At 40.2% G+C, this 288,358-nt stretch overlaps 1 protein-coding gene across 3 annotated transcripts; it reads left to right on the top strand.

The window, feature by feature from the left end:
- The first annotated feature begins 65,754 nt into the window (after nucleotides 1-65,754).
- LOC126183524 (WD and tetratricopeptide repeats protein 1-like) lies at nucleotides 65,755-272,902 on the top strand. Of its 3 annotated transcripts, XM_049925585.1 has the most exons (16): nucleotides 65,755-65,994; nucleotides 76,516-76,660; nucleotides 83,783-83,913; nucleotides 83,993-84,104; nucleotides 107,738-107,925; nucleotides 130,604-130,802; nucleotides 130,905-130,992; nucleotides 167,673-167,876; nucleotides 181,432-181,595; nucleotides 184,403-184,530; nucleotides 195,977-196,057; nucleotides 202,878-203,038; nucleotides 223,883-224,048; nucleotides 234,540-234,732; nucleotides 249,542-249,644; nucleotides 271,745-271,877. In XM_049925585.1, exons 2-15 carry the CDS (start codon nucleotides 76,598-76,600, stop codon nucleotides 249,623-249,625), a joined length of 1,962 nt encoding a protein of 653 aa, XP_049781542.1. In that variant the 5' UTR covers nucleotides 65,755-65,994; nucleotides 76,516-76,597; the 3' UTR covers nucleotides 249,626-249,644; nucleotides 271,745-271,877. The 3 variants fall into 3 exon arrangements, with proteins under 3 accessions (XP_049781542.1, XP_049781544.1, XP_049781541.1); XM_049925587.1 differs by lacking the exons at nucleotides 249,542-249,644; nucleotides 271,745-271,877 and adding an exon at nucleotides 272,484-272,902; XM_049925584.1 differs by lacking the exon at nucleotides 249,542-249,644 and having other exon boundaries at nucleotides 271,745-272,902.
- The last annotated feature ends 15,456 nt before the right edge of the window (nucleotides 272,903-288,358 follow it).

Here is a 288,358-nt window from a genome sequence, read left to right as displayed (position 1 = left end):
CTAGTAACAATGGATTATATTATTGTCCCTTGTCTTACATGTGTGCAATATTTTGGATATAAAGATTTTGATGCTAGTTTTAGTAATCTTTTTGTCCCCCTCCTCTTAAACTTCAGTGACTTTATTAATCCATGTAATAATTTTTGCACATTTGTTTCCAGATTAACTACCAGTTGTTCAAGTCGACTGCTACTGAAGTGAACAAAAATGCCACGAGTTTGTGGTAACAGTGCTGACACATTTTGCTATGTGTGTGAAGAAGTGACATTTGTTACACAAACACAGCAAATGACTCCATTGATCCAAAAGGCTTACAGTTATTATTTTGCGTGCAAAATACGTGATCAGGATAACCCCTGGGCTCCACATGTAATGTGCAACACTTGTGCCAGCAACCTCAGGAACTGGACGCAAGTGAAAGGACGTTCAGTGCCCTTTGCAGTGCCATACCATGTCATTGACTGCTACTTTTGTATGGTTCCTCCTATCAATAAGGGTATACTAAATACTGCTGATTTCTCTGTGAATGGGACAGCAGAGCTTGTGCATCTCATTACAGTAAACATGAATGACCCAGCAGAAAATATCTTCAGCCAGGTGTAAAGAACATTTAGACCAAACCTCTACTAGACCCTTAAAAGATTCTGCTGCCGCCCTCGCACATCCAGTTGGTTGTAATGAAAAACTTTGGCATGGGAATGAACAAAGTTGGTGATGCGTTTAAGTACTTAAGGTAAAAATCCCCTTACTTACGTGATGCCAAAGTAAAGGAGGGCATCTTTATAGGCCCACAGATTCGAGAGCGTTTTAGAGATCATACTTTTGATGTAATCATACAAGGTGATGAGAAGCATCCATGGGAATGTTTTAAGACAGTCTGTTTAAAGTTCTTAGGGGACAAATGAGCAATAAATTACAAGGAGATTGTAGATAAATGTTGTCATCTTACGAAAAACTCGGTTGCGACATGTCGTTGAAAATGCATTTCTTACATAGTCATGTTGACTTCTTCCCCAAAGACTGTGGTGCAGTACGTGATGAACATGGAGAGCTATTTCATCAAGATATTGCCACATTTGAGAAGAGGTAAGTGGCAGATTACTGCTACTGTCATAAGGGATGTTCCCGAGTATGTGTATAAACGTCAAGCGAAGTGAAAATGGTCATCTTCTGAATTTATCTCTGAACAAAGTATGTAACTATATATCCTGTACATATGGAAATTTAACATTTGTAATCCTTTGTATACATTTGTGACCAGTTAATCTATATATTTTCTTTCCCACTTTACATAGTTCTGGTACAAAGTAGACTTACAAAGCATTTTCGTTCATGTAATATTATCTTCATTTTTTCTTAATATTTTACTTTTGTACTTCCAGAATGGCACTGAAATTTATTAATGCATAATAAATAACATAATTCAAGTAATTATTCACTAAAATTTTTTATGCTGAATCTTGGAACATGAATGCATATTTAGTAAGTCAGTAGTTTATACAAAAATGTAGATTACTATAAAAAAACTAGAGCTAAATATTTATGAAGATGATGATTTTGTATCATTTCATTCTGAAATAAACATAACTATATCAAAATCATGACATTTACACATTTTCGCTTCAAATTTGTTGTTCAGTGTTATTTCCTGTGCAGCTCTACATGTAATGGTCACTGAAAGAGTTTCAGAAACTTGTAAAAGTGAAACTGCAAAAATTGCTACATCCCAGCCAGCCCCTCCCCCCCCCCCCCCCACCTCTGAAAGAAGTTCAATATCGCAATCAAACTCATTTCAAATCTCTTGGTGAACTGTATTTAAGGGCAATGGTTACGTTGAACATTGATAAAAAAAGATCTGACATGTGAACAATTGAAGAACTTAAAATTTCGATGCACAGACTTCTTGACTGAGAGTGCTCAATAGATATTCAAATGGTTTCCTTTCAGTGCTATTTTACTAAAAGATCTGGAGGCTATTGATCCAAATTGCATTAGAGACAAGAGAATTCGGACTGTTGCCAGTGTTGCACCAAAGTTTCCAAGTTTAATTGAAAATTACATTCAAGAAATTGACACTGAATGGAGGCTATTGAGAAATACAGAGATAGGATCGAAGAGTACAGATCAAGATCAAATCTGGAATGTGTCAGTAAACTGAAAAAGGGATATAGAACACCTATGTTTTTCTAGTTATTAGCCATGACGATGTCGCTGTTGTGTTTACCCCATTCGTCCGCTAGTGTGGAAAGAATATTTTCAGCAATAAACAGAACGAAGTAAGTAACAGACTGAGCACTAGAACGATAACACGGTTTTTACATTCCAAATGGAATACGTGGTTTGTGCCCTATTATGACTTTCCTATTGACACTGAATTTCTACGTATGGTGACTAATGACGGTGGAGAGGCAAAATTAGAAGCCTAGATTGGCGAGTGAAAATAATATTATCGTCTCTCAACTTTTCTGTTTGTTATGTTAACTCGTAATTGGAATGATGCGGTCATGTGGACTGGAATTTTGTTTTTTGTTTAGCTTTAATGTTTGTATCACAGTAGTGCTGCATGTCTCACAAGCGAATGGTCCAGTCCTACATGTCGAAATCAGTCCATACAAAAATTTTATGTGCGGGAAGAACACAACGAAATAAATGCACTGTAAAAATTTTAGCCGATAAAATTATTACAAGTATTTTTTTAAAAATTGTTTAAATTACTCGTTTTTGCGTCACGTGAAACCGCTTGTAACAGCTTTTAGTACATACAATCCTGCATGCCTAGTGCGTGAGTTGGCAATGGCAAGAGTGCATAGACCAATATACAGGATTTCACACGCGAATGTTTAGCATCTAAACCGTACAAGAAATGGCATGTATCACTAATGTTTTGAGTACCAGGCTGTTCATATCGAAAGCTAAACTGTTGGCAGATGTTATTCCTACAGAAGGTAATAACAGAAGAAAATAAAGGCAGTTTTTGATGTTATATTACTGATGACTTCCGTCAGTCAGGACTTTAATTTGTTGAAACGAAATATTTCTTACAGATACATAATTTTATAACAATTGCTGTAATATAGTTATTTCCCTAATCTTTGTATATTTTGTGATAGTACACCAATTTTTCTTTCAGTTGGTTCCAGACTTACCAAACTATATTGAGTATGAGATTTTTCTAACGAAGTATTTTCTTCTGAATGGCGTTGCCTTCTCGCAGTGAAAAAAAGTATTTGACCCTAAACTCAATGAACGTGTACAATGAATTATTGATGCCGTAGAGACTGAGTTCAGTTTCAGCGATGACTCACATCTCGTTCAAAATTATAGAAGCAAGCTTGACAGTGAATCAGAATTAGGCGATAAAGAGGAAAATAAAGATGAGGTGGAAAATGAAGAGGTGTTAGAAGCAACTAGGTCAAAAGAGAGGAAAACTAAAGCTTACTGTTTTAGTTGTGGCACCCCAATATGCATTGACTCTTAGAAAAGGTTTATAGTAACTGTGTATAAAACTCTGGTTTTGTTTACTTCGTGGTTCAGTATGTGTAGTAGTAGTAGTAGTAGTAGTAGTAGTAGTAGTAGCTTTATTGATCTGTAGATCTCTCTTTACAAGGATATGGGACATGTCAAAGTATTTACAAGTTTAGACCAATTTAAAATAAGCTAATTCGCATATACATACATTTACAGACATCTAGTTACAGACATCATTAGATTTACTCCTGGTATACAATACTTTCATTATAAATAACTTATTAAATAATGTAATGCCACACTGTTGACTCGTATCTCACTATCAATCACTGCACACACCATACACACATTGTTTCATAACACTTCACTCACTACACACACAAACACACACAAGGGGGATCTCTGGGCCATTTTCTGTACCACAACTTCCCATTTGCTATCCTGAAAAACTGAGTCAGTATCTCTCTATAGTGAGTGAGATGTTGAGCTCAGAAAGAGGAAGAGGTTTTAGTACTGTGCAATGAATATCTTGTGGGTAAGTTTTTCTAGAAAAGGATAAAAGAAGGAAAAAACATAATATGAAGGTGTTATGTGGAATGTTGGATGTTTTATAATCATTATTATTATTTATTGATAAAACTTTTTAATCAAACACCTACTCCATTTCATCTAAGAAATCCTTCAATGTATAAAATGTATTGCATAACAGGTACTTTTTGGCTGCCTTTTTAAATAAGTGTATTTCTGCAATTTCTTTTATCTCTTTTGATAATTTGTTGTACAGTTTTATTCCTTGGTAAAAAATGCTGTTTTGAGTTTTATGTTTATTTTTTCTTGGCAAATTTGAGTCTATCTCTTGTTTCATGGTCATGGACAGAACTGTTTGTGTAGTAATTACCAATGCTATTTTTGATGTGTACAACTGACTGGTAAATGTATTCATACAGAGCAGATAAAACCCCAGTGTTTTGAACAGATCTTTACAATGAGCTCGACTACCATTTTTGGATGTGATTCTTGTAGCTGTTTTCTGGAATTTGAAAATTGTGTTCATATTTTGTGCATTTGTTACCCAAAAAAGAATGCCATACCTAAGAATTGACTTTACATATGAATAGTATGTAACTAAAAGACACTGCATGTTACATACTGGTGATTGGATTCTAAGGGCATAACATGCTGATGACATTCTGTTTGCAATTACCTTTGCGTGTTCACATCACTTCAACTGAGAATCAGTATTCATTCCTAGAAATTTTGCATTTGTTACAGTCTATAAAGGTGCCATCTACAGTTAATTTAACATTGTAATTTTCCCTCTTCAAACTGAAACTCATGGCACCAGTTTTCTTTATGTCCAGTATCACTTTATTTCTTATTGACCAAACATAAACTTCCTTGAGAGTTTCATTTGCTTTCTCTGCAATGAGTTCTGTTGTTTTCTCAGTGACTATAATATTGCTGTTGTCAGCAAAGAGAATTTTTTCACCATGAGTAACACTACTGGGAAAGTCATTGACGTATATCAGGAATAGTATTGGTCCTAATATGCTACCTTGCAGAAACCCTATATTAATGTATTTTGGTTCTGACAAGTGTTTTACTAAATGTTTAGATCTATTTGAAGTATCTTTGTACCCTATCTGCTACGTATGATCGAAACCAGTCATTAACTACCCCTCTTATTCCAAATGCTTCTAATTTATTTAATAGAATCTTGTGGTCAACTGTATCAAATGCCTTAGAAAGATCAAAAAATATGCCTGTGACAGACTCATATTTACCAAGAGCATCAAGTAGAACCTTTGTGAATTCTATTATGGCTGACTCTGTATTTTTGCCACTTTGGAAACCAAACTGTGATTCACTTAAAAGATTGTATTTATTCAGGTAATTCATTAATCTGTCTTTCATAAGTGCTTCTATTATTTTTGCGAATGTTGACAGCAGGGAAATGGGCTGGTAATTTTCTATGTATTCTGCATTACCTTTCTTAAGCAAAGTTAGAACTCTTGCCTGTTTTAACTGCTCTGGAAATGTCCCTGATGTTAAGGATTCATTTATTATATTTATTAAGGGGCTTGTATAATATGTATGCATTGTTTCAGTACACACATTGGTACTTCAAAACGGTTCAAATGGCTCTGAGCACTATCGGACTTAACATCTGAGGTCATCAGTCCCCTAGAACTTAGAACTACTTAAACCTAACTAACCTAAGGACATCACACACACCGATGCCTGGAGCAGGATTCGAATCTGCGACTGTAGGAGTCGCGCGGTTCCAGACTGAAGCGTCTAGAACCGCTTGGCCACACCAACTGGCTTTGTTACTTCATCTAAGCCTACTGACTTATTAGTTTTTGAACAGTTTTATTGATTTCGTTCTCTGTGGTTGGAAGTAACGTCACTGTATTTAGTGCACCATTATTTGCAGGTGTTATTATATTTTTTGGGGGGAATTTTTGCCTTAACTTCTCTGCAATACTTGAAAAATGCTCATTTACATAGTTTGCCAAGTGTTCTGGATCATTTATTACCTTATCCCCCTCCCTTAGCAGTATGTTATTCTAGGTTTGTTTGCCTCTCCCTGTTTCCTTTTTTATAACATCCCAGACTGCTTTGCTTTTATTCTCTACATTATATATTATTTTGTCATTAAATGACTTTTTTGCAGCAATCAGCACCTTCCTATAGATCTTTTTGAATCTATGATAGAAATTTAAGAATTCTGGATTATTGCGACTCTTCTTCATGGAACTGAGGTATTTAAGTGTTTGGAAGGACTTCTTAATACCTGCTGTTATCCATCTGTTTTTGGGAGATGTTGATACAGACATGCATACTTTTGGAAATGCCATTTCAAAGTTCAATTTAAATAACGTGGAGAATTTAGAGAATTTCATATTTACATTGGTTTCCTTATACACTTCATCTCAGCTCTGTTTTGCTTGTTCCTTTGAAAAATCTTTTATTTTGAATTCTGATAGATGTTCTTTGTAGGCTTGTAGTTTAGGGAATGATTCGATGCCTGATTTTACTGTTCTTATTTGACAGAGATGGTCTCATAGTCCGAGATCTTTTGCAACTGCATCACATTTTTCCCTGTCCATATTTGTGGCCACATAGTCAATTACTGATGCAGTCATTGTAGTATCCCTTGCTGCGCTATTGACCAATAGGGACATGGCAAAACTTTGGAGGGTATTTATGAGGGTGCTGCTGGATTCATTCATGATATTAGTCTTGATGTTAATGTCCCCAACAGAATTATGTTGACCTTTGTACTTGAGACTTTATCTAGAACCACTGTTAATTTATTGAAAAACGGGTCCACACTACCACTGGGAGATCTATACACACATAAAACGATTAATTTCTTGGTGATATCAAGCCCTGTTAATTCAATAGCTGATATTTCAAAGTGTTTGTCTTCACTTACTGTACTGAGGTCATGTCTTGATTTGAACTATGTTCCTTTTCTGATATAAATGCATGATACTCTGCCACTTGAAGCAGTTCTGCAGTAAGTTTGCCCTTCCATACGATGATAACACTACATGTTGGATTTCTGTCTCTCTACACCAGTGCTCAGTAACACAAACAACTGTGCAGGTCAAAGATTGGAGCTCAACTTCCAATAGTTGTATTTTATTTTTTATTGATTGCATGTTTTGAAGGAGGATTATTAAGTCTGTGAAATGCCCCATGTTACTCTTTCCAATTGTTTGTTTTTCTTTGTGACATCTGGTATGTGTGATATTTGGAGTGTTAAAATATGTTTTGTGAGTGATTGTTTCAGTATTTTTTAAAGTGATGGAGATATTCTTTAGGGAGGGGAACCTGTTGTCTGGATTTATCCCAAAAAAGACTTATTTTTCCTACCCATGACAACAGGTATTTGACCATGTGTGGCCCAAGATCCACCCCATATGCTTTCATGAATCAGCTGTACCAGTCTTTCCTTCCCAGTCCTGTTTAGGTGTAGGCCATGCCTAGTGAAACCCCATCTGTTGAGAGTCCCGACAGGCATGAGAGAAACATGAGCAAAGTTGGCTGCCCTCAGACTCATCCCTAACCTCACATTGATTCTCCTCACAGCTCCGTCAAGGTGTAGCCGATCATGACGCCAGAAAAGCTGAACAAAGTGTATGTTGGTGCCACGAGTCAGGGAAGATATCTTGCCTAGGTCACCAGCTATGTCATATGCACCATCCCTGTCCAAACTGTTTCCCATCCCACCTACTATCATTACATGGTCCTCTTTCGTAAAGTCCTTAGATAAAGCCCTTAAGTCCTGTATCACATGACTTAGCCCTGCATTTGGCTTGAAGATACTGGTGGCTTGGTACGCTGCCCCTAAACTTCCCTGTAACTGAAGGCTTACACTTCGCCCAAGGATACTGCCTAGCCACAACACTTTCTTCTTCCTAACACTTTGTACACTCCTAGGCTGCTTGGCCTCAGTTGAAGTGTGCTGCACATTTTCTGCTCCTTGTTCTACATGAGGCTCTTCTCCACTTACCTGTTTTTGGTGTTAATGATAAAACTGTCAGATCGCGTTCTCTTTCTTCCTATCCTCCTACCAGCTGCCAGTTCCCAACCACCATCCTCCCCCTATCTCCCTTGATTCTTATCAGTTCCTTACTTGCTTCCTCCAACTGTGCCTGAAGGACACAGATGCACAGATTTTCCTTTCCTGTTCCCCAAATGTTTCTACTACATACTCTGCAGTTCCAGGAGAGAGCCTCTTCTGCTCTTCCAACGTTCTCCCCAACGCATCCCCCCCCCCACCGAAAATATTTCCTACAAGGCTGGCAACAAATACCTCTACTCACTACCCTATAACAGCTCCCACATTTCTCACTAATGGTCAGTTTCGAAAGAATAATTAAGTTCAAAGAATCTTATAAATATGTCATGGACGCTAGATTGGCTGTATGTAAATGAAAAACGGCACAAAGGTCTTATGTGAGGTTGTTGTTTGCGTACTGATCTAGAGATACAATGACAGAAGAGTGAATTAGTAAATACTTTCCTTTTAGAGAATTTACGTATCAAGAGTGTTTGGTCAGGTTTTTAAACGTTCATAACTTGTAAAATTTAGGCCTAGATCGCGTCTATCTGACCAGTAAACAATACGAAATGCGTTAGTTGAATAAGATTTAGAAACGTTTAATTATACTTTTATGGCAACAATAGACACTGATGAAACTAGCAGCTGCCTTTTTTTCAACGAATTTTGCACTATCAAGAAAACTTGAATAGAAATTTATTTGTGTTTATGTCACGTAAAATTTCGGGTTATGTCGCGATTATCGGGACTTCAGGTAACCCGAAGTTTTTTCAAGAACAAGCTTTGTTGGGACGCTCATAGTCAGTTGTATGACAAGAATGGACACTACAGTAAGTATACAAAACAACGAAAATTTAAATTTGACACTATTTCCTCTTAAATAAGTGCTTTTAGCGGATAATGCATTAATAATTTCTGACTCAACAATTCTGTGACAGTAAAACACATATCAGTTCTTTGTACACAGAATATTTGTTGCTCTTCTTAAATAAATTTTAGAAGAGAATGTAAGTAAGTCAAATTTTTTAAGTATGTTCATCATAAAATATCAATATTTATTAAGATTAAATAAATTATTTTTTATGTTCATTCACATAGCTGTGGGTGGAGTATATATATGGATTGGAAGTCTTTATATATATATATATATATATATATATATATATATATATATATATATATATATATATATAGACTAACTTCCGAAATTTTTAAGCTCCATCTTCCGAAAAGAAATTTTGGACCTGGCCCTGACAACATTGCCAGACAGAGGAGATGTGTATCACATACACACATGTTCATGAAAGTTATTCCTGTCATACACGTGCCTCATGATTAAGTGTGCCCAACAATGCTGACTACAATGTGACAGCAAAGGACAGGTCATGCAAATGGATAATCCATAAAAATTGACGAAAAGACAGGACAGCTTCAGCAACGTAGCAATTAAATGGATTTGTAAAATAGGAAAATGTGCTACATAAATTCTTAAATAATAACTTTGTTTCATTAATTTAATGAGTAGATAGACACTTGCATTGAAATATTATATCGGCAACGGTAACAAAATGGAAATCACAAAAGAACATGGTCGCAAACACTTCCTTAAGGTTCCATTCATGTGATCAAGGGTTCAAAATGCCCATCGTCTACCACTATCCACTATTGCTGTATCTGGTGCTAGGACTCTTAGACAGACTGAAGATTTATTTAGTGTCATTGCACATGCTACAGCAACACAATGTTTTAAATTCTCTTGGGTCGTCTGATATTGTGCATACACTTTTCTTTGAGTCTGTCTCAAAGAAACAAGTTCAGTGGCGAATGTGTAAGCCAGCTGATAATGCCTTCACATCCTATTTAGCGACTAGCAATGAGCTGGGTGATCGCTTTTTTGGGCACAAGTTGCCATAAAGGTGTAGTGTGCCTGGCACCCATCATGCTGCTACCTCATACATTTATGTGTTTCAAGTGGCACACCCCCTAGGATAGCCGGTAATGGTTCACTAAAAAACTGTACTTATCTTTCACCCATTAAAATTTCTTCAATGAAGTAAGGACCGATCATGTAGTCTCCAATAAATCCGCACCAAATATTCACACTACACTATCTCTAATGATCAAATTATCTCAGCCAGAGTGCAATTAGAACGACCCAATAATTATATTTCTTACAGTCAGCTGTCCATAATTTTTAAAGATATATTCTTTAGTAAAGAACATTCTGTCAAGAAAGAACCCGTTGTTTTGATAGAACTGAGCGACAGGATTTAATGCGTCTTCTGCAATCCTGACTGTAAATCTTCTTGCTGAAGTGGCACATGGTAGCATGGAAGCTGTTTGCGTGCCAAATGTGAACAACACTGGGGTGATTATTCCAAATGTAGTCATAGTTCCCTATGGAGCTGACGTGTATATTAACCCTCTAACCGGAACATCGTTTACTCGGCGGTAAGATGGAACATCGGTCTGCTAGACCGCTAGGACATTTAAAGTGTATTTTTCTCTATTTTTATGACTTTTCCGCACTTCTACGTTGCTTCTCTCTCTCTTTAAGGTGTAATTAAACATAATAATAGGTTTTTGAACCATAATATTTGTTAAAATACCAGTAAATTCAAGTTTATTACTAGGAAAAACTTTAATTTGCAGTGTTTTGTTGTTTACACATTACTCCTTTAGAAATACTTTTTTTTACATTATTATAGTTACAACACAAAGAAAATGAATACTAAAATGTAATGCAAAGAAAAAATTTAACTTTTATTTTTAATTGCACAAGTCTTGCACACTTTTCGTGAACACTCCAAGCACGTTGGTTCTTCGCAAGAAATACACTTGTAGGCAGTTTTCCTCTTTTTTTGATATGGACAAAATCGACAGGTTTTTCTTTTACCAAGTGTGTCCGTCGGACACTCATCAACTCGAACAACAAATTTATTCCGTTGGCTAACGATTTGCTTTTCTTTTGCTGCCTCTTCTTCTAAAGATGAAATAATACTTTGTAGCTCTTGAGGCAGATTGGAGATTGCCAGTCGGGATTTTACGAAATCGTAGACCAAATATAGAGAAACTCTTTTCAGGAAATCAAAACGTGATACGGTTTTCTTCTCTCCAAAAAGTCCATAAAGTATACTTGCGTTTGATCCAGCCATGGCCACCATGTGGTAAAAAATAGCCAACGGCCACCTTCTTGTTTTGCGATTAGTAGAATAAACACTGCACTTCATATCTAGCGTGTCTATTCCACTTTTTGTGGCGTTATAAAAAGATATGATTTCAGGTTTATCATTTGAAACGTCAGTGTAATTGGAATGATGCATTGACGAAAGAAGTAGGACTGCCTTATTCCTTTTTGGGACATAAGAAAGCAGAGTCATTTCTTTCGTAAAGCCATAAAGGCTGGACCCAATTTCACGATCGCTTCTTGCTTGAAATTCTGCTGGTATCTGGGGTCTGTTTCTTTTTAGTGTCCCAACTAATGTCAAATTGTGAGCTAGTAGCTCCTGGGCAAGTTCCACAGAACAAAACCAATTGTCGCAACTAATATTTCTGTTTGTGCCATACAGCCCTTTAGATAGGCGGATTACAGACTGCGTGGGAATGCTCTTTTTCTTTTCTGCTGTAGAAAGTGTGGCTCCATCACAGCCTTTGCCGGAGTAGATGTAGGCATTGTAAATATATGCATTGTGTGCATCTGCCAGACCCATGACCTTAATGCCATATTTAGCCGGTTTATTCGGCATATATATACGAAATTTAACCCTCCCTCTGAAAGGCACCAAAGTTTCATCAACTGTCAAATGCGCTCCAGGGCTATAAATTTGTTGGCAGTTCCAAATAAACTTATTAAATATGTCTGTAATGGCAGCAGCTGGGTCATATTTTTCCCTCTGTTCCCTCGTGCTCGAGTCATCGAATCTAAATGCCCTAAGCAATATTCCTAATCGCTTTTCTGTTATTATTGATCGAAAAATTGGCCTCCCCAAGACCGAAGTGGAAAACAGCGAGGTCATAGGCTCCCTCGCAGATTTGAATATGCTGCAAAGAACTGTGACTCCAATCACAGCGTTCACTTCCTGCACAGTAGTGTCTCTGTAAGCTACACTTTCTTTTAGTTCAATAACAGAACGAATTTTGGCCAACTTTTCATTAGTATGCTTTACAATCGTCTCAATCATGTCGTCAGTAAACAAAAGGCGCCACACTTCACCTGGGAGTGGGTTTTTCCCCACGGTAAGAGCAGGCCCTTGTATCTTTGATAGCCGTACCTTTATTATATTGGATGCTGCTGTTCGCGTCTTAGAGCGAACAGGAGTTGATGACCATGTGAAACACTTGTTTCTTCCGTAGTAAGAAACTGGAAGACGACTCTCATCTAGAGTGTCATCAGAACGCGTAGATGAGCTAGCAACATCAGCAGGCTTCTGTGGAGTGATTAGTCTGCTTCCACCAGAAGTTATGTCAGACTGTGGTTGCTCTCCAGTTTCTTCGCGAACTGCGGTATTTTCGACTTCAAATATTTCTCGAATAGTTTCATCATCGCGATCATCATCATTGGGAGAGTCATCGTCATTATCTGTTTCATTGCGAAGATCTTGGATAGTAAGGTCCTCATCTGGAATGCATGATTCATCTGAATCCACTTCCGAGTCTGATTCTTCAAGGTAATTTTGAGAGCGTGCAAGGGCTACAATTCTTTTCGACCGATTTGAAACATATTTCGGACCTTCCATTGTAAACCTGCAAGGAAAAAGGGAAAAATGAGTTTTAACGAAATTTAATGGGGATAATTCTATCGCTGTAATAAGTTTGCGCGGTAAATTGGAGAATGTGTGTGAAAAACGGAAAGAGGAAAAATTAAAACGTTAAATACGAGTTGTTACACTTTTTTCTCGTTCTTCTATGAACACAAAAGTATTAAGCATCGTGTGGTGGCAAAAATTTCAATCAAATAGATGAAATGTTGCTACACAGAAAACAGAAGAGTTCAAAGAGTGGAACATCGGTCATACAGACCGACAAATGCGTGATACTTTAGGAACACCGGTCTGGGAGACCGGCAAAAATTTGACACTTTTAGGAACACCCGGTCTGTCAGACCGGGAGGGGAATGCATTTTTTCGGAACACGGTCTCACAGACCGACAATACGTAACAAAAATTCTACTTACTTGAAAACAATGCATGCGCCGACAATACGTTGTTGGCCAGCTGCGGTTCGGGACCCGACTGAAGATTACTGGGCTTCTCCCCACCCTCACGAACAATGCAGCGCCGTTAGCATTGTTAATGTCAACTATGGCGGTATCTCAGACCGATGTTCCGTTCAAAGGGTTATGAGTGTCAAGCCACTAGAACATCTGTTTCGTTCGTTCTGCTGGTTTCAGGCTTTCTCCTTACTCTCTGCATAGTATTCCACTGCCCTTCCCAAAAAATTTTGTAGCATATTCACTGAATTGTCATTCTTCTTGAACAACGTCTCTAAGGATACTTTTGTGTGTACAGCACAGCCTTTCTACTAATGCCTTCTTCATAAAGAATTTCCATATCTACCAGGGAGAATGGGAAAGTAACACACAATAATTTTTTCTCCCCTGGTCTTGCAGCTGGAATGCTGAAATATCAAGACGATGTAGAGGGTATTTTGTTCTCATGTGCAGTTGTAGCGAGAGAAGTCCAAACTACGAAACAAACATGGCGTGCATATTACTGTTGTCAACTTGTGAAGAGCAGCAAAGTATAATTAGATATTTGTGGGCCAAAGGGCATAAATCGAATGAGATTTACAGGGGCATGCGTTACTTGTATGGGGGGGAGGGTACCACATTGCCTTAGTTCTGACAACTGTGGTGTCACCGCCAGACACCACACTTGCTAGGTGGTAGCTTAAATCGGCCGCGGTCCATTAGTACATGTCGGACCCGCGTGTCGCCGCCATCAGTACTTGCAGACCTAGCGCCACCACATGGCAGGTCTCGAAAGACGGACTAGCACTCGCCCCAGTTGTACGGACGACATTGCTAGCGACTAGACGTACGAGGCCTTCCTCTCATTTGCCGAGAGACAGTTAGAATAGCCTTCAGCTAAGCACATGACTACGACCTAGCAAGGCACCATTAGCCTTACTTACTTTGAGAGTTATAGTATAAATGTCTCAAGAAGAACGCTGTATTCATCAGAGAATAAAAGTTAAGTATAAAGCAACTACGTACTTTTCTTGCTACCATTCAATAGTTATCCTGTTTCAGACTTCACGCCCGTCTGCATTAGTTAGCGTGCCTTTCGGCTACCTCTGAGTGGTGTGGCTGTCTTGCTACGCCACAACAACAACCCCTTTTCATCTGTGTAGGGCAAGAAACCTTGCTTACAAAAAACAAATCTCCGCTCATTCCGATCTCCTAAGCGAAAACACAAAAAGCTGCCAAACTTCCACAATATACGACCCATACGTGCATCTGACGTTGGATATCAATAAACTGCCAAAGATCCTCTTACACTTCATCTGGCGACGCGATCCAAAGATGCATCGGACGTGGACACTCATGCAACCATGGAGGTATGCATACAACACAACCTCATTTCATCACCAAGCAAAGACGATGTAAGTAAACTCTTCCTTTCATCTAAGGATGTCACAAACCAAGACAATCTGTAACCTGATACGATATTGGATAAAAGAAAACCACATCACATTTTCAATGACTTGACTGAAGCGATCCCTACACCTCCATTTGACTATATACACGAGACAACAAGATTATGACAGAATTTGAATTCTCTCGTGAAGTTTGTCAACAATGCAAATATTCATTTGGCACCAACACCGACACAAATAAGCAAGTTGTACATCATTCATCTATGACACTTCTCTAGACATCTAGGCCACCTAGGAGCCTTCCAAAAAACAAGAGGAGAATGTACTCTTTGCCAAAACATCATAACTTTCAGGTCATCGAAAACGGAAGACACAGATTTACCAGAGAAAACACCACAAAGGTACTCAGGTCAAGGAACACTGCAAATTAAATTAATCTCTTACTGATATAACAAAAAGATATATACAAACAAGAAAAAAGTACGTCATTTGACTAACCAATGACTAACATGAGACAGAACACGTCCTATGAACGTCTTACCCAACTAAAAATTATAGTCAACAAGGCAATGGAAGAAAACACGTTGCCAGGAAAAAAGAAGAAAGATAGAAAGACAAAGATCATGCTCATGAAAAACCTAAGGATTACATGACATTCATCAAAATAACTGAACTATCACAACTAATCAGTCACACAATCCACTTATAATGAAGAATGCCCTTATTGTCAAAACCTCGTTTCTGTGAGTGCACAGAAAGATTCCTCATAACTCTCGTCAACCAACACCACATACATTCCAGAATATTTTCACTCTGCAGGGGAGTGTGTACTGATATGAAACTTCCTGGCAGATTAAATCTGTGAGCCGGACCAGATATCACATACATTGATTCACACACTGATTCACCGACGGACACATTCCTCACACTACTAAGCAGTGGGCATACATCTAGACCAACACATGGTTTCCTCAAACCATTAACTACAAAAACTCTGTGAAGAGAGCGTGAAAAGAAAATGTTACCTCTAAAGGCCTACAAATTTCCTGTACATAGCTTATCACGTACATTCACTTTACTGCAGAAGAGAGAAAATAGATATGCACAGACATCAATCTAGGGAGAAAACATGAAAAAATTTAGTTAGCATTATTTGATTCTTTCCTGTGCTGCACTGGACCAGCTAGGAGTGCATCCTTCAATTTCTTGTTCAATATGCATCCTGACTTAATTGGTCGCATTTTCGTCGCCGCATCGCGATTGAGGTAACTCTATAGAAATTTTAGTCTCTGTCTTAATGTCCATATAGAAGGCAAAGAGTGGTCGAAATGTTCAGTACAAGTCTTTGGATGTAATGCATTCCCATCACCCCTGAAGAGTTGGAACTTCTGCACGAAAAGGAAGTGTTTGAAGTCGGAAGATTCGTCTTCTTGTGACTTCGATTGTTGCATGTGGATTTCCCGCATGCCCACAAGAAGTGGGAAACCAGCCCACGTCTTTTTTCCTGACTAACATGTCCAATTTCATGTGCATACTTATCTGAATACCATGCAATTTTATGTATATCACTTGCATATTCTCACCAGCCTAACAACGTTTAGACATTCACCTTAAAACTTGTATATTCTTTAGCTAAGGTCTCACTCTACCAACTATGAACATTGAAACAGCTATAAACGGGAGTAGGCTGGTTTGGTGAAGCCCACGAGGAACAGGTGTGATGGAAGTAACCATCGTCTCAACAGGTCATAATTTGCAGGTCGGTGCACGGTGAATAACTCGATCATGCCAGACAGCTGTATGACATGCATGCAAATGACAAAGCCTGATCGTTAATGGATGAACCCTCGATGACATGACATAGTGTTAAATCAGGGGACCTGACCAACTTTAAAAGCAACAGCTCAAATATGCCTAACTACTCTCCTCCCGGGTAGCCTATGCTGTCAGATATTCTCGTAATTGTTGACCAGTTGGAGAATCAAGTGCTACATACAGCGAGGCCTGCTGCCAACCGCTACTCATCAGCTGCTGTGTGGTGGGCTGGCTCTGCCTTATGCAGCACCTCCAAAGTCAGTGTGTACTGTTCTGCAGCTTTATTCCAGAGTTTCTGCTTCTCCGTATCTCACTTACGGGTCTCTACCCAGAATATGACAAAAATTCTGTCTTTCCTCTGTGCGCTGCACAATATGTACGCAAAAGATAACTCATCAATAAGAAAGGTTCACCAAGCATTTGCCAATTATATCTTTATAAAATAGTGACCCAATGCCCCATCTAGCAAATGCCTTTTAAGTTATCCATTGAGCTGTGTTCCCCAATATACAATCCTGAGAAAACCGTGTTCCAAACTGCTACTTCTCAGATATCTTTTTATATTTCCCAGTGGATTGTTTCCCTGTGTCGGAAATTTCTAGAAAACAGTATCTTAAACTCCAACGTACATATATTTTCTTTTATTTTCTATTAATGATTCGTACACTGTTAATAATTTAATAGAAGAAATTAAAAGAAGTAATGATAAAATCAATGTACAGGAACTCCTGCAGAAAAGAAGACATAGGGTTCGTATGAGCAGTTGCCACCGGGCTCGTGCGCATGTGCAGAGCTGAATTCGCGTATGGGCAGTGCCTTCCTCCCGCTTCTGGCTACTTGAAGCGTGGCTGTTTGCTGTATGAGCAGTAGCAGCAAGTAACCAGATGCTACCCGGAAAATTTTTTCTGGCGCGCCCAAGCTGCCAGATTCTCGCATGCGCAGAGCGAGCTGAGTTATAGTGGGGGAGAGGGGATCCTTCCCCACGTGACCCGTGTATATGTTTCGTGTCTTCGAAATATTACTACTCTCTTTGTTTACAGCTACCACATCAAATGAAATCAAAATAGATTTCTGTGGCCAGGAGCCATCAAGTGAATTAATATACATTTTCATAACCATGAAAGACCAAAATAAGTTAGTAGTTTCAATTTTCTGATTTTATATTATTTCCACGTGATTAGTAATCAACCATTAATGTCTTAATGAAGCTATTTCTGTCTGTTTTGTAGAGAAATTTGCTGCTATTAATTTTTTCTGTTGAGGCATTTAGTTTATTTGGAACGAAATGTTTCATTCCGCACTATTGGCTACTTTCAACTTCGTTCAATTTCAAGTGCAAATTTTCATTTTCTGGGACGAAATGACATACCATAATAAAGAACCAAACATGAGAATACAGTACAGGACCTCCGACGGGGTCAGGGATTTTCTCTGCCTCGTGATGACTGGGTGTTGTGTGATGTCCTTAGGTTAGTTAGGTTTAAGTAGTTCTAAGTTCTAGGGGACTGATGACCATAGATGTTAAGTCCCATAGCGCTCAGAGCCATTAGTACAGGACCTCCGAGAAAATTTGTATCACGTAAACCACATGAAAAGCTGAATACCAGGTACTTCAGAGTGTATCTGGACATAGAAATGTGCAATTAGAGCGGAATGAAGCATTTTACTGCGGTTTACCGAGCGAGGTGGCGCAGTGGTTAGCACACTGGACTCGCATTCGGGAGGACGACGGTTCAATCCCGTCTCCAGCCATCCTGATTTAGGTTTTCCGTGATTTCCCTAAGTCGTTTCAGGCAAATGCCGGGATGGTTCCTTTGAAAGGACACGGCCGATTTCCTTCCCCATCCTTCCCTAACCCGAGCTTGTGCTCCGTCTCTAATGACCTGGTTGTCGACGGGACGTTAAAAAACACTAACCTAACCTAACCCTAAATTTACTGCGGTTTATGAAATTCCCATGCTAGCTGGAGTAGTCTCTGATGTCCTGTTCCTTTTATGACACTGTAAGATCTCTTAATGCTATATACGTACGAACATAAGTAAACATTTACTTGAAGCTAAGTAGGCAAATTTGGTCAGTAGTTTTGAACTAAATATTTTGTTTCAAATATAATGACAGCTGTAGCAGAATTTTACAAATCTGCCTTCTGTGAAAGTGTTTTTCGACCACAAGGCACTTGTTTAGTACTTCCTCTAGGCCTGAAGTTATTTCTTAAATTTGTGTTTACGTCTTAAATATATAGAATGACATTCTATGGTAAATTGTAGACTGGCAGCTTACCGTGTTTTATTGTTTTTAACTCCGCACATGGCTTCATATTTAATCCTAGAGTAGAACATAAACTGTCAGTTGTACAGTTTCTTTGCCTCACAGACAACCTTGTTAATTTTTTGCACATTTTGAAATAGTCGTGAAATTTATTGTCCTTTATTCCAGTGTAAGCTACACAAGAAACTGTTTTTTTTTCCTCAAGAATAATTTGTATTCCATCCTACTAGCTTTTTGCAGTGCTCTGTAGATGTAAACCTGTTGGAAATGCTACTTAACAATATTGCAGAGTACGAATTTAAAAAGCAATCTGTCGAATTCACCCCCTAGCAAAATGTTATGGGACTTCGAGCTGTGGAGTCTAATTTTGAAATGATATTTTGCCAAGAACTGCTTCCTTATTTGCATCCTTTATTTGGGTGGGATATGATAAAACAATTGCTCTAAGTACAACTCTGTATGTCCTCTCAACAACATGCCGTAGGGCTGCACATGGTCACGTGATGCCCCACCACGAAATTCTACCAGAAATTCGACGAAAAGCGTATGAGCAGAGCAAGCACCAAGCACGGGCTGCCTACGTCATCGTAGCTGCGCATGCGCAGTACAGCCTGTTGCCTGGCTGCTCAAACGAACCTATACTTTCACATCTTTAAGAAAGTGTGTAGAGTTAGTAATTTATTTACTACAACGATAAACTTAATTTGTTGTACAATATTTTTCTTCTATATAGTTAACTTAAGTAGTATTATTCAGTAACGCTGAATTTTTATTGAACTTATCTTACAGATTACATAAATTCTTGTATCTGTGAAGAAATGGGGGATGCAGCTTTGGCAGCTCTGCCAGGGTCGGAGATTACCACCAGAGAGACAGGCCGCGGTGGCTACGTCACAGGAAGGGTCACTGCAGGTCTTACGAGTAGCAACAGTTGTCTCCGACGGGGAGCTAGTAACTTTTCAGACGAGTTTAATAATTCTTAACTGTGAGTTTAAATGCATGCGAGCTCTCGGTAGCACACTGCAAAGTTAAGACACTCAGCGGGCACCTTTTCATTGACATTGATTTCCCGCAGGCCCTGTACGGAGTCTAGCATTCGGAAAATATGGCGGCCAAGCTGACTAGTGTGACATCACAGGTTCGTTGTGGAGGCCCGCATTTGTCATGTCTCCCGGGAATGGCTCTGATTTCGAGAAGCTGGCTCACAGGACGAGGGGTGGTGGCCAACGTTTGACGGCTCGTGCGACGAGCCTGCCAAGGCAAACAAGCAGCGCATGGCGCGAGGGATGCAGCCAAGATGAAAGTGGCGGGTTGTAGCTTTTCCTGGTCGGTCGGTACGTGCTCGCTCGACTGCCAGCGGTCGAGACCACACAATGGCGGATAACAAGATTCCAATGAAACTGGAAATTATATATTTCCTACGAAAATACGTTACATACCTTACCGTTATGCCGCATACAAGCCAAATGCACAAGAAAATTTGTGGCGATAAGAAGAGAACACTGGAAAGTTAACCACAATTCTATACCCACCATTTTAAAAGTTATGATTAGTTATAGTAGTTGGGAAATTAACAACAAATAAACTACTGAGGCAGTATGTTCATAGGCTGTGCTGTACGAAAGCTGACTGCGTCAATAATCAGCACAAAAAATTATATTTAAAAATCAGGTAGCGCATAAACAATTATAGACGAGTTTCTTAAACTGATATGCAAATTGTGTCTTTACTACAAATTCTCCACAGTTACATGTACTGTGAAGGGAACATGGGTTTCCCAGATCCTTACCTAATATTCTCAGTGGATGAGCAACCACAATTTGTTATTTGATAAGTATTTGTAATATTTGATACATTTTAACAAGTTAGAATGCAGGATATAGCGATGAATTCGTGAATTTTATTAATAACTTGTTTAATACTTTGTCTGTATATGAAGGTAAGATCACAAAGTGACCACAATAATTTTCTGTGCCTTCTAGTGTTATGTTTATCTGTATAATTGGCTTTAAATTTGAACTGCTGTCACTGTTGAATTAACTAGCTTCGATTCAGTAGTAGTCGCGTTGAAGCGAGCGAAACGATATGTGAGATCTAATAATCAGTAATCTTTCGTAGGACTGCTTTTAGGATTGGGTGGTGGGTGAAGTGAGTGGCTGACATTACGCCTTTGTTAGACTATAATGTATTGTTTGTTAGACTCTCTAACATTTCGTGGAAGTACGAATAATTTCGTGAGCATATGTTCCTGACTAAGTTCTCATGCAATTTAGAGCTGTTTGAGTGTATTTCGGTGATTGATTTTTGCTTTAACATAGGAACTTTAATTTTGCTTGCGAAATTTGAACTGTAAATGTTGCTGCATTTGATATTAATACTTGCGTGTTTGTGGACTTATTGAACGTTTTCACGGTAGTTCTTGAGGATAAAAAACTTAAGTTTGTCATAACTGGTAGTGAGAAACTGCACTTTCGAACTTTAAATATTTGTCGCCGATTTCTTGAATTAGTGAGCCGCTGAATGAACTTTGCTTGCACATTTGATGTTCTGCTCATAAGACTTACATTCATTATTCTTTTTAATTGTATCCGCAAATCTGTACGAGGCTACTTTTGTCACAGGTGGGCAAACATTAATCAACAAACATCAGTTGGAGTGAACCTTAAATATCAGACTCAGCCTACATCATTATGCTACGGTATTTTATACAGTTATTTCACACATTATCCAGCTATTTTTGCTTGTATATAATTTTTTCGCTAGTGTGTCTCACTGTTAAAAAACGGTTTGAGGAATATTTCTGTATTATATATTTGGGTTTAAAGTGATGCTACGTGACCACCACTTCTGACATATAACACGTCAAGATAACAAAAATTCAGGTGTTGCATTCCCCACACTGATGATGGGGTTCTCAAACATTTTCCGTTGCGCCCAACTTCTGCAACAAATTATTTTGACCCCCCTCCCTATTTTGCTTTCATTCCTCAGAACTTCCCATACTTGGAACAAAATCGGCCCATGATATCTTCAACTTCTGTCTAATTACTGCAACTATGAGTTACAGCGACAATAATAGTAATAATAATAATAGTAATATTAATAGAAAGTATCATTTGAGCACATCACAGGTAAACCTTTTGTTTTAAATTATCGTACTTTGGTGTTATTAAAAGATGCTACAACATGGCAATTACAGTTACTTTACAAATAACCACAGTTGCGAGTTCAGTTGTTGGAATTTGGCAAGTGTGTATATTCACTAAAATTTTTTTTTACACATTAGTTCACAAATTCGTTAGTTAAAATTTAACTGTTACCGTATGTAATGCTTTTAAGTCATTTATAAAACTGTAATATTTGAATGACACGACGTGCAAATGACGGTAGAACAATATTCAACACTTGAATGCCAATTTAAAAACTGTTATATTCAATCTGGTCGTTAAAAAAGGAAATAAACCAGACTAAAAAGTACACAGTTCAAAACTCGGAAATTTTGTGCCATTTGCACATTTAGTGTGCTGTGTGTGTTAGAATTTATGAAGTAAGCAGATTCAGCCTTGACTGAAACAGCAACTCGCAGATCCCCTTCCATCTGCGGTCGAGGCCGATGTGTCGTCTTGATTAATGGTATTGCGGAAAATGTTGACTTACACAGGTAAGTTGATGCGGAGTGTAATAACACGTCCGCTGCCCTTCTTGCTGAATTGGGATACCCATTCAGCATCTGCATCTAAAATTTTCAAGACACATCTATTTAAATTCGTTTCAAGGTGTTCTGTGACCTGAGAGTTCTATTAGCTATTCCAGTTCTACTATTGGCAAATGGTCTGGTACGATCTTAGCGAACCGATTGTGGATCCAGCGACACCCTGATGAAGGTGCGAAATGATGTTCAACTGTAAAAGACGAAGTTCAACCTTCAGTTCCACAACACGACGAAGAACTTTACCATGGGACAGCCAACATACCTCCAAGACGAAGTTCAACCTTCAGTTCCACAACACGACGAAGAACTTTACCACGGGACAGCCAACATACCTCCAAGACGAAGTTCAACCTTCAGTTCCACACACGACGAAGAACTTTACCACGGGACAGCCAACATACCTCCAAGACGAAGTTCAACCTTCAGTTCCACAACACGACGAAGAACTTTACTGCGGGACAGCCAACATACCTCCAAGATGAAGTTCAACCTTCAGTTCCACAACACGACGAAGAACTTCACCACGAGACAGCCAACATGCCTCCATGTGTGATAGAAGTGAATGATGAGCAGAGCCCACCTCCTCGAAAAGAATGGACAGTAGCCTACTGCTTAAAGCTCGGGCTTTCACAAAATTTACGACACTGATTGTATCGTTTAGCACGTCATTGATTTCCAGTTGTACTGCTTTAGAAGTCATTGCCTTCCTGTGTATCATGCAGTATGTAAATTTTACAGAAGTAGAAACAGCGCAAACTCTTGTCGTGAACGTCTTTTTAGTTCCGGTAAATGCTGCCACCCAATCGGTACGTAAACCAACACAATTTGTTCATGACATATTATTGTCAGCAATAAAGGAATTCACAAGAAAGAAAATATCTTCACCCGTAGTTCTCCCTTAGAGGGATTTGCAAAACAGAAAGTCCTCGTCCATTTTATTTACCTAACAACAGCGTATAAAACCAAGAATCTGATAAATATTTCCGATATCAGTACTGTCGTCAAGTTGCAGGGCGAATTTTGGGCTACCATGAAGTGGCAGCTGTTTATTTTTCGTATCAGTGACTATTGAATCACTACAACGAGCCACGATATGATCTGGGAGTGGTAACGACTTCAGACTCTCGCCAAACTTTTTTCCTTGCATAATTTTGCGCATTTTGAGCGCTACGGGAAGACCTAATTTCTCAGCAGTACTGTGTGGCGATTTGAATTTTCCAATTAAGTAGGATATCTCTAGGGATGTTCTTCCGTCTTTTTTAGGAACTGACACCTGTTTTTTGAGGAATCTGACATTTCGTTTTAGTAATTTCTCATGACACTTAAAAAATTCGAAGGATTTACTTACATGGTCTGGATGTTCTGTCTGCAGGTGTCTCTTTAGTTTTATGGGCTTCAAGCTATAGTTAGCTAAAATCTCCAAACAAAGAACACATTGTGATAGTTTCTCATTATTCAAAAGAATGCTGGTAAAACCTAATGTCAGATAATCAACTTGATAGTTATGCACTTTGATTTTGCGCCTTTGCTGATAGGAACAGAGGAAGATGAGAAAGGAGACTGTACTTTAACTAAATTAGAATCTTTTTCCTTATTACAGCTACAGATTTTCGAAGGAGAAGAGACACTTGGTGAATCACTTCCATGGGATCTCTTGTTGCCACTGCGAATCAGCCCCTTATCCATGGGAAGGCGGAGCTTTTGTCACTTTATTTAAATCCGGTTAGGTACTTCCACTGAACCCACACTAGAATTCAACTTCTAGCTAACTCACTACCTTCGAGTTGACTCTGGAAGCCTCTCTGAAATCTGGTGGACAGTCAAAATGGCTATGATTAACAATTAGTTCCTATAGCTACTGTGGCAAGGCAGTGGCTATCGCATTGTCGAGCGGCTTATTGACATTAGTGGTTGTGAAATGTTTGGTAAGCAGGTAACCCAGCGGGTGATCTGTGACAGAGATTGCGTGAAGACTTATGACTTTTATAACCATTCCTGCTGACAGGCTCTACTGATCACTTCTTGACAGGATGTACTGGTCAGTTCTTGTGCAATACGACAGAAATATAACGATAGGCCAGCTTCCTAAATTGATTCGTGGAATTGAGAATGTGACGCTAGCAATATTGGTTCACCGGAAGTCTTTTTCTAGCATAACATGAAACACAAATATTTCAGTGGAAGTCGGCGCTCCCCTATATTACCTCTCTGCGCACCCCCGCACCCGTCCTCCCCCGCCCGCCACGCCGAGGAGAGTGGGAGAGCGCCCACTACTTTGAGGTCAGCTGGCCGGCCTGTAAGACCACCAGTGCACACTTATGTTGTTCGATAGACCAAAATTTATTCGAAATGGCAGCCCTGAAATTCACTGATATTATGGTAACTGTCACCTTCTCTCAGGCCGCACGTGTGTGCACTGTAATTCAAATTGCTCGCACACATATACAGGGTGTTACAAAAAGGTACGGCCAAACGTTCAGGAAACATTCCTCACACACAAAGTAAGAAAATATGTTAGGTGGACGTGTGTCCGGAAACGCTTACTTTCCGTGTTAGAGCTCATTTTATTACTTCTCTTCAAATCAAATTAATCATGGAATGGAAACACACAGAGAACGTACCAGCGTGACTTCAAACACTTTGTTACAGGAAATGCTCAAAATGTCCTCCGTTAGCGAGGATACACGCATCCACCCTCCGTCGCATGGAATCCCTGATGCGCTGATGCAGCCCTGGAGAATGTCGTATTGTATCACAGTTGTCCACAATACGAGCACGAAGAGTCTCTACATTTGTTACCGGGGTTGCGTAGACAAGAGCTTTCAAATGCCCCCATAAATGAAAGTCAAGAGGGTTGAGGTCAGGAGAGCGTGGAGGCCATAGAATTGGTCCGCCTCTACCAATCCATCGGTCACCGAATCTGTTCTTGAGAAGCGTACGAACACTTCGACTGAAATGTGCAGGAGCTCCATCGTGCGTGAACCACATGTTGTGTCGTACTTGTAAAGGCACATTGTTCTTGCAGCACAGGTAGAGTATCCCGTATGAAATCATGATAACGTGCTCCATTGGGCGTAAGTGGAAGAATATGGGCCCCGATCAAGACATCACCAACAATGCCTGCCCAAACGTTCACAGAAAATCTGTGTCGATGACGTGATTGCACAATTGCGTGCGGATTCTCGTCAGCCCACACATGTTGATTGTGAAAATTTACAATTCGATCACGTTGGACTGAAGCCTCATCCGTAAAGAGAACATCTGCACTGAAATGAGGATTGACACATTGTTGGATGAACCATTCGCAGAAGTGTATCCGTGGAGGCCAATCAGCTGCTGATAGTGCCTACACACGCTGTACATGGTACGGAAACAACTGGTTCTCCCGTAGCACTCTCCATACAGTGACGTGGTCAACGTTACCTTGTGCAGCAGCAACTTCTCTGACGCCGACATTAGGGTTATCGTCAACTGCACGAAGAATTGCCTTGCCATTGCAGGTGTCCTCGTCGTTCTAGGTCTTCCCCAGTCGCGAGTCATAGGCTGGAAGTTTGGAGTTGCATTCGGCATACTGCGATATTTCTCTTGTAGAGTATTATTGACGTTTTCTCCTAGGATACAGTGGGCTAAAGCGGGTTGTTGCACATGCAACAATTATCGGGTTGGTTTATGGATTTTTCCTGTTCACCAGAGACGAGTTTAATAAGTTACTACTCACGCTGTGAACAATCGCTCTTTCCTATTGCGATATCCCTACTGTTTCCATTGATTTTATCTTCCACCTGATGAAGTGCGATTTTATTGTGCACGTGATCTTCATCTTGCTTACATTTTAATGCATTAACTTCCGAGTTGGACTTGGCTTTTTCCATCATAACTTCGCTATGTAGTTAATCCAGTTTTTCCGTGAAGATGCCCATGAGTCCGTTTCGCGACTTTTCTAACGCTTCTCAAAATGTTTGTACGTTCTCTTTGAATTGAAACTGCATCTGCTTTAATTTACAATTACGATCATCAATTTGCTTTTTAATATGCTGTTTAAGGTTATTAGTTTGCTGTTTAATATCGACAGTTTCCTGTTAAATGTCATTATTTATTGCCTTGAAGTACTCAGACTATTGACATGGTCTAAACTTTACTGCTTAATGGCTAACCATTGATGTGGTAGCCTCCACTGTTGAGCTGTATACCAGTTTCCCAAGTTCTTTACTATCACAGTTTCAGCTACTGTTATTTTACTGTATTCCCGAACCTTTTCCGGAGTCAACCTTTATGGTTAAATTGTCCTGCATGGTGATGTCTTCTGCATTTACAGTAGTATTTTCACTGTCAGCGTTAACTGTTACGGGTAGCACGAGAGCTATTGTTTCTAAAAGTCGCACTTACTCACGTTCCCAACTTTATTTTTATGAAAATGAAGTGCCGCTATGCTGGAATGCTACCCAGTCACCGTTTACGGTACTTCCGCTGCATCACTCATCTCCGAAGACTGTGATGACGTCACCATCTGACACGCATTGCCAGTCGTGAGTCACCCTACGCTTGCTCACTTTGTTCATAATTCCTCTCCTCCCTGTTAATTATGGAATGTTTCAGCATTAGTATTATTTGATAATCGGCTGGGTGGAGATCATTAAGCACAATGGATTTAGAAGTCGCTATTGGTTTATTATAACCTTTATTGAAACTCATAACTGAACCATAGTAACAAAATCATGCCGCGAGATTGGAATAGAACTTAGCTTGCATAATTGCTTCAGTCTTGGACGGCATTCCCTGCGTGCAGATTACTCTTCAGTGTTCTTCCACCATGTAACTGGAAAATTCAGTAAACTGCTTTGCTGCTTTTCGAATACTTCCTTCGACCGATTGTTCATGACCGACCGTATCTTCTATGATGAATTCCACCCAAAAACAAGCAACTGTAAAGTTCGTTGAGCCCACAGGGGCTCAACCACGCATTGTTGCACCTCACAGAGGTTGTATTGCTACTCGTATCGATCGAGAAGCAACAACGGTCATCACTGTTACATTTGCAAATTAAAGATTATTAATGAATAATAGAAACAAGGGTATGAGATATAGCATAAGGCATACAATAGTTGATACACGTGTAACCGATCGATGCTTCACTGAAAATATTTCATGTTATCTATAGGGCCCAATGATGCAAATAATGAAGGAAACATTTCCCAAGAAACTAATATCAGAATCAGCTCTTACGCAAATAACAAAATAAAGGACAAAGTCGTCTACGGTATTAAAAATAACAGCAAGTCTTACAATCGACGAAAAATATACAAACTTAACTGCATTTCATGTTGGAACATATACATTAGCCAAAGAGAAAGAAATTACAGTATGCAATTCCGTGGACACCAGGATGCTCTTGATTTACCAAAACATAAGCAAATCGACATTTACCTTACATATAGCTGAAGATGAACATCAAGTAATAGACATAGCACACAACCTAGAAATACGTGACATGGCCAACAAAAGTAAAAGAATCAACCTACTCAGAGAAATTGAAATTTGTTTCACAAATGCATATCCCCAAATGTTTTACTACAGCTCGAAAGTGTGAACTAAATGCGAGATACTTTTACTAGTTTCCATAACAAAATCTGGCAGAAAGTCCAAAGAGATTCTACTTGTATGTAGAGTACACTAGCGGCAAGACACAGTCACTATCTTCACAGCACGGTCTCAATGTTAGTGTCACCGCTGACAATGCCACTAAAGCAGACTTACTGAACACGGTTTTCCGTAATTCCTTCTCCAAAGAAGACGAAGTAAGTATTTCAGAATTACAATCAAGAACAGCTGCAAACATTATAAATTTACAAGTACATATATTTGGTGTAACGAAGAAACTTAAATTACTTAACAAAGCCAAGTCTTCTGGTCCAGATTGTACAACAGTTGGGTTCCTTTCACAGTGTAATGGTATGATAGTTTCATACTTACGAGGAACCCTTTGAGCGCGAGGTCAGAAAAGGCAACGATCTTTACGGCATTCGACGCCCCACTTATTGTCTACCTTGCAACCACAGTATTGGCTGCTAATGGCAACAGGGGCCGGGACTGGAGGTGTCTTATGTCAGCAAAGCTTGAGGCTATAGATTGTAGCTGAACTGCTTATAGTTGAATTCATTTATCTTGGCGGCTCGCGCATGCCCGCCCAGACGCGGGAGATTGCTGCGTTGCCAGTTGCAAACGACGCACGCACCAAGAAAGCAGCGCCATAGTATAGTATAGTTCCTAAACTTACGTTTAGGAAGGAGCGCGCAGTTTATGAAGTAAAGCCACCACAGCCGCATTAACCCTTTCGCTGCTACAGAGACGTGCTCCCCGCATTCCGCGCTATGCACGATTTTGTCATCACTGCACTGTTTGCCTGTGCTGATACATGGTGTTCCGACTGCTTTGACACACTTATCATTCGATTTCACAAAAACTATTTGGCCCAAAAATTTGATTTTTACACATCTTCTTGACTGATACCTTCCCTTCCATAAATGACTTAATTTTGTTTCGATATTCAATGCAGTTATTGTGCAGCATTAAATGTAGTAAACCATTGCACGAAGTTTTGAAGAGTTTGCAGAGGTAAAAGTCCATAGCGTATACTTTCCGTATGGTCGATTTTAGTTGCCACAATGTTGAGAATGAAATGTGGACAATATACCTAAATTTCATATAAAATTTATTGTATAATGATATCTCATTTAAGTACCAGATAGGTGTCGTATGTAATATTGAGAAATATTCCGTCTTTCGCGTCTGTAATAAAAGTTCATTTATACCAGAGTCATTTCGCTTTTTTCTAAAAAGTTCTGATTAAAATTGGCGAAGTACACAAAACTGAATTGTGGACGTAATTAAACATAGAAATTAAAATATATTGTCAGTGAGGCGCAATGCGCAAAAAATTTGTGTTTGTCACAACGGACAGCAAATACTAGCCAAAACATAGATCAGTTGACGAAAACATTGAATATGATGATGTTGCCAAAGCAGCGAAACAAAGAATTGCGTCAGACAATCAAGTAGCTCGGCGACGTACGAGCCGAAATTCTGCTCTAAATAATACTTTTAATACTGTCACAAAGAATATATTTCAACATGAATAGTAAAACAGTGACTGCGGAAGAGAAGATATACAAACAAAACAGACAACATGAATATTGTATGTGTGCCTTTTCATTGTTTTTAAGTGCTGTGAAAAGAAATATTAGAGGACAAAATTAGGAAAACCGAAAACTTATTATGATTATAATGAAGAGACAAAGAACTAGAAATTTCAAGAAATTGCATTCAAACGAATAAAATTCACGAAGTAAGACACTTCGATATTGTTTTTAAATAAACAAAACATCAAGTACCTGACAAGGTTTGAACTCAAAATCTTTCCCTTCACAGTCAAACTTTTTTTTTTTTTATCTCATTTTGTTCGCTTTCGTTCGTTGAATCTGCTTGGGACGGACGTCGTAAGACATCCGTTTAAGTTCGTTGTTGATCGATTTACTCAGTTTTTCTATTACAGAGGGCTGCTAACCCTCTGACCGAACACGCTGAGCTACCGTGCCGGCTACATCTCAACCATTACACTAACGCAGCTCGTCTCTGACACCAATTCCTGGAGGACTCTAAAAGAACACGCAAAATACCGACAAACACTGTTGGTATGACTATGAATTATTCACGTTTCGTCGAAGTACAATAGCAAATAAACAATTACCTGCTGTTCTTTATTGTGAAAAAGCGGTTTGTGAGAATGATACGAACACCTTTCCTTGCTATCGCCTGAATTAGGAGGCTTATTGCTTGTTTGGTTTAATTAATTAATAGAATACGAAGCAACTGGTATAAAGAATGATTTTCCAAACTTTCCATAAAAGAAAGTCTGCTATCAAGACATTGCTTTTGTTCAATTACTTTATTTATGACTGAACGTTTCTAAAACTGAAGCCACTCGTCCACGGTCTGCACTGCAGTCAAGCTCTGGCAACGTCATTCTTTGTTCATTGGCTGTGTTTTGTGACGCCAGATGCGCAGAACGAACCTAAACTCGGCCGTCATCGTAAATGACGCGCACTTTAGTCAATGAGTAGCTCACAACAGTGTTACATTGCTAGTGGTGTTAACACAAAGGAGATCAATGGCAACGATAAACAAAGCAAACATTGCATTTTATCTACAATAACAGTTACCGAAGTTGACATTTTGTCAGAAAGGAACCCAAGGAATTTTGCAGAGTGAGAAAGAAGTGGCAGAGGAAATATTAGCGTTTCTGGAAGTAGGTAAACTGGAATGTGTGGCGTCGTTTACGTTCGACTGTGCGCACAAGGAGCACAATGATACGATACGTGCTTAACAAGTGAAAGTGATATTGAAACAGGTGCGAGTCACGTAGTTCATCATCATTTTCGGACAGGACGATGTTGTCCAAGGAGCGGGTACTAAACATAATTGCGTACATGGAAGATGCAGCATAGCAAAGAAACAGTTGAGAACAGAGTTCGAAAAGTCCACAGCAATACGACAGTGTAGTGTTTAAGAAAAACTACGGATACTGCAGGAAGGGCAAGGCGCAATTGTTACAGGTGTTAGCACATTTCAAGGATGCTCGATAAAGTTTACACGATGATAGAGACCTACTACGTTATGCACATCAAATTGCGTGGGGCATAGATTACCGTGATTTCAAGGGAAGCAATGGATGGTTGCGCAGCTTCAAACAGTGCTACAGAATTGGAAAACGCAGGATAGCGAAGTTTCAAACAAAGCTTCAACGTGACAAGGCACAACCAACTGAGGAATCTGTCCGAAAATTTGTAGATGAAACAAAAAAAACTTATCCAATCGTTCAATAAGAAATCTGTTTTCAACTCCGACGAATCGGGGATTGAAGAGGAAATATACATGAAAGGAACCTTGGAAGTTAGAGGTACAGAGAGAGTTGTGTCAAAATCAACTAACATCAGTGCCTTAACTATTCCTATAGAATTATGCCGACTTTTAATCTGGAGGGTAAATTAGCTGGAAAGTTACTTTCTTTGCTGTGAGAAGCTGGAGGTGCTCTACCCCCTACGATTCTTCCTTATGTGCGTCATCTTGGATGGGCAGCAGGGAATATTAACATCACAGCAAGCAAGAGAGGGAAAATGGGCGTAAGAGAACTACGACTTTTGTGTGAGCACTGCTTTTGGCCAATAGCTAGTCAAAACAACTTGCTATTGCCTGATTCCTGGTCGGCCTATAAGATTCACGCGCCTTTAGAGCAAACTACCCCTCCTGAAAAGTGTGTGTATTGTTATTCATAGGCGCGTGGGATTAGCCGAGCAGTCTCAGGCGCTGCAGTCACGGACTGTGCGGCTGGTCCCGGCGGAGGTTCGAGTCCTCCCTCGGGCATGGGTGTGTGTGCGTTTGTCCTTAGGATAATTTAGGTTAAGTAGTGTGTAAGCTTAGGGACTGATGACCTTAGCAGTTAAGTCCCATAAGATTTCACACACATTTTTTGTTATTCATACCACCTGAAACCACTGGACAAATTCAGCCTCTGGATGCTCTTTTTTTCCGTGCCCATAAAACATACTATGGCACTGTATGCAGCTACGCTTTGTAGGCCAGCCTGTTTCACGATAAGCTCCACGACAGATTGTTTCGCATTGGGTTGCATGCCATCACATTCCATCAGTTCTCATTACCCCGTCACGTCAATGAGATTCTATATACATTGTTTAAAAGTGGATACCTAGGTGAACGTCCTGCACGGTTTGAAACTGCCAAGGAGCTCGTCTTCAATCTTGGTGGAGCCAACCTTTCTGATAGTGTGACGCGTTATTTTTAATTTGGTGTTCATGGTGCAAGTTAATGGTTTGTTTCGAACATTTCTTAAAGTCCGACGATGTCCATTTTATGAATTGTAATACATACATCCTATAGAAGGTTGACCTCTGCACCTCCCGCACAATCATTTTCTGTCACCTACCTGATGCGGATGGTGAGTCACTAGCAGATAATATTTCCTGTCATAATTGTTAACACAGTTCTTTCAAATGAGCCTTCCTAAAGATTGAACTTGCAACGTCGGACTCTGGGGGTTCCTTGTTAGAGATCCGGCAGTAAAAACACGCATCTGTGCACAACTGTCTACAATTTATGAAAATGTTCTGTACAGCGAGTAGTAATAGATGTAAAGCAGACTGTATGTATGTATTTACAGACGGGCAAACTTATCACCTAAATATTTACGGAGATGCACGAACGTGTTGGATTTTCCAAACCTCTGGACCGATGTCAACCATATTTCGCACACAAACAGCAAAATTCACAAGTAACAGTACTGCAAGTTTTATAATCTACTAACCCCAATAGGAACATCGTGTTTCTCTAGCCTTTGCCGTATGGGCTGGCCTGCATGACAGGTGTGTTGTGCGGGAATAGTATAGGCCTGCCTCGTCTCTGGTAGACAAGGCAACACACATGTTAGGGTCACATAATAATTTACAAGTACCTGTTATGTGGCCTGCCATGCATGAAAGCCATGTCGACCTGCTTTATCGACTTTATTTGCAGAGCAGCCTATACATCAGGTGCAATAAATAAATAAAATTAAATAAAAACAAAAATAAAAAACCTGATTCCAAACCTCTGATGTGTAAGCTGGCCTGCACACCAGTTGTGTTCAGAGAGTAGTACCAGCCAACTTAATAGATCTGTTGTGCAAGGGCTACATGTGCACATGGTCACGGCTGGTGGAAGATTGAGATGGATAGAGTAGGGGATGAGCAGAGAAGGAGGAGGAGCAGAGAAGGAGGAGGAGCAGAATGAGATGGATAGGGAGAGAGGGAAGCAGGAGGGAATGGGCAGAGAGACGTTTAATGTGCTGTTATTCTGTGGTAGACTTTAAGGGAAAATTTCTCATGCAAAGTCATTATGGAAATAATTTACAAACTGCTGTAGGAATAAAGAAGTGTTGTCATTTTAAAATGTTTTGTTTTGTTTATAAGTTGTTGTGTGTATATGTTGTAGAAAAGTGCAAGGGGTGAAAAGGACGCGGCTAATTTGGTGGTGGCGAATCTTCTAGCCAAGCAGCATCCTGAGCAGCAATTATTGTCTTGAAAGTTGTCACAATGGCACACCACGACAATTTGAAACTGTTCAAAGTGCTACTAACGCTTTTCGTTTATTCGTTCTTATTGTGTCCTCAATGTGTTTTTCGATCTAAATACTCAATACAGTTTAGAATGAGAAATGGCTTGGAACATGTGAGAGATAGATTATCTGACCGTGCTTGAGCTCGAAGTTTGTGGGATAAGTCAGCGAGAGTGCTGAATGTTCATGGAAAGTCATGGCGCTAGAGATATTATGTGCTAATTATTCAAAGATCAGCATAGGTTCCGGATGTAAAGCTGTGTTCAATAGTTTCGATTTTAAGTCGGTATTAAACCACAGAAGATGTCTTACACAACTCACTGGTGATGAAAAGGGCGCAGATGAATAAAGGAATCCTTAAGGATTTCGTCGTGAATTGGCTGTATGCTAACGAATTAGTTATCGTTTTGTGGGCTTGGATTGGTGGAATTATTTAATCGACGTGGAGTCTAATTAATGTTCCAATAGTGGTCTGCATGGTGAAGAGTGGTGTCAGATTGTATTGTGCGGAATGCGTTTGCAGTAAGTGTGTAATGACAACTCATTTCCTTATTACAGCAAAGGCTTGCAGTATTCTTTATGATTGTGGAACTATCAATTTGTAGCACAGCATAACTAGCCCAGAATTGTGTAAAAAAAAAAAAAAATGGTTCAAATGGCTCAGAGCACTATGGGACTTAACATCTGAGGTCGTCAGTCCCCTAGAACTTAGAACTACTTAAACCTAACTAACCTAAGGACATCACACACATCCATGCCCGAGGCAGGATTCGGACCTCCGACCGTAGCGGTCGCGCGGTTCCAGACTGAAGCGCCTAGAACCGCTCGCTCGGCCACAGAGACCGGCAATTGTGCAAAAAATCTCGCCTGATTTCATTATTAGTAAGAAGTGTTAGTCAGAAACCAACAGCTGAAACGGCTGAGATTTTTTCGAATTAATGCTAAATATAATGTCAAAGTGGCGATGTACACTTTTTTGTGATTACTGAGAGTTTGGGTAACTGTGGTGCCTTGTGCAGAGGTTTACAAATGTGCTACAATGTGGTGGCCTATAGCCTTTCCATTTACAAGGCAGTAATCGTAACTAAACTGAACACATTAATTTTATGCATATACAGGGTGACAATTATTGAACTATATGAATTAAATCGTCACAACTTCTGAACGATTTGCGTTAAAACGTTCAAACTGCACGGTTGGCATCGGGACATGATGGGAGTTAGTATGTCCCTATGCGTATGGTTTGGTTTAGCGACGAAGCCCACTTTTATTTGGATGGGTTCGTGAATAAGCAAAATTGGCTTATTTGGGAGACTGAGATTCCGCACTTCGCGATCAAGAAGTCTCTTCACCCTCAACGGGTGACTGTGTGGTGTGCAGTGTCGTCACGGAATAATCGGTGCGCTATTCCTCGACGGCACGGTGACTACCGAACGGTACGCGAAGGTCTTGGAAGATGATTTCATCTCTATTATCCGAAGTGGCCCCGATTTCGACAAGATGTGGTTCATACAAGACGGAGCTCGAGCCCACCGAAGCAGGAGAGCGATTGCTGTCCTGGAGGAGCACTTTGAGGACCGCATTCTGGCTCTGGGGTACCCGGAGGCGACTGGCATAGGCCTCTGTTGGCCATCATATTCTCCGGATCTGAACACAGGCGACTCCTTTTTGTGGGGCTATATTAAAGACAAAGTGTACAGCAATAATCCCAAAACCATTGCTGAGCTGGAAACAGGCATTCAGGAGGTCATCGACAGCATCGATGTTCCGACACTTCACCGGGTCACACAGAATTTCGCTATTCGTCTGTGCCATATCATCGTCAGTGATGGCAGGCATATCGAACATGTCTTAACCTAAACCCGAATATCTGTAATGACATTTACATGTTGAATACAGTGCGTGCACGCCGTAGTTTGTATAGTTTGTAACTAATTTACGTTTTTTCCTATAGTTCACAAATTGTCAAGCTGTAAGTTGAAATGTTCAAATATATTTAAATTTTCTAATTAACCGTTTAACACTGCAAGGTATAAGAGAAAATGAAAAATTATGGTAGCAGTTATTCAAAATTCCTTATAGTATATGTATAAATCCTGAGAGAGCGTTTTACATTTTTCTATGGTCCACTCAGGCGAAATATTGTAGGAACTTGGAAGAAGCATCTGCCTGCATCTACTCACATAGTTCGAGCCAAATCGGTAAGCCTCGTCCCATGCCCTCCTGTTGTTAGAGTTACACTAGGGGTAGTTGTAGCTAACTGTTTAAGTCTCACTTTCTCCTGGGTAAGAACCTGTTTAGCAAATCGTCTACTGAGACACTTTTATACTAAGTTTACATTTATACTCGCTTTTATTACCACATCAATAGACTTTTGGCTCACGAGGGTAGTAATCGTGACTAAATCGCTAACTTGACTATATTAATTTTAAGTATACGAATTCAACGGTTTAAATATATTTAAATTTTATAATTAATCGTTTAATATTGTGAGGAATAAAATAAAGTGAATAAAAGAATTATGGCAGCAGATAGAATCTAACCCGAGCTGAGGAACTGCCTATTAGTGCGCATAGCACCATTATGTCAAGTGTTCCCGAAGAATCTCTTGTGCTCTAGACTTGCACAATACTTAACACGCATTTTCGAAGAAAAATACTGACCTGGTGCTGTGAGCAATATAGCCCTCATAGTACCAGGAGGGATGTCATGACATCAGAGCATACGCAGTCGAAAACAGACAGCTGCGGTCCTTCTCAGCTGATCATAGCGTGGCTGGCCATCGCTGCAGCACTCGACACTTGTTTCTATGTATCATGCAGCGAGCACTAAAAAACATGTTCCCGTCCATTCCATTTGCATACCAGTTCATTTTCGAAGAGAAATGGCATAATTTTAACGTGATACTTAAAGTGTGCTGTAGCACATTAGCACATGATAATTGGCCGCCAGTGTTGGCTAATTCTTTTGGGGCACACGGACATTTATGAATGGCATTGATCGATTACTCTGGCACTTTAAGAAATAAAGAACGTGTTATTTACAAAAAATAAACTCCAAGGTTTCCGACTTCGTCATTTTCCCCTGTACAATGGTTCAAATGGCTCTAAGCACTATGGGACTTAACATCTGAGGTCATCAGTCACCTAGACTTACGTAAACCTAACTAATCTAAGGACATCACACACAGCCATGCCCGAGGCAGGATTCGAACCTACGACCATACAGCAGCGCGGTTCCAGACTGAAGCGCCTAGAACCGCTCGACCACCACGGCCGGCCCCTGTACAATACTGACAAAATAATTTCATAATCTATTTTGAATATCAATGCAAGTAGTGAATGGAGATCATAAAAGGGGAAGATAATAAAAAGTGAATGAGAAATAGTCTCAACTGGACTTATCAAGGAAGAAATATTAGAAATATTTATAGTGAGAATAATTTCAAAGCAATAGGAAAGATATAATTTCACAGAATGTTTGAACTCTGCTGCTGAGTAGTTGGTTTTGCGTAAGGACAGTTCTAATTTACATTAACGAGAAGAGACGTTAGGATTGTACAAAATAATTATAATTGTGATAAATAAGTATACACGAGATACTAGATATTCATTCTTTACTATAGTTGTTTATGCTCTCACTATAATGACTGATGAGTATTAGTAAATGGTAAAGAGTACAATTTTTTAGGAGAGAATATTTGGGTTGACAAGTATTCTGAAAGAAAATATAACCATATATATTCCGTGGCCTATAGAGTCACGTAGTCTAAGTTAAGTAGATGCATAGTTTAACAGAAAACATTACAATATGACTAGATATTTACTAAGTGAATTCATTCACATGCATTAATTTTCTTTCTTCTTAGATTGAATATTATGTAGTAATGATAAATATATACGTCACACAACTCTGTAGGATATGCTGGCTTTGTAAGATCTTACAAAAAGAAATAAGAGTGCGGCACTGTTAGCCGGGAGGCCCCATCCGGGGAAGTTGGGCCGCCGAGTGCAAGTCTTACTTCAGTCGACGCTACATCGGGTGAGTTGCGTGGCGGTGATGAGTATGAAATGATGATGAGGACGACACAACACTCAGACCACGACCGGAGAAAATATCCAACAAGGTCGGGAATCGAACGCTGGCCCGCTGGGTGGGAGGCAAGCACTTGACCACGGAGCTAAGCAGGCGGACATTTTGTAAGATGATTACAGCTATCATTACATCAAGGGTTGTTCTGACTGTCGGTATTTTGTTCAAATATAAGGCTCAAATGGCTCTGAGCACAATGGGACTTAACTTCTGAGCTCCTGAGTCCCCTAGAACTTAGAACTACTTAAATCTAACTAACCTAAGGACATCACACACATCCGTGCCCGAGGCAGGATTCGAACCTGCGACCGTAGCGGTCGCGCGGTTCCAAACTGTAGCGCCTAGAACCGCTCAAAATATAAGGGAAAGACCATGTTATATTCATTACCGGTACGTAATAACAATCTTAGAAGCCTTAGAACTGAAAACACTGAATAGAATACCGCTTCAGATGCATTGTTAGGCCTGTTTCGCACGTACGCGGTCCTACCCTGCTCTGTTCGTTTGCGGTTCCTTTTCGGTCGCTAGCGACAAGTGTGACACGGTGCTTCGGTTTCTATTCGGTACCTGAAAGAAACAGTACAACACCATATACTCCCTGGACCCGAATAGATTTCATCAGATTTCTGTAATGTTAGAACTCATGTCCAAGGAACAGGAAGCAATCATACAGTATTGATTTTCGTGTGGGGACAGAAGGGTCAGGAGGGGGGCGAAGAGAGAGGGGAGGCGGATATCGGTAGGGAGAGGAGGCGTAAGAGATCGATAGACAGAGGGCGGAATGAGGGAGGAACAGCCGCGTGGAGTGGCCGCGCGCTTAGAGGCGCCATGTCTTTCATTCAACTCAGTCAAACTATTCACTTTATAAATATGGTAATTGCATCAATGTGTTCTGGAAGAGTTACAAAACGTTTTGATTTTAGTTTAACCGGCGGTAACAAATTATTAAGGCAATATACGGGCCGCTTACGAAAATGCATTTCCTCACGACGTTGCCTAGTTTTAGACATGGGGGAAACTTTTTTGTTATTGAAGTTAGGTGAACACATTATGCAAATGAAATCTTAAGACTACATCATATTTTCACATGCTCGAAACCAGAACTCTGTCGGAGATCTCTAATGCGAGATAAATTTTCTGTTCCGCCTATTTAATTCTAACATGACAAAAATAAGATTAAGCATGTTCATCACAGTGGGAACTGTGTCTTAAATAGGCCATAAATTGTTTAGAAGGAACGAAAGTGACACAAATAACAGGACCTGTCTGTTACAGCAGTTATACTATAAACAGTAATATTTATTTTGTGTGATTATAGACTTAATACCTGAGATGAACTTCCACTGGAATTAGTTGTGAACGAAAAATGGTTCAAATGGCTCTACGCACTATGGGACTTAACATCTGAGGTCATCAGTCCCCTAGACTTAGAACTACTTAAACCTAACTAACCTAAGGACATCACACACATCCATGCCCGAGGCAGAATTCGAACCTGCGACCGTAGCAGCAGCATGGTTCCCGACTGAAGCGCCCAGAACCGCTCGGCCACAGCGTCCGGCAGTTGCGAACGAAAGTGACACAAATAACAGGGCCTCTCTGTTACAGCTGTTATAATATAAACAGTAATATTTATTTTGTGTGATTATAGACTGAATTCCTGAGATGAACTTCCACTGGAATTAATTGTATTAAGGCCTTCTTATTACAATTTCAAATCGCACGACGATATAATTTTGTTATGTCGGTACTTACAGATGTAAACTGCGCACGCCAAACGTGTAGCTATCCCGCCTGTGCTCCATTTCTGCAGGGATAACTGGAAGACTCCACTGATACCAGTCTCGTCGCTATGATGGATTCTTGAAGTGTTACTATCACTGTCACTGTTGACATTTAATGAAATTATCGTCTCCGCCACTGAATGTTACAGGTTCTTTCATGTCCTTTCCATGATGCTCTGAGTATGTTTGACGGTTTTATCCAAACTTCAGAGGTGACGTTCCTGTCAGTTTCTCTTGTCAGTGCTTCGCCTGTAGAGTGAGTAAATTTATTATTGTTCCTAGCAACATAACCCTTAATTTCGGCTCCTATTAACTCTGTTGGATTGAAATTACAGCGATAAGGTGGTAGCCTAAAGACTGTATGCCCATATTTTTTTGCCAGTTCGTCGATTTCGTATAGGGGGAACTGTTATGGAGAGATATTGCTTACATCGACGTTATGATGCTGAAGCCAATCAGTCAATTCCACCTTTCGGTTCAAATAGTTCAAATGGCTCTGAGCACTATGGGACTTAATATCGGAGGTCATCAGTCCCCTAGAACTTAGAACTATTTAAGCCTATTAGTGAATCTTCGAACCACTATGTAAAAGTAGCGTGGCTCGTTTATTCGTGATAATCTCGTTTTCTTCGCTTTTAAAAGCAGGAGGCTGTTGTTGAGAAAACCTGAGGCGCCTGCATGAAGAAGAATAAAACTGGACCCCTCGCCAGAAAGCATAGCCATTGTTCCTTTAGCTGTGTCGTCTGTCCAGCCCTGCTTGACAGTGGGACCAGAACTGACCCACATTTCGTCAAGCCACACCACTTCGTCGATATTTATGTTACGGATGTCCCTTAAAAATCGGCATCAGCATGCAGCTGTATCGCACATCCCCATCAACAGCTTACGACCACAGAAATGTCCATAGAAAAAGCCTAGATTGTGTAAAGCTGTGCACAACGATGTGCGACTGCCTCGAGAAAGTCTCGATTCCTTAAGTGGGACCAGTAACTTCTTGAGTGTCGGATGTTCCTTTCTGCCATAATAATCATAAACTTGAGGACGAATAGCATCCTCTGGATAGGAATCGTATTAGTAATCCGCTTATCCATACGACGTTTTTTCCCAGTGGTTTTAAGTTTCCATGGTTCTTCAGCTTCTATTTTTTTTTTTTTTTTTTTTTGTCGAACATTTCCTTCTCAATCTTCACAACAGTGTTATTTTTTTTTTATATTTTCAAAGCTGCAGTAGTTCTGTCGATTACCTTGTTGATGGAAAGCAGAGGCCTACCATATGGTTTTTCATTCTCAAAGTATGCACGTAACAAGCAAACCAGTTCTCTCGACTGCCCTCGTTCGGCAATCCCGTGGACAAGAGAACGAGGTCGAACTTTTCCACTTACAGATGTTGACGAACTTCCCAATGACATCGTTGAGTACCTTACAGCGAATAACAGTAACAACGTATAACAGTAACAATGAATGATAACAAATAACAGAAACAGCAAATAACATACTAACTCCTACAACCGTAAAAACGAACACACAGTAAGTCACAGGGCGCAACGATCAAGCAGGACAGCAAACTGACTGCAACTGGAGCTCACTGCAAGCAGGAAGCGTTGTGGTGTGGAAGCTATATTCCGTGATGTCTTAACAGATGTTCTGCCCTCCTGTCTCTTATTGCGCAAATTGAAATAAAGCCGTGAGCACATACGCCAGTGTTAAGTCTAAGTGAGTGTTGATGGTTCTAAGGTTGAGTAATGGGACGTGATTAAAGAAATATTGTCATAGCATGATGATGTGGGTGATACCAATGATTGCAAAGATGAAGCCACTATCACTTTTTAATTCCTCTGCCACTAACACTTCTTAATTTCTCTCTATTTCTGTAATTGCTTACATGTCGTATATTTCTTGCGATTTACGAATCTGATTGAGTCTCGGATAGCCCCATGATAGGAGGGGCTGAGAGGCCACTGGCGGCCAACCCCCTGCAATAGCCGAGTTCGACAGGTGGGAAGGTAGCTCATTGGGTGATCTAAAAAGATCTGTAAGTGGGACTTTAATGTCCATGTTTCAGCGCCGGATGTTAGCACTGACCTTGCTAAAACTTTATACATCATAACTTTAGTGTTGCTAACAGTAACTTAAATTTCAGATATTTTCTGAGGCCATTGTAGCACTTTTTGGCGGACAATATTCGTTTTTGGATTTCAGAGCTGATACTCTTACAGTTTACTTCTGACCCAAGGTAAGTGAAAGTACACGCAACATCAAACTTACATGAACTAATTTTGATGGATGTGGGGCTCATTTGGATAATCTTTCTTAGTAACAGACATACACTTAGTTTTTGCTTCATTTATATGTAGTTTCATCTTTCTAGCAGATCTTCCAAGACCTGTAAAGGCTTCTTTTACTGCTCTTGGCGTTCTTGCAACTGTATCAATATCTTCTGCATATACGCTACGGTCGCAGGTTCGAGTTCTGCTTCGGGCATGGATGTGTGTGGTGTCCTTAGCTTAGTTAGGTTTAATTAGTTCTAAGTTCTAGGCGACTGATGACCTCAGGAGTTAAGTCACATAGTGCTCAGAGCCATTTGAACCATTTTTCTGCATATACCAGCAGCTGAACTTATTTACGCAGGGTACTCTCTCTTCTTTGATGGCCTCATCTCTTATAACCTTTTCCAAGGATATATTAAATAGAATAGCTAATTCACAGGATAAAATTAAAAACATATGGTCAGTTGTGAAGGAAGTGTGAAACTACACGCAACATCAAACTTATATGAACTAATTTCCATGGTCAGCAGCACAAGGTCGGCGATATACGGCGATATAAAGTCAGTTCGCAGTAAAAATATTTCTGTTACTGATAAATCGGATATATGTACAGTATTTAACAATCATTTTCCGAACATTGCTAGCGAATTAAATAAAAATTAAGTTTCTACAGGAAATCATATAACATTTTTGGCAAATGCCTTTCCGAGACTGATATCTGAAATACTCCTCTGTGATACATACAAAGGGGAGATGGGGGCAATAATTAAATCACTGAAGACTAAGGACTCTCATGGTTATATGGAGTGCCTAGTAGAACATTAAAGTACAGTGCTGCACATGTTAGCCCTGTATTTAGCCATATTTGTAATTTTTCCTTTAGGAATGGTCAGTTTCCTGAGCGATTAGAGTACTCAGTAGTAAAGCCGCTTTATAAAAAGGGAGAAAGGGATTAGACTTATTTCTATGCCATCAGTGTTTGCTAAAGTTATTGAAAAGGCTGTGTATGTAAGGATAACTGATCATTTTATATCATACGATATGCTATCATATGTAAAGTTCGGCTTTAGAAATCGTTTAACAACTGAAAATGCTATATTCTCTTTTCTCTGTGAGGTACTGGATGGGCTAAACAAAAAGTTTTGTAACCTTGGCGTATTTTTTTGATTTAACTAAGGCATTTGATTATGTTGATCACAAAATATTGCTCCAGAAGTTGGACCATTGCGGAATACGGGGAGTAGCTTACAATTGGTTCACCTCTTACTTTAGCAACAGGCAGCAAAAGGTCATTATTCACAATGTTGATAACGGCTGTGATGTGGGATCTGAGTGAGGTACTGTCAAGTGGGGGGTGCCCCAGAGATCAGTGTTGGGGCCACTCCTGTTCCTTATTTATATAAATGATATGCCCTCTAGTATTACGGGTAACTCTAAAATATTTCTGTTTGCTGATGACACTAGCTTGGTAGTAAAGGATGTTGTGTGCAACATTGGCTCGGTTTCAAATAGTGCAGTACATGACCTCAGTTCATGGCTTGTAGAAAATAAACAAACATTAAATCACAGTAAGACTCAGTTTTTACAGTTTCTAACACACAATTCAACAAAACTTGACGTTTTAATTTCACAGAACGGGAATATGATTAGTGAAACTAAACAGTTCAAATTTCTAGCTGTTCAGACAGATAGTAAGCTGTCGTGGAAAGCTCACGTTCACGATCTTGTTCAAAGACTTAATACTGTCATTTTTATTATTCGAGCGGTATCAGTAGTTAGTGATACTTCGATACGAAAATTAGTCTACTTTGCTTATTTCCATTCGCTTATGTCGTATGGTATTATATTTTGGGATAACCCTTCCCATTCCACAAGGATATTTTTGGCTCAGAAACGGGCCGTTCGGGCAATAAGTGATGTGAGGTCACGAACCTCTTGTCGACCTCTGTTCACGAGTCTGGATATTTTGACATTGGCCTCTCAAGATGTATATTCCTTATTGTCGTTTCTTGTTACCAATATTAGTTTATTCCCAAGAATAAGCAGCTTTCACTCGATTAATACTCGGCAGAAATCAAACCTGCATTTGGATCGGACTTCATTAACTCTTGTGCAAAAAGGTGTGCAGTATACAGCTGCATCCATTTTCAATAAGCTGCCACTTGAATTCAAAAATCTTAGTAGTAATCCATGCGCTTTCAAATCGAAACTGAAGAGTTTCCTCATGGGTCACTCCTTCTATTCTGTCGAGGAGTTCCTTGAAAAATTAAGCTGATTTTTATTGTATTGCTGATAGCGTTTACTTAAACTTATGGACTGACTTTTTCAGGTTCATTAACATTTATTTTTATCTGTTATTACTTTCATGTTGTAATTTCATGTACTGACACGTTCCATTACCTTGGAGATTTGCTCCTCAATTTGGTCCTACGGAACTTGACGTGTAAATAAAAAAAATAGAAGGCAGGATAATGCGTCTCCATGTTGTACTTCGTTTTTTGTGATCACAGGACTTGATAACATATTCTACATTTTAATCTGACTACGAGTGTTTTCCAAGTTTTAGTGAGGCCGGTGCTAACATACGGTGCTGAAACATGGACGTTAACAAAATTTGATGAAAGGCAACTGGGTGTATTTGAAAGAAAGGTCTTGAGACAAATTCTAAGGCCAGTTGAAGAGAATGGTGTCTGGAGGAGGAGATTCAGTTATGAATTATATAATCTCTCTACTGAACCAGACATTGCCAGCTACATTAAGATTAAAAGCCTAGAATGAGCAGGACGTGTACTGAGAGCAAACGACAGAATGATTGAGAAGATATTCAGCACAATGCCTGATGGAATCATTGGAGTAGGAAGACCAAAGTTAAGGTGGGAGGAAGGTATCAGAGAGGACATAAGGAAAATCGGAATTCAAAATTGGTGGAATTCAAAGCTAAATAGGGAAGAGTGGAATAGTCTACAGATGGCCAAGGTCACAGAGGGCTGTTGTGTCAGTGATTATGACGATGATGATGATTATGATGACGATGAAGTGGGACTTTGGTATGCTATTTTCTAGAAATTTCCAACACAAGAAGACAGCCCATTGGGTGACATAAAAAGATATCTGAGAAGTAGGAGCTTGGTACTTGTTTTTCTACGAATTGTATACGCAGGAAGGCAATTCACTGGATAACTTATAAGACATTTTCCAGACGGGGAGCTGGATGACTCTTCAAAAAAAAAAAATCATTGGCTAATGCTTGGCGAAGCCTTGAGACTGATGATATACCTTTTGTGTGAATTTCGTGCACAGTAGAGAGGGAAGATAGAATTTTTGTCTCATTCTGGATACTGATTCGGAAGGGGGCACTCGGGTTTTGAAAACGTGAGGAGTGGGTGCTCCGGAACAGATACACGTAAGAAGATACTCTGACTTTGGGGAAGCACCAGAAGGCGGAATTGGATTTTTGCTAATGTGTAGCAGTTGGAAAGGGGCTTGGCCTTATGCAGGACTCAACACTTTAACTCCTCAATTACGGTGAGAATATTTGGAAGCACGAGCTACCAAGGAAGGAGAACATTGAGCACTTTTCAGTGCATTGTTTTTAAACAAATGGGGTCAAATTGGGTCAAGATTTTTAATTGAGTATTAACATCCTTCTAATCATTACACCCTTAAAGTTATTCGCAAGAAACAACACCTGAGACTGATTTGCAAGGGCCGTTCTATTCATATTGTTCAATCTGTTGCATGACAGATTCAATTTCGTATTCGAGTTTATGCAGAGCAATGTGTCTCATGGTCCGCCAAACCAGTACAGATTATTATAGGAACCAAAAGACTTATTAGCTCTGCTTACAACTTCTAAAATGTGATCTATGTCGGAATTATCTCATATGGTCATTACATCGAAACTGGCCATCATTTCTGTAGGCAACCATGCAGAATCAGAGATTGTTAGGTGTTAGGCCATTACCCAGATGCAGACGCTATTAACATCAAAATATACAATATACACTGAGGTGATAAAAGTCATGGGATACCTCCTAATATCGTGTCAGACCTCCTTCTGGCCGTCGTAGTGCAGCACCTCGACGTGACATGGACACATTAAGTAGTTGGAAGTCCCCTGAAGAAATATTGAGCCATGCTGCCTCTATAGCTGTACATGATTGCGAAAGTGTTGCTGGAGCAGGATTTTGTGCACGAACTGACGTCTCGATTATGTCCCATAAATATTCACTCGGATTCATGTTTTGCGATCTGGTTGGCCAAATCAATCGCTGGAATTGTCCAGAATGTTCTTCAAACCAGACGCCAACAAGAGTGGTCCAGTGGCATGGCACATTGTCATCCATAAATATTCCATTGCTATTTGGGAACATGAAGTCCATAAATGGCTGCAAATAGTCAGTCTCTAAGTAGCTGAACATAGCCATTTCCAGTCAATGATTGGTTCATTTCTTGTAAAAACAGCCTACATCGTTATGGAGCCTCCACCAGCTTGCACAGTGCCCTTATTAACAAGTTCAGTCCATGGTTTCGTGGGGTCTGCACCACACTCGAACCCTACCATCAGCTCTTATCAACTGAAATCGGGACTGATCTGACCATTCCTCGGTTTTCCAGTCGTCTAGCGTCCAACCGATATGATCATCAGCCCAGGTTGCAGGCGATGTCGGGCTGCAAATAAGCACACTCCCGTTGCTCGACCGTCGCCATAGCCCACTAACGCCAAATTTCGTCACACTGTCCTAACAGATACGTTCGTCATACGTCCCACTTTAATTTCTGCGGTTGTTTCATGCAATGTTGCTTGTCTATTAGCACTCACTCCTCTAATCAAACACCACTGTTCTCGATTGTGAAGTGAAACCCCTATAGCCCCTTGGCCGTGGTGGAAGATAATGCCTGAAATTTGGTATTTTCGGCACACTCTTGACACTGTAGATCTTGGAATATTGAGTTTCCTAATGATTTCCGAAATGGAATGTCCCATGCATCTAGCTCCCACCGCCATCCCGTGTTTGAAGTACGTTAATTCCCGTCGTGCGGCCATAATCACGGAGGAAACCATTTCACATAAATCACTCACGTAAAAACGACAGCTCTGCCAGTGCACTACCGCCATCTGTATATGTGCGTACCACTACCCAATGATTTTTGTCACTTCAATGTAAGCCTCACTGTTATTTTCATTATAATCAGCCGCGAACCTATTTTTTGCCACAGTATGTCTATGCGAACAGTGGACATACCACCTCTAACACTACTCACAACAAATTGTAGTTGATCTATGCCTGTGATAACTTGTAACTTTACATTACCAGTTTTCAGCATAGCTATGGAAAAGCAAGTGACGTCACGTATTGGGCTTAACTCAGTTCATATGTTTCAACACAGAGTATGCGTAAATTTTAAAACACCTCGACAAAAAGCAATACATCGTTTTTCAAATATAAGTCGCAGTAATCTCCAAATGCCTTGCATTCAGATGAACACCACACCTTGCTTAAACTCTTTTTTATTTATTTTATTTGATAGTTGGTGTAGTCGTCTGAAGCTTTTGAATGCTTTTGATTTTCCTACTCGGGTGATACAGGAAAGCAGCACACTGATAGATAACGTTTTCATAGACCAAGAGAAATTCAATCAAATAAAAACTTTTCCCATTAAGAATGGTCTGTCTCAGCTAGTTACAGTATATGATATAGCTCCCTACAGTAACGCAAAACAATCCTCCAAAATAGTGCGTTCCATTAACGATTTAACACTTCAAAATTTTAGGGAAAGCTTGCAACAGTTAGACTGGGATGAGGTGTTGAGGAAATTTTAAAATTTAACCTATTTCATGATGCCTTTTTGAGTATATTTGAAAACAGTTTCCCTAAGAAAACAGTGAAATGTAATTGTAAGAAACCTGGCTTACTAAAGGGATAAAAATATCTTTTAAACAGAAAAGGGAAATGTATCTGATAGTTAGGAGGAATAATGATCCCAAAACAATGAAACATTATAAAAACTGTTGCACTGGATTAAGAAAAGTTATTAAAAAGTCCAGAAGTATGTGCATTATGTCTGAGATTAGCACATCTGATAATAAAATTAAAACAATTTCGAATATTGTGAAAAGGGAAACAGAGCACCCGAGAGCACAGGAAGACTGTATTTCTACCAAGCACAATGAAAAGTTTGTTAACAAGAATCAGAAGTAGAAAACATTTTTAATAATCATTTTTAAGTGTTGTAGAGAAAATAGGTTCTAGCTATTCATTAGAAAATGCAAGGCAGTATATGGTAGAGGCAGTACCTACGCAATTTGATAAAATTGAAATTCAACTCACCTCTCCTACTGAAATTAGAAAAATAATAAATTCACTCAAAAGTAAAAGCTCACATGGAATTGATGGCATTTCCAACAGAGTTCTAAAAGCTTGTTCCCAACAAATAAGTAGGATTCTCAGCCACATATGTAGTAGCTCACTAAAACAGAGAATTTTTCTAGACAGACTGAAATATGCTATTGTTAAACCATTGCATAAAAAGGGGGATAGATCTGATGCTAACAACTACCGCCCAATCTCACTTCTGACAGCTTTATCCAAAATTCGTGAAAAAGTAATGTATTCAAGAGTAGCATCGTATTTGTAAAAATGAAGTACTAACAAAACGTCAATTTGGTTTTCAGAAAGGCTTTTCAACACAATATGCTATATATGCTTTTACTGAAAAAATATTAAATGCAATGAATAACCGAACATCACCCATTGGGATATTTTGTGATCTCTCAAAGGCATTTGATTGTGTGAATCATGAAATTCTTCTAGAGAAGCTTAAGTATTGTGGCATGATTGAGACAGTGCACAAATGGTTTGATTCATACTTAAGTGGAAGAGTGTAGAAGATTGAAACCAACAGTACAGGTAGTCTACAAAAACCAGCACAGTCCTCTAACTGGGGAGGTATCAAGAATGGTGTCCCACAGGGTTCAGTCTTGGGTTCCTTATTGTTCTTAATATGTATTAACGACTTGCCACTCTATATTCATGAAGACGCAAAGTTAGTTCTTTTTGCTGATGATACAAGTATAGTAATCACACCCAAGACGCAAGAATCAGCTGAGGAAATTGCAAATAGTATCTTTCAAAAAATTATTAAGTGGTTCTCTGCAAATGGAGACATTAAATTTTGAGAAAACACAGTTTATACAATTCTGTACAGTAAATGACATAACACCATTGATAAATACAGACTATGAACGGAAGTCTGTTGCTAAGGTAGAATACTCAAAATTTCTGGGTGTGTGCATTGATGAGAAATTGAATTGGAAGAAACACATCGATGATCTGCTGAAACGGTTAGGTTCAGTTACTTATGCTACTAGGGTTATTGCAAATTTTTGTGGTAAACATATCAGGAAATTAGCCTACTATCCCTATTTACATTCACTGCTTTCATATGGCATCATATTTTGGGGCAATTCGTCATTAAGAGAGAAAGTATTCATTTCACAAAAGTCTGTAATCAGAATAATAGCTGGAGCCCACCAAAAATCATCTTGCAAACATTTATTTAAGGAACTCGGTATATTCACAGTACATCTACATCTTCATCTACATCCATATTCCGCTAGCCACCTGACTGTGTGTGGCGGAGGGTACCTTGAGTACCTCTATCAGTTCTCCCTTCTATTCCAGTCTCGTACTGTTCGTGGAAAGAAAGATTGTCGCCGGCCGGGGTGGCCAAGCGGTTAAAGGCGCTACGGTCTGGAACCGCGCGACCGCTACGGTCGCAGGTTCGAATCCTGCCTCGGGTATGGATGTGTGGAATGTCCTTAGGTTAGTTACGTTTAAGTAGTTCTATGTTCTAGGGGACTGATGACCTTAGAAGTTAAGTCCCATAGTGCTCAAAGCCATTTGAACCATTTTGAAAGACTGTCGGTATGCCTCTGTGTGGGTTCTAATCTCTCTGATTTTATCCTCATTGTCTTTTCGCGAGATATACATAGGAGGGAGCAATATATTGCTTGACTCCTCGGTGAAGGTATCTTCTCGAAACTTCAACAAAAGCCCGTACCGAGCTACTGAGCATCCCTCCTGCAGAGTCTTCCACTGGAGTTTATTATCATCTCCGTGACGCTTTCACGATTACTAAATGATCCTGTAACGAAACGCGCTGCTCTCCGTTGGATCTTCTCTATCTCTCCTATCAACCCTATCTGGTACGGATCCCACACTGGTGAGCAGTATTCAAGCAGTGGGTGAACAAGTGTACTGTAACCTACTTCCTTTGTTTTCGGATTGCATTTCCTTAGGATTCTTCCAATGAATCTCAGTCTGGTATCTGCTTTACCGACGATCAACTTTATATGTTCATTTCATTTTAAATCACTCCTAATGCCTACTGCCAGATATTTTATAGAATTAACTGCTTCCAGTTGCTGACCTGCTATATTGTAGCTAAATGATAAAAGATCTTTCTTTCTATGTATTTGCATCACATTACACTTGTCTAAATTGAAATTCAATTGCCATTCCGTGCACCATGCGTCAATTCGTTGCAGATCCCTCCGTCATTTCAGTAAAATTTTCCATTGTTACAACCTCTCGATATACTACAGCATCATCCGAAAAAAGCCTCAGTGAACTTCCGATGTTATCCACAAGGTCATTTATGTATATTGTGAATAGCAACGGTCCTACGACACTCTCCTGCGGCACACCTGAAATTATTCTTCCTTCGGAAGACTTGTCTCCATTGAGAATGACATGCTGCGTTCTGTTATCTAGGAACTCTTCAGTCCAATCACACAATTGGTCTGATAGTCCATATGCTCTTACTATGTTCATTAAACGACAGTGAGGAACTGTATCAAACGCCTTGTGGAAGTCAAGAAACAAGGCATCTTCCTGGGAACCCGTGTCTATGGCCCTATGAGTCTCGTGGACGAATAGCGCGAGCTGGGTTTCACACGATCGTCTTTTTCGAAACCCATGCTGATTCCTACACAGTAGATTTCTAGTCTCCAGAAAAGTCATTATACTCGACCATAATACGTGTTCCAAAATGCTACAACTGATCGACGTTAGAGATATAGGTCTATAGTTCTGCACATCTGTTCGCCGTCCCTTCTTGAAAACGGGGATGACCTGTGCCCTTTTCCAATCCTTTGAAACACTACCAGTTTCTAGAGACCTACGGTACACCGCTGCAAGAAGGAAGAAAGTTCCTTGGCGTACTGTGTGTAAAATCGAACTGGTATCCCACCAGATCCAGCGGCCTTTCCTCTATTGAGCGATTTTAATTGTTTTCCTATCCCTCTGACATCTATTTCGATATCTACCATTTTGTCATCTGTGCGACAATCTAGAGAAGAAACTACAGTGCAGTCTTCCTCTGTGAAACAGCTTAGGAATAAGATATTTAGTATTTTGGCCTTTGGTCTTTCATCCTATGTTTCAGTACCATTTTGGTCACAGAGTGTCTGGACAGTTTGTTTTGGTCCACCTACCGCTTTGACATAAGACCAAAATTTCTTAGGATTTTCTGCAAGTCAGTACTTGGAACTTTACTGTCGAATTCATTGAACGCCTCTCGCGTAGCCCTCCTCACACTACATTTCGCTTCGCGTAATTTTTGTTTGTCTGCAAGGCTTTGGCTATGTTTATGTTTGCCGTGAAGTTCCCTTTGGTTCCACACCAGTTTTCTAACTCGGTTGTTGTACCACGGTGTCTCTTTTCCATCTCTTACGATCTTGCTTGGCACATACTCATCTAATGCATACTGTACGATGGTTTTGAACTTTGTCCACAGAACCTCAACACTATCTGTACTTGAGACAATACTTTTGTGTTGAGCCGTCAAGTACTCTAAAATCTACTTTTTGTCACGTTTGCTAAAAAGAAAAATCTTCCTACATTTTTTAATATTTCTATTTACAGCTGAAATCATCGATGCAGTAACTGATTTATGATCGTTAATTCCCTGTTCTGCGTTAACTGTTTCAAACAGTTCGGGTCTGCTTGTCACCAGAAGGTCTAATATGTTATCGCCACGAGTCGGTTCTCTGTTTAACTGCTCAAGGTAGTTTTCAGATAATGCACTTAAAAAAATTTCACTGGATTCTTTGTTCCTGCTGCCCGTTATAAACGTTTGAGTCTCCCAGTCTATATCTGGCAAATTAAAATCTCCACCCAGAACTATAGCATGGTCGGGAAATCTACTCGAAATACTTTCCAAATTTTCCTTCAGGTGCTCTGCCACAACAGCTGCTGAGTCAGGGGGCCTATAGAAAAATCCAATTACCATGTTTGAGCCTGCTTTAACTGTGACCTTCACCCAAATTATTTCACATTTCGGATCTCCATCAATTTCCTTCGATACTACTGCACTTTTTAGTGCTATAAACACGCCTCCACCTTCACTGTCCAGCCTGTCTCTGCGGTATACATTCCAATCTGAGATTAGAATTTCATTAGTGTTTACATCTGGTTTCAGCCAACCTTATGTCCTTAGTACTATGTGGGCATTGCGACAGTTTATTAATGAGAGCAGTTCTGGGACCTTTCTAGGGACACTCCTGCAGTTTATTATTACCACATTAATATTGTTATTTCCTGTTGCATTTTGCCTACTACTACTTCGTCGCGTCCCAGGAGGCGTCTTGTCGGGCCTAGGGAGGGAATTCTGTAACCTAAAAAACCCACATGTGCACTCCACACATACTCCGCTACCCTTGTAGCTGTTTCCTGCGTTTAGTGCTCGTCTGACCTATTCAGGGGGACCCTACATTTCTCCACCCGATAGCGGAGGTCCATAAATTTGCACCTCAGATCTCTGCAGAATCGTCTGAGCCTCTGGTTTAAGCCTTCCACTCGGCTTCAAACCAGAGGACCGCGATCAGTTCTGGGAACAATACTACAAATAGTTAGCTCAGATTCCACCCCGCGAGCGAGGTTTCCGCTTTCACCAAGTCCGCCAACCGCCTGTATGAAATGAGGATGACCTCAGAACCCAAATGGCAGGAGTCATTGGTGCCGACATGAGCAACAATTTGCAGTCGGTTGCACCCGGTGCTCTCTATCGCCGCCGGCAGGGCCTCCTCCACATCTGGGATGAGACCCCCCAGCAAGCACACAGCCTTCTTCCCCGACCTTTCCGCTATTTCCCTAAGAGGCTCCATCACCCGCCTAACATTGGAGCTCCCAATCACTAATAAACCCCTCCCCCCGTGTGCCTGCGCGGGCCTTGCTGAAGGAGTGGCCATATGTCCACTCACAGGCAGAGCGGGCGATGCCACACGGCCAGCCTCCACATTGACCCTCCGCTTCGTGCGCCGTGAACGCCGCTGAACCCGCCACTCCCCTTGGGGAGAGGGTGACCCAACCTCGCCCAGTACCCGCGAAGATGTCTCACAGCAGGGACGGTGGGTGAAGCATGTAGCACCTGGGGTGTACCATGCGACGCACCAGACTCCCCACTGCCGCTACACTCCGAGGCAGCAGCCTGAAGACGGCTGACCGCGGCCATCAGCACGTTCAGCTGTTCGCGAACAGTGTCCAGATCCTCCTGCGTCCTTACACAACAGTCACACGTCCTATCCATCCTAAGAAATCAACAATTTACTGTAGAGAGTTAATCAATTTTTAACTAGACTGCTAATTCACTAAAGGCGGCTGATAGCTGACTAAACTGTGGTTACTAGACACTTCTTGTTGGAAACAATGAAAATAAGCACTACACTAGCAGTACTGGCACTACAGCTGACTAAAGGGATTCTCTGACTGTATTCAAAATAAACACGTAATCTATGGAACACTATTACTAGTACTTGAAAATTAAAGCTTCCTAAAAGCAAAAACACACGGAAAAAGAAGTGACAAGTAAAAAAAAATACAGTTAATACTTAAATTAACGTAGCTCGCTGCACAGCAGATGTGAAGCAGATGGCACCTACGACGACACTGACACTACTGGCACTATGGCTGACTAAAGGGACTCTCTCTGACTGTATTCAAAACAAACACGAAATCGATGGAACACTATTATTAGTACTCGAAAATTAAAGCTTCCTAAAAGTAAAAACATGCGGAAAAAGAAGTGACAAGTAAGAAAAATACAATTAATACTTAAATTAACGTAGCTCGCTGCACAACAGATGTGAAGCAGACGGCAGTTACGACGACCTTCGCAATATATATATTCACTTATGAAATTTGTCATTAATAACCCACCCCAATTCAAAAATAACAGCGAAGTGCATAGCTACACCACTAGAAGAAAGGATGATATTCACTATTCTGGATTAAATCTCACTTTGGCACAGAAAGGGGTGCATTATGCGCCCACAAAAATCTTCGGTCATTTGCCACATAGTATTAAAAGTCTGACAGATGGCCGACCAACATTTAAAAGCGAATTAAAAGAATTTCTGAATGAAAACTCCTTCTACTCAATATATGAATTCTTAGATATGAAGTAGTAAGTGTAAAAAAGTTATTAATTAATTATTTTGTGTAAAGAAAACTTATGTTAAAGTGACATGTTCCATATCATTACGAAATATCGTATTCATAATATATGGAACAAGGATTAATAAATGTAATGTATGTATGTATGCTTCACATGGTGCCAATTGTTTCCGACAAAACATATTCGCCAGTTAAATACTCATATGGAAATAATGTTTCCTTATTAGGAGTGTTGTCCGCCCCCGGTAGCTGAGTGGTCAGCGTGACAGACTGTCAATCCTAAGGGCCCAGGTTCGATTCCCGGGTGGGTCGGAGATTTTCTCCGCTCAGGGACTGGGTGTTGTGTTGTCCTAATCATCATCATTTCATCCCCATCGACGCGCAGGTCGCAGAAGTGGCGTCAAATCGAAAGACCTGCACCAGGCGAACGGTCTACAATACAATACAATACAATACAAAAGGCGATGTACTTGAGGACAATATCATGGAAATAGGAGAGGATGTAGATGAAGATGAAATGGGAGATATGATACTGCGTGAAGAGTTTGACAGAGCACTGAAATACCTGAGTCGAAACAAGGCCCCGGGAGTAGACAACATTCCATTAGAACTATTGACAGCCTTGGGAGAGCCAGTCCTGACAAAACTCTACCATCTGGAGAGCAAGATGTATGAGACAGGCGAAATTCCCTCAGACTTCAAGAAGAATATAATAATTCCAATCCCAAAGAAAGCAGGTGTGAAAATTACCGAACAATCAGTTTAATAAGCCACAGCTGCAAAATACTAACGCGAATTCTTTACAGACGAATGGAAAAACTAGTAGAAGCCGACCTCGGGGAAGATCAGTTTGGATTCCGTAGAAATATTGGAACACGTGAGGCAATACTGTCCCTACGACGTATCTTAGAAGCTAGATTAAGGAAAGGCAAACCTACGTTTCTAGCATTTGTAGACTTAGAAAAAGCTTTTGACAATGTTGACTGGAATACTCTCTTTAAAATTCTGAATGTGGCAGGGGTAAAATACAGGGAGCGAAAGGCTATTTACAATTTGTACAGAAACCAGATGGCAGTTATAAGAATCGAGGGGCATGAAAGGGATGCAGTGGTTGGGGAGGGAGTGAGACAGAGTTGCAGCCTCTCCCCGATGTTTTTCAATCTGTATATTGAGCAAGCAGTGAAGTAAACAAAAGAAAAATTCGGAGTAGGTATTAAAATCCATGGAGAAGAAATAAAAACTTTGAGGTTTGCCGATGACATTGTAATTCTGTCAGAGACAGTAAAGGACTTGGAAGAGGAGTTGAATGGAATGGATAGTGTCTTGAAAGGAGGATATAAGATGAACATCAACAAAAGCAAAACGAGGATAATGGAATGTAGTCGAATTAAGTCGGGTGATGCTGAGGGAATTAGATTAGGAAATGAAACACTTAAAGTAGGAAAGGAGTTTTGCTATTTGGGGATCAAAATAACTGATGACAGTCGAAGTAGAGAGGATATAAAATGTATACTGGCAATGGCAAGGAAAGCGTTTCTCAAGAAGAGAAATTTGTTAACATCGAGTATTGATTTAAGTGTGAGGAAGTCGTTTCTGAAAGTATTTGTATGAAGTGTAGCCATGTATGGATGTGAAACATGGACGATAAATAGTTTGGACAAGAAGAGAGGGTGGATCACATAACTAATGAGGAGGTACTGAATAGGATTGGGGAGAAAAGAAGTTTGTGGCACAACTTGACTAGAAGAAGGGGTCGGTTGGTAGGACATGTTCTGACACATCAAGGGATCACCCATTTAGTATTGGAGGTCAGTGTGGAGGGTAAAAATCGTAGACGAAGACCAAGAGATGAATACACTAAGCAGATTCAGAAGGATGTAGGTTGTAGTAGGTACTGGGAGATGAAGAAGCTTGCACAGGATAGAGTAGCGTGGAGAGCTGCATCAAACCAGTCTCAGGACTGAAGACCACAACAACAACAACATTAACAACGCAAACCGTTTAGAAGTTATGACGATTTTATTTCATATAGTTCAATAATTGTCACACTGTATGTAACAAGTGTTTATCCGCATACATACAACCAATAAAGCTCTCATAAATGTGCGACATTATCAAATTAATAACACAACATTATTGGATCACCTAATTGTCAGAAAATATTAACTTTAATCTGTTAAGTCGGTTAAGAACTATCAACGATTAAAAGCTTTCAGAGAAGTTTGAACTCAGACGTTCGCATCTCGAATTGTGACATAAGTGCTCAGAATAGTTCTTTGAACACAAACAAAACATTGTGATAAAGAATGAAAACAGTAAAACTCTTGATTCGCTCCATCTTCCAGACGCTGGCCTAGTTAAGTGAAATGTTACATCACAGTGATCGATTATATAACAAAGAATCTCATCCATCACATGTACCGAACTATTATTTCACTTTCCATTTCCATGCTTGTGTACGATCCAGTACAATGTCGACGCTGTGAAAAGCAGTTGGAAAAACTTTTCTATGGCAAAAATATCTCCAATATCTCGACGGAGTATAGAGCCTAATGCAGGTTTTCGTCGTACACGATTTATGTCTTGAACACGAACACCGGCACACTGCATATCATATGGATAGCCCTGCAATTATTTGCAAACAAATTAATAACAGATTAACTGTCCCAAAAAGGAACAACGAGAAGGAGAACACGAGGAAGACGATGACGAGATGAGTTGCAATCTTGTGATGGACCATCATGCCATCAGGCCTTTGAACAATAGCAGAACTCTAATTGCTAGTAACAAACATAACAAATAAACGTAGATAAACAAACGAATACACCACTCTATGTCACTACTCATGTCCTGAATTCAACTGGAACTGTTGACCTCTGCTTAACTGTAATATACTCATGGTGCTGATTGTGAACAGATGACTGTGAGGTGTTGGCTAAGGTGTTTATGACTTACGTCAGACATAGCATATCGATCTGATGTTCAATTATCACTCTTGTCATGCTGATGCTGTCGAAGGCGTTTAAATTACAATTTTCTTCGGCCACATAGCCTGTCCTACAATGGAAGCCTAGCTGCAGCTGCACGCGATTCAGCAAACATCTGCAGTATGCAGATGAATTGACTTACCGTCACATGTGTCACATATCTGACATGTTCACGACTCTTTAGGTATCTCGCATTCACACGATAACTATTAAGTGTCAGTAATGTCTATTGTTAGAGCAATGCACATTCATTGCAAGAATGACTATGGGAATGGAAGTTGTCTGAATATTGGGAACTTCGGATTAAATATCGACCAGTGTGATGGAGGGAATCTAGAAATCTTAAAAGACTACCCCCCTAGACTCAATCTCTGGACCCGATACACGCATGGTATTCAGAACAAATCAACAACGACTTGACATACATTACATATATGTCTGCTGTAGCTATTTCCAGTACATTTGATTCTTTTTCCTTTTGCTTACGAATTTGATGTCGGACACATGTGTGTTACAGTGGTTCAACCTTGGGCCAAATACGAGCTGGCAGCCTATTTCTTTTCGCTTTAGTTCCATGTGCAATAGGAGGTCGGCAAGACTTTCTCTCTTTATATATATATATATATATATATATATATATATATATACATATATATATATATATATATACACTCCTGGAAATGGAAAAAAGAACACATTGACACCGGTGTGTCAGACCCACCATACTTGCTCCGGACACTGCGAGAGGGCTGTACAAGCAATGATCATACGCATGGCACAGCGGACACACCAGGAACCGCGGTGTTGGCCGTCGAATGGCGCTAGCTGCGCAGCATTTGTGCACCGCCGCCGTCAGTGTCAGCCAGTTTGCCGTGGCATACGGAGCTCCATCGCAGTCTTTAACACTGGTAGAATGCCGCGACAGCGTGGACGTGAACCGTATGTGCAGTTGACGGACTTTGAGCGAGGGCGTATAATGGGCATGCGGGAGGCCGGGTGGACGTACCGCCGAATTGCTCAACACGTGGGGCGTGAGGTCTCCACAGTACATCGATGTTGTCGCCAGTGGTCGGCGGAAGGTGCACGTGCCCGTCGACCTGGGACCGGACCGCAGCGACGCACGGATGCACGCCAAGACTGTAGGATCCTACGCAGTGCCGTAGGGGACCGCACCACCACTTCCCAGCAAATTAGGGACACTGTTGCTCCTGGGGTATCGGCGCGGACCATTCGCAACCGTCTCCATGAAGCTGGGCTACGGTCCCGCACATCGTTAGGCCATCTTCCGCTCACGCCCCAACATCGTGCAGCCCGCCTCCAGTGGTGTCGCGACATGGAGGGACGAATGGAGACGTGTCGTCTTCAGCGATGAGAGTCGCTCCTGCCTTGGTGCCAATGATGGTCGTATGCGTGTTTGGCGCCGTGTAGGTGAGCACCACAATCAGGACTGCATACGACCGAGGCACACAGGGCGAACACCCGGCATCATGGTGTGGGGAGCGATCTCCTACACTGGCCGTACACCACTGGTGATCGTCGAGGGGACACTGAATAGTGCACGGTACATCCAAACCGTCATCGAACCCATCGTTCTACCATTCCTAGACTGGCAAGGGAACTTGCTGTTCCAACAGGACAATGCACGTCCGCATGTATCCTGTGCCACCCAACGTGCTCTAGAAGGTGTAAGTCAACTACCCTGGCCAGCAAGATCTCCGGATCTGTCCCCCATTGAGCATGTTTGGGACTGGATGAAGCGTCGTCTCACGCGGTCTGCACGTCCAGCACGAACGCTGGTCCAACTGAGGCGCCAGGTGGAAATGGCATGGCAAGCCGTTCCACAGGACTACATCCAGCATCTCTACGATCGTCTCCATGGGAGAATAGCAGCCTGCATTGCTGCGAAAGGTGGATATACACTGTACTAGTGCCGACATTGTGCATGCTCTGTTGCCTGTGTCTATGTGCCTGTGGTTCTGCCAGTGTGATCATGTGATGTATCTGACCCCAGGAATGTGTCAATAAAGTTTCCCCTTCCTGGGACAATGAATTCACGGTGTTCTTATTTCAATTTCCAGGAGTGTATATATATATATATATATATATATATATATATATATACATATATATATATATCTTTAAAAGACATCAAACCTGGACACATGTTTGCTAAAACCGCCTGGTACTGGCATTTAGCAACTGCACAATAGAGTTAACAATTATTAGTTCACATTCAAGCAAATTTTTTAAGAGCTACTTCAAAAATTTTTATTCAGGGACACACACAGGTATGTGTAGATGAACATGAACTCAAGACAAAACCGTTCCTGTCATGGGTGGGATTCAAACCCATGACCCATGAAAAAAAGTCCTTGTCTTGGCGTATGGGGGCCCCAGTGGCTGGAGTCACGTAGGTTCACAGGCAGACTTAATGCCGTAAGTCTTTCGAGACTTTGACTAAAGAAGGCAAAGTTTTTGATTAGAGATGCAGGCAGGAGATGTAGCGTGCCACCCACTACTGCAGAGAGCTGGTGGAAGAATTACATTGAAAGAGGCACTACCAGCAGAATTCCTGGCTCAGACAGAAAGAGACTGAGCACACAGTAGGACAACACAGAGCTTGTGCGTAAGAGCCGACAGTTTCCCTTAATAAACGCGAAGCAGTTGCGGCGAGAGACTTACTTCGCCGGTTTCAGTGACACAGTTCGCCAAAGGCTGAGCGTAGTTGGACTGCACTTACGCAAATCCGCTGTAAAACAAGAACTCAGCAAGGAAAATGTGTTATACTGGCAGACACCTGTGGAACTGCACCTGAATGCGGCGTGGAGAAACGTACTTTTCACAGATGAGAAGGTGTTTTCCACGAGCAACGACAGCCCAGGAGTTGTTTACTGGTCACGAGGGACAAGATGGGGCGAAGAACTTGTAGCGACGATGAGAAGAAGTGGCTGGCTGTCGGTTTCCTTCTGGGGTTGGATTTCAGCGAGAGGACCAGGAATGCTTCATAGAATTGAGGAAACCCTTGATAGCAGGTAGTGTCCCACATACTGACGAACGTGGTGCTGCCTTTAAAACGAATGCTATAAAGTGAAGGAGAATTCACGCTACAGGAAAATCATTAACCTGTGCGTCTGCAATCGTTCAGCAGCAGCTGTCCAATATGGACATTAACATCATGGACTGGCCGCCACGGGCTGCTGATATGAACCCATTAGAAAAGATGAGGACAGAAGTAGCACAAACACTGTCAGAGAACTGGCTACAAAGGCAACTGGTTATAGCTGGACTAGGGACTTAGGGACTGCGTTCTTGAAGCCTGGGAGGAAGTTGCTTCTTCTGGCAATTACGTCCAACGCGTCATAGATTCCATGCCAAGACGCATGATTGAAATCAGAAATATTGTGGAATTCTGGACAAAATATTAGGGCACTCGCGTCGTTCACCTGTTGGCATAGTCCATTATCGCTAAATATCGCCGCACTATCCTAACGGATATATTCTTCGTACATCCCATATTAGTATCTGCGGTTATTTCACCCAGTGTTGATTGTTTGTTAGCACTGACAACTCTATGCAAACGCTGCTGCTGTTGGTCGTTAACTGAAGGTCGTCGGCCACTGCGTTGTCCATGGTGAGAGGTAATGCCTGAAATTTGGTAATCTTGACACACTTTTGACACTGTACATTTCGGAATAATTAATTCCGTAATGATTTCCGAAATGAAATGTCCCATGGTTCTGGCTCCAGCTACCATTCTTTGTTCAAAGTTTCGCCCATGTGTGTGGTACTACCGCCATCTGTGTACATCCTGTCGCTATCCCATGACTTTTCTCATGTATTATTCTCATAAAATGACTGCTAAGTTGTTTAACAGATAACATTTATTCGTGCTCTCACAAGAAAAAAATCAGAAGAAGAGAAAACGACTGTAAGCATGCTGAATGCTGAAAATATACTTTCTATGTATTCAGTGATAGGTTTGCTCACACTTTGCGGCAAAGTCGATGCACAGGACATGCAAATAACTACTGGTAACGAAGTAACTCAAAGTAATAATGTATTGACAGTTAGACTGAGAAGAAATTCCAAAAACTTTTAAGCAATTATTTGGTGCAAAAAGAATTTTACAATATAGAGGGCTATATATGTCAATAATTTAGAACGATCTATTGTCCTGATGTAAGTATTGTAATAACCTATATGAAAATAATATTTATTTCTAAGTATAAAGCTACAGTCACATTTAAATTATTGTAACTATATACGTTTTTATATATCTGTACCATAGTTACCTGATTTATAGAATTAAATGTATGTAAAAAATTACTACCGTATTTGTCAATTTTTGTTTTAAATTGTAACTTTTAGATTAAGTATTTTAAGACATTAAGCTGATCTCTTCTATATTACAAATACATACTCTGTAAATAATGTAGTCAAATAGGACAAAAAAATCAATATATCATTCAAGACCATATCACTTACTCCCGTGCATTGTTCCATTGTTATTTCTTTTATATCCTGGACGTAATTTGGGCCAATCACCACAGTAGTATCTCCGAGAAGGTAAGAAAGAGTCTTGATCATCTAACTGCTTCATCGCCTCTATCCGTTTTGCTGATTAGATTAGATTAGATTAATTAATCATTCCATAGACCCATAAAAGAGGGAATCCTCCTGGCTGTGGAACACATCAGATAAACACATTACAAAAATGTAATTAGAGAAACTTGAGTTTCATTCATTTTAATGATCCTCAGGCAATAAACAGTAAAATTATGTACATGAATTAAATTTAAACTTATAATATTTACAGGTTTAATATTTACATCTGCTTTCATTAAATCCATCATTCAGACATTTGCTAGTTTCTTGGCTATTACAACCAAGTATTGCCAAAAATTAAAGTATAATAAATTTTCATTAAAATGGTCTACTGCACTTGTTGAGAAACTCATGGATGGAATAGAAGAAGTTGGCCACCATAAATTCTTTTAAATTATGTTTAAATTGTGCCTTGTCTGAAACTAGACTCTTTATGGTTGCTGCTAACTTATTGAAAATATGCGTTGCTGAATACTTGACTCCTTTCTGGGCAAGAGTAAGTGATTTTAAATCTTTATGTATATTGTTCGTATTCCTAGTATTGTTACTGTTTACTAAGCAGTTAGGTGGAAAAAGAGATGTATTATTTGCAACAAACTTCATTAAGTAATAAATATACTGAGAAGCTGTGGTTAATATGCCCAATTCTTTGAAAAGGTTTCGAGATGGTGTTCTTGGATTTACACTACTCATTACTCTTATTATACGCTTCTGTACTCTAAACTTTTTTTCTCTGTTTGTGGAGTTATCCCAAAATATGATACCATATGACATAATGGAGTGAAAATAAGCAAAATGTGCCAGTTTTTTTAATATTTATATCTCCTATGTCTGACATCATTCACATTGCAAACTCAGACAGCAGTTTGTTAGTATGTTGCTCCCAACTGAATTTATTATCAAGTTGTAATCCCAAGAATTTTACACTCTCAACTTCTCCTATTTCCATGTCAACATATTTTATACACACACCAGAAGGAAAGATCTTTGAAGTTCTGAACTGGATACAGTGGGTCTTTTCAAAGTTTAATGACAGAGAATTGGCTATGAACCACTTATCAATGTCAGTAAAAATTTGATTACCTGCCCTTTCTAAATTTATACTTGATTTAGTATTTATTGCAATGTTTGTATCATCTGCAAATAAGACAAACTTGGCATCTGGTAATGTAAAAGATGACAGGTCATTAATATACACAAGAAACAGTAGTGGACCTATTATGGAACCTTGGGGAACACCACATGTAATTTCTTCTCAGTCAGATTTCAAGAATCATAAAAGAAGGTTGTATACCTGGAAGAATCCTGGAGATACTAAAAGGTATCAGATAGATTATATAATGGTAAGACAGAGATTTAGGAACCAGGTTTTAAATTGTAAGACATTTCCTGGGGCAGATGTGGATTCTGACCACAATCTATTGGTTATGAACTGCAGATTGAAACTGAAGAAACTGCAAAAAGGTTGGAATTTAAGGAGATGGGACCTGGATAAACTGAAAGAACCAGAGGTTGTACAGAGTTTCAGGGAGAGCATAAGGGAACAATTGACAGGAATGGGGGAAAGAAATACAGTAGAAGAAGAATGGGTAGCTCTGAGGGATGAAGTAGTGAAGGCAGCAGAGGATCAAGTAGGTAAAAAGAAATCCTTGGGTAACAGAAGAAATATTGAATTTAATTGATGAAAGGAGAAAATATAAAAATGCAGTAAATGAAGCAGGCAAAAAGGAATACAAACGTCTCAAAAATGATATCGACAGGAAGTGCAAAATGGCTAAGCAGGGATGGCTTGAGCACAAATGTAAGGATGTAGAGGCTTGTCTCACTAGGGGTAAGATAGATACTGCCTACAGGAAAATTAAAGAGACCTTTGGAGAGAAGAGAACCACTTGTATGAATATCAAGAGCTCAGATGGCAACCCAGTTCTAAGCAAAGAAGGGAAGGCAGAAAGGTGGAAGGAGTATATAGAGGGTTTATACAAGGGCGATGTACTTGAGGACAATATTATGGAAATGGAAGAGGATGTAGATGAAGACGAAATGGGAGATAAGATACTGCGTGAAGAGTTTGACAGAGCACTGAAAGACCTGAGTCGAAACAAGGCCCCGGGAGTAGACAACATTCCATTTGAACTACTGATGGCCTCGGGAGAGCCAGTCATGACAAAACTCTACCATCTGGTGAGCACGATGTATGAGACAGGCGAAATACACTCAGACTTCAAGAAGAATATAATAATTCCAATCCCAAAGAAAGCAGGTGTTGACAGATGTGAAAATTACCGAACTATCAGTTTAATAAGTCACAGCTGCAAAATACTAACGCGAATTCTTTACAGACGAATGGAAAAACTGGTAGAAGCCGACCTCGGGGAAGATCAGTTTGGATTCCGTAGAAATGTTGGAACACGTGAGGCAATACTGACCTTACGACTTATCTTAGAAGAAAGATTAAGAAAAGGCAAACCTACGTTTCTAGCATTTGTAGACTTAGAGAAAGCATTTGACAATGTTAACTGGAATACTCTCTTTCAAATTCTGAAGGTGGCAGGGGTAAAATACAGGGAGCGAAAGGCTATTTACAGTTTGTACAGAAACCAGATGGCAGTTATAAGAGTCGAGGGGCATGAAAGGGAAGCAGTGGTTGGGAAAGGAGTAAGACAGGGTTGTAGCCTCTCCCCGATGTTATTCAATCTGTATATTGAGCAAGCAGTAAAGGAAACAAAAGAAAAATTCGGAGTAGGTATTAAAATTCATGGAGAAGAAGTAAAAACTTTGAGGTTCGCCGATGACATTGTAATTCTGTCAGAGACAGCAAAGGACTTGGAAGAGCAGTTGAACGGAATGGACAGTGTCTTGAAAGGAGGATATAAGATGAACATCAACAAAAGCAAAACGAGGATAATGGAATGTAGTCAAATTAAGTCGGGTGATGCTGAGGGAATTAGATTAGGAAATGAGACACTTCAAGTAGTAAAGGAGTTTTGCTATTTAGGGAGTAAAATAACCGATGATGGTCGAAGTAGAGAGGATATCAAATGTAGACTGGCAATGGCAAGGAAAGCGTTTCTCAAGAAGAGGAATTTGTTAACATCGAGTATAGATTTAAGTGTCAGGAAGTCGTTTCTGAAAGTATTTGTATGGAGTGTAGCCATGTATGGAAGTGAAACATGGACGATAACTAGTTTGGACAAGAAGAGAATAGAAGCTTTCGAAATGTGGTGCTACAGAAGAATGCTGAAGATAAGGTGGGTAGATCAAGTAACTAATGAGGAGGTATTGAGTAGGATTGGGGAGAAGAGAAGTTTGTGGCACAACTTGACTAGAAGAAGGGATCGGTTGGTAGGACATGTTTTGAGGCATCAAGGGATCACAAATTTAGCATTGGAGGGCAGTGTGGAGGGTAAAAATCGTAGAGGGAGACCAAGAGATGAATACACTAAGCAGATTCAGAAGGATGTAGATTGCAGTAGATACTGGGAGATGAAGAAGCTTGCACTGGATTGGGTAGCATGGAGAGCTGCATCAAACCAGTCTCAGGACTGAAGACCACAACAAACAACAGATGATGACTGATTGCCTGCTGCTGAAGTGTTACGTAATGACACCCTTTGTTTTCTATTAGTAGGATATGAGTGAAACCACTTTGCAGCACTACCAGTGACGCCATAATATTTTAATTTATTTACTAACTAGTGGAATTAATGTAATCACGGTGTCTGGAAGGATTTAGATGCTAAATGATGGAATAAAGCTCCTGCGTTAATATTGTGTCACATGTGCTTGTTATTTACAAAGTACCATGATGAGAAAATCCTTACAATACATTACACTCTTTCTCGAGAGCATTATTGTGAATTATTGTAAACAGGGATAAGTGTTGCTGATTCGACCAAAAAGATCGAATTGAATCGTCGTACAGGAAACTTCTGGCAGCAACTGGAGAGTCTTTGCCATAATGCCGAAGACTGTGTTTGTCAATGTCAGTGTAATGTTTTGTAACTGCCACATAAGTGGTAATATTGTTAAGCGCCGCTGTGCTGAAGAAGTAACTTTTGTTGAATATTGTCTTGCTATCCAATATGGTAGTGGTAATGTTTTTCCGCGTTCTTAGGCAGTGAATGTAAACTTACAAGCGTCATTGTAGTGCTGCTGACTGAAAGGCATTACTTTCTCTTAAGTGGATAAGTATCAAAAGTGCGGGTAAGTGCGTCTAGATATTAGCGTACATATTTTTTAACAGAGCTATAGTGAATGTGCTCTACCATTTAAACGTCGGAAATAATATGACCCTTTGTTTACTTGTGGGTGTTAGAAGCATTTAATGTAACTACAACCTGGTGCTGCAGAAGTCAGAAAAAACACCTTCGCTCGTGAGAGTTGTGGTAAACGACCCTGATGTAGTGAGTCGAAACTTGATGTTACGTTAACCAACATTCTTTTCGTAATTGTCAGTCGGATTCGTCTCGTTAAGTACATGGACAGTGCAGCTAAGTCCTACTTTCTGACTATAGCAAATTTGATTACAGTTTGTCGTAGCACCAGAAACAGGATAGAGAAGAGCAGACTGAAATAAAAAGAAAACCAGCCCTTCATGTGTGATTATGGTGTAGGGTATTATTTGAAATTGCATAGCGAGCGTGTATGTGATAATGTACACTATAACTTAGAATTTTTCTATGAAGGCTTCACATCCCTTAATGCCAGATCATGACAATAGGCCACTGTTCTCCTGACAGTATTTCGAACCAACTTTAACCAAGGCATAATGCTGTACATTATTTGGAAATGTATATTGTGGCTAAAGCAACGCGCGCGCGTGTGTGTGTGTGTGTGTGTGTGTGTGTGTGTTTCCACACATCATTTACGGTCACATATTGCATCTTCTCCGACTCATTTGTTTGTTCTGTCCGGTAAGTGTCTTACATTTATGATCAGTACAGGAGAGTTACTTTAGACCTGTATTTATTAGGCAACCTCCATGAACGAATCCCACTTCCTCAGTACTCTTCTGATATTGTATTTTTACATAATATCAGGTTTTTGCCCATTTCTGCATGTGACATTACCTTTGTTTCTTTAACGTGTCAGCGGATAATATGTGTACCAAATACTGATCATCTGCAGCTCTCAGTTATATCAGTGTGATAAGTTGCTCTGGGTCGACAGAAGCGTCCGATCCCACGCGTCGGCTTTGACCCGTGACGTAAGGGTGTTGTCGTGTGTGACGTCATGACGGCGCGGAGTTTGGTTTGAGTGTGGCTGTCTCCAGTTCTGTTTAATCTTATTTTATTTACTTTTCTGATCTGTTCGTTCTATCTCGTGAGATTTTTTTTTTTAAATTTAAAAACACTTATTACTTATTTTAATTATCTGTTTCCTCCAATTCCTGTTTTAGTTTATTATATTTATCTTTCTGATCTGTTCGTTCTATCCCGTGAGTTTTTTTTTTTATTTATTTATTTTTTTTTTTTTTTTTTAATGACGAAAAACACTAATCAGCTACTGAAGCATCTTTATCTTCTATGGGTTGCAGGGGTTACCACCCCTGGGGAGGTGGACGGGTATTCATGCATGGCTGTCTTCACTTACACGTTGTAACTACACAAGGCGTCTAAATTTGTTTATATTTAGTTTGCCCCCCCCCCCCCCCCCCCCCCCCACCCATAACACCCCATTTCCCGCGCTTGTCCCGTTAGTGTCATTAGGCTTCTTGTGGAAAGTGTGTGTGTTTGTTTTTGTTTCCGCCATATTTGTGACGTCATGGGTCAAAGCAGACAGGCGGGATCGGACGCTTCCGTATTTCCGTTGCTCTTGTCTGTCCATTGTGAATGACAAACAATTCTGTTTGATAAGAATTTCTCAGTCAGAATGTTGGTGTACCAGAGGAAGAGGAATATTTGCCACTAGCCATTGGCTTTACCAGTGACGTAGGTTAGATTAGATTAGTACTTGTTCCATAGATCATGAATACGACACTTTGTAATGATGTGGAATGTGTCAGGTTAATAAAAGATGTCTATACAAGATATTACATTAAACAAAATATTACTTGACACTCCACTTTTTTTAGGGGGGGCGGGGAGGGGGAGGGTTGAGAAATTACCCACTTACCATATCCAAAAATTCATCTAATGAGTAGAAGGACTTGCCTTTAAGAAATTCGTCTAATTTCCTTTTAAATGCTAGATGGCTATCTGTCAGACTTTTGACGCTATTAGGTAAGTGGCCAAAGACTTTTGTGGCAGCATAATTTACCCCCTTCTGAGCCAAAGTTAGATTTAACCTTGAGTGTAGTGAAGATCATCCTTTCTCCTAGTGTTGTAGCCATGTGGACTGCTATTACTTTTGAATTTGTTCGGATTGTTAATAACCAATTTCGTAAGTGAATATATATATTGTGAGGCTACAGTGAAGAATTCTAGCTCTTGAAATAAGTGTCTGCAGGATGATCTTGGATGAGCCCCAGCAATTATTCTGACTACACGCTTTTGTGCAATGAACACTCTTTTACTCAATGACGAGTTACCCCAGAATATGATGCCATACGAAAGCAGAGAATGAAAATAGGCATGGTAAGCTAATTTACTCAGATGTATATCGCCAAAATTTGCAATGACCCTAATAGCATAAGTGGCTGATCTCAAACGTTTCAGCAGATCCTCAGTGTTTTTTCCAGTTCAACCCCTCATCAATGCATACACCTAGAAATTTTGAATATTTTACCTTAGCTACCGATTTCTGATCGAAGTCTATATTTATTAATGGTGTCATTCCATTTACTGTGTGGAACTGTATATACTGTGTTTGGGTCGACATAAGCGTCCGATCCCACGCGTCAGCTTTGACCCGTAACGTAAGGGTGTTGTCGTGTGTGACGTCTTGACGGCGCGGAGTTTGGTTTGAGTGTGGCTGTCTCCAGTTCTGTTTTATCTTATTTTATTTACTTTTCTGATCTGTTCGTTCTATCTCGTGAGATTTTTTTTTTTTTTTTTTAATTTCAAAACACTTATTACTCATTTTAATTATCTGTTTCCTCGAATTTCTGTTTTAGTTTATTATATTTATATTTATGATCTGCTCGTTCTATCCCATGAGATTTTTTTTTAAAAAGACAAAAAACACTAATCAGCTACTGAAGCATCTTTATCTTCTATGGGTTGCAGGGGTTACGACCCCTGGGAAGGTGGGTGGGTATTCATGCATGGCTGTCTTCACTCACATGTAGCTACGCAAGGCATCTAAATTTGTTTATATTTAGTTTGTCCCCACCCAAAACACCCCATTTCCCGCACTTATCCCGTTAGTGTCATTAGGCTTCTTGTGGAAAGTGTGTGTGTTTGTTTTTGTTTCCGCCATATTTGTGACGTCATGGGTCAAAGCAGATGGGTGGGATCGGACTCTTCCATATTTCCCTGTGTTTTGTTGAAGTTTAATGAGAGCCCATTTGCAGAGAACCACTTCATGATTTTCTGTAAAACATCATTTACAATTTCACCAGTTAATTCTTGTCTGTTGGGTGTGATAGCTATACTTGTATTATCGGCAAAAAGTACCAGCTTTGCATCTTCATGAATATAGAATGGCAAATCATTAATATATATTAAGAACAGCAGAGAACCCAAGATCGCACCTTGCGGCACCCCATTTTTAGAAATCACCAGTTTTTTTGCATATTACATGAACTGTTTATTTCAACTTTCTGCACTCTTCCAGTTAGGTATAATTTAAACCATTTGAGCACTGTCCCACTCATACCACAGTACTTGAGCTTATCTAGAAGTATTCCATGATTTACACAATCAAAAGCCTTTGATAGATCACAAAAAATCCCAACGGGTGACTTCCGATTACTCAGAGCATTTAATATTTCATTAGTGAAAGCATATATAGCATTTTCCGTTAAAAAACCCTTCTGGAAACCAAACTGACATTTTGTCAAAACTTTATTTTTACAAAGGTGTGAAGCTAGTCTACAATACATTACTTTTTCAAGAATTTTGGATAAGGCAGCCAGAAGAGAGATTGGGTGTTAGTTTTTGAGATCAGACATATCCCCTTTTTTATGCAATGGTTTAACAATGACATACTTCAGTCTGTCTGGGAAAATACCCTGCTTCATAGCTCTATTACATATGTGGCTAAGAATCCCACTTATTTCTTGGGAACAAGCTTTTATTATCCTGCTGGAAATACCATCAATTCCATGTGAGCTTTTATTCTTGAGAGAGTTTATTATCTTCCTAATTTCAGAAGGAGAGGTGGGTGGAATTTCAATTGTATCAAATGGTGTGGGTAAGGCCTCTTCCATTAACTGCCTTGCTTCTTCTAATGAACATTTAGATCCTATTTTCTCTACAACATTTAAAAAATGATTATTCAAAATGTTTTCGACTTTCGGCTTGTTGTTTATCAAGTTTCCATTCGCTTTGATGGTGATGCCATCATCCTGTACTCTTGGTTGCCCTGTCTCCCTTGTAATAATATTCCAAATTGTTTTGGTTTTGTTATCAGAGGTACTAATCTAAGACATGATGCACATGCTTTTGGACTTTTTAGTAACCTTTCTTAATGTAGCACAGTAGTTTTTATAATATTTGGCTGTTTCTGGATCATTACTCTTTCTTGTTGTTAGATATAGTTCCCTTTTGTGGTTACAAGATATTTTTATTCCTTTAGTAAGCCAAGGTTTTTTGCATGGTTTCTTATAATTCGATTTAACTACTTTCTTGGGGAAATAGTTTTCAAATTCTCTTAAAAGTGTATCATGAAATAAGTTATATTTTAAATTAGCATCGGGTTCCTTGTACACCTCATCCCAATCTTACTGTTGAAGATTTTCTCTGAAATTTCTAATTGTTGAGTCATTAATCGAACACACAACTTTGGAGGGTAGTTTTGAATTACTGAATGGAGCTATGTCATATACTGTAAATAGCTGAGCAGCATGATCAGAAAGGCCATTCTCAACAGGACAAGAATTTATGTTTTTAAACTTACCTTGGTCTATGAAAGTGTTATCTATCAATGTGCTGCTGTCCTTTAGTACCCGAGTAGGAAAATTAATGACAGATGTCAAATTGAAAGAACCGAGCAAGACTTCCAGGTCATTCTTCCTATTACACTCTTTCAGTGAATCAACATTGAAGTCCCCACAAATAATAATATGCTTTCCCCTATCTGACAGATAGCACACCAAGGCATCCAAGTTTTCCAGGAATAAATGAAAGTTTCCTGAAAGGGATCTATATACTGTTACAATTATAAAAGAGCCCTCCTTCAGATTAAGTTGACAGGCACATGCTTCTATATGTTGCTCTAGACAAAACTTTCTTGTATCTAAGCTTTCTACACAGTGATAACTTTAGACATATATGGCAACTCCTCCTCCCACCTTATTCTCTCTACTCATATGTGCACCTAGTTTATAACCACTGATATTTACCTTTTCCATATCAGACACAATGTGATGCTCAGACAGGCATAGTATATCTATTACATTATCAGATTCAATGTCATCTAAACAAACCAGGAACTCATCTACTTTACTCTTCAATCCCGGAATATTTTGGTGAAAAATGGTAACATTATGTTTTACTTTACTTTTGTGAAAATTTACTTTTTTCTTTAGTCCACCAATATTTTGGTTAAATATGATAACATTATTATTTACTTTCCTGTTGTGAGAATTTTCTGTGTTTCGGACCTCTTTAGCACCTGCCTGCCTGAACTTCACATTGGACACTGATAGTAGTCTAAAAAAGAGGTATATCCATGAGTACTAGTGTCTCCCCTTATGGATTTCGCTAACAACCCTGCCAGTTTACCCTTCCCTTTCCTATTGAGATGTAGGCCATGCCTTGTGAAATCCCCCCTATCAATAGCCTCGACAGTAACCAATCCAATGTCTGACAGAGTGGCCACCCTACGCAACTGATCCAACTCCATATTTACCATCCTGACAGAGCGGTTCAACTGGGGCTGATCATGCCGCACGAAAGCAGGCACCAGCCCAACATTGGTATGGGTCATTGCCGAGGCTATTTTCACCAGGTCACACTCAATACTGTAGCCCTGATCCATAACAATACTGTTTCCCACTCCACCCACTATCATCACATGATCCTGCTTTGTGAATCCCTTGCACAAGGAACCTATATCCTCTACCACCTGGCTAAGACTTGCACTTGGCTTGAAAAAGTTTGTGACCTGGTACCTGTCACCTAATTTTTCCTGCAAAATCTGGCCCACACCTCTTCCATGGCTGCTACTTAGCAACAGAACTTTCCTCTTACTTTCTACTTTTTTGAAATAGTTTGTTTCCTAGTGAGATTCTGTTGCATCCTAACTACATCTACTTTTACTGGAGCCTCTTCCTTACTTAACTGTGGTAGCAAGGCAAATCTATTGGTTGTGCCAATTGGGAAACTGTCAGACACTGTCCTGTTTCTGTGACCCCTGTTCCCAGCTACCACTTCCCACCCCTGTTTGCCCTCCTCCCCCCTTAACCTCTTCAGTTCCTCCCTCGCCCTGTCCAAATCAGCCTGAAGGGCTCTAATTTTCTCCTCCTGTTTAGCTATAATCCTCCTGTTTAGCTATAATCCTCCTGTTTAGCTATAATCCTCCTGTTTAGCTATAATCCTCCTGTTCAGCTATAATCCTATCTCTTGAGCAAACCCTGCAAAAGAATGGAAGAGTCTCGTTTGTTTCCCCAATTCCCACGCCGCTACAATTTCCCCAATGAAACCACCTGTCACAACAGCTGCACAAAACCCCTGAACTAACTTTCCTACTGCAGCTCACACACTTAGTATACATGGTAGTTTCGAAATTAGTTAAGAGATTTACTAAGTGATAACGATAATATATTAAATACAGATGCAAAAGGACACTAAATATGTTTTGGAAACTAATATGTAAGTAAACTATTACCAAATGCACTTTAATTTGTGGTATAACACTAAATATGCTTGATCAAAAATTAGGCCTAAACAGCCAAATGTAACCAAAACGAACTTTTTGCGATAAGTGGAAGAATACATAAATAAAAGAAAAACCTTTAATGGCAAGCTTGAAGAGCACACTAATGAATGTATTTAATTAGTTAATTTATACCAAATGCACTTAAGATTGTGGTATAACGCAAGTATGCACACTCGGAACGTAAGGCAAAGCCGCGAAATATAAACAAAACGAACTTTTCGTGATTACTGGAACAATACACAAATAAAATAAAAAAAATTTAATGGTGAGCTTGAAAAGCACCTTAATGAACGTATTTAATCAGTTAAATTACAGCAAATGCACTTCCAATTGTGGTATAACGCTAAATACACACACTCGAAAAATTAGGCCTAAGCAGCAGTAAGTAAATAAATGAACTTTTCCCAATTACTAGAACACTATGCAAATAAGAGAAAAACTTTTAATGGTGAGCTTGAAGAGTACACCAAAGAATGTATTTAATTAGTTAAGTGTTCAATTACAATTAATTACAACCTAAATTACTTATCTTTCACGAGAGCTCTGTCTCCGTACGTGCGGCCTTGTGCAGGGCTCAGGAAACATGCAAAAAATGTCTTAAACAATGTGGTGACCATAATGTGATGTAAGTGGCAATTTTTTCAAATTGACTAAGCTGCAGGTCTGTCAGCACAACAAGGTTTACTTGGTAACACATTTGTTGGCTTCGCCAAATCAAGACCAAACTGTCATGTTCCAACCTAACATAAACCTGAGGCTAAGCTACAAATCAGTCTGTCACCACAACCAGGTTTTATAGCTTTCACATTTGTTGGCTTCACCAACTCACTCTTAGACTGTCACCTCTTTAACTAACCTGGACTATGGGCTAAGCTGCGGATCATGTCACCACAATCGCATTTTTTGCTTCCATATTTGTTGACGTATTCAACTAACACTCAAACTATGAAAATACACAGTAGCCGTGAACATAATGCCACTGGACAAAGCCGATGACTAGTATCGAGTATTCCTGTTGAGTGACTGAACCTATCAAACCTAGATGTTGTCCTTGGCCTATAATGCAATGATATTTTGATGCATGCCATCGTATTTACACGAACCGAGACAGGGTGGATCACTGCAATATTTATTTTCCTCCTGTGTTATTTTTTAGTAATGCAGAATGTGGTGAGAGAGTTGACTGTAGTATAGCCTGGGATCTAGGTTAGTTTTAAAGTTTACAGTTTCATTGTGGGCTGGTGAAACCAATGAATGTGAATGAGAAATCATAGTTGCAGTGACACATTGATATGTAGTCTAGGTTAGACTGAAAGTTGACTGTGGGTTGGTGAAGCTACTGAATGTGATACCATGAAAATACAGTAACTACTGTTGTGGAGTGTATTTTACACATATTAAAATTTTATGCACTTTTAAAACATTGTGCCTCAGAACTGGTGGGTGATATCAGTATGTTCGATATATCCCACGTGATCTTCAACTTTCAGCAGACTGAAACAGGTGGTATTGGTATGAATGTTTCACTGCTTCAATGTGTAATTACTTGCTATAGACCAATATGACAAACTAATTACAACACTGCTGGTTTGCATAGGGGAGTGATATAAGTGGCAACAAGATTCTAAAAATTGATGTAAATTTACTGTGTAATTTTGCATGTAATTACTGTTTATGATTTTTCTGTAAAAAATGTTGTTCGATTTGGGGAATTGCAGATGGTAACAAGAGTGTGAAGCATGAAGTGAATTGGTGGAAGGTCTGTAGTGTGACTGGATTACCGTTTCGTTAATAATCACTTCACAGTGGGAAACTGCTTTGTGGGGATAAGTAATATTTGGCAAAACCTAAGTTTAAGTTTTCTGTGATATCCTTCAATCAATTGAGCCAAGTACTGGCATGGTTACTTAGAGAAGGCTACAGCTGATTGATTACCTTCCTCATCTTTTTTCTGTTCATATTTGTACAATAATGACATCATCAGTGGGATACTAACCCCTTAGCTTCCTTTCTTTCACTCCGACCATCTGCTTCACAGTGAGATTTGTCATTTCGAGCTTAGCAGATATCATCAGCATTACAAGAGAGCTGCCTGATATGTGTTGAAGATTGTTCTGGAAAGTGTTAGAGGTCTCAATCACGGATTATACGAGTGTACTTTTAAATACACTCCTGGAAATTGAAATAAGAACACCGTGAATTCATTGTCCCAGGAAGGGGAAACTTTATTGACACATTCCTGGGGTCAGATACATCACATGATCACACTGACAGAACCACAGGCACATAGACACAGGCAACAGAGCATGCACAATGTCGGCACTAGTACAGTGTATATCCACCTTTCGCAGCAATGCAGGCTGCTATTCTCCCATGGAGAAGATCGTACAGATGCTGGATGTAGTCCTGTGGAACGGCTTGCCATGCCATTTCCACCTGGCGCCTCAGTTGGACCAGCGTTCGTGCTGGACGTGCAGACCGCGTGAGACGACGCTTCATCCAGTCCCAAACATGCTCAATGGGGGACAGATCCGGAGATCTTGCTGGCCAGGGTAGTTGACTTACACCTTCTAGAGCACGTTGGGTGGCACGGGATACATGCGGATGTGCATTGTCCTGTTGGAACAGCAAGTTCCCTTACCGGTCTAGGAATGGTAGAACAATGGGTTCGATGACGGTTTGGATGTACCGTGCACTATTCAGTGTCCCCTCGACGATCACCAGTGGTGTACGGCCAGTGTAGGAGATCGCTCCCCACACCATGATGCCGGGTGTTGGCCCTGTGTGCCTCGGTCGTATGCAGTCCTGATTGTGGCGCTCACCTGCACGGCACCAAACACGCATACGGCCATCATTGGCACCAAGGCAGGAGCGACTCTCATCGCTGAAGACGACACGTCTCCATTCGTCCCTCCATTCACGCCTGTTGCGACACCACTGGAGGCGGGCTGCACGATGTTGGGGCGTGAGCGGAAGATGGCCTAACGGTGTGCGGGACCGTAGCCCAGCTTCATGGAGACGGTTGCGAACGGTCCGCGCCGATACCCCAGGAGCAACAGTGTCCCTAATTTGCTGGGAAGTGGTGGTGCGGTCCCCTACGGCACTGCGTAGGATCCTACGGTCTTGGCGTGCATCCGTACGTCGCTGCGGTCCGGTTCCGACCACTGGCGACCACTGGCGACAACATCGATGTACTGTGGAGACCTCACGCCCCACGTGTTGAGCAATTCGGCGGTACGTCCACCCGGCCTCCCGCATGCCCACTATACGCCCTCGCTCAAAGTCCGTCAACTGCACATACAGTTCACGTCCACGCTGTCGCGGCATGCTACCAGTGTTAAAGACTGCGATGGAGCTCCGTATGCCACGGCAAACTGGCTGACACTGACGGCGGCGGTGCACAAATGCTGCGCAGCTAGCGCCATTCGACGGCCAACACCGCGGTTCCTGGTGTGTCCGCTGTGCCGTGCGTGTGATCATTGCTTGTACAGCCCTCTCACAGTGTCCGGAGCAAGTATGGTGGGTCTGACACACTGGTGTCAATGTGTTCTTTTTTCCATTTCCAGGAGTGTATGTTATCATTTCTCCTCATAAGTAACTGGTTTAATATTGCATGTGTGACTTACAGAGAAGACTGTTTCATGCTGTCATCTGAACTTACATGTCTTGCCAGTAGTGTATATAGTTGTCTTGTTTTAATTAATACTGCATACAAATTTAGAAATATTTCCTTACTTGTAGGAGCTACACCATGGACATCTGTAAAGGAACATTATAACTCAACGGTAGTGGTTGTCACGTGACACAGTTTGAGAATAAAGCAATGAAGAGGAATTCGGTCAGTGGGCGTAACATTGCCCAGTTTGTTCGCCAGAGGGAAATCAGAGTAAGCCATTTTTAAAATTTAAGATTCATTTTGTTATTTTAAAAATATATTTAGTTTACTACTTACCAAGATATGGGCTTAAACTGTGACAGTTGATCCATACAGTCTTAAATGAAGTACTCTGTTATTAAGAACACTTCACGAAAACTATTTAGATGAGCTTGTAAATTTTATTCATAAGGACTATGCCAACCAGAGTTAATGTGTTATGGTGTTACATCATTGAGAGACTTAAAGACTACTATTAAGTAGTAAGAGAGAGTTCTAATTTTTTCAAACATTTGCCAGATGTATTTAACGTAATGCCAACTCTGTAGTGGTACACATAACAAAAGAAGAGAAACACCTACGTAAATTGCTGTTCAAATTTTTCTATGTACAATGTGGTTACTGTTTTTTGAAGGAATTCAAGTAGAGTTTGAAAACGCTCACATTAAAAATATTGAAATTTTACTAATTTAAAGAAAGTAGAGTGTCTCACTCTCTCTCTCTCTCTCTCTCTCTCTCTCTCTCTCTCTCTCTCTCTCTCTCTCTCTCTCTGTGTGTGTGTGTGTGTGTGTGTGTGTGTGTGTGTGTGTGTGTGTGTGTGCGTGTGTGTGTGGGGAGGGGGGTATACCAAACTTGCAGATGCGGAAAAATGCCATTCAGTATACAATGGAATCTCATTAATGGGGTTTTTTAGAGACCACAGATTATTTTGAATGCCAAATACAGGAAAAAGTACTGCCTGAAAATAGCTAATTTGCCAATGATTTAAGTTTTTTTGTGAGTGAAAATGTGGAAGTGAGGGTACAATATTTGGGGATTTGGAGTGGACCTAGTATGCACTCTCTAAATGCCACATTTCCTGGCATGCTAACTCAGTAAATTATAATTCAAAATTCACCATTTGAAGAACATATTTGGAATATCACAGCTAGTAACTGAATAGGGGTTGTTATTTCAACAAACTATCAGTATACCGTACATCTTAGCATAACTGCAATATAAGACAATAAGGCACAGTATGTAGTCCTGTCTTCTAGAGGTTCGAAAAAACATCAATAGTAGACTGTTTCTTTTGGCCCAATTTTAATACTGTGTTATCCTTCTTAGTTGATTTGTTCCTCACTCCTTGTCAACTTCAAAAATTAGAACTAAATGCTTAACTGCGCCCGTTGCTTCAATAGCTTTTGATAGTTTAGTAACTGACAAAGGTTCTGGTTCATCTTTGTCTACACTTTCTTCTTGTTTCTATTCCATTTGTTCCTGCAAGACTTCATCATTTACAGATGGCACCGTCTTTATCACATTCAGCATATGCGTTGAGGCTAAGGTAATCAGTGTTTTCTTCTTGCCCATTATTTGCTGACATTGTTCAGCTGCAATTCCTTTTTTTTCTGGCACGACGTATATTGAAGGTATCCGATAAAAGCCAGCCTTCTTGAAGCGGTTTGAGCTTTTGCTTTCTTGCACGGAATCCCAGGCACTTACTACAGAATGCAAGCCAAAGATGGTTGACTTTCTGATAGTGTGAAGGCAGGCAAGCTTCTTCTGTACAAGAATATTCCTGTTTCAGGCATTTTGTAACATTGCCTTGGTTGAGTGGCTGGAGATGACTTGGTGCAGTTGGGAGGAAAAGCATTCTATTCATATTACATAGATAAGACATCTCGTGTCTCGTGGGAATGTGTCACACACTAGTCATTAAACATATTATTGATTTTACTATTTCTAACACCCAACATTGCATCCAAGGAACACAAGAATTGTTCAGATATATATGTTGTCACCCATTCTTTCGCATTAGATGTGTATATACATGGAAATGCTGGCACATTTTTAAAGCATTGAGGTCTCCATGCCTTTAAAATTATTAGTGGCACCAACTTTTCTCTTCCACTGTCATTTCAAAGTAAGAAGACAGCAAGTCTCTCTTTACTAAACTCCCGCCATATCATTTCTCCCCTCTGAACGCACAGAGTTTCATCAAGCAGAAGGAGAATAAAATAAACTTATTTCACCTGCATTAAAAACATCATTTGAACTGTACCGTTCTATGATTTGTGGGGGAGTATTTTTCCATGGCTGAATACAGTCAATGTTTACACTCCCAACCTTGCCTCAAACACTTTTACACAACAAATTATGTTGGTTCTTGAATTCTCCAATCCAAACATTGAGTGCTTTGAATCGGCGAGTCCCTCCTTTTGTGCCCTTTTGTGCCAAAAAACTTGCATTAGCTTGAACCACAGTACCACCAGCTGAAATTTTTGCAGCTCAAGCTTGTTTTATCCACTTCAACGGCATGTTCTTTTTTTCTTTATTTTCAGTTCTGGAAACTGCCCGCTGTGCACTCATTTTTATTTGCCATTTCCTCCTCCCAAAAATACTGTTTTCAATTTGTTTCCATTTGATCACAAATTGTATTTAGTGTTGATGCAGGAATGTTCAGTTTTTGAGCAATATTAACATGCTTCATATGTAAATTTTTGTCCACTTTATGGATAATTTTCTGCTTTTCTTTGTTTGTTAACTATCTCACTGCCCTTTGGCCCATGATGTACTGGTACATAATTCTACACAAATTAAATCATGGACTGAAAGTGTCAGAGGCTAAACATGAACGAAGAACACCAACAACTAAGTTATACACTAATAAATATTTGGTTTATTGTTTGACCACTACAACTCAACCCGTGAGGCCCCACAATGGAGCCCAGAACCTATGTATTTTGATGGCATAACCCCTCAACTGTGGCAGCTGGTGACCCAAGGGCATAATCTGCCTCTTCATGTATGCCAGCAACATTATTCTCCAGTGGCATTATAGTGGTTTTTTTATCTTGCTGAGATACGACATCTTTTAAGCACTTCCCCTGCCTTTTGCATTGGCTTCCAGCACTGTGGATGTTGGCCCTTCATGGATACTGTGAATATCATAAGAATCGAGCTACCTACGACAGGGTGTTGGGAGGAGTTTTCACGTATGTTCTGAACACTGTATATAGTGAACATGGGCCTCGTAATACACCTTGAAGGCTGTGGCTGTTTGGATAAGGATATTGCCATCTGCAATGTTTACCTTCATCCTGTTAGTGAAGTGCCTTAGGACTTTTTTTTTTCGTTGGTTTCAGAAGTATACCGCTGGCTCGATGGATGCTGGTCATGTGGGCTTTGCTTATGCTCATGCGGGAAATACTGAGCTGCTTTCCTTGTCGAATGGTTGTAGTGTTTTCACTGTGGAGTTGGTCGGCATCTCTCGTGCTTATGGTTGGTTGTAGCCCCCCTGACAACACAGGGATCACTCTGCTGATGCCTGTGCCATTAACTCCCCACGTATGCCAAGGAGTAGATGCCCATCACCCTGGGGCATCGGGACTCCCAGCAGTGGCCATCCTGCCAGGTAGCCTTTTCTGCAGCTGGGTGGCACCCGTGGGGAGGACCCCTGGTCGGGGTGATGGCATCAGGGCGGATGATGCACGATGAAGCATACCACATCATCACTTTCTGGTGATCAATCACCAACAGTCTATAAGCATTCAAGTCTCAGTACAATGCAAGGAAATATGATCCTAAATCATTACACATCATTAGGAATATGATCCTAAATCATTACACCATAGGAGAAATGACAGGCTAAGGAGGGCAGCGAACCTTATTCACCCATGGTACCTTTGTTTTGATGAAGCCACAGTTTTTTGTAGAGCATTTATAGGACAAGTTTGGGGAGGTGGAGGGCTTGTCCAAAAAAGTGATCTGGGTCAGTCTTGATAAAAGCAGCATCCTCTGCCCAGTCACAGACTTTACTCACTTGTAATAAGTTGGGGGACGTTTCTGTTACCATCACACCACATAAGAGCTTAATTATGGTCTGGGTATTATCTTCCACTGGGACCTTCTTTTGCAGTCTGACAAGAAGCTGGGCACCAATTTAGAGTGGCGAGATGTTCATTTCATGCAGCGCGTCCTTTGGGGTCCGAGGGATAATCAGGTTTCCACCAGTGCCTTCATCTTGGTCTTTGAGGGTGACACCTTACTCGAGAAGGTCAAGGTGATGGTCTACCACTGTGATGTCAAGCCATATATCCCTCCCCCGATGTGGTGCTTTAAGTGCTGGAAGTTCAGCCATATGTCCTCACGCTGTACTTCCAGCGTCACATGTTGAGATTGTGGACGTCCATCACATCCCAATAATCTGTGTGTCTCGCCTCCCATCTGTGTCAACTGTGGAGAGCATCATTCACCTTGCTTGCCAGACTGCAGGATTTTACAGAAAGACAGGTAAATCGAGGAATATAAGACCCTGGACCGATTGACCTACTGAGGCTAAGAGAGAATATGAGCACCTACATCCTGTGTCTATAACCTCCTCATATGCCGCTGCCACAAGAATTGTTGTAGCCCCATCAGTTCCATGATTTCCAGTCGGCTCTCGGAGCCAGAAGGCTACACCTGCCCCCTTGATGGTGGGGGCATCCAGCCAGAGAAACCCCAGGAGCAGCGAGAAAAGTCCAAAAAGAAGGACCCTAAGACCAAGGAAACTGTGGTGGCACCCACACCACTGCTACCTACAAGCTCTGCATCTGGGGATAAGGTGGAGATTCAAGTGTCCTCTGATGACCTAGATCTCGTCGGACCCTCAGACACAATGGATATAGACTGCTCAAGCAGTAAGTCGGTGGCAGCAGGTGACCCTGAGGTGTAAACTGCCTCATTGAATGTTCCATGCCTTGCTAGTTTCACGATGACGTCATCCTCCTGTGGAATTGTGGCTGTTTTTTCTACCGCCTGGCTGAGTTACGGCAATTGTTAAGCTTTACACCTGCTTTCTGCATTGCCCTCCAGGAAACCTGGTTCCCGGCAATGCGGACCCTTGCCCTCTGTGGCTGTAAAGGATATTACAGGAGCCGTAGCAGCTATAATCGAGTGTCAGGTGGAGTTTGCATTTATGTCCTAAACTCAGTCTGTAGTGAAACTGTGCCCCTTCAAACCCCTCTTGAAGCTGTGGCTGTCAGAATAAGGATGACATTGTCTGCAATGCATATCTTCCTTCAGATGGTGCAGTACCCCTGAATGTATTAGCTGCACTGATTGATCAACTCCCTAAACCTGTCCGCCGCTCGTGGTCTCGCGGTAGCGTTCTCGCTTCCCGAGCACGGGGTCCCGGGTTCGATTCCCGGCGGGGTCAGGGATTTTCACCTGCCTCGAGATGACTGGGTGTTTGTGTTGTCCTCATCATTTCATCATCATCCAGGAAAGTGGCGAAATTGGATTGAGCAAAGATTGGGTAATTGTACGGGCGCTGATAACCACGCAGTTGAGCGCCCCACAAACCAAACATCATCATCATCATCACATCCCTAAACCTATAGTACTTTTGTGAGATTTTAACGCCCATAACCCCTTGTGGGGTGGCACCCAGCTTACTGGCTGAGGCAGAGATGTCAAAACTTTACTGCCTCAGTTCGACCTCTGCCTCTTAAATACTGGGACCTTCACACATTTCAGTGTGGCTCAAGGTAGTTACTCGGTCATTGATTTATCAATTTGCAGCCCAGGACTCCTCCCATCTATCCTCTGAAGAGCACATGACGACCTGTGTGGTAGTGACCCCCATGGCAACATCAATGTGATCATTTAGCAGGTGACTACAACAATCGTTACTGTGGCGGAAAGCGCGATCCCTTGCTCTTTAGGGTGCCATGGTGAAAGGCGGTCCCTTGGTGGTTGCCGGAAATCGCTGAGGCAATTAAGGAGTGTCGGCGAGCTCTACAGCAGCGTAAGCAGCACCCTTCTCTGGAGCACCTCATAGCCTTTAAACGTCTCTATGCCCGTGTTCGCCAGCTTATCAAAAGATGGAAGCAGGAGTGTTGAGGGAGATACGTCTTGACCATTGGGTGCCATACGTCACCTGCACAAGGTCTGGACAAAGATCAGATGTGTTTGTGGGTACCAGACCCCAATAGGTGTCCCTGGCATCAATGGCGTGTTATCTACCAACGCAAATGTGATTTCTGAGCACTATCGAGCCTCTGTGTCGGAGACCAAAAATGAACTGTAGGAACACACGGTAATGAGGGATGTTCTAAAGAGATTCCTCTGTGCTCCAGAAGTAGGCACCAACTTCACGCACTTCACTGCCCATCCATACTAGTCACTCCCAATTGGTTGAAGTAAACTTGACCCACTTGAAAATAGGACACTGCCCATTAATGCACAGCATCATACCCTGGCAAGAGGAAAGAGGGATGGGGAATGGTTGTAATAGCTGGGAAAGGGGAAGGGGAAGGTGTCAAGAATGCACGTATTATAGTTTGTAGGAGGTGGCCTAGACCTGGAGGTATGGAGTATTTTTAATATTTTGGAAGACTAATGGCAGCTTGTAAGTAGCCATAAAAAAGTTCCGTTCTGATCCTGTTAAAAACCTGTGTAATAATGACTTTGAAATCATTTTCTTGAAAGAATTCACCTGAAAAATGACTTGCCCTGAGTATGGCTGTAGGCATAAAGGGGAGGGAGTGGCAGGTCAGTCAGACCCTAGATTAAGAGAGAGAAACCACCTGTTGTGAGGATATGTATGGTGAAGATGGCATAAGAATAGAGGAGTGCTGTTCTAGTAGACAAAGAAATACTCTACTAGGAGGATACTCTCCTATTATTACTCCATTTCCTCCATCTTTGCCTTCCTTCCTTCCTCAAAACAGGTGGCTTCCTCTCAACCTGTGGTCTGAGTGACCATGATCCCCTTCCTTCCCTTTCCAGCCTTGTCCAACCAATCCCTCCTCCCTCTATGAAGAAAGAGCATATTGTTTCAAACGTTAGGATTACTGCTTTCTGCTTTAAGCATCATTCTCAAGAGTACTAGAGCTTTCTCCCCCTGAAGACATGTACTGCCCATCCATTGTGTGCTTAGTTTTAAATTTTCTCAATTTAATATTTAGTTCAATACATTAAAGTCTCAGTTCTTTTAATTTTAACAAAATTCTATTTTATTAATATTCTTCTTGAGTGTAAATTAAATTATTGCATTTGGAGAAAATGAGAATGGGTGAACAACAAGGAAAAGAACAAAATATTACCCTTTACCTTCACAATGTTTATGTTTGTGTGTGAATTACAGTTTTTCAATTTCTTCTACAGGAAACTGTGGCACGTCATTTCCAACAAAAGTTACATGTTACAGACACACTAGTCAGAAGATTAGAGTTAGAGGCTACGCTGCAAGGCCACAATGGTTGTGTTAATTGTTTGGAATGGAATGCAGCTGGAAGGTAGTTGTCAATCTTAACCTGTTTATAACATATATATGAAAAAGTGATTGTGCTCACTGGTAAATTCTTTCTTTTTAAGTGTTTTGGCATCAGCATCAGATGATGTCCAGATAATTCTGTGGGATCCATTTAAACACAAGAAGCTGCATACATTTCCCTCTGGACATCATGGAAATGTGTTTACTGTGAAGGTAAATGTTATTTTGAGATAGTGTTTCAGATTTAGCTAACAAGTTAAATAGTGACATGATTAGTCAACTAGAATAATAATAAATCTACTGAAACTATGAAAACTTTTGTTGTGCCATAAGTATCTACAGGCAACTGACTGCAGTAGCACCAGTCATGCAGCTTTTGTGCCTGCGTGTGTGTGAGGATTTTGATTGAATACTTTTCAGCATTCTCTCTCTCTCTCTCTCTCTCTCTCTCTCTCACACACACACACACACACACACACACACACGAGGTATTTACCCATTCAACTTCCCTATGCAAAATACCTCTTTACTTTAGAAGCTTAACTGCATACAACATAAAGATGACGTGAAATATTTGTAAAAATTCCTGTAGCACAAATCTTATAATTTTTGAATAATGTAAATTTTACTAACAGTGAAACAGTTCCTTGTTTATTCCACGTAATCATCACAAAATGTGAAGTGAAGTGGCTGTTGGATGATGAAAACAGATATTTTCCGTACACCAGACACACCTGGCAATATATTAATGCAGTCAGTTACTGTACAGTAATTACTAGTTTGATTTGTACAAAACTGTACTACATACAGAGCATACTTGATCAAATTCGTAAAATATGGTGATGTAAATTGACAATGCAGAAATGAATGAAGTTAATAATACTGTCCCACTGATAAACCTGAGATGACAAAGTGCTATCAAAAATTACAGTGTTCAACAGTTTTCTATTAAATGCTTTATACTGTTGAAAATTTTTTTATCAAGAAGCTGAATCACACTATTAGTTCCAGCTGTATTTTGAATTATATTGACAGACTTTTCGCTGTTTAAAGACAGACATGTCATTATGTCCAGGCCAGGAGTACAACAAAAGGAATTACTTATTTTCCGCAAATCGTCAGATGTTTCAGATGTACTGTTGGAAATTATTCTCTCCCATTTTCCACATTTTGCTATATAGGATACAAGATTTTTGCAAGTAAACAGTAATTTTTTCCTTCAGTTTTGTCCGTTTTTAAAATTTGCATGATGTACATGAAGACAGATATAAAGCTGCGTATACTTGTCACCGGCAGTGTTGATGAGTGTGGTGTAGCATTCATTGAAAGCACAAATGACTGTTTTTTTCTTTCTTTCCTTTTTTTTCCTCTCTTTCCTTTTTTTTCTTTCTTTCTCCCCCCCCCCCCCCCCCCACACACCCCACCCCTGCCCCCCCTCCACTGAAATGCAAATGTGGCTCGCACACAGTTCTTGCACAAAACCTGACTGGTTTTAGAGGAAAACAAGGAGCTTCGCTTTCATGTCAGCTACGAATTTCTCTATGGTATTACCTATTAATGACATCTACTCTACTTGTTTACTTAAGGTAAACTTTGTAATCTTGTTACTTTCTTTTCATATGATTTCTCGAATCTGTGTACCCAGACCGAAGAAGCCTGGAAATTGGTAATGGTAATCTCACCTGTAATTCAGAGTGCCCAATCTCGTAGATCTCCTTTACTAATGGTGCACTGACTCTTATGAGCAGTTCTAAATCTTTCTAATAGTTTTTCTTTCACACTTTTGTGTGTTTCATTTTTGGCATGTATTTCGTACTTCATGTAAATCAGATTTATATAATTCATGTTCAGGGCTTTGCACACTGTTTAAGTTTAAGCACTTTCTCCTCCCTTTGTTTAACCAAAATTCAGCCTTTTGTTTGTCACAGAAAGCTATTACTGCCCCCCTTTTTTCTGCTTTCAAGGTAGTCTATTTTTGTTCTGGACTTCTAACTAGCACAACAATTATTGATTGAACTAAATCAGGGAGTCATCTGTGTTATTTCCTGTGTCTTCTAATACTGATATTTCCACAATTTCTAATGAAATGTTAACATCATTCATATGAATGTCCAAGAAGTTGATTAATAAATAACACATACGTAGGTTTTCAGGAGAAGTAGGTGACTTTGATTGCACACCACATTCTTCATATTTCATCTTTGCAAGGTTGAAAATGTTAATTGAATTCCAAGTTGCTGTGAAACTCTGGAACCTGCAGAAAGACATATAGTGTTAGCAGCCACAGCTAGTTATTATGGATATTAAATGAGTTGCAAAATGAGCAGATAGTAACACTGAACAGTTGTGTCAGAGAAACTATCAACAGAAACTGAAATTCACTTCACAGGTTACGATTGTTTTGTGCCAGTTTATCGATGTAATGTCAACATATGGTATATGTCCTCCATGTTGCACACGTGGTGTCTACTCCAGCTCTAGCAGGGGTGTACATTTCTCTAGCTGCCTGGTGAACTACGAATTTAGCAGTTTTCAACATTTTCTAAAAATTACTTTCAGTGTATCTTGACAGCTAAAATGTTGGCATCGTGTTTCTATCGACGGATTCTTCCTGTATAAAAAGTTTCGGGGTAGGTTTTGACATGTTGAATTGGAACATTCCCTTATTAGAAATCTGTGGCCATGTTCTTTAGCTGCCTCATCAACTACATATTGTTGGAACTCTGGTTATATCTTTTTTCACTGGTTCCACAAGCTGTGCCTTGCACAAATTGTCCTGAACTTTCACATTATTGTGTTTTAACTGTTCAACAGTGTTGCCTTTTTTTTGTATTTATTGTCAGAGCTTTATCTTTAATAACTGAAGGGTACGGGACACTATCCGTCACAGTGACAGATGGCCAATTTAAGTTTTCCAATAGTTGCCTGTGAATAGCATGAGAAAACCATCATGATTAATCTCATCCAGATATTCACCTGTTTCTCCTGATTTGTAAACAAGGAGGCAGTACATCATGAAACCAAATGAAGTGCCAGCATGGTAGACAATAATGTTTGTACCATTTCCCCCAAGAACAGCGGAACTTCCATATATACTATCATCTATCCAGTCTTTTCTGACGAAATGACATCTGTTTATCCAGGTTTTGGTGAGCCACAGAATGTCTTCGAATGGCTCTTGAGCAGTGTCTTAAAAATCGATAATGCCACTCAACAATATCACCTCCCTTCATTGTTATTTTGTGTTTGTTAATTTGTTGTACTGAAAACATAGTGCTGTGACAACCTTTAACAAACAAGTCTTGCTGCCACTAAGTCTGCCTCTAAGTAGTAGGGCGCAGTTTCTTTTTATAGCTGGATCTTCTATCTTGTAATATCCATATATGTGACAACAAACAGCGTATTGTTGGAATGAGTCCAAGTTTGTTATTTCTTGTTCTGTCCTCCCCCCTTTACCGGGTATCCGTAGCTTAGACGAATCAGCCCCTTCCTGTTCTGCAGAGTATTTTCCCTTATAAACTTTAATGGCAGTGTTTCTATGCATCTTCAAAGCATCTACAGTTCTTTAGACTACCTTTGATAAAGGAATAGAGTCAAATTATTGTCTGTCTCCTTCTTGAAATAGTCCTGCATCAAGCACATAAAATTATGTGTCTGACCACACAAAACATGAATGGATCACTGAACTTTCAGCTTAGAAACTGTACTTTTCTGCGCATTTAATGCTGTAACCTCCGGACATTCTGAAGTGCAAAATAAACTCGCCACACGAACAAACAGAGCACACGTTGAAATCTGTCACAACTGTTTAGGTTACCGGCCACAAGCGTTGTCTGCAACCTGACAGTAGCTATAGCGAAGAGATTTGATAATGGGGACAGGCACGTAAGGCATGACTGAGTGCGTTCTCTGGCTGTTGCTACAGTAGCAGCCCTGTAAACAGCTAGACGTCAGTCACTTTGTTATTCTGGTGCAGGTATATTTGCTCCTAGCCCTTATCAAATTATGAGCTGGCGGTTTGAATGTTGAAAGTATCCAGCTAATTTCACTGCAAATTCCGTGATCAGATACCGCAAACAGTTTCAGGAGGTATCGGTAAACAGAAGGCCACTGAGGAGAGTAAAAATGTCGAGTGTTTGTCATTCTGTGGACGAATGACGGGAAAGGTTAGCTGGCTTCTGAAGGGACGTAACACCGAGTCAATCTTTAGGCCTTCAGCTAAAATATGCAGATAAGGTAATGTAGCCTACAGAATTCCTAGTGCTTACAAAATACTGAGTAAGTGTGGAAAGTATTAAGTCTAGCAGACCGTGCATATGATAGAACATTAGCAGACAGAATATGAGAGATGTCACTGATTACACCATCAAGAAAAATCTGCAATAGGTGGACATCTATTAGAAGGTGGACATAAAATTGCATTCAGTGACACTGCTATCATTGTTTCTGGGATAGTGTAATTAAAAAAAAGCTGTAGAGATTAAAATATATGAGAAGACCATCAAAGACAACAGTTGGTAGCTGAGGACTGCTTGAAGTGTGGCCATAACAAGGTTAACAGTTTCACTGCTGCCCATGTAAACTTTTTCTGTTTCTTAGAATGCCAGCCATTTTTATGGATTTTAAATATTTTTATTAAGGTTAATAGCCAACATTGAACTGTGGTATCAACCTTTTATGAAAATCTGAAAGTACTACTGGATTACATACTTTCAGCTTCTTGTAATGTTTTGTTTTTTTCCTTATATTTTTGATGAATGTTAGGTTTTGCAAAACTATGAAAGTTTGGTTACGCATGTGTATGTATATCGAAATTTACATTTATACAGCATATTGCACATGGAGGATCCACTTGTTTTTGGAGCTATTGCCCTGGCAGAACGGAGACGAAAACGAAAAGTCAAACGTTGTTGGGTTCGACCCTGGCTGACAAGAAGGGTGGAAGGCAGGGAAATATATTCACTGTTAATGAAAGAACTGAGGCCCGAAGATCCGCAAGAATTTCGGAACTTTGTTAGGATGGACATGGCCTGTTTCGAGAAGCTGCTGTCTATGATAGAAGATGGAAACAAGAAGTGTGACACAGTCATGAGGGAGGCTATTTCACCTTCTAGAGAATAAGAATTATACGGTTATGTTTTGTGATCATACCAGCCTGGATCACTAATAAAATACCGGTGAACGCCCTGTTATGTTGCTGGCTGGTTGTAACATTATGTTTCCTGGCGAATGGGGAATCTTTTAAGAGTCTGGCTTTTAGCCACAGAATAACACAGCCCATGATTTCAAAAGTTGTTGTGGATGTATGCACTGCAATTTCCAACACATTAAATGACCAATACTTAGGTGACGTTGTGTTATTTTTCCAATTTTGGGCTATACTCAGAATTTTGCAGTCCTCGTCTGTTGCACTGGGGCAAACTGCAAGGACTTTCTCCCTTTCAATGCCAGTTTCTCTTTTCTGGCATGTTGAAATCAAGCAACAGGTGCAATTAAATCAAACCTTGAACTTTCGTAAACTAAGGCATTACGATACAAATCGAAAATCACCGTATAATGTTATATGCATATTCCTCAGAAAGAAACGATTTCTGACTACCTTATTATGATACAGTGGGTCATACATACACCTTTCCTCGCTGTATGCCTGATTTCAGATGCTTAATTCCTCTCTGCTCCATTTCATTTCTAGAATACGAAGCTATCAATAGAAGAAATCCTTTCACAAACAGCTCGTATATAAGAGTATACTGCAAAAAAGTTTCTTTTCTGCATTTGTGAAACCTGTTTACTGAAAACAAAATGCAGAAGATCCCCAACGTGAGAAATCTCCAACACGAACGTCTGAAATTAGCCACTAGCCGCCTAACAATAACCAAACAACAAGCAGAAAAAACCATGGTACACCCTTCTGCGCATGCGCGAATTATCGCTGCCTACTGCGCATGTGCGGATTGACGGCAGTTTAGAATTGCTCTCTATTCCTGCGTGCAGATAATCTGTCTGCTAATTTACGTAGTTTCACCCGTTCTACCGCTAGATGGCTGTCGCGATAGGCCAGTACCGTTCGCGGTGGATCGTCGTGTAATACCGGCTTAACTCACTCAAATAACAGGATGCTGATTTGCGTACACGGTGATGGCGCCCAATAGCAACCCACATGAGTTCCATAGGATTTAAATCGGGTGAATTTGGTTGCTGACACATCGTGATATCACTGCAATGCTCCTCAAACGACTGCAGCATGGTCCTGGCTCTGAGACATGGACAATTATCCTGCTAAAAGATGACATTGTCGTTGAGGAAGGCATCAAGGATGAATGGATGCAAGTGGTTCACAGCTGTCGGCATGTCTTCGATTACTATCGCAGGTCCCAAACAAGCACAGGAGAATGTCACGTATAGCATAATAACGTTACCAATAGCCTTGGCCATGGCCTGCTGCATGTTTAGAGCCACCATTCATCTTGATAACAGGATTTGTGGAGACAACCATCAACCTAATGTAGCAAAACTCTGATTCACCCAAGGAGCTGACATGTTTCCATTGATTGACAGTCGAATCCCAATGGTACCATCCCCACTACAGTCATAATTGATGCTGTTGTTGGATCAACATGTGAACATGTAGTTTTTGTCTGGTGCAGAGCTCCATGTTCAACAGTGTACAATGAACAGTGTGCTCCAAAACACCTGTATGTGCACCAGCATTGTAATCTTTCAGCAGGGATGCCAAAGATCACCATGTATCCTACTTTACAGAGCAAACAAGCCTCTGGACCCCACATTCTCTGAACAGTTATGGACATCCATCTTTCCGTAAAGGCTCACGACAGTAGCATGGGAACATTTGACCAGCTTCGCCATTTTGGAGATACTCTTTCATAGGCTTGGCATAATAATAATCTGCCCATTGTCAGAGTTGCTTACCTCAATGGATTTCCCAATTTGCAGCCCATATCATCACGAGGGTGAGTCCCTGTCCATGTCTTATCCGCTCACATAACTTTGTTACCTCATCATGTGCTCGCAATGTCACCAGGTGGCATCCAATGTTGTAGTGTGCAGTAATCGTAATGTTTTGGCTTATAAGTGTATGCTGAGTTTTAGTGACAATGTTATCAGAACGGCTGGTCCTGGCGGAGGTTCGAATCCTCCCTCGGGCATGGGTGTGTGTGTCTGTCCTTAGGATAATTTAGGTTAAGTAGTGTGTAAGCTTAGGGACTAATGACCTTAGCAGCTAAATCCCATAAGATTTCATGCACATTTGAACTTTTTTTTTGTTATCAGAAATATGATTGAGACTAGGTTTGTAGGAAATATTGTCAACACATATGCATACTAAAAGCTCAACAAAGCCTGGGATTCTGCCTTAGAATCAGTAAAAGAGCAGTCGCAAGCTCATGTGAGCCAAGGAGCAAGGTAATCCCCTCCTGAAAATCCACTTGGACACCATCCAGAACATGTAAGAGAAGAGCAACTGCTGCATTGTATCAGAGAGCACATTGCCATAATTTCTTTTATGTTTTTTATTTGTACCTCAGTCTTTGAGTTTTGTATTATTTTACTGCACTTCATTCATCTTGCTGCTCTCTCTCTCTCTCTCTCTCTCTCTCTCTCTCTCTCTCTCTCACACACACACACACACACACACACACACACACACACACACACTTAAAAAGTTGCCTAAACATACAATTTGTGAAGTTTTATTCAGATGACATGTTGATTAGAATAAGATACCTGTAAATGTATCAGTACCAAAGGATGTGTTCACAAGATACCATTTGTGTACTGACAACAACAATTTTGAAAAAGGATAGCTTGCAACTCACCGTGAAGATGACAGGTTGAGTTCCAGACAGACATAACAGAAGACTGTTACACGTTGAACTTTCGGCCAAAGCCTTCTTCAAAAAAGGAAGGATAACACACACACACACACACACACACACACACACACACATTCACACAAGCAGTCACCTCACACACTCGACTGCTATCTCCAGCCTCTGTGGCCAGACTGCAATTTTGCGTTGAATGAAAGGAGCAATCTGGAGTGGGACAAGGAAGGGGGAGACATAGCAGGGTACAGGTGGGACGAGAGAAGAGCATTGTCTGGTGGAGTGTGCAGATCCAGAAGGTGGCAGGACCAGGCTGCCAGGTTCAGTGTTGGGAGGCTTTGGAGGGAGGGAATGTGGGGATGGGGAGTGGAAAAGGAAAGGGGCAGGTAGGGAAAAGACTGGTTGGTGTGTTGGCAGAGAGTGGCACACAGTGAAGGTAAGGAGGTGTGAATTGGGAGGAGTTGATGGGACAGAGGGGGCAGAAACTGTTGGGTGGAGGATATGGGGACACAAGATTATCATAGGTTGAGGCTGGGATGCTTTCGGGAGTGGAGGATGTGTCGTCAGGGTAACTTCCATCTGTGTAGTTCAGAAAAGATACTGGTGGAGGGGAGGACCCAGATGGCCTAGATGTTGAAGTAGCCATCGAAATGGTGCATGTTATGCTCTGCTGCATGTTGTGTCACTGGGTGGTCTACTTAACACTTGGCCACGGGTGGTTGTTCATCCTGGTGGACTGCTGGTTAGTAGTCATACCAATATAAAAAAAGCTGTGCAATGATTGCAGCAGTGCTGGTATGACATGGTTGCTTTCACAGGTGGCCCAGTCTCTCAAGGTGTAGGATAAAGTTGTGATGGGACTGGTAAAAGAAGTGCTGGGTTAGTTGATTGGGCGGGTCTTGCACCTGGGTGTTCCACATTTATATGATCTGTGTGGCAAGGGACTGGGAGTGGCATAGGGATGCACTAGGTCATTGTGGAGGTTAGGAGAGGTGGGAGGGATCTTGGATAGGATGTCCCTCATTTCAGGGCACAATGATACACAATCAAAGCTCTGATGAAGGATGAGGTTCAGTTGTTCCAGTTGGGGTGGTATTCGGTGGCTAATGGGATATTCCTTTGTAGCTGGTTCTAGGGGGCAGTGGGAGAATTGGTGTGTGGGAATATGACATGGGAGATCCATTTGTGTACTATATCTGTCTGTTAAGGCCTTTGTGAGACCTTCAGCATACTGGGCAAGGGAATTCTTGTCATGGCAGATGCGCTGTCGCCCATTGGCCTGGCTGTAAGAGAGGGATTTTTTGGTGTGGTAGGGATGGCTGCTGTCAAAATGCAGGTACTGTTGGTGGTCTGTAGGTTTAATGTGGACAGAGGTGTGGATGGAGCCATCAGAGAAGAGGTGGTGAACAACCAGGAAGAGGCATGCTTTATTGAGGAGGACCAGGTGAATCGGATGGGAAAGAAGGTGTTGAGGTTGTGAAGGAACGAGGGTAGGTTGCCTTAGCCCTGAGTCCATATGATGAAGATATCATCAGTGAATGTGAACCAGACCAGAGACTTGGGGTTGTGGGAGTCTGGGAAGGTTTGCTCTAGGTGACTCATAAACAGGAATTTATAGGAGGGTGCCATATGGGTGGTCATGGCTGTGTGGTGGATTTGTTTGTATACATTCCCTTCATAGTAGTAGTAGTAGTTGTGTGTTAGGATAAAAGTTAGTAAGGAGTTATTCCATGTCAAATCAACACAGCTGCCAACCCAACCATTTCCGATTTTCATCACCCCCAGGGGGCTCACAGTTCTTGCGTGAACTCTTGCGTGGCGCCCATGTGGTCCTGAGCTATTGTAGCGCATTCTTCCTTCCCTGCTGCATTTTCTTTCTGTGCCCTCCCTCCCCATCCTTGCTCCCTCTCCACTCCTCCCCCTCCTTCCCCTCTCTTGGTGTTCTTACTTATGTCAACCTACCTATCCACCTGGTTTCCTACATTTCTTGCAGTTTTGTTCCCCTTGCCTTTTCTCTGTCAGCCTTCATTTTTGGCATTTTTGCTCCCCCTTTGGGATTTGACCTCCACGTCTAAATTTTCTCTCCCAAGTGTGAGCCATTTGGGGAAGAGCTCCCTCCCTAGCATCTACAGCATGGATTCCTCTCACTCCTTCCTTCCGCTCGTCCATCCCTGCTGATCCCCCTCTGCCCCACTTGGTCACTGGCACGTGTAGCCAGTCTGTGTGGTGGGGCTGTTATGTTCCCATGTGATTGAGCCCCCTGACAACACAGGGATCACATTTCTGATACCTGAGCTGATGGCTCCCCATGTATGCCGAGGAGTGGGTGCTTGTCATTGTGGAGCATTGGAACTCCCCGCAGTGGCCGTCGTGCTAGACAGCCCTTGCTGTGGATGGGTGCCACCCATGGTTAGAGCCCAAGATCGGAGTGGGTGGTTACAAGGCACATGCTTTGCGCATGAAGTGCCAAAAATCTGGCTGTTCTCCTACGGCCATCTTTTCAAGTGGTGTCGGGTTGTTGAATGCTGTTTCTTATGTCTCTGAGGCATTCCCTTCCCTGGCTACACCCTGGAGGGAGGGCCAGGCTCGCTGGCTTGGGGTGGAACACTTTCTCCGCTACTGGTCTGTTCTAGGACGGACGGGACACATTCATCGCCACAAAGCAATTATTTATTGTGGAAAATATTGAAGACAAGTTTGGCAAAGTGGAATCTCTCAGTAAGATGCAGTCAGGTTCTCTGTTGATCAGAACTCCTGCTGCCCAGTCTGCAGCTCTTCATGCTTGTGATAATTTATCTCCATTACACCTCACTGGCCTTTGAATATGGTCCAGGGAGTCACCTTTTATAGGGACGTCATCCTTAAAGCTGATGAGGAACTCCAGGCCAATCTGGAATGATGGGGCATTCATTTTGTTCAGCATGTGCAGAAAGGTCATAAGGACAAATATATCTATACTGGCGCCTTTATTGCGACTTTTGAGGGAGATACCCTCCCAGAGAAGGTCAAGGTTGTGTGTTATCGGTGCGACATGAAGCCATACGTCCTGTCACCCATAAGGTGCTTTCAGTGCTTGTGTTTGAGGCACATCGTCCTGATGTACAGTGGACCCTTTATGTGTGGACACATTCCATGATGGGAACCACTGTGTACCACCACTTGTGTGTGTAAATTGTCATAACATCACTCTCCACGCTCATCAGATTGCCTGGATTATAAGAAAGAAAAGAAGATACAAGAGTGTAAGGCCCTGGATAGCTTATCTTACACTGAGGCTTGTCAGAAATTTGACCAGTTCCATCTGTCTGCTTTTGCCCCCTGTTATTTCCTTTCATTTCCTCCTCTCCGCTCCCCCTGTGGTTCCCACACCCTCCTCTCCGCTCCCCCTGTGGTTCCCACACCCTCCTCTCTGGATGCCACCGCCACTCCCTGTCTGAAGAAGTGTCCCCCTTCCTTGGCACTACCGATGATGGATCTCCCTCCCGGGACCCCTCCCTCTGTCTCTCAGGCACAACTCAGCTGTGGGACACACAGCCTTTGGGTCCCATGCTCACTTGCTCTCTTTTGGTTCTGGGTCTTGCAGAAGCCCACTCTCCCTCTGTGCCATGCCCTCCTCACTTAATGGAAGAGAAGAAGAAGAAACATAAAGTCTCAGGACAAGCACCCCCCCCCCCCCCACCCCAGTGCCCCCAGAGGTGCCATCACCTCCATCCTCCATCACAACCTAAGTGTCACTTATTAGTTACGGATCACACCCCGATGGATGGTGAGCCGGCGGCGTGATTAGCTTCCCATTTGGATACTTGCCACATGATTATGATTATTCAGTGGAACTTTAACAGGTACTACCATCACCTCCCAGAGTTGCAATCCCTTACTGCCTTTTACTCGGCAGCTTGTGCCATTCTCCAGGAATGTCATTTTACTGATGCTCACTTACCGACCTTTCGTGGGTTCCATGCTTTCTTTAGGAACTGTGTTGGCCCTTTGAGCGCTTCTGGTGGTGTCTGCATGTTGGTCCATACGATATTGTTAGTACATGGATCCCACTTTGTACCCTGTTAGAAGCAGTTGCTGCTTCTGACAGGCCACCTTAATCTGCTGCCCTAACTGCCCTCCTTCACCAACTTCCCCCGTCCTTCCTCCTCCTTGGAGATTTTAATGCCCATCACCCCTTGTGGCGCAGTGCTTCTTCATCTAGTCGGGGGCTCCTCATTGGCCAATTTCTTGTGGATTGTAACCTGTGCCTTCTTAATGATGGTTCCCCTACTCATTTTAGTGGCACATGTGGCACTTTTTCTGCCATTGATCTTTCGACTTGTCCCCCTCCCCTTCTTTCTTCCTTACATTGGTTGCCACACGATGACTTCTGGGATAGTGACCACTCCCCATTCATTCCCTCATTCCCTTCCTGCCTCCCGCTGAACAGGTTACCCTGCTGGGCTTTCCATTATTCTGATTGGCCTCTATATACCTCTCAGGGTATCTTTTCACCTTATTTTTCAGGTTGTGTTGATGAAGTCATCCATGATTTGCCCGATAAGACTATCCACGCTGCTGACATTGCTGTTTCCCACTTGACAGGCCCCATTCGCAGTTGTCCAGTTCCATGGTAAAGCATGACGGTGGCCACTGTTATCTGTGATCGTCATCACACCTTGCAACATCTTAAGAGGCATCTGTCCTGCACTGGTCTTATTACCTTTAAAAGTCTTCATGCCAAAGCTCATTACTTAATCAAACAGAGCAAATGGGTGTGTTGGAAATGCTTTGTCTCCTCTCTAGGTTCTTCTCCCCCTTCATCAAAGTTGTAGGTTCACTCTGCACCTTCCACGGATGTCAGTGGCAGTCTTTCATTCTGGGGCTTGCCCTTCCAGATGGAATTTGTACAGATCCATCAGTTCTCCAGGAACTGCTTGAAACTCATTTTGTGATGCCATCAGCGTCGTATCTAGCTGCCTTCCTCCTCCGGAAACAGCAGGCTAAAGTGTCCTGCTTATGTTTTACTTCTTGTCAGGCAGAGTCCTACAATTAACGTTTTACTGAATGGGATCATCTTCTGTGCCTCTCTTCTTCCCATGATTCAGCTCCTATCCCTGTTTCCATCCATAACCAATTCCTTCCTTCAACACCTGATTCCTCCACAACACTAATATCTCCTCTAGGTGGTTAACCATATTTGGCTTAAAGCCATTTTCCCCTCTCAGTGGAGGGACAGTGTTGTGGTTGCTGTCCTTGAGCGTTGCAAGGATCCATTGTCCCTCAATAGTTACCAGCCCATCAGCCTAACGGATGTTCCTCTTGGGACCTTTTATCTCCATACCAGTGCAGCTTCACGAGGGACGGTCTCCGATCAATCATCTGATTTGATTGGAAACTGCAGTTCGGCAGGCCTTTTCTCAATGCCGCCATCTTATCGCAGTTTTCTTTGATCTTCGTAAGGCCTACGACACAGCTTGATGCCATCACATTCTCCTTACACTCCATGGGTGGGGTCTTCGGGGCTTCTCCCGATTTTTATTTGCCAGTTTCTGTCCCACCGGTCATTCAGAGTCTGGGTTGGCACTGTTCTCAGCTCTCTGCAGACCCATGAGAATGGCGTTTTGTATTAAGTGCCCTTCTTTTACAGTCGCTAGTTTAGGACTTGTGACATCTGCTGAACCCCTGCTCACCCCTGCTCTGTATGTGGACGATTTCTGTATTGGGGCTGACTCCCACTCAGTGGCCTCTGCAGAACAACAGCTCCTGGGTGCTGTCTGGCACATTTCCACGTGGACACTCTGGCACAGTTTTTAATTCTCTCCCCTTAAGGCGAGGGTGGTGCATTTTTGTCACAGTACTATGGCCTATCCTGACCCGGAGCTCTACCTTGATGGTCAACGTCAGACTGTGGTCCTCCAGTTCCGTTTCTTGGGTCTTCTTTTTGACAACACGCTTACTTGGTTGCCCCATATCTGTCATCTGAAGGTTGGCTGTTTGTGTAAACTCCAATGTTCTTTGCTTCCTTGTCCACACCTCTTGGGGAGTGGATTGTTTGACCCTTCTCCATCTTTACCAGTCATTAGTTCTGTCTCGTCTGGACTATGGTTGTCAAGTTTGATGAGCTGCCTCTTCCACGCTGCTCCTCCTGGATGCGGTTCACCATCGAGGTGTCCATCTAGCCAATGGTGCCTTTCGCACTAGCCCTGTTGATAATCTTCTAGTTGACACTGGGACCCCTCCCATATCCATTTGGCAGTCCCAGCACCTGGTTTCCTAGCCATCACTGTCTGCTCTTCCCTTGCTACCTGGCCACTTCCCCCCATTCTATTCTTTTTGGGACATTGCCTGCCCGCTGCCCACATTTGGCTGGGCGTACCAGTTGGGTCCCGCCTCGCTTCTATCCACCGTGACTTCCATCTTGCCCTTTTTGTCCTCTTTCCCCATGCTCTCTCTCAACCACCCCACCTTGGTTAGTTCCGTGGCCACGGATTTGGATGGCTCTCTTCCAGGGTCCGAAAGCCTCAATTGCTCCAGTGGTATTCCATTGTTGGTTCCAAATGTTCTTACAGAAGTTTCAGGATGCCATTGTTTTTTACGCTGATGGCTCTAAATCAGCTGTTCATGTGGGAAATGCCTTCACGTCTTCTGTTGTCATGGTGCGCCATCTCTTGCCTGCCAAGTGTGGGGTGTTTATTGTGGAACTGATGGCTGTCTATCAGCCCCCCGTTTTATTAAATGGTGCTCCCTCACTCGAGTTTTGTTACGTATGGACTCAATGAGTGGCCTTCAGGCAATATCTCGGTGTTTTTCCTGCCATCAATGATCTTCTTGCTGAGCTTGGTGATTCTGCATGTTCGGTCGACGTTCTTTGGGTTCCTGACCATGTAGGTATCCCGGGTAATGAACTCGCTGATCACCTGGCCGGGGAGGGAGGGGGGGGGGTGGCATGATATGGCCACCTACCCCTCGTTCTCCATAACCCCTCTGGGGTTGGATTTGCGGCTTTACATCAAATCCTGTTTTGCTCAATTGTTGGCTGATTCTTGGGAGGCTACTCCCTATCTAATGAACCTTGCATGATCAAGGAGACTCCCACCATGTGGAGTTCTTCCCTCTGCCTCTCCTGGCAGGAATCTCACTCTCGCTGATTCATATTTTGCTGGACTGCCTCCGTCTTTCTCCCTTCACCCTAAATATGTCCTCCCACCCTCCTTTTCATGTGTGTTAGCAGAGGATCCTCACATGGATATGTCTATCCTCAGTTTTCTTCGCAAAAGTGGTTTTTACTCTGAGATATACATCCTTGAATTTTCCTCTGGCATTTGAGTTCCTCAGTAAGCATAAGCGTAAGCATTTGTTATGGAGGCCTTGACTTTGCCTCTGCACCGGCCAGGTTCTTCCCACATTTTCCCTACATTTTGTCTTGTATATTATGATGCTTTGTTTCCCCTTTTTTGTGTTTTCTTCCCCTGTCTTGTCCCCATTGTATTGTTATAATGGTATGGTGGTATGATGTGGTGTGGGTGTCGGGTGGTTTTTTGGCGGTGCTGGTGCTCCACCGCACGTACGTTTCTGGGGCATCCCTGCTCTCCCTGTTTCCACCTACCCTGCTCCTGTTGTTTCCTGTTCCTGCTGCCCTGATGTCCCTCTTCTCTCTTTGTTCGCGCAGTTTCCCCTTCCCCTTCCCCTTCCCCTTCCCCTTGACTGGACTATACTGTTCATATTGTTCCTCCCTTGATTTCTGCCATCCTAGATCATGGGACTGATGACTTTGCTGTTTGGTCCCCTCCTCCAAATCAAACAACCGACCATCTACAATTTGCATTAAACTTTGTGTGTCCATTGCACATGATGAGAGAATGAAAAATGTCAAATTTCAGAATTGCAGCAAAAGTATAACAAAAGTAATAGCTGTTCGAAATTATAAAAATGTGCAGAAAATTTGACAAACACCGCTGACAAAAACAGCTGTAATTTCTGTTCTAACAGAGACAGAAACATGAATGAGGAAATTTTCGTAAAGGGAGTAAGGGTTGTATCAAACATAACTATACCCAAATAATGTACATAATTAAGGTCAGTGACCTTGACCTCGAATAACTCAAACCAAGTCTCCTTGAAAGTTTAATCTTCTTGATGTTACAATGCATAACATAGTAAAAAATCAAGTTGGGATGACATTAGGTTTAGGACATATAAATTAATATTGACAGGTATGTGAAAAAAATAAAAGCAATGCAAATGGAAAGCAAGCTTGAACAAAATGACATAAAGTACTGAAAACCATATTATTCAAAAAGATCGTGTGATTTAAATGCATAGTAAGGTACCAGCTGGCCAATAGTAAGCATGTGTAATATCCAAGGTAACAGACTATGATCTCTGACCTTCAGTGAGCCAAAACATGATATAACCATCCCAGTTAAATAAGTGGAGCCCATGGAAAACGTTCAGATATGATTCTGGAATGAGATTTTGGATCTAAGTAAAGTTATGAAGATGGGTCATGAGTTGTGTGTGGGTAGCTCAGTCTGTAGAGCACATATGTGCGGCAGGCAAAGGTACCAATTTTGAGTCTCAGTCTGGCATGCAGTTTTAATGTACCAACAAGTTTAGTATTGGTGTATATTCCACTGCAGAGTGAAAATCTCATTATATCCCCCAACCTGTGACTAAGCCATGTCGTTGCAATATCCTTTCTTCCAGAAGTGCTAGTCTTGCAAGTTTCGCAGGGAGCTTCTGTGAAGTCTAGAAGGCAGGAGATAAGGCACTGACAGAAGTAAAGCTCTGAGGATGAGCTGTGAGTCATGCTTGGGTGGCTCAGATGGTGGAGTGTTTCCTCATGATAGGCAAAGCTCCCGAGTTTGTGTCTTGGTCCCGCACACAGTTTTAATCTGCCAGGAAGTTTCAGTGTGATTTGTACTCAAAGAAATGCAATGACAAATGTATCCTCAGGACTTATCGTCCCCTGATAGTGCCTAGCAAGATATAACTCTGTTTGTGCATCTTATGGTGAAAGGACATACGTTTGGCCTGTCGCTGTTCTCACGTCAGCCTTTGTAAGAATGCCTTTCCACAGTAAAGATGTCTGGTTTCTTGGGGTGTATAAATGGTGGTGAATGGCTGTGAGGGCATAGGTAGCCAATTGTAACCCAATTTGTATGTTCACTAACATTCAAAACGTATCCAAACCAGCCAGTGGAAATAACACAGTGGAATTTGGAGTGGGGAGATACCTGTAAATGCTCTTGATGGAGAAATGCGTCATCGTACTGAGTGTTAGTTTTATAATGAAATTGACACACTGTAATGGAACACCATTCAAGTAACTCTGTGAGTGTCATCATCTGAGAGTACATAGATGCGGTTCAGACTGGCATGGGAAGAAGTTCTCTTGATTGTACCAGTGACACCATGAAATGGTCTTTTGTCATGTGATGTGGCAAAGAAATCCCACTCTGTTCAGATGCTGATATCATTCTGATGAAAGGTATGTTTGCAAAATTCTTGTGGTATTTGTACTGGGCTGCAGCACCATCTGAGAAGTAATAAAAGTCGTTAGGTGTTTTATGAAAATAGAAGATCGTGAAGTTAACCAAATGATGTTGGAAAAGATGAACAATCATAATGTCATGTTTAAGGCATTCTGATATTACTACAAATGAAATGTGATCAGTTGCATGGGTGTACGGATGTCTGTACTAAACAACAAATGGATGAATGGCCTGTGCATTGTTCCAGCAGGACAAATTGATAATTCCCTGCTAAATCACATATAACATTCTATTCATTGTCACGAAGTGTCTGTTTCATATGTTGCAGAAATTCAGGCTTTTGAGAGGCTATGAGGGAGTGCTGCGGAAGCTTTTGTTTAGTTTTTTGATGTTTCCTAAGAACACTCCCACAGAGGATAGACATGTCTGGAGAGTCGTTCTATCTGTAGATGTCCACAGTTTATATTATTACATCAGTTCTATTTTGTTGAACAACTCCTTTAGGTATGTCATGAGAATGTTTACTTGGGAAGTTCACACATGTTGACATACAAAACTTTGGCTGGGTGGGATTATAAATGATCTGTGTGAAGTACGGTTTGTACATTTAAGTTGACAGTCAGCATCATGTCAACTCTTTCAGTTTTGAACCTTCCAAGATGAGCTTCACATTTTCAGGAGTACTGTAAACATACATTCTATGGGCACTGGTTGCACCATCCACAACAAAAATTCTTGGGTTTTGAATAGCAAAATTTGGGTAATGCTAGTTTTAGTTTGGATGTTTATCTTAGATTACTTGATGCAACATATTCAGGTTTCCCAGCACTTGACATTTTTGTCAATGAACCCTGAAACCATTTTCTTTGACATTAACAAAATCCTTCATTCCATGCAAACTGCAGTTTATATCACCTGTGTTGTAGAATTCTGTGACACAGTTCACAATATGTTTGCTTAGGATAAGTCTCGGATTAGGAGTTGCTAAGATACCACATTCTGTGACGTAATTGTTCTGGTTTTCTCTCTAAATAGTGTGATGCTCCAAATTCGTTTTCAATCCTTCAAATGCTCCAACTTTTCAGAAGACATGTCAATATTTGGAGCTTGTCACTGTGTGTACTGAAATTTTATTTCAGTTCTATTATGATTTGAGATTTCAAATTTGTTTCATTCTCTGCATTTTCTGTTATTTATTTTGAATACTACAAACACTTTCTCAAAATTTTTATGGACGTATGTTTTCCCTCTGTCTCGTGTTTTTCACTAGTGACTCACCAAGGGGTACCACACTGTCATTTAATACAAGTAAATCAATATCTGGGGCTACAGATGTGTCTGACTTGTCTGAGGAGCTACGAAGATTTGTGATTCCTGCCTGTTTCAATGTAGTTGGATCATAAACTGGTCCTAGGTTGTGCATAAATTTTTTCCTATATCTATCACATATTTTGTGAGCTGTTGCTATGCCACTGATGATATCAACTGAACAAATTTGCACTTTCCCTATTACAAATGCTTGCTACTGATCTGTTCATATTGCTCCCTGACTGTGTGTTGCTATCATGCCACATTTTTAAGAGTTGACTTGTTTTTTAGTACTTCGTCACTTTGTTGCAGTTTGCATGCAGTTTGTATTGCTTTATTGTTTCACATTAATTTATATCTTGTAAACCAAATATCATCCCAACTTGAATTTTTTTACTATGTTGTGTAATGTAACATAAAAAAGCGAATATATATTTTCAGAAATTTTGAAGGTAACATGTTTTGAGTTACTCAAGGTTGAAGGACAAGGCCACTGACCTGAATTATATACATTGTTGAATATGGTCATGATGGACAGAATTTGAAAGCTTGTTCTTACCCCATTCTAAAATTACAATGTTCACGGTTCTATCTCTGTTAAAACAGAAGTTACAGCCCTTTTTGTCGGCAGCGTGCATCGAATTTCCTGCACATTTTTATAACTTCAGGTGCCCATTACTTTTGTTATACTTGTGCTACTGTTATGAAATTTGACATTTTTCGTTCTCTCAACATGTACAATGAGCACACAAAATTTGATAAAAAATGGGGATGTTTGGGTTGAAAATTTTACTTTTCTGTGTTGATTTGACATGGAATTGACATTAACGTGTATGAGGAATGAATTAATGTGTTTAGAGTCTGAAGAACATTGCAAGAGATAGTGCTCAGTAGCAGCAGTACCATGGGCATCAGGGATTTTGGTGTATAGGGAAGTTGCATCAACAGTGACGAGTAGGGGTCCAGGAGGTAAAGGGGAGGGGGATTGCAGAGAGTTGATGAAGGAAGTGGTTGGTATCTTGGATGTGGGAGGCTAGATTTTGGGCAATTGGCTGGAGGGGAGGTGTTGATCGATGAGGGCCTAAATACTTCCAGTGTGGGCATAATAATCTACTACAATGGGGTGTTTTAAGCAGGAATTGGAGGTCATGTGGAATCGCTCTGGCTGAGTTTATAAGTGGAAGAGTCACATGCAATAAAGTACAAAACTACAACTTACTGCCAGTTGTGGGAAATTTTAATGCACAGCTTGGGCAAAATAAATACAGAAACTATCAGGGAGATGCATATTACATGAAGAAGTAATGAGAATGCTGTATATTGTGTCAGTTTGCTGCTAGAAATAATTTACTCATTAAGAGTATGAGTTCCCACATAAAAGAATATATCTTGGGGCAAGTGTAAATGGAGTAGCTAACCAAATGGACCCTGTGTCAGTAATGGAATGATATGATATGCCACATCAGGAACTGCAGGGGTCCAAACCATGATTCAGACTGCTATGCTGTAAAAGGTGTAGTGAGAGAGAAGTTAGCAGTAATACATAAAAATGAGGAAAAAAGCAAATTGGAATGTAGCAAAACTGAATGATCCTGAAATTGTAAAAGCATACCAAATAAAAGTTAATGATGTCCTGACAGCCAGCAAGGAAACAGTGGGAAATCAAGACAGATGGAATAGGATCCAGAAAGTAATGAGTCAGAAGACGAAGCAGTTGGGATAAGAAGAATGGAAAGAAATGAATGGTTTGATGATGAATGTAGACTAGCAATAGAACATAAAAATGCAGCAAGACTGAGAATGATACAGAGAGAGACAAGAAAAAATGTGGAGGTGTGTAAAGAATTAAGGTCTAATGCTTGTAGGATATCTAAGAAAGAGAAAAAGGAATGTCTGAAAGCAAAATTTCAAGAGATTGAGGAACTAAAGGAAAAGAATGAGATGAGAAAATTTTATCATGCAATAGGAAAGATAAGAAAAAAATTTCAGCACACGCAAAATGCATGTAAAAATAGAAGTGATGATATAATCAGAGAGGAACAAAAAATATTGCAGAGATGGGGAGAATACTTAAAAGATATGCTCAGTACCAACTTAGATCAGGTATTAAGAGATCCACAAGAATAGGAGGAGAGTATAGAGGCAAGAGAGGATGAAAGGGAAGAAACAAAAATACCAACACTGAAGGAGGTGGAATTGGTGATATATAAATTGCAAAATAACTGTGCACCTGGTGAAGGCTGAATTGTTCCAGAACTTGTAAAATTAAGTGTTCATCCTTTACTACATGAAATACATGTATTAATAAATAACATACGTGAAAATGAAAACATGCCTCAGGAGCACTGCACACTGTGATACAAAAAATAGACAAGAGGAATTACAGTGATGAAATCCAGTCAGATATGTGCATATGCAGATGATATTGCAATTGTTTCAAGAAATGTAAACACCCTTATAGAATTGTACAAAATAATGGAAGCAGAAGGAGCAAAAATTAGTGTTAACAGTAAATGAAGACAAGACCAAATACATGGTAATATCCAATTCTAAGGCAAGAACATCATATGACCTGAAGGCGTACAGTAAAAATTTTAAAGCTGTCAACTGCTTCCTTTGTTTAGGTGTACTCTTAACCAGTGATAGTAATATGAGACAGTACATTAGAGAAAGTATACAAGCAGGAGACAGTGCCTATTATGCAAATTACAGGTATTCAATAATACTCTAGTTACAAGATCAACCAAATTAAACAGTATACTGTTTCCTTGTGCAACCAGTGATTACATATGGGTCAGAAACTTGGACAATGACAGTAGGAGAAATGAACAACGTAAAGGCATTTGAAAGGAAAATCCTGTGAAAAATGTATGGCCCCGTGAGAGAGGGAGAAGCTTGGAGAATGGGGTAGAAACATGAAATACAAGGGAAAGATATAGTGAAATTTGTTAAATCTCAAAGGATGCGCTGTTTAGGACAAATGGAGAGGATGACAGGAGACAGTTGACAGGATGCCCAAACAAATACTGAAGGGCAGATTGTATTCCACCAAAAGGAAGGACTGATCAAGAACTAGTTCGCTGGACAATATGTTGGCTGACCTTTTCAAGATGGAAATGTGAGAATGGAAGAGAACAGCAGAGAACATAGATGTTTATAGGAAGATTGTTGAGGAGACTAAGGCACAACTAGGGCTGCAGTGCTGAAAGAGGAGGAGGAGGAGGAGGAGAAGAAGAAGAAGAAATCACACAGTTAGTAGAGGCCTTCCACCAGGTAGTCTCTGTGATTCATAATGACAGTGGTGGAATATTTGTCTGCAGGTGGGATGATTAGGTATGGATCTGTTTGGATGTCCTTTCTTCTGCTGAAAGGAAGGGACTTAGAGAAGGCTGGTGAGGCCAGGTTGGAGGTAAGGAATTCCTGGAATGTGACAAAGTGGGTTGTTAGGTGAGGGGGGGGGGGGTGACAATCACAGTTGGATGGTAGTGTGAAGTAGGAGAGACAGGGTTCAACATCGGGAGTAGGTTGGCTGCAGATGGAGGGATTGTTAACAAAGAAGTATTTCCATAGCAGGGATTGAAAGAAGGAGAATAGGTCTTTGACATGTCCAACATGGTTACATTTGAGTGTAGGGCTGAAGGTGAGGCCTTTGGATAGGGCCGAAACTTATGTAGGGATGAGGATTTTCATGGAAAGGTTAACAACAGTGTTCTGGGATTGTTTTAGCTCTGGATTTACTTGAGTCTTGTCAGGGAGTTTCGGAGGATGTGACAAGTTGAAATATCAGCTTGGCAGAGTCTGGGTGCTATGAGGGGTTGATGAGGAGGAACAAGGAGGATAGGATAGGGATTGGAGAGTGGTGCCCCAGTGTGGTAGTAGGATGTCAGGAGGTTGGATAACTTATGGAGGTAGTATCTGGAACACACTCCCAGGTACTGGAGAGCAAAGTATTCAGTTTCAGAGATGTGGTGTATGTAGTAGGGATTGCACAGTAGCTGTATCTTGTGGAGAGAGCTGAGGTGGTTCTGGGACGCCTATGCCATGGAGGTGCATTTTTGCGGTACCAGGTTTGTGAGGGACAGGGACTGACAGAATCTGAAACGGTGAAGCCATTGTGAAAGGAGGGGTTGGATCCAGAGAAAAGAATTCTTATGGTTAGGCCATTTGAGGGGGATTCCATGGTTTAAGCAGCCTTTAAGGAACAGTATGTGGGACTTGGTTTTAACCAGGGAAAGGGGTACTTTTCTGAACTGGTGCAGAAAAGGGGAGCAGGGGTCCGTTGTGGCAGGGATTTGTTGAAGAAATGGGAAATGATGTAGGAAATGGGCAAATGCGGATATTAGGTGGTTGTGAGGGGAGCTGGATAACAGAAAGATGTTTAAAAAATATGTACAAACACACAAAAATATACACATAATACATAAAATAATTCAAAGATACATTATAATGTACACAAACACAAAAAAGTACACATAAATGTGTGAGAATATGTAAAAATATGCACAGAAATATACATAAAAAGGTGTGTGTGTGTGTGTGTGTGTGTGTGTGTGTGTGTGTGTGTGTGTGTGTGTGTGTGTGTGTGTGTTTCCCTCAAGAAGGTTTGATTGAAAGCTGAGTGTGTAACTTGACTCATCTTTATGGTGAGTAGCAATCTATCCTTTTCATAAATTGTTGATATCCCAACCTGGACTTCAACTGTTTTATTTGTGTATCGAGTGTCATATAATCATAGTGGTGGAACTAATGGATTAACTCTATGAAAAACAGAAACAAGCAAAACCTCCATAACTTATTGTTGCATCAGATTATTTCATTGCCATATCAGCAGTGGTTTTAGTGGAATAGAAAACATTTTTGGTAGCAATACATTGAAACAGCACTAGACCAATTCTTTGCCTGAAAGTCCTGAAGACATTCAGATGTAAAATACTTACACAAACAGGGTGGGCAGTGCAGGAGACTGTAGGGGGCAACTAAAACACTGATAATGAAAAATATTACCCAAAAACAGTTCTTATGGTTATTGATAGTTGTACAGTATAAACTGCATGTGTCTGGGCAATATGTAGCTCATTCATTAATCGTGGCAAACACCTGTTAGAGCAGATTGACATGACATATGAGATGTAGAACAGTAGTCTAGAAGCTAATGATTTCTTCTTTTTTTTACAGAAAGATTATATGTTAAGTGACTCATTTTTCCTTTTTCTTTTAGTTTTTACCAAAGACTAATGACAGAGTGCTTGTCACTGGCGCGGGTGACTGTTTGATCAGAGTACATGACATAACATCAAGTGAGACAACACATTCTTGTAGTTGTCATACTGCAAGAGTGAAAAGAATAGCCACTGCACCATCTGTGCCCTATATGTTCTGGAGTGCTTCAGAAGATGGAACTGTGATGTAAGACTAAAACTCATACAAGTAGGCAATATTTGTGAGATGTGCTGTTTATATCCTACACTTTTCCTATTTTTTCTTTATTTAGCTTAGAAAAAACTTCGAACAAAAAAATTACAGCAGCTGTGTACACTAAAGTTAAACTTATACTTTGCTCTTATACAGTTGATGCTTTCCTTAGTTTGGTTTGATGGTCTCCACAGCTGAAACATGTTAAATGAAATAATGTAATAAATAAAAAAACATTAAATGATTTAAACAGCATTTACCATAAATATTTCCACGATATCTTTAACTGCTAAGTTGCCAGACTGTTGTGTGTTGGTGGTATATGCATTGCTTGTTGGAGGAAATTTAATGAATCCACTTTTGATGAGCCATTTTTTGCCCATTTAGTTTGCTATTATTAGGAAGGATTCCCTGAATTTATGGTATGATGGTTTGAATTTAACATCTGTTTTCCTGTTTGTGTCATCTGGGAGTTCAATGTCATTTACCTTATAGAGTTTAGTAATTTCCTGCTTAATATTGCTGCAGATTGTGTTTGTTGTGTTCATGGAATCTTTTATATTTTTCAAACACAGTGAAAAATTTTGCAGTATTGCTTGTAGTGCACCTATATGTCTTTGTTACAACCAGTTGTCTGTGTAATGTGAAGCGCCCTCTTCTTAGCACAACATACTTTGGTGCCAGGTGTTAGCCACCCTTTCTCTTGTCTTCCATGTATCTCTGATCTGTTGTAAAGGAAAACTGGGTTCATAGTGCTGAAGGAATATTTTTACAAAATAATTATATTTCTCATCCACACTGTGTCTTTGATCAGCTTCTTCCCATTGTTTGTCCTGTGGATATTTTGTCAATTATTTTGTCATCATCTGCTTGTTAGTGTGCTGTATGTATTTGAAAGTTGTGTCTTGAATCTGGTTTATTTTTAATTTTGAGAAGAATCTTCTCACTTTATTGTTTACAGTAGCTTGACTGTTCTGTTCACAGCTATACAAAATCCACTTACTTCATTAATGGCTCTTCTTGAAGTTGATGTTTGGATGCCAGAGTCACTGTGTGATTCATTTTAGCTCTTTTTAACCCTTGCCAACATAAATTTCAGCCTTGAAAAATTGGCACCCTATGTAATGGAAAATAGAATACTGGTCTTAGACCAAGAGGGCATATGAATAGAGAAAAACTAGATGACTTTGCTAAATGAATTGGCAAATGCTGATTAGATGTCCTCATGACAAGATATTCATAGTATATGTAGCAAAATATGCTGTCCAATTTTGTGTTAGATTGCTGAGAGTGCTGGATGGTGGAGTAGAAATTCAATGCTCTTGTAATGTTTCGAATCCCCCTTTTCATTGCTGAAAAAATTTCTATTTTGAGCAAAATTAAACAATCGGTTATCCAACAAAGGAAAACCACGTAGTGTGTGGGTTAAGGGTGGTGCAGTCTCCAACAATCTTGATGTTGGCAGGAAATTAACCATAGAGCTTTAGATTGTAGGCTTTTGCTAAGAAGGTAAGCACCATACCATTTTATGATTTATGTGCATTTCATTTATATTTCTTGCAGATTAATGCCTCTGTTACTGATCTGAGATATGATAATTTGTATTAAAGCTACAGTATGTACTTGCATATGTGCTTTCCATTAAGGCATCAGATAAAACAACAGCCCTAATTTCTTGACATATCAAGGACATAGACTTTTGCTTTCCTGTCATATGGTTACTAACTTTTTTCCAGGGGTGGCTGCTTATGAAACCAACATTTCTTTTGTGGCTTGGGTTTAGATGCAATGGGAGCAATTGATATCCATGTATGCCATGTGCGAACAGTGAAAAATTTTGAATTATAGTCCATTATCAGTAATGTAGCCGACAGTGATTTAACTTTGATATTGGGCTCTAATTCAAAGACTTGCAAATTTTTCTGTTATTAAAGTAGTTAACTTCTTGAAATTAAGTCAGTTCAGTGGGTATCCATTTTATTTCAGTCATTGTGTTTGAACGTCACTGTTTATAATCTCTCCATACTTACATCATTGCTGATGAAAAACAGTAAGGTTCACTCTTGCATAACTCACCACAATATTTCTTCAATTTTTGGTAATCACTTTATTTCCTTATCTTTCAGAAATGTGGATTCTTGAATATATAAATTCAACTTTACGATCCCAAGAATTCATTCGGCTTTCACTGTTTCACAACACAAAGCAAATTCTGTTTCTCAATAATTCCTGTTGTTTAAAATAAGTCTAGATCGCAATTATATTTATTTATTATGAGCAGTTTCGACTTAAACTAAAGTCATCTTCAGAATGTGAGCCCCCTGTGGCTGGTGCTGGTGGCTCCTGGGCTGTTCTTTCCTTTAGACGTATTTTGCAGATTGACTTCCTCCAGTTAACATTATTTGTAACCTATATAAACTCTACTACCATGGCCATGTTAAAGGCAGGCATCAGAATCAGAATTTCATTAGCTCATAACATACATGTCAAAGTACAGGAAACTCGTCAAGCATATAACTATAATAGGTTTTGCATGAAATACAACATATATATTATCCTTCTCAAATGGTCAGGTCATGATTAAAAGAGTCATTAGTAAAGTAATAGAATTTTTGTACCAGAGTGTTATAGAATTTTATTTTTATGAAATCAGATTCAATCTTTTGAATATTTGTCTTTTTTAACTTATTCTATATTTTCGTCCCCATATATTGTGGAGTCTGTGCAAAAAGATTGAGTCTATGTGTAGGAAGCATGAATCTTTCTTTGTTTCTAGTTTCATATCCCTGTCAGAAGATATTTGGAGCAAACAAATTCGGATTATTATTTCTGAAAAGAATTATTTCATATAAATACAGTGAGGGAACACACAATAGTGGCAGTCAAGATTCTCTTGACTTTGCGCTACACTTGTTCCTTATAATCTTTTTCTGTAAAGTTAATATTTGTGTCAAATTGCTAGTGTTTCCCCAAAAGACCATGCCGTATCTCACTATTTCTTCGAAGTAGCAATGGTACATTATCTTTTTCGTGTCTATTACAGTGACACTGGCTATGATTGACATAGCAAATGCCAGTCTGTTCAGTTTGTTTTTTAAATAGTCTGTATGTGAAGACCATGACAGATTTCTGTCCTAAGAATTTAACACATTCTGCCTCGTTTAGTTCCAGACTTCCTTGCATAATTTGAATATCATTTATTTTTGACTGTTTTGTCTTACACTGCATAAGCTGTGTTTTTTTAATATTTAGTTCTAGGCCATTTAGATGGAACACCACATCTAGATTTTCTAGAGTTTTTATGACATTTTTGGGAATTTCTTCTTCATTTTCATATTCTATCAGTACTGATGTGTCATCAGTGAATAAAAATGAATGATGATTTATGTTTATGGGTAAGTCATTTATGTAAAAAGAAAAAACAGTATAGGGCCCAGAATTGAACCTTGTGGTACCTACTGTGAGATAGTTCTCCATTTTGATGAATATTTTCCTTTGTGTGATGTAATGACTACCCTTTGCTCTCTCTTTGTCAAATATCACTTACACCACTCTAAGGCACTGCTGTAATTCGATATTTTTGCATTTTAGGTAATAATAGTGAGTGGCACACATAGTTGAACGCTTTGGATAAGTCACAGAAGATTCCTGCAGCTTTTTGTGATTTATCTGAGGTGGAACTAACTTTATTTATGAATTTGTTAATTGCATAAATTGTAGTTTTACTTTTTTGGAAGTCGTATTGATTTTTTGAGATTGTGTTAAACCTGTGACAAATATTGTGAATCTGGATTGCAACAATCATTTTAGATATTTTAGAAAAATGAGGAAGAAGGGAAATTGGACGGCATTTTCCCATATAAAGAGAGCCTTTTTTAAATAATGGTTTCACTTCCGCTTAGTTTAGAATGTCTGGAAAGTAATCTCCTTCAAGTGGCTTATTAATTATTTCAGACAGTGAGTGTGCTATTATATTTGAGACTGGTTTGATGACTTTCACAGGTATTTTAGGCCATCCCACAGAATTTTTATTTTTTAGGTTTAGTATAGTTTTTTCTACATCTTTTACTGTTACTTTGTCACATTTAATTACACTCTGATCGCCGGACTTGACCCAAATAAATGTATGTTATCTTGATAGGAATCTGCATCTACATCTACATTGACATCACATTTTGCTACCATTATAAAAAAATGTTAGCCTGTTATAAAAAAATTGTTAAAATTTTCTGATGTTTGAGCAGGATTTACAATTATTTTGTCTTGTATGTTTATTTAATAAATTTCCTGGAGGCTAGGATTGATTCCAGGTTCAGACATGAAAACTGTCCAAACAACCTTGGATTTATTTCTGTGCTTGTTGATAATTTAGTATTTACCATTTTCTTTGCTGCTTGTACAGCTTTCCTAAATATTTTTTTATATGATTTAACATAGCTAATGAACTCATGACCGTTGTTGGATTTCAGCTCAGTATGTAGCTGTCTCTTTCTATTGTTGTTGTTGTTGTTGTTGTTGTTGTGGTCTTCAGTCCAGGGACTGGTTTGATGCAGCTCTCCATGCTACTCTATCTGTGCAAGCTTCATCTCATCTCCCAGTACCTACTGCAACCTCCGTCCTGAAACTGTTTAGTGTATTCACCTCTTGGTCTCCCTCTATGATTTTTACCCTCCGCGCTGCCCTCCAATACTAAATTGGTGATCCCTTGATGCCTTAGAATATGCCCTACCAACCGATCCCATCTTCTAGTCAAGTTGTGCCACAAATTTCTCTTATCTCCAATTCTAGTCAATACCCCCTCATTAGTTATGTGATCTACCCATCTAATCTTCAGCATTCTTCTGTAGCACCACATTTCGAAAGCTTCTATTCTCTTCTTGTGTAAACTATTTATTGTACATGTTTCACTTCCATACATGGCTACACTCCATACGAATACTTTCAGAAACGTCTTCCTGACACTTAAATCTGTACTTGATGTTAACAAATTTCTATTCTTCAGAAACACTTTCCTTGCCATTGCCAGTCTACATTTTGTATATTCTCTACTTCGACCATCATCAGTTATTTTGCTCCCCAAATAGCAAAACTCATTTACTACTTTAAGCGTCTCATTTCCTAATCTATTTCCCGCAGCATCATCTGATTTAATTTGACTACATTCCATTATCCTCGTTTTGCTTTTGTTGATGTTCATCTTATATCCTCCTATCAAGACACTGTCCATTCCGTTCAGCTGCTCTTCCAGGTCCGTTGCTATGTCTGCCAGAATTACAATGTCATCGGCGAACCTCGAAAGTTTTTATTTCTTCTCCATGGATTTTAATTCCTACTCCAAATTTTTCTTTTGTTTCCTTTTCTGCTTGCTCAGTATACAGATTGAATAACATTGGGGTAGGCTACAACCCCGTCTCACTCCCTTACCAACCACCGCTTCCCTTTCATGCCTCTCAACTCTTATAACTGCCGTCTGGTTTCTGTACAAATTGTAAATAGCCTTTCACTCCCTGTATTTTACCCCTGCCGACTTCAGAATTTGAAAGAGAGTATTCCAGTCAACATTGTCAAAAGCTTTCTCTAAGTCTACAAATGCTAGAAACGTAGGTTTGTCTTTCCTTAATCTATTTTCTGAGGTAAGTTGTAGGGTCGGTATTGCCTCACGTGTTCCAACATTTCTACAGAATCCAAACTGATCTTCCCTGAGGTTGGCTTCTACCAGTTTTTCCATTCGTCTGTAAAGAATTTGTGTCAATATTTTGCAGCCATGGCTTATTAAACTGATAGTTCGGTAATTTTCACATCTGTCAACACCTGCCTTCTTTGGTATTGGAATTATTGTATTCTTCTTGAAGTCTGAAGGTATTTCGTCTCTCTTATACATTTTGCTCACCAGATGATAGAGTTTTGTCAGGAATGGCTCTCCCAATGCCGTCAGTAGTTCTAATGGAATGTGGTCTATTCCCGGGGCCTTGTTTCGACTCAGGTATTTCAGTGCTCTGTCAAACTCTTCACGCAGTATCATATCTCCTATTTTATCTTCATCTACATTCTCTTCCATTTCCATAATATTGCCCTCAAGAACATTGTCCTCGTATAGACCCTTCATATACTCCTTCCACCTTTCTGCTTTCCCTTCTTTGCTTAGAACTGGGTTTCCAGCTGAGCTCTTGATATTCATGCAAGTGGTTCTCTTTTCTCCAAAGGTCTCTTTAATTTTCCTGTAGGCAGTATCTATCTTACCCATAGTGATATGCGCTTCTACATCCTTACATTTGTCCTCTAGCCATCCCTGCTTAGTCATTTTGCACATCCTGTCGATCTCATTTTTGAGACATTTGTATTCCTTTTTGCCTGCTTCATTTACTGCATTTTTGTATTTTCTCCTTTCATCAATTAAATTCAGTCTCTTCTGTTACCCAAAGATTTCTATTAGCCCTCGTCTTTTTACCTACTTGATCCTCTGCTACCTTCACTATTTCGTCTCTCAAAGCTACCCATTCTTCTTCTACTGTATTTCTTTCCCCCATTCTTATCAATTGTTCCCTAATGCGCTCCCTGAAGCTCTCTACAACCTCTGGGTCTTTCAGTTTATCGAGGTCCCATCTCCTCAAATTCCCACATTTTTTGCAGTTTCTTCAGTTTTAATCTACAGTTCATAAACAATAGATTGTGGTCAGAGTCCACATCTGCCCCTGGAAATGTCTTACAATTTAAAACCTGGTTCCTGAATCTCTGTCTTACCCTTATATAATCTGTCTGAGACCTTGCAGTATCTCCAGGCTTCTTCCATGTATACAACCTTCTTTTATGATTCTTGAACCAAGTGTTAGCTATGATTAAGTTATGCTCTGTGCAAAATTCTACCAGGCGGCTTCCTCTTTCATTCCTTAACCCCATTCCATATTCACCTACTATGTTTCCTTCTCTTCCTTTTCCTACTATTGAGTTCCAGTCACCCATGACTAGTAAATTTAGTCTCCCTTCAGTATTTGAATAATTTCTTTTTATCTTATCACACATTTAATCAATCTCTTCTTCATCTGCAGAGCTAGTTGGCATATAAACTTGTACTCATGTGGTAGGCGTGGGCTTTGTGTCTATCTTGGCCTCACTAATGCGTTCACTATGCTGTTTGTAGTAGTTTACTCGCATTCCTATTTTCTTATTCATTATTAAACCTACTCCTGCATTACCCCTATTTGATTTTGTATTTATAACCCTGTATTCACCTGACCAGAAATCTTGTTCCTCCTGCCACCAAACTTCACTAATTCCCACTATATCTAACTTTAACCTAGCCATTTCCCTTTCTAAATTTTCTAACCTACCTGCCCGATTAAGGGATCTGACATTCCACACTCCGATCCGTAGAACGCCAGTTTTCTTTCTCCTGATAATGTCCTCCTGAGAGTATTCCCTGCCCGGAGATACGAATAGGGCACTATTTTACCTCTGGGATATTTTACCCAAGAGGATGCTAGCATCATTTAACTGTACAGTAAAGCTGCATGCTCTCGGGAAAAATTACGGCCGTAGTTTCCCCTTGCTTTCAGCTGTTTGCAGAACCAGCACAGCAAGGCTGTTTTTGTTAGTGTTACAAGGCCAGATCAGTCAATCATCCATACTGTTGCCCCTGCAACTACTGAAAAGGCTTCTGCTCCTCTTCAGGAACCACACATTTGTCTGGCCCCTCAACATATACCCCTCCATTGTGGTTGCACCTACGGTACAGCTATCTGTATCGCTGAGGCACGCAAGCCTCCCCACCAATGGCAAGGTCCATGGTTCATGGGGGGGGCTCTTTCTATTAACAGGTATTATTATGCCATTAGTAATCCACTGTAGTTTAGTACTTGCCTTTCTGTGATAGAGTACAGATGGAAAAGTTTCATTGAAAACATCCAAAAAGCTGTTTTAAGAACTTATCAAAAATTTTGAACATGGGCTTTCATGTTATAATGTTACCAATTTATCTCACTCAGTCTACATCAGAACAAGTGCATGTTTTCTTCACTGAACTGTCTTTTCATGAAACATCTTTACTTACTTTTAGTAATTCAATAAGCGAAGCAGAGTGATCTGAGATACCTAGGTTTAAAGAGAATTTAACAGTGTCATGAAATGTAGAATTGGTTAAAATGTGCTCCATACACGTTGCAGTTCGCTCATTTGCTCTGGTGAAATTTAGTGTAAAGCCATGTTTTTGAATTAAGTAAACAAACTTAATTGACAAGCTTGTTTCACTTGCCGTATCTGTGTTAAAATCAGCAACAGTTACTATTTCCTTCCTCTTTTCTTTTGTGATTTTGTGTAGGAGACACTGGACTTTCTCTAAAAGTAATTTAGTCACAACACTACCAGTAATCCTATATGTTGAGGTAATATTATCATCATCATGTTGTGTTCTAGCTCTACACAGCAACTTTCAAATATGAGTTTTTTGTTAAGAAAATTAAAATTTTCTCTTTCTTTACATTCTAAAGAGCTGTTAACCAGTATACATGAGCCAACATGGGTTCTGTTTTTCCTACAAAAACTGTTAGCTACTGTAAAGTTTTTTAATTTGTTTAAAACTATGACCGAGTCTTTCTTAAGCCATTGTTCATGTAGGCAAATGACTGATATTTCTTCCTTCTGGAAGAATAATTTGAAGCTTGTCAATTTTTGTTATTTTATCCTGTGGATACATTGCATTGAGGCCATCCATGTTCCAGTGCATTAAGAATGAATACTTACTTGTATAGTTTTAAATACATCTTTCCTTGAACACTGTTCCTCTTTCTTTACTGTGTTTTTTGTTTTTCACCCCCATCACTGGCTATTAGTTTCTGTTGCTTCGTATAATTTTGTACTTATCAATAAAGATTTTGCTGAAAGTTATGGAACCTAACCTATTTAGATGCAAACCGTCCTGTGCTATACAATTTTTGGTGATCAACTTGTTTGAGTCTACAAATATTGCTCCTAGTCCATTACACTGATCACAGAGGTTCCAGTTTATTCTGTCTATGTATTTGTCACTCACCGATCATCCATGTAATATGCAGCTTATTATGATTCTTGAATGTGAATAAATGCTTTTCACCAGTAGAATCACATTCCGTGTTGCGTTAATGAGGTCCTCTTTGCTGCAACTTTGAAATGAATTTTTCCCAGTATGTACAAACACACTTTTGTAGTATTCACTGTTGATTACGTTTTTTGAGTTTTGCTGCACCTGCAGAATATTCTTGAAATGTTTATTTAACTGATGCATTCTGATTCCTGGGCACACATTGACTTCACAGTTTGGAATCATGACGTTTTTGAGCATTGAATCACTGATTATTAGGAAGTCATTTTCCACCCTACATTTTTCTCCTGTTTAATGCCTGTCTTTCTTCTTGTGCTGTACAATAGTTCATTTATAATGATTTGTAGTTTCTGTGCAGTTAGAATTATTTATCACTTTTTCAGGAGCATCGGATATATCTTCTATTGCATCATTTTCTGAATAGGAAACATGCCGATTGTCATGGCTTTGTTCACTCAAAGACACACTAATTCCGCACTTCTGTGCACATTTACCACATGCAAGGTTTGCGTTTCCTCCGTTTAAGGCAACTATCTCTTCTTTAAGTGCTTCAATGTCACTATATATTATTATTATTTCATTATTGTTATTTCATTTTTTGAGTTTATTGTGTTTAACAGTTATGCCCGTTTGTCACCCACACAGTCACGACGTGACCAAGGTGAATCGTCATTTATGAACTTAAGGTTCGCTTTGGCACATCTTTCATGCATGCAGAACTTGCATTTGACGCACAGTATCCCTTTTATCACACGTTTCTCTCACTTTTTGTGCACTGCTGTACTACATATGTTTTTTTGAAGATCAAAGTGTTACTGCACTGTCCTTTTGGTGCCATCTTGGCGCCTTGCTTCCTGAGCTAGGTGTGCTGTGTACTTGAATGCCCAATCCGTCAAGTAGTGTTGAGAGTGGCTAAAATTGAATGCCTGCTACTGAGAAACATGAATGTTCAAGAAACCACCTACTAGAAATTTCTGGATAAAATGATTCTCATATGACTTCAAAGTTGCTGTAAACTTGAAGCTCACAGGCCACTTTTTAAGAATTCTCTGTAAAACCATAAAAAATGAATGAAACATTTACATTTACAACTTCTGCTTTAGTCACTAGGGAGTTAGTTAAGACTCAGTTATCCCCTTACACATTTACACATTCCACTTTTATTTGAAGAACTTCGTTCACACATCTTAAAAAAGAAATCTCAATTATCATATTACAATGCAAAATTACATTCAGTGATAGTTATCAGACAGATGGCTTGTCAAAAATTGTATTGTTTTCTATAAAGTATGTTTTTTAAGATAAAGAATTACAAGAAAAAACATTTACACATAATTATGATGAACACTGAAATGCAATCTGTAAGAGACTTACCATATACCATAATGTTTTTGGTAACAATTTACACGAAAGAGCAGTACTTTGTAAAGCACACCATCTAGTATCATTTTACACAATAAAACTGATTAGAATAATGATTAAGTGTGACCACCACATTATAGCAGAGATTACAGTAATAAGACGTGAAAAACAAAGACAATTAAACATAAATCCTGTGTGACAAATCATGCAAATGGTCCATTGTTTACTATTGTTTGAAAGTACGAGATTCATCATCAAGTCCATATTAAAAATTGCTATATTATGAAAAGGACAGAGTACTACTCAGCATATAGAGATGATGTTGAGTCACAGACAGGCACAACAAAAAGACTGCTATACGTTTGAGCTTTAGGTCAAAAGGTCTTCTTCTGAAGTAGAAAACACGCATGCACACATGCACACAAGCACATCTCACACATGTTTGACTACTTGTCTCTGGCTGCTGTGGCAGCAGTCAGGCCCCAGTGGTCAGAGACGGTGGTACTTAAATGTATAGCAGTTTTTTGTTGTGCCTGTCTGTGACTCGATGTATCCTGTTGGTGAATAGCAGTCTCTCATTTTCATAATATTGTTGTTATTTGATCTTGGACTTTCCACTGTTTGGTATTAAAAATTGTTTAATTTTGTTTTGTTTTCTTTTCTTTGTATTTGTTTATTTAACTTAGTACTTTTTGACCCCTACGTTTATTTTATTTTCTTTCCTGCTGAGGCAATAGTTTGGGCTGACCAGGTGTGAATGAGAATACTTTTCTGTAGTTTTAGTTGACTTAGCTAATTCATGATTGCAGAGTGATACTGATGAATGTCTTATCACAAGTTAATGGAATAGTTTAGTAAATATATTTTGCAGAAGCTGATTACATCATGCATCTCTACCAGATGGCTGAACATGGAGTCATATGACAACAAATGCTGATCGTAATTCCCTTCTACTGTGGTTATCTTTTAGCTTCTGTCCCTATTCCAGATGGCAATTCCTGAATGTTGTTCACTTCAAAATTGTATTATGTAAGGCCAGAATTCACTTACAGTTAAAACTAATAATACCCAATAATCTGATTTTCGACCAGATATTTAAGAACTAAATTTTATAATGCTTCCTTTTCTGTAATTGAATATCTTACATTCAATTTTTTAACATGCGACTCACAAAATCTATGGTGTTACTGTCCACTCCCTTGACTTTCCTCATTATCTGGTACGTCTCTGGTAAAATCCTTGTCCAATTTGAGGTGCACAAATCACTTTGGCTCACACAGGTGGTCTCTGACCCAAAACCAATATGGCATTCCTCATTCTATTGCCACACATTTTTCTTTTCTATATCTACAGCTACATCTACATGGATACTTTGCAAATCTTACTTAAGTGCCTGGCAGAGGGTTTATCAAACCACCTGCACAATGATTCTCTATTATTCCACTCTAGAACACCTCTTGGAAAAAGTGAACACCTATATCTTCAAATGAAACAACAAGTTTACTGTTACCAGATACTGTTTGTTTATCTCCACCGACACATTTCTGAGGTTTAAACTTCCATCATTGCTCCATGCGGGTTTGGGCGTTAGAATAGGCTCAAGGTATTCCTTTTTGTATCCTGCCTGGAAGGCGGCGCGTGGGTAGGAGCAGGAGCAGGAAAAATATGTCGGTACTGCACGTAAGTAAAAGTGGTTTACTGGAGCCTGAGTACATATACAGAGGCATACATAACTTGTACAGATGAGCACAGTCTCAAGCTGAAGCTAAGTGTCCTGGCTGTCTGCTCTTGATCAAATGGGTTGCATCTGTAACGGAGCTCGTAGACCTGGACAGCGCCTGCTCTAGGACGCTGTCGTCGGTGTTGGTGTTGTAGTGCCAACCTATGCCGTGGCTTCGGAGCTATTGATACCACATCCCTCCCCCCCTGAAACGACAGACTGTTGTTGAGTATAGCTTCCGACGGTGGGTGGAGAGACCCAGGGGCTGCGCAGCTGAGGGGGCGGACAGCGGAACTGCTGGGGCGTGCTGTCCATCCACGATCCTGAATTGCTTGCGAGGGCATGAGGAAAACGCCCCATGGAAAACCTGCTCAGGCCGTGCGCCACTACTGGGTATGCGGCACGACGACCTCCATGGGCGGCGGAGGCGGCAGCAGTGTGACATCAGCCACAGTGTCCCTCGGTTCTGCCACCACGGAGGAGCATGGTGGCGGCAGCCGGAGGTGGGCCCGTTGCAGTGGCGGCGAGAGGCCCCTGTTCGGTGCAGGTGACCGGACCGGCAGCGGCGATGACAGCAGGCGTGCCCGCGGAGGTGCAAGCGGAGGAGGTGCCGTCGGTGGAGACATGGGCTCAGGTGGCGGAAGCTGCGAAGCCTCCAATTCTGCCGGAAAACAACCAGCAGCAGAAAGCCGGGGGGGTGGCACAAATGGATCTGGTTCTGGTGTCGCTTGACAGTGCCGGAGGGACAAGAAATGAGAAATAAGGCGCGGCCAAGCTGGCGAAGAATGTGCCCCTGCTCCCAGATAGAACACCAAATCATGTGGCGCCAAGCCAGAACGAGGCGAAGCAAAGGGAGTGTGTGGCGGTGGGTGCAATAGCTGCAGGAGCAACCGATCGGCGCGGCCTTGTAGCAGTTCCGCTGGGGAACGGGTGCCGCGTGGCTGAGAGCGATAGGGAGCAAGGAAAGCCCAGAGGGCACACTTACGAGAGTGCGTGGTGCGCAACTTGCTCATCTGTGACTTAAATGTACTCACAGTGTTCAGCCTCGCCGTTTGACTGGGGATGGAACGGGGCTGAGGTCAGATGGCGAATGCCATTAGCAGCACAGAATGCTTCAAACTTGGAGGACACGAAATGGGGCCCATTGAATGTGGGGAAGGGGACTGATGACCCTGTAGTTTGGTCCCTTTCTCTCCAAACCAACCAAACAACCAACCAACCAACTAACTAACTTCCATCATCAGGTGGATTTACATTTGTTAGTATGACGTGTGTGTGTGTGTGTGTGTGTGTGTGTGTGTGTGTGTGTGTGTGTTTTGGAGGAACTTGTAACACTGTCTACAAAACACTATTTCAGAACATTGGTAATGCATCACATGTAAACTGTCATATTTTGTAAACAAAGCTGGTGTCTGGAAACTACTAGGTGGAAAGAGCATATACATACATCAAAAGAAGTTTTGCATCACCCCGGTTCCCAGAACTCCTGAAGAGTCATTGACTATGGATATTGTATCACAGACACAGTCCCTTTGACTGTTCAGAGATGTCACTAAACCCGCCCAAAGATGTAAACAACCATGCATGAGCAGCACCTATTAGACGGAGGGGGTCCGACAGCCAATCAGTTCCAGTCATTCCACCAGGTAGGAGGTACACAGCTTGTGTTGTCTGTAGTTCATCCATGCCTAGATGATCAATACTGCGGTTTGATAGTGTCTGCATTGTTACTTTGTGCCAAGAGGGGCTCTTAGCAAGGTAAGTGTCCAGGCGTCTCGGAGGGAACCAAAGCGATTTTGTTCGGATATGGAGGAGATACAGAGAGAGGCAGGAACTGTCTATGACATACCTCACTCAGGCCTCCCAAGGGCTACTACTGCAGTGGATGACCGCTACCTACAGAGTATGGCTTGGAAGAACATTGACAGCAACCCCACCATGTTGAGGAATGCTTTTCGTGCAGCCACAGGACATCGTGTTACGACTCAGACTCTGCGCAATAGGCTGCATGATGCGCAAGGTCCATCTTTGCAACCACGACACCCTGCAGCGCAGTACAGATGGGCCCAACAACATGCCGAATGGACCGCTCAGGATTGGCATCACATTCTCTTTACCGATGTGTGTCACATGTACCTTCAACCAGACAATTTTGGAGACATCTTTGGAGGCAACCTGGTCAGGCTAAATGCCTTAGATACACCGTCCAGCGAGTGCAGCAAGGTGGAGGTTCCCTGCTGTTTTGGGGTGGCATTATGTGGGGCCAACGTACACCACTGATGGTCATAGAAGGCGCTGTAACGGCTGTACGATACGTGAATACCATCCTGCGACCGATAGTGCAACCATATTGGCAGCATATTGGCGAGGCATTCGTCTTCATGGATGACAATTCGTGCCCCCATCGTGCACATCTTGTGAATGACTTCATTCAGGATAACAACTTCGTTCAACTAGTGTGGCCAGCATGTTCTCCAGACATGAACCCTATCTGACATGTCTGGGATAGATTGAAAAAGACTGCTTATGGACGATGTGACCCACCAACCACTCTGAGGGATCTACGCTGAATCGCTGTTGAGGAGTGGGACAATCTGGACCAACAGTGCCTTGATGAACTTGTGGATAGTATGCCGTGAGGAATACAGGCATGCACCAATGCAAGAGGACGTGCTACTGGGTATTAATGGTACTGGTGTGTACAGCAATCTGGACCACCATATCTTGAGGGTCTCGCTGTATGGTGGTACAACAGGCAATGTGTGGTTTTCATGAACAATAAAAAGGGCGGAAATGATGTTTATATTGATCTCTATTTCAATTTTCTTTACAGATTCCAGAACTATCAGAATTGAGGTGATGCAAAACTTTTTTTGATGAGTGTAGCAAAAGAGAAACATTATCACAAAGTAGAAAGAATATACATCACAACAACATTATTATTTTGGAATAGGTGTTGAAGGATTGTGGAGTTCTCTGTTTTGAGGTGCTTTAATACATGCAGTTTTAGAAGGTTATGTAGAAGGGAGAAGGAAGCGAGGAAGGAAGAGATTCCAGATCCTGGATGACATGATAGATGGTACAACATACAGCAGCCTTAAGAAGGAAGCAATGGATCGCAGAAGATGGAGAGGCAAAGGACCTGCTAATATAGCAGATAACTGATGATGATGAATACATGCACTGGAATAAGTGCATGTATTCATCCCCCCCTCCCCCCACACACACATATATACATTATATATACATACACACCTACCTTAATGTTACAAATATACGATCACACCAATAGCATGCAACAGCTTGGACCCCCTGTCAGCTTGAAACTAAATGTACATCAACCAACACCACAAATTGTACAGCTATCTGCATATTTTTAAGCATTAACCCACGTCTCTCTCTTTTTCTCTTCCTCTCCCTCCACCTCCAGCCTTTCATCCTTATCTCTGAATTCCAAACAAAACTGTTATTTATGTATAATTTTACCATTCTTGCCAACATAATTATTGTACTTAAAGTTTGAAATTTATCTAAAAGAGTATGCAATTTAAGCTATATTTACATGACAGAATTGGATTTATACACCACCTGAAATATTTATTCCAATGTATGTATTCTGCACCTCAAAACAAAGATCTATACAATCCTTCAAAACTTATTCCAAAATAATAATGTTGTTATGATGTATATTCTTTGTACTTTTTGATAATGCTTCTCTTTTGCTATATGCTCTTTGCACTTAGTAGTACCCAGACGCCATCTTTGTTTACAAAATATGACAGGTTACACGTGATAATGTTAAGACAATGAAAGGAACCTGTGACCCCTGGAGGTATTCTATAGTACTTGTTTTAGTTTCACTGTTAGATACATATGTTTTGTTTTTAGTGAAAAAACTTTCCAAAACCGTGTTATGAAATAGTTTTTTTGTAGACAGTGCCACAAGTTCCTCCAAAAATCACACCACACACATTTGTCACACAAACAAATGTAAATCCAGTTAAACCTCCAAAATGTGTCGTGGAGATAAATAAACAGTGTCTGGTAACAGTAAACTTGTTGTTTCAGTCGATGTCAATAACAGTCATGATAAAGCCTAATCTAAAATGTTCACACCTATATATTTCCGTGTGAGCTCTGATTTCCCTTATTTTATTATGATGGATCATTTCTCCCTGTGTAGGTCAGCACCAACAAAATATTTTCATATTTGGAGAAGAAAGTTGGTGATTGAAATTTTGTGAAAAGATCCTGCCCCAACGAGAAACACCTTTATTTTAATGATGTATACCCCATATCTTGTATTATGTCCTTGACACTCTCCCCTTCCCCTATTTCTCAATAATTGAAAACGTGTTGCTCTTCTTTGAACTTTCTCTATGTACTCCGTTAATCCTGTCTTGTAAGGATTCCACCTCATGCAGCATTATTCCAAAAGAGTACAGACATGTGTAGTGAAGGCAGTCTCTTTAGTAGATCTGTTGCATCTTTTATGTATTCTGCCAATAAAACACAGTTTTTGGTTTACCTTCTCCACAATAATTGCTGTGTGTTCTTTCCACTTTGAGTTGTTTATAATTGTAACTCCTAGGTATTTTGTTAAATTTACTGTCTTTAGATTTGATTGACTTGTTGTGTAACCGAATTTTAATGGGTTCCTTGTAGCACTAGTGTGGGTGACCTCACACTTAAATCATTTAGGATCAACTGCCAATTTTCACACCATGCAGATAAGTTTTCTAAATCATTTTGCAATTTGTTTTGATCTTGTGATGACTTTACTAGACAATAAGTGACAATATCATCTGCAAAAAACCTAAGATGACTGTTCAGATTGTCTAGATTGTCTCCTAAATCATTTCTGTAGATAAGTAATGTAGAGTGCCTGTAAAACAACCTTGGGGAATTCCGGAAACCCTTCTGTTTTACTTGATGACTATCTGTCAGTTACTATGAACTGTGACCCCTCTGACAGGAAATTACAAATCCAGTCACATAAGTGACACCGTATTCCATAAGCATGCAATTTTATTACAAACTGCTTGTGAGGTACAGTATCAAAAGCCTTCAGGATATCTAAATATAAGGAATCAATTTGAAATCCTTGGTCAGTAGCATTCTACACTTGGTGTTAGTAAAGAGCTTGTTTCACAAGAACAGATGTTTTCTAAATCTGTGTTGACTGTGTGTCAGTAGACCATTGTCGTTGAGGCAATTCATAGTGTTCAAATGCAGTATATGTTCAAAAATCCTGCTGCATATCTTTGTTAATGATATGGGCCTGTCATTTAGTGGATTACTCCTACCTTTTTTGAATATTGGTGTGACATGTGCAACTTTCCAGTCTTTGGATATAGATCTTTCATCGAGTGAGCCATTGCACATGATTGTTATTTGTGGAACTGTTGCATCCGCATACTCTGAAAGGAACCTAATTCGTATTCAGCCTAGACTGGAAGACTTAGTAACTCTGCTCCAGCAGCACTGGCATTGATAGTATTTCCATTGCTGTCATTCAGAGAAGGCATTGACTGTGTCTTGCTACTAGCATACTTTACATGCAATCAGAATCTCTGTGGATATTTCGAGACAAAGTTTATTTGTGGAATCTATTATAAGCATCTCACATTGAAGTCCATGCGAAATTTCAAGCTTCTGTAAAAAAAATTGCCCATCAAGGAGGATTTTACATTAGCTTAAATTGGCATGCTTTTTTCATTGTTTCCGCAACAGTGTTCTGACCTATTTTATGTACCAAGAGGGATTAGCTCCAGTGTTTGTTGATTTATTTGGTATAAATTCCTCAGTTGCTGTCGTTACTGTTTCTTTGAATTCAGGCCACATGTGGTCTACACTTACCTTGTTAATTTGGGAACAAGTTGAGATTGTCTCTTAAGAAGACATCAAGTGAATTTTTATCTGCATTTTTTGAATAGATATATTTTTCATTTATTTTTGGAGGATTTCAGAGTTAAGTTATGCAGTCTTGCTAGACAACTGTGTTTCACTAATCCCTGTATCTGTTTTGATGCATGTTATTGGCTCAGGATTATTTGTTGCTTAGAGGTCAAGTGTGTTTTCACAATCGTTTACTGTTAGAGGGAACCCGTGATCTAAATGTTTGAAATAATTTTCAGAGAATGCATTTAGTGCAGATTTGGAAGTAGTTTTATGCATATTTCTGCATTTAAACATTTATTTTCACCAACATACTGAAAATAAATTCAAGTCGCCACCAACTATAATTGTACGAGTTGGGTACGTGTTTGGAATTAGACACAAGTTTTCGTTGAACCTTTCAGCAATTTCTATATCTGAGTTGGGAGGTTGGTAAAAGGATCCAATTATTATTTTATTCTGGTTGTTGAGAATAATCTCTACCCATAATAACTTACAGGAACTATGTAGTTCTTATTGCTACAAGATAAAGTAGTTCTAACACCAACAAACAAGCCACCACCAACTGCATTTAGCCTATCCTTTATGAACACTGTTAGGACCTTTGCAAAAATTGCAGCTCAACTTATCTCTGGCTTTAGTCAGTTTTTAGTACTTATTACGATATGAGCATCAGTGCTTTCTTTTAGTGCCTGGAGCTCTGGTACTTTCCCAACACAGCTACGAGAATTTACAGCTGTTATACCAGTGGCCCCTAGATCTATGTTCTTCCTCTGTTCAACCACTACCCTTTGAGACTGAAGTCCAGTATGTGTTTCATTTTGACCCTCTTAACCCAGTCCACACCACACAACCTCTTCCACCCTGGTCACAACCTCCTGTATGTAATGAACTCCTGACCTATTTAGTGGAACCTGAAACCCCACCACTCTATGGCATAAGTCGAGGAATCTGTAGCCTATACATTCGCAGAACTGTGTGAGCCTCCAATTCAGACCCTCCACTTGGCTCTGTATCTGAGGTCTGCAATCAGTCCTGTCGACTATGCTGCAAATGGTGAGCTCTGCTTTCATCTCGCTAGCAGGACGGGCAGCCTTTACCCCTTCTGATAGTCACTCAAAACCAGAGGGAATCTCTTCTGATCCAAAACAACACACGTCATTGCTATGACATGAGCCACCACCTGCAGTTGACTGCACTTCCACGTCTGGAATGACTCCACCCATATGCACACGAAGTGCACATTGGCTTTCTCCTCCTCCTCAGCTGCCATGTCCCTAAGGGGCCCCATAATGTGCCTAACTGTCAATGCTCCCAACGACCAATGCTTTGTGATTGCCTGGATCTTGCAGGCTGAGAGGGGTTTCTTCTGAAGCAGGACAAGTGACTGCATCTGTCTGAGGGACAGTGTCAACCACAGCTAGCACCTGGAACCTGTTTGTCAGACTAACCAGGGAGGCCTTACATTGGCCCCTCGGGAATTTTTTCACAGCTTGACATGTCTTAAGGCAACCTCCCACTCAACCACAGGTGAGGGATCAGTCTCAATGCAAGCAGTTACTGGGCTGGCAACCAGTGTGGACTGATCGGCGAAGTCATGGGTAGTACTGGACGTGTGTTGAATCCTCACAGTCGGCCCACAACAGTGATGCCCATCCACTGCAGCCTCAAGCTGTGTGACCAATGTGGAGCTGAGAGCAAAGTGTCTCACCAACTCACCTAGCATCCGCACACAGCAATCACAATACCTATCCATACTAAGGACTGTGGAAAATTATACTACAGAGACAAACAAAGGATTATCAAATGCGGTACAGAACTACTGTAGACACCCACAAAAATGCAAGAAGTGTGTCTGATAAATTAGATTAACACACAGAGACTCAGAAACCAAACTACCAAAGCATACAGGTGAGACTAAATAATTAGCTCCCATTTAGAAACTTATAATATGTCACAAAATTGGTTTACTTTCCAACACAAACGAAAGTGTGAAAACTGTGTCTGTTAAATATTAAATTAACATGCTGAAATTTAAAACTACGCTACCAGAGTACATAGATGAAACTATATAATTCGCTCCTGGTTAGGAAGGCATAAAATGTCACAAAATCAGATACTTCTCTGCTGTTGCTTGTGTTTTGGTCACCTGCTGCTGCCATGCTACAAATTGCACTTTTATTATTTATTGTTTGGTCACTCATACTTATAGAAACCACACAGGCTGAAAAACTCAACTGGCTGTGGCAGTTAAATGTAAAGTATTCTCAAATGGTACTAATTTTATCAAGTTTAGGTACTAATCCATCTTGTGTAATAATAATATCCAAGTTGTTTGTCTTTTTTTCTCCTAGGTTCAGATTTATTTAGATTCAATGCGACCACAATCTGTTAATACTTGTATAATTGTTTGCAGATTCTCTTCCCATGTTCCAGTGCAATCAGATGTCATCTGTGTATGCAGTAATTAAACTTGCCAGATGTTACCCTATCTTTTATTAGATTTCCAAATCATCACAATCCACCTTTAAGATTTGGTTGTTACTGCTGACATCCAAAACAAAGTTATCTTCTCTGTACTTCTCATTTACTACAAACTATGGGTTGTTTTATTGACTTGTCAACCTTTCTATTAACTCCAAACCTAATATGTAGTTTTCTTCTTTCTTCTACAGCATTTCTCCTAGGTTGCATATCAGATACTTTGCAAAATATGGTATACTTTCATTTTATTTTCGTATGGTGTTCCCTGAATCACAACCATTTCTGTTGAAAATACCTTGTGCAACATTAACACTGTTGTTAACTGTTTTCTTATTTTCATGTTTTCTGAGCCAGGTCATTGGCTTCCATCATGTTTTTCCTGTTTCTCTTCATTAACTTTTGTTAACAAAATTGTCTTAGGAATTGATTTGACATGTGCCAAGTTCTGGTACCCCTTTGATCTTGACTTGTGTGATCTCAATAATGATCAGACATATGTTAGAACACTTCAATCTTCAAATTCAAGAACTGTGGATAGTGAAGGGTTATGTGTAAAATTCAGAGCAGTTAATACTTTAGCATCTGTTGTAAACACTTTGCTTACCTCGATACTGACATTGCTCTGTTGTGGGAAGGAGTTCAAAGACACGTGTCAGCTGTAGTAAGAAGAACAACAGGAACCTCCAGTGGCAGCCTACTTCTATCTCAAGTCTCGTGCCTTACATTTCTGACGATGAAATATCTGAATGTTATATCAACATGTTAATAAACATTTCCAGCTCCAAGACTCCATAAATTTTCAAAACTTGACGTCCAGCACGCCTGGTTTTAACAAGATGGGGTTATTTGCAAACTGCTTGCTATGGCAGCAGGAAAACATTTGTTGGAGGATGACATGATTTCAAGGAATGCTAACATCGTCTGGTTGCCTCAGTCTCCTTACTTTTCAGTCTGTAATTTTCTTTCATGGAGGTATCTGAAGAGTGTCATTTACCACACTAGATAGGGAACAGTAGATGAGATCAAGACACAGATTAAAGGGGATATCACCACTATCCCAGGTGACACATTTCACTACTCTTTGTAAAACCTACAGATTTGGCTTACAGAATGTCGACACCAAAATGGACAGCATTTAACTGATGTTATTTTGGAAAAAAAAGGATACCTAATGCAATTTCCAATCCTGTTCAACATATTTTGAACTTCAAATAACTTTTTTTAGTGTTCCTTAATTTTTCCTTATTTTATCTAATTATTTCAAAATTGCCCATTTCTCTTTGCCACCCTTTATTAAGTCTGATTCAACATTACAAGAAGAACCATTGTGACATTTGCCTGAAGCAATTTCGGGATACCTTAATTAGGATAGCTTGACTTAAACCAGGGTAAATTCACTGAGATTGAAGCACTTCTTCACACCATTTCCTGTTCTCCTCCAATGTAACCCTCCCTTCCCCTTTGTAAATAGTTTTTGTCAGTAATTTTAGCTATTTTTACATACTCAAACTCGTGATTATTTTCAATATTGGTGCCATTATGTACATACTTAGTAATATATTATGAGACTTATTGAATAATATATTTCACAGGTTACACTGTAAAATGTGAGTGAGTAGATTTTAAATGTAACAGAATTGTGAATTGTCAGTTTGGACCAAGAACTACCATTTGGGAATAGGTGGCTACAGCTGCACAGAATTCATCCAATTTAAGTTTAAGTGCTACATTTAGTTTATTGTCAACCCCATGAGTGCTGTTACTGCTAGACTGCATTACAGAAAAAGATAGTGGTAAGATAGGTAATTTTTTAATAATTTCAAAAATATTAGAATATTAATACATAATTATTAAACCAATTGTGATTCAATGACCTAAGAAAATAACACTAACTGTTAGAATTGTCAGATTAAGTTAAGTGTTAACTTGTAGAATTTGTATTTCAGCCTGCCATCAAACTGATTGGTATATTACAATATAAGTTATACCAAAATTGGACTAATGACAATGATATGAGCACTATTACAATATTAGACCCTGGACTTCAAAGTTGTTTGAATATGTAACTACATAATGCTGTGAAATCAAAAGATTGAAATGATTTTTTGATATCTTATTATTTTCTTATTTTCTAGGCAGTTTGATCTTCGCACATCTCATGCCTGTAGTGGCACAGTTAATAATCTGTTAATCAATCTTGCCAACCATGTTGGCCGTGAAGCTGAAGCTAAATGTGTAGCTATCAATCCTCTGAGGGAAGAGCTATTAGCTGTAGGAGCAAATGATCCATTCATTAGAGTCTACGATCGCAGAATGATCAAATTGCTAAATAAGGTCAGGTTCCCTCTGCTACTTTCTCTGAAGTACTCATGCTTTCTACTGTGAGTTGCATTGTGATAAGTATAAAAAAAGAAAAATGAACTATTACAATTTCAGGATGTTCGAGTGCCGATGGGAAATCGGGCCCCAGGTGCAGAGGTTCCAGATAATCTTGTACAAGGATGTGTGACGTACTTTGTTGCAGGTAATTTGTAGACCAGCACATGAAGGAAATGTAATACAATGACTGAATGAATCAGTAAATGTGTTACACCATATGACTAAATTAATGGTGTTGTACAACTGGGTGCTAGATTTTAAAGCTGTAACTGAAAGAAACTGTAAACATAGCAAGTAATTCTAACTACCCTTGTACCATTTTACTGCCTACATTTTACAATACCACTTAGCCTGATGGTAGACACATGCCAACACTTTTTTGCTGTTTGAGTGCCTGACTATTGTCTTACAATGTCTGCATTTTCTGCTATTTTCACAGAATCCCACTTCAGTTTTACAAAGATTTCTCTATGGCATTGGCCCATTACCTAGCCTGCATTTATCGTGAATCTCTCACCAAACACAAAATACCAAGTGACCGGAAAAAAGTGCAGGTCGCTCCAGTATATAAGAAGGGTAAAAGAATGGACTCACAAAATTACAGACCAATATCCCTAACTTTGGTTTGCTGCAGAATCCTTGAACATATTCTCAGTTCAAATATATTAAACTTTCTTAAGACTGAGAAGGTTATGTCCACAAATCAGCATGGTTGTAGAAAGCATCACTCATGCAAAACTCAGCATGCCCTTTTCTCAAACGATTTACTATGAATTGTGGATGAAGGGCAATGGGTTGGTTCCATATTTCTAGATTTCCGGAGAGCATTTGACATGGTACCCCATAGCAGGCTGGTAATGAAGATATGAGTGTGTGAAGTACGTTTACAGTTATGTGAGTGGTTCGAAGACTTCTTAAGTAATAGAACCCAGTATGTCGCCCTTGACGGCAAGTGTTCATCACAGACAAGGGTATCATCAGGAGGGCAGACGGTGCGAGCAGCAATCTGTGGTTGTTTGCTTATGATGCTGTGGTGTACAGTAAGGTGTTGAAGTTGAGTGACTGTAGGAAAATGTGAGATGAATGGCAGCTAGCTCTAAATGTGGAAAAATGTAAGTTAATGTGGATGAGTGGGAAGAAGAAACCTGTGATGTTTGTGTACAGTATTACTAGTGTCCTGCTTGACACAGTCAAGTCGTTTAAATATCTGGGCATAACATTGCAAAGCAATATGATATGGAACAAGCATGTGAGAATTGTGGTAGGGAAGGCAAATGGTCAACTTCGCTTTATTGGGAGAATTTCAGGAATGAGTGATTTCACCTGTAAAGGAGATCGCATATAGGATGCTGCTGAGACCTATTCTTGCGTACTGCTCAAGTGTTTGGGATCTGTACCAGGTAAGATTGAATCAAGACATTGAAGCAATTCAGAGGCGGGCTGCTAGATTTGTTAGTGGTAGGTTCGAACCACAAGTAAGTGTTACGGAGGTGCTGCAGGGACTCAAATTGGAATCTCTGGAAGCAAGGTGATGTTCTTCTCGAGAAACACTATCAAGAAGGTTTAGAGAACCGGCATTTGAAGCTGTCTACCACTTGATTGTACTGCCGCCAACATACGTAGCACGTAAGGACCACAAAGATAAGATACAAGGAATTAGGTACGGAATGGTGGCTTGTGGAGTATCGATGTGGATGTAGAAACAAGATTTCTTGTAAATTGTCGATCAACACACTCTTGTGTAACTCTAAAAACCAACTGATCGTTACTCTGTTGCTGTGGGTATTGTACAAAGGGCGTTAAAAAAGTTTTGCACAGTCGTCTCTATTTTTTTATTTTTTGCAGGAGGAGAATGAAATCTTTTGTGAACATATTTGGAACATGTAGCTATACATTGAGCCTACTCATTGTAGCCTCCAGCACCTTTGATGCAGCTGGCCCTACATTCTTTCCATGATGTAAATGCACTTCGGTAAAATTCTGGGGATTGACTTTTACATCATCGCTTGACACAGGAAATAGGGTCTGTCTCACTATCAAATGTTTTACCGTACTGGTGGGCCTTCAGACGACCAAAGAGATAAAAATCAGATGGAGGCAAGTCCGGACTGTTGGGAGAATGAGGAACAATTTTCCAAACCATTTTCCTGATTTTCTCCTGCATCATAAGGGTTGCATGGGGTTTTGCTTTTTCATGGTGTAGTTTGATGAGCTGACCCTGAAGCTGTGGTTTGTGGGTCTTGATGGCATGTCGCAGCTTGTCCAGTGACAAACAGTAACTGTCCTAGTTAATTGTGGAGCCAGGTTCCTAAAAGTCAATGAAAATGAGACCATACTGATCCCAGAAGGAGGAGGCCGTTACCTTTCGGCCTGCTGTTTGTGAAAGTCTTGGTTTCTTCTTTCAAGGGGAACCCAGATGACACTACTCCATGGATTGGGTTTTGCTCTCAGATTCAGACAAAACCAACCATGTTTCATCCTTGGTAATGACACTGTCAAAACACTGTTTCCACTCTTCAGTCATGAGACCCTTGCACACATTCTTCCTCATTGTTTTCATTTCTCTTGTCAATAATCTAGGCAACCAATGTGCAAAGATTTTTCTGTACTCTAGTGGGTGTACCAGTGATACCACAGTACCCAATGACAAACGAGTCACTTCAGCAAGCTGTCGTGTCATCACACATCTGTTATTTTGGATGATTTGATTAGTGGTCTCCTTATTCACCTCACTCACTGCCATCTATGGTCTGCTGAATTGTGGATTGCCCAGTATAGAGAAATCACTGTCTTTAAACCTCTCCAACCACCGCTGCATACTGCTACGATCCACTGTGTCCTCCCCATAAACAGGGAGCAACTTCCTATGAATTGCTGTGGCAGAGTCATCGCCGGTCTTGAAGGGGAACTCCATCACCGACCGTTGTCACAACCTGACATCTACTTATGGCCGATTATGGCTCACCTGTAAATAAAAGAAAATACTTTTATATACCAACTTATAGCTAAATGTTCCAAGTATGTTCACAAAGAATTTCATTCTCCTCCTGCAAAAAATAAAAAAAATAGAGATGACTGTGCAAAACTTTCTGAATGCCCTTTGTATACAGCAGTTTTCTTATGGTTTTACACTAAAGTTTATGTAATCACCCTTATTAGTTGTGTGTTCATCAGTTGCACATTACCTTTGTCATGAATTTGTGGAATTAATGGAAATGTTATGAAGTTATTAACATGCAGTGACACTCATTTCTATGAGTGTAGGTCCTTGAATATAATGCACTGTTGTTTGAAAATCAAAACTAATCTAGGCAGATTGTAAGAGTTAGCTGCATTCCAAAAAAATGTTATAGCATGGTGAGTGATTTCATTCAGCAAAAGAAAAAGTCTTTACTTTTTTGAAGATGAACTAAATAGTAATATAGGTGTCGATACCCAAGAAAATCCACCTATCGCACCTTTTTGAAACTGAATCGTAAGTTTAGATTACGTTTTTGTTAACCCTTTGACTGCTGGAGGTGCACCCTCTGCTTGGCGCGCTGCAGCCTGTGCCCTTATTTGGCTACCTGTGCCAAGTGCCTGTTCCTCGAGCCGCAACCTTAGTCGGAGCGGCCCGTGCTGTCCCACCTGCCCTGTGCTAAATATTTCTGGTGTGACTACGACTCCAGGTGAAGCACTACTGTGTCCTCTCATGGCTGATACAGAATAAATGCTTCTATGTGGATGAATTACTGCAGAATCAAACTGATTTGTTAAAACTATTTTCCGTTACTAAGAATTATATCTTGCTTGTAGTTTTTTTACATGGTTTTTGTAGCTTATGCCGAAAGCCACGTTATCGTTAGATTTACCTCAGTACTGTGCTGTTCTTTCTTACATACCTAAATAAACATCTGCATTTCTCTATGGGTCCCTCACTCTACGAACTCAAGAACGAATAAAATAAGCCATAGATTACAGATTACTGTACATTGTTTTTGTTGTTCAAAATGACGTATTTCGTCATTTCTAGGATGATTCATATCACACTACAACATCAGAATTTACTGTGAGCAACGGCGAGAACAATTTTACTTCGTTTTGTTAAACTTGTTTTGTGATGTGTTTAGAAATTACACATGGCCTACTATTTGTTTCTGAGAATACAACAAACTGAGTGCTTACTCGGCTACAGTCAGACCATTTACCTGTAGTGGTTACACTGTGTAAAGTGTTCCATCCAGGAACAGATGCAGCTGTCCTTTGCTGGTGGTAATCAGTGCTCTTATAATTTGGAATAGCAGGAAATGATTGATTGTCTGCCACAGATTTTTTTTCTTGTGCTCTATTTTTAATCATTGCACATAAGAATTCAACACATTTTCCAACTTTTGAGAGCTGTCAAATCTCTTGTCTTTTTGTTAGCACATTAAATTCACTTATAGATTCAAAGTCATGAACTGTAAATTTGGGAGTTCCTTTTACACTTTGTGAATGTGTGTTCCATCCTTCTCTTTGATCCAGGCTTTGGATCAGCACTGGCAAAGTTAAATTGCTGGCAGCATTGTTGTATTCGTTCTGTGCTGTGATTAGTAATTTGTTTTTTTGTGGTAATTTTCAAAACAAGGTATGACACACAATGGTATGTTGCAAGTTTTACATTCATACTTGCTTTCTAGATGCACTTTTCTGTTTCCAGCAAACCATGCATGTATGTGTTAGAGTACTTTTCTTGGAATGCTCACTTGTTATAATGTTTGGAAAATGCCTTCCCACAAACCTTAGAGGATTATCATGAGAACACCTTCCCCTGCCAGCTTTTTTGTGCTCTGATCCATACATTTCTGTAAGTTCTCTTACCAGAGACAGATGAAACTCTGCTATCTACATTTTATGATGTGTTAGTGACCTGCACAGGACATGAGTGTTTAAAACACACCGATCGAGAACATGAAGAAAGAACTTCTTATACCATTTTGTTGTTTTCCCTATACATCCAACAGAGCTAAGCAGCACATCAGATGGTCAACTGCTCCCATATTCAAGTTATAATCTACAATGCTTTGTGGTCTCGTAATTGTCTCTCCAGTATTCTTGTCAGTCTTTCCTGTGTCAATTCAAGTTATAATCTACAATGCTTTGTGGTCTCGTAATTGTCTCTCCAGTATTCTTGTCAGTCTTTCCTGTGTCAATCATTCATGTGGTGTTACATGTGGTCAACATCCACACTTCCCTTTTGTCACACCACTTTATAGTAAGTATAATATTAGTACACATAAACTGAATATCATGTCATTTCAGTTCTTCTGAAATTTCAGGATGTTACATTTGTTCTTATGGACAGTACCACATGCATTAGTCCGATGACTGTGAAACCAGGAAAATAAGTCTGGGCTTGAATACCACTTACTGAGCTAGAGGGTATGTCCCTGTTCTAAATAGAGCTTCATTAGTATTGCCACTATGTCATCACTGTTCCTCAAGTTGTGGAACTCAGTTTCTGTTGATGTCCCTGTATAAACAATGAAATCGAAGACATAGTCAGTCTTACAATCACGTAACACAAATATTTTTATTTTGTATCCACTCCGTTTCGATGGAGTGAATTGTCTGAAAGATAAGCGTCCTTTGAATAACAACAAACTTTCATCAATGCAGAGTTTCTGATGTGGATTAAATGCACAATGGAAAGCTGTACAAACTTCATCATCAATGTTCCTAATTTTGAATAATCTATCTTCTCCAGTATTGGCAGAGTTGTCACCGAAATGTAACAGTCTCATAAGTAACAAATAGTGGTCTCTTGACATCAGTTCACTAAAAACTGGAGTATTTAGCACAACATCTGTGGTCCAGTATTTTTTAATTTTCAATTTTTAAACACGGGGGATCAGAAGACAAACAGCTATGAAATGATACAGTTCTTCACATTCCATAGCTTTCCACTTTGATATTCGAGAATGCACTGATTCTGGAGTGTTCTCTTGGTGAATAAATAAAACCAATTCATTTTGTCAGTTGCAGATTTCATCAGTTCTTCTGTAAAGAATAACATGAAAACTGACAGAATACTTGGCTCATTCCCTATTTGACACACATGGCCCTATAGTGTATTATCAAATGCGTGAGTGACTGGCCGAAAATGATTTTCTTTCCAGTCAAATTTATTGCTAAGATGTGATTTCTTTATCTCCGTTTCAATATCACTTTCTGAGTCTTCAGATTCAGAACAACTAACATCTCTTGTTGAAACATGAGACTGCATTGACACCTCTGCTGATGTGGATGGTGTATTTTTATTTATTTATTTATTATTTCATTTCATGTTCCATAGATCCTGGTAGCAAGTGGATCGCAAGGATATGGAACGTGTCAGATTCTACATAGTTCAAATATAACTTGTATAAATACAATAAAAAGATACAATGTAAGTAAAAATCAACTAAACAACAGCACAATCAATTAACAGCAAATTGTGTTTCACATGTTAAGGATGAGTAATATATTTATGATATGGAATGTGTCAGATTGTACACAGCTGAAATATATCTTACATAAATAAAAGATACAATGTAAATAAGATATCAGCTAAACAACAGCACCTTCAGTTAAAAGAACATTTTTATTTCACATGTTAAGGATGTGCAATATATACAGGAGTCAAGATAAACTAAATATTCCAAAGGAAATGCAGGAATACCAATAAATCATTGTCATATGCCTATGATAGTACTCAAAATAAAATTAATTATTCTAAGTTTACAACACTTACAAATTTGGTGATTACATACATTTTCTTTCACATATTCATCAACTGTATAAAAAGATTTCTCTGTCAGGTACACCTTCAGAGTTTTTTTTGAATGCTGGCAATCTTTTGTGAAGGCATTTTGTGTGTGGTGGGAGAGCATCAAACAGCTTAATGCTGGAGTAATAAGCTCCCTTTTTAAGCCGCAGGGAGGCTTTTCAGTTCAGTGTGCAGACTGTTACTGGTTCTTGGGTTATAGTCATGAAATTGGCTGTTGTCTTTGTAGATAGAAGGGTTTTTACAGACAAAGGTCAAGAAAGAAAGGATATATTGTGAGGAGGTGGTAAGGATCCCCATCTTTCAATACAAGCGCCTGCAAGAGTGCGTGTGATGGACACCACTCATTATTCTAATGGCTTTTTTTTTGTGCAGTGAAAATTTTCTTTGCAAGAGGTTGGTCCCTCCAGAATATAATAGCACATGACATTAATGAATGGAAATAGCTGAAGCACAAAGCCTTAATGGTGTTTACGTCATCAACTGAAGCCATAACCTGTAGTGCAAATATTGCTGAGCTAAGTGTTTTATAAAGATGAAGAATGTGTGCTTTTTTTATCTGTATTGAGTGAGAGACCATTTGAAGAAAACCAGTTTACACTATCATTGAAAACTTTATTCGTAGTTTGTACAAGATTGTTGTCTGTAAAATTGTCAATTAGAATTGTAGTGTCATCTGCAAAAAGTGTAAACTTACTGTTTGTATCAGAACAAAGTGGTAGATCATTAATGAAGATGACAAATAGCAGTGGACCCAAAACAGAGCCTTGTGGCACACCACAACGTACTGAGCCCTACTGCCGGCCGGAGTGGCCGAGCGGTTCTAGGCGCTACAGTCTGGAACTGTGCGACCGCTACGGTCACAGGTTCGAATCCTGCCTCGGGCATGGATGTGTGTGATGTCCTTAGGTTAGTTAGGTTTAAGTAGTTCTAAGTTCTAGGGGACTGATGACCACAGATGTTAACCCTTTCTTTACCGAATTTCGAAGTTTTGAGAAAAAAAAAAAATCTGCATTTGTTTTTACACTTATTTAGGTGCATAAATGTAAAATATGATATAATCTTTTTTATTTATGTTTTATTCCAAAAAATTTTGAATGTTGCTTTTAAGCAACAGTGGTTATTACAGGTAGTGACATCATAGAAACAAAATTCAATAAACATGGGTTCATGTAAGCAAAATATTGGTTTATACATCACATTTTATAGCTTAGAAGTCTATGCACAGCATTTTTATTATTGATAATGTGGTGATGACTAATTTTCCTTCGGGTAATTAACAAATTCAGCTCTGTGTATTAGTAAAAATTTGAAATTTTTGTACTGCAAACATTTCACTGTTTTACTTTCACGTATCTTGTCAGACATCAGTGTGTGTTGTATCTTCGCCTTATGAAGTTGTTATATTCCATGAAAGATGTGGAAACACTTCTTATTTACTGTGAGACAAAGATGCACTTTACACTTGGTGCAAAAAATTTGTGTAGTAGACTTAATGCAAACTTTACATCGACCTTTCTTCTCTACCATATCTGCAAAGTGTTCGAACCCATCAAAACGCACATCCATAACTGGAGCTGCACATACAGTCCTTTTTGCTGCAGGAGTCCTTGTCAACATTTCAGAACTCGGTCTTCCTCTCTTCTTTTGGGAACCTGATTTCCCCGCAAGCAGTAGACTTGCAGCAATATTAGCTTGGAACTGCGGGAGTGACATCTTTGAGGTTTTGCCACGTTGGACCATATGACGTCAGTGGAGTAGCCATCCATTGACAGCTGCTACAAACACCAGTACACAATGCGCATATACCACTTCCGTGACCTTAAGTTGATACGGTATAGTTCTATCAACATATCAGCAAGGTCCACGCCCCCCATATGTTTGTTGTACTTTTCCACTATGTGAGGTCTAGGTACATCAATGAATTTCTTTTCAGATGCAGAATAGCGTCTACATGTTGCCATGGGTTCAACACAAGCATATGTTGACACGAAATTTATGCATTTTCTGTCAAACCAGCGTACTAAAGCTACATTGTTTGTTGTCTCCACTCTCCAGTCACAGGAGCCACGTTCAGTTTTCTTGAGCTCCGTTTCAGTTTTCAAGGGACATTTTCCCATCCTGTCTGTCCTGATAGTGTCACAGAATCCAATGCCCCTTTCTTTCAGGGCAATTGCTAATAGTATAGACGAAAACTAACTATCAGCAAACACTTTGAAATGCTGTTTCTCTGGCAATGTTTCTGTCAATGCAAAAACACTATCCCCAGACAAACCTAATCCTCTATCACTGCAGGTACAGGGTGTTTCAAAAATGACCGGTACATTTGAAACGGCAATAAAAACTAAACGAGCAGCGATAGAAATACACCGTTTGTTGCAATATGCTTGGGACAACAGTACATTTTCAGGCGGACAAACTTTCGAAATTACAGTAGTTACAATTTTCAACAACAGATGGCGCTGCAAGTGATGTGAAAGATATAGAAGACAACGCAGTCTGTGGGTGCACCATTCTGTACGTCGTCTTTCTGCTGTAAGCGTGTGCTGTTCACAACGTGCAAGTGTGCTGTAGACAACATGGTTTATTCCTTAGAACAGAGGATTTTTCTGGTGTTGGAATTCCACCGCCTAGAACACAGTGTTGTTGCAACAAGACGAAGTTTTCAACGGAGGTTTAATGTAACCAAAGGACCGAAAAGCGATACAATAAAGGATCTGTTTGAAAAATTTCAACGGACTGGGAACGTGACGGATGAACATGCTGGAAAGGTAGGGCGACCGCGTACGGCATCCACAGAGGGCAACGCGCAGCTATTGCAGCAGGTGATCCAACAGCAGCCTCGGGTTTCCGTTCGCCGTGTTGCAGCTGCGGTCCAAATGACGCCAACGTCCACGTATCGTCTCATGCGCCAGAGTTTACACCTCTATCCATACAAAATTCAAACGCGGCAACCCCTCAGCGCCGCTACCATTGCTGCACGAGAGACATTCGCTAACGATATAGTGCACAGGATTGATGACGGCGATATGCATGTGGGCAGCATTTGGTTTACTGACGAAGCTTATTTTTACCTGGATGGCTTCGTCAATAAACAGAACTGGCGCATATGGGGAACTGAAAAACCCCATGTTGCAGTCCCATCGTCCCTGCATCCTCAAAAAGTACTGGTCTGGGCCGCCATTTCTTCCAAAGGAATCATTGGCCCATTTTTCAGATCCGAAACGATTACTGCATCACGCTCTCTGGACATTCTTCGTGAATTTGTGGCGGTACAAACTGCCTTAGACGACACTGCGAACACCTCGTGGTTTATGCAAGATGGTGCCCGGCCACATCGCACGGCCGACGTCTTTAATTTCCTGAATGAATATTTCGATGATCGTGTGATTGCTTTGGGCTATCCGAAACATACAGGAGGCGGCGTGGATTGGCCTCCCTATTCGCCAGACATGAACCCCTGCGACTTCTTTCTGTGGGGACACTTGAAAGACGAGGTGTACCGCCAGAATCCAGAAACAATTGAACAGCTGAAGCACTACATCTCATCTGCATGTGAAGCCATTCCGCCAGACACGTTGTCAAAGGTTTCGGGTAATTTCATTCAGAGACTACGGCATATTATTGCTACGCATGGTGGATATGTGGAAAATATCGTACTATAGGTTTCCCAGACCGCAGCGCCATCTGTTGATGAAAATTGTAACTACTGTAGTTTCGAAAGTTTGTCTGCCTGAAAATGTACTGTTGTCCCAAGCATATTGCAACAAACGGTGTATTTCTATTGCTGCTCGTTTAGTTTTTATTGCCGTTTCAAATATACCGGTCATTTTTGAAACACCCTGTATTTTTGCCAACATAAATTTCAAAATCATACATCATGCCTGAAGCACCAGCTCTCGTAAAAGATTTGTAGCCCCACTTGTGAGGCTTATTTCTTATGTACTGTTTCAAACCGCTTCTACTCTTGAATGGTATTATCTGTTCATCAACAGCTTGGTATTCTTCTGGAGGGAGTGTCTTCAATGATGACTGCAATGCAGATAAAAGTGGGCGAATCTTGAAGAGTTTGTCAAGATTACTATTAGCTTCAGGCAAGTCTTGATTATTGACAACATGAAAATACCGCAGTAGCTGGAAGAAGCGAGTTCTGCTCATCACATCAGCTATTGGTGAATACCTACACTCATTCGACCAGTATAAATGAATGGAAAGCATTTTGATTATGCCCATGTGCAGTAAAACACCAACAAACTGCTCCATTTCATTTTTGCTCGTCTGCAAAGAAACTGAATCTTTTTGCAAAGCATAGATATTGGACTGCTCAACAATGAGTTCAAATACGTCATCATTCATAAATATTTTAAAATATTGCAAAGGTGTCATTTCCTTTACTGGTGGTGGTGGAAGTGATCCTTTCCATTCTGTGTCTTGTACCACAAAATCAGTTTTTCTAAATTTATAATCGCTACGCTTACATCTATGTTTTACTTGCTGCTGCTCATGTGTAGATGGTGCTCCTTCATTTGTATTGTTGTCGCTTACATCTGATTTTGGCTGAGAATCAATAACTTTACCACTCCTGACTGCATCAGCCTGAAATTTAAAGATATTGATCTCTAAAATACGTAATTATACTTATGTACTTTCTCAATATTGTTACTTCTGTTAGTGATCCCTACCTTTGGAAATTTATATTCTGTCTCTTGCTCCTCTCTAATTGCCGAAATTTCAGCCTCATCCTCCTTTTCCACCATCTGAATGAAATTCAGGACAGCTGCTTCAGAAATGGCTTGAGAACTTTCATCATTTTCGACAGTTTCATCTTTATCTTCGTCCCCAACATCTGATATATCCTCATCAGGGACATCAATGTATGCATTGAACTCATTATCGGGTAAATTCATAATACACTCCTGGAAATGGAAAAAAGAACACATTGACACCGGTTTGTCAGACCCACCATACTTGCTCCGGACACTGCGAGAGGGCTGTACAAGCAATGATCACACGCACGGCACAGCGGACACACCAGGAACCACGGTGTTGGCCGTCGAATGGCGCTAGCTTCGCAGCATTTGTGCACCGCCGCCGTCAGTGTCAGCCAGTTTGCTGTGGCATACGAAGCTCCATCGCAGTCTTTAACACTAGTAGCATGCCGCGACAGCGTGGACGTGAACCATATGTGCAGTTGACGGACTTTGAGCGAGGGCGTATAGTGGGCATGCGGGAGGCCGGGTGGACGTACCGCTGAATTGCTCAACACGTGGGGCGTGAGGTCTCCACAGTACATCGATGTTGTCGCCAGTGGTCGGCGGAAGGTGCACGTGCCCGTCGACCTGGGACCGGACCGCAGCGACGCACGGATGCACGCCAAGACCGTAGGATCCTACACAGTGCCGTAGGGGACCGCACCGCCACTTCCCAGCAAATTAGGGACACTGTTGCTCCTGGGGTATCGGCGAGGACCATTCGCAACCGTCTCCATGAAGCTGGGCTACGGTCCCGCACACCGTTAGGCCGTCTTCCGCTCACGCTCCAACATCGTGCAGCCCGCCTCCAGTGGTGTCGCGACAGGCGTGAATGGAGGGACGAATGGAGACGTGTCGTCTTCAGCGATGAGAGTCGCTTCTGCCTTGGTGCCAATGATGGTCGTATGCGTGTTTGGCGCTGTGCAGGTGAGCGCCACATTCAGGACTGCATACGACCGAGGCACACAGGGCCAACACCCGGCATCATGGTGTGGGGAGAGATCTCCTATACTGGCCGTACACCACTGGTGATCGTCGAGGGGACACTGAATAGTGCACGGTACATCCAAACCGTCATCGAACCCATTGTTCTACCATTCCTAGACCGGCAAGGGAACTTGCTGTTCCGACAGGACAATGCACATCCGCATGTATCCCGTGCCACCCAACGTGCTCTAGAAGGTGTAAGTCAACTACCCTGGCCAGCAAGATCTCCGGATCTGTCCCCCATTGAGCATGTTTGGGACTGGATGAAGCGTCGTCTCACGCGGTCTGCACGTCCAGCACGAACGCTGGTCCAACTGAGGCGCCAGGTGGAAATGGCATGGCAAGCCGTTCCACAGGACTACATCCAGCATCTCTACGATCGTCTCCATGGGAGAATAGCAGCCTGCATTGCTGCGAAAGGTGGATATACACTGTACTAGTGCCGACATTGTGCATGCTCTGTTGCCTGTGTCTATGTGCCTGTGGTTCTGTCAGTGTGATCATGTGATGTATCTGACTCCAGGAATGTGTCAATAAAGTTTCCCCTTCCTGGGACAATGAATTCACGGTGTTCTTATTTCAATTTCCAGGAGTGTATATTCTAGGTCAGCATCAGTCACAAAGCCAGAAATAGTGACACAATATTTAAAAAGTGTCTAGAATGTGATTTTATACCTGCAAAGCAAAATTTCAAACACCTATATCAATAGATTTGTAAAGCGAGGCTTTATATTACGGAATTGCCACTCAATTCCACTGTTGCTTTGAAGCAACATAAGGTTTTTCGCAGTTTATCTTACTGGAAATCATTATGCAAGTCAAATGTATGATGTACTTGTGCAGGAAGGCTTGTCACAACACACAACAATTATTTGACTGTAAACGAAAGTGCAAAACTTACATATTTTACGCGTTTTTTATCATCAATTCTTCACAATGAAGACTCCAGCAACTAGTCACGCTCAACAATTGTTTCCTTCTTCCCGCGCGGTAGTTCCTGCCATTTGTTGTCAGGAATAGTCACTACTGGCATGGAGCTTCAAGTAAACATTGGCAAAGAGCAGTTAAAATCGCTTTGATGCAAAATACATCTATGGAAAGACGATGTTTCTTATAAGCTACGCTGGTAAAGAAAGGGTTAAGACCCATAGTGCTCAGAGCCATTTGAACTGAGCCCCACTCGGATGAGGCAGGTTCTCTGGATTGGCCATTCAGCATTACAGTCTGCTTTCGTTCCTTCGTGTATCATTGGAGCCACGAACCAATGGTACCATCCAAACCATAACATTCTGCCTTTTTCAAAAGGATTAGATGGTTTACACAATCAAAAGCTTTTGAGAGGTCACAAGAAATACCTACTGGAGACATTTTTTTGTTGATGCCTTCCAGTACTTGATTGGTGAAACAGAATACTGCTTGTTCTGTAGAAAGACCAGCACGAAATCCAAATTGACTCTTGTTTAGGATATTGTGGAAGCTAAGGTGATTGACAATCAATCTGTGCATGAGTTTCTCAAGAATTTTTGAAAATATGGTTAAGAGGGAGATTGGGTGATAGTTTGTAACATTGTTTTTCTCACATTTTTTAAAGAGTGGTATGACTACAGCTAGTTTTAGTCTGTTGGGGACTATTCCTTCATGCAGAGATGTATTGAATATGTTGCATAATACTGGACTTACATATTTATAGCAATATTTCACAATTTTACAAGAAATATTGTCCATACCAACAGACTTTTTATATTTTTTAACGAGGTAATAATTCTTCCAATCTCTTTTACTGTAACATGAGGTAAGGATAGTTGTGGGAGTCTATTATTGATAGATTCCTGTAGAAGAGCCAATGATCCATCCACAGAAACTTTAAGCCGGTCTTCTCTGCTGCTGACAAAAAGTGCCTGTTGCAGATTTCTGCAACCATTTCAGGTTTCTTTACAATATTGGTACCTTGTTTAATTTCAATGGCTGTCCTGTTTCCCATTTTTTTTTGACAGTTCCCACTTTATCACATTACAAATTGTTTTTATTTTGTTGTCAGACTTAGCAATTTCAGACTTAATGCACATATTTTTTGACTTATTTATCCGTCTTTAGGGTGCTACAGTAAAGTTTGTAGTGCTGACATTTCTTTGGATCATTACAAGTTCTGAGGAAATAATATAGCATCCTCTTTGTTCTGCAGGATGTTTTTATTCCTCCAGTGGTCCATGACAGTGCTTACAGGGCTGTTTCTAATAATAATAATTATTATATATATATATATATATATATATATATATATATATATATATATATATATATATATATATATATATATATATATATATAATTTTTTTTTTTGGGAAATGTGGCTTCAAAAATAGACATAAATTCATTCAGAAATGTATTATACTTTTTGTTCACATCTGTTTCATTGAAAACTCGACTCCAGTCTATCTCTTGCTGGCTGGTGTTGAAGTTTTGGAGGGTTTCATAATTTATTATCCTAAAAGATTTCCAAGAATTTTCAGAACTGTTGCTCAGATGGATGTCAGTGAGAGTAAGCAATTGACCACCATGATCATAAAGGCCAATAATTGGATGTACACTAATATTGTTGACTCTTGACTTATCTATAAATATGTTGTCAATCAGACTTTGACAATTCTCGGTAACTCTAGTTGGAAAATTGACTACCGTATTTACTCGAATCTAAGCCGCACTCGAATCTAAGCCGCACCTGAAAAATGAGACTCGAAATAAAGGAAAAAAATATTTCCCGAATCTAAGCCGCACCTGAAATTTGAGACTCGAAATTCAAGGGGAGAGAAAAGTTTTAGGCCGCACCTCCAAATCGAAACAAAGTTGGTCCATTGTAATACGAGACACAATTTAGGTCGAATGAAAGACGATACAGCTACAGTAGTTTGGTTCCAGTCGTAAGCTTAGCAGTTAAGCTTTACTAGGTAGCCATTGCTATGCGTCAGGCGCTCCGTACGTATTTATACGGGTATCCTTCCTTTTTCACGTGCTTCGTCTGGTTTGAATCGATTGCTTATTTTGCTTTGATCTGATAAGTGCGTTTTCTTTGTTATAGGTGTTTACGTCACTCTAAGCTGAAAATGCATTACTGTACTGTGTCATGCATTGTTTGTCGCATTCTGATAGTGCGTGTGTACGGCCTGTCGCCGCTCGCGGCATGATGCTTTTGTGCACGCTACCGCCGCTTCTTTTTTTTTAAAAAAAAAAGAAAGAAAGAAAAAAAAAAAGAGGAATCGTCTCATTAGCGAAACAATGGCAAGAGACTGCAGTTTGTTGTTACTTACACTGCTGCTTTCTTTGATAATGATCAACAAGAACCAAATAATAGACTGCGTATGATAGATCATGTTCTGAACGAGAGTTAGGCGCAAATTTTTCTCCGTTTGAAAATCTTTGCGGCCGCTTCTTTAGTACATCAAATTCTGCACAGAAATTAGTCATCTTACATTTAAAATCTAGTCAGTTGCCGTGCTTCATTTCTGACTATATCACTATTAGGCATAAGAATAATATGAATATAAACATAACACGATATGTATATTCTTCCGTGTTTGCTGTTGTTTCACTCTAGTTTAGTAGTTTATTAGGCAGACAGGATTTAAATGAGAGCAGCAAACACGAAAGAATACATGGCAAAATGTTTATTTTCGTATTATTCTAATGGTGAAGAGAATACTGCATGTGATTCACATTTCATCAGGTTCCTATTAGCAACCATCTCTTCTCACGGGTAGGAAAAAACTCGGAACGTAGAGTTGGCCATATTGACAAACATCCCTAACAGTCTTGCCAGTCGGATTTTCGTAGTACATTGAAATTCTGCTACATTCGAAGATGAACAATACGGAATTTGTATTTACTTCGTTGGACAATGTATGAAAATGCAGTGGTCGAAACTCGGGGCGGAGAAAAAAAAAAGGTTTTGGCGCCACTATTTATCTTTGTGCCCACAAAGCATGCTTTTGTAGCGCTACATATATTCGACGGCAGAAGTTAGTTGTGGCGGCACCTACCAACATTTTTCAGAACTTCCGCGTGCTTTGCACTCGATTCTAAGCCGCAGGCGGTTTTTTGGATTACAAAAACCGGAAAAAAAGTGCGGCTTAGATTCGAGTAAATACGGTACTGTCGTCAGATTATAAGAATCAACTAGATGTTCTAGATCTGCTTTACCATTGGTCTCATTTAGGAAATCTACGTTGAAATCACCTGTAATTATTAGATCTTTGTATTTTGAGTACACTTGTGATAAGACAGAATCTAAATAACTCAGGAACACCTTTATGTTCTCTGAGGGACCTCTGTATAGTGCTAATACTACAACTGTACGGTCACTTACTATAATTTGTACACCATATATTTCAATATCTTGTTCAATACAGTTACTCTTTAAATTCAATGTGCTATGTGATATGTTATTTTTTAATGTAAATTACTACTCCACCATTCTTCATGATAGATCTAAAGTAATGTTTTGCTAGACAGTAACCACTGAGCTGTAATATTTCAACATTTCTCATGTGGTGTTCACTAAAGCATAAAACATCGGCATTCTTTATCTCTTGTGGGTCATCTAAAAAAACAAAAAATTCGTTAACACTGTTTATAAGTCCTTAGTGGCTTTATTTAAACACTGCCTGAAGACAACTTATTTCCAGTATAACAACGAGTTTTAGGAACAGATCAACGGGGTGGCGATGGGAAGCCCTCTCAGCCCAGCTGTTGCCAATTTATTTATGGAGATCTTCGAACAGCGAGCTCTGCAGACTGCCAGTAAAAAGCCAGCTAAATGGTACCACTATGTTGATGATACATTTGTAGTATGGACTCATGGTGAAGAAGAGTTGGATGTCTTCTTGGTGCATCTGAACAGTATTAACCCGAAGATAAAGTTTATGATGGAGAAAGAGAGCAAGGGTCAACTCAATTTCCTGGATGTGTCGGTAATTAAACGGGTGGATGGGACGCTGGGCCACAAGGTATATAGAAAGAACACTCACACAGGAATCTAACCATCATCCTAGGTAAAAAAGAGGTGTCATGAAAACCTTGGTGGACAGAGCCAACAAAATCTGTGAGCCAGCTTACTTACAAATTGAATTAAATCACTTATAGTCAGCCTTCATGAAAAACGGATATACCAGCAAGGAAATTGATCGAGCCCTCCATCAAAGAAGAAAAGAAGCCAAAAGTCCAGAGCAACAAAGGTCACCTACTGGAAAAGTTTTCCTACCATTCATTAATAAAGTCGTGGACCGTATCGGGAAAGTTCTGACTAAGTATGGGATTGAAACAATCTTCAGACCCACCAAGAAGATTAAGGAATATTTAAGAACTGCGAAAGATGCCCGACACCCTATAGCAACACCTGGGGTATACAAAATTCCATGCAGTTGTGGACAAGTATATATAGGAACAACAAAAAGAAGTGTAAACACTCGCTTAGCTGAACATAAAAGAAACTGTCGCTTAGGACACATCGAAAAATGAAGATCAACATAATTATACATTGACATTCAACTATAAACTGTATTGTTGTTGTTTTTAGAAATTTATTGGAAACGGACAAAATTACAAATAAATGTAGTATTTATACGTAATCACTTTTAATGGAAATGAATTTATTTTTCATATATGGAGGCTTTTGATGCCTCAACAACAAAAACAGAAGACAGGTACATAAACTGCCTATTCTACATGTATTGCTCAATGAATATGTCAGTACTGGGTGAAGCGGCACAGTGATTAAGGTCCCATTTGGAAGTGATGGGTTCTAATTCCGGTCCCATCATCCATTTTTTCCCTAAACTGGGTAAGGCGAATGTCAAAATGGTTCCTTTGAAACAAATACGAGCAATTTCTTCTTTTTATCTGAGTTTGTGTTCAATCTCCATTGAAAGCTGTGATAGTGAAACATTTAATTCTAATATTCCTTCCTTGCTATTTCACTGTTGGACTTCACTGTGTCTAACACTTCGTTTGTGTTCGTGAGTATGTGAAATTCACATAGTGGAATGAGGTTTTAGAAATTTTCAGAGAAATTCATTAATTTATTCATGGATTAAGGCTAATGAATGCAGACCTTCGTTTCATACAGAAGCTACCATCATGAGTAGGTTTCCAGCATTGTTTTTTTTTCTGATAAGTGTTCTTCACTTTAGTTGAAAGCTTGTAAAGTATGTTGCATTCATCCTTGTCCTTCTATGAAGATATCAATGAGGAACTTAATTTCTGAATATAAAAACACAGTTGTGAACTACTCATGCTGTGCAGTGACTAGGTGTCTTAACTGTGCAGCTTAATCACTCCTTCTGGACATCATACTAATCCTCTTGTTATCTATGGTGAAGTGGTAAACACAGACCCTTTCAAAGTTATTGGTTTGTTTAAAAATGTATTATCTTTCTTGCAGTGATTCATAAATTGCAGACAGATGTCTCTCCAGACATTTTTATGAAACTTAGTGACCATAAGTGTGGGCACTTAGCTGGAAGCTTTCATTTTGAGCAGTCGCATCACTTCTACCTGTCTATGATGAGATTTCAACAGTAGGTCATTGATAATCTGCCACAAGATAACTCATTCACAGAAGATTTGAGTAATTTTATTTTCCTATATTATCAGAAACCTTCTAAATTTTTTGGCTCTTTCAGATATTTTGGTTCTTAACAGGCTAGCATTTTCAAACCCCAAAAAAAGAAAAAAATGTCCAGTAAGCATACTTCAGGAACTATGAGCACTTCTTCATCTTTGTTGCTATGAAACCGTCTCTTCTCTTGAACAAGTGCTCATGGCTCTTAATGTGCGCAGTTTAGAGACCCTGTTTACTAGACCTTTTTGTTTTGAATAGTTATTCCTGTCATATCCGTGAATATTGACTATTCCTGCTAGGAATAAAATTTTTAGAAGCTTATAAATGTCACACACACGTATTTCATAATAAATTGATGGCCGTAAATTGGTGCTGTGTGATCTACAAATGAACCGTTAATTGTTGTAACCAAATAAGGCATGTTTTTCCATTTTTCAGGAAGAACAAAAAACTATATACTACCATTTGTATTATTTAAGTTTTCACTCTTTAAAAATGAAATTGACTTTATTCTGCTTTTATTAGAAGAGAAATAAGCAACTTAGTGTACATCATTTCGATTTTTAATTATTCTGGAATTTGTTAACTTATTACATTTCAGCAATTGACATACCATACAAACACATGAATTTCTTTTTTCTTTTTTAATGATTTAATTGCAGAAACACTTAAAAATATATAGGCATGCTGTAATAAAACAGTACAAACTATTTTAAACAACATTAATAATTAAGTGTGCCTTAGGTATGACATTTGTCTGTCACTGGCCAAGAAAGCAGTTCTTCATAGAATGTCATTGTAGCAGGCACATATTCAATGACTTTTTTCACATGTTCAATCTTCATTCTGGAAATAGGTACCTTAGAGTCTTGATAGTTCAAGGTGATCATGATTGCGACCACTGTGAACTATTGAAAACTCTGACTATTGAAGTTTATCTGGCAAAGAGAATTAAAACACTGTTGAAGAGAATACACGTGTCAAAATATGAACTTTATTAAAACAATGTGTTTGCATAGGCATTTACGTTGGTAGAATAAGGTTTTAACTTGAGTCTGGTAACAATTTACTTCATGAAATAATGGTGGGGTATCTTTCGTTTGGTGAAGCTGCAACATTTCTGCATAGCAGTATCATACCACAATCTCAAGCAGGATGTCGGTTGGTGGTGCTCCATGCAGTGCATGGCTGCATTACACATAGCGTAACCCTTGTTGTGACTTGTCATTGGTGCAGTCTCGGCCTCATCATCAGTCTTGCACTGTGTTGGGATGTTAACCGTGTCAACTATAGAAAACTCTGCAACTTCTAACTACTTGTCTGAATTTAACTTCTCAGTTACTTCCACATTTTATGTCTTGTCACAGCCTGGCAACCTTCTGACTAAATCACACAACAGATGATCATCCTCATTGTGAAAATTTTGTTTCTGTATTAGGCTTACTTTCCCATAGAGATCTCCTTGACTTAGAAATTGTATCTGACTTTATCTCATTCAAAGATTCAGCCATCCAGTACACAATGTCCTTCGAAATCACTTCCTTTATAGCTCCTACAATGATTTTGTTACATTCCGAATGTAAGACTGATTGAACCGATTGCCAAGATTCTTCTTCTTTAAGCATTCCCGAATGCTCTAATCGGGTGGCTGAATGAAACTGGTAACATTTGGTGAGAGAAATAAGGTGCAGATCCCATTGCACTTTAGTTCTACACTTGGATGTGAGGACACATTGTCCATTTTCAAAATAGCTTTACATGGCAGTCCCTTTTTTTTAAAAAAAAAAAACTTTTTGCATTCTGGTATAAATGAGTTCAAAAACTAGTTCTTAAAGGTTTCCCGATTCATCCAGGAATTGTTTTGATGTGTGTAGATAATCAGAAGAGCTGCTGTGGTTATAGTCTTGGATGCTCTTGGATTGGCAGGCTTCCCATTCACAACCAGATTTACTTTGTGGTTTCCAGTTGCATTTGAAGGTGCCATAACTGTCTGCTGCTCATTACATTTTTGTGCCCAGGAGCGCCTTTTTCTTCATGAGAAGCAGGTGTTCTTGGCAGCAAAATTTTGAAATTTAAACTGGTTTCTTTGCTGTTGTAAATTTGTTCATTAATAAATTTTGTTCAGTCATGATTTTTTTATACTTTACAATAAACTGCAAAATGGCCTCAGAGTCACCAGATAGTTTTTCTCCACATACACCTAATTGAAGCACTCCTTACCTCTTCTTCCACTTGTTGAGCCAGCTCATGCTAACGGTGAAACTGTCATCTCTCTCCTGGAGCTTGTTTCTAAAAAACAAGGTTTTCTCGTGCAAGATTAGGTCAGAAATCGGAGCCCCCTTCTGTCTTTGTTGCATAAACCGCATGAACAACAGATGTCTCACTTGTTTTTTTGCACTACATCTTTTCTATAGTTTTTTGGTTTAGAGATTCTTCTGAGCATTTCTCTGAAGAAAACTGTTCGAATGTGTTGGGTTCTCTGCCAGTCACCAACAGTAACTTCTCAGACATTTTATTTGACAGAAAGATCTTTTATTGTTTCCCCTTTGTCACGTTGTTACATTCAAAGGTACAAACATCCTTTTCTTTGTTGCATCACTCATTTTTATCAAGTATACAAACAAAAACAGTGAAAAAGAAAACGAAACAGACAGTGTACTGTACCGACAATGACAAACCTAAAACACAACAACACAAAAGGGTTGCTTGTGTAAAAAAATTAAAAAGAAGTGTATGTGTGGTGTCATAGACAGACAAAACTAAGGGGAGTGAGTGGTTCGACAGGTGGTGTGCTATTAGTGGATGAGGGAAAGGTATCGAGGATTGATAAGCTGTACAATAGATTTTAATTTTTAGGAAACTTCAAATATCAAGATTCAAAATATCAAGACTCTGCAGTACTTGTTAAGTTGGATAGGCCTGTGGAACACAGTCCACTAATCTTGGAATGTTTGCCTCATGTCTTTTGCTTAAACAAAAGTTATTTCTCACTAACCCATCAATAAACAGAATCCCAACCACTTCTCCTTTCTCGGGATATTGTATTTCTTTGAAGCTACTGTAAGCAAATGAGATTTTTTTATTGTGTTGTTCTCTCACTGTCACGTACGAAGCAGCACTTTTGTAAAACATGTGAGCCACCAGATGTAGTATTTCCTTCCCATTAATTTATTTTACTGTCACATTCGTGTTGGTGGTTACTATTAGTTCCATGCAGTCATAGAGGGTATAAATGTGATCATGAGTTTTTATTTTCCTCTTACATTGCCCAAAATTGCGATCACATGGGAGGAATGAGTGGCATCTTTCTGGTAATTTGTGTGTTATCATCTTGAGTAATTCTGCTTGAACCATGCCCATACACATTCATGTAAGTGTGTGAATTTTGTTATGGCTGACACAGTCTTTGGAGAACAAAGGAAGTTCAGTCACACTTTTACTGAGATCATTTGCTGTGTAATGAGAAACAGTAGCTGCTACTTTGTTAGCACCTGCCTTTCCTAACCCCTCTTGATACAAATACACAGTGCAGTGTATAGTTTAAAATCACGTATAATGAAACAGTATATCCACAGTTGGTGCAGGTAGAATGGCTCCCAAAGAATCAGCAGATTGTGATGTTCTTGGCATCCCAAAGTGAGTTGTAAAATTTACAACTTAGGCACTTATGAACAGGATATGTTATGTTATGTTGACCGGGGACCTAAAAAAGACGGAGAGGCTCCATCCCCACTGCAGCCGCAGTCGTCCGCACCCCACGACGACTACCGCAGTCCACTTCACCCCTCCGCTGCCCCACACCAAACTCAGGGTTATTGTGCGGTTCGGCCCCCGGTGGACCCCCCAGGGAATGTGTCTCACCAGACGAGCATGGTGGTGTATGCATACGTGGAAAACTTGTTTGCGCAGCAATCGCCGACATAGTGTAGCTGAGGTGGAATAAGGGGAACTAGCCCGCATTTGCCAAGGCGGATGGAAAACCGCCTAAAAACCATCCACAGACTGGCCGGCTCACCAGACCTCGACACAAATCCGCCGCGCGGATTCGTGCCGAGGACTGGCGCTCCTTCCCACCTGGAAAGCCGTGCGTTACACCGCATGGCCAACCGGGCGGGCTATGAACAGGTAATTCTGCTCTAATGACACGCTTCACTTTTTCATTTAAAAGTGGGCATTTCAGTGTGAGTTCAAGCTCTTCATATTTACAACACATTCACATGGGATCTGTAAAAGGAATAATTAAAATTGTCCTGTTAACAATTACGATAAACATCATACTTTGCTTTACAATCTGTATATTTCTCATTGAACATACTGTGCATTATTCGTACAACAGAGTTTAAATATGTTGCTTCCTTTTCTGAGTAATGTGATGTTTTTGTGGGAAGAGTCATTATATGCTCTTAAATGAGGACATGGTTTCTGTACTGGTGTCTTTTGGAATTCAGATTTTTCTTGTTTTTATCAACAGTTGACTTTTCGTTAAGTAGTAACAGATACAAAACACATTTGAATTCGTCACTGCATGTACATCCAAGAATGCTTTCTTGTAAATGTGTTTCATTTTACTTCCATGCTTCACATGGTAAAGAAATATTTCATCCTACCCTTTTCACCACATTCGGAATCAGATTTCTGTGGATGCCTCTGCTTGACTTCCCTTGCTTCAATAAGGCACTGAAGATGCAGGTCATGGGCATCTTTGGTAGGAAGATCAAGAAATTTTGCCAAAATATCATAACATCAATTTACGTCAATAGCATTGTAACATTTCAGTCTGCAACTGAAAGGAAATTAATAATAAAAGCATGGTGTTGTAGATAAAAATTAATATTACTCATATTTATATCTCTTGCATTTCTGTACTGTTGTTTCAAGTAAGATTAATATTTACCTTTGCGATTCTCGAACTGCTTCCCCTGGAATGTAATCTTCTTTAGTCCATTTGTACATCTGCCTTTATCTTATTTCTATTATAATCTGCATTGTTACTCTTCCTTTCTGGAGCCATAGTAATATTTCAACTGCTGCTAAAATGAAAGACAATGAACACCAACAATGGCTGTTAGTGCCACAAGAAAAGAAGAAGACATGGTTTAAGTTAGATTAAGTAGTGTGTAAGCCAAGGGACCAATGACCTCAGCAGTTTGATCCCATAGGAACTTACCACAAATTTCAAATTTTCGACATTGTGTGGTATTGGAAACAAACAATTTCCATGCATGTTTGAGCAGCATGTGTTGAAATGAAATAAGGCAGTGGCATATTTGATTTCAATAATAAACAGCATAAAGTGCACCCCCATTTCTACAATTTATAGGACCATGACATGTTTCATTTCAGTACCAAACAGTTGGATATTAACTTAAATATAATATTCAGTCAAAAAACTAAAATTGAAAATTTTTGATCTATTTTATTTCAACAATTGAAGGTTTTAATTTTGGCAGCAATATCGCATTCAGAAAATCATTTCCCTGTAATTACAGTGTAGGTACATAGCTAATTGTGCAGTATTTCTGCCTTTTTCCACTCATAGACTAATTCGTTATAAGGAAGTGTGCAGAAGTTTAGTCATTATATAGCCATAGCTCTTAAGAAGTCAACTTCTGTAAAATGATATTGTGTTCTGCATATTGTGATGAGATTTGTCATACTGTGATGAGATGTGCTTCACCCTTCAACAGCAGAGTATATTGACCACGTTTGTTGTAAATTCCCACTATATTTGAGTTTGTTATTCAAGTCTGTTAGTGACAAAAGAAACTTTTGAGACACAGTTTCCAAAAATCTTCAGGGAGTCAGGATGAGTTAGTTACTGTTTGTATTGTTGTTGTTGTTGTGGTCTTCAGTCCGGAGACTGGTTTGATGCAGCTCTCCATGCTACTCTATCCTGTGCAAGCTTCTTCATCTCCCAGTATCTACTGCAACCTACATCCTTCTGAATCTGCTTAGTGTATTCATCTCTTGGTCTCCCTCTACGATTTTTACCCTCCACACTGCCCTCCAATGCTAAATTTGTGATCCCTTGATGCCTCAAAACATGTCCTACCAACCGATCCCTTCTTCTAGTCAAGTTGTGCCACAAACTTCTCTTCTCCCCAATCCTATTCAATACCTCCTCATTAGTTACGTGATCTACCCACCCTATCTTCAGCATTCTTCTGTAGCACCACATTTCGAAAGCTTCTATTCTCTTCTTGTCCAAACTAGTTATCGTCCATGTTTTACTTCCATACATGGCTACACTCCATACAAATACTTTCAGAAACGACTTCCTGACACTTAAATCTATACTCGATGTTAACAAATTCCTCTTCTTGAGAAATGCTTTCCTTGCCATTGCCAGTCTACATTTTATATCCTCTCTACTTCGACCATCATCGGTTATTTTACTCCCTAAATAGCAAAACTCCTTTACTACTTTAAGTGTCTCATTTCCTAATTTAATTCCCTCAGCATCACCCGACTTAATTTGACTACATTCCATTATCCTCGTTTTGCTTTTGTTGATGTTCATCTTATATCCTCCTTTCAAGACACTGTCCATTCCGTTCAACTGCTCTTCCAAGTCCTTTGCTGTCTCTGACAGAATTACAATGTCATCGGCGAACCTCAAAGTTTTTACTTCTTCTCCATGAATTTTAATACCTACTCCGAATTTTTCTTTTGTTTCCTTTACTGCTTGCTCAATATACAGATTGAATAACATCGGGGAGAGGCTACAACCCTGTCTTACTCCTTTCCCAACCACTGCTTCCCTTTCATGCCCCTCGACTCTTATATCTGCCATCTGGTTTCTGTACAAACTGTAAATAGCCTTTCGCTCCCTGTATTTTACCTCTGCCACCTTCAGAATTTGAAAGAGAGTATTCCAGTTAACATTGTCAAAGCTTTCTCTAAGTCTACAAATGCTAGAAACGTAGGTTTGCCTTTTCTTAATCTTTCTTCTAAGATAAGCCGTAAGGTCAGTATTGCCTCACGTGTTCCAACATTTCTACGGAATCCGAACTGATCTTCCCCGAGGTCGGCTTCTACCAGTTTTTCCATTCGTCTGTAAAGAATTCGCGTTAGTATTTTGCAGCTGTGACTTATTAAACTGATAGTTCGGTAATTTTCACATCTGTAATGAGTAATTAAAGCAACCGTAGTTCAAGGAAAGGAATTAGCTACACAATACAATTAAAGTGAATACATAACTAGTGTTGGGATTTTAATAGTGACATCCATATATTTACAACTTATACAAAATAGACACATTTCAATGTTTCACTGTCCTTCAGGCACCAGCAGCTGTAAATCACCCTGACTGGCCTCAGTCATTTGGCAGCTGATGCTGAAGGTCGTGTATCTGAGATACTGAAGGTATGACAAGTACTATCCTCTCTTTTGTCCTTTGGGTAGTCTCCACTTTCAATACACTTCAATTTGACTGGGTGGCATGTCAGTGGTATGCGTAGGGGGCGCTGTATAGAGAGGACAGGGGCCAGGGAGAATTAAAGAGTACTACACACACCCTCATTACAAGCAAGTGTGAGGTGCTGTTTCTCACTGAAACTAATATTGAGCTAGTGTGATCACTTCACATGTTGGGAAGCCTGCTGTGACCTGTGTCAGGGGAATCAAACCCAAAAGGTAAGGGTCTGTTAATTGTCGGCAATTCTAATGTGTGGTGAATAATGGTACCACTTGAGAAATGGCAGCAAGGCTTAAAACGAATCATCTTGTGTATACAGTGCATATGCCTGACAGCCATTGAGGGAACAGGGTGCAACGAGGAGTAAATTGTGCCACCCATTGTAACAAATAATGCCAGTAATTTAGGCTCTGAGGTAGACATCGACACTCGGGTTGATGACCTGTCCCTCGAGTTCAGGAATGCATGTATCGTCATCCTGTGCTGCCATTTAGTGATAAAAATACGAGCTTAACTGAGTATTAGACCAAATTTGTGACTAGATTCAAGGTTTCCTTGCAGGTAGAACTCGGCACGCTGCTCTTAATGGAACAATATTGACAGATGCAAAGGTGATTTCTGGGGTAACCCAGGAAAGTATGATAGGACTGTTACTGTTTACAATGTATACAGGCTGCTCTAAAATTTCCCATACAAACTTTTAGGACTTTTATAGGGCACTGAGTAGGCAGTATTTTGAACTGGAACCAATTTCCAGAAACATACCATTTTCATGCTACAGCCATTTGAAAACACTTTTGCTACCCAGGGATAGTCATGGTGGGTATTGTAACTGCGACCGTTCCGGTCGCGGGGTTGCTGAGAAGAAAGCGTGGCGGGACCAAACGAGAGCAGCCTGCGAACAAACAAACAAATGGGAAAGGACGGAAATTAACGACGACGGATGACCGAGCAAGACCTTACGAACAACAACAGGCAAGAAGCAATGGGGTCACAAATGACAACCTAACGAATCCACAATGTCCACTCGCTCACGGAAACAAAGTAAAGTAAACACACTGTCTGTAGGCGAGATGTTGATAGAATCACGTGAATATCAGACTGCCTCGCTGAGCGAGAGGCAGGTGCTTACAGTGCGATGGCTGCAGAGACATCTAGTGGTAATAGAGGTCCATGCCGTCAGGCGCGGATTCGAAACCCACAGTGCTTGGTTCCAGATCCCTCCCCCCTGAAACTTGCCTGTAGGGGTGGAAATGCCCCGGACAATGCAGAGGTGGTCAGCAGATGGGAGAAGACTCGGGCGCGCCAACTGCCATTGGTGGGAAGGATGGGATGTCCGAGGTGTCCATGATGGCCGACCCAGAGGCCTGGACGGTGGAGGGAGCTGCCGATCCACCTGGAGGTGGGGAGGGCCGGTGACAGGCCCGTGGGGAGGCAACAACCAGGGGCAGTGGCTTTGACCCGGGGACCACATTTGAACCTGAAGGCGGTAGCAGAGGAGGAGGTGGTGGCGGGAGTCCTGCGGGGGCACGTGGTCGGAGCTGGTTACAATTTCGGGAATCCAACCCTTTAGACATCTGCACTGACGTCACACGCCGCCCATGGCGAGTGCACAACCTGCCTTACACGCAGGCCCATACGGGCACGCCAGGGGCGTAACGCTGAAAAGGCTGGGAGGGGGACGGCATCAGCAAATGGAGCAGGGTCCGCCGCCATGGAGGAGCTCCGCCGGACTACGTCCGTCAATTGACGTGATGCAATAGGTGCTCAAAAACAGGGTGAGGGCCGACGTTGTTGGTGATGTGTGGACCGCATTTGTCAACTGTTGTTTAAATGTGCAGACAAGCCTCTCTGCCATGCCATTGGAGGAAGGGTGGAAATGCGGGCTAGGGATATGTTTTATACTGTCGGCCTGACAGAAGTCGTAGAAGGAGGATGCCATGAATTGGGAGCATTTATCGGAGATGAATGTGTGAGGCAGGTCCTCTATGGCAAGGACCTGGGCCAGTGCTGTGAGTGTGGGATCTGTGGTGGTGGACACCATGCGGATGACATATGGGTATTTGGAGTAGGCATCAACGATAAGTAACCACATGTACCCCAAAAATGGGCACGTAAAATTGAGATGGATGTGATCCTAGGACCGGCGATGCACAGGCCAGGGTGCGAATGACTGAGGGGGGGCTTGACTGGTGAAACACACACACAGCACACCCGCGGACCAGGCGGGCAATATCGCCATTGATGCTGGGCCAATACACGTACCAGCAAGACAAAACTTTAATGCGGGACATACCATAGTGCCCGCAGTGTAACAAACTCAGCACTTGATGCCACAAATCCGGAGGGATGACCATCTGATGGGCATCCGACTCTGTGGCCAACACAAGGACATCATCGACCACTAAGAGCCTGTGGGATAGGTGGTATCAGGGGCTGAAATCGGTCCACATCCGACAAGTAATATAGGAAGGCCACATGTGGACCACATAGTGGAGAACCTGCTGCAAGATAGGGTCTCGGTGTGTAGCTGTGGCAATGTGAGCAGCCATAAGAGGCAGATCGTCCAGCGCATTGCGGCGGGCGGAATCAATGTGAAAACAGAGGACCTCCTGTTTGTCAAACGCAGGATCGGGACCTGCTGGGAGACGTGACAAAGCGTCTGCGTTAGCATGGCGGCCGGTGGGCTTATACCGGATAGTGTAAACTTAATTTCGTAAAAATAATTCCCAGTGTTGGAGACGTCGAGCTGTCCGCTCTGGAAGGTGAGAGTGGGGTCCGAAAAGCATAACTAAGGGTTTATGGTCCATCAGGAGGGTGAACTTTGCCCCCAAAGAGATAGGTGTGAAATTTTTGGACCGCGAAAATGATCGCCAGGGCCTCCTTTTCAGTCTGGGAGTAGTTCCAATGTGTGGGGGTCAAAGTCTTAGATGCATAAGCGATGGACTGTTCTGAGCCATTGGCATTCCGATGCATGAGGACGGCCCCAATGCCGTATGTCGACGCATCAACCACCACAACCAAGGGGCGGTCCGGAGAGAAGGGAGTAAGGCAAGGAGCGGACTTCAGCATTGCCTTTAAAAGGAGCATCAGCCGCCACAACCAAGGGGCAGTCCGGAGAGAAGGGAGTAAGGCAATGGACGGATTTCAGAATCGCCAGAAAAGCCTGGTCACAGGTATCCCTTTGTGATGCAAGTGATCTTTGAAAAGTACTCTCCCCCGGCAAGCTTAGCGAGAAGATCTTCCTGTTGGGGAATGGGGTAAGTGTCTACAAGGGACTGAGCATTGACAGTAGTGCCGAAGTCCCCACACAGCCAAAGGGACCCATTGGGTTTCCGTATGAGCACCAATGGTGTCGCCCAGGCACTGTATGTCACATGCTCCAGAATGCCAGCGGCCTGGAGTGGATCAAGTTCCTGCTTGACTGCTGGCCGGAAGGGGTCAGGCCCGGCAAAAGCAAGGCTGCTCATCTGGCCGAAGTGTGATGTATGCCTGAAAATCAGAAGCACATATGAGATCCGTTGCAAATGATGACACAAAAGCGGAGCACAGCTGTGGAAACTACCTTAACTTCCATGGAAATTGGAAAACCAAACAGTTTAAACGCGTCCTTCTCTTTTCCTTGCCTCTTCTCTTTACCCTATTCTCTGTTGCAGCGTTTGAGACTTCTCATCTTTCCTTTTCTTTGTTCCTCTATTTCTCTTTCATGAGGAAGGAGCGCACCATTGGAGACACCGGTAATCGTGGGGGATACTTTCGCAATGGTTTCCTCTATGTCTACAATTTCTGCTCACGAGCGAAAGTTAGAGGAGTCTCAGCCATGGAAAATTCTTCCATCAGTGCCACAACTCCATGTCGTTTTTTGGTCAGACAAAGGTCAAGACTTCTCCACAGTAAACTTTCATTATTCAGAAAGGTGTCGACGCAATTGCAGGATTGTAAAGTCTTGTTCTCGATTATGAAGTGGCACCTTGTTGTTAGAAATTGTCAGTGCCCTCCAGGCACAAAAATTGCTGCGAACTCCACTGCTACACGCCTTCCGTGTCCGGGTGGAGCGCAACGCACTTTAAATTTATCACGTGGGGTGGTTTATACACGCTCACTCGATGGATTGTCCAACAAGGAAATTCAAAACTACCTGTCTGACCAGGTCGTAATGGCTGTTCACAGAGTCATGAAAAGGGTTGACAAGGACTTGGTACCAACCTGTACTATCTTCTTGACATTTAACAGAGTTCAACTCCCATCGAACATTAAAGCGGGCTATGAGATAATTTCAGTTTACCCTTACATCCCCAAACCTATGTGTTGCTATCAGTGTCAGCGGTTTAATCATACCAGCCAGTCGTGTTCCAATCCGGCCAAATGCACTACATGTGGCAAGGATGCCCATGAGGGTGCTTGTCCACTTCCATCCCCTCGTTGCATCAACTGTATGGGCGACCTCGCTGCTTCCTCTAGAGATTGCCCCATTTTCAAAGATGAATGGCTTATTCAGGAAATCAGAGTGAAGGAAAAGGTGTCTACATTTGCTGCTCGTAAGTTATTCGCCAGTCGAAAGCTCACTGGTCCCCCCCCCCCCCCCCCTCCCCCCACCCCCAGCAGGTAAATACAGCACTGTCTTTGCATCTCCTCGGCCTACTAAGGAGGCAGCTGCGCAGACTTGTGATCTCACTTTTAGTGCCACGGTCGTCAGATTGGCCAGTGCAAAGATCGCCCATTCAACCTTCCCATTATCACCTGCTCACTCTACGACTCACCCTTCATTGGCTCCTGCTAAATCACAAGCCCCAAAATCAGACACTAAGACTTCCAAAAAAGAGCCTACTTGTGAAGATTTTTTACGTACCCTGACTTCACAACCATCGATTCCTCCCTCATCTCAACATCTTGTTTCCAAGAAGGCTCATAAGCAACAAAATTCCTCTCCTTCTCCGCCACGGGGTCTCTCATCTACAGCGCCACCTGGCAGTAACTGCCCTCGGCTGTCTTCCGTGTTGCCAAGGCGCACTGCTGGCGGCTGATCAACCAGCCGATCGCTGGTGGCAGGAGCTGCCCCTGAACAACCAATGGATCAGGATCTTCTGCCTTTGGCTGAATGCCGTTCCACGCTGTCGGCTGACAGCTCTCAGCAGTTGTTGACTTGAGAGCAACCGTGGTAAGATTCTTCGCTTTTCTGTCCACCCTATGTCAATTATCCATCCGTGGCATTCGAGCCAATCGGGATGAATTGTTGATTGTCTTATGATCCTACTTCCTGGTCATCTTCTGCCTTCAGGAAACAAAGCTGCATCCACATGATTGCTTTGTTTTCCCTCATTTCTAGTTGGTCTGGCTTGATCTCCCCTCTGTTGATGGCACATCAGCACACGGGGGACTTACAATTTTTCTCCATGATACTGTCCATTATCACCCAGTTCCCTTAAACAGTTCCTTCCAAGCTGTCGCTGCCCATCTTTCCCTTTCTGAATACACCTTCTATCTTTATACCATATACATTCCATCGTCCACACCGATGGCAAGAGCTGATGTCATTCATCTCCTTGATCAGCTCCCGCCCCCTATTTGCTGATTGGGGACTTCAGTGCCCACCACCTGCTTTGGGGATCTCCGCGTCCTTGTCCGCCAGACTCTCCATCTATTGACCTCTTCCACCAAGCAGATCTTGTTTGCCTCAACACTGGGGAACCTACATTTTTGTCTGCCACCACGACATATTTCTCTCATTTGGACCTTTTGATCAGTACTGTTCAGCTAGCTCGGTGCTTTGAACGGTTCACTCTTGCTGATACACACTCGAGTGACCATTTTCCATGTGTACTTCAATTGCAGCCACAGCTGCCATCTATGTGCCCGAGACGTTGGAAGTTTGCCCAAGCTAATTGGACACTTTTCTCCTCTCTAGCGACATTCGATGACCGTCACTTTCCTAGTGTCGACGATCAGCTCACTCATGTTACAGAAGTTATTCTTACAGCCGCAGAACGTTCAAGACCTCGCACCTCCGATTTGCCCCGGCGCCCCCCAGTTCCTTGGTGGAACGAGGCGTACCGTGGTGCAATACGCAAGTGGAGACGTGCTTTTCACATATTCCACCACCATCCTACTTTGGCCAATTGTATATGCTATAAGCAGTTACGTGTGTGATGACGTTGTGTCATCCGCTTTGGCAAGAAGGCAAGCTGGGACTTCTTTACTAGCTCCTTTAACACCTTCACTCCCTCCCCAGTAGTTTAGAGTTGAATTTGACGGTTATCTGGTGCATCTAGTTTCTCCCCAATCTCTGGGGTCAGTGTTGTGCATGATACCTTAGTGGACCCAGTCGCAGTTTCTAACTCATTGGGTCAACACAGCGATTTCTAGCTCGTCAAATTACCCACCAGCCTTTCTCCCGAAGAAATGTGCAGCGGAAGTGTGACCTCTTGCTTACTCCTCTCAAAATAGCGAAAGCTGTAATACTGTTTTCTGGGGACTCCAACATGCACTCTCTTCTTCTCGCTCTTCCGCCCCAGGACTGGATGGTGTCCACGTCCAAATGTTGCTGCATTTATCATACCACAGTCTGCGTTACCTCCTTCGCCTTTATAATCAAATTTGGACTGACAGTACGTTTCCCAGAAGATGGTGGGAAGCTATCGGCATTCCTGTTCCGAAACCTGGAAAGGACAAACATCTCCCCTCTAGCTATCGCCCCATATCTCTCACAAGTAATGTATGTAAGGTTTTGGAGCGTATTGTGAATTGCCGTTTAGCCTGGTGGCTGGAGTCCCGAAGCCTTTTAGCACCAGCCCAATGGGGTTTCCGAAAGCGTCATCCTGCAGTTGACCATCTTGTTGCTCTCTCCACTTATATCATGAACAATTTTCTCAGGAAACGCCAAACGGTAGCAATATTTTTTGGATCTGAAGAGAGCATACTATACCTGTTGGAGGACAGGCATCCTCCACACACTGTTCTCTTGGGGCTTACCATCAGCGGATACAGTATATTATATGCTCAGATTCACTCAGCTCTCTCCTCAGCCTCCAAGCTCTTTATCCTGTCCACCCTGTGGTCCACCGGATTCGGGACTGCCTCCACTTGCTACACTTGGGGGGTGTCTATGTGGCATTCCTCTGGATCCCAGGACACGTTGGTATCCGTGGAAATGAGGCAGCCGATATAGCGGCCAAGGCTGCAGACTCTCTTCCTCAGCCTGCTGTTCGAATGGTTCCCTTCACCTATCTACAGTGTGTGTTATGTCGTGGTGTTGCTCTTGTATGGCACACACATTGGTCTACACTTCCTGATGATAAATTGTGGGATGTGAAAGCTCTTCCCTGTGCTTGGACCTCTTCCTCCCGAACTCGTAGTTGGGAGGAGGTAATTTTAACTAGACTCCGGATACGGCACTGTCTTTTTAGCCATCGACATTTTTTAAGTGGCGATCCTCCCCTGCTTTGTCCCCATTGCTCTCAACTGTGGATGGTGAGACACCTTTTACTTCAGTGCCCCTATTTTACTCCGCTACATGCCCGTTTACAGCTGTCGCCTGATATATCTTCCATGTTGGCAGATGACACGCGCTCAGCCGATCGCGTCCTTGAGTTAATCAGGGTCAGTGAGATGACGTCAGTCATTTGAAGCTCTTTTTGGGGAAAACAACTCCCCCTTCTGTAGTGGTTTTCTAAGGTTTCCTTCTGTTTTTTAGTTTCCCCACTTTCTGAGTTTCACTCCCATTGCGGCTAATTTCTGTTTCTTCTTTTTTTTAACCATTCCCTAAGCGCTAATGACCGTAGCAGTTTTGCGCCCTAAAACTGTAAAAAAAAAAAAAAAAAAAAACTCTTAGATGCAACTGAAAACTTTAAAGAAAAAAAGAAAACCTCAGTTTTCAGCTTGCTAGTATTTTCCTTAGTCATACTTTCATTATTCATAGTGCAAAACAGTACCAAATACCTTCTCTGAAAACTATTTGGAACAGATAGTTCAGAAGCTCACTCATAATGGAAATATATTAGATCTAATACCAACAAATAGATCTTACAGTCTTAGGAAATGTCTTTATTGAAATTTGTATCAGTGAAGTGAACATGCAGCAGTTATAACAACAATGATAACCAAAGCAGAAAGGGAAATCAAAACAAGTAAAAAGATACATGTATTCAGTAAATTTTGTAAACAGTGCTAGGAAAGAAAGAACAGGTTGCACCCATCTACTAGAAGGGTATTGGAAGTGACCCACAAAACTTGTGTCCAATGTCATCGGCATCTGTGTGTTGTAGAATCTTAGAACATATGCTGGGTGCGAGAGTAATGGGTAATGAGATATCTTGAGTATCATTACCTTCTCGATGACAACCACCATGGATTTTGAAAACATTAGTCAAGCAGTAGTTCTTGATTTCCAGAAAGCATTTGACTGAGTGCCACACCAAAGCTTATTAAACTGAGTGCAATTCTGGGGTGTCAAACTAAATTTGTGGCTGTATTACTGATTATGTGGAAGGGAGGATGTGGCGTGTTATTTCGGATGGAGAATAATCAATGGATCCAGAGGTACTATGGGTGTGCCCTCAGGAAAATGTGTTGTGATGCTTACTGTTCATGTTGTGTATTAATGACATGACAGATAACCTTAGACATTTTGCAAGTGATGTAGCTATCTATGATGAACTACTCTCCGAGAAAAGCTGCACAAATATTCAGTTGGATCTTGTTGAGATTTCAAAATGCCAAGGTTGGCAAACTGCCTGAAATGTTTAGAAATGTAAAACTGACACTTCACAAAACACACAAACCTAGCTAGTATCCCATGGCTGCGGTATTAATGGATCATAGATGGAATCATTCAGCTTGTACGAATACTTGGATGTAATTGTGCAGAGATATGAAATGGAATGATAACATAGGCTCAGTCATAGCTAAAGTAGACAGTAGAATTGGGTTCTGCATCTGCTTATACATATACACTCTGCAAGCCATTGCATTTACATAGTGGAAGGCACTGTGTACCACCAACAGTCATTTCATTTCCTGTTCCATTCACAAACAGAGTGAAGAAAAATGACTATCTATAAATCTCTGTACGAATTCTCTTACTTTATCTACAGGGTCCTTCTGCAAAATGTACCTTGGTAGGAGGAGAATCATTCTGCTGTTGGCTTCAAACATTGGTTTTCTAAATTTTCTTAATAGTGTTCCTCCAAAGGAACAATGCTTTCCTTCCAGGAGTTCCCATTTGAGTTCACAAATCTTCTTTTTAATACTCACGTGATGATCGAACCTACTGGTAACACATCTAGCACATGCCTCAGAATTGGTTCAATTCTTCCTTTAATCCAATCTGGTAGGGATACCAAAACTAGAGCTGTACTCAAGAATAGGTTGCACTAGTGTTCTATTTGTGGTCTGTTTTGCAGATGAACTACACTTTCCTGAAATTCTCTCAATAAAATAGTCAACCATTCACCTTTCCTACTACCATCCTTACGTGCTCGTTTCATTTGATATCACTTTGCAACGTCACGATTAGGTATTTATTCGATGTGACTGTGTCAAACAGCACACTACTAATGCTGTATTCAAACATTATGGTATTGTTTTTCCTGCTCATATGCATTAACTTACATTTTCTACATTTAGAGCAAGCTGTCATTCATCACACCATCCAGAAATTTTGTGTAAGTCATCGTGCATCTTTTGGTGAAAGGGTGCTGGGAAAATGCAAACAGTCTACAAAGAACATTCATGCTACTGCTCCTAGAGTATTGTGAAGTGTGTGGGACCCATACCATATAGTACTATCATTAGATACTGAATGAATACAAAAAAAGGGCAGTATGAGTGGTCACAGGTTTGTTTGACTAGTGGGGGAGGGTCTTGGAACTGCTGATATACCTGAACTGGCAGCACTTGAACAAAGATATCCACTATCCAGCAAAAGCCTACTTAAAATGTTTCAAGAACCAGTATTATGCCATGATTCTAGGAATATGCTGCGGCCTCTGTCTCTTCCCCACTTTCCCCTATGCTTTACTGCCCTAGGTAGTACATGTACAAGATAAGAGACAATTAAAAAGTCATTCTTCCCACACTCCGTACACATATGGAATGAGAAGAAATGCTGGTTGTTCATACAAAGACATGGAATGTCAGCTCTGCACTTGTCAGTGGTTTGCAGAGTATAGATCTAGCTCTAGAAGTTATGCATTAGAAAGAAATATAATAAAGTTTTCATTCAGTTTTTGGATTAGTGCAGTTATCCATTTGCTCGTTCATTTCTGTACTGTTTCAGGTCAACTCCCATCAATACAAAGATTTTACAGGAAGAATTATAGAAATCTAGTATCAACATACATCACTTTTGGACCAAATGGACGAGATTTATTGGCCAATATGGGAGGAGAACAAGTCTACATATTTGATATTAGCAACAAAAGACGTCCGAAGAGATTTGAATTTTCTGATGTTGGACTTGATGAATTGAAACCAGATGATGGTAAGTGTCTTAATTGTATATAAAACTAACTTGTCATCTATAAAAGCGTGAATACTATTGAGGACATGTAGGTTTGAAGAAAATCTACATGAACTTAATGTTACACTGTTGATATTCATTTCATTGAGAATGCTTTATTCTCTTAATGATGTTTGGTAATTCAAATAATACTGCTAAGATAAATATGCAGAGAGTATTATTTTAGTGCTCCAAGTTTTCTGATAGAGGAAGGTGGATCAGTCCTTGTGCAAGGGAGTGGTTCATGAAGGACAGAATAGTTGTCTTGCATAGGGTATGAGTGATATGCTGCTCACATTGCTACATGTTTTCAAACTTTCATTTTCTGACAGAAAGTGGTGGACAATTGGGCAGCTGTACCCTATTTTAGACTGTGATAAATTTTTGGACTGCATTATGTAATCTACTCAAATTGTTAGAGTAGATACACCAAATAGCTGTTTATAATAAGTAATCTTTATTTATAACAGTCTGTTTTGGCTTAATCGCCATTTTCAAGTACCTTCAATTACAATTGGGTGCGATTTCTGCCATGCACTCTGCAGTGTCACTTTCTGCGCTGACGACCACCATGGATCACTTGCCACCTAATATCCAGCATGGTAGCCAGTCCGTTGTGGTGGGGCCGCCATGTACCCGGTTGGTTGTAGCCCCCTGACAACACAGGGTCCACTCTACTGATGCCTGCGCCGTTAACTCCCAATGTATGCCAAGGAGTAGCTGCCTATCTCCCTGGGGCATCGGGACTGCCGGCAATGGCCATCCTGCCAGGGGGTCCTTGCTGTGGTTGGGTGGCGCCCGTGGGGAGGGCCCTTGGTTGAAGTAGGTGGCATCAGGGTGGATGACATGCAATGAAGAGTGGCACATCTTCTATTACTGGTGGCCAACCACCAGCAGTCTCTAAGCTTTCGAAGGCTCACTTTAATGCAAAAATGTATGACCCCAAATCTTTCCCCTCCCTAGTCGCACCATTGGAGGAACGAAAGGCTATGAATGACAGTGAGACGTATTCGCCCTGGTATCTAGTCTGTACGAGAGCTGATGGGGAATCCTTTGTGTCCATGAAACCTTAGTTCTTTGTAGAGTATTTAGAGGAGAAGTTCGGGGAGGTGAAGGGCTTGTCAAAAATGCGGTTCGGGTCAGTCCTGATAAAAAGAGCATCCTCTGCCCAGTCATGGGCATTACTCGAATGCAAGAAGCTGGGGGATGTTTCTGTTACTATCACGCCCCATAATAGCCTACATATGGTCCAGGGCATTATCTTCCACAGGGACCTGCTTTTACAGTCCGATGACGAGCTGCGCGCGAACTTACAGAGACAAGGTGTCCATTTCGTCAGATGCGTCCACCGGGGTCCGAGGAATAATCAGGTTGCCACTGGTGCCTTCATCTTGACGTTTGAGGGTGACACATTACCCGAGAAGGTGAAGGTGGTGATCTACTGCTGTGATGTCAAGCCATATATCCATCCCCCCGATGCGGTGCTTCAAGTGTTGGAAGTTCGGCCATATGTCTTCCCGTTGTGCTTCCAGCCCCATATGTCGTGATTGTGGTCGCCCATCCCATCCTGATACTCCATATGCCCCGCCTCCCATCTGTGTCAACTGCGGAGAGCACCATCTCCCGTGCTCGCCGGACTGAAGATTCTACAAAAGGAACAGAAAATAATGGAATACAAGACCCTGGACCGACTGACCTACACTGAGGCTAAATGGAAATTTGAACGGCTTCATCCCGTGCACATGACGTCATCTTATGCCGCCACTGTCACTCCTGTTACAGCTCCATCCGTTGCACCACATACAGTCAGCTCTCAGAGCCTAAGGACCACACCTGCCCCCTTGATGGTGGGGGGCAATTCCCTCCCTGTTGATCCCGCGCCACCTACCTCGGGAGCAGCACCTCCCCCCCAACCATCAGGGACACCAATCCCCACTTCTAAGCCTTAAAGCCTTAGAAGCGTAAGTCTTCTTTGGCTTCTGTCGCTAGGAAGGGATCTCTTGGGTCACTCCCTTCCCAGCTTCCTACCAGTGGCAAACTAGACACCCGCCAGGGGCTGAAGAAGCCCCAGGTAGCTGGTCATAGGGCTTCGCAGTCCTCTTCAGTCTACATCTACATCTTCATCTACATCTACATTTATACTCCGCAAGCCACCCAATGGTGTGTGGCGGAGGGCACTTTACGTGCCACTGTCATTACCTCCCTTTTCTGTTCCAGTCACGTATGGTTCGCGGGAAGAACGACTGTCTGAAAGCCTCCGTGTGCACCCGAATCTCTCTAATTTTACATTCGTGATCTCCTCGGGAGGCATAAGTAGGGGGAAGCAATATATTCGATACCTCATCCAGAAACGCACCCTCTCGAAACCTGGCGAGCAAGCTACACCGCGATGCAGAGTGCCTCTCTTGCAGAGTCTGCCACTTGAGTTTGCTAAGCATCTCCGTAACGCTATCACGGTTACCAAATGACCCTGTGACGAAACGCGCCGCTCTTCTTTGGATCTTCTGTATCTCTTCCGTCAACACGATCTGGTACGGATCCCACACTGATAAGCAATACTCAAGTATAGGTCGAACGAGTGTTTTGTAAGCCACCTCCTTTGTTGATGGACTACATTTTCTAAGGACTCTCCCAATGAATCTCAACCTGGTACCCGCCTTACCAACAATTAATTTTGTATGATCATTCCACTTCAAATTGTTCCGCACCCAAACTCCCAGATAATTTACAGAAGTAACTGCTGCCAGTGTTTGTTCCGCTATCATATAATCGTACAATAAAGGATCCTTCTTTCTATGTATTCGCAATACATTACATTTGTCTATGTTAAGGGTCAATTGCCACTCCCTGCACCAAGTGCCTATCCGCTGCAGATCTTCCTGCATTTGGCTACAATTTTCTAATGCTGCAACTTCTCTGTATACTACAGCATCATCCGCAAAAAGCCGCATGGAACTTCCGACACTATCTACTAGGTCATTTATATATATTGTGAAAAGCAATGGTCCCATAACACTCCCCTGTGGCACGCCAGAGGTTACTTTGTTTGTAGACGTCTCTCCATTGATAACAACATGCTGTGTTCTGTTTGCTAATAACTCTTCAATCCAGCCACACAGCAGGTCTGATATTCCATAGGCTCTTATTTTATCAGGCGACAGTGCGGAACTGTATCGAACGCCTTCCGGAAGTCTAGGAAAATAGCATCTACCTGGGAGCCTGTATCTAATATTTTCTGGGTCTCATGAACAAATAAAGCGAGTTGGGTCTTACACGATCGCTGTTTCCGGAATCCATGTTGATTCCTACAGAGTAGATTCCGGGTTTCCAAAAACGACATGATACGCGAGCAAAAAACATGTTCTAAAATTCAACAACAGATCAACGTCAGAGATATAGGTCTATAGTTTTGCGCATCTGCTCGATGACCCTTCTTGAAGACTGGGACTACCTGTGCTCTTTTCCAATCATTTGGAACCTTCCGTTCTTCTAGAGACTTGCGGTACACGGCTGTTAGAAGGGGGGCAAGTTCTTTCGCGTACTCTGTGTAGTCCCGGAGACTGAATCAATGAAGCTCTCCCAGCAAGGGCAATCAAAGGAACAGCATGTGAAATCGAAATTGAAGACCCCTAAGACCAAGGAAATTGCGGTGCCACCCACTCCACCGCTACCTACAAACTCTGCATCTGAGAATGCGTTGCAGCTTCTGGCGTCTGCTGAGGACCTAGATCTCGCCTGTCCCTCAGACATGATGAATGTCGCTCCCGTCGGTACCCAGTTGGTGGCAGCAGGTGACCCAGTGGCGTAATCTGCCTCCTCGGTCCCTTCACACGTTTCTCGGCCATGGGCAATGTCATTTTGCAGTGGAACTGCAGCGGGTTTTTCCACCATCTTGCTGAGCTCTGACAACTTCTCAGCCTTCACTCTTTCCTCTGTATTGCTCTTCAGGAAACTAGGTTTCCGGCAATGCAAACCCCCACCCTCCATGGCTATTGGGGTTATTGTAAGAACCGAGCTGCTTATGAGAGGGTATCTGGTGGCATCTGCATCTTTGTCCTTCACTCTCTTTACAGCGAGTCTGTCCCTCTACAAACACCTTTAGAGGGTGTCGCTGTTCAGATCTGGACGCCTCAGGCTGTTACTGTCTGCAGTCTCTATCTTCCACCGGATGGTGATGTCCCGCAGCATGTCCTGGCTGCACTGATAGCCCAATTGCCACCACCTTTTTTGTTACTGGGCGACTTCAATGCCCATAACCCTCTGTGGAGTGGATCAGTGGCAACAGGCCGAGGCAGCATCGTTGAGCAAGTCTTGGCTCAGCTCGACCTTTCTCTTTTAAATACTGGTGCCTTCACACAGTTCAGTGTGGCACATGGCATGTACTCAGCCATTGACCTTCCGATCTGCAGCCGTAGCCTATTACCATCTGCCCAATGGAATGTGCATGACGATTTGTACGGTAGTGACCACTTTCCAATCTTTCTGCCACTGCCACAGCGTCACTTTTCTGGGTGCCCCTGCAGATGGGCTATAAATAAGGCTGACTGGGACTTGTTCACCTCCATTGCCACCATTGAGCCTCTTTCCGCTGACGTCATTGATTCGGTGGTTCACTCGGCCACCACCGGCATCGATACTGCTGCAGAATCTGCCATTCCCTGTTCTTCTGGGTCTCCTCGGTGGAGTACTATGCCTTGGTGGTTGCCTGAGATCCCTGAAGTGATTAAAGATCGCAGGCGGGCACTCTAGCGTCACAAGCTGCAACCCTCATTGGCACACCTCATCGCCTTTAAACGGCTCCATGTGCAAGCCTGCTGCCTCATTTTCCAATGCAAGGAGAAGTGCTGGGAAAGGTATGTCTCCACCATTGCCCTCCATACCTCTCCATTGCAAGTTTGGGCCAAGATTAGGCGACTGTATGGCTATCGGATCCCTGTCAGTGTACCTGCACTTTCACTGAATGGAGCAGTCTGTACTGACTCTGACACAATTGCAAACCGCTTAGCAGAGCATTTTGCCCAGTGTTCCGCTTCTGCGAATTACCCACTGGCCTTCCCCTCCCTGAAAGAGCGGTTGAAACATTGGAGCCTTTCATTTCACACGCGACACCCTGAATCATGTAATGCTCCATTCAGCGAGTGGGAATTCCAAAGTGCCCTAGCTGCTTGTCCTTATCTGGTGTGCCTGGAGTCTGCCATCCGTATGGCCTGTGCCCACCGTCAGCATCTGGTCACCGTCTTTTTTGACATGCGGAAGGCATATGATACAACATGGCGACATCATATCCTCTCTACGCTTCATGGATGGGGTCTTCGGGGTCTGCTCCCGATTTTCATACAAAATTTTCTGTCGCTTTGTTCCTTCTGCGTGCAAGTTGCAGCCTCCCATAGTTCCTCCTGAGTTCAGGAGAATGGGGTACTGGAAGGATCTGTCTTAAGTGTCTGCCTCTTTTTAATTGCAATTAATGGGCTCACTGCGGCGGTGGGAATGTCTGTCTCAGCTTCCTTGTATGCTGATGACTTCTGCCTATACTTTAGCTCCACTGCCATTGCAGCTGCTGAACGGCAGCTGCAGGGCGCTATCCGGTCTTGGGCTGTAGCGCATGGCTTCCAGTTGTCACCTGCCAAGACCTGCGTTACGCATTTCTGCCGGCGACGCACTGTTCACCCTGAGCCATGGCTTTATCTTGACGGCCAACCTCTTGCTGTGGCAGAGACGCATCGGTTTTTGGGATTGGTTTTTGATACCCGGTTGACTTGGGTCTCTCATATTCGGCAGCTTAAACATATGTGCTGGCGGCATCTTAACGCTCTTCGTTGCTTGATTCGCACCAGCTGGGGTGCTGATCGGTCTACCCATCTACAGCTGTACCAGGCGTTAATTCAGTCCCATCTAGATTATGAGAGCCTGGCTTACGGTTCAGCATCCCCTTCCGCATTGCGGTTGTTGGACCCCATCCTTCACAGCAGGATCCGACTCGCCACTGGAGCTTTCCAGACAAGCCCGGTCAACAGCATACTTGTGGAGGCAGGTGTCCCTCCATTGCCGTTCCAGCGCCAACGATTACTGGCCGCTTATGCTACACACATTTGTAGCTTGCCCAGGCATCCCAGTTATCGTTTCCTGTTTTTTCAGTCGGTCGTCCATCTTCTGGAACGGCAGCTCCGGTCAGGGTGTACGATCGCTGTTCGCGTCAGAGCTCTTCTCTCTGGGCTTGAGGTTTCTCCTCTTCCACCTCTTTTCTTGGCCTCTCTGCGTTTACCCCCATGGTGTGTGCCCCGCCCATGCCTTCGGCTCGATTTGGCACAGGGCCCAAAGTACTCAGTCGCTCCTGGGCCTTCTGCCGCCACTTTCTTTCAATCCTTGCCGCGTTTCAAGGCTCTGTCGTTATCTATATTGACGGCTCGATGGTTGCTGGTCATGTCGGTTATGGTCATAATCTAGGGGATTATTATGAACAACACTCATTGCTGGCTGGCTGCAGTGTTTTCCCTGCCGAGCTGGTCGCCATCTCTCATGCCCTAGAGTATATCCGCTCCTGCTCAGGTTATCTGTAGTGACTCCCTGTGCGGTTTACGTGCTATCGACCAGTGTTTCCTTTGCTATTATCTGGTGATGCAGGGTGTATACGACCCGGGACAACCGGGAAATCCGGGAAAAACCCGGGAATTTTTTCATCCGGGAGAAAACCGGGAAAAACCCAGGAATTTTTTGGAATTCCAGGAATTTTTCATTGTTTTAGCTTTCAGTTAAATTTTTTAAAATGTTGGCTGCAGAATTGATTCTCTAGCAAAGAATGTTATTGTACCCTGCTGCTGGAGAATGATACTGCAGCAATAAAATATAAACGAGAGGGGAAAAAAATAAAACTTTAGTGACAAAGGAAATGTGCAATTTACAACATCAAAAAACCGTGCACGCACAAGCGTTTGCAAATAGCAAAAATATGTCAAAGGCCGTAGGGCGCAGACTGTAATTCTTCGTAACAATAAACTGCTTGCTATGAGCACGACGTCACAACTGTTCACATTAGGTTCGTTTGACCAGTTGCCAGTGGTCTGTTGCGCATGCGCATTTGACTCGCGTATGCTTGCAGTACCTTCTCCCGCTACTTGAAGTTTGGCTGTTAGCTGTATCGGTAGCAGCAGCAAGCAGCCAGATGCAAACGAGAAAAATTTTTCTCGCGCGCCCTAGCTGCCAGATTCACGCTTGCACAGAGTTGTAATGGGGAGGGGGTTAACCTCCACGTGACACGTGTTTACGTTAAGTGATTTCGCTGCTTCTCTTTGTGTACATCTCCCAAATCAAATGAAAACAAAACGGATTTCTGTGGCTGGGAGCTATCAAGTGAATTAAAATACATTCACATAATTACGGAGGGCAAAAATATATTATTAGTTTCAGTTTTCTGATATTATTTTATTTCCAAGTTAGTAGCAGTCAAGCAATAATCGCCTTGCAGAACAGTGAAGTTATTTTTGCAAGTTTGCTAAAGAAATTTAGCTTTATTAATCTTTCCGCTGAGGCAATCATTTTATTTGAAACGAAGTGTTCCATTCTACAGTATTGGCTAGTTCCAACTGTTCGCTGAATTTCAAGTGCACGTTATCATCTTCTACCATATATGGCATTATGCCATAATAAAGAAACAAAAATGTGATCGTAGAGTACTGGTACTCCAAGAAAATTTACATCCCAAAAACCACACTGAAAAGCTTAATATCAGATGGGACCCACTTCACTGTGAATCTGGAAAAAGCTAATTCGCACTTCAAGCCGAATTATGCATTTTAGTATGGTTTACGAAATTCCGATGCTCTTTGGAGCACCCTCTGATGCCCTGTTTCTTTTATGGTGTAATGTAATCCCTTTTAGTGCTTTATACAAACGAACATACGGCCTTCCTACACAACTGCAGTTGCACACGCACAATAATGCCTGTTTTCTGGCGCTCTCTGGAAACGTAAATCGAACCTATTTCTAACAGTCTTCGTATAGTATTGCGAACGGTGATTAGAAAAGCGTTACTTTCAAAGTAAATTTCTTTTTACGCAAGATGAATTATGTTATGTGTGAGAAAGTGGGATGGATATCTAAATCATAGAGCGTTCGAAACTGAACAGTTTAAGGACCAGCCACTTACAAGAATTTCGAGCCGAGACATTTATGTCATAATTTTAAACTTACTGGCACATATGTGTGATGTATCTTAAAATATAACACACGCAAAAAAGATCAATATTACATGTGAAAGCTTAGCTTCTGTTGTAGCATGTTAATCTTAGAGACTAATATTATATGTGAAAGCTTAGCTTTTCTTGTAGATGTTCGATACTGTGTACATTAATGTAAACCGTTAACTTTTCCTCTTGCGTGTTCGCGCTATGTAACCAGTGATCTTGCTATTGGCTGACTATAACACGTGTCCTATGCTCTGAATAGCTGCAGTCATTGGCTGGCGAGATCTCGTGGCTTGAGATACGACACGCTTACAAAAGGACATAGCAACCTCGGTTTCAACGCTCCGCAAACTAACGCGCTTTGTTTGGTACAATTCGAATTTATACTTTCGTAATACGAAAATATGGAATGTATATGTTGCTGCAAATCAAAGGTCTTTCCAACACTTCTCTCCTTTTTTTAAAATTAAAAGTCTCTCCAAAACTTCTCTGCCCGTCTTTTCTTTTTTTTTTTCCCGGGAAGTTCTACGCGATTGTATAAAATGTTAACCATTCAAAGAATTGATAAGTTTACAGTTCCGAGGGAAAATCTACGGAAAACCTACTGTCACTTAGCACAGAAAAAGTGTATTTTCACCCGGGAAAAAGCGTATTTTTTAAACGGGATATCCGGGAATAATCCGGGAATTTTTTTTCCTTGTCCCCGTATACACCCTGTGATGGCTATCCAGGAGTCCCTCCATACTCTTGCCTGTTGTGGCCACTCTGTGGTCTTTGTGTGGTCCCTGGATCATGTCGGCATCCCGGGAAATGAACGTGTTGACACGCTGGCTAAACAGGCTGTCAGTGCACTAACCTTGGAGATTGACCTTTGGGAGAGTGACCTCAGGTCAGTTTTGCAGCAGAAGGTACTTCGCACCTGGGGTGAAGAATGGTGTACCCTTCCTTCACTGAACAAACTTCTGGCCATCAAGGAGGCCACCGGTGCATGGCGCTCCTTATTGCGGGTCTCTCGCAAGGACTCTGTTGTCCTCTGCCAGCTGTGCACTGGCCACACGTGGATGACACACAGCTATTTAGTGTACCGCAAGGACCCACCTTTATGTCGCTGCGGTCAGCTGTGACGGTGGTCCACATCTTGTTGGACTGCCCGCTTTTAACTCCACTCAGGCAGATGTTTTGCGCTGTCTGATATGCTTCCTGCACTTTTATCAGGTGACGTTGCGATGACAGATTTAGTTTTGAGTTTCATTCGTGCAGGGGGGTTTTTATCGCTTGATAAGTGTTTGTCCTTTTGTGTTGAGTCGGGCCTTTGGCCTACGATTTTAGACTGGGGTTTTTAGTGTGTTTCTAGGTGGTTGACTTTTCGTTTTGTTTCTGTGGTCGGCCAACTACTGTCACACTTGGTGTGATTTTAATTCCTTTTTTCTGGTCTCTGTCTGTGTCTTTCTTGTCCTGTGTCATCTCTTGTCATCTCCATTGTTTGTTTTTATTCTTTGTGGGTGTTTCAAATTTGTGGAAAAAGGGACTGATGGCGCTAGTAGTCTGGCCCCCTTCAATCCCACGAACCAACCAACCAACCAACCAACCAAACATATACTCCCTTGATTTACCACCATCAAGTCTATAGCCTTTTGACTTACAAGGGTAGTAATTACAACTATTTTGAATATATTAATTTTACATACATAATTTGAACTTTTTAAATATATTTAAATTTTGTAATTAATAGATAAACACTGTGAGTAGAAATGTGAAAGAAGGAAAAAGTTGGCGACAGCAGGAACTGAACCTGGATAGGAGAGTTACCAGTTTGTTGTTTAGACCCCTTGACCACAGTGCCATCACGACAACAGCACATTAAAAATTCTTTATACTGCATGCCTGCACAATATGCTACATGTAGTTTCAAAGAAAAATACTGACCAGGTGCTGTGAGCAAAATAGCACCGGAAGGGATATTGTCACATCAGAGCATGAGCAGTAGAAAACAGACAGCTGTGTCACTTACCTGAGTTGATTGTAGCATGGCTGACCATCATTTCATCACCTGACACAGGTTTCTAATTATTGCAGAGTGAGTGCTACAAGACATGTTTTCCTCCAGTTTGTTTGCATAACAGCATGCATTTGAAGAGAAATGGTGTAATTTTAGTGTGGTTTCCAGCTTGCATTCGATGTGAAATAGTGTAATGTTAATGCATTCATGGTGTGTTGTGGCACATTAGCACATGATAGCCAGCCACCACTGTGTAAGATTGCAAAAGAATTAAATGAATTTGTGTGTAAAAGTGAGTGTGGGCTATCATAATTATTTGCCCTTTTAGTTGCTTTGTGTTCACTATTTCAAACAACTTATTCCATGATATTACCAGTAATCTGTGCTCTAAATCGATTTCTCTTACACTCGGCATCCCATTGCTTAAATATGTGTTTCATAATTTCTATGTGAATTGATTCAACATTAAAATTATTTCAATTTCTTGTCATGATGACACAGAACTAACATAATCACTTGTAGCTCTTGAAATTTAAACTTTGCCTGTACTGGGATGCCTGTGATGATATGGTTTTGATAACTCTTCTGTATTTACTTTTAAAATATTTATAGGTTTAGCTGATTGGACAGTATCTTAACATTTTCAGTACTTATAGTAATAAGATATACTGTGTTAATAATTCAAACTATGAACAAAGATAAGAAGAAAACCTTTCAAGATCGGGAAATGCACTAGATTACATATTTTGTATGTATGTTCTTGGCATTTAGTACAGTTCTACATACTTGTTTAATCCACCATCTGAAAACCCAGAAACACATTATCTGAATGCTGTTGTTTGTGGTGCTCTTCATCCCATGAATGAAGAGAGTGAGATGGATGTTACTCAGTTGATGAGTCTGACATTTTTGAATTTCAACCCAGGATTTGATTAGTGTCGTCAAAAATTGTATAAGACCACAGAATAACATCTTTCAGAATATTACAGCAAACAGCTGGTAAAGGGAGAACTGTGATTGTGTCTGTTGGATGAAACAGTATGTTCAGACTAGAAAATGCTTCTAATAGTCACTGTAAATCTGTTTTATAGAATCATTATAGTTGTGCATCAAAAGTGTTTAACAGTAAAGGAATGGCCATAGATATCTGATTAGAGTTGTAAAGTTAGCAACGAAGCTCCACCAGAACAATGAAACTTGCAGAAATTGGTTTATTAACTGATTTGAGCCTCTATGCCACGGTTAGACATAAACATTAACTGCTGGCATTCTGCTTTGTGAGTACACCCCAAGGTTGCATGTTAAGTTTTGGGATCTTACTGTCTTTACTGTACTATTGCAAACTTCACATATATTGTATTATTGGTTATTAGGAGGTCTTTAGTGGAGCGGTGTTGCTGTGAGATCTACCAAAATTGTTCTGGAGTCAAACACTGCCTGCAGAAGGCATATTCTCTTTTTTATCTGTCGTAAGTGTTTGTTTGGCCATAGATTTAAAGAAGTTTCTTGATGATCAAGAGAGTTGATGTTATCATTCACAGTTTTAATCTCAGAAAAAAAAACCTTGAAAACATAAAGGGAATTTTTATGTATTAAGATATGTTTACATTAAGTAGTAATGAAATAAAATACTGCTGCTTATTAGCAGATGAGAACTTTTCTATCAAAATAACTTAAGAATTTTTACAAGTGTCAAGCATAATAATGTCCCTCGAAACTCTGCATTATTTATCAGACTAATTTGTTTGTCATCTGCTCATTTCAACCCAGATGGTGTAAATACGAAATCTTGAATTGTTTGGTATTGTAATTTTAGTGATCATGCATGGAAATGGAGACTCTTGTAATTGCCTGAAGCTAGAATTGGTGTTCTCTAAATCATTCTGTCTAGAAGTTCTGCACCAGCAAATTTAGACAGTGGTACACATCACTGTAACACTTCTTCATAACAAAATTATGAAACATCAGATTGTTAGAAGGAAGTGAAGTGTTGGCTCTATCATAAATGGCAACTCCTCCTATCAGCCAAGAATGCCTAGATAAAAAATTGACTCACATGTATCACCACAGTAGTAGTCTTAATATATCTTTCCTTCAAATATGGTGGTCAGAGAGAGAGAGAGAGAGAGAGAGAGAGAGAGAGAATATTTGAGAATCAAAAGTGTACTTTCAGTCCATTGACATTTCCCTGAAGTCCCTTAATGCTTTGATAAAATGTCTGCCATGCCCGGCACCCTTCTTTTTATTTCCAACCCCTTTGATAAGATGTCTGCAATGTTCAACATCCCAAAGTCATCTCAAAACTCAGGTGACAGTTGTGGAACACAAGAAATGTTCATTAAAGACCAATACAATGAGGGTCGAAGCAGTGCGTCTATATTCAGCAGTGTAGATCCCACTCGTAGCAGTGTAGCGATGGATATGTTTATTGTGAAGTCGGCAGCATCAAGATGGGACCACGAATGAGTGCAGGAAATATGCTCATTACACATGAGTTTGACGTCAGGTTGCAGAATGTGTCTTGTGCTCATTCATCTGGATCAGAAGTGGTAGCTAGTACAGTCAGAGGAACATTTTAAAAATAAATCAGTGTAGTAGTGGTGGGTCTGGATCTATAGAGCAACATTTTGGATAGTTTGTGGAGCTTCAAGTCTTCATTGGTGGCCAAAGGAATACTGTTAACATGTAGGTGTACAGAGCTGAAGTACCACAACTACATTTACAACTTCTTACAGATATTGTTGACTCCAGACGTCATTTTAGTGGATGATAATGTCTAATCAGTTCGAATTTCTGACAGGTAAAGGTATCAATGCCATGGACTGGCTAGTGAAGTGTGTGGATCTGAATCCTGTTGAGAATTTGTGGAATGAAATGGGGAGATGGATTGCACCACTGAGCCACCACTGAGGCTCTTCCATACTTCTGCACATAATTATCAAGAATGAGCTTGATTGGCAATTGTGTTTGTGTAGAACATACCACATTGCTGCCAAGCACTTACGGCACCTGTGTCTGGTATTCACTGTTTTGATGCCATGGAAGAGATTCTTCTGGTGATCATACAAGACAAGCTTGTGTTCACTTTTAGAATCTCTCGTAACTGTTTTGGACGCTGTTGGATACTAAATATCTTTTGATTAAGCTTTATTGTGCTGTGTAAGCCTTTTGACATCCTGTTGAGAAAATATGCTATCATTTCTTGATTATGCTTAACTTTAAAGACTCTAATATCTCCCCTGTCAGAATTTTAGTGTATATTATAAATTTACATGTACTACATGTAAAGAAGACTTATAGAGCTGCTGTTCTCATTTGGTCTTTTTATGGTATATATTTATTTGTTTTCACTTTACAGATGAAGGCTGTGAGCACCTTACAGAGGATTTGATGCATCTCGACGTTTATGCATATGGGGAAGAATGCAAAGAATTCAACCGCACAAATGGGTTTTCCTTTCAAACAGCTCCAACGCAGAAAGGCTTTACACCACCTCATAGGATAGAGTCTCTAAAGATGATTGTTAGTTCATTATTAAGTGCTTAAATTTGTATTAAATGTTTAACTGTTTCTATGTAGCAGAATTGTTAAGATATTTAATTAATCATATAAATGAGTGATGCTGGTTATGAATTATTTAAATTAAATTTTATCATTTGAGTTCACTTATAATCTTTTAACTTTTTGTTCTGATGAGAACATGGACATTCCGCTGATGAGGCGTCATAGAAAGCTGAGAGGTTGTTGTGTGACATCCTGGGACATAATTTTTCTAGACAGGTCTCAAGGAAAATGTAATTCCATGAGATAATATCTTTATAGTTGTTTCAGCCTGATTTTAGCATTTCATCTGTCTTGTGTCTTTCCATGAAGTCAGTGGTATTTTTTATTACCATGTTTGTTCTTTCAAAATGTGTGTTAATGCCACCTCAAGTCATGATGGTACCTGGTTATGCAGTGTGGTGTGGACAAGATTATGAATGTAGGAGATGACTCTGTGCAACCAGTTGTGCCATAACAATGAACAAAGATTGCTCAAATTGTGTGAAGGCTATCATGAAGTTTGGCTCAGTGTTAAAGGAGCTCCGAGAGGTGTTTGGTGAGGTTTAATTCAGGTTGCATAGGATATTAGTTCAGATGAGTCATTGTTCTTGAATGTTATTCAAAACAAGAAGTCACAGTTATGACTTGTTGGACAAGAGGAGTATGTTTTAGGACTGGATGGTCCTTGTCAGGGTGAAAGAATGCAGCAAAACTTGGTTATTCAAAAATTGGATGCATCCATTTTGATTAAAGATACATTTTTACGCATGCCAAATCTTTTAGCTCCCATGGTGACTGAGGATGGTGGGAATGTCAGCTGAAAAAGACATTTTGGAGGAAAATAAATATTCTGGTTTGACTATCAGTCCAATTGTGTCAGTCAGTTGAGGTGTATTCTGGCTAGTTGATAAATGGAAAATAGTATTGTTGTGATCTCTATTAGATGACATAGATTGTAGATTTAGTTCAGTTCCTACATTCTCATAAGGTGCATGAAGATGGAACAAGTGGCTCTGAAATCGATACCGCATAAAAATGAAATCAATAAATATAGCTGAGTGGATAGAAAAAAGGAAAAAAAGATGCAATAAACAATACTAGTTTTCCTTCATGAAGGGACATATTGCAGTAAATAACACTCTGTGCAATATGTTGTTCGAGCTTGAATGCTTGGGCCTGGGCAGCTGGACAAGCAACTGATGGGCAGGCAGTCAGGCTGCTGGGCTGTAGTAGTATGCACAGTATTACTGCCCGGACTGAGCACACACACTGGCAGGAGTGGCTCAGTGTCTCATCCGTGTGTGCAAAAAGCCTGCAGTAGGCCCACCTGCCTGGTGACCCACACTATGTCTCTGCCAGTGGGCGAGCTGATGGGTGCATATGGCCTTAGGGGCAGTATTGGAGTAGCTCGCTATACAGCATAGGTCTGCCCGCAAGATTTTTCAACTTCTCCACACAGCTTTAGTGAAGGTTTCCTTAGCTGTGTTCATGTCCTGTAGCAGTTCCAACAGGAAAGCAGTTTTTAGCCCCTAGGCAGAAAAAAGGTGGTGATTCCAGTTAATCATCATCTTCCTTTGGCTACCATTCTAACAGGAACCTCGTGTAGATTGAGATGTTTGCCACTGAATGTAAAAATTTATACTCTTGTTCTCTGTTCTGTCAAATCTGCCTTGTAGCTGATGTTACCCATTGCGGACAAAACATATGCAGAGTCGCACACTCTTTGTGGGGACTCTGGATTCCTCAACCAAGCAGTTGTCGCCTGCGCCATTTTGCTGTAAGCTATCTACAAACCCTAAATTTCATGGACACTTTGACACACCAAGTGCTTACTTTTTTGTATTTTGATATAATACTGGAGTGTTCGAAATCTGGTTTTGTATCCAGAAAGAATGTACTGCCATGGTAAGGTAAAGCAAAGTTGAGCTGTTACTAAAAGTCAACTTACATTACAAGTTAGTAAAAATTGCTTAGATTCTCTAATCAGAGAGCATGATCACATCAGGTGGTCTCATCGAGAATAGTGTTTTAATATGTTCATGCATTTTTTCTATTACTGTAGATCATAACAAGCAGTTCCCATTTCACTTGTTGTGGCCTTTGGTAACGCCCCGTGTTTCATTGCTCTTCCGTTTACCTGGACCTCACATGTTGTCAATTCTCTTGAGGAAAACTGATTCAATATTCAGGTTTTTTGTTTCTGTCAGCCTTACACAGGTTACTCATGGCTTATTTGACATAAAAGTATCCCAAAAGATTGGCTTTGTTGTGATAATTATTGTCAGAAACAATGAACACCAAGGGAAACATCTTTAATATGGTGTATCAAGTGATCATACTATTGTGAAATATTCAGTACACCATCTCAAATGCACAGATATTTTGGCATATAACAAATGATGACCAAACAAATAAAGTTTTGTTGGTAATGTAATCATTTGTAGTCTTCTGAAATTTTCATCCAGATAGTGATCCTAAGAGTGAACAGTAATTTGTATGACAGTGTTTCTGTTGTTATAATATTGGACATAGACATACTCTTTTTCTTAAGGAAAGTTGTTTAGGGAACTACCGTGCATTCACATTTAATAAAATCATGCATTTCAGATACTGTAAGAAAATATAAACAAAATGAAACAAAACCATTTTCCACACATTCTTTGTACACAGAGTGTAATGACTGTGTTCAAGTAATTTGGCATATTGATGAGGAATATGAATTGTTTACAAGTGTTCGGATGTGGATCAGTTGTAAAAATCATTGATTTCTCATTTTTATTTTCTAGGCAAATGGGGCTTACGATGCAAAGCAGTACACTCAAGCAATCAGTATGTACAATGAGGCCATCAGTCAGTGTCCTGAATATGCATTCTTATATGGGAACAGGGCAGCTGCCTATATGAGGAGAGACTGGTAAGTCTCTTTTTGTATTATTCTATGTTGTTGTGATGCAAAACTAATAATGAGAATTATGGTAATTGCAATTCCTTTGTGGAATATAAATAGTTTAAGGAATAAAAGTAACAACTCTCAAATACTGGAGGCACTGGGTTGTCAGTTGGCACATGAACCCTCCTGTATGGCTACCTTGGCCCAGCTGGCTGCATTATGCCAGCGCTGCAGATTAGCTGGGGTGATGGGTTGTGTTGTGTGAAGTGGACAGTAGGAGAAAGGAGCTGGGAGTTGGGAGAAAGGGTTGGGGAGTGGCGTCTGACAGCTGGGAGGGAGAGGCAGCAGGTTTGTGGCACTGGTGTCCTCGATGATCTGATTGCAGGCTGGGAAAGTTGAATGTAGTGCGTGATGGTGCAGAGAAACAGATTGGGAGATGAAGATAAATCAGGGGAAGGAGGGAGACTATGGAAAAGATTGTGGGAGTGCAGGCAAAGTGAAATTAAGGTCACATAATGGAAGGGGAGGTGGGTGTGAGGCAGGAGCTAGCAGATATCGAGGTTGGGAGGATTACAGCATTGAAGGATGCGTTACGAGGACATCTCCCATCCTCATAATTCAGAGAAACTGGTGTTGGGGGGAGGATCTAGATAACACAGGTTACATTCAACAGTTATTCTTATGGATTGTAAAGATGTTTTAAAAGCAGAGGCATTACTTTTCTCGGCAAGAATGTTTCTAGATTTCATTAACATTTCATGTTTGTGTGAGTTTTTATACAAAGCACCATTAGTAAAAGAATACTTATCTGTGCCCACTAAGTTGATGATATCAATTGTGAATGATTCCATTGAGCCAATACCTTCCAATCCTATAGCTTTTATTTCCCTAAAGAATTTTTCACTTTTCATATGGGATCTGCTTTCACAATAGATTGATTTTGGTATTTATTGTGATTGCACTACTCATAGTTTCATCGCCTTCAATGTTATAACCAAATTTGATTGCATCGGAACAGTTTCTCGCAGTGAGTGTAGTATATTTCAAAAATGGAAAATGAATTCAGCAATTAGTTGCAACTTCCAATGTGTGTTTTTATTGCAGATATAGAGTTCAGCTATTGGATAGCTGTCTTCAGTGCATTTAAATTGGGTCATACAGACTTGTCATGATTGTGAAGGTACAAGATGCTACATGACTTTTAAGATGTACATGGGCAGATTCTAACATGCCAGTTGTAATCTGGCCATGTAAGTCTTAAAGTCATAGTATCATGTGTTGTCACAAGCTTTACAAGTCCACATTAACTCAACATAAACACACTATTCACAAATTGGCTATTCAATAGCTGAAATCTAGATGTGCAATAAAAATAAAATTTGAATTTGTGAGTGATTGCTGAATTCCTTTCCTTCCTTCAATGTTGTTTTTAATGGAACTATTACCGTGTCTGGTAATGATTCATTTCCTGCATTTTCTCAGGCAGAAGAAATACTGGCAGACATGGTAGATTCTTCTACTGAGTTACCGTCTTCTCTGCCACATCTTCTCCTTTGCAAAAAGTCTTACTAGTGATTTTCTTTTGTGTCATATTTGGAATTGATGTTTCCTTAAACTGGTATATAAATGAGGAACTGCTCCTGCTTGTAGAACCAATCTTTCTCATGGAGATCTAACTTATTTACTGTTGATGATAAACTAATATGCTCTTGTCATAAATTCTTCTGTGAAATGTGAATCAAGATTGGTGTCTTCTGAATATGGGACAGAGCACATGCTTCTGCAAAGCTAGAGAGTTCTTCTCCAAAACAAATATTTTGTTATGTTCTCCATTCTCACACACACTGCTGTTGATCTACATTCCAGTGACCGCCTTCCAGTCTAGATACATCTACCAACAGATCAGTGCTGTTAAGCAAACTGCCAAGATGAAAGCTCAGCAAGGCAAGCTGGATGCTGAATAGTCAGCTGGCTGTGTTAGAATGTATAGGCAGCAGCCAGGAATTGTTTGCTCATGTCAGCAGCATGATCCACAATGTTGAGAATAAAACCACTTCAGCTGCAAAATTCCTTTATTTCACAGCACTTAAAGCTGCATCTTCAGGTGCAAATTGGTGTCAAGTCATGATATGTGTAACATATTACAGGAAGACCCAGCATCCACAGTCAGTCCCATGGAATAGATATCCAGAAACAAGGCAGATGTCCTAAAAGAAACAAAGATATTGTAAAGAAAGCTGCATCATGTCTTGTTTCTTTGAGGACATATCCCTTACAAAATCCTTATTAGCTACCTCACCAATATGACATGACAGTAAGGAATCAAATTATGTGAATCCAAGCTCTCCAACCCAACAGTGGCAGGACCACTACTACCACACTTCTTACAGTGGCAATAGTAAACCAACCATTACAGTGACTGAAGGTATCATTATTGACAGTACTAAAATTAAAATTACAACCGACAAATGCACAAGGGCCATCAAGAATAGAAGTTGAAGCAACTCCTTTCACTTTATTTTTTGTTATACCCACTTCAGTGCCACACATTGTTTCTATGTTAATGATGCTCTGGACAACAGTAGCACAGTTCTGTGCATGTCGGTGACGTCCATAGTGCAGCATGGCTCAGTAGCTCTGTTCAATGCAGTTGCCTGTGCAGCAGACGCTTGCAGAACGGCAGTGCAATGAGATAAGTCCTTACATAGTGTGGCACAGCCTGACCATATCTTATTTCTTTTAGGACATATGCATTTTTTGCAGATAACTATTCCATGGGACTGACTATGAACGCTGGGTCATCTTGTAATATGTTACGTATATCATGACTTGACTTCAGTTTGCACAAGAAGATGCAGCTGTAAGTGCTGTGAAACTGGTAGTACCTAAGGATAAAATGATTTTACAGCTGAAGCAGTTTTATTTCTCATCATGATTTATCTGGGGTGTGGTTGCCCTGACTGTAAAGTGTTTTTTGCGTGGTGCACCATGCCACTGATTCGTGCACACCAAAGTCTTCAGGACAGTGTAGAAGACAACCTGTTGTCTGGTGGAGCAGAGTGTGCCACTCTGCAAACAGGAACAAGCAGTTGGCTCTGCAGAACTTGAAGTGTAGATAATCAGTTGGAAATCTTGCAGCTTTTCATGTAATGAAAGGGTAATTCCACCATAGAAGAGATAAAAAAGGGATAATGGTAATAATCCTTAACTCTGTTAATCATTCAGCTAAGCTGTCAGTCGTATGAGAGACCATGAGGAGAATTTCAGGCAAATGTTTCAGGTGCCCAGTAACTGCTGTAATGAGTAATGGTACTCTTCAGAGCAGTTTTGGTAAATCGGACAGAAGATAAGATCTCTTCACTCGTGTCAGTTCCTGCTTTCTTTCAATGATTTGCGTTACTGGCGGAGTTAATATATTGCTGTGTATTTAGGCAATTTCTTATTGATGGACGTTACATTTTTCATGACAGGAGGTAATGCATTAAGGACCTTTCAACTGTAAAAGTATGTGTTCCATTATTCCATTAACTTAATCAGCCAAGATCTCATTATAAAGTAAAACTTTCGTGGAAGTTTTCTGTGGAACAATCGTTTTTAGGTCTTTGACACTTAAATATTTAAAATTTATTACAAAGTATTCATCCCCCTTTACTTATAGTCATGCCAATTTGAGGGACTGAAATTACTATCACTACTTTGGAAGCAGCACATATTATTATGTCTCAGATTTGGTGAGAGATTTGCTTCCGCAAGGATGTCTGCTATATTGGCATTGTGTAATCACCTGGCACAATGTAGCTGTACACAAAGATTTCATCCTTTTTAATGTGCTTGTTTGTGATTCAACTATTTGTTGAGTTGTTACTTTCACTCCTAAATTATTTGCATTCTGCCAGAACTTTCTGTACCTATTTATACAACACTTTTGCACACAAAAAGGTTCATCCCAAAGTATTGTTTTGTTTTAGGGCACAAAAACAACTGGGGTCATATGCACCCAATTATCCCTAAGTGGAGTACACTTGTGGAAAGGGGTACAAAAATGGCTCTGAGCACTATGGGACTCAACTGCTGAGGTCATTAGTCAAAGGGGTACACTGATTTCATATATGAAGAATGCATGTTTGATTGTGATACATGGTACAATGAATAGAATGTGTTAAACAGGAAGGATGATGGATTAATGAACAAAGTTTGAGGTGTAGAAGAATATGTAGAAGTTGTAAGATGACTTATTGGGGGATGACGGGAAAGTGATCAGTGGGATACATGAAAAGGAAATAGTGAGGGAAGGAGAAGAGGAAAGAGCAAAAGGATGGGTTCAGTTAACACTACAAACATATTGTTGTAAGTCTGTTTCTTCAGCAACACAGATTTTATTAAGTGCAGCATATTTAAAATAAAATCACAGGAAGTAATAGTTCCTGACTCATCTGGAAATACACAAAACAAAAGACTTCTGGAGGTGGATACCACATGTTCAACACGGTACTCTGAATGTTAGCTGAATAATTCACACTTGAGTGCAGGAGATCACTGTAGGTTCAACTAGGAAACACTAAAATATGAACCACTCTCTTGGTGCACCCATATAACATCAGTTTGTTCATTGAAAACCAAGGATCAGTTGAACAGGAAGCAAAGACAGTCCTGCATTAGACAGGCTAATCCATGTGCCAGCCAAACACTGTTGGTAGATAACAACAAAGTCCAAATCACAGTCCATGAAGAAACCATGTAGTGTAGGGTCATTGTCAATAAATACACTGGAGAGCTTGTAATCATTGCCTGGTTGCCAAGTTAGATGTGACAGCCCTTCACCTGCTGCAGGTGTGTTTCTCACGCGACCTGGCTGGCGCTGGCAGATGTATCATTCTGTGTTGTGCCTAGGTGCCTTACCAGATGTGTATATAATTATAGTGAGTGAGCTGTCAATATGGCTGATGGGATTACAGGATTGCTCCCCCCTTGAGTTAGCTGACAAGGTCGGAAGCATCCTGGCCGGTACAGTGGAAGGTGATGTGGGAGTATTCTGTTGCCAAGGCTGGGGATATGACTTCAGATGCTGTCAGTGGAGAAGAGCTACTCCTGGATATGTTAGAGGTGACAGTGGTTTGGACTCGTGGCTTGGTGCAGGTCTATGGGTCTTACATCAGACCTGGCACAGACTGAAAGTCCTCTTGTTTATCATCGGGGTTCAGATCCATAAAGGTGATGGATAGTGGCTGGAGAAAGGTGCCCACCACCTGAGATGTCATCCTTGACCCAGACCCCCCAAATCAACTGCCATTGGTCCTGAGGGTGGGTGAGGTGCAGTGCCTTGACCATTGTGTCATTGCCCCCAGATGGCACAAATGGAGCTGGTTCCTTTGCTGGTGAAGGATCCCTTGAGTTGTGGGTACCAGGACCAGCTGGTGGCATCCGTTGGCTGTGGGGTCTCCATACCCAGCCAGATATATGTTGAATCATACACTCCCAGATGGGGTCACCCACCTTAAAATTGTAATTTCTTCTTCTTCCAATGGAGGCTGCAACGGATGTAATGAGGATCGATGAGGGCGTGCATACAAGGGCTCTACTGGGCTCAATTGTGGATCAGCATCACGTAGTAAGAGGTTAAAAAGGAAAGCAGTGCTGAATTGATAGGCTTGGATGTTAATAGTTCTTCCATCTGTTTTTTAAATGGGAACATTTGGCCATGACAGTTGAGGCAGTGTGAACAGAAAATGCGCTAATATGGTTGATGCAGGTGCAAAATTGTTGAAAACTAACAGAAGTAAACTGGGGTCCATTATCACTATCCAGAGTTGATGGGGCTACTTCAGTAGAAAAAATGGAGGCAAGGACAATAACGGTATTTTCTGTCGTGGATGATGAATTTTGATGATGTATGAGAAATGAGAATAAGCCTCTATTAAAATCAGCCACATGACCCCATGGTATGGATCTACAAAGTACGCATGCACCCAAACTTGTGACTGGGTTGGTGTAGGTTACAACTAATATGGTACAAGTTGCTGTTCTGACAAGCTTGGCATTGTTGAGGCCCAAATGCAATATCCAGGTTGACCCATGGTGAATACACAGGTTGCTGGACCAGTTCTTCATTCTGAAAATGGCCCATTGGGACTGATGAAGTAGTCACAATACCATATTTACCCGATTATAAGACAACCCTGAATATAAAAGAGCTCCCTTTTTCTAAGAGGCTCCTCCAGAAAAATTTATTTTTTGAACATATTCTGATTAATCAAAATTGCAAACTTTCTCTACTTAAATAGTTAACATGCACCTATTCTAAGCTTATGCCAGTTGTTTATTGTCTGCATTTTGATAATACAAAGAGAAATAAAATAAACAAAAAGAAACCGTTTGCACTAATTTTTATCTTCATTGCCTTTTTTGGTTTACTTAGACAGTCGTTCGTGGCAGCATGTTGTATCACTATTTTTTGTCATCATTATTGTCATAAAAATGTGGTTGTTTCTTCTGAATATGTAGCAATTTCTGAGGTTGCAAGTCCAATGGGATCTGAGAACACAGCCTCCCCCTCACCCCTCCTCCTCCTCCTGAAAACAGTGAATTTCACTTCTGGAACGAGCAGCTGACACACTCCCAATTGTTCCCCTCATACCTCACAGTGAGTGTCAACAACATGGGTGCACAAAACATCTAAGTATGCCACTGGCCCCAACCTAGACTTTAAGCATATCCTGCAGAAATGTATGCTATTGTTGAGTATTTGTTCAATTTTAAAGTCAGTTCGATTCCAAATGCAAGTGGATTCAGACAAACTGCAGTTTAAACATAGTAGATGTTCATAAAAAGCCAAAGTATGCAGTATACATTCCCATGGTTGTCAACAAGATGTAATTTCTGCTCGCTCACAGCCAAGCTTCTTTCACTGTGCCCCATCCAACATTCCGTGGTGCTGTTCTTGAGCTGTAACTTGGGCAGTAATATCTTCCAGGGTGCAAATTATATATATATATATATATATATATATATAACAGCAACAACTAATCTGTAAATAAAAGACTGCAATCACAACTCAGTCCAACTCTTGAACCTGTGATGTAGTTACGTCTGATGATACTATCTCCAAAACAGGTCTTTCTGCTGTAATTTATTCTTCCGATAATAACTGCAATCAGTTTAATGTGATTTATTTAGATTGTTAGACATTTAATTCTACATTAATTTTCTTTCTCATTTCATCTGAATGTCCTCAACTTTCTCCAAAGCTAATTAAATGCTGGTAACATTTTCCCACAGTATTCTAATATGTGAACAGTGACCAAATTTCTCATTTACAACTCAAGTGGAAAATCATTACAGTTTCTCGTAAACAAATGAAATACTGATTTGGGTTCAGAATCAAGATCTTCGCCATGTGTGTTAAGCTGACTTAAAAAGGGACATAAATGTATGTATATGGGTATCCATATGTATGAGAACTTTCATTAGAGACCTGTTCAAATACAACAAAAGTATGTAAGTTGAGAGAGTTTAATGTTATTTCTTCCAGTGTTACACAGAACTATCAATTTTTAAGCAGAGCATGAGATTCTTGTAGTGGCTAATATATAGCATCTCACGTATCCCTCGCACTAGTGCCTTGAGTCAAATTCCACGTGACTGGTCGAGCAAGGTCGACATTTTATCAAGCACTTCAGCGTGTAGGAAAATCTCAAGCACATTTAAGTGCAAGCGTTCTTTGCTGTGCCCTATCCTTCAGGATTGAATGAACCTCTATAGCCAGAGCTTCATCTGTTAATGTAAGAGAGTCCCCATATTAATCTATTAAAGAATGTAAAAATGTTGACCTCATCAGCAATTGCATACTCTGTGAATATAAGATGATGCTCTATTTTTCAAATGATGAATCTGGGAAAAACCTTGTCTTATAATCAGATAAATATGGTGTATGAGAGTGCAGAATCTCTGAAATCACTGCTCGATAGTGACTGTCATTTTGATTCAATAATAGGACACCTGTAAAATGATGGAGGGCATGACATTGTGAAAAGAAACAATGAAGTTCTAAAGAGACTGCCAAAGGAAGGGCCTGCAGCCACCTGGTTTGTACGAACTGATAAACCTGTCCCAAGAGGGGATCCTTAACATCTGTGACGTATCTTGTAGAAATGGGAAACTCTTATACCTACTGAATGAATCGGGCATAGTATGTAACCTTGCATATAAAAAAGGTCCTTTACATTCTTTGGTATTGGAATATGGCAGATGGCTTCCAAATTCTCTGACAATGGTGTAAGGCCTTCAAGGGTATGATTATATTTTATGTACTTAACAGAACACTTAAATGAGCATTTTGACGAGGTACATTTTAACCCAGCTTTCAAAAAGACTGAAAATACATGCTGGACGTGAGACGTATGTGCCTTATGAGTTCTTTCTGTGGTGATGTTTGATTTGTGGGGCACTCAACTGTGCAGTCATCAGTGCCTGTACAAAGTCCCAATTTTGACACAGTCCAGTCTAGCCACTTTCATGCATGATGATGAAATGATGAAGACAACACAAAATCCTAGTCCTCGGGCAGAGAAAATGCCCAACCTGGCCATGGAGTTCTTCCTGTCACTACAATATCATCCAGATAATTGATGCATTGTGGAATGTTGGCATTAAATCTCGGAACAATTACTGGTCCACTATCAATGCCAAGAGATGACCTGTTGTGTTAATAGAGCCCAAAATGAGTATTTAATACCAGAATGGCTTTGGAAGCTTTGTTCAACAGAAGTTGAAAATATGCTTCTGAAAGACTGATCTTATATGAATACTAACAACCGTCAATTTTGAAAATAATTCATCAGGACCCAGAAGGGGTATGAATCCACGATTGACTGATTATTTGTTTTTGTTTTTTAAGTCCTCATAAAGATAGCATTTTTTACTCCTCAAAGCTGGCTGGGGTGGCCGAGCGGTTCTAGGCGCTACAGTCTGGAACCGCGTGACCGCTACAGTCGCAGCTTCGAATCCTGCCTCGGGCATGGATGTGTGTGATGTCCTTCGGTTAGGCCATTTGAACCGTTTAACTCCTCGAAGCAATTCAGTTCTATTGTAACCTCAACCTGTAAGGCTAAAGGCGTCACATGGTCTTTCAAAAGACACAGTCAGCTCTGTTAACAATAATGTGACTGAGAAAATTTAACTCATTCCCAGGTCTGGAGGAGGTCAGGGAGCATATTGGAGACACAAAGAAATCACTTTTATTTCCAGCTCAGAAATCCTCAGATGGTTACAAAATGCTGATGATATCCTCTGTCTAAGCCAAACAGTAAATTGTTTCTTTCCTCAGCAAGTTGAACAAATCCTTCAGAATATATTTTTCTTTGCTTTTCTCACCTGATAAAAAATTGTTTCTTAATATTTTGGGTTCTCCCTCCCACTCCCCTCCGCCACAATATTTTTGTATGTTTGATTGACCAATCAAGGAGCGCACACAGTGTACAACTCAGTACCAGGTATTGTAATATTGTTTCTGTACTGCATAATGATTTGGAGACCACAGTAGAGGTTATCAGTTTTTGTGCTTGGGTTAACAAAGATGAATGGAAACCATAGATGTTGGCTGTCTAACAGCATTCTTTTAAAATGATTATTATTTATTCACCCAGGCATTATCTGATAATGATGTAGGATATGTCATAATAATGCAATGTATTACAATGGCTTGACTTGGAAGATTCAGCTCAGGATATAAACAGGATAGCATTAAGACATGTAGATAGTAGTTTTGGTGGGTATGCTGATAAGAAAATCCACAATCTCATTCCACTTCCCATATGCAGTGTTAGTTCCACATAAATACTCAGAGACTGGTTTGATCTCCAGAGATTTCTTTCCAAATGAGCACATCTTCACATCTATATTAGTCATTTTCAACAATATCAAGTAGATAATACTACATGCTTTATTCTGTCCGATTCTCTGTGTCTCAAGAACCATTTCCCCAAGAAAACTGAGAACATATGTGAAGAGGATTGGCTGACCCTTTGCAGTAGGATGGAATACATGCAATATTATATTGTTGACAAAGTGAGTCAATCCTCTCCACACGTCTTCAGTTTTCTTGGAACAAGGGGTCATGAAGCATGCTGAATTGGAGAAAATAAAGTGTGTAACATTATCCACTTGATAACGTTGAAAAGGCCTCATATAGAGGTGAAAATGTGCCCATGTAGAGTGGAATCCATGAGAAACACACACACACATATTGGGGCATTTGTGAGTAACTAGGATTGCATATCTGCATCTGCATCTGCATTCATACTCCGCAAGCCACTATATTGTGTATGGTGAGGGTATCTTGCACCAGTATTAGTCATTTCCTCTCCTGTTTCATTTGCAAATGGAGCAAAGTGAAAAATGACTGTATTCCTCTATAGAAGCCCTAATTTCTCTTATCTTGTCTTCATGATCCTAACACAAAATGTACAGTGACGGCGGCAGAATCATTCTGAGGTGGGAAGTGAGATGGGATCTTCTTGTTAGAATGTCCATCACGAAAAAAAATAGGAGAGAGATTAACCAGTATAACAATGCCTGTGCATTAACAACATGTGTGTTAAGTCAGTATTTGAGGAGGGCCATATCCAGTGTGTGGTATGGTAAGCAAGTTAATAAGACCCTAATCTTGTGGAGCTTGTGTTTGGTTTTCATGATTTGATGAGTAGCCTCCCCAAAGTATAGAACAATTTTTTGTAATGAAAACGTATTCATGTACTGATTACTTGATTAGTCTGTTTAATGGCATGCAGTGAGACATTGCATTACTGTTTTCACTCATTAAATGCAGTTAGTTTGTGCCTCAGATTTTTATTTTCGTATTTTTGTTTTGACCTCTTTTGCAGCCAGTATCATAAAATGCTGTTTCCTGCAAAAATTATATTTGATTTCAGCTCTTCTAACATTGTATATCCTATTTCTAATTGTTTTTTAATTTAATGTGGGCTGTGTTTCATTGACTGTGTTGGTGGGTTTTGATAGGATATATGTCGTGTTGGTGAGTTTTGGTAGGACGTATGTCTGAAAGCATTTATTCAGTGTGACACGCAAATTTTATCCTTACCACAGTTTATACCATTCTAATAAGTCAAAATTTGCAGTTGATCACAGCAGTGTATATATTTGACTGAATTCACTGCTGTTGTCATCTGTTCATCAGTTACCACTTCATTTATAAGAATTGTAACCTGAAAGAAGTAACTGGCCACTAATTAGCTTTAAATCTTTTGTGTGTTGAAGTGCTGTTATCTGTTCCAGATATGACAGCCTTATATATTATTTTTATTGGTATGATGCTCTGAGGTGATCAGAAAATTTGTTATACAATTGAAAAACGTTTGCTGGTCTTATTATTGTATCACTATCCTGCAGTATTAATTTTATATAGATCTGAAGACAGCTCAGAGATTCATTGTATGAGTAGTTCATTGTATTTTAGGGATGGTGACATGTATGCTGCTATGAGAGACTGCCATATTGCTCTTCAGTTGGATCCAAATTATGTTAAAGCACATTTCAGGTATGTAATTAAGTCTGGTAGGTGTTACACTATGCCAAGAACTCAAAGTGTAAATAGAGGTACATTTAATTACTTTTTATAAATGTGTAGACATTGAGATAGTGTTGTGATATTCTGATTCATAATGTTTATGATATGTACATTGTTTCTCATAATAATTTGTTATAGTAAATAATTTCTGTGACAAAGTCCTTGTAGCGAGCATTGTTATTTAATTTATATACTGGGTTTCACTATTTATTTTCAATTAAATTATGTCAATATTATATACAAGATTGATAAACAGACTTCAAGTAATTTATTTATGAAATATTGATATTCTGGGTGCCAGAAAATGGCCACTGAATTGACTAAGAAAAACAATATTTAAATAAACACCAAACTTGCTGAGTAATTGCTGGAGAACAAAAAAAAAAATTCACAGTTGCAATAAAGACATAGATGCAAATTCTGGCCTTATATATGAAAGTATCTAATGATTACCATTTTTTAGGACATTACATCTAAATGAAATATTGTACCACTGATAGCTTCAAATAGCTTTAGTTTATGGGTGTAAATATCAACAAATTAACCAATGTTTGGTAACACAATTGCAAGTAAACAGTGTACCTCTGCATGGATCAGAGATCACTGGCATAAATCCAATAGTGTATCAGTAAATTAATAAATTATGCTCTTGTGTCACATCAGTTGTAAAGTGACAGTTAAAATTTTTCTCAGTGAAACAAGGGCAAAAGGGAATACATAAAATTGTTTAGTCATACAGACGAAGGTTTTGAAAATAATAAATAAATAAATAAATAAATAAATAAATAAAAATAAATAAACAAATAAATAAATAATGTGTAACTTACATATTTAGTAGCTCTGAATTCACTCCAAGCCAATAATGTTGTAGAATTATTAGTGCAAGAGTCATTCCTCATTTATATTTTGCTGATGAATGGATCTTCTTCAGTAAGTGCTTTACCACATATGATGTTTGAAAAATGTGCACAAGTGTGAATAAAGTTCATCTTATCACTCAACATAGCATTTGAAGTCTGTACTGAAGGAATGTTCTTGTCATTTGTCCAAAACCATTCACATGACAAAACACTCGTTCTGTGGGGTCATTAGTTTCAGGTAAACAAAGAAGGGATTCTAATATTTTAAAAACTTGGCTGTGCAACAGTCACTGGGTTATGTTTTTTCCACTTTCCATGTTTCTAATACTGTCAGTGATACATGTTGTTTAATGTGCGCGTACTCATCATATGGACCAGTATCGTCTGCAGTATTTGAAGTTCACTGTATTTTACGAGGTGCATTCAAGTTCTAAGGCCTCCGATTTTTTTTCTCCGGACTCAAAAGAGATAGAAACATGCGCATTGTTTTAAAATGAGGCTGCGTTCATTGTCAATACGTCCCAGAGATGGCAGCACCGTACGGCAGATGGAATTTTACCGCCAGCGGCGAGAATGAGAACTGTTTTAAATACTTAAAATGGCGACGTTTTCCTTACTTGGACAGCGTGCAATCATTCGTTTTCTGAATTTGCGTGGTGTGAAACCAATTGAAATTCATCGACAGTTGAAGGAGACATGTGGTGATGGAGTTATGGATGTGTCGAAAGTGTGTTCGTGGGTGCAACAGTTTAATGAAGGCAGAACATTGTGTGACAACAAACCGGTCTGATGACATGATCGAGAAAGTGGAGAGAATTGTTTTGGGGGATCGCCGAATGATTGTTGAACAGATCGCCTCCAGAGTTGGCATTTCTGTGGGTTCTGTGCACACGATCCTGCATGACGACATGAAAATGCGAAAAGTGTCATCCAGGTGGGTGCCACGAATGCTGACGGACGACCACATGGCTTCCCGTGTGGCATGTTGCCAGGCAATGTTGACGCGCAATGACAGCTTGAATGGGACTTTCTTTTCGTCAGTTGTGACAATGGATGAGACGTGGATGCCATTTTTCAATCCAGAAACAAAGCGCTAGTTAGCTCAATGGAAGCACACAGATTCACTGCCACCAAAAAAATTTCGGGTAACCGCCAGTGCTGAAAAAATGATGGTGTCCATGTTCTGGGACAACGAGGGCGTAATCCTTACCCATTGCGTTCCAAAGCGCACTACGGTAACAGGTGCATCCTACGAAAATGTTTTGAAGAACAAATTCCTTCCTGCACTGCAACAAAAACGTCCGGGAAGGGCTGCGCGTGTGCTGTTTCACCAAGACAACGCACCCGCACATCGAGCTAACGTTACGCAACAGTTTCTTCGTGATAACAACTTTGAAGTGATTCCTCATGCTCCCTACTCACCTGAACTGGCTCCTAGTGACTTTTGGCTTTTTCCAACAATGAAAGACACTCTCCGTGGCCGCACATTCACCAGCCGTGCTGCTATTGCCTCAGCGATTTTCCAGTGGTCAAAACAGACTCCTAAAGAAGCCTTCGCCGCTGCCATGGTATCATGGCATCAGCGTTGTAAAAAATGTGTACGTTTGCAGGGCGATTACGTCGAGAAGTAACACCAGTTTCATCGATTTCGGGTGAGTAGTTAATTAGAAAAAAAATCGGAGGCCTTAGAACTTGAATGCACCTCGTATTATTTCACAAATGCAGAGCACAATACTAACCTCAACCAAATTCATAAATGTAATGAATTTCATTTAACTCACACTCAAGTGTGTGTGTTTACAGTTTTCATTATTAAAATTAAAAGGAAGGTCAGCGTTGGCTGTAGTATTGATGTTTTATTGATAGCAGAATCTATTTTCAATCACATAGTGATCATCTTCAGTGGTGTACAAATTAAACCCAGTCACTGGTATCAAGTTATCAATAACCAAAACTGAGAAGTGATCACAATAACTGAAACAACTCCATGGAGTCGCCAATCAATAAGTTGTCATTATTGTTGGTGGCATTCACATCAAACGTGAGTAATTATGATTTGTTGGTTAATAGCACATACCGGCACAGTTCAGTTGTCATCCGCAACTGTACTGTTCCAAGTGAAGTTTCCACATGGTATCGAGTGTATAATTATTGTAGACCCATAATATAAAAATTGCCTTTCTTTATCAGTTGTTGGTATCTTTAAACTATTCATCAAACTGATGCAAAACAGGACATTTTGAAATTTTGAGTACTATTGTTAACAGCATTTTATGCTTATAAGTCATTGCCACAAACAAGGGATATTTTTGCATCCCATTCTACCTTTAAAAAAAAAGGGGAGAGAGAGAGAGAGAGAGAGAGAGAGAGAGAGAGAGAGAGAGACACACAAGAAAAAAGGGACTGTCCTACTTAATATGGGATGTCTGGTCACCTTATTTAGTTGCCTTACTCATATGGCAACTTGGCAGTGGGACCTGGCACCATAAGAGAAAGAAATGTGCTCAAATCGATTTGGTGTTGTGTGGTGTTATTTATAAATGTGAGAGTTGCACAGGTATGAATACATATGCTACATCTCAGCATTGCTTACTCAGGGCTTATATGGCACAGAACTGAAAACACTGTTCTGCAGAATTTGTAAATGATTGGAAGAAAAAATATGATGAGAAAAAATTTAAATTGGAGAAGTTCTGTGTTCTGGCAAGAAAATGCTGGAAAAAATATGATGAGAAAAAATTTAAATTGGAGAAGTTCTGTGTTCTGGCAAGAAAATGCTGCTTCTTCTCAAGATAAAAAATGTCACATCAGAAACTTAAGCAATGCTAAAAGAAGAAAAGAAAAATAGGACAAAGTTTATTTTGGAAAAAGAAATATTAAATGTTTTGCAAAAGCAAACTTTCCACTGTAAAAGGTGGGAAATGATGTTAAGGAAATGAATTGCTATAAAATTCTTGAACAAAGATCCTGCTGCATGTAAGGATTGAGTGTGAGGAACATAACCAGACTGGATAGTAAGGTATGTCAGAAATAATAATAATAATAATAACAAATAAAAGAGCTGTCAAGTCCTTTCTGCGAAGTCTTATGTGTACACAACAAGAATATCACATTATTTGTAATCCTTAGTAGTGAACCGAACTGCAAATCCAGGTCTTCCATCTGCAGTAAGGTAATCATTCTTGAATTCTGCAAGTGAAAGTATCTGAGTACAGGTATACATTTAGAACACAAGAACACAATATTTTTGTGCTGAAGATTACATTAATTTTTTGTATGCATATTGTATAATGTTAATTCATCGTAGTGACCTGTTTCACATTTTTTAAATAAAAAACTGCTCTTCACAGTCTTAAGTACATTTCGTTATATATGATCTGTGAAATAGTGTTGAACTTGGGCAGTTTGGAGGGGGGGAGGGCACCATGCATATTCCAGATGTATGTATATATGTATGGCTTTTCAAAAATAAAGTTGTTCAATCTGCTACACTGTGTACATATAAATTTAAACAGGCTTCAGAATTTCAGTGTTTGCTACATGCCCTAGCACAGCAGGCATATGAGGTTCTTGGCAGTATTTCGCATCTAATAAAATAAAGGCTACAAAACTGTACCAAAAGCTTCTGAGAAGTAAAATAGAATTTTAACTTAATTTTTATAATATGAGGCCATGCATTTCAATGCAAAATCTGCATGCGCATATCATTTGTGGCTCTGAAAGCTAAAATAATCATTATTACTGAATATGTTTGACCTTTTGACATTTCAAACTGTGATGTTAAATACAAATAAATACAGGGTGCCCATGAGGTCATTTTACAATTAAATTACATAATTACGGCCACAGATGAACTGATAAGTGTATGAGTCATATTATAATCATAGGAGTACATATTGAAACTACTATTTTTGCATCAGTAAATAAAACTTTATGTGCTTCCAATACTCTTTGTTGGGCACTCTGTGCGTTATATGCTGCTTAAAACTTCTCAGTGAATTTATTGTGCTGTTCATGAACTGATACTGAATGAGGCATTCTCTTTGTTCATAATGTAGTCCTGTAGTTTGACTTAGTCTTTTTTTCTGATGATATTTAAATGAGCCTCACTATGTATTGTGCCTTCTGTTATGTAGTTGGTGATGTGAGGTCAATCTCTCTTCAGAACTGTAGCTAAAATATACAAATTTCATACTAGCACAAATTTATAGTAACTGTATTCATGGAAGAAATTTTTGAAGACGTTCCATATTTTGCATTGTGTGTGTGTGTGTGTGTGTGTGTGTGTGTGTGTGTGTGTGTGTGTGTGTGTGTGTGTGTGTGTGGAGAAATTAGAATAAAATACTAAATTTTAAAGTACAATTCAACCTTCAGAATGCCCAGAGAGACGTTTGAGAGCTGTACCTCCAGTTTGCAATTTGTTATGGCATATTAAAGTGCAACTGGTTTTTAACCTTAAGGTGGTCATTATGCAGCTGCAAGTTCAATTAATTAAATCATTGAACTCGGGAACACTGGATGAGGAATTTATTACAAATATGTTTCTGCAGAAATCTGCTTGTTTACCAAATAAATTAAACGAATGGTGGTTAGCTATGAAATAGAATCCATCTGGGTCTACACAATACTACTACCAACAACCAGGTTATGTCAAACAGTTAATATCACTAATATGACATACGAACATCTACTGAAGATCTTATGTGTAACTGCCCTACTGAATGAGATGGCACAATATTTAATACTTTGGACTTGCATTTGGGAGGATGGGGATACAAATCCCCATACACCTATCCAGATTTAGGTTTTCCGTGGTTTTCCTAAAACAGTTTCTGATGCCAGGATGATTGCCTTTTTAACCACCCCCTTTGTTATTTAATAGTTGGCTATTACATCCAGATATGTAGATGGTTGTTGAACTCTTACCGTATGCCTGAAACCAACCTTTGCACTGTTTCCTAAGATTATAGGGATCTATATTTAATGATATTTGAAGTGATAAAGGTCTTTTAATGAAAATATAGTTTATTAATTTTGGACTGACTCAGATGCAAATTCACAGCAGTCATTATGTCTAGCTCCAATGTAAAATTGAACTTGGAACGTACATTGTGGAGGGTTAAACTGACATAGAGAAACACAGTATAACTTCTTCCAAGAACTGATAATATCAGTGGTCACTTTATTAATGTTGAAACACCCATGTGCCATTAATTGTGGCAACACACATAGTGTTCAGAAATTTCAGTTCCACTCATAACTTCAGATTCCTTGCCAATGCATTAGCAAAATGTCTTCTAAAATTATGAAATTGCTTAATCTGTCCACTGAACTCATCAAAATCTTAATCGTGTGGACGTTTCTTCGGATTAGCATAACTGTTCCATCACTGAAGTCACTCCTCGACTTTCATCGTTGGCCACTAGTCCCTGACTACTACTACTTCTTCTGCATCGGCCCAAGTGTGCATGATGTTATCGGAGACTCCCCGCCAGTTGCTGTGAACCATTACTTACTGGAATCTTGGAATCTTTCAGAAGGCCGGCATTATGATATCCACCAGAAGTAGGTGTTTGTAATCGATTATTCACTTAGGGTACCCCTTTGAGCACATACATCACAGCCCATGCAATCCATCCCCTAAAAAGGAGCCTATAATGTACTCATAGTTAGAGGCAATGAAATGAAATGAAATGAATGAGTGAGTGTCATCGGATATAAACAGTGCTATTTGTCTCTCATGTGTTCATGAGCCATCTTGGAAAGGACATGATTGATTTCCTTCTCCATTGTTTCCCAATGTGAGGTGATATTACATCTTTGATTTTCTTTAAGTTTTCATACATTTTTTTAAAAACATATTGTAATAGAATTGGTTGTGACCATTTTCATATTTTTATTAAACTTTGCATTGTATTGTGACATTGCAGGCTTGCAAGGTGCTTGTATGAACTACAGTGGATAAACGAAGCTTCAAAGTGTTTAAAAGCATTTAAAGTGAAATACCCAGAACACTCAGATCAACCAGCATGCAAAGCTCTTACGAAAGACGTCATTCTTGCCAAAGGCTACATGCGGGATTTAGAAGAAGGTAATACTGCTAGTTTTTCAGTTTTATGTATTTTTTAACATTTTATATCTTACATTTGTGATTTATGATTATATCTCTCTTTTTCTTGATGATTACGTTTAAATTACAGGGGCATGTTTTTCTCTCATTTCCAGACTACCATATTAGTTTTTGCACAATGAATCATCTTGATTAGACTCAATTTGTTTAATGCATGCTTTAACCTGTAGTTTAAATTTCCTCAATATTATATCATTATTATTTTTCTTCAAGATTTATAATCTTTATCATATGAGTGCCTCCCCTTCCAACCCCTCCCCCTGCCATTATAATGTTTTGAAGTTACACTGTATCTGTTTGTTTGTGTGTTTTCTTGCCACAGAAATCAGAATTGGTTTCAGAGTTTCACAGTTCATAATCGGACGACTTGGAACATGGTGTTTTTTAGGACAGAATGTGTTCCATTCCACTAATGTTTTAATATGAGGCATCATTCCGACTATTTGATCATGAGCTTTGAAATTTTGTTGCTACTGTTTGGTTGTTCCATTCCACTAATGTTTTAATATGAGGCATCATTCCGACTATTTGATCATGAGCTTTGAAATTTTGTTGCTACTGTTTGGTTAGCACACAATAAGTAAAGTAATAAAGCTTAGCTGATGACTGATATTGCCTGTTTACATATCTAGCATTTTCCATATAATTAGGAGATGCAGACGTAATACTTACTAACATAATATCATTTAGCAATCAGTTTCTTCCTGTTCGATACCACTGTCCACCCCATCCCTTTCTTGCTAACAAGTGCATACCTTGCAGTTCCTTTTAGGAAAGGATCATGTTAGGTACCTGTCATATGCATCCATGCAACACATCCTGTTGCTGTAAGACACTTGTATACTCAATCTTTGTATGAGCAGGGCAACTTGGGAAAGAATTCGTGTCCTTATTGTATAGCCTTGAATGCTAACATTTGTGAAAATTGCGACACTGAGAAGAATACATTTTACTGAAATGAATGTTATATTCTGGTTGCCAACCAACTACCTCAAATATGACTGATGAGCCAGGGGTGAGCAACTACTTCAGAACTGGTGTCATCTGAAGTTTCATACCTTCCTGTTTCCCGGGATTCTCTTATGAATGTAAAGAGCGATTAAGAGTTGTAACATTCATTACATTAAAAATCGATGCCTCCAAAAATTACAAAATCTATGGAGGAATCGTACAATTCAAAACTTTTTTTCTTTTATTGTAAATCCAGTCATAGACAGCAAATGTTTATCAATCAGGTTATTGATGTTGGTCAAGGATGAACATCATCAGACCTAAAATAAGCATAAAGATGATAGCTTGACGTACAAATATTTCCAAACTACTCAAATACAGATTCAGAAGTTATTTTAAGCAAATATGACGTTACCAGACCTGATTAGATGAAGTATATGAGACACATTGTGTCATTACATGTAGAGATGGTACAGTCACAATAGTTATACATATAACCTTTGTCATAAGTTTACCATTTTGAGTACAATGAACACCCATTGCAATGTATATGTTGGTACTCTGAAGAAACAGGTTATACTGTTGGGCAGCAACGAGTGATAGGCATGCATTCTGGCATGTTGTATGTCACTGCTACACGTCAGTTCACCTAAGTTCAATAAAAATATTTTTTATAATTAGTTACACAAACTCTTTCCTGTGGAATTTAGTGCAAATAAATACCAAAGCATAGATGCTTGTGTGTACGTATTGTATTATATGAAAATGTTAACTAAAATTAAAATGTTACAAAAAAGTTTCATTGCACAATACAGTTAGTCATTAAAATAAAAAAATCTTGAGCACTTTAATGAAACAGAACAAAAAACATTCTTCAAGCACATACATCACAGCTCAAGCAATCTGTCCCTTAAACAGGAACCTATAACCTGCTCAATTACAGGCAATGAAATGAAACAAAATGAATGAATGTCATCAGAAATAAACAGCATTATTTGTCTTTCATCTGTTCATAACCCACAGTTCAATGAAAAGTAAAGAGGAAGGAGGGTGTATTAAAAGTAGGGTTTTTCACTAGCCAACAAAAAGTATACAGTACCAATGTGCACTGTAACTGTTCATGAACAAAAGGTCTGCAGCTTGCTAATAGAGCACAACAGAAATTATTACTTTCTCAATGCAGATACTGTGCTCATACTAACTGCCTACCAAATCGGCACACAAAATGGTTCACAATTACGTGCCACGAAATGGAAAAAATGATTTTCTTTGTACATAATCACCACTATTGTCACATATACCACCTATACATATGAACTACAGAAGAAACAAATTGTAATGAGGAAGGAGACTTTATTGAAAATATAATGCTAAATATGTTACAAAAATTAACACTACTACTATGCAATGCAATTGGTAATTAGAAACAACAGAACTGCAGCTTGCTGAATCTGAACAAAGATGTTAGCAGACTAGCTATGCCTACACAATCCACCCACCAGTTGGGAGCAAAGAAAAAGAGGCATACAGTAACATACAACAAAATGGAAAAAGGAACTGTCAGCACTGATGTCCCACGTATCATCTATTCATATGAGTTGGTAATTGTAGGCTACACTTCTGAAAAAATATATTGCATATGAGCACTCAATGTCCCCAATGAAAGATCAGTCACAATTTCAACATACATGTAGTTTGTACATTGGAACGGCTGTGTAAATGGAGTCAAACCACGTATCAGTAATGCGCAAAGACAGTGTTCAAAACCTAGTGAGAAATTGTGATGTTGTGACAACACAAAGCTCACACAAAATTTAATTGCCTCCAAATGGTAAGAAAGGAAATTTAAAGTCAGAAACTATTGAGCTAAAATGCAATGGTATATTTTAAAAAGTAAAAAACATGCAGTATAAAAGTTAAAAGAAAATGAGAGAAATGCAGCCAGCAAGAGTCACTAAAAGTATGTACTCTATACATGCCCCATGACTGGTAGCCAGTGGAGAAAATGTCACTGGTAAGTAATATGTAATGTTGTGCATTCCATACATTGTGCCTTATTACGAGAGGTAGGATTTATATGCGCCTTAAAGTGTTTATATATGCATGCATCCATGCAGTAAAAATCTGGTAAATATGCTCTAAAAACTTTAAAATATGCTTAAAAAATAAAATATAGTATCTCAACATTTCTCATAATGTTTTAACTTTGATGAAGTAATCAAATTGTAAATTTATTTTTAAACTGAGCCATCAACAAAATTAATATTAACTTTCCCTCCCCCTCTCCCCCCCCCTCTCCCCCCCCCCCCCTCTCTCTCTCTCTCTCTCTCTCTCTCTCTCTCTCTCTCTCTCTCTCTGTGTGTGTGTGTGTGTGTGTGTGTGTGTGTGTGTGTGTGTGTGTGTGTGTGTGTGTGTGAAATATGATGTCTATTCAAATTCCATGCCAGTTGCATGAGTGATGCTAGTAACGCCACTATGAAGATGCAAATCCGGTTTGCTTTAAATACACTCCATAATGATTGTGAGCTTTAGTTACTATGAGATTGGGTGTGGTGAGTTGATGTTACTCAAGAATGCCTTTGAGTTGATAAAGATGCCATTATCAACACCTCACTGAGTTTGAACGAGATCATGTAATAGGTCCGTGAAAGAGTGATATTCCTTCTGTGATATTGCAGAAAGACTTGGTAGGAATGTAGCCACAGTAAATGTTGCTGGCAGCAGTGGTCATGAGAATGGTATTCATCGTGTGGCTCTGGTGCATCATACTGCATCTGCAGGAGCAGTTTGAGCAGCAGTTGGCACCACAGTGACACTACGAACTGTTACAAACCAGTTATTTCAAGCATAGCTCAGAGACAGATGCCCTGTAGCATGCATTCCCCCCGACTCAAAACCACCGCTGTTTGCGACTTCAGTGGTGTCAAGCGAGAGCTCATTGGAGGGCAGGGTGGAGGTCTTTTGTGTTTACTTAAGAAAGTTGGTTCTGCCTTGATGCCAGTGATGGTTGTGTGTTGATTAGGAGGAGACCCGTTGAGAGCTTGCAACCAATATGCCTGCTTGCTAGACACATTGGACTTACATCTGGAGCTGTGGTCGTGAGTGTGATTTTGTATGACAGCAGGAGCACTGTTGTGATTATCCCACACACCCTGACTGCAAAATAGTGCATCATTCTGGTGATTCAACTTGTTAAGCTGCCATTTGTGAACAGTATTACAGGAGGTGTTTTCCTACAGGATAATGCTTGCCCACATACTCTGTTGTAACTCAACAGTGTGTCAACATGTTGCCTTGGCCTACTCGATCACCAGATCTGATCTGTCTCCATTTGAGCACATATGGGACATCATTGGACGACAACTCCAGCATCAGCCACAAACAACTTTAACCATCCCTGTAATGATTGACCAAGTGCAACAGGCATGGAACTACAGCCCAACAACTGACATCTGGCACATGTACAACACAGTGCATGCATGGTTGCATACTTGCATTCAACCTTCTGGTGGTTACAACAGTTATTAATGTATGGGCAGTTCACATTCTATTTTGCAAAGGCTTACGTTGCACTAACATTAACCTGTGCTCTTCAAATGTTAATCACTTAAATATGTTGCCTAGCCAAATATATTCCTGAAATTTCCTTACTCTAAGATCTTTTTCCGTCAGTGTATTTCTCAGTTTTCTCAAAGAAATGATTTCCTTCTGTTGCTTGTTTTTTTATTATTATTATTTTTTTTTTTTATGAAGAGAAATATAGTTCTCTTCACCCGAAGTCACAGAACAGTATGAGAAAGATGCTATGTCACATACAAAAAAAAAACCTTAAGTTGTTTTTTTAGGATTCTCTTTGTAGCACTTCATTCACATCCTGAAGAAACATTAAATGTGGATTTTTGCTTCAGTTTTCTCAGTTGTATTGTGAAGACACTTTCCTATTTCTCCTGGTATGTGTCTGGCAACAGCTTTCTGTATACCTGCAAGGCAGAAGATAAGAGGCATCCTTTTTTCTTCCAAATGTGTGGTTGTGGCTGGGAGTTCCCTTAAACACTAATTTACTCTGGAGACTCGTCCCATTGCAAGCACTACATGCAGCAAGGGTATTTGCTGCTTCAGCTTTGTCCATCACGTCTAGCACCTTTTTCACATTTTCTAAATGATCACTTAATCTAGAGCTGTCTTAATTCATGTTCTCCGTCTCGTAAGGATTGGCTCTGAGGGTAAATGACTATCTTGCTTCATATCAGTAAATAATTTCGTTCTTGATGGTGCCTGCACAAACACTCTTTTCACAGAGGAAATCATGGCATTTGCTTCTGGAAAATTCACTCAAATTTCCTCTGCCAACCAGTAAAGACATATACTAAACAAGTCATGTGAACTGCCTTAGGATGAAATAACTGCAAAGCTATAGCAACATTAAGCATGTATGCTGCTGCATCTATAAGTATCAGCAAGATTTTTTTCCCTCATTTTCTTGAGCAGGCCACGGAACACGTAATGCTTCATGAACTAACCTAGCACTCACTCAATGTTTGTTTCTTACAGTAGCCTGGAGACATTTAGGTTGTATATTTCTGGTTCAGATTCCATCAGTTTTCCCACGACGATGTTGGCAGTTAATCTCCTTCATGATTATTGTTTCACCCGCAGATAACCGCATGTTTGAGTCACCGATATTCTCTCTTTCTTTTCCTTGTATTACTTCAGCATTATTTTATTGAAAATAAGTACAGATTGAGGCATAGATCAGGGGCTCACTTTTGGGAGGAGCAACTTAAAAACATTTATAAAAATTTGTGTTTCTTGATCATAAACTAAACCAAATAAAACTCCATGGCACTACAGGCCATATATAATTTTGTGTTTCTATTTAATGTTTTTTGTGATGCGTTTAAAAGTATTAATCAATTGATCAGTTTTTAGAACGCTCAAAATGGGCGGGGAGGGGGAGGGGGGGTAGTTGGCACACAAATTAATTTCAATAAATAGATTTTTAAACTTGTTCTTCTTGAACTTTGGCATGGTAGTTTTTCTTGATTGTTGATTCATCAGGATCTTTTTGTTCAGAAATTTTTCCAGGAACATTTGAAATTCTGCATTATTTAATTTACACAAAGAGATGTTTATTACCGTCATTTCCATTTCTTTCTGCAGGAAATATTGGTGGTAAGGTTGTTGGGATCGTGGACATATTTTTACTAATGTCATTTCTATGACCAGCTGTTTATAAATGTTGTCTAACCAGGAATTTTTTTGTCACAGGGCACCTGTAAGAGGTATGAAAGTGTGAGCTTATTTTAATCAACTAGGAACAACAATCGTTAACTCAAAAATGACGTGAATTTTTAAAATACACTGCTAGGGGAAAAATTAGTACACCCTTTTAGAGGTTTAAAATTCACTCGAGATTTATTGATGCAACAGTGCATATGGCGTATATGAAATGATTACATTTACAAATCAGTAGTGCAAGTGGTTTTGAGGTACTGGGTATTGACCCATGCTGAACCACACAAAGATTTATTGTCTAATAAAAACCGCTAATGTAACAGGAACTGACAGCTGTGTGCGAAGTAGAAATCTTTGACTCAGTTTCATACATCGTAATCGGTGTTTTTGGAAAGCCTGCAGCTGTCATTCATTATTTAAGTAATGAAATATTGCACCAGTTACATATTTTTTCATGCTTAGCATGACATGTTTAGAGAGTTTTTTTCTCTTTCTCAAGTCGAATATTTGCAATAGTGTGTTGTGCGGTGTTTGCATATGTGTTGTTCTGCACCTCTTGCACACACATGCAGCTTATCAGTTACACTGTTCGTTTGTGTACATCACAAAAAATACACATGTAAATCCTGACGATAAATTCTCAGACATGTTTTGCTCAGCTGAAAATATATGTAATTGGCACTGTGTTTAAACCACAAAACATTTGAGCAATGCAAAATGAGTGAAGATATTAACTAGTGCTACAAGTGGCCAAACGACGAAACACGCTAAATACGGTTTAACAAAGGTGTCGTGATGATCACAACAATCATAAAACAGCACATGTGCAGTAGAGACAGTTTGGAAATGGTTCTGATTGGTCATGATATCTTTATTCGAATTAACTTAGTTACTCCCATCAGGCACCACGCGAAGTTTTATATGTCTCCCAGTTCAGATCCACTAAGTAGAATGCTGTGGTTTCAAGAAACTTAACCATGTAATCTTTGTAAACACTACTTGATGGTCAGTGTTATGCCGGTGTCATTTTACATTTTTTTTTTCTCCACAAACATTTTTTCATAAAGTGTTAATTGTGAGAAAATTATAAGTTTGGTGCAGATTAACAGTGTGGACATAGAAAATTTTACAGGAGTGATAAAAAATGTTGTAAACGGTGGGAAAATGTTAATTCTGGGAATGTAAAAGCAGGGCTATGCCGTGCAACAGTAAATATTTTGTTGCAGATCTGTCTCCAATATTTGACTGTTTCTGTTGGAAGAATAGATGGACAGTATTGTTTCAGACATTGTGACTGATTTCAGAGACAGTGCGGAGACTGAATCCATTTTATCTGGAAGAGCATGAGATGAGATGAAAGACATGCAAGTTCCATCAAATGTATCAGATGAACATACAACTTCCACGCAGATAAGCGAAGTTCCTGATGCCAGCGGCACAAATTTATGTAAGAGGAAGAAATGAGTACTGAGGGCAAGATGTATCTTCTGCTGAGAAAAAGATAGACGGAAAGGGAGAAAGCATAGGCAGAATTCAAAATAAAGTACCTAGAGGCAGCTGGGAAGGAAGATATTGTACGAAGAGCATTCAATAAGTAATGCAACATACTTTTCTTTCTCGGCCAATTTTAGTTGAAAAAAATGAAGAATTTGTTTTTGTACATCATGGAGTATTCTTCCTTCAGTCCCCTATAGTTTCGTGAAGTTTGAATAGGTGATGGCTCTATATATAGTCTTCAAAATGGTGTTAGATGCATTCCAAACAGAGAACTGTAATTGAGTTTCTTTTAGAGGCAAACCAGAGCCTCACAGATATTCATATGCACTTGCAGAATGTCAGCAGAGACCTGACAGCGAACAAAAGCACGGTGAGTTGTTGGATGAGACATCCGTTGTCATCACAACAAGGTTGTGTAAACCTGTCCACTCTATTGCATGCCAGCCGACCGCACGCAGCTGTGACTCCTGTAGTGTTGGAACGTGCAGACACACACATTCGAGGTGATCAATGAATCACAATCAAACACTTTGCTGTTCAGCTGGATCTCTCTGTTAGAAGTGCTGACACACTCGTCCACCAGTTGGTATACTTGAAGGTGTCTGCACTCTGGGTTCCTTGCTGCCTAACAGAAGACTGTTCAAAATTGCTTGCACATTACGAGGCTGATCATGACAACTTTTTGTTGAACATCATCACAGGTGATGAAACATGGGTTCACACTTCGAACTAGAGACAAAACAGCAAACTGTGGAGCAGTGCTATACCGCCTCCCCTCTGAAGAAAATGTTGAGAGCCACACTGTCAGCCAGTAAAGTCATGACAGCCTTCTAGGACTCTGAAGGGGTATTCTGTTTGGTGTCCAGGACTCTGAAGGGGTATTCTGTTTAGTGTCCTCCCTCGTGGTGCAGCAATCAACTGAAGGGTATTGTGGTAGCCTCAGGAAATTGAAGAAACGACTTTCGTGTGTTCATCGCCACCAAAATGCGAACAAACTTCTCCTTCTTAGTGACAACTCAAGGCCTCACACAAAGTCTTCATTGCATTGTTCTTCCTCATCCATATCTACTTCTATGTGGATACTCTGCAAATCACATTTAAGTGCCTGGCACAGGGTTCATTGAATCCACCTTCACAATTCGCTATTATTCCAATCTCATATAGCGTGTGGAAAGAACGAACACATATATCTTTCCGTACAAGCTCTGATTTCCCTTATTTTATCCTGGTGATCATTTCTTCATATGTTGGTGGGTGTCAACAAAATATTTTTGCATTTGGAGGAGAAAGTTTGTGATTGGAATTTCATGAGAAGATTCCGTCGCAATGAAAAATGCTTTTCTTTTAATGATGTCCAGCCCAAATCCTGTGTCATTTCAGTGGCACTCTCTCCCATATTTCACAATAATACAAAACGTCCTGCCCTTCTTTGAACTTTTTTGATGTACTCCATCAGTCCTATCTGGTAAGGATCCCACAATGCGCAGCAGTATACTAAAAGAGGACGGACAAGTGTAGTGTAGGCGGTCTCCTTAATAGATCTGTTACATTTTTTAAGTGTCCTGCCAGTGAAACACAGTCTTTGGTTAGCCTTCCCCACAACATTTTCAGTGTGTTCCTACCAATTTAAGTTGGTTGTAATTGTAATACCTAGGTATTCAGTTGAATTTATGGCCTTTATATATGACTGATTTATTGTGTAACGTTCCTCGAGATGACTGGGTGTTTGTGTTGTCCTCATCATTTCATCATCATTCATGAAAGTGGCGAGTTTGGACTGCGCAAAGCTTGGGAATTTGTATGGGCGCTGATAACCGTGCAGTTGAGCGCCCCGCAAACCACAAATCATCACCACCACCACCATCATCATCACATCATCATTATTGTGTAACTTAAGTTTAATTGATTCCTTTTAGCACTCATGTGGATGACCTGACACTTTTCGTTATTTAGGTTCAACTGCCAATTTTCGCACTATTCAGATATTTTTTCTAAATCGTTTTGCAATTTGTTTTGATCTTCTGATGACTTTATTAGTCAATAAATAACAGCATGATCTGCAAACAACCTAAGACGGCTCCTCACATTATTTCCCAAATCATTTATATAGATAAGGAGCAGCAAAGGGCCTATAACGCTACCTTGGGGAATGCCAGAAATCTCTTCTGTTTTACTCGTTGACTTTGTAAATTACTATGAACTGTGACCTCTCTGACAGGAAATCACAAATCCAGTCACATAACTGAGATGATATTCCATAAGCACACAATTTCACTATAAGCTGCTTGTGTAGTACAGTGTCAAAAGCCTTTCGGAAATCCAGAAATACGGAATCGATCTGAAATCCCTCGTCAATAGCACTCAACACTTCATGCGAATAAAAAACTAGTTGTGTTTCACAAGAACGATGTTTTCTAAACCCATGTTGACTGTTTTTTAATAGAATGTTTTCTTTGAGGTAATTCATAATGTTCGAACACAGTATATGGTCCAGAATCCTGCTGCATATCAACGTTAATGATATGGGCCTGTAATTAAGTGGATTACTCCTACTACCTTCCTTGAAGATTGGTGTGACCTGTGCAACTTTCCAGTCCTTGGGTACGGATCTTTCCTCGAGTGGATGGTTGTATCAGATTGTCAAGTATGGAGCTAATGCATCAGCATACTCTGAAAGGAACTAATTGGTATACAGTCTAGACCAGAAGACTTGCTTTTATGAAGTGATTTAAGTTGGTTCACTACTACGTGGATATTTACTTCTATGTTACTCATGTTGGCAGCTGTTCTTGTTTCAAATTCTGGAATATTTACTTCGTCTTCTTTTGTGAAGGCATTTCGGAAGGCTATGTTTTGTTAACTCTGGCAGCACTGTCTTCGATAGTATCTCCATTGCTATTGTGCAGAGAAGGCATTGATTGTTTCTTGCTGCTAATATACTTCACATACAACCAGAATCTCTTTGGATTTTCTGCCAGGTTTCTAGACAAAGTTTCGTTGTGGAAACTGTTATAAGCATCTTGCTTCGAAGTCCATGCTAAATTTCAAGCTTCTGTAAAGGATCGTCAATCTTGGGGATTTTGCGTCTGTTTAAATTTGGCATGTTTGTTTCATTGTTTCTGTAACAGTATTCTAACCCGTTTTGTGTACCGGGGAGGATCAGCTCTGTGGTTTGTTAATTTATTTGGTATAAATCTCTCAATTGCTGCCGATACTATTTCTTGGAATTGAAGCCACATCTGGTCTACACTTATATTATTAATTTGGAATGAGTGGAGATTGTCTCTCAGGAAGGTGTCAAGTGAATTTTTATCTGCTTTCTTGAATAGGTATATTTTTCGTTTATTTTGGAGGATTGGGGGGGTTACAATACTCATTGCTAAGAGGTCAAGTGTGTTTTCACAATCGTTTACTATTCACATGGGCTCATGAAGTAACTGCTCGAAATAATTTTCAAAGAATGTGTTTAGCACAATTTTGGATGTTGTTTTATGTGTACCTCTGGAATTAAACATGTATTTTCGCCATCATATCAAGGGTAAATTAGTCACCACCACCTATAATCATATGAGTTGGGTACATGTTTGAAATCAAACTCAAATTTTCTTTGAACCTTTCAGCCATCTGAATTGGAAGGTCAGTAAAAGGATCCAATTATTATTTTATTCCGGTTGCCAACAATGACCTCTGCCCATACTAACTCACAGGAACTATCTACTACAATTTCGCGACAAGATAAACTACTTATAACATTAACAGTCATGCCACCGCCAACCGTGTTTAACCTATCCTTTTGGAACACCATTAAGTTCTTCGCAAAAATTTCAGCTGAGCTTATCTCTGGCTTCAGCCAGCTTTCGGTGCCTACAACAATTTGAGCATCAGTGCTTTCTATTAGTGCTTGGAGCTCTGGTACTTTCCCAACACAGCTACGACAATTTACAACTGTTGAACCAATGGTTCCTGTATCTGTGTTTTTCCTGTGTTCGGCCTGCACCCCTTGTGACTGAAGCCCTTCTTGTGTTTTCCCGATACCCTCTAACCTAAAAAACCACCCAGTCCACGCCACACAGCCCCTGCTACCTGTGTAGCCGCCTGCTGTAGGAACCGGCAAACCAATCACCTTTTGGCGCAAGTCGAGGAATCTGCAGCCTGCACGGGTGCAGAACCGTCTGAACCTCTGATTCAGACCCCCCACTCGGCTCTGTACCAGAGGCCCACAATTGGTCCTGTCGACTATGCAGCAAAAGGTCAGCTCTGCTTTCATCTTGCGAGCAAGACTGGCAGCCTTTACCACTTCTGTTAGCTGCTCGAAATCGGAGAGAATTTCTTCTGATCCAAAGTGACACATATCATTGGTACCGGCGTGAGCAACTACCTGCAGTTGGCTGCACCCTGTGCTCTTCATGGCATCCGGGAGGACGCGTTCCACATCTGGAATGACTCCAACCGGTATGCACACAGAGTTTACATTGGTTTTCTTTCCCTTCTTGGCAGCCATGTTCCTAAGGAGCTCCATAACATGCCTCACATTGAAGCTCCCAATTATCCATAATTCCACCCACCCCCCTGTGATTGCCCGGATCTTGGAGCCTGAGAGGTTTCCTCTGAAACAGGGCAGGCGACTGGCTCAGCATCAGCCAGACATCGCCTGGAACCTGTTTGTCCAACAAACTGGGGAGGTGTTACGTGCGTCCGCCTGGGAAGTCCTTCACCACCTGCTACACCACGGAGCGACCTCCCACTTGACCACAGATGGGAGATCAACCTCAGTGCGAGCAGTAACTGGCTGTCCACTGGTGAGGAACAATCAGAGGACTTGGCCGTGCTGCATGTCCGTTAGGTCCCCACGGCTGGCCCATAACAATGGTGCCTATCCACTGCAGCCTTAACGAAGCCATCACAGCCTGAAGCTGAGAGTGAAGTGTCACCAACTCAGCTCGCATCCGCACACAACAGTCGCAGTCCCTGTCCATCCTAAAGACCGTGGAAAACTAAATTATGCAGATAAACGCACTATCGGCATGTGTCGCACAACTCTACTGTAGACCCTGATGAAAACGCAGGAACTGTGTCTATTAAATTAGATTAACATGCAGAGATTTAAAAAGATAACTACCTAAGCACTCAGGTGAAACTAATTAATTCGCCCCTGATTAGGGACTTGTAATATGTCACAAAATCGATTTACTTTCCGGTGCAAACGAAAACGCAAGAACTGTGGCTATTAGATATTAAATAAACATGCAGAAATACAAGAAACTAAACTATTAATGCACACAGATGATTTTATAAAATTCACTCCTGGTTAGTAACTCATAAGTCACAAAATCGGTTACTTCCATGTTGCTGCTTGTGTCGCGGCCGGTTTCTGCTGCCTGCTACAACCTGGACCTCACACCTTGTGACTTTCATCTGTTTGGCCCAGTGAAGGAAGCATTCCACAAGAAGCAGTATATGGATGATGAGGAGATTATTGATAAAGCAAGATGTGGGCTCCAATGTTGACCAGTAAGGTGGCATAATGCTGTTGCATTGAATAGAGGTTATGTTGGAAACTAGGGTTTCACGGTCAGAAGAGTGGTGGATAATATGGTGTATTGGAATTCTGAATGAAAGCAACCTGCTTTCAGAAAAAAAGCTGTTGCATTACTTATTGGCTGCCCCTTGTAAATTTATTTCTACTGTGTCTAGATAATTTTTTACTACATTTTGCAAGTTTCCTAAAAACAGCTGGGGGATTTTAATGAATACTATTTATGTTATACTCTTTCACTCTTTATTGCTGTGAACTTGTCAGTGGTGGGAGAATGACTAGGGACTTTTATTGCAGTGATTCAGTGCTGTGTAAAATTTAAACCTAAATAATATGCAAGAGTGTCATTATATAGCAACCTTCCAAACGTTTCACCGTCTTCACCTTAAAGGAGAAATATGAGACCATGTTCTGGGAAGGTTTTAGTCACCATCACAAAGCATTTGCTCTTAATAATAATTGAGGAATTACTTAATGTTCCATGATGTGTAAAAATGTTAAGAGTTGTTACACTAGTACAAGTGCGACAAATAATTTTAGCAAAAAATTTGTGGAACTGAGAAGGAAATTAGTGTCCCTATGTGTTTTTCAGCTGCACTAATGAGATTCTTCAACCAATTACATATTTTTTCTGCTATATATCACTTTCTGTAAGTTGTAAAATGTGTGGTAACTGACTGACATTTAATCTAAAATACGGTCTGAATTTTGTCGTCGTTTGGAAGGGGCTTGTTAGTCAAAATGTTGTAACAGCCTTCAATGTCATGTACTGCAAAAATATTATTAATCTTATTCTCCTTTCTGTTGTTGAGGAACAAAAATAACATTACTGTGTCATCCTCTTCTTCTTGTAGTAAAATATCTGAGTAGTTGAAAGTAAAACCCAATTTGGCGATGCTTCTCTCCTTCCCGTTGCTGACTGCCTGCAGTGGCTGCAAATGCAGCTGAGGCCATGCTTTGTGAAACAGCAGCAGCCACGGTGGGCCGTTGGTCATGTCACCACATGCCTGAGTGACAAACAGCAGGTAGGCCCAGTCCCAGTCATGAGCAATAGCCACACCTTGAATAACATACATTTATTTGTTCTTGGATGGCAGGTGCGGATGTGAAGGGATGCACAGTAAGGTGATCCTCCCTTGTGGTGGTCAGACTTGATAGGCCAGAAAGACAAGTATGGCTGCCCTCATGTTCACATGCAACTCAACATCGGGTCACTGTCACATCTGAATGCTTCACAAATCTGTATGTTGCATGATTTGATCAGTTGGCCAAGTGGAGACCCACAGTGAGACCACTTTCAAACTCGGTCAGTTTCTTATATTGATGTCTCATACGAGTATGCAGCATCTCTGTGTTCATCATATTGACCACTCAACATTTGACGCTGCCCTCTGATACCTTACCTGGTCTGGTAACAATGCTAAACAGAACAAAACTAATGCATTCTGGTGGTCATTCTACCTGTCACAGAGAATTGCAAGCTGATTTTTGTGTGTGTGTGTGTGTGTGTGTGTGTGTGTGTGTGTGTGTGTGAGCACGCGTGCGCGTCTATACAAAGTTATATTTCATCCAATCATGTGATTTTGGTCAAAGTCAAACAGTGGAAAATCCAGGATGAAATGTAACAATACTATGAGAAGGAAAGTTGCTACTCACCATATAGCGGAGATGCTGAGTCACAGATAGGCTCAACAAAAAGACTGCCACAAATAAAGTTTTTGGCCATTAATGTTTAACTGCAACAAAAAGTAGTCAGAAGTTTCTGTCATGGAGTCATTGTAGAAGTGAAATTTTATTGTTCCAAGGTGACCATTCAGCGAAGTTGAGCATTTTGAATTCCTAGGACTGAGGTTAGACAGAAGACTTGTTCAAAGGTATCATGATCGAGGTCATGTGCAGAAACAGAATGCTTCTGTCTTCACTATAAGAGGTATCTGTACTGTGTCTCACACTGAAATACAAAAGCTTGTTTACTTTGATTACTTTAACTGTTATTTTCTGTAATGGTGTTATATTTTGGAGCAACACTGTGCGCTCACCAAGAACATTCTTAGTCGAGAAAAGAGCAGTCGGATTGATCTGCAGTGTCAATTTGTAAACTTCTTGTAGGTTTCAGGTGTCTGAGAATCAAACTGTGCCAACCCTGCACACACATTCCATCTTGGGATTTGTAGTTGACAATATTGACTTGAAGAATATACTGCGATATCCGTTCAGTGAACACTATACAGAAAAATTATATGCACTTTGATAAAACTTCCTTAGGTGCCATACAGGAAGGTGTGCATTATTTAGCAGCTTTCATTTTCAGTGGGCTTCCAGTAGAACTGAAAAAAGTAGTGATAAACATAAAGTAGCCAAATCCATGTTAAAAGATTTGTTTGTGGCACACTCATTGGGTACTTTACAGGAGTTGCTCGCAGTAGCTGAGACCTTTTTTCTGTAATGTATTTTTTATTTGTTTACTCAACCACAATTTTTCCTTTGATTATGTACAAATTTTGTAATGAGCATTCTGGAAACTGTGTGCTGATTTTCTCTATGAGGAAAGAGCTTTGGCTCACATGTTCTCATTAAATTGATAAATAAATAAGTAAATAAATAAAAAACAGTGATCTTGATAAAGAATGTTTGTGTATTGTAGCATCCCAATTATGGACTTTAGCAACTTCAAAACTAGTTGTATTTAAATATATGATCATTAAGAATATATTCAGGTAAATTTTGTGAATGAATGAAGAGAAGTGAAATTATAAATAATGTTACTTTCTAAGCTGGTGATAATCAAATATTTTACATTACTTCATTTCTTCAGCATCATTAATACATCAAATGAAATAGCATAATAGGCTCTGTCACTTTTGTGTGCATGAAAAGGTATCCAGTGAACTGACACCACGTCTGTTTCAATAGCAACAGGAATCCCAAATTTTGATGTATTCCCTTTATTGGCATGCCCAAGAGTTTTAACATTCTTTGTTGCATCTTGTACATGTATCTGCTCATGCCATTATAGTTTTGTGGTGGCTGTTATCCACTTCACAATGTGGCATTTCATTTTGCATCTGTTTCATGGAGAAATTTCATATAGATTTACTTCTCAGTCTTCTGTTATAGGTGGTGTAAGCTGGTACTGACCTGACTATTCATTTATTTCTTTACTTTTTGAATATTATTCATCATCAAGCTGATCAGTTTTTGCTGTGTTACCTCAATATACAATAGTTTCCCATCTTGATCTTGGGACTGTTTAATAGTGGTTTTAGTTTCAAAATAATGTGGCCTAATGCCCAATAGAATTTTATTCAAGTTGACATTGCCCATAGAAAACTTGCACTTACTCTTGTTTTCTCCTTGTGATGCTAACTGTGTGCCTTCAGGGCAACTAAGTGTGTTACATATTCAATCTCTGATAACCTGTTTGTTGACGGGACCATAATGTTTAATCTCTAGTCTTTTCTTATGTTACTTCTGTAGTGGTAGTATCAGTTTTCATTCCCAGTGAGCATCTTCACTAGTGTCTGTCAGTGAGTCAAAACAGGGCTTACCACACTGCATTTGCTCAGAAGATCAGTGTGTTTATTAGAAGACAGAGTGTTTCAATTTTAATTCTGGAATTACTTACAGTGGGGCTAGATCACCTGGCTTACTAATTTCTGTGGATATTTCCTGAACAGTAAGTTAAATTAAACTTAATGCGGTGAAATAAATCGCTATATGGTAGGTTTACTATCTATATGGACTTGCTAAAGGTTAAAAGTGTTGTTCCAGCGTGAATGTAAACTTTTTGCAAAAATAATTTTATATAACATTGTTGGAGAACAGCAGTCTTTATTGTCATAAAATTATTTTGAAACATTCTTGATTGCAGCCATGTGATAAGACCGATTTTAAATAATTTTTGTCGAAAATTAAAATTTATTGATATACAGCGATTGGCTGCTTTTAGCCTCAGGGACCATGTTAAAATGATACCTGTACACTTCTGTTAGTGTACAGTTTTTAAGCTTGCCAAATATTTACACCAATGAGCAAACCAGATCTACCATTTTCTTTGTTTTGTCCCTAACATTTATCCCGTCTATTGTATGGTCAACGTTTTGAGGATTTGGCAAATTTTTATTTTTTTAAAAAAATTAAGTTCATGGCTGGATGCCATTGCTGTCATCACACACCGACATGAATGGCAGCTTGCTCTAAATGTAGAAAAATGCAGGTTATTAGAGAAAAGTAGGAACAGTAATTCCAGCATTAGTAGTGTGCTGCTTGGCACAGTCGTGTCAATTAAATACTTGTGCACAATGTTGCAGAGCAATATGAAATGGGACAAGCATGTAAGAGGATGGTAATATGGAAGGTGAATGATAAACTTTGATAAAGGTGAATGGTAAACTTTGATTTTTCTGGGAAAATTTTAGGAAATTGTGGATCATCTATAAAGGATACAGTGTATAGAACACTAGTGCAAACCATCTTGAGTACAGCAAGAGAGTGTGGGATCTCCACCAGTTCAGATTAAAGGAAGACACTAAAGCAGTCCAAAGGTGTGTAGCTAAATTGTTATCAGTAGGTTTGATCAGCACCCAAGTATTACGGAGATGCTTCGTGAACTCAAATGGGAATCCCTGTAGTAATCTAAGGGAGGGAAGTTGTGTACACCATCTGCCTGTGAAGCGTGTAAACTTTGGTCTGTATTTTATCATATTTTAACTGTTTGCCTATCGTGAGGTAGAAGTTGGGGACCAGCCTGCGTTTGTCCAAACAACCATAGAAACTGCCCATGTGACCAGAATACAAGCCCACAGTCATTAATCCGATGCATGAATTCGATGCGGCCTGGTCCACCTTCTTATCTGGCAAGCTATCACGCTGTGCCTTGTGCTGTACAAGCAGGTATTTGAAGAAGCTGCCATTATCACATGAACTAAAATAAAGCTGACAGTTTAAAGTTTTATTGTTGTAAATTGATTCCATACATTCAGGTGGGAATATCTAATTGCTGTTGACTTTTTCCTGACAGTTTGTTATTTTTCTTTGAGACTGCAGTGGCACTACTGGTGTTCCTCAGTCGATAGCACACTGTTTTCTTTTTATTGTAATAAGATATGAAATTTGTTTCTTTGTTTTACAAACATATACACTGCTAAACTATGTACATTGTCACAATCATCTGTTTTCACTTTCTAAAACATTTACACACAGTCCTTTAACAGTTTGTGCTGTCTCACCTTTAACTGTTAAAGTTAACTACCCTCTGTTTATCAGACACCTCTGCATATTGTGTTGCATTACGAGAATATGCTTTTTGTCTGTAGAGCAGGTACATTTTTGCTGCCATACTTCGTGACCTTTGTTTCTGCTGCTTTCATGTTGTGAGTTTTCCGTTCAATGAAGTACAGTCCCCTTATTGTCATAATCATTGCTTATGATTTTTTTAAATGAATAAGTTATTTCTATTGCTTCAGAGAATTTAGTGAATTCATTTCAACATAATGTCATATGTTGTCAACATGTCATCTTGCAAGATGAATATCTATTTCCCATAAATATGCCTGTTTACAAGTTTATTTCTGTATATTACAGTTTAGTGATGAGATCCATAAGAAACAGCATAACAACCAGTATCAAATACCACAAGATGACTGTTGTAATGCACAACTGATGCAATCCTGGGGGAATGTAGGGAAGTGTGTTGTTCTTATTGTATGAATAGTGTCAGATGATGATCTTCTTCATTAATGGAGTGCATGTGGAGAAAAATGATGGCTTATTGACACAAAAATTGTACAAATATAAGCAAATTTTGCCTCTAAGATTCAAGAATGAGCAATATGCAGGTCACTAACATGTTACTCAAGAACATTCAGTGGACGATGATTCTATAATTATATTGTCAGATGATTTGCATCACTCTTAAAATTTATTTAGACTAATTTTAGAACATTCTCATATAAACTGAACAAATTGAAGCACATTACTGTTCCTTTTCCATTCAGAAGCCTCCATTGATTTAAATTTGCAGCAGTGACACACACTGGAGCATTGTTCCACAGTAGATCTCTAAAGATCTCCATAGATAACTCATATTTCACCAGCATTCTAACAATGGCAGAAAGTCTGTGCATTGTTCCTCTCAGGAACAACTGAAGCTGTTTTACGTAAAAAGCCATTGTCCTAACTTATGTAGTGTATCATATTGTCATGTTATCTTATTGTAAGTGAACAAAGTTGTATGTTATGCTGAGTAGCAGTACAAAAATTATCAGGAAGAATGGAAAGAGAACGGTTAGTGTAATTTTATAACTTGTCGGTAGGTGCTGTTACATGTCTTAGGGCTTAATGAGTTACATAAAACACAATTTTGCAATCGTGTGGATCTTCATGGCTTGGAAAGATGTTTCCATTAGATTCTGTGACCCTTTTCCTGTTTCAGTGCTTTAATAAATAAATGTAGTTGCAGCAGTTATCTTTGAAAATAAATGGCAAGTGTCCTCAAATACTTCAAGGATAGTACTTATGGAGGTGGAGCTGAGAGGATAAAAATGTGCCATCCAGATCTTTGATAAAATTTGGAGCTGTAGGTTTCCTGATAGAGTACTTCGATTTAGCTGGTGTGATTTTATGCCTCGCTCATCTATGTGTAAAATTTATATCTGGTGTGAGGTACACCTTTAGTGGTGTGGCCATTACCTTTGTTTTTATTTCCATAGAGCCAAAATATTTCAAAAATTAAAAACTTTCGTATTTTGTGTCTTTTCTCTTGTGTTTTACTGTATTGTAAAACTTCATGTGGATGATACTCGTGATGTACATCTGGTGGAGTTCCCAGCAATATTTTGTTTTTGCTTAGGCGTATCACATCAGTGTCATCTCAGTCTGTGACTTTCATGTTTTGCAGTCTTATAATCTTCACAAGTGGCAGGTCCCATACCTCAATTTGGCTGTCAGCTACAAGCTACTTCCAGAAAAACAGATATATAAAGGCAAGCTGTGTGCTTCTGGGCACTGGTTCGTATCAGCTACCCACCAGCCAATGAAAAACACATTTCTGCAGTGATTGACATAATCAAAACTAATTACAAATAATGAAGTCATACTAACAGCCTGTCTTAAACACTGTATCATTTTATAATGAATTGTGGCAGAGTGTTGAAACGAAATTAAACTTGAAATGTGTCAGAACTGTATGTGTAAACAGAGACAAGAATTTTCCAGGAATAACTTTTGTATCATAAAAATGTGTCTTTATTACAAATTGTATCTTTGATGCCCTGCAGGACTAATGATTTGTAAGTTAAGAATTGGCAGTTCTTTTATTTGTGAACTATGTACTGTTCAACTATTCATTTACATAAGTAATACTAAGTTAATCATTTGCTCTTTTTCTGTGATGACAATAGTGTCTTGTACAACTACAAATTGACTGCTGTGGCCTGTTGTGGATAAATTTAAACTCTGATAATCATTGTAAGAGTCGTCCATTACTCCTTATGGACGCATTAACAATTGTAGTTCACAAATATGCATGTTCTACTGTGTGATGTTTCCAACTTTAATGAACAATGAAATTACATTAATTATTTCAGATAGTGGCTCATCAGATGATGATTCATCAGGCCCATCTATACCATCAACTGATAATATATCTCCATTAGAGAAGTTTTGGAGAGAGAATGCGTATGACTATGAAATAAGATTTTGTGGGCATTGTAATACGACAACAGATATTAAGGAGGCCAACTTTTTTGGAAGGTACTTTCATACTCAGTTCATATTATACTCTAAAATTACAGAATTAGCTGGCTTTTTCTTGTGTGTGTGTGTGTGTGTGTGTGTGTGTGTGTGTGTGTGTCTGTGTCTAACACAGCAACTTCATAGCTGTCGTTAATATCGTATTGTGACTGAGGAGACTGCTATGAGGGCAATTAGGGTATTTTTTATGTATGTACTGTTTTATTTCTTTTGTGATACCATTCCCTGTTTGAAACATCTTGTGTTTTGTGTAGCGTTACTGTAAACTGTGGATAATGTTCACTGAAATTATTACATTCCACTGAGTGTCATGTGACAACTACGTTTATCATTATTCTTAGAGAATAGAATTTTTATGGCCTGAAAATCACCACTATATGAACAGAAATATCGTATGACCAAAAATTTGCAAAAGTATGCACAATAACATAAAAAGAATGATCTACAGCTATTAAACTAAGGTTCAAATTCTGTTATGAAATAAAGCAGTAAGCCAGTTTATGATAAACTATTTAAGAATAAATGCACATGAGAAGCAAGTGAAACTGTGGAATTTGATGTTGTATGCTTTTTATTAACATTACAAGCTGAGTACCCGGCACTGCCCAGGTATGTACTTGTCTGAATCTTCTATTAGTCCTCCTCCTCCCCCCCCACCCCCTCCACCCCCCACCCCTCCACTCTGTCAATTTCATCCTCCTCTTCTTCTCCCTCCTCTCAACCCCTCCTCCTCCTCCCCCCCCTCCTCCTCCTCCTCCTCCTCCTCCTCCTCCTCCTCCTCCTCCTCCTCCTCTCCCCCCCCACTCTGTCAATTTCCTCCACCCCCCCCCCCCCACTCTGTCAATTTCATCCTCCTCTTCTTCTCCCCCGTATCCTCCCCTCCATCTGTCTGTCCATCTCCTCCTTCCCCCTCCTCCCTGTCCGTCTCCTCTCCCCTGTCTCTGTCCATCTCCTCCTCTTCCCCCAATCTCTGTCCGAATCCTCCTCCCCCCCCCCTCCGTCTCTGTCCATTTCCTTCTCCCCCCGCTCTCTGTCCGTTTCCTCCTCCCTCCTATCTGTGTCCATCACCCCCTTCCCCCATGATGCTTGTCCATCTCGTCACTCTCTATGTTATCACGCTCACCCTGATTGGACTCTGGTGGTTCTTAACCCCCACAGTATTTCTTTCCTGATCTCCATTAATGTGATTAGAACATAGTTAATTTGTGATGTCCATATTTTTTTTTTACACCCTCATTTTTACTTCCCTCTTTCAGGTCTGAAAAGGGGGCCCTCAATACTGTAAGTCATGGATTGCGCTTCAAATATGTTGTAGAGGTACTTACCCTGAGTACCTGGCTATCTGGTTTTTTAGCGACGGAACGGAACACAGTACCTCCAGCGTGATAGCAGTGAACCTTTTTACTGCTGTGCTACGCTGATTTGCTTGAAATGTACGTAATGTTATGGACATAGAAATCACGCAATGAACTTTAAAACCGATTTTCTCAAAAACCAAGGCCCGTCGCTAAAAAACTGTATGGCCAGGTACTCAGGGTAAGTGCCTCTACAACATATTCGAAGCGCATCAAAATCCGTGATTTACAGTATGGAGGGTCCCCTTGTGAGTTGGCATATACAGTGAATACCTTGTGTAAATTTTAAAGTAAAACAGATTTCCTATTGCCACTCAACAATTCCTTGTACTTCGAAAAACTTCTTTTTACTCCAGCTGATACGAGAGTGTCATGTTTAAAATGCACAGTGTTATTTGAACCTGATTAAAAGAGAATTTTTCACCCAAAAAATCATTGAAATGGAACTCAGTGTATGATAGCCTTCTTTTTTTCTAACACAGTTTCCATTTTCGTTGACACTTCTTCTCCCACTTTAACACAAACAGCTTCTATTTTATTCACAGTTTTTTTTCCCTCACTTGTTCTGTATGGTTCACTAGTGGCATTTGTGAATGCTCCAAAGCAGTTGTGACAACAGGAATAAATCCAAAATTTGATTTTATATATGAAAGTTTACCTGGAATTTCAGCATTACATATTAATTCTTGGCCTATTCCAATTGAAGCAGCTTCACTGCTATTGAATGAATCAATTATGCTTTCTCATCATTGAAGTTGCAGGCATGAATCCAGGACCTCATCCTGTCAAAATGGGAGATGATGGTGAGGAAATGTGTAGTGCTGACAACTTAAATGCTGCAACACAGGAAGAGGCTTTCAAAAATACCTTTGTCATACACTCAGTAAATTTATCAACATCACTTAATTTACTACAAATCTCTTCTGCAACTCTGTAAGTTATGAGCTAACAAAGTCACTTGAAACATTTCAGCGTATGAATAATGCTTTTAGTGAATTGGCAACTTTCACCATATAAGGTACAGCATCCGTTAAGAAGAGTAGCACATTGTCGTGCTCAATGTCTTTGGGCCACATGTCATGTGTAGATTGTTGAACAATTCACTAACGGTAGAAAAAATTACCTTTTCTGAATGTTCATAGTTATTAGAAACTTTTCTCCTGGACCATCTTCCAAAGCTTCCACAGTGACATTTGCAATATATCTTCCCCTAGAGTCATTTTTTTACCATCCGGTGGCGATTTGGACTCCCCGCCTAACCAAGTATTGATAGGGAGGACACATCAGAGATACTAGGTCTACAGATAACAGCCGCAGCTTGCACCCATGTGAGATGCTGTAGCCACGGCAAACACATGAAGTGGTGCTGCCCTCTGATGAGTGTTTACTGCTAAATAGCACTGCGTGGCTATTGTTAGCCACTCTCTCGTTAATCTCTGAAGTTCCAAGTTATGCGCTGTAACTTTGCCTGATTTACATTTGTGATATGGATTGCTTCCAGGATTGTTATATCCGATTAAGACAACTTTCCTACACTATAGACTTTCTTTGCTAATTCATTCACTTTGGTTATTCATTCGCTCTGTGAACTTTGCTGTCATGTACCTCCAGAACCACCTGTTTTGATTCACTGCCCTCTATGTCACCAGTATTAGTTACCGTAAACTGTGTTCTATCTGCACGGAGTAGGATAGAAAACATATTTTTTTAATTTGTAACTTGTCAATTTTGTTGCACTGTTTTTTTTTTTTTTGTAGCTTTGGGTTAAATAGTCCTTTTTTGCTTCAAAATAATTAGGGAGAGATTCACCAGTGTATTTTTCTAAGAATTCACAAAATTTTGGATGGTTCAATTTACTTGAGGGAATGTCAGCACATAGGAAAGCTGCACAAAGTTCTCCAAAGAGTGAATGAACAAGATTCGTGGGATTCCCCTGGGATTATTTGTAGTGTTTTTCCATTTACAATCCATTGTACTACATGTTTGTGGTTTCCTGTTGCAATATGCTCCTGAATGTTACATGACTTCTGTGCAGTTACTATTACTTTGCACGGTTTCCAATATAGTATTTTACCATCTGTCTTAAATACTCTCTCACCATATCAAGACATGAACTGTTGTAATTTACTTGACTACTTTGCTTCATTTCAGGCATTTTTCGTGAAGTAGACTGAACGTACTTCAGACTTCAACAAGATTGAACAGCACAATGCGACACTTTTTGCAGTACAGGGTCCAGAATGGCATAAGCCACTGTCTTCTCATAGAGTAAGAATGGACTACACAAACTCACTGTTGTATGAGGGGGAAGTCCATATTGTAAATTCAAATAAAGTAGGGAAGGAGGTAGATATATGCCCTTTCTCATGAAACAAAATGAAATGCCCAATTATGAAAAATGTAACACGGAAAAAAGAAAATAGTACGAGAAAATTTCTTTAGTTCTTGAAAGATCAATATGATGAACATGACCATTTACTTGTGAAAATATACCCTGTCAGAGGGAAATGCCCTTCTATGCATAAATATGACTTAACAAATTACAGTAATTCATTAAGCTTTTTCATAACAAGCATTTATATGTACTTCAGGAGTGTGTCAGTCTTAATGGAAAATATGCGTCCTATCACAAAAATCCTGGCACTAATCATCATCATCATCATCATCATCATCATCATCATTGCTTGTGCTGCTGCTGCTGCTGCTGTTGCTGGTGTGTGTGTGTGTGTGTGTGTGTGTGTGTGTGTGTGGCGGGGGGGGGGGGGGGGGATTCTTTTTAGTTACCCAGACACATTGTAAAAATGTACATTGAGGTGACAAAAATTGCAGGGTAGCGATATGCACATATCCAGATGGCGGTAGTGTCACGTACATGAGATATAAAAGGGAAGTGCACTGGCAGAGCTGTCATTTGTACATAAGAGATTCATGTGAAAAGATTTCCAGCCTGATTACAGCTGCACAATGGCAATTAACAGACTTTGAATGTGGAATGGTAGCCGGAGGCACAAACGGGGGACATTCTGTTCCAGAAATTATTAGGGAATTCAATATTCTGAGATCCACAGTGTCAAGCGAATGCTGAGAATACCAAATTTCAAGCATTACCTCCCACTACAGACAATGCAATGGCTGACATCTTTCACTTAATGGCCGAGAGAAGTGGCCTATGTGTAGAGTTATCAGTGCAAATAGTCAAGCAACACTGTGTGAAATAACTGCAGAAGTCAGTGTGGGATGTACAATGAACCTATCTGTTACGACAGTGCAGTGTAATTTGGCGTTAATGGGCTATTGCAACAGACAACTGATGGGAATGGCTTTGCTAACAACACGACATTGGTTACACAGGATGTGTACACTCCAGGACAACCGGAAAATCCGAGAACAACCCGGAAATTTTTTCATCTGGGAGAAAACCGGGAAAAACCTGGGAACTATTTAGAATTCCGGGAATTTCACATTTTTTTATTCTTCAGTTAAATTTTTGTGATTTTGACTGGTAAGAACTGACAAACAGCAAAATGTGTGAAAGGCCTTAAGACGAAGACTATAGAGTACTTCATAACAATAAACTGCTGCTGATAAGCCTGACATCACAACTGTTTACATTAAGTTCATCTGAGCTGTTGCCAGTAGGCTTACGTGCATGTGCAGTTGAGTTGCGTAGGGGCAACACCTTTCCTCGCTTCAGGCTACTTGAAGTATGGCTGTAGTTGTATCAGCAGTAGTTAAAAGCATCCAGATGCTACCCAGAAAAAATTTTCTGGCACGCCCATGCTGCCAGCTTCGCTCATGTGCAGAGCAGTCTAGGTTGTAGTGGGGAGGGGTCTAGTCTCCATCTGAGCCATGTTTATGTTTAGTGATCTTGCTGTTTCCTCCTCATTTACAGTTCTCAAGTCAAATGAAAACAAAATGGATTTCTGTGGCTGGGAGCTGTCAAGTGAATTAAAATACATTCACCAGGGTGTATACGACCTGGGACAACCGGGAAATCCGGGAAAAACCTGGGGGAAATGTGCCATTTGCAACAACAAAACACCATGCATGCAAAAGTGTCTGCAAACAGCAAAAATATGTCAAAGGCCTTAGGGCGAAGACTATGTAATAGTTAGTAGCAATAAACTGCTTTCTATGAGCGTGATGTCACAACTATTTACATTAGATTCATTTAACCAGTTGCCAGTGGGCTCATGTGTGTGCGCAGTTGACTTGTGTATGAGCAGTACCTTCTCACGCTTCCCGCTACTTGAAGTGTGGCTATTAGCTATATCAGCAGTAGCAGCAAGCAGCCAAATACTAACGAGAAAAATTTTTCTCACGTGCCCTAGCTGCCAGATTCGCGCATGCGCATGGTTGTCTTGAGCTGTAGTTGGGAGGGGGTTAATCTCCACGTCACCCATGTTTACGTTAAGTGATTTCGCTGTTTCCTCTTCGTTTACAGCTCCCATGTCAAATGAAAACAAAACTGGTTTCTGTGGCTGGGAGCTATCAAGCCAATTAAAGTACATTCACTTAATTACGGAGGGCAAAAATATATTATTAGTTTCAGTTTTATGGTTTTATTTCATTTCCAAGTTATTAGCAGTCAAGCATTAATCACCTTGCAGAACAATGAAGTTATTTTTGTCAGTTTGCTAAAGAGATTTGGCTTTATTAATTTTTTGGCTGGGGCAATCAATTTATTTGAAACGAAGAGTTTCATTCCAGAGTGTTGGCTAGTTCCTACTCTTCATCAAATTTCAAGTGCACGGTTTCATCTTCTGCCATGTATGGCATTATGCCATAATAAAGAACCAAATATGAGATAGTACAGTACTGGTACGCTAAGAAAATTAACATCCCAAAAATCACACTGAAAAGCTTAATATCAGATGGGACCTACTTCATTGTGAATCTGGAAAAAACCAATGTGCACTTCAAGCCGTATTATGCATTTAAGCATGGTTTCCGAAATTCCGACGCTTTTGGAGTATGCTCTGATATCCTGTTTCTCTTATGGCATAATGTAAGCTTTGTTAGTGCTTTTTACATACGAACGTGTGGGCTTCCTAAACCACTGCAACTGCGCACGCGCAATAATGCCTGTCTTCTGGTGCTATCTGGCAACTGCTAAATCGTACTTATTTCTAACAGTCTCGGGATAGTATTCCGAACGTTGGTTCGAAAAGCATTACTTTCATAATAAATTTCTTTTTATGCAAGATGATTTATGTTACGTGTGAGAAAGTGGGATGAATTTCTTAAATCACACAGCGTATAAAACTGAACACTTTGTGGGCCAGGCACTTACAACAATTTCGAGCCCAGAAGACCAGATGTATCTTACAGTATAACACTCACAAAAAAGATCAATATTACATGTGAAAGCTTTGTTTCTCTTGTAGCTTATTAATCTTGGAGACCAATATTATATGTGAAAGCTTAGCTTTTCTTGTAGTTATACTATGTATATTAATGTAAGCCATTAACTTTTCCTCTTTGTGTGTTCACACTGCTTAACAGTGATCTTGCTATTGGCTGACTATAACACGTGTCGTATGCTCTGAATATCTGCTGTCATCGGCTGGCAAGATCCCGTGGCATGAGATACGACTGGCTTACAAAAGGACATCGCAATCTCTATTTCAACGCTCCAGAAACTAACATCAAGTGTTTGGTGCAATTCAAATTTATACTTTCGTAATACGAAAATATGCAGCGTATATACTGGTGCACATCAAAGGTCTTTCCAAAACTTCTCTCCTTTTTCTTCATCAAAAGTCTTTCCAAAACTTCCCCCCCCCCCCCCCCCCCCTCCCCCCTTCTCGGGCAATTCTAGGCCAGTGTATAAAACATTAACCGTTCAAAGGATTGAGAAGTTTTACAGTTCCAAGGGAAAAATCTGCAGAAAACCTCCTGTCACTTTGCACGGAAAATGTGTATTTTCACCTGGGATAAAGCTATATTTTTTAAAGAGGGTATCCGGGAATTTTTTTTTTCTTCATCTGCGTATACACGCTGTTCACATAATTACGGAAAGCTAAAATATGTTATTAGTTTCTGTGTTCTGATTTTATTTTATTTCCACATTTTTGGCAGTCAGGCCTTAATCACCTTGCATAACAATAAAGTTATTTTTATTAGTGTGCTAAGTAAATGTGGCTTTTATTAATCTGTCCTGCAGAGGCAGTCAATTTATTTCATTCTACACTGTTGGCTGGTTTCCACTATTCACTGAATTTCGAGTGCACATATGGCATTGTGCCATAATAAAGAACCAAATATGAGATAATACAGTATTGGAATTGCAAGAAAATTTGCATCCCAAAAACAGCATCAAAAAACTTAATACCAGGTTGAGCATACTCCATTGTGAATCTGGACACATGAATGTGCACTTTAAGCTGTCTTTCATGACATCATGTAAGATCTCTTAATACTGTATACATATTTACGAACATACGAGCTTCCTGCATCATCATAGCTGCCCATGTGCAGTGACACCTGTTTTTTGGCACTCTCTGGCAACTGCTGAAATTAACTACTTCTAACAGGTTGCAGGAAAATACTGTGAATGGCGCTTTGAGAAACGTTACTTTCAGAGCAAATTTCCTTTCATGCAGGATGAAATATGTTATGTGTGTGAATGTGCACTGAATTTCTTAAAACACAGAGCGTTTGACTCCCATTTAAAACTTAACACATTGAGGACCATCTACTTAGAAGATTTTTGAGCCCAGAAGATGAGACATTAATATCATTATTTAAAATTTTACTGGAACATTTGTGGGGTGTATCATAAAGTGTAATACACACAAAAAGGCCAATATTATATGTAAAAGCTTAACTTTACTGGTAACTACACTATGTACATTAATTTAAATCATTAACTTTTCCTATTTGTTTGTTCATGCTACTTAACAGTGATGTTGCTATTGACTGACTTCAAGTGTCCTATGCTCTGGATATCTGCTGTCATTGGCTGGCGATATCACATGATGTGGGTTACGATTGGCTTACAAAAGCACATTTCCCTCTCGATTTCAATGCTTCAGAAACTAACGTACTGTATTTTGTTGAATTTGAATCTATACTTTCGTAATATGAATACGAAAACATGCAGCATAAATGTTGCTGCAGATCAAAGATCTTCCCAGAAAAAAATTTTTCGTAGTTTTTTTCATTCTCTGAAGTGCCGGGAAGTTCTGTGCTGGTGTATAAAACCTTTACCATTCAAAGGATTGATATTTTTGCAGCTCCAAGGGAAAGTATACTGCCACTCATGGAAAAAGTGTACTTTTCATCCTGGAAGAAGTGTATTTTGACATGGGAAAAAGTGCTTTTTTAACCGGGAAATCCGGGATTTTTTTTTCTTTTTTTTTTTTTTAATTGTCCACATATACACTCTGCTACAGTGCCTGTCCTGGGCTCGTGACTTATTGGTTGGACCCTAGATGACTGGAAAACTGTGGCCTGATCAGATGAGGCCCAATTTCAGCTGCTAAGGGCTGATGGCAGGGTTCCAGTGTGGGGCAGACCCCACAAAGAAATGGACCTAAGTTGTCATAAGGCACTGTGCAAGCTGGTGGTGGCTCCGTAATGGTGTGGGCTGTGATTGCATGAAAGAGACTGGGTCCTCTGATCTGCCGGAACTGATCATTGAGTGGAAATGGTTGTGTTCAGCTGTTTGGTGACCATTTGCAACCAATCGTGGTCTTCATGATCTGAAACAATGATGAAATTTTTATGGATAACGATGTGCCATGTCACCAGACCACAGTTATTTGCGATTGGTTTGAAGTACATTCTAGACAATAAGAATGATTGATTTGGCCAGCCAGATCGCCCCACATGAATCCCACTAAATATTAATGAGACTTAATCAAGAGGCCAGTTTGTGCACAAAATCCTGCACCATCAGCACTTTTGCAATTATGGACGGCTATAGAGGCAACATGGCTCATTATTTCTGTGGTGGACATCCAACGATTTGTGGAGTTCATGCCATGTTGAGTTGCTGCTCTGTGCCATGCAAAAGGCAGTCCAACATGCTATTGGGAGATATCCTGTGAGGTTTGTCACTGCAGTGTGTATATTTATGTTCCTCATCTCCTTCAAAACAGGTGGACTGATTTCAAACCAGACTTGGTAGACATATCATTTACTGCCTGGAAAGAATCCCTGTGGGAGTAAGAACCACCTACCTATCAAAGGGGTGTAACCCACAATGTGCAAATGCCCAGACTTTATTCCTCCAGTACATGAGGCTGAGGGCACGTAGTGACATGCAACAAACTTGACACACAGTGTCAAACCTTTATGAACCTTTCTCACTGACAACCGACACAAAATGATGAAAGGAAGAATGTTTATTGCTAACTACATTTTTTCTGTTCATGCAGTAAAACTGCCGTATCCAATGTGATATTTTAATTTATTACTGCTTTACTGCCAGCTGTATGCATATCACATTTGGCAGGCAGTAGTCACATATGCTGGTGAATGTACATAGAAAATTATAGCATAGTACAACACATTTTAGGAGATACGACATTATAAACATTGGGCTGTGTGGAAATAAAACAGCAGGGTGAAATTTGCTTGAGATACAGGTGAACTCTGAGTACATATCTGTGAAATATGTGACTTGTACATATGTGGCCAGCGCCACGGGTAAAATGCTCCTCCTAAACCCCTGGATCGGTTTCAACCAAACTGGGTGCACAAACTACGTACTATTTGGACAGAAATACTGTGGGGATTATTACGGGCAACTCCTATTGGGGCAGGGGTGACAACATGGGGAGTTGGGGGGGGGGGGGGGGGGGGGATGGACACAGATGAATGGACTCAGCTAATCATTTATAAGATCGCCTGTTGTCATATTGTATTACTTTATTATAAAGATGATTTTTACTTAAAATGAAATGAAAATCTGAGGAGTTGACACAGAAGAAATTGCAAGTAAAGGCATATATTAGGAGACAGTGTGAGAGCTGTGTCTTATGTGAAAAGGCACCCAATTGTTATCTAAACATTATTTTACTGCAATTTCTGGATTTATTAGATTTGATTTCTTCTGCTTGAGAGTTCCCTGTAATGTAGATTCCATCACTATTATGTGATATTATTTTTAATTTATTTTCTTTTCCAGTGATGGCCAGTTTGTTGTAGCAGGTTCTGATGATGGATCTTTCTTTATATGGGATAGACGAACAACAAATATCATTAGAATCCTGCGTGGGGATGACTCAATTGTGAATTGTTTGCAGCCTCATCCAACCTACTGTCTTTTGGCTACCAGTGGAATTGATCCGGTTGTCAGGTTGTGGGCTCCTAAGCCTGAGGTATGTTTGATATCTCCTCTGTGCCACATGATTTGCTGCTTGTGCTATCCATAAACAGTTTTCTTGTGTAGTTGTACATCTGGAGTACTCCAGAACATTTAGTGAATTAAGGAGAAAGTACTTTAGCTTTAAGAATAATATAAGCCCACAATTTTTAGATGCAAGGGATGAAATTCTCAAATATGTTGCTAGTGACATGTAAACGGAAATGGGGAAAGTAAAACAACTAGAAAGAAACAAGTAGATAGAACTTTTAGTGCAGAAGGAAAAATGTAGGAAGTGAACTAAAGCAATGAAGCGGTTCTTGAAAAAAGTTGAATGAGATTTTGAAGGAAATCTAGTCGGAATCTGTTACAACTCTAAAGGGACCAACAGTGTGAGGATGCCTGATTACATATAAAATTGTCTACTGTAGTGGAGCATAACATTAGTGGTGGAAAAATCACTTTATATATCCAGGAAAGGAATGCAAGGGCAGCATCCATCTCGTCTACAGTTGCAAGTTTTGACTACAAGTGATTATTATAAATGATAAAGAGGCCTCCATTACTGTACTCTACAGGGTGTAATGTCATTATCAATCATGGAGTTGAAATGAGAAATTTTTCATATGCTGATTCGCTAAAATTTCGAAGCACATTTGTTTGGATTCGGAATACTCGCACTTGGAACTTATTGTTTCATGGCTACATGTTTCAGTTGATTGAACAAAATGGAAATTTGTTGAAGAAGATGCAGGTCCTGTTCAGATAGTGATGGAAGAGGATGTACAGTGAATAAATCAGGACATTTAGTGAAACCTTAGCATTTTATTGACAGTTGTCTTCTAAGAACTTCCGTAAGTGTTTATGTTGAGGGGGTTTTCCATTAGCAGACACTGCACTGTGTAACCAAGGAACAGGCAATTCAAGGTTTAGAGTTGTTGTCAACAGATGTAGGCCATTCCGTTATGGTGATTCAGAATTAATATCAATCATCATAACTATCGACGAATGTAGTTGTTACAGTTTCTCTCAAAGGTGAAGTGTCAGATGTACTGGCTACTCCCTGACACTGCTCGTCAAACAAAAGTGACTATAGAAAGCAGTATGGGTAAAAGATGGATAGGAACTTTATTCTCTGGAAGTGATTCACTGCTCTGTGTCGTTATTAAACTCATTAGAAGAAATCTTTTAGCAACCAAAGGTGTGCCTGCTAAAATATTACAGCTCACAGGGTGTTTGAAGTATAACGATTTCTCGATTAACACTAAAGTGACACACTTGCGCACCTGCCTTACAACTCAGAAGTGGGTCTATGCAATATCTTTCTCTTCCAAAACATGAAAGTAACAAATATTGTATGTCATTTTGAGTTCCTACAGGAGGCATTGACTGGCTATGAAACATTTCTATTTAATGTTATAAAGGGCACCCATCATGGAGTCTTCTCTATACTAGGGAGCAGTGGAAGTGGTTGTTGGAGAGACAAGGGTAGAAGGTGCTTGCTTGAAACTGATATGATATCTGAAATTGTCAGGTAGCACATTTCAGTAAAGGTTTTATGATGAGAAGCAGAAATAACTTCTTTTAAACAACAGTTCTTTAGGTGAAAAGCCATATGCCAAGAAAATGTCATTTAAAGCAGTGAAGATGCTTTCAGTGAACTTTTCTTGGATGCCTTCCTTCAGAAAATCTTTTGTTGCAGATTTTCAGTTTAGCGTAAACACTTATTTGAGTTTTCCACTGTGACATCAATTACTTCCTCAAGAAGTAACTACATGTGATCTTTCCTTTCATTAGGACCAACACTTTTTCTGTCATGTTATATTGGCAGTGATAGAAGGCAGCTACACAACTTTGTAGCCTGTTTACACTGCTGAGCTATCAAGTTAAAATTGATTTTTAAGGTGCCTGTGACACCTGACTTACTTAACATCTTTTTTTATAGCAGTTTGAAATTGAAATAGTTTTCTCTTCTAGCCACTTAGCCAATGTACAGTTTCTTCCTTCTTTGTATCTGAATTAGAAATTTTCTCCATTTTTCTTGAATGATAAGTTGAGTTATCCTTGACGATCACACAACTGTCTTCTGAACCATGGAGCAAATCTAAAAACCAGTGTTTAAATACATTACTATTCATTTCTTCGTGGTAACACTCAATTTGGTCTGTTTCCTTTGCCTGTTGGTACTTTCAACCCACCATTGCTTTTAGAGTCCAGCCGAATGTGCTTTCTGGTGTGGTTTTCACTGAGTCAGGTCTCATAGAGATTAATAATAGGGCAACAATGATTTTCTTTCCTGATATTGTGGATTTTTTGTAGGAAAGTAGTCCTATCCACAACAGTATTGAATCTCTCCAACAGAATGCATCTTCCATCATTACATTTTCTGTACCTGAATCACAAAGCAGAATTTTTCCACTCGAGTGGTGGCTCCCTGTGAAACCAATCTTGTCATGTGAAACATCATTTACCAACCTACTATTGATATAAACCCATCCAGGTAATAGCAGCGTCACCTGGTGACGAATGACAGCTAGTCAGACACATGCACAATGCGTGTAGTATCAGTGAGTGTGCTGTCCGTGTTGTAGAATGAGGAAGGTGTGCGATCTGTATGAGTTTGACCAACATGTGGTGAGTGTCTTCAGCATGTGACGAAACCAAGATGAAACCACTCCCAGACATTGGGCGGTTGGGAGGCCACCCCTCATTACAGATATCGGATGTCGTAGGCTGGGCTGACTGGTAAAACAGGACAGGCTGCAACTTGTGGCAAAACTAACATCAGACTTTTATGCTGGGCAGATTACAAGCATGTCTGAACACACAGTGCACCAAACACTCATAACGATGTGCCTCTGCAGTTGACGAGCCATGCGCACACTAATATTAACACCACGACAGCTCCAACTATGGCTGAAATGGGCATGTGACCATCGACACTGGACATTGACACAGTGGCAGTGTGTTGCATGGTCTAATGAGTCCTAATACCTTCTTCATCATGCTGATGGGAGGGTGCAAATGCATCGTCTTCCAGGGGAACAGCTTCTTGACACCTGTAGTGCGGGACGGAGACAAGCCAGCGGTTGATACATTATGCTCTGGGAAACATTCATGTGGGCATCCATGGGTCCAGTGTAGCTCATGCAAGGCACTGTGATAGCCAAGGAGTATCTTACACTGGTTGTAGACCACATACACTCCTTCATGGTGATCATGTTTCCCTACGACAGTGAAATTTTTCAGCAAGATAGTGCACCTTGTCACAAGGCCAGAAGTATGATGTAGTGGTTCAAGGAACACAGTGGCAAGTTCCAATTGAAGTGCTGACTCCTCAGCTTGCCAGATCTGAACCCGATTGAACACATCTGGGATGTGATTGAACGTGTAGGATACTCACTATGTGTACAGAATTCCAATACATTATGATGAATAAGGTCTTCCTGGAAGTCGTCCAAATCAGTGAGGTTCTCCCACTAGTGTCTTTTCTCAGAAATGGAAAAAACATCATTTCTTGATCACGGGCTTCCATTGCTCGTGCTTCTGCATTTATTCTCTGTACAGTTTTGCAGCGAGACACCTTACACCTTTACTGTTGCAGTGTATGATGTGAATAAAATTTTATCACTTCTGGCATCATTTTTAAGCTTGTGAAGAAATTGACATACATCATGTATGACTTCATTTGTTTGGCTCCATGTGTCTCAGAACTCAGTTGTTTTAACTTGCGAACAGAAATAACAGTATTATGTGGTGAAAATCACTACTCTGTCCTGTATTATGTGGTGAAAGTTACTACTCTCTCTTTGTAGATGAACTTTTCCATACAGCACACACATCAGCATTTCCTTTATAGTCAGGAGACACAAAGTTATGCCAGTAACAGGATGAATAAATTGCAGTATTGCAACATTAACCCTGTTAATGATACATGTTCAGTTCTTAGTTGTTACTTCTAATGATGCTACCTTGGCGGCACCTGTGGCAGGAATGAAACTGTAGGAACAGTGTAAGCTTAAGAGTCTTGGACAAAGGTAGAATAAGCCAAAGGCTTCTCATTGGCACTTAGAAATGGAGGGAAGATGAAGGATTAAAGAACTGACCTACTCCTCCCAGCTGCCACACTCACTACTCCCTAATATAATAGTATGAGACATGTAACGTATAGGAATGTATTCATAGCAGATATGAAGGTAAGCTTTTGGAAAAGCAAGGATTAGCATTATTGTATGCCAACTTACTGTGTGATTTTTTTTGTTTCCTCAGCATTCTTGATTAATGAAATATTTCCTCGCAAAGTTAACAGTTCCATTTTGCTTACAGTAGTTAAACTACTGGTCTAGTCATCATTTTCAGGTTGTTCATCTGATAATCTTTTATGTCCACAATGCCTCAATTTCAACTAGACTGTGAAGAGTTGTTGGTTTTGCTCTTACAGTTCTTTGGAGCCAGGTTGTTTTCCTTCACCAACATCATTTTACAGTGAAATGGAAATGTCCTTAGTGTTTTTCAACTGTGAGTGAAGGGGTGAGGGATGATATAATTGGAATGTTTGATCCTAAGCATTGCTTAAAATGAAATCAGTGTCTTTGTTTATAAAGGTCTCAGATGTGGTATAGCTGGAAAACACTGAAGTGGTGTGTGTTTTGTGGAATAATGGTACAGGCATGGGAAAACAATTGTGCATAAAAGATCATTGTAGGTTCCAGAAACAGAGCTGTGCTTTCATAACTTCAAAGCCAACAATTCTAAAGTCTAATTGGCATCCAAGAAGGAAGGATACACATGACTTACGAGGTGGAATCCAAAATGTTTGGGATTGGTGCTGCCATCTAGAAAGTAGGAGTAGTAGATCTTTGCACCGCTAGGTGACTAGAGCTGCATATCTGACGAGTCAGTGTGCGGAGTGGCATTCAGCTTGGAGGACATGTTCTGTGTCCACAGTGATTTCCGTAAGGCTCTGTTTGGTGTGTGGTGATTTTACAATGGATCTGCGAACAGAACAGCGCTTGTGTATAAAATTCTGTGCGAATCTCGGGAAAAGTGCTACGTAGACCTTTGCAGTGATTCAACAAGTGTTTGGGGGACAGAGCATGAGCCGTACGCGTGTGTTTGAGTGGAAGAGCTCGGGCTCTCCAAGACCCAAAAAATCAAGACAGGTGAAGAGTATGATCATCATTTTCTTTGATACCAAGGGAATTGTGCACAAAGAATTCATCCCACCCAACCGAACAGTGAATTGTGCGTACTACTTTGACGTTTTGAGACAGCTCCGTGAAAACGTGCGGCGACAATGGCCCGAACTTGGGCATCAAGGGAACTGGCTGCTGCATCATGACAATGCACCCTGTCACACATCCTTGCTCAACAGGACCTTTTTGGCAAAAAACAACATGGCGGTTGTACTCCACCCACCATACTCGCCAGATTTGCAACTTGCAACTTCGCGCTATTCCCAAAACTGAAACTCGAGTTGAAAGGCCACCGGTTCGACACTAGAGAGGATTCAAGAAGCATCGCTGGCGGTGATAAACACCCTCAAAGAACAGGACTTCCGGAAAATGTTTGACCAGTGGCAGAAGTGCTGGGACTGGTGTGTATGTGCGAATGGAAACTACTTAGAGGGTGATGGTGACCATTAGTCCAAAGGTAAGGTTTTCAACAGAGGGCAGCACCAGTCCTGAAAATTTTGAATAGCACCTCATATGTTGATAAAATTTCAGGAGTCATATTACCTTACTGTCTAAGTATAAGATGTTCTGTTACGTACAGAAGTTGGATAAGCTCCTTGAGAAGAAATGAAGACGTCTCAGACCCCTGATCTTCCTGACAAGACTTTAGGTCGAAAAAGTTGTACCTTTGTTCACCAAACTCAAACACCATATTAACATGCCACAGAGGATTAAACACTATACACACCTGGTACCAGCATGAGAAAAGCTTCATGAGATCTAAAGAATGGAAGATATCAATTTAAAGTAGCTTCTTCACCTCCATCGTCATACGTCATATATCATCTCTGCTAGTCTTGGGAATGGGTTGACAAATCAACACCATGACAAGCTGAAGATAGCAGTTGTGAAGGAGTTTGCACAGCAGGAGGCAAATCTGATCACTCAGAAAAATCCAAAAAAGAAGTAGGATGTCTACAGAAATTAACTTCACTGAGAAATATGTGGACAGGGAGAGTGCAGAAGTCCTTAGCAAAGGGCTGAATTCTACCAATAACAGATTATCTCAGCTCTCTGGAGCATGTAGCTGCTTCACTCTCACCAGAACTCTCAGCATAGTGCTGCCATGAAACATCTAAAATACTCACCAGTGTGTCAATGTTTAAATTCCATGTCTTCAAGAAAATTGGAATGATATATAGAAATATGTGCGAGGACAAATTAACTGTAATCTTACTAGCCTGGAAGGCAACACAAGGTCATAATATAATGTGTGGACTACAGAAAGAAATTTTTCAATCTGTTCAATGATGATGCTTGCAGGCAGTCTCAACCACCAACAATAAAATGGAGAAGAAGAAGGAAAAGAAGGTGGTAGTGGTGGTGGTGGTGGTGGTGGTGGTGGTGGTGGTGGTGGTGGTGGGCACTCTTTTCAGTACATTAAGCTTGCCACATAGTCCTTAAAGATCTTTGATCTTTAACAGCTGTGGGACCAGGATTATATGGGCTTCCTTAGGTACATAAGGAAGCATCCTCTGAGATCACTTACTAGTAACACTGCCAAACCCACATAGCAGTTGACAAAAAGTTGAAAAGTTTTCTCTGTGAATACATAAGGAAGTGGGGACACAAAATTCACATCTCTTCTGAATTTGTCCAGTACCTCAGATGATTGAGTCTTCAAGATATGAATATTTAAGGTTAGTTTTGAGGTGTCTTCCTCTTGGTGGGAAGTCTGGAATCCCTGGAAGCAATTTGTGAAAAGTTAAATGATTGTTTTGCAGAACTATTCAGATGTTGTGCATTATCAGCTTCATTTTTGATAGCAAAAAATATCAACAAACTAATTGGATAGCACTGGATAGTGCCTTATTACTGGTTGTATTGTACCTATACATGAAATATTTTGAGAGAAAAGCATTAGAGTCTGCTAAGTTCAAGACAATATTCCTAATATGAAATTTATGATGGAACATAAAAGAAACCAACTACCTTTCCGTGATGTGTTGAGGGAAATGCTTAAGGATGTCTGAGGCATGGTATGTGGGAAAATCCACATACACCAGCCTCTATCTCCATGACTCGAGCTATCACCATCTGTACCATACGTCACAAAAAAAAGTCTGAGGACTGTTCCTCACAGAGTTTGTATACAACATGAAACAAAGGAAACCTTAACTGATAAATAAGACTCTCTTAATAATGTTCAAAAGAAATGGGAGTTTTTATCAATACTTTGAAAGGGGGTTGCGGTGGAAGAAAATATTATCTGTGGAAGAAATTTAGACTGAGAAAGAAAGCTGAATCATTCAAAGTTTTTGTTCTACAGGAGCTCAGAGTTGGGAAAAACCAATTACAACAGTTTGTTAATTATGTATTTTGTGTCTGCAGTAATCTTAGAATGAAGTACACTGAGTGCCCTTTAGTAGATTTGCAGAATGTTTACTTACTGCCAGTTCTACCAAACTGCAGCAGTTTGTGAGTATTCTGGAAGTTATTAATGTGTAAACATGCCATCAAAACTTCAGCATCAAATATGTGCATACTCTGATATCATGTTGCTAAATATTATAACCCCATATTTTCTTCATATTTATTTCAAAGAACATATGTTTTTGTGCTTGGAAACATTTTGTTTGTTTTGGAGATCCTCTAGATAAGGTTTAAATATGAACATGAAAATATTATCATCAAACTTTCACAAACTACTGTTATATGTAATGTTTGATACATTTCTGTTATTTATAGGTGCTGTAATTTTGTACATTTTCTGATATATTTACTACTTATATATATCTAATCACAACCAAGAAAGTTTTATCACATTGGAAATCTGGGATGGAAATAATGAAAAAGGAGCAGGCTACCACTCACCAGTAGATGATTTTATGAATTTACTTCAAGTGCAAGACATGTCCAAATATAATTGTTGCCAGGCACACAATTATTATGCTGCATTTTCATTGTTGGTGACAGCCTGATTATTAAGCTGATGACACTTAAGGCTGAAGTACATTTTTTAAATTGTGTCCTCTGTGCTTCCGAAAGACAATATATGTGACAATAGTTAGTGGTTGCAACCACCTAAAACATAGTGTACATTATCCTATATGTGTGTCTGGAAATGAGTCTGTGTGGATATGTCTACTACTTGAAGTAGTACATTTGTACAAATCATGTATAGGTGAGTGGTAGCCTTTTCTCATTAAAAACTGCAAACAAAGAACTTAAATACTTTTGATTCAAGAACACAGTGAGCTGTGTGTTTCCATCACAGTTGTTAAGTTTAAATAAAGAGTAATTCTCGTAAACTAAGCAGCTTCGAGTTGCTGTAACATGAGGGCACCCAATTAAAATTATTTTCTTAGGACAGACTTGTCAACTTGTACTATTAGTAGTTTGGACAGTTCAGAGTGCCATCAAGTTCTTCTTAGTAATGGTAAAAATAAGACTTGTGCCACTGAACAAATTTCAACCTGATCAACAAGCCTTGCATCTTAGTTTGAGTTTCTGTAAAAGCACTGCTGCAATCCTTTTGTCAAAATAAGTGTCATGAAAAAGGTGTTACATGCTCTTGATAAAGTATGAGATGCTGAATTAAGGAAGACCACAAAAATTTTGCCCAATAGACCAGAGTGAGATTCACAAGAAACTTGCTGCTCTGTTATCTTACAAAGGCTTCAGATGCTGATCGTGGTGACGAACAAATGGAAACTGCTGAAAGGATCAAATCAATTTTGTCATGTAATGACAGTTCTCCTCTAAAATGTCAAAAACCGTTCACTGTTAGACATAAAGCACAATATTTGTCTAGTATAAAATGAAATTAGTAGACAGGTTGCTGTTTATGGCAGGTTGAAGCAAGATACAAGTAACTTCACTGTGGAAGCACTAAAGGGTACTCAGTATACACTGCCTGCCAATAAAGTGAAGCACACATAAAGGCAGGAGGAAACAAAATTAAACTTAATGGGCTGAGATGGTATATAATTGTATTTCATTGATTACAAAATTTAAGTCAGATTTACAAAGAACTTGGTAATATGATCCCACTTACCAGTATGATGCTGCACCTCCTCTGGCCTGGGTGCATGCACTGACTGAGTCGGGAAGGGTGTGATCAGGTCGTTGTATCCTCTCCAGAGGCAAACTGGCCCACAAAAAAAAATAAAAAATAAAAAAAAATAAAAAATAAAAAATAAAAAAAAATGTTGTAACGGGCTGTTGATATCTTGAATGTTGGCACTGGCATGGAGTTGACATCTGAGCTGGTTCCACACATGTTCTATCAGGGACTGATTTGGAGATTTTTCTGGCCATGGGAGTACCCCAGTATCATGCAGACTGTTCATAGACACATGCCATGTGCAGATGAACATTGTCTTGTTGAAAAATGGCACCGTGATACTGTCACATGAGATGTAACTCATGAGGGTGCAGGATGTCTGTGATGTACCACTGTGCCATCCAAGTTCACTCAGTCACTAACAGCCATGACCTGAAATCATACCTGGTGCCTCCCCACACCATTACATAAGTTGTAACAATGCCATGCCTCTCCGGAATGTTGGAAGAATGGGAAGTCTCCCTAGGTCACTGCCATACTTGACGATGATAGTCGTCCGTGGAACCGCGATTCATTGCTGAACATAGTGCAAAGTGACTCGTTAGCGGTCAATGCTTCCCAGTTGTGAAAATACAACAAATGCAGCTGTTTTTGTTGTGGTGTTAATGACAGCCTATGCGTGGGATAGTAATTCTCCAGTCAGGCTGCTGCTAGTCTCCAACCAGTGGTGCAGTATGACACAGAATGGTGGAGTCTATTATTTGTTGTTGAATGGCAGGCATAGATATGAAAGGATTACAATACAGTTTGTACACAATACACGAATCCTTGCTTGTTGTGGCAGATGTAGTGGACCAGAATCCTAATGAAGAGAAGTACTGCCCTCATGTTCCTGTGCAGTCCAATGTTAAATCCTAATTTCCCACAAAACGGGATAGTGCACGATTTGACCACGATTTGACCCAGCCAAACTGAGACCCACAAGGAGGCCCCTTTCAGACTCTTGTCAGGTGCCGATAACGTTGTCTCACATGAACATGTGATGTCTTTGTGTCCTTCACAGTAGGCACTCAACATCTGACACTGTTTGCGCTACTTACGTAACGTATCAGGCCTAATAACAGCACTAAAAACCAACAACACTGATGCACTCTGGTTTTTGTTCTATGTGTCACAGAGAATTGCAATTCTAATCATTTACATACCCTTCAGTGGCATGTATGTGTGGAAAGTTACATTGACTCCACCCCAGCTCTGATCTTATGTAGCACGAAAAAGCTGAATGGCAGTTAACATCATGTTGAGCACAAATAATGTACATGTGATCCAAATATCTGCTTTGGATTTCTACTAGTTGCAATTTTAATTCATCCTAAATACGGCAAAAACTGTAGTAAAGCTTGTATGGTATTTTGCAGCTCCCTATTGAATCTTGAACTTTTGTACATTGAGATCAAATTTTGCACAGTTTATTTTTTCGTCTGTAAGGAGCATCTGTACAAAATTACATTCAGAAAGAAGAGGGTCAGGTGGGGATCATTGGCCCACTTAGTGTGGATGACTCATGTTGGACAGATGATCAGGATAGTTAGGAAAAAGAGCAAGGAACATCAGTGACATGACATACAGCAGCATAATTTGTTTAATGAGAAGGTAACTTGTGTTGCTTGAGGCTTTCCCGACGGACATGTTGTATGTATGGTTCTCGGGCGAGACGTTGGATGTCATAGTGAAAACTCCACAATATTTCATCAGCGCAACTGGCTGACATCTTAATGACGAACACACTGCTAAGGCATGACTAGAGCCCCCTATTTATGCCAGTCTTAGGCAGGAAGTGCGCATCTGTGGAAGGCGCCAAATTCGATGGCCAATAGTGACAATATCAACCGATAGCTGGAAGGACAGCTACAACACCTACAAGATGAAGAACCAAAGACTTCGGCACACGCGCAGAGGCTACTGCTACTGCTCTGCGCTGCCATTGGCCGCCCCAGCGCCTCTGTCAGAAGCCGCAAGCAAAATGCGCGTCCATGTAAGGCACGTGACTATCCTCCCGTTGTCAACAGAATATTTATGTTGCTGGCGAATCGTCATCTGTCGTATGACCAATAGTACCCCTTTCTGCTTGATGCGACTTCAATATGGCCACTGCTGGATTCCAAGCTGTACTGAGCTGAAAGCCCATGTGTCTGTTTTACAAGATTCATTGAGCTACGTATTTCCAGTGCTTCCTTAATAACACTGTCCCAGTACGAACTCGTCAATGCGAGAATTTTGGTGTGTTGATAATTAATAGAATGGCCTGTACTGAGACAATGCTCGGCCACTGCAGACTACTCTGGTTGCTTCAGGTGAGTGTAGTGTCTGTGCTCAGTACATCTCTCTTCTACAGTGCGACAAGTTTGTCCGATGTACGACATGCCACAGCTACAAGGAATCTCGTTAACACCGGGTCTTCTTAGGCCAAGGCTGTCCTTAGATGAGCCCAAGAGAGCTCGTGAGCTTTTGCCGGCGGATGAAAGACACATTTAACTTTATGCCTCTTCATTAATTTTCCTATTTTTGAAGAGACACCGCTGACGTATGGCAAGATGACCATTCCCCTTTGTTCTTCGCCTTCTTCCAGTTCCTCACGTTGGGTAACCCGCTTCGGGTGTAAGGCACGGTGAATCTCCCGTTTGGAATATCCATTTTGTTGGAAAGTGCTACACAGATGGAGTAGCTCATTAGATGAGCTGTCTGAGTCTGATATGGCTCGTGCTCTGTGAACCAACGTCCTGAGTACGCCACTTCGTTGCGAAGGACGGTGACAACTGGTGGCCTGTAACTATACGTCCGTGTGTGTTGGTTTACGGTACACTGCGTGACCTAATGTGCCATCTTCTTTTCTCCGTACCAACACATCCAGGAATGCAAGTTTGCCGTCGTTCAAAAGCTGGTGGATCTTGCTCAGATACATTGACGTGGAGAGGCTAACAGTCGCATTTCCCTTATCCATTGGTAAAATCACAATATCAGGATCTTCTCGTAGGAACCGAACCACTGACCTCTTTGCAGAAGAACAGCACGATCTCCAATGTGGTTGCTAAGAGACTATGTACACAGGAGCCCGTACCTCCCAGGCTATATGGATTGCCCAAAATTCTCAAGGACAATGTGCCACTGCGGCCTATTGTGAGTAATATTGGGGCACCGACGTATAATCTCACGAAACATCTGGCAGCGCAACTGAGCCCTTTAGTAGGAAAGTGTGACCACCATATCTGTAACTCGCAAGACTTTATTCATCAGCTAAAGAACTTGCGACTAGCACCATCAGATATACTAGTAAGTTTTGACATAGTCTCACTTTTTACTCAAGTACCATTGCAGGAATCGTTGCTCATTAGCGAGAACCTGGATGGGGAACTTTTAGACTTATTCCAACATGTGGTCACCTCGATGTACTTTTTATTCGATGGACAATACTTTGAACAGACTGACGCCATCGCAATGGGTAGTTCCTTGTAACCCATTGCGGCTAATCTTTTTATGGAAGACTTCGAGGAGAGAGCACGCCAGTCATCGGATTTGAAACCTACATGTTTTTGGCGATATGTGGACAACACCTTTGTTATCTGGCCTCACTGCATCGCTGAACGTATTTCTTGAGCATCTTAACTCACTTCATCCCAACATCAAGTTCACTATGGAGATGGAGAAAAACGGCATACTTGCATTCCTGGATGTGTTGGTACGGAGAAAAGAAGATGGCACATTAGGTCACCAACACACACGGACGTATAGTTACAGGCCACCAGTTGTCACCGTCCTTCGCAACGAAGTGGCGTACTCAGGACGTTGGTTCACAGAGCACGAGCCATATCAGACTCAGACAGCTCATCTAATGAGCTACTCCATCTGTGTAGCACTTTCCAACAAAATGGATATTCCAAACGGGAGATTCACTGTGCCTTACACCCGAAGCGGGTTACCCAACGTGAGGAACTGGAAGAAGGCGAAGAACAAAGGGGAATGGTCATCTTGCCATACGTCAGCGGTGTCTCTTCAAAAATAGGAAAATTATTGAAGAGGCATAAAGTTAAATGTGTCTTTCGTCCGCCGGCAAAAGCTCACGAGCTCTCTTGGGCTCATCTAAGGACAGCCTTGGCCTAAGAAGACCCGGTGTTAACGAGATTCCTTGTAGCTGCGGCATGTCGTACATCGGACAAACTTGTCGCACTGTAGAAGAGAGATGTACTGAACACAGACACTACACTCACCTGAAGCAACCAGAGTAGTCTGCAGTGGCCGAGCATTGTCTCAGTACAGGCCATTCTATTAATTATCTACACACCAAAATTCTTGCATTGACGAGTTCGTACTGGGACAGTGTTATTAAGGAAGCACTGGAAATACGTAGCTCAATGAATCTTGTAAAACAGACACATGGGCTTTCAGCTCAGTACAGCTTGGTATCCAGCAGTGGCCATATTATAGTCGCATCGAGCAGAGAGGAGTACTATTGGTCATACAACGGATGACGATTCGCAGCAACATAAATATTCTGTTGACAACGGGAGGATAGTCACGCGTCTTACGTGGACGTGCACTTTTGCTCGCGGCTTCCGACAGAGGTTGCTGGGGCAGCCGATGGCAGTGCAGAGCAGCAGCGGTAGCCTCCGCGTGTGCGCCGAAGTCTTTGGTTCTTCATCTTGTAGGTGTCGTTGCTGTCCTTCCAACTATTGGTTGATATTGTCGCTATTGGCCATCGAATTTGGCGCCTTCCACGCATGCGCACTTCCTGCCTAAGACTGGCATAAATAGGGGGCTCTAGTCATGCCTTAGCAGTGTGTTCGTCACATCTGAAGATGTCGGCCAGTTGTGCTGATGAAATATTGTGGAGTTTTCACTATGACATCCGATGTCTCGCCCGAGAACCATATATACAGAAGGTAACTTATCACCCATGAAAGGTTTGTTCAGTAAAATTCAATTATTTCTCTCACTAATGAAACTGTGTGTTGCTAAAGGGGCTGAACTTTGCAGTTTGATGTTTTCCGTTAGTGGAAGTTGTCTTTATTGTTATTTATTCCAGTACTAAGATGAGTGGTATACTTTGGTGAAAGACCACGTTCTCAAACTGTTTTTAAAATTAAATATTTTTTTAAAGACTGATCTAGTAGCTCAAGAAATCTTTTGTGGGTGAAATGATGGAGTGGGAACTAACTTTGGTACACCAGTGGCAGTTCAATTACTTATGGTCATTTAATGTGCATGTTGAGATTGTTTTTTGTAAAAAACTGGAAAGAAATGTTTTCCATCATAATGAATTCAACAAATATGAGATGGTAAATATACTGTTCAATTCATTTAACATCAAATATTCTTAATGATAAGTTAATTAAAATCATTTTCTCCTTATTAGACCTGGTATAAAAATAATTCCACCTGATAACATGATGGTTGTGGAAGGATTATCAGCTATACTATTGTCCATTAAAACTGCAATACACGGGAGAATAGCAAATAACAAAAGTTTACATTTTGTATGTATGCAGTTTAGTAGGAAGCATGAATGATTAAAATTTTGGGTGATATAGGGGTATACAGGGTGGAACACTTTGTATGAAGAGCTGCATCCCCTGTCGGCAGCAATGGCTCTAACCTGGATGGGCCTCCGTTAAAACTGAGCTTGGATGACAGGTACGAGTATGTCATTCCGTGTTGCTTCAACTCTATGCTAGAGGTCATCAGTTGTACTGATGAATGGTTGTGTGCCAGTCTTTTGGCAACCCACGATGAGATATTTTCAATGGGTGAGAGATCTGGAGAATTTGCTGGCGACGACAACAGTCAAATATCCTCCGTATTGAGGTAGGTCAGGAGAGCATGTGCAACCCACAATCTAGCATTATCTCATTGAAGGATAATGTCACAGAGACATCATAAGTAGGCCACAGCCATGGACTTTAAAACATCATAGATATAATATTTAATCTCCAAATTACTATTTAAGTGAACCAGAGGTGATCATGTTATGTACACGTTGGCACCACATACCACTGCAGAAGGTGTTAGGCCTGTTATTACAATGACAAATCCAATCTGGCAATGTTCAGTCTCCTCGGAGCCTCCACTCATGGATATATCCAACATGATGCTGTACACAGAACTGGAACTGCTCTGTAAAGACTGTATTATTCAGCGCACAACTGTCGGCATGCCTCTTTCTGCTGCTGTGTCGAGGGAAGTCACAACAATAACCACTCTGCTGATCATCCATGCTGCTCCAGATAACGTCACACTGCCCATGTGGACACTTGTCACGCTGCAAAGAAGCCCATTATATGACTTGAGGACTGTGGGATCCTTCGTGGCTGAACAAGCAATAAGTCTGTTCTCTTTGACTCTTAATATGTGGGACCACAACATACTCAGACAACTTCACAACTAGGTCCTCCATGGAAGGTTGCCGATTTTATTAAAATCTTTCCTTACAGAGCAGTCATTGAATAGGAGACGTGCTCTCAGACAGTTTTGCACAGGAAATTGGTGGCCCTTCAGGCAGCGTTTTAAGTTTTACCCTCCTCTCCATGGTTACAAAAAGCATAACTGGCATGGTGAAGAGACCAGTAAAGACTTCACTGTGCTGTTGATTAGATTATTTACTACTCCTCCTCCTATCTTTTATCCAGAGATAATCAATTACACAATATTAGTGAACTGGAACTGCATTTTAAAAGCACCATTTTCCATTTTAATCATCATCTCATATTTGATCAAAGGCTCACATGGCTATATTTGTGGAATACTAGAATAGGAGCCCTTAAAGCTCTAGATGTTTCAAAGTGAATCTGTGGAAAGGCATGGTATACAGACAGGTCTTGTCTACAGCAATTTTAGAAAGCGTTCACATGGTCCTGTCTAGAGTGTGAGTGTACCATTCATGATTCAGCCAAAAGTAAATTTGCCTAAAATGTTTATATTAGTCAGCACTCCCACAATTTTTATTTATCAGACTGGCAAGGGGAGCTTTCAGAACAAGCCCTATTTGTAGCCTTTGTGCCAAAGCTAGTTAGCAACCACACACTATAGTATAGCAGCTGCTAATGTTACAGCACACCATTAAAAGAAAATTTGTCAAAGAGGCTTCAGTGTCCATCATCATTGCTCACAGTCTGGCAGAGTGAGTATTCTAGAACTGCCCACAAGTCATAAAGCTATTAGGGATGTGGCCAAAACAACTTGTAACAGGGAACAACAAGTGCCCAGTGTTGGAGCAAGCAGTCACCTCAGCTGATACAGAGACCCAGGATAAAATTTTAAGTTACCTGTGTAGATATAGTTGAATACGTTAGATTTCATGTATAAGCTCATATTACTTTGTGTTTAATTTATTAGAGGAAAACAGGTGGGTAGTTCTTGACAGCTAAGCAGCTGGTGCGTAGAAAACAAGCTAATGATAGCAGTGCACAGTACAGTTTATGTTACTAAAAGGAACATTATCAAGAATGAGAAATCCCACAGTCTGAATAAATTACCAACCTATGAAAAGAAAATAAGTGTATTGCTATCTTGGAATTAATATTGATGAAAAGCAAAACTTTCATGCACATATAGAAATCATGTACCAGAGAGGCATTAAAATCCAAAATATAGTAGCAACAATTGGCTAAAGAAGTTTTCATCTGCCACAAAGTGCAATAAAAAGTACCACAACACAATCTTACTTGCTGTTAGGAGCTTGGGCTCATAGAGCCAGAAAGGTAAAAACAGCACAGTCTTTTTGGTAAGCACAGAGAAGTGTTCTCTGGCATCTGACAGGCACATGTAGAACAACACTGAGGTGCTGCTGATGGTATTAGGCTTGCTACCTCTAGACCTAGCAGCAGGAAAGAGGTGCACAATAGTGCCTCAAAAAGTGTGAATATGACAAGGTAAAGGAGATACTGGGCACAAGAACTATAATGAGTAAGGAAAAAAAAAAGGCATGCATTGATTGAGAATGGCAAGAAATCTGGTACAGGACAGAAACAGGGAGGACAACCTACCAGCTCCTTTCTAACATACAAGAAAGAAAAAGAATGACATACTTCCTTCCGACCAAGGTATCTGTACACTACCTGTCTGAACATTGTCAGTATCCCAGCTACTTACTAAAAATACAACACCACACCACAGATATTGGTACACTGTTGTCCAAAATTAAAGCAACAAACTGCTATTTCCCTTTCGCTAATTTACAATATAATCATACAAACTGTCAACAGATGTTTATACGATCATCTTTTGCACGGAAGATGGCATTCCGGTAAACAGACAACTATGCCAATGGTAACATCAGGGTTCTGTCAAACGGGGTAGTGTTTGTCGGGTAGTTCCACTTCCACAATCGCTGTGTACACAGCCGCAGACGGTGCAGTATGGCACAGAGAAGACGCTTACCAGATTCTCTGCAGTGCAGGGCCATAAGAAGAATCGAAGCAGAGCAGTCACAAACTGATGTGGTCTGATAGCTTAATGTGAATCATTCTTTTGTTTTTTTGGATGTGTCAACAGTTTAGAGAGCCCAAAACTGTATGCTGAATACCAGAGCAGGGCCAACCACGTGGGACGTCAGAAATTGACAACAGTTATTTGGCTGTAAGGGCACGATGGAACTGCCTTAGTATTGCACAGCAACTGGCATCTGATCTCACTGCATCCACTGGACATGTTGTATGAAGGCAAACGGGTACAGAAGGCTTCAGTAGAGTGACCTTTATTGTTGGAGATCTGCTGTACGTGTACCTCTGACGCATCTTCACATAAGGTAATATCTAGAATGCAGTCAACAACATGCCTCCTGGACAGTTGAACAGTAGGCTAATGTACTTTCACAGTGAGTCCCGATTTGGTCTGGAGAGTGATTCTCGATAGATCTGCATCTGGAGGGAACGTGGAACACAATTTTCGGATCCAAACATTGTGGAAAGCGAGCAGTATCAAGGAGGATCCCTAATGCTGTGGTCAGGGAATCTGTTGACCACACGAACACCTGTTCATGAAATTGTATGGGTGAATCAGCAAGGTCTAACTGCTGTCAGGTTTCATGCCGAGATATTGGGACCTCATGTGCGGTTGCTGCAAGGTGCTGTGGCCCCAGACTTTGTATTGATGGATGATAATGATCAGTCTCATAGAGCACGGATTTTTGATGTTCTCTTGGAATTGGAAGATATTGCACACATGGCATGGCTTGCACGCTCTCCTGACTTGAATCCCATAGAGCATGCCTGGGATGCACTTGGGAGACGTGTTGCATCACGTCAGCATCCACCAACCCCTCTCCAAGCTTAGTGAGAAGCTCTGCAGGAACAATGGGTGTTTTGACGTCGATGTGAGATTGATGACATCATTTACAGCATTCCCTGCCATCAGGCCTATTTTGTTGCCAGAAGCACTCATACCCTATACTGACCACATTAACAAGTTGTGGAAGTGTGTGTGCAAATCCATCAAGGTGGAAAAAAGAAAGGACAGTTTTGTGTATCATTATGCATGTTGCAGTTGTTTACGTTTTGTATTATTTACATTATTTCTACTTTACTATGACCTGTTCATACTGTTTTTGTGGCAAAATAAATGCAACCTTGCAAACTTTCCATTTGTTACTTTAATTTTGGACACCAGTGTAAATGTAGAGCAGTCGACACCACAGATCACCTTATCTGGGAATGTGCCATTAGACAAGGTGTTACAGACTAGGACAGGAACACATTTGAAAATGCAACGGTTTATAACAAGGAATGAGGAAATGTGGCATAAACTGAATTCACTAATAGCTAAGTTATCAGCTTATGAACTACAAGCCTACATGGTCGAGAGACAGGCAAGAGGCTATACATCATGATAACGAGGCGTGCCATGGCAGAACATCCACCTACACCCACCTTCTGGAAGCAGTCAGGAGATGAGCCTCATGGAGGACCAGGAAGGATTTCCTGAGACGCTGACAACCATCTCCCAATCTCTACAACTTCGCTGGCACAGCAGCGCAGCTCCTGTGAATCCTGAGTTGCATTTCAGAGCAGTGGGGGCTAACCATCCAGACAATGAGAAATCCAGTTTGCTTCTGATACCAAGTATAGTAGTTTAATGTAGTGTAGTTTGTGTAGTGTAGTGTAGCGTAGTGTAGTGTAGCGTAGTGCTGTGTAGTGTAGTGTTGTATAGTAGTGTAGTCCGTAATTATAAAATACAAAATTTGTAATCACCAATGCTGCATAGTCTAATAGACCAGTAGTGTGTGCCTTATGTATTCCAGATGAACGGATATCTGTACGCCAGATGGCCAAATGGTAATATGTAGACTTTTTTATTTTTTAATTTTTTTAGTATTATTATTAATTTTTATGTAGATATTCTGTGTAGATGTTTTCCTCACTTAAACAGCATAATGCTTAGTTTTTACGAACACTTGTGAAATTATGTTAAATATTATGTGCTATATTCTTACCAAATAATGTTTAACATTTGGTCTGTCATTTTATATAGATGACAGACTAAAAGAAAATAGCAAATAAGTAATAATAATAATTATTATTAGTGTTTTAAATGAGCACTGTAATGACATAGTGATGTACACAGTTGGCTTTATGGGGACTAACTGGCTGTTCAGTTGATTTCCCAGACATGAATCTTCTACCAGCATCATTGATGCTGAGTTATATTCAGTCTTCATGGTTCTCAAGCGGATTAAATGTGGTCATATGAATAATTTCTTCATCTCGTCAGACACTCAGTGTGTCTTGCAGCAACTATTTCTAGTAGAGAATCTTGTCCAAACCAACATTATGCACTATTTTCTCTGCAGAAGTGGATTTAACAGGTGTCATTTTGTTGGGTGCAGGCACTTTAGAATTCACAGTAATAATATTGTAGACACAGCAGCCAAGTAGGTTTGTGTTGAGAATTCAGTAGCATTATGTGAGTTCTCTGGTGAAAAGAACAGTCATGGGTATGTGGGAAAGAGAGTGGCTGTAAGCAAGTGAAAAACTTAAGAATGATTAACTGATCCATCCATATGGCATACTTCTATACAGTCCCTCAGATGGAGGAAGATAATTTTAGCTTGGCTTCATACAAGACATTGCCTTTTAACTCATGGCTACCTATTGTGTCATGAAGAGCTGTCAGAATGTGAGGACATGTGCTTGAGCATGCTGGATGACACACACACACACACACACACACACACAGAGAGAGAGAGAGAGAGAGAGAGAGAGAGAGAGAGAGATGCATATTTCTATATTTTACATTAATATACTTATTATTTTTAAATTATAATTTTACTTACCAAAAATTAACCTTTTGTATGTTTTAGGCTCATTTTATACCCAAGAGAGTACTGATTCAGGCATTTTTGGCATTTTGGGGGCTACAGGAGTTGGCTGTTCCCACATGTTTTACCTGGAGGGATGGCCCCATGCAGCCTCGAAAATGGTGACATTGTCACACATTCTCAAAAAAGCCTGCCGATGTATTTTCGCGATGTGCACCATAACATTAATTTTTTATAAGGGAAGACTTCTGTGCTAAGTTCACAAACCACATACATTCAGCAAACAGTCCACAGGTGTACTGCCGGTCCATAGTGTCCAATTGGCACAATATTTCAGCACTCGGATATGTTACCATCATCAGGTGCATTGACAAACTGAGCCCCTGAGGGTGCACAACCAATTTATGTTCCCTTCCATCACAACCTATTCCTCCCACAGTCCATGGTCGAGAGTGGATGTTGGCAATCACAGATACACTTGTGTCGGCATCTGTGGTAGCATCAGTGTAGTTGCTCTGTCCACCTTGGTTGCCAGATTGTTATGTTTCCTGAGCATCTTCTTAATTAGACTCAGTGCTGCTTTCCAAGCCTTGCTGAGGTTATAGCCACAATTCCTGTTGCTAATTATCCCTGATAGAAAATTTCGATAGCATCTGTAATGACACTGTCTCAATATTTGGAAGTCAGCACTAAAATCATGGTACATTTGTATTCCATCACATGATTCTCTGACAGTCAGTGCTCTGTGAGTACCAACTTGTTGGGGTTCATTATTTGAGTGTGTCTCTGGTGTTCCCAGCATCGATCTCATTGGTATGCATTATTTGTCCAATATTTATCTTGTCACATTCGCATGGAATCTGATACACTGAGGTGACAAAAGTTGTGGGGTAGCGATGTGCACATCTACAGGTGGTGGTAGTATTGTGTACACAAGGTGTAAAAGGGCAGTGCTTTGGTGCATTTGTCATTTGTGCTCAGGTGATACATGTAATAAGCTTTCCGACATGATTATGGCAGCACGATGGGAATTACCAGAGCTTGAACTCTGAATGTTATTTGGAGCTACATGCCTGGGACATTTCATTTCGGAAATTGTTAGGGAATTCAATACTCAAAGATCCACAGCATCAAGAGTGAGCCAAGAATACCAAATTTCAGGCATTACCTCTCACCACAGACAACGCAGTGATTAACGGCCTTCACTAAATGACTGAGAGCAGCAGCATTTGCTTAGAGTTGTCAGTACTAACATACAAGCAATACCTGCATGAAATAACCACAGAAATAAATGTGAGTCATATGACGAACATATTGATTAGGACATTGTCACAAAATTTGGTGTTGATGGGCTTTGGCAACAAACGACTGACACGAGTGCCTTTGCTAACAGAATGACATTGCCTGCACTGTCTCTCCTGCACTCATGACCATATTGGTAGGACCCTAGATGACTTGAAATCTGTGGCCTGATCAGATAAGTCGTGATCACAGTTGGTAAGAGCTGGTGGTAGGATTAGTGTGTGGTGCAGACCCCATAAAGGCATGGACCTATGTTGTTAACAACGCACTGTGCAAGCTGGTGGTGGCTCCATAATGGTGTGGGCTGTGTTTGTATGGAATGGACTGGGCCCACTGATCCAACTGAACTGATGATTGAGTGGAAATGGTTGAGTTCAGCTACTTGGGGACTGTTTGCAGTAAATCATGAACATCGTGTTCCCAAACAACAAGAAATTTTTATGGATGACAATTGTCATGTCACCAGGCCACAAACATTCATAATTGGTTTGAAGAATGTGCTGAACAATTCACATGGCTCATTATTTTTGCAGTGGACTTCCAATGACTTGTGGAGTCCATGCTACATCGAGTTGCTGCACTACACTGTGCAAAAGGAGGTCTGACACAATATGAGGTATTCCATGACTTTAGTCGCCTCAGTGTGTACCCTGGCCTTGCACAAACTCAGGTTGTCTTTCACACTCCCCATTCATTCATTCATTCATCCATCCATTCATTCATATACAGAAGAGCAGTAATAAGCCTGCTATTGATATCTCTAAAATGATCGTTTTTGTCATAATCTCTACATATGTAGTACATTAAAGCATGAAATAAAAAAATCACCTAAAGCAGACTCAAAACACATAGCAAGACAGATGCAGTCCAGCCTTTTATCAAATTAACTGAGCTTCTTACACAATATACTTGTTTTCCTAATATCAGAGCACTCTTAAAACTGTTTTGTTTTTCACTCCATCTTTCCAGAGGAAGAAACGTCACTGTGATGTCATATGCAAGAAAACAACATATGCAGATACACATTAATATCATTGATGTCACAGTGCAGCTTTTTTATTTTTATTTATTTATTTACTGTAGGACCAAATTGAGGAGCAAATCTCAAAGGTCATGGAACGTGTCAGTACATGAAATTACAACATAAAAGTAATAACAGATAAAATAAAATGTTTATGAACCGAAAGAAAGTCAAGCCATAAGTTTTTAATAAACACAGTCAACAATATAACATAAGAGTCAGCTTAATTTTTCAAGGAACTCCTCAACAGAATAGAAGGAGTGACCTGTGAAGAAACTCTCCAGTTTTGATTTGAAAGCATGTGGATTACTGCTAAGATTTTTCAATTCTTATGGTAGATTATTGAAAATGGATACAGCAGTATACTGCACACCTATCTGCACAAAAGTTAAGGAAGTGTGATCCAAATGTAAACTGGATTTCTGCCGAGTATTAACTGAGTGAAAGCTGCTAATTCTTGGGATATATAAGAGAGAGAGAGGGGGGGGGGGGGGGGGGGGGCAATGTCAAAATACCCAGACTACTGAACAGGGGTCAATAAGAGATTTGCGAGCTTACACTACTTATTTGTTGAACTGCCTGTTTCTGAGCCAAAAATATCCATTTAGAATGGCAAGTGTTACTCCAAAATATGTATCATATGACATAAGTGAATGAAAAATAAGCAAAGTAGACTAATTTTTGTGTCAAACAATCACTTACTTCAAATATTGTTTGAATAGTAAAAATGGCAGCATGAAGTATTTGAACAAGATACTGAACGTGGGCTTTCCACAGAATTTTACTATCTATCTGAACACCTAGAAATTTGAACTGTTCAGTTTCACTAATCGTATGTCCATTTTGTGAAGTTAAAACAGTGGGTTTTGTTCAATTGTGTGTTAAAAACTGTAAAAACTGAGTCTTACTGTGATTTAGGGTTAGTTTATTTTCTACAAGCCATGAACTTATGTCATGCTATTTGAAACAGAGCCAGTGTTACACATAACATTCTTTACTACCATGTTAGTGTCATCAGCAAACGGAAATATTTTAGAATTACCCATAATACTAGAGGGCATATTATTTATATATAACGAACAGTAGTGGCCCCAAAACTGATCCCTGGGGCACCCCCCCATTTGACCGTACCCCACCCAGACCCCACATCACAGCCATTCTCATCACTGTGATCGACATTTTGCTGTCTGTTGTTAAAGTAAGAGGTGAACCAATTGTGAGCTGCTCCCCATATTCCGTAATGGTCCAACTTCTGGAGCAATATTTTGTGATCAACCCAATCAAACACCTTAGTTAGATCAAAAAATGTGCATAGCATTCGAAACATTTTGTTTAATCCATCCAGTACCTCACGGAGAAAAGAGTATATAGCATTTTCAGTTGTTAAAGCTGAACTGTACATTTGATAGCAATTGTATGATATAAAATGATCAATTATACTTAAATACACAGCCTTTTCAATAACTTTAGCAAACACCGATGGCATAGAAATAGGTCTAAAATTGTCTACATTATCCCTTTCTCCCTTTTTATAAAGTGGCTTCACTACTGAATACTTTAATCACTCAGGAAACTGACCATTCTTAAAGGAAAAATTACAAATATGGCCAAGTACAGGGCTAACATGTGCAGCACAGTACTTTAATATTCTGCTAGTCATGCCATCATATCCATGAGAGTCCTTAGTCTTCAGTGATTTAATTATTGACTCAATCTCCATCTTGTCAGTATCACAGAGTATTATTTCAGACATTAATCTCGGAAACGCATTTTCCAAGAGAGTTATATGATTCCCTGTAGAAACTTAAGTTTTTATTTAATTCACCAGCAATGCTCTGAACATGATTGTTAAATACTGTATGATACTTCCATCACAACTGACTGTATGGTTTTAATTTTATCTTGTGAATTAGCTGTTCTGTTTGCATACCACATACTCTTTGCCTTCCCAATAACATTTTTAAACACCTTACAATACTGGGCTGCTGTAGCTTGATTGTGACTACTTCTAAAATTTTGATATAATTCCCACTTTGTTCTACATGATATTCTTATCACACTAGTCAGCCACCCAGGCTGCCTTTTACTGCTAGTACCTCATTTAGAACGTTCTAATGGAAGGCAACTCTCAAAGAGCATGAGGAATGTGTTAAGGAAAGCGTTATATTTGTCATCTACGTTATTGGCACTATAAATATCCTGCGACTCTTGTTCCTTCACAAGGTTTAAAAAACTCTCTATTGCCATTGGATTAGCTTTCCTACATAGTTTGTCATTATATGTGACATTTGTTTGAATACAAAAGCCTTTTAGTGTTAAAATTTGTGCATCATGTTCAGAAAGGCCATTCACCCTTTAACTAACAGAATGCTCATCTAGTAGTGAGGAATGAATAAAAATATTGTCTATGGCTGTGCTACTGTTCCCTTGCACCCTGGTTGGAAAAAACACAATCTACATGAGATCATATGTGTTTAGGAGGTCTGCTAACATCCTTGTTCTTGCACAGTCGTATACAAAATTAATATTGAAGTCACCACACACAACTAATTTCTGGTACTTCCTATAAAGTGAACCAAGAACCCTCTCTAGCTTGAGCAGAAATGCTCTGAAGCAGAGTTAGGAGACTTATAAATGACGACGACAATTAGAAGTTTAGTTTCACTAAATTCAACTGCCCCTGCACGACATTCAAATATCTGTTCAGTGCAGTGCTGTGATACATCTACGGAGTCAAATGGAATACTGTTTTTTACATACATGGCCACTCCCCCAGCCCGCAAGGAACTCCTTAAAAAAAGCCAGCTCTTTAAGCAGCCAGCTGACTCCAAGAGATAAAGCTGTGCTTCAAATTGTACATTGCTTAATAAAATAAGCTATTACAAAGATAGCAGACAGATTTTATCATTGGATCCATTTTTCTGTAATCCATATAAAATTGCGATTTTCATTTTGAACACTTATCTTCGCCCTTAAAATTATATGCATATTTCTGTTTGGTATATCATTAATTAACTGGCCTCAACAGTTGAATCAATAATGTCTCACTTGGATAAGCTCTTTATCTGAGACCAGGGATCATTTAACAAAGCAGTTCAACTGTAATACTGTCTGAAATTGCCCAAATATACTGGGTAGAACAGAGAACCACCTTTTGGGCATGGCTACAATACTGCTCAAGCATTGCTATTGAGACAGATTTGGTGGTGTGGTTAGGACTAGGGACATATTAAAAACTGATGGAGTTCTCCATAAATTTTTTTTTAAAAAAAGCATAGTGACCAGTGATAGTGAACCAGAATGATTGGCAATTCATTCCTTCAACATGACAATCTGCGGAACTAAGCCCCTTATTGTTATTAATGTGCAAACGAAAGCTGTAGGTGCTGTGGCCCAACACATGTGTTTTAAAGGAACAATTACATAACTTTAAATTCACATTAGTCTTCAATGAAACTTTTTCCTTGGTTTTGAATACATCTAGTATTAGCTAATGTAGTATACCTGCAACTTCAAACAAACCTATATTACTTCTTTAGACATTTTTACAATGACTTCATGGGATGCTTCATGTGATTTTTCTTACACATGGTCTGTAATAAAGATATCTGTGTCCCATAACTTCACATCGTGTTCGACTTTCTGACAATACCTGCTGTTCTTCTTCTTCTTCTTCTTCTTCTTCTTCTTCTTCTCTCTCTCTCTCTCTCTCTCTCTCTCTCTCTCTCTCTCTCTCTCTGCCTTGTCTAAACTTATTTCTTTCTTCACAAGGCACAGAAATATTTGTGCTCTCATTCCTACATAATTGTACCCATATTTTACAGTTTCACCTCTACTAATAATTTCTTCGTTAAATTCAACTGTACCATGAACCAAATTCACTTTATATTCCACTCAGTCTATTTTTTCCCGGTATTTTCTCAGTCAGTCCCCAGTATAATATTAACATATAAATTAGGTATAACTAGAAATTCATGGTCTATTTGAATGATGCTCATTTCTCTTCTTGTATTGAACTGGGTACATTCTATCATTTCACACATGTTCAGTATCTTGTATTCTCTGTGGTTTGCCTGTTGTGTCCATGTTCTGATGTTTCATTTCCCTTACTTCCCCACTGATTTTCAGGTGTGTTTTTCAATTTTATCATGCTTTTTGTGCTCTAGTAATCTTTCATTATTATTGCAGTCTCATTCGTCATGCTGCCCTTCTATAGGTACTTATCCAAAACACTTGGAATACCTTCTGTGGGTAAAATTGAATCATTGGTAAATCATTTCACTACATGCTTGTCTTTCTCCACAGCTGCAGCTTTTAAATTTGCATCTTGCTTCTTGTTTACAGACTTTCCATTTTAAGACCATATTAATACACTTGTGACAGGATACTTTCCGGGACTGGATCAGATTCTGAATGTGACTCTCCAGCAGGGATACGACTTCCTCAAATCCTGCCCTGAAATGAGATCCATCCTTCATGAAATCCTCCCCACTCCACCAAGAGTGTCTTTCCGCCGTCCACCTAACCTTCGTAACCTCTTAGTTCATCCCTATGAAATCCCCAAACCACCTTCCCTACCCTCTGGCTCCTACCCCTGTAACCGCCCCCAGTGTAAAACCTGTCCCATGCACCCTCCCACCACCACCTATTCCAGTCCTGTAACCCGGAAGGTGTACACGATCAAAGGCAGAGCCACGTGTGAAAGCAGCCACGTGATTTACCAACTGACCTGCCTACATTGTGAAGCGTTCTATGTGGGAATGACCAGCAACAAACTGTCCATTCCCATGAATGGACACAGGCAGACAGTGTTTGTTGGCAATGAGGATCACCCTGTGGCTAAACATGCCTTGGTGCACGGCCAGCACATCTTGGCACAGTGTTACACCGTCCGGGTTATCTGGATACTTCCCACTAACACCAACCTGTCTGAACTCCGGAGATGGGAATTTGCCCTTCAGCATATCCTCTCTTCTCGCTATCCGCCAGGCCTCAATCTCCGCTAATTTCTAATTTCAATCTGCCGCCGCTCATACCTCACCTGTCTTTCAACATCATCTTTGCCTCTGTACTTCCGTCCCGACTGACATCTCTGCCCAAACTCTTTGCCTTTACAAATGTCTGTTTGTGTCTGTGTATATGCGGATGGATACGTGTGTGTGTGCGAGTGTATACCTGTCCTTTTTTCCCCCTAAGGTAAGTCTTTCCGCTCCCGGGATTGGAATGACTCCTTACCCTCTCCCTTAAAACCCATATCCTTTTGTCTTCCCTTCTCCTTCCCTCTTTCCTGACGAGGCAACCGTTGGTTGCGAAAGCTAGATTTTTGTGTGTATGTTTGTGTTTGTTTGTGTGTCTATCGACCTGCCAGCGCTTTTGTTTGGTAAGTCTCATCATCTTTCTTTTTAATTATATTTTTCCCACGTGGAATGTTTCCCTCTATTATATTAATACATTTTTCTCTGTATATACAAGGTGTACAACTTTGCTTCCGCCATTTTTGCCCAAAATTTGAGGCTTTAATGAAACAAATTGGTTACACATGTATCATTCAAAGTATTTTCCATCACTGGCCAGTAATTTCTCCTATCTTTCGGGCAGTGCACGAATCCTGCGTCAAAAAAATTGTTCATCTTTTGAAGTGATCCATGAATCGATCCAATTTGTGACTTTCTTCGTGAGATCGAAAATCTTGGTCAGCCAGGCCATGCGCCATTGATCTAAACTGGTGATAGTGAGAGGGAGCAATGTCTGGAGAATATGGTGGGTGGAGTAGGACTTCCCGTTTTAAAGTTTCCATGTATGTTTTGACCTCTTTTGCAACGTGGGGTCAAGAATTGTCATGCTGCAAAATCATTTTGTCGTGCCTCTCGCTGTATTGCGGCCATTTGTATTTTAGTGCTATGCTCAAAACCAAGCGAGGTGGCGCAGTGGTTAGCACACTGGACTCGCATTCGGGAGGACGACGGTTCGATCCCGTCTCCGGCCATCCTGATTTAGGTTTTCCGTGATTTCCCTAAATCGCTTCAGGCAAATGCGGGATGGTTCCTTTGAAAGGGCACGGCCGATTTCCTTCCCCATCCTTCCCTCACCCGAGCTTGTGCTCCGTCTCTAATGATCTCGTTGTCGACGGGACGTTACACACTAATCTCCTCCTCCTGCTATGCTCAAACACATTATTTGCATTCGATAACTAGCACCTGTGATTGTTTCACTTGGTTTTAAAACCTCATGGTAAATGACGCTGAGCTGGTCGCACCAAATGCAGAGCATGATCTTGGAGCCACGAATATTTGGTTTGGCTGTCGACGTGGAAGCATGACCGGGATATCCCCATGATTTTTTGCATTTAGGGTTACCATAATGAACCCATTTTATGTTCCCGGTCACAATGTGAAGCAGAAATCCCTTCAATTTTTGCCTCTGAAGCAACTGTTCTCAAACACACAAATGCCGTTCAATGCCTCTTGGTTTCAGCTCACACGGGACCCAAGTTCCTTCTTTCTGAATCATGCCCATAGCTTTGAGAGCATTCGAAGAGACTCAGCCGCTGTTTTCTTCATACTGAAACAAAATACTAACAGCTCCCACAAATGATGAGAATTAGGCTTGTAAACTGACATTTTCAATCAAGAACAACTTTATGATGCATACACAAATCAACTAATGTTTGAATGAGGTTATGTTGACCAAGATCCTAGCTAACTGCCTGACGTCTGCAAACGACGGAAGCAAAGTTGTACACCTGCAGGACTGCATGCATGTATTACAAAACAAAATATTCTTCCTTCACTTCATCATTTTCTTCCCCCCAGTCATATCCATTGTTTCAAGTGAAGAGGATCTATTTTACACTCCCCAAAGTGCCAGCAACTTGTTGACCAGATATTGTAACACTCTTTCTATTGATTTACATACAGCTATACACTTTGTATACATCATTAATTTGTTGTATTTACTCATGACTGCCAACTTCTCATCCTAATCATTTATTATATCAGTTTCCCATCTAGTGGCTAGCATTGCTGCCTCCAGATCATGGGGTACAGGGTTCGATTCCCTGCCGGGTTGGGGATTTTTCTCTGCCTGAGGACTGAGTGTTTGTGTTGTTCTCATCATTTCTTCTTCTTCTTCTTCTTCTTCTTCATCATCATCATCATCATTCGTGACAGTAGCTAGATTGGAGTGTGTAAAAATTGGACTGTGTAAAAATTGGGACTTCATATGGGCACTGATGACCACACAGTTGAGGCCCCTGGCTAGATTGGATTGTGTAAAAATTGGACTGTGAAAAAATTGGGACTTCATATGGGCACTGATGACCGCACAGTTGAGGCCTCCCCCTCCCAACCCAACTATCATCATCATCATCATCATCATCATCAGCATCAGCATGTTTCCCGTACTTGATAATTGGTTAGAAATTACCTGGTAATTATTCCCCAGTACCGTGAAACAATGTCATTCTCCATAGGTGAGTGACGGGCACTGTTGACTGTCAGGTGGAGAACTCATGTTTGAAAACTGGTTCTGTTAGTGATTTTTCCTTGGTGGGAGGAGTGGACCAGGGTGCACTCAATCTTGTGATTCCAATTGAGGAGCTACTTGACCGAGTAGTAACTCACAAAAACTGACATCGGATGGGATAGTTGTGTGCTGACCCCATGTCCCTCCGTACTGCACCCAGTGATACCATTGGCTGAGAATGACGTGGTGGTCGGTCAGTACTGATAGGCCTGTCAAGACTTGTGGATGGAAATTTCCTTTACTGTGAAATAATCATTGCTGAATGATATGAAGCCATCTCTTAACCTTAAGTCTTGAGAACTGTCTTGAAATATTTGAACATTCATGGATTTAGACCATCTTTTAATATTAAGGCTTGAGTTCTTTGTTGCCAGTTGCAACGGAGGGTCATATTTTGCTTTCTTCCTCACAGTGTCGTGCTACATATTAACAATGACAGTAGTGTGAAGTGTATACCATGTGAAACACAATACACGGTTGGTATCAAAGTCTTTTGGTATTACATTCCAATGACAAGAGTTAGACGAATGTTCCTATGAGGATTTCTCATAGACTTGAGGCTATCATATGATGGGATGGAATTGTGGAAGATGATGGTAATGCAGAAATTTCCAGGCGTGGCAAGAGAAAACACACTGAATTGTTGATGAAACTGTCAAGCCTAGCTGAAGTAGTAACAGTCACTAATAAATGGCGTGGCAACCAAAAACAGTCACGTGGGCTATGGAAACAAGTGAAATAAAACAATGGAAACTCCAGATCGAAATATCAAGTATATTAGAGAAACAACGGATTGAAACTCGTTGTAAAGATGAAATGTTGAGTTGCAGATAGTCACAACAAAAAGACTGTTACATATTTAGTTTTCAGCCAAAGCCACCACTGATCCAATAGTTCAATAAAAGCTCACCCGTCTTGTCATCTACTAGAACCTATAAACACTGAAGAGATATGTATTTCACAGAGTAATATCAGGGTCGTGGGGTTTGGAGGGGATCTGAGTGTCAGAGGGCGTAAGACCATTGCTTAGTATACCCGAAGATGTGTGCGGCAGTAAGTTGTTGAAGTATTATGTGCAAATGAAATTATCAGCTCTGATAGAAATCTGAAACCGAAACTTCAACTTAATAGCTAACCGTGGTCTGTGATACTAACTGGTAGATGAATATCAGAAGGTGGCTTCAGTTATAATGTAAGCTGTGGCTTAATATTTAATGGCACAGACTATCATATTTTGTTAAACATAGTGAAGTTTTTACTATGTTTGAATGAATTAGTTTTAGCATTTATGATGCCAAAATATTTTATATGTTACAAGAGGGGAAAAAAAAACCAGAACAGTAGGCTGGTAAAGTTTAACCTGATTGTATGAGCACATACTTAGCCAACAGTTGTGCCCGCCTGATACTTTGTTATACATCGCTAGTTCAGAGTTAATGTATCCTGAGAACTAAAATAGTGTATTGTGTTTTACAAGAAATTATACCTACCTCGCATCACAAGTAAAGAGTTATTTTGATTGATTGGTTGATTTTTTTTTTTTAATTGGTCCAGTTATATCATACAGCACAAATTGTACAATTGATATTGGACAGACCAAAGAAAAGTTGATGCAGTACATAATCTTAACAAATAATAGCAAATTAAAGTTAGGTACATATTCCTACAATTTAATTTTTAAGTAACTTGTTTTGTTACATATTCAGGAATTCTTTTACAGAATAGAAACAGTGCTTTCTTAGAAATCCCTTTTGTTCAATTTTAAATTCTGGAAATGTAGCAAGTTTTATTTCCTCCGGTATCTTATTGTGTAGTATTACACCAGTGTTAATTATGCTCCTCTGATACACTGCAGTTCTGTGATATTTTTGATGAATATTTGATTTCCCTCTGGTTCAATAGTTGGGTACATTTTTGTTTTGTAGTAGTTTCCCTGTTTTCAAGAGGTAGTCTCTAGTGAACAGGATAGTTCCATAAATGAGCAAGCTTGGAACATTCAGAACACCAAGCTCAGTAAAATGAGATTTACAGGACTCCATCTATTAAGGCCACAAATTGTTCTTAGAGCTTTGTGTTGAGTGTCCCCAGAAAATGATCCTATTTACATAGTGTAAGTTTTAATTGCACATTTGTTCTTTCTGCAATGAGTATAGGGGAAATTTACATTGAAATTACCACTGACTGTAGATTGTTTCTGTCTTTGACATTAGTATACGTTTTTCTTACTGTTTTTCTTCAATCGTGTCTTCATGATTTTTACATACTTGACATCATCATTTCCATATGTAGATTTGTAGGCTATTGGATTGAAAAATTTACAGCTAGCTCACACATCTGTAAGGATGAAAGAAGTTCAGAAAAGGCACCCAACATGATAAAGATTAATATGAATAATGTGCACCACACTTACAGAATTCACCAATGTGGACATGGTCCACTGGGCACTTTGTTGCTGCCAAATAGTGAACGTTTAAGGGATGTGGTCACTGCTGTATTCATTTTGGTATAGAGAAAATAGGCTTCTGAGATATTGGCACATCAGTGTCACAAGTGCTCTTTTACTACAATCTCGGAATATAACAATGGACCATCACATCATCAGTGTGTGGAGATCTGGACTTAACCACTCCAGTTGTGAGGAAAGTACAGAGCTGTAGAAACACTCAACATCGAGGTGTTCTTTTTGCTGCATCCCAGTTGTATTAGGTGTACATAAGCTTTCTTGGACACACTCTTTTCTTCCTAGCATCTGGGGATACAAAAAAGCTGCTAAAATTTCTACCAAGTATTGTGAATTTGCACGGAGTATTAAGAACCAACCAAGAGAAATAGTTAGTTTTTGTAGTCCTGAGAAAACAACTCTGAAAAACAATGCCTTACTAGCATCATATATGTTTCTTATTGTTGAATTTGAAGGTGGGCTATTTTCATAAGCTGTCACTCTGTATTCGGAAAAATTCTGAGGTAAACCTGGTACATTGTATCCAACCAGAAGAGTACAAGGCAGGATCCTCATTTTAGGAACAACTACTTTCCAACAGACCGCCAAGCTCCACACCTGAACTTTCAAATAAGAAGTATCTTAAAGTGTTTGATTTTTAGATGAAATGATGTTAAAAATAAAATGAAAACTGTGAGCAGCAAGTTGATAAAGTGAGCATTGTTCTTTCTGATGTTTAGAACACTAGGACCTCAGAACCCATTGCTGTTCTTCGTGCATCTCAAAGTAAGATGCTATGTACTAAACACAGTGTGTGATTGGTCCAAGATCACTAATGAGGAGTGAATATGTCTAGACTCAGCAATAAGACATAACTCGGGCAAAGGTGTATTTTTGAGGTATGACTGTGAACATACCATTGTCGTTGTTTGAGTGCTGATTACTGAGGAGGACAGATGGAACTGGCTTAAACTATGATATTTCAGTTGGCCCCATGGGAAGTAGATCTAAGATAGTTTGCAGCTTGAGACACAGCACCTGATCACACTAAGATCCCTTACACAATGTTATGGTACTTGACAGTTAGCTCTAAACAACACCCTCCTTCCACTTTTCAAGTTGTTGCTATTCATCTAACGTTGGCTTCACTCGGAGTTTGTTGAAATCCTTGGAGTAAATTGTGAATAGTTGTGTATGTTCTAATTTCTTGAGAGCTGCTTAGTCACTTTCGGTGTAGGTTAAGAAGATACCATTCTGTCATTAATGACTGAACTCTTGTTATACACTAGATTATCTTATGCTGGTATCACCTTATAAGAATCTCTTCCAGTTTTGATAAGGTTTAAATTCTACTAGGAAGGAAGGAAACAAGAAAAAAGAGTAGAATGTAACATCTCTGCAGTAATGCAGTCCTCACAGGCATATTAAATTTTTATTTGTTCAAGGACAACGAAAGTAACCAGTCTTTTTGAAGAAACGAATATGACATTCATGTGAAGTGATTTAGAAATGCCAAATACAACGGACTCACATCAACAAAAGTCTTACATATCTCTTTATTTCGAATTTCAAGGCACAGAAAAAAAATTTGCACTGAGGTATCTGTATATATTTGTCTGCAATGTCTGGAGATCAACAAATTAAAAAAAACACCTAAACAGTGATGTAGCAAAAAAAAAAAAAAAAAAAAAAAAAAAAAAAAAAAAAAAAAAAAAAAAAAATGAACCCTTCACAGTAGGCTTGACTCTGTCGTGGCATACCATCAGTGAGATGGAACTGGTATAAATTGTGATACATTAAATTGCCCCCTCTTAGATGTGGGAAATGGATTTGACACTGTTTGCAGCTTGAGACAAAACACTGGATCATATTCAGATCCATTACACAATGTCCAAATTGTCCCTATCTTCAATGGTGATTTGGTGTAAGTCATGCAGAGTTCATGATCATTGTCGACCCTTAAAAATAATTTGTTTCAATCAGTCCCACACAGGTTCATTTATCTCATGTTCGGGGAACAGGTAGGCTACTCCAATCTGTTGATTCTTGCATGCTGACAGGTCGTGTTCATGAAAACAAGCATGATGAACACATAAGTTATCAACTGTCAAGATGAAATTTTCACCAAAATGTTTGTTGCAGAACCTTGTTCCTGTACTGTAGAGCAGAGGAATTGCCCTCAAACACGAGAGATATGGTACAGTGGCCCCATTTAGTGCTATCCTAGAACATCACTCCACTACCACCTTGTTGCACATGTGATATACAGTATTGCTGGTGTTCAATCTACCAGGTTGCCTTCAAACATATTGTCAGTGTACAAACACATCATAATTTATCCCATAAACATCACCCAGTTGTGGTGTGCAATGTGTGCCCTCCATGGTCTTTGGGAATGGAAATTCTCATCATGCATTTGTCTCCTAATAGTTTGATGTGATACATGACATCCTGTAGCCTCTCTGAATGCCGAATTCAGTTCTAGAGCACTCATCCTGCAGTTCCGCTGACTTTAAAGTTGTAGATATCAGTCATCCTATGCACCTGTAAAATGTGGAACTGATTCTGTGACTGCACCATGTCAAGAAAATTCCCTGGTTAACAATCATTCTGCGCATAATGTGAAGAAGTTGACCTGATGATCGATTGTCCTTCATGATGTGGTGGATGTTCACTCCACTGTTCCGCAGACGCCTTTAATACATCCCTTCTGGCGCTTTACTTTCAACTGAGATGCTCCAATTAATTTTAATTTGGCATTTTACTTGTAGATAATGCTTATGGTAACACTGTGTGTGTGTGTGTGTGTGTGTGTGTGTGTGTGTGTGTGTGTGTGTGCGCGCACGCGTCTGCTTTTTTTTTTTTTACACACTGTGTCAGGAGTGGCCTTCCTATCGGTACAGGAACAGGTAAAATAGCAACACACCTGAACAGTGTATTGGGGTGACGAAACACTTTTGTTAATGTGTGTATATGAGGACAGTTAGTCTGAGATTTGAAGCCTGTGTATTACAGTGAGGTGCCGGTCTCTCAACTGTTGCACCCATCACCTAGTAATTGTATTTGGAGGCACATCTTTTGAGAAGGCCATGGGTGTCACTCCCCCACCCCAAGCACTTCTTTCAGGCTTTGCACAATTTCCCACTGTCATTTTACTGTCTTTGCACAAACTGAACAATACTGCGTACATTAATAAGGAACTATTTGTCATTGTGTATTAGTACATGACTTCTTTAATCTTTGTTACAAATTTCTTCATAATCAATGAACTCAGTATCAATGGCCAAGGAGCTTACTGTAGGCGTGTTCTTGTACTTTGTCAGAAAATGTCATGTGGAAGTTCTGACACAAAATAAACTAGACTGATGATGTAAATTTGTGTACTTACCAAATACATCCAGGTAGTAGTAGTTGTGATCAAAATGCGACCGATTTAAATTGACAGATCTCTGTATTAATTCCTTTCACTGTTCAAAATATTACTCATCTGCTACCATTGAGAAAATTTTTATGAAACTTGTCACAGAAAAAGGCTCAACCCAAGATCAACAAATAGTCACACACAAATACTCCATGGCAAATAGTTTCTTGTTAGCAAGAGCAGTCTCATTCCTCTTGTGCCAGTATACTGCATTTTGTGTCATTGATGTCTTGTTGAGCTATTTTGAGCATGGGAGCAATCTCCTCAAGGTAGTCTTCGACATGTGATGTCTTCATAATTTCCACGGAGAATTAATCTCTGTGGTAAGAGTTGTGAATATTTTTTATTGTAATAGTAGTGTTTCAGTTAGCTGATATATGGGAGACTTGACAAGTGACCAGACAGAACTGGTTTCAAATTTTTGAGTGATTCAGTTCTGTGTATTTTTCGTAATGCATGTGTTTTTAATATTCTGCTACTTAGAAAAATGGCAGTTGCTCTGAATTTAAAGTGGTAATAATAGTAATAATTGTTTGAAGTATCTGCCTCCTTGATTTCATAAAAATCTAAAAGCTGCATTTTTGCCACACCTTAGACTACTGAAAGCACAGTCCTACAAAACTACAAATTTTTAAGGTGGATCAGCCAACGAGCATGGGAAGTAAAGATAAATAGACATAATTAGTCCTGCAGTGTGAAGCTGTTACGTACTAACATATGGTTTTTTTTCCAGCAAAATACTGTAGCTAAATTTCTTATATTTCATCTTTTACAGGATGGTTCCAAAAATGATAGAGAGGTGTTAAACCTATATGATGCTGCATCTGCAAACCAAAAACGAATGAATGCAGATCCATTTGAAGTAATGCTTATAAATATGGGTTATCGTATCCAGGCGATGCGGGGTGGAAATTCAGAGTCTAGTAATGAGGGAGATCATCCCACAATTAATTGCCGGCCAAGTTAACAGTAGTAGATCGCATGTGGCAGTGTAATGATTGAATGTTCCCTCAAACCAAAGTATTAGTTGTTGGGAACTGTTGGAAAAGCTGAACTTATACTAAATTGATAGAATTGTATTGTACATTATGCACATATTTTTAATATTTGTGAGATATTTAATTGCACGAATAGTGTAATGATATAAAGTGTGTATTTGTATAGACTTTTGAGAGTCTACATTTTGCATTGTGGCATTTATGCTTGAGAATATTTTGAAGAGGTATCATGAGTGTTCATATCTCCATAAAAATATTTATTAAAAATGTTTGAGAAATGAACAAGCGATTTCTTTTAATATTTTTATGTGCTTGATGTAAAGTAGTCTGAAATTCAGAAATTTCATTGAAAATATGTTAGCACAAACCCTGTAGATATGTATGTTGTTATTTCATTAAAGGTAATTGATAATTCATGAATGACAGAGAGAGCATCAGGAGTTCCTGTTTTCTAGCCATCTCTTGCATATGATAGATCATAATTTCATAAAAAAAATAATTTTCTCCCCAATGCAGCTGGCGGAAAACCTGTTGTGGAAATTAATGATTTAATTCACCTACAAGAAGCAAAGGAGTTGGTGAAGTTATAACCAAGACAGATCGATGCAGTGAGGATTACAGTATTATTTGCAGTTATACAGAATGGGTAATTTTGGATTTGGGGTCACAAACGCATACAAGGAACATGGAAAAATTTTAAACTGCCTTAAAAATTCTTGGCCATAAACATATCAGGTAAATTTAATAAGTTGTTACTAGGTCTTTACCAGATCTTGTCAATTACTAGGTGCAAAATACCTTTATGTGTAACTGTACTCTTGAAGACTGAACATGTATGTGATGTTTTTATTTATTATTTGTGTGTATGTTTTTTCTGTTTGCTGAGGAAAACATGTAAGAATACTGATCAAAATATGTTGTCCTTGAATTCTCTACTTACTGTTTCTATTATTTTGTGTTGTCATTGTCATCAGCACCCAAAAACAGGTGTCAGGTATAATTTTGATACACTGTGTTTTATTATGTTGTGTAAATTATGTTACATACACCCAGTTATGTTATACGCATCCAGTGCGAGGAGATCTTCATGTACGTGTAACATATCAGTAAAAAATATATATAGTACACATTTACAAAACATTACATGATAATATTTCCACAGATAATACATGAGGTGGTCGTGCTGGATGATTAAAAAAATTGGACATAATTTAAAAGTCATACCACAAACATTTGAATGTGTAAATAAGACAAATGTTAGGCTATTGTAGCCAAGCATTGTTGAAACAAAAACGATTAAAAGTATTACTTATACATATTGCATTACTGCACTGAAACAGTGTCGAAGCCAAGTATTTCATAGTATTCTTGTTATGTGATCTAGTTAATGATTTGTCAACAAAAATAATCAATTTTTGAGAATATATTATTATTGGATAGATCAAACAATCTACTCACCTAGCTGCAGCAGAAGAAAACTCATATAAAGGTTAAAGAAACATGCAAGCTTGAGCCTTCTGACAGAAGGGTTGAAGGGGAAGGATGAGGGATGAAGTAAAAGGACTGATAAGGCTTAGGAAATTAGGAGAGTTCAGAAAAGTCACCCAGAACCCCGGGTCAGCAGAGACTTGCCACATGGTAAGTCCCCCCCTAAGACTATGTTCTGGGTGACTTTTCCAAAGTATATTCATTGTGAGGTTAAATATCACTTTTTATATGTTTGCTTTCAAACAAAAATTGTTTTGGTGAAGGATTCTACATCTGCATACATATTCCGCAAGCCGCCATACAGTACATGATGGAGTGTACCATGTATCAGTGCTGTTCATTCCATTTCTTGTTCCTCTTGTAAGTGGAACAACGGAAAAACCCACTCTGTATATGCTTCCATATGGGCCCTGGTTTCTTATATCTCGACTCTATGGTCCTTAAACAGGATGTATGTTGATGGAGGTAGGATTTATCTCCACTGTGTCACAAATGCTGGTTCTCTAAACTTCCTCATGAAAAGAACTTACTCTTCCCTCCTGAGATTCCCATTTGAGTTTAAGGAATATTTTTTAAATGCTTGCATGTTGATTGAAGCTATTGGTGACAAATCTAGCTGCACACGTATAAATTGCTTTGATATCATCTTTTAATTTGACCTATTGGTGATCCCAAACACTTCAGAATGTGTCACAGAAGTGCTCTGTTCTCTGCCTCCTTTATAGATCAGTTATACATTAGTAGAATTCTCCCTGTAGACTGAAATCAACATCCGTCTTCCCTACAACATACATTATATACTCATTCCATTTCATGTCACTTTGCAGTGTTATGCCTAAATATTTAATTGATATGACAGTGTCAAGCAAGTGCACCACTAATATTTTATTTGAACATTATGAGATTGATTCTACTTTAAGCAAACATAATTTTCTTCCCTGCCGGCCGGTGTGGCCGAGCGGTTCTAGGTGCTACAGTCTGGAACCGCGCGACCACTATGGTCTCGGCTTCGAATCCTGCCTCGGTGCGTCTAAGGAGGTTAGTTCGGTTTAAGTAGTTCTAAGTTCTAGGGGACTGATGCTCTCAGTCGCTAAGTCCCATAGTGCTCAGAGCCATTTGAACCATTTGAAATTCTCCCCTCCCCCCACAACCCCCCCCCCTTCTCCTCCATATATATATTTTCAGTGGGTTGATTATATTGTTGCTAATGTAGCCATTGGTCATCTGAAGTACAACTGATATTTTGATACTGTTAGTCATCTGCAGTTTTTGAAATTTTTTGGATTCCAGGTTTTCATGTTTCATAAACAGTGACGCTGTGTTCATTTACGATTACAGTTCCATGGGGGACCATGTGAGAACTGTTTATGAAATTTTTCGTAAGCAGTAATACAGTGTGTGTTTAATGAGTACAGTTTCACAGAATCATAACAGCATGAAACAACAAAAATTGCAAATTGCAGACTATACCAAAATGTCAGCTGTGCAGCAAATGAGGAGACACCTATATGAGCAACGATATGTCCCATTAAGAAAATACAATAAAATTGCTGAATACAGTGAAACTTCATCAAAATAAATGTGGTTGAAAAATAAGAAAAATTGTGTTTGCTCAAGGGAGAATCCTTCTTCAAAACAAATTTAAAAAGTAAGAAGTATAAAGCTATGCTGTAGTTGTGAACATAGAGGCATTTTGTTTCTGTAGCTGCTGTTCGTGTTTGCTTTTTTATAGAGAAGAGAAAACTGGAAAGGAAATGACAGATAAAATGACCTTTAGCTATTAAACAACTGATAAGGGGATGACATGTGGTGGGGGATGTGCATCAGAGAACAGACTGAGTAGTGTTGTTGTTTTAAGGTACCGGTTATCTGATTGTAGTGCACACTGGTGGACCTATGTTCCTTGAAAATTGGATAAGTTTGCCATCCATTAAAGCAGGTTTGATCCTTGAAATACTGTCACCACCCAGCACATAAGGTCCAAATTTACACTGTGAGATGGGGGATTGATATTGGTCAAAAGTGAGTTTTTCTTTTTTATTCTTGCTTTACTTTCTCTTTTGATAACAGCTAATAATCACCTTCATAATCTATAAATCATATGACAAAGAGATAAAATACAATTGATTTGATTTTTTAATATGCCTTAGGCAATACAGATTTGATAATTGTGATATGATTTGCAATTTTCAGGGTATAGTGGTCATATAAACATTGGTAACATAATTGTTCTTGCACCATGATGGACACATCATAGCAGTGTCATTTGATCTTTAATAATTTTAAGGCCAACTAATTTAATTAACAATCTGAATTATTTTTGTTTCATCCATACCCTACATACTATAACATGTTCCAAAAGGCAAGTGAGCTTAAAATCCAATAAATTAGTAATGTGATTTTAATTGCAACTTTCGAAATTGCATGTAAGTTCTGAAACAGTACAGGTGCACATCAAATTTCCTGAGTCACATTTTTAACCTGTTGAAAGAAGTACGTCGTGTGGCTGACAAAATACTGTACATGTTGGGGGGAAAACTGTTATATGACAGTGAATGGTTACTGACTGTGCTTGCCTGATGATAATGAAATATGTCAGTACTCAGAGAACGAGAATAAAAGAACCATGCATAACTTATTAAATGTATCTTTATTAGACAACTGTGACTGTTACTTCAAGTGAACATATGTGATTATGAAACACCTTCTCCAGACACAATTTTTCACCTGATTGCTTACATTTATTCAGTGTTGCTACTGTGTGTGAGGCAAGACTTGTTTTCTTTTTATTGTTTGTGAAGCATTCATTTTTGTGCATGTCTTCAAAACTCATAGCCATTTTTTGGAGGTTCTTCCTAATTATTAAAATATTTTACGTGGTTGGTTTTGTGTGTGCCACTACTGCTCCTTCTAGCTCTCAATACATTAGCTAGCAATGAATAGAAGCATGATAAGCACAGTAGTGAACATAGGCAGTAGGTGCAAAAACATCAAGAGTATGAAATAAATTTCATGAAATAGATAGCAACAAACAATCTGTATCTGCCATTCACAGTAAATTATGTACATTGTCACAAATAACAAATGATACAAACGTGATATTACATGTTTGGTAGAAACTGACATAAAAAAGAATTAGCCTATTTTAATATTCCCTTATCAGAAAAGCACCTACAAAATTACTGATGATTTTAAAAGATAAGGCATAAAAGCAGACTTCACAAAAAATAAAATAAATCTTTTCCCAGTGGAGCAAGAGACTGGATACATTAAAGAGGAACCACATGTCTATAATATCAAATGTCCATACTGTCCCGGCTTTTACAGAAGTGGAACAGATGGATCATGGCAGCTCAGTGATTAAATGCGCAACAGAAATATCAGTAGCAACAAATGTAATTACAGCAGATATAACTTATGAGATGTCACTAATCAGCTCACAATCTGCACAGTTTGAAGCATCCAACCTTACTGGTACTATAACGTACAGACACGAATAATGAACAAATGAACAGTGAGTAGAATAGACTACTATATGTTTAGCAATGACTGCATCTACACACACACACACACACACACACACACACACACACACACACACACACAAAGTGAGGCTAGAGTGCAGCTCAGATCCACTTAACATAAGGTTGCCAGACATCCACGTGCAGGGGAACGCTGAGCTGCTTCTTTACGTGGTGGATGTCGGGCCTGCCGAAAATCCAACTGGGCTAGTTGAACCACACCAATCCATCTAAGTCTCCCCATACACAGCAAGGTTTGGCTCAGCGTGATGCCATTTGGCCTGCTATATTGTTGGTGTGTGGTGGCCTTAAAGGTGGAACATTGTGGGGGATGGCATGTAATTAGTTTCCACCTTGATGAACACATATGTCTTAGTACAAGACTTTCTGTGTGCCAACAATAATTTCCTTGAAACTTCCTGGCAGATTCAAACTGTGTGCCGGACCGAGAATCGAACTCAGGACCTTTGCCTTTCGTGGGCAAGTGCTCTACTGGCGAAAGTAAAGCTGTGAGGATGAGGATGGGGCGTGAGTCGTGCTTGGGTAGCTCAGTTGATAGAGCACTTGCCCATGAAAGGCAAAGGTCCCAAGTTCGAGTCTTGGTCCAGCACACAGTTTTAATCTGCCAGGAAGTTTCATATCAGTGCACACTCCGCTGCAGAGTGAAAATCTCATTCTGGAAATAATTTCCTTGTAGGTAGATACTATTTTAGATATTTACAAGAATTTCCTGTGACATTAAGGTACTCTAATTTACATAAAAATAATTTATAATTTATGCACTTGGTCATTGACAGAAGACAGAATGTGGTAGTAGCCTGCAATTAATTGTTAATTGAGTAAAGTCCATTCTAACTTTATGGATGTTATTTGTAGGCAGATGATTATTACTCCTGATATTAACTTCCTTAAATTTTTTGAGAATGCTGGCAAATGTTAAAGTGGGTGGATATTTGGTATTATTTCTTTATCTTATTTTCTTATAAACCACTTTATAAGAAAATGGTTGAACTTCAGCATTTTTCTGCGAGGCAGTAAATGATATTACTGTTAAATGATTGATTACACAAATGAGAAATTATTAAACTCAGAACAATACATTAATTTTGTTGATACTTTATCCTTATCACTAGAATTTTGTTTATTTTAAAGCTTTTATGGTAATCATTACACCTTCAGGTTTAATGGAACTTGGCCAGATCCTCACTTCATACAGAATGACTATCTAGTATTTTTTAGCATATACCTATTTCTGAACAGCTCTGTACTACAATTTTATCAAATTTATCTTCATCTCATAAGCAAACTTTTAATATTTACTTCACAAGCCACTGCACATTTACATTTACAACTATATCTGTACTCTGCAACTCACTATCCACTGAGTAATGAAGGATATGTAGAATACATAAACATTTGTAGTTTCCAACAGACTATACTATAGACAGAATCAATTTCCTCCTTTGTTTTCGACATGTGGATGGTACGTTTGTCAGTAGCTTCTCCCTCCTCCTCATCATCAACCACCTTTTACATCCAGTGTTCTCCAGTTTGTAGTTTGTATCTTAATCTCTGTCTTCCCCTACAATTGTTACCCTCCGTATCTCCCTTTTGTACCATGTGAATGATTCTATGTATCATATTGTCGCCTCTTCTAGATAGCATTTTTTTTTCCCTTTCAATGCTAATTCTGCTGGGAACCTCCTCATTTCCTATAAATCCACTCAATTTTCATAATTTTTCTGTAATTTTGTATGTCAAACTGTTTGATTATCTTCCTTTCTGATTTGTCCACAGTTCTTGATTCACTTACATACAATGCTGTGCTCCGTACATGCATCCTCATAAAGCTGTTTCTAAATTTAAGGTCTGTGTTTGCTATTAGTTAAATTCTTTTGATAAGGAATCTTCTCTTTACCTGTGCCTCCTGTGTTGTACTTCGCTTTGTCAGTAATGAGTTATTTTGCATCCAAAGTAGCAGAATTCCTTCTTCATATGCTATGTGGGTACCAATTTGGATGTTACACATATTCAGTGCTCAGTGAACTGTTCTTTCTATTGAACAGGTTCTATAATTCTTCCTTGCTTTCACAAAGGATAGCAGTATTGTAAAAGAATCTTATCATTGGTATCCTTTTGCACTGAATTTTTTTCAAACTTCTGAATCTTTTTTTATTCCCTTCATTGCTTTTTCTGAGTGATCATATACATAACTAGGTCTAGTCTGGAACTTACCATCTATTCCACAATGCCAGGTCTTGTAAGCGATGATGTCTCGGTCGGCGAAAGATTCGAGTCCAGGTAGAGAGGCATTTTCACATCGAACAATAGCAAGGGTGAACCATCCACTTCCAGTATTCCCTGTGCCAGCATCGAGGCTAAAATTAACTCGACATCCACGGAAAAATATGGGTCCATTCAATATAACACTTTGTGCGGTTCCATTTGTGCCAAGTTTATTTTCGAGGCTTAATATGTGTTTGTAGACAGGCATGCGGTGGCGGCGTTGACGATATACACATTGACAAGGCATAGTGCTTCAATGCTGTTGCAGATAGAACTCACAGCGGAATGATTCCGCTGGCGTGCACTGCCCGCTTATATAGGGAGTGAACAACCTTGGTTACGTAACGGAGCTGATAAGGGATTTAGACTCTGCAGGCACCAGCAAGCGAGCAGTTTACAAAAATATAGAAAACATTGAACTTACTACAACATCAAGAGACAAGAAAAATCGCATTCCAGTCAAGAGTGTGGCAGCCCACGCCCTCGTCGATAGACCTTGTGTATTTCTTGGATGTTCACGTAATTTTAGCTTGGATATAAACGACCAAAATCTTTATTAGCAATTTCAAACATATGATATGTGCGATAGGCAATTACATCTCTATCATTAAAACTTTCAAGTCCAGGTACTCTAGAAACTCCACTACCACCTCTCACTATGGCAACAGTGAACCATCCATTTCCATGTGAGAATGTGTCGTTTATATCCAAGCTAAAATTAAGTGAACATCCAAAAAATACACAAGGTCCATCGACAAGGGCGTGGACTGACACACTCTTGACTGGAATGCGATTTTTTTTGTCTCCTGATGTTGTTGTAAGTTCAATGTTTTCTATATTTTTGTAAACTGTTGTGCGACGACGAGGTCGATATCTCAGGCATGCTGAAAATGTAACTCTAACTCGTGATGTAACTCTGTACTATAACTATTAATAAAGTGTGAACTGTAGCGTCAGCCATTAACCGGACAAGGGTACATCTGTGTGAACTGTAGCGTCAGCCATTAACCGGACAAGGGTACATCTCGAACCGGGGCTCAAGGATGCAACAGTTTTGAAAAATTAACAAAGCAAAGTGCCGCACTGCCTGCTGGGCGCCTAGCCAGTTGGTTACGCAGCCCTCTTGGCTCGGCGCCAGGCCGGCGCACCAGCAGATGCGCACACCTAGAACACCCAGTGTGTGCGTATGGGATAACACTCGCTTGCTGGTGCCTGCAGAGTCTTAAGTCCCTTATCAGCTCCGTTACGTAACCAAGGTTGTTCTCTCCCTATATAAGCGGGCAGTGCACACCAGCGGAATCATTCTGCTGTGAGCTCTATCTGCAACAGCATTGAAGCACTATGCCTCGTCGACGTGTGTATCATCAACGCCGCCACCGCATACTGTAGAGTCATAAGCAGATTTACCAAAATCTTTATTAGCGATTTCAAGCATATGATATGTGCGATAGGCAGTTACATCTCTATCATTAAAACTTTCAAGTCCAGGTATGCTAGAAACTCCACTACCACCTCTCACTATGGCAACAGTGAACCATCCATTTCCATGTGAGAATATGTCGTTTATATCCAAGCTAAAATTAAGTGAACATCCACGAAATACACAAGGTCCATCGACGAGGGCATGGGCTGCCACAATCTTGACTGGAATGCGATTTTTCTTGTCTCCTGATGTTGTAGTAAGTTCAATGTTTTCTATATTTTTGTAAACTGTTGTGTGACGACGAGATCGATATCTCCTGCTGTTGCATGACAGTTTACAAAAATATAGAAAACATTGAACTTACTACAACATCAGGAGACAAGAAAAATCGCATTCCAGTCAAGAGTGTGGCAGCCTACTGTCCCTCCTTATTAATTATGAATTGAGCATGTACCTGCTTATTGAAGTTACCTTTAGCATTGGGCAGGGCGGGTTGCATGCTTCATTGCAGTTTAGAGCTATGTCAGTGGTGGTGAAGCTGAACTCAGCAGAGGAAGCAGTCAAAATTTGCCCCACCTAGGGAAAGGGTGTCTTTTTTGGAGTAAGCTCTGATGTCGAATCCTTGTCCTCCAAGCTGAGGGTTGGAGCGATGGGTCAACCATTGTCCATAAATGGACTGTTTCACAGATTTTTGCACTTGGATTACCACATAATCATGACTGTTTTCATAATCAAAAATAGGTCTTTCACACACACATGTTGATTGAAATAATGTAGCACAGTAATGTTGCACTTTTATAAACTCATTGTGGAGACGTAGGAACTCTTCCTGAGGAAAACAATGTAGATGTCCTGGACAGTTTTAATGTAAAAAGGGTTTGTCTTTAAAATGTAAATGACATTGCAGATCAATCAGTTACATCTGCATATCCCCAGGGGCACATTCAACTGAAACGGTAAATGGTCTCGAAAGCAGATATAAGGTTGACAGTGTCCTCAAAACATTTAGAGAACTGTCATTTATTCTTTCAAGGCCACAATGAATTCTTCAGACATCACATTTTTAATGGCAGTGAGCTTAGGGAAATGGATGGTGTTTTGTTTTTAAATTCTTTCCTCAATGTATTATAATTTCATTTCATAGCAAATTTGCAGTACCTGTTGATTATTTGACTGTATAATAAATACTGAGGATTGTCATCCCTCTCTTCTGTCATTCCCATTCATTTTCAAAGGCTTGTGGAGATAAATAACTGGACTGCCTCTTTTTATGCAGACAGCCACAGGACCTGTGAACGTCTTTCATTGGTTGTGGTTGGGACTTCTTTTACAGTCTTCTAGGTCTGTGATCCCATGACCACCTCCCTTTTTTCGAGTTTTTAGATTTGGTCTCACCTTTTATGCCTTTACTGTGTGTGCTTAATGTTCATTATTTTATAATTCGACTCCCCTTGACTTGATCCATACACTTTTAGCAGACCCTCTTTCTTCTGTGCCACACTTCAGAATTATGGGACTGATGACCTCACTGTTTGGTCCCATAACCCCTCTCAGTTAATCAATCAATGTCATTCACACCATGAATAAATAGCGAAAGGTAAACAGCACTGACACCACGATTCTGCTAAACTGAAAAGTGTTGTGGCAACAAAAAAAATTTCACATTGCAATACTAAATAAAATGTCGCAGTATACCGAGTGCTTCTGAGAAGAACTGAACAAAGACAAGACAGACCAATCCTCAGCCTTCACGTGGTTCACACACCCAGCTCGTGTACCGTTGGGCATGCCATGGACAGCCATGATTTGAAACATAAGTAAATACAGTGAAAATACAGTGAAATAGAGAATGAAGTGAATTGATTGACTGTGAACGTAATTTATATATCTGAAACTAAATAGAAGGGTCAAGGAAATGAAAAAGCGTTTTATAGGCATCAACATGCAAAAGCAGATGTTTCCATTCGAATTAACAAAACTTTGAGCATTTACAGCAAGGACTGTACATTACTATATGAACGAATTTTTACCATCCCCAACAAGTTATGTGGAGTTGAAATTATTATAATTAAAGTATATGCACTGAATGACAACATGTCATAGCAAACCAAAGATCATTTCTACCAGAAATTAGACCACATTTTCAAACAAGAAGTAGACCACTAACAAGGGAACCTCCCCATCGCACCCCCCCTCAGATTTAGTTATAAGTTGGCACAGTGGATAGGCCTTGAAAAACTGAACACACATCAATCGAGAAAACAGGAAGAAGTTGTGTGGAACTATGAAAAAAATAAACAAAATATACAAACTGAGTAGTCCATGTGCAAGATATGCAACATCTAGGATAAAATGTGCTCAGGAGTGCCGTGGTCCTGTGGTTAGCGTGAGCAGCTGCGGAACGAGAGGTCCTGGGTTCAAATCTTCCCTCGAGTGTAAATTTTACTTTCTTTATTTTCGCAAAGTTATGATCTGTCGTTCGTTCATTGACGTCTCTGTTCACTGTAATAGGTTTACTGTCTGTGTTTTGCGATCGCACCGCAAAACCGTGCGATTAGTAGACGAAAGGATGTGCCTCTCCAATGGGAACCGAAAACATTTGATCGCAAGGTCATAGGTCAACCGATTCCTTCACAGGAAAACACGTCTGATATATTCTATACGACACTGGTGACGGCATGTGGGTCACATGACAGGAACATGTTGTCGACCCACCTAACTTGTACACTTGGCGAATGGGTAAAAAGATTCTTCTACCTTGCCCGAGTTAGGTTTCCTCGTGTATGTGATCATCACTCCCAAAAAAGTGATGAAAACATAAGAGTTTGTCACATAAACTGCAACAAATGAATGCAACAGTTTCACAGTTTTCTCTGTGCTCTGTCAAAACATGTTTTTAACATTTTCAAATTTTTCCGTGTGTAGACCGTCAAATCCTGCATATGTCCAACCAAATCTGAATATGTCCTGGAATTTTGGAGAGCAAAGTTGATTATGTGTGAGTACTTGAACTTTGATAATTGTCTGAAAATAAAAAAAATAAACTTATTACTCGATGGAAGACTTGAACCAAGGACCTCTCATTCCACAGTTGCTCACACTAACCACGGGACCACGTTGCTCCACTGCTCATACTAACCTTGATGTTGCCTATCTTGCGCATGGACTACTCAGTTTGTATATTTTGCTTATTTTTTTTTTTTCATAGTTCCACACAACTTCTTCCTGTTTTCTCGATTGATGTGTGTTCAGTTTTTCAAGGCCTATTCGCTGTGCCAACTTATAACTAAATCTGAGGGGGGTGCGATGGGGAGGTTCCCTTGTAAGAAGTAATAGTAGTAGGATACTTTAATGCAAGAGTGGAGATGGAGAAAAAGTTGTTAATGGTTCTGAAGAAAATCTTATCGAGTTCCACATACAGTATAACTTGAGAATTCTGAACACACAAGACACACACACACACACACACACACACACACACACACACACACACACACACACAAATGTACATAGAATGCCATACACACAGATATATGTAGGGAGAACCCTCGTTACAGCAGAAATCATTAATTTGTTACATCATTGCTAAAAAAAGACAAAAAACTGTAATTGAAGACTGTTGAGTCATGCTGGGAGCCAACTGTGGATTGATCACTACTTAGTTTTAGCAAGGATGATATATCTGTTTACTAAGAAAACCATCAGCTACTTGTTAGCCAGAGCAATGAAGAGAAATTGGTACAGACACATTTCAGGTTCGTTCTCCTGAAACAGTTCAGCATAAAGCATTTATTTCAATGAAGATTAGAGTGTGAACTAAAAAATGCTGGAAGAAGATGACAATGTTGGAAGAAAATATTAGAGAATCAAACAAGCAATTAAGAAAATTGCTCTGAGGCACTGGGGACTGAGACTAAGTGTGTAGACAAACAGGATCCTCCATGGATGTCAGATGGCATTAAGAAGTTAATTTCAGAAAAGAAGAAGGCATGCTAAAAATGGTTATCAACTAAATCACCTCATAACTACAAGACAAGAAATTAGGAGATACAGGACTGAATTAAATGAGAAAAGAACAAGATGTGAGAACAGAAATACATTCATATTGAGAGTTTAATAGATGGGTTACAAACTACAGAAGTGTGGAGGACAATTGAGATCTGAAGAAGACCCCAGTGAACAAAGTAATTAGCAACTTAATTCCTTTAACAAGAGTGGAAAGAACATTATACAAGATCTTATAATTGAAGACAGACCTCAGTACACAAAAAGGGAAGAAGGCAAGTTTGAAGGGAATGTTGTAACTATTGCAATTTCTATAGAGGAGGTGAATAGTGGATTAGCTAAAATGATGAGTGGTCATCACCTGGTGCTGGGAATACTCATGTGGAATTTTTGAAAGGTGAAGGACACTATTTGAAGAAAAGAATCACACTCCTTATGAAGGTCTGTTGTCAACTGTTTGCCACATCTAATACCATCAGAGTGGAAAAGACCATATAAGGTTTCCACTTTTAAGAAGGGAACAGAAGGGACACACACTGCTACCGAGATGTTAGTATGAGCTGCATATTGAGCCATTTATTGGCAAAATTATGAGTGATAAAATAAGGCAGATTGTTGGCCACCATATTGTGGAAGACCAGATTGTTTGCATTAAGTTTTACTGATGATCAATGTCGTCTATTAGCACAATACTTGTATGAATGCGAACTTGATTTTATGGTATGACTTTGTCAGGAATGTGACAAATAGGGACTACAGACACTAGATTTGAAGTACACGTCAGTTATGAGAGGAGTAGAAAAATTTAAATATCTGGGGGCCTATATTGACAAACGTGGAGTGGATAATATAGAAGTAAAATACAGAGTACAGCAAACTAGGAACATATTAGGATGTATGAATCCATTTCCAACTGCAGTAAGAAAAGAGGGGTTAGGCTAATAGTTGTATCTATACTATGCAATGGATCAGAGCTATGGATTTTAAATGCTGACATCAAAAGAAGACTGATAGTTGTGGAAATGGGTTATGTACAAAATAGTGTCATAATATTAAGAATCAAGAAAAAACTAATGAGAAAATAAGAGGACAAATGAAATAGTGATAGGATTGAAACAAAATAATCAACCCCTTCAGACCTGACATCCAATATAGTGGACACTGACTTTTTACACATTTTGTAATAGCAGTCGGCTACCTTCCAGATCCAATGTGCAATTTAGTGGACATTTTATTTTTGAACCAGGCATGACAAATCTTAATTTTGATCAAATATACAGTAAATAGGTCCACATGTACATGAAATAATGCAAGAACATTTTTTTCTATTTTTAAAATAATTCAGGACTGAAGGGATTTAAGTGTTTGGAAATTTGCTTAGAATGCCAGATCACTGGTGACAGAAAAAAATTCACTCAAAAAGAGCAGGCAGACACAGCAGACCATGACATTCTTGGAAAGACCATATCAGGCAAGTAAAGAAGCATTGCAGTGTATGTGAAGAGGATGCCTTGGAATTTGGAGGCTTGGCAGGAATACAGCAAAATGCTGTTATTAATTGATCTTTATTAATTCTGTATTATTATTATTATTATTATTATTAACAATAATACACTCCTGGAAATTGAAATAAGAACACAGTGAATTCATTGTCCCAGGAAGGGGAAACTTTATTGACACATTCCTGGGGTCAGATACATCACATGATCACACTGACAGAACCACAGGCACATAGACACAGGCAACAGAGCATGCACAATGTCGGCACTAGTACAGTGTATATCCACCTTTCGCAGCAATGCAGGCTGCTATTCTCCCATGGAGACGATCGTAGAGATGCTGGATGTAGTCCTGTGGAACGGCTTGCCATGCCATTTCCACCTGGCGCCTCAGTTAGACCAGCGTTCGTGCTGGACGTGCAGACCGCGTGAGACGACGCTTCATCCAGTCCCAAACATGCTCAATGGGGGACAGATCCGGAGATCTTGCTGGCCAGGGTAGTTGACTTACACCTTCTCGAGCACGTTGGGTGGCACAGGATACATGCAGACGTGCATTGTCCTGTTGGAACAGCAAGTTCCCTTGCCGGTCTAGGAATGGTAGAACGATGGGTTCGATGACGGTTTGGATGTACCGTGCACTATTCAGTGTCCCCTCGACGATCACCAGTGGTGTACGGCCAGTGTAGGAGATCGCTCCCCACACCATGATGCCGGGTGTTGGCCCTGTGTGCCTCGGTCGTATGCAGTCCTGATTGTGGCGCTCACCTGCACGGCGCCAAACACGCATACGACCATCATTGGCACCAAGGCAGAAGCGACTCTCATCGCTGAAGACGACACGTCTCCATTCGTCCCTCCATTCACGCCTGTCGCGACACCACTGGAGGCGGGCTGCACGATGTTGGGGCGTGAGCGGAAGACGGCCTAACGGTGTGCGGGACCGTAGCCCAGCTTCATGGAGACGGTTGCGAATGGTCCTCGCCGATACCCCAGGAACAACAGTGTCCCTAATTTGTTGGGAAGTGGCGGTGCGGTCCCCTACGGCACTGCGTAGGATCCTACGGTCTTGGCGTGCATCCGTGCGTCGCTGCGGTCCGGTCCCAGGTCGACGGGCACGTGCACCTTCCGCCGACCACTGGCGACAACATCGATGTACTGTGGAGACCTCACACCCCACGTGTTGAGCAATTCGGCGGTACGTCCACCTGACCTCCCACATGCCCACTATACGCCCTCGCTCAAAGTCCGTCAACTGCACATACGGTTCATGTCCACGCTGTCGCGGCATGCTACCAGTGTTAAAGACTGCGATGGAGCTCCGTATGCCATGGCAAACTGGCTGACACTGACGGGGGCGGTGCACAAATGCTGCGCAGCTAGCGCCATTCGACGGCCAACACCGCGGTTCCTGGTGTGTCTGCTGTGCCGTGCGTGTGATCATTGCTTGTACAGCCCTCTCGCAGTGTCCGGAGCAAGTATGGTGGGTCTGACACACCGGTGTCAATGTGTTCTTTTTTCCATTTCCAGGAGTGTAAATCTTCATCTCGCATTGATGTAATAAAGCTGGTGTCTTCGTGTCTGCCACGACCTTTTCCAGGTATACCTCTTCATATTGTGGTTTTTGCACTGTGTATTTGCTGTTATTAGTTTAAATGTATTGCAGAACTTGAGGAGTCTTTCTCCTTTTGTATTTCTATTGCTGGACTGGTGTTATCCAGTAATTCTGCCTTTTTGTTCCTTCCATTACTATAGTTTTCCAGTCGCCCACGATTATTATATTTGTGTCTCCCTTTACATACTGAAACTTCCATTCATTTCTCTCATATACTCTCATTATCTCATTGTCTTCTGTACATAATATTGATATGTATGTCTGCACTGTAGTTGTTGACATTGTTTGGTTTCAGTTCCGTTGGTGACAATGCTGTCGATCAACTGTTCACAATAACTTACACTTTGTTCCATCTTATCTTCTGATTCATAACAAGTCCTACTCCTGCTGTACAATTTTCTGGCACTGTTGATATTATCATGTATATGTGTGACATGATATTTGCACTTTTTTCCCATTTCACTCCACTGACCCCAACCATATGTAGATATATTTCCGATTTCATATATATTGATATTTCCCATTTCAGGTTTTTTGGCTTCCCTACCACATCC

Source organism: Schistocerca cancellata, chromosome 4 (assembly GCF_023864275.1).
Source record: "Schistocerca cancellata isolate TAMUIC-IGC-003103 chromosome 4, iqSchCanc2.1, whole genome shotgun sequence".
NCBI classification, from domain to species: Eukaryota; Metazoa; Arthropoda; class Insecta; order Orthoptera; family Acrididae; genus Schistocerca; species Schistocerca cancellata.
The sequence above is the reverse complement of the archived record's forward strand: the minus strand, read 5'-3'. Positions and strand labels throughout refer to the sequence as shown.

Excerpts from the sequence above, each read along its gene's own strand:
- LOC126183524 (XM_049925584.1), top strand. The coding sequence starts at position 76,598 with ATGAAGAGGAATTCGGTCAGTGGGCGTAACATTGCCCAGTTTGTTCGC. Across the intron at positions 76,661-83,782 it reads TTCGCCAGAGGGAAATCAGA|GAAACTGTGGCACGTCATTT; the intron begins GTAAGCCATTTT and ends TTTCTTCTACAG. Across the intron at positions 107,926-130,603 it reads TCAGAAGATGGAACTGTGAT|GCAGTTTGATCTTCGCACAT; the intron begins GTAAGACTAAAA and ends CTTATTTTCTAG.